The sequence below is a fragment of the Parasteatoda tepidariorum genome, chromosome 7 (genome assembly GCF_982258835.1).
Source record: "Parasteatoda tepidariorum strain Cologne lab strain chromosome 7, Ptep-v5.0, whole genome shotgun sequence".
NCBI classification, from domain to species: Eukaryota; Metazoa; Arthropoda; class Arachnida; order Araneae; family Theridiidae; genus Parasteatoda; species Parasteatoda tepidariorum.
Genome location: NC_141761.1, coordinates 36,978,792 through 37,267,149, shown reverse-complemented (window position 1 = coordinate 37,267,149; position 288,358 = coordinate 36,978,792). Strand labels below are relative to the sequence as shown.

The 288,358-nt window shown below is 29.0% G+C and overlaps 2 protein-coding genes across 2 annotated transcripts; both read left to right on the top strand.

The window, feature by feature from the left end:
• Positions 1-114,865: 114,865 nt before the first annotated feature.
• Positions 114,866-237,071, top strand: LOC122269766 (galanin receptor type 1-like). Its single transcript, XM_071183577.2, has 7 exons — positions 114,866-115,039; positions 189,052-189,273; positions 193,452-193,649; positions 194,742-194,865; positions 213,133-213,347; positions 232,145-232,286; positions 235,356-237,071. Exons 2-7 carry the CDS (start codon positions 189,062-189,064, stop codon positions 235,785-235,787), a joined length of 1,323 nt encoding a protein of 440 aa, XP_071039678.2. The 5' UTR covers positions 114,866-115,039; positions 189,052-189,061; the 3' UTR covers positions 235,788-237,071.
• On the top strand, positions 226,715-228,989 carry LOC147807016 (uncharacterized). The gene has a single exon (XM_087167683.1). It carries the CDS (start codon positions 227,006-227,008, stop codon positions 228,767-228,769), a length of 1,764 nt encoding a protein of 587 aa, XP_087023809.1. The 5' UTR covers positions 226,715-227,005; the 3' UTR covers positions 228,770-228,989.
• Positions 237,072-288,358: the final 51,287 nt, after the last annotated feature.

The window sequence follows — 288,358 nt, the reverse complement described above, 5'->3', positions numbered from 1 at the left end:
ATTCATTTTCTGCTCCTCATGGACAGGAAAAAATACAGAATAAGTAAAGAAAGGAGGAAAGAAGTGTCCCATCGAAATAAAGCCACAAACCAAAATATCCATCATATATTTTATATGGCTTGTGATGTTGCATGCTAGAAACTTTGAAAGCCTTAAATTAAAAATTGCTGTAACCAAACTATATATACGGTAGGATCCAAACTATAGCAAATTGCAGCATACAGTTTTTCCACATTAGTTTTTCTATATTTTTTTGTTTGTCAGGAGTTTAAAATCAAATAAGTCATAAATTGTATTCGCTATCGCAACGAACTATAGGGGGCGTTGTTGTATGACGCGAATACCTGTGATTTCTATGTGAACAGTCATTCAGTTGCTGTGGAGACGCCGTTAATGTAGCGTGTAGCATTGTAACTTTCCTTCTTTATTGTGGCTTATTAAATTTAAAAATGAAAAATGTTTGCAATCGAAAACAAAATGGTATCTCTTTTTTTAGAGAAGGAACATCCAAAACACATCGGAAAAATATTTGTAAATAAGCAGAAAAAAAATATGATACACGAATGAGATCAATTGAATGATTAAGAAATTAACGATCAGCTTCAATGCACAATGTGATGCTTAAACAAATTGTATTTAATGTCAGTCTGCTTGCTAAGGAAAAATATTAAATTACGGTTGTGAATCGAATAAAATTTGTTACAGAAATCTATCTTTAATTTGGAATGTTATTGTCAAAAATGATTCCTCTGGAAAATTATTTAGGCTCAAATAGATCTTAATGGAGAAATGTTTGGATGTGAAGAAATAAGTAAAACTGACTTCGTTTTAGCACATATTTTTCAGATAATTAATTTTCACAGTTTGTTTCAAATGTTTTGCAGAAAAACCTGTTTTTTTGCCAAAAAATAATTTTAGTGAAGTTTTCATCGAGTTGGTGAGGTGCTTAGCCTCTTAATTTTTAAGTAATAGTTAAAATTAAAAGTTTATTGTTATAACAAATTTGGTACCAACCAAATTTGTTCATAAATACTAAGTGTTTTTGTTAATTTTTGAAATTAATGCTAAAATTTGAAAAATAAATGTCAAATTTTGTGTCAAGCAATTTGTATTCACCAACCAGATTTATCTCGCAATGAACATTTTATTTAAGAAAATGAATATTGGACGTGGAAAGTGGAGCACAAGCGTAAGTAAACAGAAATCTTTTTAGAACACATCTATGCGAATAATTTCCAATTTCGCAGAAAAAATTGTTTTACATTAAGAAATAACAACTATTGCAAAGCAGTCATCGAGACTGGTGAGAGACAGCAAGCAGGGAGCTTAGCTTTCTTAGTAATTTAAATAAAAATTGCAGTTGTAAGCTGTATCTGCTTCAGTTTTTATAATATTAATAAATTGAATTTTAAAATAGAATGATAGAAGAAGATTATCTAAAGAGCTGCTTTCTAAACTTCAAAAAAGAATTTTTGCTTTAGAATTAAGTTAAAAGATATGCAAATTTATTCATTAGTTTATAAAAGAAGCTAATTAAACTTCAGTTAGTCAACTTGTGATATCCATTAAGACATAAGATAAAGAAATACGGAAGTAATTAAATGAATGATATTTTGTTTTTGAAAATGATATTTTATAAACCAGGATTTAATTTATCTTTGCCGGAAGCAACACGATTTATCCGAATATTGCTATTGAATAAATAAAGATTGCGCCGTTGGAATTTTTAAAATAATATCAAAAATGAAGGGCTTAGTAGAAGAATCGTCTAAGTGACACTTTAGTGAATTTGAGTAAATAATCGCTAAAGTTTATATGTTCCTCTTTTTCATTTTTTCGTTCAATCTTTATAATTTCAGTGCGTTCGTGAAGGCATAACTCATAAAACTTTTAGGGGTATATTTGCTTGATTTTAATTATTTTATAAAGGTAAATTTTAATGATTTTTGTGCGTAGCATTTGCTTGTTTTCGCGTACTATTTTCACAGAATATAATTTTGTTTCAAATGATAAAATAGAGATACATATATTTAGGCTCATATTCATAGAATAAAATTTGTGCAATCTTAATTTGGCACAAACTGGTATCAAATTTTATCTAGTCTTGTTATCCGATCAAAAACGATTCAGAAGCAGCATGAGCTCAACTTTCGAGGAGTAGATGGTTCACCGATTTGTATAGCTTTAATTGTTGAGAATTAAGTAATTTTTTATTTAAAAAAGTATTCTTTTAAATAACGCTGATTGTAGTCAAAATGTTACGTCCTTTCATTACGTCTAAAGATATTTCTGAAATTAAATAAAAGTAATTTTATTGATTTTAACACAAAAAATATTTAGGTATAGTTGTTGAAATGTGAACTATTTTCAATTTTTCATTAAAAATAATGCAGTTTCATGCAAAAATGACACATTTTAATTCATAAAAATTTTTATAAAACAGTTTTTTCTTCTATCGTGATAAAATACACGTTTATGATTGGTTATGCGATTCTCATTTCTTATAATTTAGGTTACCACTTATAGAATTTCCACCGTTAAGCACCAAACCAATGAATGAATATGCAGCTGTCTTTCATTTTCAACTTCTTAACCTTCCTGGAAAAAAAAAGAACTCCTGTTTAAAGAACAAAGTCACATTCATGTTAAAGACGAATTTTTTTAAGGGAAACTGGATTTAAGCAAAATGGTGGTAAAAACCACGAAAACGTCTTGTGGTTAGCCCGAAATCAATGGAGAGCTGATATGTTTCTACCAAAGTATAGTTTGCATCAGCATGGCTGTCCCTGCTACCTTGGAGCGAAATAAAGTTTAATTAACTAACTCTGTGTTTCGTAGTTCTCCTTTGAGTTATGCCGATTTTTATGAAAAAGTTGCGATCAGTTTTGTCAAATATATAAGTACGCTTATCATTTCGGATTTAACACTTGATATTTGAAGCGAGTGCAGTCATCTTAAAGATTCCGTTCTTATTTACAATTTAAAAATAATAATCTGAAAAATGGATAACTTTTTGGTGTTAATTATTGCTGATATTAGTTGTTACTAATAATAGTTAATTGGTGCTGTTTAAATATGTACTATGAATACTAATATACGTATCACGATAATTACTATGAGTACTAGGGGAATAAGTAGGGGACAATGGGGTCAATTGTAACAGGGTACGATTGTAACAGAGCAAAAATTTCGAGTGTCGGGTTCTAGATTTGGTTCCTAGGTGGTGCACAAGGTGTATTTAATAAATCTACATGTATACCCCTGCTGGCAACCATTTTTATGTACTTTTGAAAGAGTTACTTCACAAAAGATATTTTCACGCTACGTAAGTACTTTTTTTGGTATTAGACTATTATATTGTAACAAAGTAATTTTGTTTAAACAAATAAAAATTATTAACCGAATATATAAATGGACACCTTAATTAACATTTAAAAAAAATATTAGTTTTGCTAATTAACTAGCACTGTTTTTAACAAATGAAGCTGAAATGGCGTCTTGGGAACAATTGTAACAATAAGTAAAGGGACGATTGTAACAGCTGAAAATAAATTCATAATTTCAATTGCAATTGCTTAACCCCTTAGGTTCCATTTCTTATGTTTACGAACCATTACTTAACTCTTTAAGAACCACCAATAGTTTCCTATATCATTTATATTATGTTGCATGTGTATTATTTTATTTGTCACCTTTCACAGCATAAATTAAAATTTCTAACCCCTTGAAGTTAAAAGTTTAACCCTTTAGGTCGCTGCTCATTATTATCTTTACTCCTAAAATATCACTACTATTTTGATCAATAAAAAATATATCACAACTATGATAATATGTATAATTAACTATGTTTTAGTTGAATTTATGAACTGTTACAATTGACCACGTAAGTGGGGACAATTGTAACAAGTGCAAGACTGTCAAAAATTGTTAATAACTAATATAATAACGTTTAAAATAAGGCATTTTTTTTCTAGTAGAAGAAAGTCTACTTTACTGGTCTGTCAATTAATACTAATAATATATTGTTTTTTTTGTTAGTTAAAAATAGTTAAGTAAAATATGTTACAATTGACCCCACTCAACCCTTCCGGAAAAATTATTGATTATGGTAATTTGTAACTACCAGGAGTTGCTCTGGAGCAATAGAACTATGCCGAATGATTGTGTCCCCTTATCTCTTTATGATTTTGTGCATGCTTATACAATGTTGATCATTACCGATTTATTGATTATTTAGTTTAATTTCAAGAAGAAAAACGAGTATTCAACTAGTAACAATAATCATAAACTGAAAAAGTTGCCTAAGCGCAAAATAATATTTATTTTCAACACAACTCTACTTAGAAAAACAAATAAAATTTTTTATTGAGGCAGTGTGCCCGAAACACAAACTAATGAGAACTAGAAACAAAAAAATTGTATGTTGAAGCTGTTTAAGGATTATTTTTTCTTGTCTTTTTCAATTATTGATTCGCAAACAAACATAAATTCCTCCTTAATGTTAGAAGATGTCCCAGAATGCATGGAGGCTGCTGTTTCAAGTTTAGCATTTTCATTATTTTCTTCTTCTCTCTGAACCTTAGCGTTCAATGACTTTCGTAACAGCATACTCCTTACATTGAGTTTTTACTTTGTGTATTTTTAAAATCTTTTCAAAAGACGAAGAGAATTGGATAGCTTACCATCACTCAAAATTAAATTTACAAAAAAAAAGTCTCCAAATTTGCTTTTTAGATGATGTTAAAGTTCTTTGATAAATTGTAATTATTATGTGATATCTCTATTGACAAATAATAAGTTAAATACAGATGGGGAAAGCCTAGGATTGAATTTTTACTAAGTCACTCCTCGAAATTAATTCAAATCAACAGTTAATTATTGAATTCTTGATTAGCAAGCTGAATTTTCAGATTCGCAACATTTCATCAGACAAGGAAGTGTTCTAAATATAGCCGGTGGAAAGGGTTAAACAAATCCTAGAAGAACAAATCAGAACAAACCAGGCTAACGAATAAAAGAAACAGGTAAGACACTTCTACAATGTATTTTTAATTAGATGAATCTTAACTATTTTCAGCGTTCTAAATAATTCAGTAGTTATTTTTGTTTTAAAACTATGCCCAAGCATATTAAAATAGAATAATCCTTAATTTACCACTATCATGAACACTATAGAATAAAACGTACTAAGGCTAACTGAGCATTATTTAAGAGAGAAACATTTGTGTCATTAATTATTGTATAACATAAAAAAATTTTTTTTACTTAATTTCCAACCAGAATTCTAAATTAGGAGGTTTCGTAACGAACACGCTTAATATGCACTGCTTTAGAATCCTTTGTAAAAAGGAAAACAAAAAGTATATAAATTGGAAGTCGGAAAATAATATTTGGCGTGAGGAAAACAAAATTGCTATTGAAGTCTGATAAATCATATTCTGGAAGGGTGTATGATATGAACAAAATAAAAACATGTTTGAATGCAGGGGAGGAAACAGAGAGGAGTTGAAGGACGATTATTAAAAAACACCTTCAAGTTTCAACCTCTAATAAAATTTGTTGTTGTTGTTGCTAATTCCCATCTAGTCTGACGGAGTCAAACCTGATCAATAAATCCGTTGATATTTAGGAAGTCCGAAACTATAAGAGGAGTGAAATGAATGTTGTTCCAGTCCAGCCCTAAACAGTTCAAGATGTGCTCAGGTGATGCCTGGTTTTGTTGGCATTTAGGGCAAAGATGAAGGATCTTTTGATTAGCAGAAAATGTGAGACTTTTCAGGTGTCCACTGGCCAGTCGGGATAAGCAAGTGTTGGTTTGCCTGTCATCAGGAAGAGATAGAGAGAGTCCTGGTCTTTTTGCTTTATACCAGGAGTGAATAGGTAGAATTGCCTTGCGAAAAGTTCAAGGTATTTAAGCTCTGAGGTGGAGGGGGCTGGATGGTCTAGTCCCTTCTTTGCAAAGAGTGACAGCCAACTCGTTTCCGTGGATATTGACGTGGGACGGGATCCATTGAAAGTGGACTTCATGCTGCTGGGAAATGAGCCTTACTTTTTGTAAGATCGAAAAACTGGTTTTATCTCCAATGAGGGCCCAATTTTTGAAGTGTTGAATTGAACTACGGCTGTCAGATAGTATCCAAGTATTTCCAAAGTACCCTTCACTCAAGATTCAAAAATAAAGTTTGTTTTGATATTTATTACATTCACCTTCCTTTACTGTAATATGTTATATTTCTATATTGCGTCTGTTTTTTTTCCTTGCTTGAATATTAATTTTTATGTTGTTAAATATAATATATTTGTTTTTATTTTTGATAAGAATTCTAAAAATTTCTATTAACGTTGGTCTTTATGGTACATATTATATAAAGGGGAACATTACATAACACTCTGTATTTTTCGAGTGAAGTGAATTAAAAAACGCTCTTGTTAGGTTTCGCAACTAATTATTAAGGTGAGGGAATCATCAAAGACATTATCAAACATTAACCATTCACTATTGAATTGGATCAGAGCAAATAACCATTTAAAACTTTCAAGCTGTAGTTTATTTGAGAAGGAAGTTGATAGACGCTTCCTTACAAAAGCGAAATAATTGATTCCAGCATTGCTTGGCAAATCATCTGATTTGTATTTGAACTTCTTAATCAAATCAAATGCGATTTTTCGATAGAAGGGGTTCACCTTAGCGTTTACAAATGGATATAGAATTTCAAGTAAAAATATTTTATCTTGTCGGTAGTGTTTCTTATTCATTTGAACTGTTGGAATCACATTCATTAATTTTTATTCATAAGAAACCCAGCCTAATATAATAGAATAATCGGTATCATATCAATCAATTTCAATTGATGTGAAACTTTTTTTCAGTCTTAAATAATATAACAGATGGTATTCCACTAACAGTTTTCATCGAAGAACAACGTTTCCACAATGTGAAACTTTTTTTCAGTCTTAAATAATAGAACAATTGGTATCTCACTAATAGTTTTCATCGAAAAACAACGTTTCCACAGTGGGAAACTTTTTTCAGTCTTAAATAATAGAACGGTTGGTATCCCACTAATAGTTTTCATAGAAAAACAACGTTTCCTCGATGGGGAACTTTTTTTCAGTCTTAAATAATAAAACAGTTGGTATCCCACTAATAGTTTTCATCGAAAAACAACGTTTCCACAGTGGGAAACTTTTTTCAGTCTTAAATAATAGAACGGTTGGTATCCCACTAATAGTTTTCATCGAAAAACAACGTTTCCACAGTGGGAAACTTTTTTTCAGTCTTAAATAATAGAACGGTTGGTATCCCACTAATAGTTTTAATCGAAAAACAACGTTTCCACAATGGCAAACTTTTTTTCCGTCTTAAATAATAGAACAGTCGGTATCCCATCAATAGTTTTCATCGAGAAACAACGTTTCCACAAGGGGAAACTTTTTTTCAGTCATCAATAATAGAACAGTTGGTATCCCACTAATAGTTTTCATCGAAAAACAACGTTTTCACAATGGGAAACTTTTTTTTAGTCTTAAATAATAGAACAGTTGGTATCCCACTAATAGTTTTCATCGAAAAACAACGTTTCCACAAAGGGAAACTTTTTTTTAGTCTTAAATAATAGAGCAGTTGGTATCCCACTAATAGTTTTAATCGAAAAACAACGTTTGAACAGTCTATATATAATGGAGCAGCAGGTATCACATTCATAATTTTTAATCCATAAACATGATTCATCAGCTCAATACAATAGAGCAGTTGGTATCACATTCATCAGTTTTAATCTAAAAGAAATTTTTTCACTGCCTAATATAATATATAAGTTGGAATTACATTTATGAATTGGTATTAATAGTTTCTTTTCCACAGCTTAATATAATAGAGAAATTAGTATTACATCAATTTCAATCGATAAGAAACTTTTTTTCAGCTTTAAATAATGGAATGTATTGTATAACATCCATTAGTTTTCATCCAAAAGAAATTTTTTAAAAATTAATAAGATTTCAATAATTTCAACTAAGAAGGTAGTTCATCCGGAAAAACAGTTATCTTAACAAAAGTTTTTCTCATGATTTTGTTATATCGAAAAACAATAAACACTATTAAAATAAGTTTATATTTTTAATTAAAAATATTTCAATAGGCTTTGTAATTAAAAAAAGCAATACTGCAGAAAAATAAATTCCGTATACGCAATATATACAATTCTATATAAGAAGAACACTAAGAAATATATGAGACATAGATACTTTTCGGCACATTTTATAAATCTCGAATGCTTCCAACAGCAATGTGAAAGAGAGTTAAAATATCGATAACTCATTTTTATTTCTGTTTATCGCCCGGCTTGAGTCATAAGACGCATTTCCAAAACTCTTGTTTTCTAAGAAATGTAAGCTTTACGCTTCTTTTAAGCTTTTTTTTTTCAATAGAACATGCATAATCTTCTGTTATTTTGGATTTATTTCACGCTCAAATAAATTGCCAGTTTCAGCAAAATCTTACTGAAAGAGAAGTACTCAAATAAAAAGAAATAAAATAACTCATGTAAAAATCTTAAAATTCTTACTATGGGATTCCATTTTGCTTGCATATAAGAAAATAAGTAGCGTTTCGTCAGGCGTGAAAATCCATGACATGAAAAAAGACTTTATTTAGAGACTATACAAGAGATAAACATATATTTTAAGAACTAGAGATATGCTCTGTAAGAGTTTGATTTTTTATAACCATTCAGTTAGATTTCTGTTTTTAGTACCATTCTCAATTTATTTAAAAAAATTATTTTTACGCATACATACTTCTTTTTAAGATCACCCTCGTTGGGTAGTATTACATTTGCTATTCAACCGTGAAACTTCTATCAAAGCAGTTATTTTTTTAAAAAGATTTTTAATGAGTATATTTTGCAAACAAGCATATCTTAAAGTTGTATCCAACACTAGTCATCTTCCTCCTCTCAATTTTCTCCGGTTATTTATTAAGTCTTGATGTTTTTAATACCACCTTCCTCACTACTCATTCGTCAAATTTTGATAACGTGGCTGTTAATTCCTCGTTTAAAAGATTTTTGACTGCCAACGTGTGTGTAATTTTAACACATTTACCTAGGACTTTTGAAAAATATTATAAAGATGGTGGTTAAGAAATAAATTCCACTATTTTAGCTTATGGTGAGTAAATTACAAAATTATTGAGTGTGATTTGTTTATTTATCTGTTCCTGTAAGCGCATAGTCAGTTTGACAGAAGTGACATTCAAATAATTAGAGGGAAAAAAAGCGAACATGCTATTTTTTTGAAAAAGAATGGTTTTAAAATATTGCGCCAAGATTTTTTCCGAATCAGTATCATTTACCATAGAAATATATTTTAACTTCATTTATTTAAAATATATTATAAAAATTTAATTAACATAGAGCAGCTTTTTTTGACTGTTCTTCAAGTGTGTCTAAAATGAGGACATGATATATCTTGCGTAAAGGAGTCTAACGAAAAAAAACAGCGTAATAAAAGTACAAATATAAATACGGTCTTACTACAGTTTCGGTTCTAAACATGCCCTTAAATTTCAAGTAAAAACAAGGAATATATGACCAAAACCGGAATACTGAAAGATCGCTATCGCCTTACATGGCTAGAATTCTAGACATAAGTTTGATTTTTCTTCAGCTGAAATCATTTGACACTGCTCATCCCTGACTGACTTTGATTTCTGGGAATCATTTCGTACTTTGAAAATTACAATAATTTGGTAAATGGTATTACTAGTAACTCATCTTTTTTCAATGTTTGTAAATATTTTCTAATTTACTATTTTACATTTTGGGGTTAACACCAAACCCCCTCAAACCTGCTTTTTTATCAGCTTTACTTTATTCTTATTCAAGCTTGTTTCCATCGTACCCACTGGTTAACGTGTTTGTCATTTTCTATAGACATCGAGAAGCGTTCTTGCTTATAGAACTGAAATTATTGTATGCCCATTTTCTGTTCTTTTATTTGCTCATCATTCACAGTGTTTTTTGGACTTAAACTTTTTTGCACAGTGTTTTTTGGACTTAAACTGTTTTTTGGACTTCAACCCCCGGAACTGCGCAGTTCTTTTCGGACTGCTTCGCTCGCTTTGCTCGCTCATTGGATACGTTCTTAACGTCTAGTTTTTGTATACTTTTTTGAATACTGAAGTTCCGAAAACTTTTCACTGCAGAAAATTCTAAACCTGTACATTTCGATATTAATTTGAAATTGCAAACAGTTCACATATTTTGCTTAATCACACTATTCCAAATTTCAGTTGTTGAGAAAAGCAACTGTTGTAAGTTTTGTTTTAAAGTCTTTTCCACCAGAGGGCTAAAGCCATGTGTTGTAAAACAATATGAAATAGTAGTCTGCCTCTGAACGACGGATGTAAAGCATCGACTTCGATGAAGATAATTTTGTATTTTTAATTCTCTGAAGGGCGCCACCCTAATAATATGGAATTTGTAAAATAAATGTATATATTTTTGATTGTTGATGAAGCCCATCATTTTGTGTTTTCATCAGTGTTCGGAAGCAGAACAACTATAAGTTTTTTATTTTATCACAAAAATATAAAATGTATAAAAAACAAAGAAAAGAGTGAGAAAATGAGTATAGTCATAGAAAAAGTTAAAATTATAATATAGTATTTGTCAGTTAGAATAAAACTTTTTGTTTAAGTCATTGTTAACAATTCAAATTTCTCCGAGGCAATTCTAAACCTTAATTTTTGTTCTGAATGTCAGTATTCAGACACACGACAGAAGTTTAATATGAAGTTGTAAAATGCATATATATATATATAAAAGTATATATAGTTTTGATGTCAGCAATACAATGCAATTTTTCACAAAAACGATTGTTTCCATTATTAAATTCAGTGTCAACAATTCAAATTTTTCTAAGGCAACTCTTAACCTCTAAATATTATTTTTTTTAATTACGCATTTCTAAATGTCAGTATTCAACCACAAAACAACTTAAATTCCTCAAATTTAGCATGAAGTTGTAAAATGTAATGAAAGAGGGTCATAGCAATAATGTAAGTAGAGGTAAAGTTAGTACTGCAAAATTAAAACAATATTTTTAATCAATGAGCCAAGTTCTTCAAGAAGCAGTTGTAGAAGTAACTGGGTAGAAGTTTTTTTTTTATAAAACTTTTTATAGAATTTCTTTAAAGACACAATTGTTAATCTGGGCATTTGGCGATACAACACTTATAGAATTGAAGGATTTGTTACGTCAAGCTCTCAGGTATCATAATTTTGATCTAGTTGCGCTTCTATGTCATTTTGATTTATGTTGCTAAGTTAACTTTCAAAAAATTCTATGGCTGGCAACAGCATTTATATTTTTTAAGTTGTTTATTTTTATTTCTTTTAAAATTCGTTCTTTTTTAGGCGAAATGTTTTTTAACCTAACAGAATTCTTTGCCGACTGTTCTCTGTATATATGAAGAAAATAAAGTAAATTAATTAATTCCTGATTGAGTTTAAATTAAATATCATGTTTTTAGGGCGTGAATCTGAATTGAACTACCTGATTATGCTCACTCTGGTTATTGTTTTCGTTTTTAAAAGCGCTATATATTGAGCCAGTTTAAATTAAATATTATCATGTTTTTAGGGCATGAATCTGAATTGAACAACCTGATAATGCTCACTCTGGTTTTTGTTTCCGTTTTTAAAAGCGCTATATGTTGAGCCACCTCATTTAGATTTGCCATGTGACATTTTCAGCAGCAATCATTGGTCGATTTTCTAACGTTGCCATTCGGGGAGTTGTAATGAGGCTTTTTTTGGTGCCGTGTAAGAGAAATATATAGATTACAGCAATGGGAGCCCCTGTTCGCAAGCAACAGCAATCAAAACAATCATGGTTAATAAATCCTTCAATTCCAAATGTTATACTTGCCCATAAAGGAGTAGATTTTTGCACATATGTTACAGGCAGAAAGGTAGTGGATGCATTTCGGAATGTTTCAGAATCATATACAACAGAATTTTCTTTATTCTTCAGAATTTGAAAACGGCAATAAAATATTGCATTTCTAATAACAAAACGCATTTAAAACACTTCGACGTTTCAAGTTTGCTACACTTTTCATTAATTTTTATTTTTTATCATTTAATTCCTTCATGTTTCTTCAATAGTTAAAAACATTTTTTTCCGTTCGGAGCTGTGGACGAATTTCACGCAAGTTAGATTAGAAAAAAGGTCAGTGCAGGAATTCTGGGCAATGTCCTTTACTTATATTAGTATAAGAAGAATTGGGCGACGATGTTCTGCATTACAAGAACATCTGTGTTCGGAATACGATGCATTTCTTATTTTTCTAAACATGAAAAAGGAAAGCAACAATCCCTTCTCTATAGGGTGGGAATTTAGAATCGAACTGCTGACTTGTTATTTTATCAACTTGCTCTCAACCCTCACTGGGGGGCGGGATGTGGAAGGTATATCATGAAAGTACATCAATACCGAAAAGCACTCTTAATTATTCTCCGCTGTTAAAAAAATCTAAAATGAAATCGCATTTATAATTAAGATTATCACATAAATTAAATGAAAAAATAATCACTTAACACAAGATGATCGATTTAATAAATATAGAAAATTTTTCCTTGTTTTTTTATATAGTAAAACAAATAGCAAAATTTGTAATTAAATGAGTGTCAGCATAAATTAAAATATTCCAAAAACTTAAGGAAAATACCATAATACCAGTTTGTTCCATATGTTTATAGTTAAATGACATCAGTATAAATAGGGTGACATTCAGTTAAAGAACATTAGTGATTAGAAAGAGGTCAGTTCCGAATTAAATTTAATCGGTCTATAATTAATTATGGATCAATTATAAATTGGCATGAATATGTGATGGTAAATTGGGATAGCTTGACAGGATTTTATCATAATTATTCATAATTGGTTTACTGTGTGAAATGAAAAATAAAAATATTTTATGAGTAATACCCTCGTGAAGTTCATTTTACTGAACTTCGTACAACTCATTAAGCTATTTTAATGATGAAAAGTAAGGTTTTATTATGCATATAAAGAAAAAAAGTTAATGTCTTTTTTATGAGATTTATCTATTAAGGAATATATCTTAAATGCATATTTACTTGTATAGAGAAAATTATTATTCTTTGAATTTAAGACTGAAATATTTATAAGCAACTTTTATTTATTTTTCTTATCCGCAAAACACTTCCTTTCACTACGTCTTAAAAAAAATGTTGTTATATATTATCAAAGAGTTTAAAATATCTCTGAAAAAAGAAAGACTTTTCTCTTAGGAATGGAAAGAGCTACGTTAGAGGAAAAGTTTTCTTATGATAAGAAGAAAGAAAAAATAAACTTTGATAACACAAAATTCAACAGCAAAGCGACAGCGATTCTAAATTTGCATAAATTATTTTAATACAAAACAATTTATTTCAGTTTGATAAGATAAGTTATTTTTTCTCCTGAATTTAAATTTATTCTGCATTCGACTGATGTAGATTTCTTTAAGAAGTGCCTTATTAGCAAAATATAAGTTTTATTCATATTTTCTCAGTTTTTTAAAATATTTGTACTTTGCCTTTATTATAATCTTTTGATTTTCGTATAGCTTTGTCTACTTTTATTAGAATTGTATTTTGAAGAAAGGTTTTAGTGAGAAAAAAATTATGAATTTTCATTAACAATTTTTAACTTAATTTTTTCGTGGCATTAAAAAGAGATTGAATAAAGAGCAATACTAAGTTTGAAGATCGCTATTTATCTATTTATTTGTTATTCTGACTATGTAATATGACAACTAACAATATCGATGAGGATTTAATAAGTATATATGCGTATATTTACGTATATATTTTGTAATTTTGAAAAAAAAAGCATATTATTTACTAAAAATAGTGAAAAAAACATTTAATTACAAACTTTAATAGTTGAAACAGAAAATTAGCACTTAAAAAAAACAACACTAAAAAAACTGGAAAACCTGTATCTAACGTAATTAGAGAGTTACTATGTATGGGTGATAGTCTATGATTGGCTGGGTGCCAACCATTTCAGAAAAGAAACTCCACAAAAATGTCCTCGCCGACTTAATATGGATTTTTTTCGGACTAACTCTAAAAATTATTGGTATGTATTTCTTTTTCTTTTCTGTGCTTTTAGAGTTAGTCTAAGTAATCTATTTTATGCTTAAATGTTAAGTGACCAGACTATAAATATTGCATCTAAAAATGATGTACACTTGGCACTTTTAACAAGTTATTTGAACGATAATATGCCAAAGAAGCAATTGAAACGTTAATAGAAAAGTTTGCAAATAAATTGAAATTGATATTTAATTTTCCCTACTTTGATGAGTTGCTGGTATTTTAAAGGGAGGGGTGGGTGGAAACACTGATTTTGATGTGGATTAAGTTTAAGTGATACTTCGCCAAGCGTGGTAACCAACTCTGTTCTCTTACTCTTTCGCTGCCTAAATCTGGATGATTTTGACGTTGCTTGTCAAAACTCTCTAACTTTGTTACATACAGGAAATAATTACTAAATTGCATTAATAGCAGGTTTATTTCAGAACATTTTTAGATCAAATACAATTCTTACTTTCGTTAGGTTTTTAAACTGAATTAATAAAATTTCCTTCTTTGAGGATTTTTTCAGTACTTGAAAAGTTTTCCTGTGACGTATCAAGGAATGAAAGTTTTTATTTTCAGCCAGCAAAATAGTATTTTATGCTTTTTTTAAACGAGGAGATCTTTAACATATTGAATTTGTCTTCAAAAACGCAAATGGTTTATTCGTAATATGAATAATTATTTGATATAATGTATTTCGGGCATACATATTTTCGAAGAAAGCCATCTATATTGATGTGCTACGTTTAATTGTGTAATTTTAATAGGATTTTTTCAGAAATCTTTAACATAATTGCACTAAATACAAAGTTATAAACCTAAAGTCCCTCATTTTTCTTAAAATATTTTGTTTATCAAATCAATACAGAAATTTTGCTTAAGTTCTAAAAAGAGCAATTTTGAGTAATTTTAGATTGGGAAATTTTCTGTTCTTTACAAGATACTTTTTTTAAGCCGTAAACTTGTTATTTTAATGTTTTAAAATAATGCTAATGGTGTTGTGCAATTGCTGTTGTTAACATTTGATTTTGAATGTAGCTCAATTGAAAATGAATAAATTAAACAATTAATCTTTGAAATTAGTTATGCATTCCGTACGTCATATAATTTAACACTTTCTTTCGTTGAATATTCATATTTGAACACTTCCTTCAACATTAAATTCAATTTTGAAAGGTTAAAGTAGCAAAGTAAAAAATATTAGTAAAAATACGAGCAGTAATAGGTCTAATCTGATAAAATCAAAAGGAATCTTATGTATACACTTAAAAGCATTACATTTCAAATTATGTAATGTTAATTCCTAATTTATTAATTAGCTTTGAAGGAAATTAGATTAATTAAATTTTGTAGAAAATTAAACTAATCAAACAATGTAGTTTTGAATTCTTTTCAATTTTATGGCAATATATTTTCTTTAGTTAATTTAATAATTCATTTAATTCAGTGTAATATATGTGAATCTGTAACAGATGCTTGAATCTGTCAATTATCTGATTATATTTTCTGCAATGAAGTTTTATTTAAATAATTTACGCATGTGCAATAAGAACAAAACAGTTTTGTATAAGGCATTGTTTTTGGATTTTGTACTATGCGAATTAAAACCTCCTGTCAAAGATTCTGCAGACAACAAAAAATGGAGGTTAGTTGTAGGTAAGAAAGGCTTGTGATGGCTATGAAGGAAAAGTTGTGAGAAACACCCTCGCAACTTTTATTTGACTTATACATATTGGTCGAAAACTGTCCCTACCAACGTTAAACTCTCGTAAGGAATAACAACAAATTACCCCTGGCAATCTAAAATTTAAAATAAATAAATAAATTTAGCTACAGTCAGTTCTTAAAATTCTAATGACATTAAATGAGGTCTGGATGGCAGTGGAATTAAGATGTTCGAAGTGTTATGCACGGCAAAAGCATACATGGTAATTACTTTTACTTTCGTTACTTGAAATAAAAGTAAAAAGTGTATACTTTTCCTTGTACTTAGTTATTTTTTAAATTTATCACTTTTATTTGCTTTTTCGTTACTTTTTTTGAAAAAAGTACAAGTATTTGTGAAGAGAATGTCGAAAGTAATCGTTACTTTTTCCTGAAATGATTCGAAATTTTTGAAATGAACTCTTTTAAATTTATAAAGTTAACGTATTACATTTTCTTTAACAACTAACTTCTTCTTCCAAACACCTTTAAGGATTTAAATTCCGTTTTGTGCGACCAAACTTATTACAAGAGATTCATTTTACTAAAAATAACCCTGTAACTAGAGAGAGAGAACGTTAAACCCCTGCAATCTTGCCGAAAAAGACAGCAATTTTGATGAGGAATCCGAAAGTCACGGGGTGTCCCAAATCCTAGTGTTTCCTTTCGAAAACAGTTCAGTTCAAGTAAAAAAAAATCGATGTATATTTGATGTATTTTAACTACTGCTACTCCCATTAAAAAAATCTGTTTTTTTTTTTTTTAAATTTTTTTCATTATTTTTTTTATGCCCAAAGTTTTAAACCAATAAGCATAGGTTCCTCGTTTGTATTCCATAGTTTGGTTTGGTTTGAGACGAAAAATGGAAGTAGAGTACCTTACAGACTTAATTTTTATAAATAAGGTTTGCAATACCACGAAATATAATTGTTCTCGATTTGAAATATGCCTTATTCTATTTATTTAATTTTGGCAAGCAATATTTTGGTCAGCCATGTGTGCGGTTTTTATAAATAATTTCAGTAATTTATTTGATGTTACTAAAACAAACATTTTTTTAACAAAAAAATTTAATTTTTTCGGCTAAAATATAAAAATAATGCTTTATTTAAAAAAAGTATAGTTAGCATTAAGAAAAATCTAAAGTTTTGTTATTTCTTTGATTTTTCATAAATTTTTTTTCTATACATTTTATCATATGAATAAATTTAAAAATAAAAATTTTGTGCTCAATATTTGATTATTAAAAAATTAACAATAATTTAAGGAAATAGTTATTATTTAAAATTTAGAAATTATTTTTATCTAACTTTATTAAAAACAAAATATCATTTTTAATTTAATTGATTTCAAGGGGTTACCTGTATTTGTTTTTATATATATTACTCTAAATAAAAATTAAAATGTTATCGAATTCGTTGAACAAATTAGTTAATTACTACAAATACCAATAATGAAAACAAAATTTCTAAATATTTGGTAGTATTAAAATTAATAATTCTGTATGCAAACATGGAATTTTGATTTCTGGTTTTGTTTTTGGGTAATTTTAACGTCCACTATTTTAATGAATTTCCTAAAATTTTCCCGTATTTTAAAGTTTTCTGCATTCAAATTAAAATTTAATGCATTCTAAATAAATTTTTCTTAAATTTTTTAAAATAAAATTTAAGGTTACTTTGAATTTCCCGAAATGTCCTTTAAAATCGTTACTTTTTTGTTTTTGTACTTGTAATTATACTTGTACTTTTTACTCGTTACTTTTTAAAATAAAAACTTGTTACTTTTACTTAAAATACTTGTACTTTTACTCATTACTTTTTAAAAGTAACGGGTATAAGTTAGGTAGAGCAACCACGTAAGCGAAACAATATGCGTCGGCAATCACGTGTTACCAGAGTGCTAATTGTATTGCAATAAAGTAAAAAAAAAAGCTCTTGATGTAGACTAACCTATTGAACTCTGGGTAAGTAAAACAGTGCAGATATGTAATCAAAAGAGATATCTCGGCATGTTCTAAGCAGACTAACGTGCCTGGCAGGGCATGTAAAAATTTTGAGATCTTTCAAGGTCTGATTTTTACTAATTGCGAACTCTTCCGTCTTCTTTTAGTCGATAATATAAATTAAAAAGATATTTATACTGCTTGCCTTGTGTTACATTTGAAAGTAACTTTTTAATGTAAAAATTAATGTAATCATAATTAATTAATACATTATAATGAATAATGAACATCGTTATAAAGATTTTAACTTAAGATAATTTTTTGAAAAATATTTCAAATTAAACGTATTAAACCAATTCTGTACACTCACTTCTTTTTCTCTGCTATGAACTAATTTTTATAGAAAGAAGAGAGCGAAGCAAGTAAAATATTTTATCAGAAAACTCAATTAACTGAAAAAGTTAAGAGCTAATTGTTTTCTTTTCCTTTCTTTCTTTTTAAGAGAAACGGGTTTTCAAACCATTTTGAACACATTCTCTGTTTAACTCTTTTCATGGAAGGGTGAAAAAAGCATAATGCCTCGATGCATAAAATAAATAGGTAACGCCAAATTAGCGAATTATATTCATTAAGAAGAGAAACAACAATTAATAATAAACGAAAAATGTGCTAAAAGTCTCCTTATCAGCACATTTTTGTTAGATTTCTCTGACAGTAATTAAAATAAAGCTAAAATAATTTTTTTTCGTGAAGAAATTAAGAAAAAATAAAGTGTTTTCATAATGCTCGAATTCGGTCATTACTAGGTTATGCAATGCATTAATTGTTATCATAAAATTCCGAATAAAATCTACGAAATAAAACAAAAATCAATTTTCACTGAGTTTTAAGATTCGTATTCTTACCTTTATTCAATTTATTTTCCTAAGAAAGAATTTTTTTTTGAAAAGTAATAATTATACACTTTAAAAGCAGCATTAAATTTATTATATCATAAATGTTAAGACTAAGAGATCAATTTGAATGCGTAAAAAGTAACTTCGGTCAAATATCCCTAACTTAAGACTGATATATTAAAAGTAAAATTTCAAACGTACCGACAAAGCATATTACATATAGATAACAAAGAGCTTTTGCGTTACGTTTACGCTACGTAAACGCAAGAACTAAATGCAAGGTTTTTCTTTAAACCCATTTTTCAGTGAGACGTCGAGCGAAGTTCAAGGCTTTACTGTTAACGAAATTTTAAGTGAAAGATTGAACCAAGATTTAAGTTTTTTCTCAGACCAATTTTACGGTGAAAGATTGAACCAAGAGGTAAGTTTTTTTTCAGACCAATTTTCGGGTGAAAGGTTGAACTAAGATTTAAGTTTTTGATTAGACCAATTTTATTGTGAAATGCTGAACCAAGATTTAAGTTTCTGCTCTGACGAATTTTACGGTGAAAGGTTGAACTAAGATTTAAGTTTTTATTCAGGCCAATTTAACGATGAAAGGTTGAAGCAAGATTTAAGTTTTTCATTAGACCAATTTTACGGTGAAAAGTTGAACTAAGATTTAAGTTTTTGATTAGACCAACTTTACGGGGAAATGTTGAACCAAGATTTAAGTTTTTGCTCAGACGAATTTTACGGTGAAAGGTTGAACCAAGAATTAAGTTTTTGCTCAGACGAATTTTACGGTGAAAGGTTGAACCAAGATTTAAGTTTTTGTTCAGGCCAATTTTACGATGAAGGGTTGAAGTAAGATTTAAATTTTTGATTAGACCAATTTTACGGTGAAAAGTTGAACTAAGATTTAAGTTTTTGTTCAGACGAATTTCACGATGAAAGGTTGAACCACATTTCAAATTATAATGTAAACCAGTTTTAAAGAAATATTGCTCTAAAAGAAAACCAATGATTTAGTCCAACGTTTAACACAATAGTGCTTTTGGGAGCACCATAATAGTGGTATAATTTTGCACTCATTCTTTTTCAATTAAAAGTTAAATTTAAATTAGTTTAAAGTTGAACAATGTTTTCAAATATATATATCTTATTTGCTTTGCACATAATCCAGCAGTTAAGCTTTGGAAAAAATTCTTAATTGTTAAAATTTGCGAATTTATTAATATTTAATACATTAAATATGTTAATAAAAACATTAAACTAAATAAAAACATTAATGATAAAAACATTAATAAGAACATGAACTAAAAGACATTATGTATAATAAGTGTTTTCAAATATTTATAAATTTTGTTTACCTGACAGGTATTGGAATTTGTATGCTAAAATATTAAAAAGAGAACAGGGTGATGTGATTACAATTTTGTAATTGTTATTCGATTAACTCAACTGAAATAATTTTGTTACTTTTGAAGATCCAAATAAGCTTTTATAAATAAAAATTTCCTTAATTCAAGAATATAAATATTTTGGAGCTTTTAAAATAATCTTGACAATCACTTTTCCCTATTCTTCATTATTAATACATGATCAATTCTATTCTAATAGTAATATTCATTATGTGATGCGTATAATTGTCTACATTAATTGTTTATTTTATTATAGACTTAACTAAAAAAGTTGTAAAAGAACATACGCTTAGTAGGGAGGGAAAAAAGACAATAACATAAAGCTTATAATTTTTTTACATTGTACTTTTACGGAAAATATTTCAAAGGCTGTCATTCTGTCAGATTCTAGGGCTGCCCTCCTAGCCATTTTATCATCAGAGGCTCCTGCTTCGGCGGATGTTCTGAATTGTCGTCTGACCTTAAATAACCTAATAGAAAGTCACAAAGAGGTTGCGTTGCAGTGGGTACCAGCACACTGCGAACTCCAGGGAAATGAGTCAGCAGACTCCTTGGCAAAGAAAGCAACCAAAATTACACAAATAATAAATAAACCAATTCTTTATCACACCGCCAAGTGGTTAATTAAAAATTCTTTAGGAAGGTCTTTTTGGAAAAACATGAAAGAGACAAACAAAGACAAGAAATGTATAAACGACATCAAGGATATTCCACTATAGCCAAGGAACAAGTCTGTCGCCACCTTTCGCCTCGCTACTGGCCACGACTGCTTTTCCAAACATCTATTCCGTATAATATCCAAACATCTATTCCGTATAATATCCAAACATCTATTCCGTATAATATCCAAACATCTATTCCGTATAATATCTATACTGTATAATATCCAAGAAGAAATGGACATAAACCACATTTAGCACTGCCCCGGACTAAACTCGGGACACTTGTGGGAGAAGTACTGGAGAGCCCGTCACAAAATGTAGGATCTATAGACTCACTGTAGTTTTGTTTTTGTTGAATTGTTCATCTTTCCTGCTGTTTCTCATGCTATTGTCTGTTTTTTAACTACAGTTGTCTTTTGATCTGCCATTGGAAATAAAAACTTTTAATTTTAAATAATTAATCGAAGAGAAAAATATTGTTCTTAAAGCTGCTTTTTTAGAGGAATTTTAAAAACAGTATTTCATCACTTCCCTTTTGATCTGTAATTTTTCATTCGAAGCAAAAGATCTTCAAAAGTATATTCAATTACAATCTTACATAGCTAAATATCTGAAACATACTTCTCCAGATTTTTAATCTAAAACTAAGTTCTGCATAAGGACAGATTTTATTATAACATAAAGCACATTCAGAAGGGGAGTCCGTGAAAAATAGTTAAACTATTATTGATCAGCAGTGATGCTTGATTAATTGAGCTAATAGTAACTACTGGTATTAGGTACTTTGGATGCCTACTGTATCAATATAGGTATATATTATAGGTATCTATTATATTGTGGTGATAGATTTCTTACGCAGTGCGCACAAAGGAACAGCATCGAATTTTCTGACCTGGATTTAATTGGGTTCTTGAATTCATGGGTAATGTATGAGAAATTTTTAGATTTCAATGATTTGCCACGCAGTTGTTCCTTGTGCTACTTAATTCAGTAGGCTTTGAAAGAGGTGTACCCTGCTGTAGCAGGACCAAATAATTTTGAAATGAATCTGAAATTCGGAGGAATTTTCAGCTTATGGATTGATTTCACCGCATTTAAATAACTTTCACAATCGTTTGTCGGCTTTCTTAGCCCACGTCTGGGGGTTCGATCCCCGGTCCAGACACCGGATTTTCGAGATTCAGAAAATCCTCAGAGGCCATGTCGTATGATTATGCGCCATATAAAAGATTCCTGGAGTGCCTTATTGGCTCCTGGCATTTCCGGCAAAATTAAATTCCTAGTGCACTTTATCATCCAAATAGAGTCTCGGTGCTGCCATCTAGTGTGACAGAAACTAGACGTCCAAATTAACATGGCCAACGGTATCTCACTCATTGTGGTGGTCCTGAAAGAGTGGATACCACTTCTGGAGAACACACTAGGTCTGCTCATCGGGAAGACTGATTGTGCAGCTCGTAGGAAATAAAATAATCACTTTGATGTTAAATGTGGATAAAAGGTAAAGTAGCTAAAAGTGTGATCTTGATAATTAAAAAATTGTAATTAAAACAAAGAAAAGAATAATTCTTTTTTTCTGTTTTGGTTTTTTATAGGTAATTTGTAACTTTGTAATTTAGAAAAAAAATCCCCCACATAAACAGTAGATTTCTATATAAGAGGCTTTTAGTAATGTGAATGATTATTAAACAAACATCTATTGCAGAACTGATGTTCAACGTTTCAGAGAACTTTAACGAAAGAATCGCATTTCCAACTCCACTTTTCTTGTACACTTTCTGTATTTCTATTTCTAAACAAACCAAATTACTTATTCTCTTTCTTTCAACAAAAACTTCCCATAAAGGCGAGTTCACTCGGAGATCGTAAGGAAAGAATTTTGACTTACCAATCCACTTACGATGTGTTGTTACAAGTAGAAAGAGAGAACCTTACAATGACTAGACACTTTACTTTGTTTCCCGGATCAATATCCACCCACTTCACATTCTATTTCCCCCAAGAAGAACAAATAAAGATAAAAACTCGTAAAGTTCATTGATGGTTTTCCTGTTGAATACTTTACCAACGAAAAACAACGAACAATTTCATATTGTATAGTACAAAATATAAAAAGCTAATTTCATAAACATTGAGAATTTGTCTTTGAATTAAGAAAATTACATTAGTTTAATGCTAAAAATCTGTTAAATATGCAGAAAAAAGCTGTCAGCTGGTGTGGCTGTGTAGAACCATTTATTTCACAGAAAAATACTATTGTTTAAAAGCCTGTTTCTTTAGCAGATAATTACTTTTATTTCAACAAACAAACTCTGGCTCTTCTATTTTTAGAAAACTGTTATTTCTACCAAAAAAAGCTATAAAATAACTACGTCAGCATCGACGCCGGCTTGAGCCGAAAGCAGAATTCGCATAACCAATCAACGCGAGGTTTAGAACTCAGGTAGCCTCATTAAGAGGCAAACGTTCTGTCCTCTGAATCACGGCAGTTACAGCGTTTTGTTATGAAGAAAAATCTTAAACTGTCTTTATCATATAAGTTTTAGTTAATGAAATACGTACAGAACCCGTTATCCGGAAATCAGAAAACCAAAAAACCGGAACAAAATTCGATAAATTTTCTCGCCATTTTTTAAAAAAAAATTTTTTTTCCTCGTAAGATTTCACGATTTTTCTTTCTTTTTTTAAAGATGTTTACCTTACCATCATTTTGGAAATAATCATTAGTGTATTACTTCATCGTTTTTTCTTATTTTTAAGATTATTTTCAATTTTTTTTTTTTAGTTGGGTTTAACAATAAAAAGAACGGCTTTTTGTAGCGATTCAGAAAACCGGAAAAATCAGTTATCCGGAATAGCGATGGTCCCGACCGTTCCGGATAATCGGTTCCCTACTATAATATAAAAGTGAAAAAACTTTTAAAACTCTATTGGCCCACCCTTATAAAAATGTCCGGCAATTTAATTTACCAAAAAATAATATCAAGAGACGGATAATAATCAGGTGGAATATCAATTTGTTTGTGGATATCGTGAACAAAAGACGAGAGGAAATTGGATATTATGAACTTTTTCTGTCTTCGAGTGATTTTTTTCTTCATTTTTTTTTGATGATTTTGAAATTTCTACATAAAATGCATGGCAATTCAATTTACCAAAAAATAATACCAAGAGACAGATAAGAATCAGGTAGAATATCAATTTGACAATGAAGTCAAATCGCAATTTTATTTATACAGTATTCAAAGCCATAAAATAATTTCTTAAAAGGAAGAACAAGTATAGAATACAATTCTAAAATGATATGAAAAAGAGATAACGCTATCTTACGGTAAGAAAATTTGAATGGCAAAAACTAGAATTTGAAACTACAATCTTAATCTGTTTATGATTAGGGGGATAAAACTATTTGGGAAAACAGATAAATACTGCCTTAATGGGAGAAGGTCTGTGTAAAAGCGTGATTTTTTTGCAGAGCGAGGGTAACAACTAGAAACAGAGAAAAACATCTAAATTAACTTTAAACAGTTTTAAATTTTTTCCCTGCAGAATTAAGAGTTATTTTTTTCAGTATTGCTAAAAAAAATCTCCTTCCTTGCGATTAATCTGGATGTTTTCATGAATATTACATCACCCTCTTCAATTTAGAAAAAAGAATTTCCATGCTTTTTTGCAGTGCTAGACATTTCTTATTCATGTTATCTTAAATGAAAGTGCTGTAAAGAAATATTGTTATACATTTCCAAAAACACTAAAGGGTAATATTGTCTTGTAATCAGGTGACAAAGAGTTTAGGGGGGGTGACAAATAGTTTGAAACCGTCATTGTTTTTTTTCTTCACTTTTTAGAATTTTCAAGTAATTATCAATTAAATTCAAGCTCAACAGTTTATTGATTCAAAAGCAACACAATTGATTCAAGTCAAATGATTAATATTTTTAAATAGTTATCAGTTTATTTAAAGCTCCATAGTTTATTAAATAACAAACAACACATTTGGTTTAGCACTTCAAATGGTATAAATTTTTAAATAATTATCAATAAAGTACATTAAGTTTATTAAACCCAAAATATGGTTTCAGTGAAAGCGCAAGTGAGAATTAGGAATTCACTACTCAACAATGTTACTATGATTTTTAACGTCTTTATTCATCCTTTTTAAAGTTTTAAATGAAATTTGAGTTCTTAAAAACTAAAAAAAAAAAAAAAATAGTTATTGGGAGTATTAGTGTAATATCCTGAATTTAAGGTTCATGCAAGAAATATCATTGTCTTCTTCGTTACACTGACTCATATTATTCATGTATTTATGCTGAGTAAATAAGTCTAGAAATTTTCGAAGTGATATTTATTTAAGATGTTTATTACCTGTAATAAAGTTTTAAAAATTTATTTGAAATTTATTTAAATTAATTAAAAAGTAGGTTAAGATGCAAAGTAGGATTGATTATTAATGTGTTGCATAGAGCAACACTGCTGTCTACGGTGTTTATATGGCTTATGACTGAGTTACATTGGCGTTCACTACACCACCTTGCATTCTAAAGCATAAAAAACATGAAATAATAACAATAATTAATAATAACAATAATTAATAATAACAATAATAAAATAGCAATTTTAACCAAAAAGTGGACGAGTAAGCTCCCGGTAAAAGTTTAGATGAGTGAAACTAGAATCCAATGCTACTTGATTAAAATGCCATTCCCCTCAAAAAAATAAATTGAAAACAACAGTCGATGTGTTTCAAGCACTTTAAAATAGGCACTCATTTTCAAGACTTGCCAGACATAAAGTCTCTGTGCTTGTAAAGGGCAATCCTCAAACAATAATAAAAACTATGCGATGTTAAATACAAACTTTGAAAACATATTGGCTCTTTTTTTACCATATTACCCCAAAATCTCTCAATTTTTAAAAAATACAAAATTTTTTTTGATGCTTCATAGTTTAGCTTTCAAATTAAAAACGTATCAGAAATATTTTCTAATGAATAATTTCGTTAACTTTAATTAAATGCTGAAATTGGTTTCAAATGTATAAAAACCTCAATTAAAATTGTGAAATTATAGGACAAAAATAGGACAAGATATTATATGGTATCTTTTGGGATGTTTGTGTTGTTTTATCTAAAAATGTATCAAAAATACTTTCTAACAACTTTTATTGCAGCAACTTTTATAAAAGACTGAAATTGTTCCTAAATTAAAAACCTGACTATTAAAAACCAGTTTAGTACCTGATTTAAAATTGGGTAATTATCAGACAAAAATAGGAGGTGATATTAGGCAATAAAGTTTTCATTTATAAGGATTCTATTTACAAAGGAAAAGTAAATTTATCTCTTGCCATTTTAGAAGCTAAATTACAGGGGACTACTTTGTTAAGCCTTGAAAATAAACTCGAAATGAAACTTAAGACGGAAAAGCGAATCTAAAATAAAAATGCTGGGCGCCCCTTTTCTGTTATTATCAAAAGAATAGGATTACAACCTATTATTTAGTTGTGGACATAGCTTTAGTTAAGCTCTTACGCTAGAAGTAAAAAAACTTTACTTGTGAAATAAAAAAATGAGGCTCAATTACTGAGAAATTTAATTTTACAGATACAAAACAATGGCTTCTGTGTTGTTTTTTATTTGATTCTTCAATAAAATCTTGTTCAAGAGACATTCTTATAATCCCTAATGTTGTAAATACCTGCTTATTGGTTTCGTTTATGTTGTTTAAGAAAATTACATTATTGTATTGTACTATATATATATATATATATATATATATATATATATATATATATATATATATATATATATATATATATATATATATATATATATATATATATATATATATATATATATATATATATATATATATATATATATATATATATATATATATATATATATATATATATATATATATATATATATATATATATATATATATATATATATATATATAATATATATATATATAATATATATATATATATATATAATATATATATATATATATATATATATATATATAATATATATATATATATATATATATATATATATATATATATATATATATATATATATATATATATATATATATATATATATATATATAGTTTTTCATTATATTTGTTAGAATTTTGTTCATGCTTCATATGGTATGAATAAATGTTGAGTTTGTTCCAGATTAAATGTGCTATTCTCATTTTATTCCCCTTTTTATGTTTATCTTATAAGTCTGGAAGAGTTTGTGTAAACAAGCTTTAATAAATTAATATATAAGTGTATATATATGTATGCAAATGCATTCAAATGTATCTTATATAAAATATATTAATTAATGAGATGTATTTTATTGAGTAACAGGAAAAATATAATAATTTTTCTACTTAATTTTTTTTTAAAATTATGAAATTACGAAAACTTGTAGACAATTTCAATTTCAAATAAAAGTATTCAATATTTTCTTGTCTTCTACCATTCATAATTTTTTTCAATTATTGAACAATTTCTGTTCCAAAATATTATACTAATAATTTTCTAGAGGAATCTCACTCTTGGGATGTATTTTTTTTCTAACAAATTTTATCAGAAAGATTGTCATCAATACATTTATACATTAGAAAAACTTAAGATTTGGAAATACTTTACTTTTTTATAATGATCAACAAAAAATAAAAGGCATATTTATTTTTGAAAATAATAAATACTATTTTAAAGTTTTACTTTCTTAAGAATCAAAATGCTTTACTCAATTACTTATAATTTATTTATTATTATTATCTTATAATTATTGTTTAACTAAATTATTTTGTCCCATTTTAGTATTATATGCGTCGTTCATTTGTAAATAATTGCATTGTTTATGTTTAGATTACTTCCATTGGAATTTAAATGTATATCATACTATTCTGAAGGAATTCTTTAAAACCTATTTTGAAATAAAACTTTAATGAATGGGCCTATAAAATTATAATTTCTTTACCTCTTTGCTGCCATGATATAACATATTTTTACTTGTCTCGTATTCATTTCCTTATTAAATTGTATAATTTCTTATTCTGAAATATATGATTAAATCTAATATTTGATTACATAATGGAAAATAATAAATTATACACTTAAGTAAGGTTTATTCTTTTGATATTAAAAATAGTTCTGATGAATCAAGATTTAAAATTAAAAGAAAATAAATTCTTATTAAATCAGTTTCTACTATGAAATACACATAATATTGTTTCATAAAAAGCATCTAAGAGTCCACCTACTTGCTCATTTTATTGAGCTATAACGTGATAAATAACATTGATTTATTCTAATAAAGAACTTAAAATTCACCACTTAAAAATACTTAAGTGTTATTAAATTAGCTATAGCGAAAATATTTTACGCTGCTCAAATGTCTGAACTATTTATTATAGTTTTCTCTCAATACAAATCTGAATACCTCGTTATCTTATGGTTCGCTAACACTTTCTAGGATGACATCACAAACCTACTGAGAGGTCTTGACTCTCAGTGGCTGTGATTGGTGACGGTCGCAATTTTGATCCCCTATAGAGGGGAAGGGTCTCCTGCTTTGGTAGCTTGACTACCTGCTAGCAGAGTTGAGCACTTTACGGTAGAACAGTTTAGCGAGGTTCGATACCGCACCGCGCACCCTGGGTCCCTACGCAAGCTGATAAAAGTTGTCACCCACCCACTTACTGATCTCAGCCAGTGATGCTTGACTACGGTGCTCTAGTGGGAGCCGTGTGTAAGAAACAACTTTTAAAAGAAAAACAAAACAAACGCAGATCATTTATTGTTTACTTTTATTAAAATTTACGCACACCGTTATTCTAAAAACTCAAAATCTATATCGTACACAAGAACTGCTGTTGCCAAAACATGGAATACTAAATACTGCTGTTGCCAATACAAGGAATACTAAATATGTAATAAGAATATAATTAATGTTCACGTTCACACTTTTGCAATCGACCATCCTGACTTTTGGACGACCTCGTCTCTTCGAAACAACTTATAATCCTTCAAGTGAAGCGGCACACTTTTACACCTCTTTGGTCTACTGTTATCTTGGCTTAAATTTTTATTTGGATCGTCGTTGCATTGATTTGTACTATTGTTGTCGTTTATGGGTTCACAAGCAATGAAGTGTTTCTTACTTCCAGTAATATTGACCCCATCATCAGACAGATCTTCGTCGTTGACCAGATGAAATAGTTTCATTTGCGAAGCGTGGGCGGTAGTCGTATAATTATGTTGCCTTCTTCTTCCTTGTCCAACTGCGCGTAAATCAGTTACTTGATAAGTGTCGGATGGTAATATTTTGATGACTGTTAAAGGACCTCTGTACTTAACTTGGGTTTTAGTGTTAGATAAGGCAGTTTGTTCAGGTAATCGTCTTACGACCACAACGTCACCTATATTGTACTTAAATGCATCACATCGATGTTAGTCATAATTCCTTTTCATCTTTTCTTGTGCAATGATAATACTTTCTTGGGCATTTCTTTGCAGTTTTGTTGGATTTACGTAGTCATTTGATGTTGGTAGTAGATCTTGCGTTACCAATTGAACTGTAAGCGGTTCAATCACGAACTTTTCGAGGGTCTTCAACACAACCCTATCAGGCATTTCATTAATCTGGAAATCATGCAAAAAATCCAGGTCTTCCACATGAACTAACTTGGACCTGCCTTGATTTCTAACCATTATTATCTCGGGTGCGTCAATGATGTCGTTCCCGATGAGAACATCCGGGCCTTCAAATGTATCATCAGTCACTACATAAAACAGAACTTCCTTCAGCTTTACCCTGTCTATAGTCACATTAAGTATGATAATTCCTAGTGACTCCCTTACACCTCCAATACCTCGAATTCGTGTAACTATATTTTTATGTATATTTTTATTAAACGTTTGTGCAAAACTATATTTTAACATAGATATATCAGCAGCGGTATCCATAAGAGCACTTGTATTTACTTCTTCTATGATAATATTCTTCGTTGTACTATTACTGGAACTGGGTAAAAACGAAACTGCATTGACTAATGGGAAAGACGCTATCTTTGGACATTCCTTTGTTCCATGTCCTTCTGTTTTGCAGGCAGTACAAAGCTTTGGACGTTTTGGATTTACACAATCACGGGCAAAATGAGCGGTATCATAACAATTGTAGCAAACAGTTTGATTATTAGTTGTACTTCGACTTGGCTCTGTTTGTTCACCTTTGGCGACATTTTCCTCTTTCAAAAACTTATTGTTACTATATTTATTATTATACTGAATATGATTCTTAAAAACATCTTTGAGTTCAATAAATTCATCTACCTTTTCAGCTAATGTATAAGGTGAAATTATATGGGTCCACTGATCCAAGTAACGCTCTCGTATATCTGGCGGTACCCGAGCTTTCATTCGATCTGTGATGATCAGGTCTTTTAAACTCTCAAAACTACTTATTTTAAGTCCTGCAGTCTACCCATTAAAATACGTTTCAAGCTCGTGGTAATATTCTTTCCATGACTTTCCATCAGTATTCTCATGAGAATAAAAAAGTTTTCTAAATTTTTCAGAACTTAGTCTGTAGCACTTAAGCAAAAGAGATTTAACATAGTCATAATTTTCTGACTGTTCTTCTGGTTCTCTCATTATCATTTGGACAATTTCACTTGGTAACTGGTTAATTAAACATGCCATCCACAATGTACTTGGCATTTGTACTCTTTTCATTACTCTCTCGAAATGTACTAAATAAAGGCTGATATCCTCATTACTCGTAGAAAACTTTCTCAGTTGTGACTGCCAATCAACTTTTGGCGACGATGTTATTACTTCAGTTTCGACGACTGAAGTTTTAGCAGCAATATCTAACTTCTTGAGTTCCAATTCATGTTCCCGATCGGCTTCTTCTTTCTCTTCTTGACGAAGGCGCTCGGCGTCTTCAACCAAATTTTCTACCATTCCTCGAACCATTTCTTCATCGTATTTCTCGCTATTCAATATTAACTTTCTCAAGTCAGGGATTTTCAAAGTAATAGATGAAACATCTTCAGATAACTCATTAGCTACGTAACGTAACTGATCTTTACGAAGTCGCGATAAAAATGCCATTTTAAACTCAAAATTAATTACAGTTGCCTGTTTATCCCACTTCTAATAATGTAAGAAACAACTTTTAAAAGAAAAACAAAACAAACGCAGATCATTTATTGTTTACTTTTATTAAAATTTACGCACACCGTTATTCTAAAAACTGAAAATCTATATCGTACACAAGAACTGCTGTTGCCAAAACATGGAATACTAAATACTGCTGTTGCCAATACATGGAATACTAAATATGTAATAAGATCATAATTAATGTTTACGTTCACACTTTTACACGTGTCTCTACGATCAGTCCACCGCAGGAGTATATATATATATATATATATATATATATATATATATATATATATATATATATATATATATATATATATATATATAAATATATATATATATATATACTAGCTGTATCCTGCGTGCGTTGCAAAGCTTTCAGTTTGAATTTAAATTTTGTATTTAAGTGTGTAAATGAGATTTGTGATTATGATTTGAATAGAGAATTTTATTTAATGGTGAAAAAACCAGTGATAGTCTCAACAGTTAATTCTCTAGGATATCGTTAGTGCATTTTCAAACAGACATGTATGGTGATGCACACCGACCATGAAACATATTTTGGATGATGATCTGAAATAATTCTGGATCAATGGCGTCATGAATATTTCTGCTGATATGAGCTGACCAATTTGTCCTGGTGTGAGTTTTTCAATAAGCCAAATCATGTGGCAATTCTCTTTTTCTGCCGTTCAATAGAATGCATCAAACACCGTGTCTCTCTAAAAACATGACTTTTCGCAATAAAACCAAGTTTAGAGCTTAATATTTGTTTTAACTCACGTGTGATAATGCATCATGAAGAGCCGATGATGTTTGCCTAAGTTACTAAAGCTGTTTAATTTTAGCTCAAGCAGGATTGCATGTGAATGCAATAAATAACTCTAGCTGTCCATATGCGCACCGATACTTGTAGCAGCACCGAATGAAGTCATTTGGAAACACGAATGTACTGACCTATATTCGCCAAGAAAAGTTTCTATTGATTTGCTTGACCCGATAACAACGTTGATAATGGCTCGGCTGGCGACGTTAAATCTGGTAGTTACACTTTGCCTCCAGAACAGCAAATTCCAGCTGTTTCATTCTTAAATTTGAGAGCACTACAAAACATACATAATTGATCCATTTTTCCGATGATGACGCTTGGGTGAAAGACTATAGTTGGTTGTCGGATCATAGTGAAATGCACTGAGATTCAAATCAGAGTATTGGCAGCGTCTGAATAGCGAAGTGCGTTCTTGACTGATTTTTATTCTTGCATCCCGTTGCTCTGATGTTTCCGACGAACGGGCTTGATAAGTGCGTAGTTGATTTGATAACAGTCTTCTTTCCCGTTGCTCTGATGTTTCCAAGGAACAGGCTTGAGTAGTGCGTAGTTGCTTTGTTAACAGTCTTCTTTCCTGTTTCTTAGACGTTTCTAAGGAACGGGCTAAAGCATTGTGTTCTCGATTAGTTTCAAGTCTTTCTTCCCGTTGCTCCGATTTTTCTGAAACACGGTTAGTTCTCTTCTTGCGTGCTTGAGATGTTGATCGACTAAGAGCGATTCGCTGAGGCGGCATATTTTTGCAAATATTCTCTTTCAAACAAAAAGAAATGTAGAAGTTGACAGTGGTCGCAAATTTGCTAATTCGAAAATTCACGTATTTATTTTAAATAATAAAAAAGCAATAAAAATGAAATAAATTAAATAAGAAATATAATAATGATAAAATTTAAAACAAAAATCTCTTTTTGGTAAAAATATACTTGTGGGTGCCCCTTGACGAAATTGGTAACTTATGTTTATCACCATTCCTTTTTGCGCGGAACACCGCGGTAACAGGAATGTATGCCAAAACATAATGATATTTTAATAATACATTGGAAAATTTCAGCAAGACATCGGCCAAAACTTTATAAAATTGCAATGAACCCAATGTAAGCAAAATTAATAAACCCAATAAAATGCATTTTGAATCGAAATAAAAATTAATGGAGTAAGCACAGAAAGAAAAGGAAAAAAAATCTCACTTATTCATTAAGCTTGAATTTCCTCAGTTTTAGGTGCACAGAATTCTCTAATAGCAGTTAGATACTGTCTAAATTTATCATGAATAGAATCTGTGTTCCTCCATCGCCACATAAATTCGGCGAAATACGAATTGAAAATGGCGTCTGTGGTATCGGAATGGCGGTGACATTTTTTTCTAAAGTCCTTTTTTTATGACTGCCCACATACCTTCGATCCTATTGATCAGAAGCAAAAGTAACCTAACCAGCCGGTATCCAACATAGAACTAACGGACTTCTGAAATTACATATACCGTTGAACATTTTAAAATAACGCTGAAATTTAAACGAATCAGACTCATCAACATCGGCCAGCTTGGAGATCAACCGCTATCACAACTTGGTGAGAATCAAGGGGCACCCTCAAATATAGTCTACTCCTATTTTTTAAATGAAATAATTAAAATGAATGTGAATTCGCAAACTTTGTAATAATAAACAATCTAATAGTTTTCAAATGACAACTGTCAGCAATGAAAAATTGCATACTAAATTGAGCTAAAATTGCATACTAAATATAAATAATTATTAAAAGCTTGCAAGATGAATAAAATTTGCTTTTGCCTTGATTTTTATTAAACAGTTTTCACAATACTAAATCCGTGATACGACCAATAATTACGAAACTTATTCTCGTTGATTTTACGTGCTTGTGCTCACCTGAAGTAAAGAACCGAATTATGATTAAATATTAAAGTATATGTAATTTACTTTTCTAAAAGAATAGAGCTATAAGATAGAAAATATCACCGTTGTTATCTTCAAGATATTTGAAAACTGATTCGTGTACAGCAAAATTTAAAACAATGGCTAACTTTTAACCAATCAGAAAATTCCATTTCGATTTTCGCTGATACCGCTGGAACGGTTTGTGGCAGAATGTTCTATTGTGAATCTAAACCATTCTCGAATCCTTCTGAAGGTACACAGAAAATTTCATTTAAATCAGTCCAGTCGTTTAGGAGGAGTTCAGTGACATACACACGAACAGACGAAATATATATATAAAGATATATATATATATATATATATATATATATATATATATATATATATATATATATATATATATATATATATATATATATATATATATATATATATATATATATATATATATATATATATATATATATATATATATATATATATATATATATATATATATATATATATATATATATATCCTTGAAGTTTTTTACTAAAAAAGATTAGTCTATTTAAGAACTTAACAATATTTTCAATTTTTTTTTATTTCGCGAAGTTTTCCGATTTGTTTGAAAGTTATTGTAATTTAAATTGTTTTCTTCGGCAACTTTTTCACACTTTTTTAAAATTTACATTTCGTTTTGTTGCACAAAAACAAATTGACTTTCTAACGTGAAATTTTGGTAGTGCATAGAAAAATGTTAGGAATGCGATGGAATAAATAAATAAAAAAAACGTAACTTTTGTTACTTAGTTTGAAAATTATTAATTCGAAAAATACTACGTCATCCACATAGCAATTCACGTAACTGAAATTACAGAGGGGCTGAAAGAGCCAGTAATAATTTATACATTGCAGTTCTAAATTTGAAAAAGAAAAACATTAAGAAATATTTTTTATGTACAGATATTTTGACAGGTACTTGTTTATATTCAGCATCACCATTTTTTTTTCTTCGTATGTTCTTAGTTGTAACATTTTTGTAACTACAAATCATTAAAGACGACTATTTCACTCATCATTCATAAGAAGGTGGTCATCAATTTTAAAGAAAACGTTTCTCATGAAATATCATTCCATCTATATTTGGCTTTATCTCGCTATTTTGGAGCAAACGCTTAAAATTTTTATGCGGCAGTCAATCTTGAACTGATAAGAGGAATGTTAGTCTGAGGCAGGTGAGTGGGATACTTAATTATGGGGTTAGATTCAGGTAATAATGGCAGGGGAAAGATAGTGCTGTACATATTACGGCTATTCCCTATATTTAGGGGATCAGAAATCCGAACAGGTCGAAACAAAAGATATGTTTATTTCTGAGAAAGCATGTTCTTGTGTCTAATTTTGTAACTTAAAATATCGTCTGCAGTTATTAATTGGCATATTTGAGGTCACCCCCTCGAGTCACTAAGATAGAGTCCTAAAGCATGAAAATCCGATCATTAGATCAAAAGTTATTCAGGGTGTTCAATTTTTTTTGGCTCCCTGTACACATCACAGTTTTTATAAATCATAGAATCAATAACTCAAATAAAACACTACTTATTTAATAGGATTTTAAATATACATGATATACTGTTTAATAAAAATAATTTGTTTCCTTTCATTTGTAAATATCCAATTCTTACATATATGACACAATTTTATTTCCTAATGAACTGTTATTTACTTGCTAAAAAGAGTGTAAAATAATTGGGAATATTTTTGATAGCACATAGGACTTGTTAAGTTTATTCATGAACAATAAGTTTAATATGTTTTCGCAGAATTAAAGGAAAAACTCAGAATTTTGCATCTAATTAATTTCAAGGTAACAATTTAAATGCAAATAGGCTGATATCTCTTGAATAATAATGATGACACATTAAAAATAATAATCTTTAAAAAAATTATAAAATTTATGAATACAATCGTAAATACAAGTTGAATTTATTTTACCATGTTATGATATTGTAATCTTTTTAATCTATCATATAGTTAATATTTATATAATTAAATATTATATTTTACAAAAAAAATTTCAAAATAAGCAACTATTACTTGAACATTATTTTTAATGTATGTATTTTCCTACTCATAATGAATACTAAAGAAATGAAGACAATGAAATATTAAATATTAATCTTTTGTCATAACTCAAGTTTTATGTAATAGAAAAAAAATCGCTTACACAAAATATATAAAATTAGAACTTTATCATTATTGTATGTAAATGCAAATATGTAGTGATTACGGAAGAATAGCAAGCCTGAAAATGTATTCGCGCAAAGGAATCTAATCTTAAAACTGTATAGTGAAATGAATATTATTTAGCCGAAATTAATTAGATTCAAATATTAATAAGACCATAAACTGCTTCAAATTTAATAAAGGGATGAGATTATAGAAAAGTAATTGAAGCAAAAATTTTACAACGGAAAATATTTTAAGCCTTCCCTTTTCTGATGTGATGATTTTGAATTATTGTTCTACTGAATTAAATTTACATTATCGCCTACATTATTATATAATAATCTTTTGCTATCTTCTGGAAATTCTAAGAATGTTAAAGTTGAAGTTAAATATAATATTGTCAGACTTTCATTATCAGATCTGCATTTAATTTTTTTTTTACTTTTTGCCCAATTTGTATTTTGTGGTGTGATTTACTTAATATTTTCGTCCTCCCGTTTTTACGCTATTTCCCTTTAAACTTAAACTACTGCTTTACTACTTGATCACAACATTGCTCTATCCACCCGACCCTCAATACTCCAGTTGGTTGCTCTTATTGAGGGAATTTTTAAATCTTGATTCTTCTCAAACAGAATCAATTCGATATTTGATTGCTAGTATTGTTGATTAAAATTCTATACCCTCTACCAATAATCTTTGCAAAATCGCTCTTTATTAATAAGAATCTAAATCAACTTCGAAATCTAAATCGAACATTGTTATTACCGAAGTTGATAAAGGGGGTCAAATTGTAGTTCTAGACAGAGTTAAGTATCTAAGGGAATCCCAAGAATTAATTTATGGAGACCCATGCAGAGAAAATTCTAGGGTTTAATGAGCAGAATAAAGTAAAATCAGCCATTGAAACTTCAGTAATTGATCCGAATTATCTACTTCTGCTAATTCATTCTGCGCTAGGTTTTATGCTTTATCTTAAATTCATGTGGCTGATACTCCTTCTTCTTTTAGACCCATACTATTTTCTAATATTGGCACCGCTGCCTTATAAATTAGATAAGCATCTTGTTTCAATTTTGTTCCCACTCTCTAGTATAAATTCATTTACTGTCAGGAAGTCGTATGCTTTTGTTAATGAGCTTCATGCGTTCAAGTTTAGTGAAAACAAAATCGTCTCTTTTGATATAAAATCTTTATCCACTTAAGTTCCCGTTAATGGTGCTCTGAATTGCTTTAAAAAAAACTACTAGAGTTCCACCTTAGACTAGATGAAATTGAAGAACTAGTAAATTTTACTCGCATTTTAGAAAAGTCCGCTTTTACTTTTAAAGGTAGATTTTATCGAATGATTGATGGCGTAGATAAGGGTAATCATCTCAACCCATTCTTAAATGATCTGTCCATACACTACTTTGAACTGAAACTCTTTGATTAATTGAAGTTCCCTTTTTATAGACGATACGTTGACAGTTGTACAATGTGTGGACAATGCTCACTATGATTATGCTCTCAATATTATAAATTATATAGATCCTTGCATACAATTCAACAGGAAAATAATAAGTGTTTACCATTCTAGACGTTCTTATTATTCGCAATTGTGATAAATTTCTCACTGCTTATCGAAAACCATTTGCGTTTTCACTTTGTCCACGTAACCTTTCATCTCATCCCCCAACTTAAAGATAGCTCCTTTGAGCTCACTTGTTTACAGTATTTCTGTAGTTTGTAAAAAATATCCTAAATGAAGAGTTTTTCTTTAACTTAAAGCTATGATTTTAGGCCGAGGTTTTCCTCGTAATATTATTGATTCCATCAATAGAAAATAAATCTTGCTATCCACCAAACTCTTGAATTTGAACTTGATTGTTTTGCCATATTTTTCAAACTACTAAGATGCTGAATAAATTTGAGTTTTAAATCATTTTTACCCTGTGAACAAACTAAACTCCAACGATCCTATTGCTGATATTAATACCTAGAGTATTTATCAAACTTCGTGTCAAATTTGGTCTTGCTCACAAACTTACAGCAATTGGGCAAACTTAAAGCACTCTTAAACTTCTACTTAAGATATGTCCAAAATCAAGACATTTACTGTTCTTCCTCCACTCTTCATATTTGAAATTCTAGTGGCAGGCTTCAGTTTCCTTCCGCTAAATTTATTTAAAACTGCTTTGCATCTACCAAACTTGACTTTTCTGAGCCATTTCATCTTTTGAAAAATTCTAATAATCTAGTCAATGATCTTTCTATTATATCGTCGTTTCCCAATTTTTTTAAAGTTTATTATAATTTTATCTGTTAGACCCTGGGGATTCCGCTAAACTCCCTCACACTTGCTTCTTATCTCCTCTTCTTTATTTTCTTATTTAAACTTATTTCTCTGTCTCTATTGGTTAAACCCGCTTGCACGTGTTTGTCTTACTTCTTCATATCCATACTTCTCTCCACATTTTGGTGTTTCGATACCGAGGAAGAGATTTGCTCATAGAATCGAAACTATTGTATGTCCATTTCTGTACTTTCATTTGCGTTTTATTCACGTTTTTTTCTGCTTCAGTGTACTTGCAGAAAATTTCTCTTCATATCTTTTTTAAACATAATAATATTATCTCAAAAGATGAAAATGAAAAACAATATGTAATACATATCGTTGAAGACAAACATAGATACTCAATTGCAAACAAATGAACTTTCAGGGAAAAATAAAGCTCAATTTTTTTGAAATTTCGATTCGATATAAATGATCAATTTTGGTCCCTTTGTAAAAAATGTTGCGTTATGAAGAAAAAACAAACGTTATAATTTTAGAATTTTCAATATCTGCTCCAAAATCTAGGCGAGAGTGGGTTCCTCTGTAATTTTTCGATTCAATGTGAAAATTTGTACAGCGTATTTACGCGTTGATTTTAACAGAATTAGGGGGGTGGGGGCAGCAATATATATGTATATATTACATTTGCTGAAATTTTCCCTTTCTTTAACCTTGCATGTTTTCCTCCTGACGCATGGCTTAGCCAGTAATTTTTGAACAATTCCACTCATCAAAAACTGATGATTCAACATCAAGCGGCTTAAATAGTGAAAATGATGACAATGGAAATATTTCTGCTATCGATTAGGAAAAAAAAAAGGGAAATTACCATAACAACAGTCTTAGAAATTCAATTGCAGCTTTCTCCTTCTCCAATGTTGGAAGTTTTTTATTGATATGAGATTAATAATAAAAATGGAATTTATACGCTGATTGCTGCAGTTGAAGCTTTTGGATATGATACTAAAATCCCAGCATTAAATCAGTACATCTTTTCAAAATTTTTCACTTAAAGGCATTGAAAAATTTCGGAGACTGGCAATTAGAATGATTTTCTATCACAAGAAGAAATTTTCGGTAGCATTTCAAATCCGAACATCTCCAAAAGAGGGAAAAGTTATTGCCATTGACTTGACAATTAAAAATATGAGATATAAATGATGAAATTCGGGCAATCTGTCACGATATAAAATCAAGCAACTCAGGAAAAATAAATGGTGCTTCTATAAATTAAGAAAATATGTAAAACCGTAATTAGTTGAACTTTTTTTGTTGACAATATACATTTTAAATTAGTCTTAAAAAGTTGTTTAAACTTCCTAAGTGTAACTTCTGTTTGTGGCTTAATAAACAGCGACTTTAGAATCATCTGGTGCCAACGATTCAACTGCCATTACAACAAACTATTCAACAATTACAATTATAATTATAAGGATTCGACTGCAACAATCCAAATAAGGTTAAATTTGTGAAGGCAGCATACAAAATAGAAAAATAAACCATCAAAAGAGATGCATTTCACAATAAAGTGATTTTTACACGCCATGTATGAAAAGATATTCCTGACTACAAAACTTGAAAAATAGAACATAAGCAGCAGTTGCGAATGGTGTTGCAAACAGCTGATGCAGAATTCAATAATATTTACGCAAAAAGGTGAAAAAGAATATATTTTGTATACCGTTGCTGAAGACAGTCAGGAATTCTCAGTTGCTACTAAGTCCATTTGTAAGAAAAAATAATGCTAAATTTTTACCAATTTTTAAAATTTCTTGTTTTATATATGTTCTCATCAATAGAAATCTAAAAGAGTGGAGTCTGGAGATCTTGGTGGCTGCAAAAAAAAAAAATCCTCTAGGCTCGATCAACAAAGGCTTTATGCGGGGGAGCATTATCTAACTGAAATAATACTGTCTTCTACTTATGTAGTGTATTGTGTTCCATAAATTTATCTACAGAATTTATGGAAGAAGTTAGAATTTCATTTAAATAATGCATGCTTGTTAATGTGTCTGGGTATAATATTGGGCCCAAAATCCAAGGTTCCAATAAATTCCACGCCGCATTTTTACAGAAAACTTCTGTTAGTGATGAATGTCCCTTATATGAAAAGGGTTTGAATCACTCCACTAGTGTTCATTGTGACGCGATACTGAACCGTCTTGAGAAAACTTACATACATTAGACATCTTGGCTTTTTCTAAAGTTGGTTTTGGTGCCAGTTGCAATTTACCAGTCTCTGTTGGTAATCAATTGGTTGAAATCCAAGAATGGTAAACGGATGTCATTCATAATTTCCAAGAATTCTCCAGGCACTTGCGCGTGAAATATTTTATTGGTTGCCGACATTTCGCATGCTTTCTTGGAAAAAAAAAAAAAAAAAAAACATCATTTCTTTTATTATCTGTTCGGTTTCTTTGTCTCACTGAGCCATGCTGTCTGTGAAAATTTCTACAACCTCTTAGTCCTTCTATTAAGTGCGGTACAAAGTGTCTCGAGAGTGGCGGCCTATTTGGACGTATTTGCTGAAATTCCATGACTGCAGGCTACAGATAGAACTTTATTTCATTGGGCGTAAATCATAGTTAGATCAAAGAGTTCTGTCTTTCTATAACAAGGCACATTGATATGAAGGTGATATGATGTTTTTTCAACTAAAAGCTTTCTTATTAGCAGCAGCTAGTGTAGCAAATATTGTTACGAAAGAAATATTCACTGTGAAAAAAAATCCTCCTTTTCAAACCAAAAGAACGATTTAAATTACTAATAATTTTCAAACGATAAAAATATAAAGCAAACAAGGGAGCTTTTTGAAACTAAAATAAATAAGATAGATTCCAATAAGTATCTCTAAGAAAAATTTTGCGAGTAAATTATTAATTACTTAAAGCATTAATTATTTACTAATAACAATCTTATTTTCAACAAAATATTTTTATTGCAGTTCATTTTTCTTCGAATCAATTCATATGCAGCCTATTCGTTTAACGTGTACTATGTATATGACCTCCTAATATTGGATGTAACTTTTAAATATCGACATCTCGGCTAGTTTTTAAATTAGGAAGTCGTGTTTCTTACCATTTTTATTATTTTTTACGGAAAACAATTTTTGTGTTAAAATGTTTTAGCCCTCGGGGGCCGCATAAAAATTAAAAATCTGTTACTATTAAAGAAATCCTCATTTTACAAGAACTGACGTGAAATTAATAAACAATTTCTTAAACTAGAACCATATTTCTAAAATTCTTATCCTTAATTCTCAGATCGAGAAATATTTTGGTGTGCTGTAGTATTGTATTATTGTTCAGAGTGTGAAGATATTAAATAAATATGAACTGTTTCAATTCAATGAAGAATTAAATTCGATAAATAATAAAAATATTTTATTTTAGAAATATGGAATCATATAGCGCTCCAAAGTAAAAAAATGATTCATGTATATAAATTAGTAAGTTTTAGAAAATGCAACGGAGCTTGCGGCTGCAGGGATAAGTCCAACGGACATATCCATCCACCAAAAAATCAAAAATGCAAGTGTAATGCGTATGTTGTCGCCAAGGAAAGTTAAGGAATCCATGTAGTGGCCATTGATTTATTAAATTTAATGCCAAGGATCTTTTTCTTAGCCTTACGCATTTAAATGTGTTGGCGGAGAAGAAAGCGGCGCGTGAAACAATAGCGAATTTTAATGAAAACAAAACAGTAGCAATCATATAACGGTTCTCAAATGCTATGCTAATGTGTTAGGCAGAAGTAGAGGGAATCTCTGAAAATAGATTTTATTCTACACTCAATTCAAGGCTGTGGTATAAAAAGATAAAATATTTATATTAGTGTATTTTATTTATTGAAAAAAGATTAAATAAGACATTTTGGTTTTTAAATGTTAAGAAATTTTTTTATGCATATTTCAGCATGTTATTTACCTATTAATATAGTAAAATATATCAAAACAATAGTGTGAGGAGCACCAAAAGAATCGAAATGAAAATAGAAAAATTCTAGCAAAAAATTCTAAATGAAACAAATCAAGCAAAAATAGAAACCAAAAATTCAAGAAAATACGGAATGTATAGAATGCAAAATGTAATACATAAAGCAAGCAACGAATTCATATGTAGTTCCATTCATGTGTGCGCAAGGTAATAATATTGTACTGAATAATTCAAACTATGTTGTGTAATAAGCATATTGTTTAATAGTTATAGGTCGATAGCATAATGCATAATAGTTTAATGAATGTATCATATAAATTAAGCATTGATGTAATTAATATAAATTAAGTATTTTGATCTAAATATTAAAAGCTTTAAGCAATTATTTTTAATATTGTTTCTTTGTTTCATATTATTGTTCTTAATTAATTCTTCAGATGAAACCCGTTTATATAATGAGTAATTCACGTTTTCTTCTAAAAATAGATTAAAGAATGTAGTAATTATCATAATTAGATTTTCCCTTAAGGAAATAAGAAATCCCATGCCAAAACTCTCACATTTGTAGAATTTTCCCTTAAAAATCCCTGACGCAAAAGGTGAATTGTATCGATTTTGAGCGAATTAAGAAGCTTGTTCTCTTCAATTTCACATGTCCATATACACACATCATCATTTTTCGATGCAGAGTCTTTTTTATAATGCAGTCTCGATGACCATTCTGTTATATTACACTATATATATATATAAAAACGTCTCAAACCATTTCCAAATGCTATTATTCAGACATCACACTCGTACAAATTATCAATTACTCCAAGGTTTAAAATTGTGCAAAATCAAATTATCTTTTCAGTAAAAGCAATTAAAAGTACATGACACATTACTCTTTCCGTAAAAGCAATTAAAAACGCATGGCACATAACTCTATATATCTAGTGAAAGCAATTAAAAATAAAGGCATATTATTCTTTAAAACAATTTCAAAATTGAACTTTAACTTAGAGTTTTAACTTTAAACCGAATTTTGACCAAGTTTTTTGAACGTTCACCGGTACTGCAGCCAGAACTCGTAGGTCAGGTCGACACCCCATTTTCTCATATGCAGCACACTGAAACTCTTTTACCGCTTCATTCTAGTAAGGTAGACTGTTGTATTCCATTCTTTTGCAAAAATTGCTGGGTCTCTGCAATTTCAGTTTCTCTGTTTGATAAATTCATGGTGGATGGCCCATATCGAAGTGTGGTGTTGTGGTATAGTGCGTCAGTCACTGTATGCGCTGCGAGAGAGGTAGACGGTGTACGACAGAATATATTCGTTGTTTTCATTTATATTTAAGCATACTAATTAGCATATTATACTAAGCATAATATATAGTTATTCATGTATTCTAATTTTATTCCTTGCTGTCCTTTTTAAATAAAAATAGTCTCAATATGAAAGTTTATTGTTGTATATGCGGATGAAGTTTAAAAACATTTTAAACATAGATTTCAATTTTTTGCTAGTGTTTTTGAAAATTTATCTGATTAACAACTTTATGTTATATCTACCTGGATTTAATGTTCGCAAAAACAGGATTTCTTTAAAATGTTTCAACTTGCAAACTATGAAATGTAATAGAATATTTTGTAAAAATTGAAATGTTTAGATCATATTAACAAGTAGATGGCGAATTGTCAACTAAATGAAAAACAATTTCCTCGTTTTATCAAGCAGTGAGAAATAAAATTCCGTGCTCTATATATTCAATAAATTTTTTCTGGAAAAATCGGGGTTTTTCACGAGATGCTTTTTCTTAGAGTAAGAAATAAACAAATGACTATGCAAATTAATGGTGACTACAAAAATTAAACCGCATAAGTGTGTGCTGTATTTTCTCGAAAAAGGAAATGATAAACTTAAGCTGAATTCTGAAAAGGATTAAATAGATTCAAATTGATTTCATTCCTTTCTTTTCTTAAAGTGATAAAGTGTACGTCTGAAGTATTTTATCATTCAAAATAAAATCTTGGGATAAATTTGAAATTTTACTTAATTTTCTGCTAACGAGGAAGAACATTAAGCGAATTTTTCTTTAGGCTACTATTCTTACTCAAGAGTCATTTACCGTTTTAGAAACATTTTTCTTTTTCTTACCGTAAGAATTTGATTCCAAAAGAGATTTGGATAAAAAGGAGAGTGCGAGCGTAAATTGCAAACGTGATTCTACATTCTTGCCCAAAACATTATTTTGTTTGATATTTTGCTTAAAAATAAATCTTATAAGACATTTTACTTGGGTGACGGAGCATTTTTTTAGTTAAGATTTTAGTACGCTAGAAATGATATTTAGAATATGTAAGTTAAGTAGGATTAGAAAACTGGTTTATGCATGTAAGAAACTCTTCTAATTAATTTCAGTGGTTGCAAAATCTACATTTTGTGAACAAAAGATGTTGAAGACTTTCAGAGTTTGACAATTTCTAAAATTTCTAACAGCGTGACGTTCTGTGTTTTTCTGTGAATTTTTTTTATTCGAACCTGGGTAATATATATATATATATATATATATATATATATATATATATATATATATATATATATATATATATATATATATATATATATATATATATATATATATATATATATATATATATATATATATATATATATATATATATATATATATATATATATATATATATATATATATATATATATATATATATTACCCAGGTTCGAATAAAAAAAATCAATCAAGAAATTACTTACAACATTAATCATTTACAAAGACGAGTTTATTGATGCTTAGTCTTTTCAAAAAAAGCGTCTCAAACCATTTCCAAATCCTATTATTCAGACATTATCAGACAAATTATCAATTACTCCAAGGTTTAAAATTGTGCAATATCAAATTATCTTTTCAGTAAAAGCAATTAAAAGTACATGACACATTACTCTTTCAGTAAAAGCAATTAAAAATAAAGGCATATTATTCTTTAAAACAATTTTAAAATTGAACTTTAACTTTGAGTTTTAACTTTAAACCGAATTTTGACCAAGTCTTTCGAACCCTCAACGGTACCAGAACTCGTGGGTCATCGTGGTTAACACTTCATTTTCTCATATGCAGCGCACTGAAACTCCTCTACCGCTTCATTCTAGTAAGGTGGTGTCATGGACTGTTATATTCTATACTTTTGCAAAAATTGCTGGGTCTGACGTGCTGTTAACGCAGTTTCTCTGTTTGATAAATAATGGTGGTTGGCCCATATCAAAGTGTGGTGTTGTTGTATAGTGCGTCAGTCACTGTATGCGCTGCGAGAGAAGCAGAAGGTGTTCGACAGAATATATTCGTTGTTTTCATTTATACTTAAGCATACTAAGTAGCATATTATACTAAGCATAATATATAGTTATTCATGTATTCTAATTTTATTGCTTGCTGCCCTTTTTAAATAAAAATAATCTCAATTTGAAAGTTTATTGTTGGATATGAGGATAATATTTAAAAAAAATTTTAAACATAGATTTTAATTTTTTGCTAGTGTGTTTGAAAATTTATCTGATTAACAAATTTACTTTATATCAGCATAGCTTTAATGTTCGCCATAACAGGATTTTTTAAAATGCTTTAAAGTGCAAACGATGAAAATTTATAGAATATTTTGTAAAAATTGAAATGTTTAGATCATATTAACAAGTAGATGGCGAATTGTCAACTAAATGAAAAACAATTTCCTTGTTTTATCAAGCAGTGAGAAATGAAATTCCGTGCTCAATATATTCAATAAATTTTTGCTAGAAAAATCGGGGTTGTTCGAGAGATGCTTTTTCTTAGAGTAAAGAGATAAACAAATGACTATGTATATTAATAGCGACTACAAAAATTAAACCGCATAAATGTGTGCTGTATTTTCTCTAAAAAGAAAATGACAAACTTACGCGGAATTCTGAAAAGGATAAAATGGATTCAAATTGATTTCGTTCCTTTCTCTTCTTAAAGTGATAAAGTATACGTCTGAAGTATTTTATCATTCAAAATAAAATCTTGGGATAAATTTGAAATTTTACTTAATTTTCTGCTAACGAGGAAGAACATTAAGCGAATTTTTCTTTAGGCAACTATTCTTACTCAAGAGTCATTTACCGTTTTAGAAAAACTTTTGTTTTTCAGAATACTTACCGTAAGATTTTGATTCCAAAAGAGATTTGGATTGAAAAGAGAGTGCTGGCTTAAATTGCAAAAGTGATTTTACATTCTTGCCCAAAACATTATTTTGTTTAAAAATAAATCTTATAAAATATTTTATTTGAGTGACGGAGCATTTTATTTAGTTAAGTTTTTAGTACACTAGAAATGATATTTTAGAATATGTAAATTAACTTGTTTTAGGAAAGTAGTTTATGCATGTAAGAAACTCTTCTGATTAATTTCAGTAGTTGAAAATTCTACATTTTGTGAACAAAAGATGCTGAAGACTTTCAATGTTTGGAAATTTTTTAAATTTCTAACAGCGTGATGTTCTGGGTTGAATTGCTCGATAATTTTAGGTATGCTTAAATTACGCAATTACTGAAGCTTTCTTTAATCCTTTGAAACTTTAAATAATGACAGAAAATATGTACTTGGAAGAAAGTAAACTCATAAATACAATAGTATGTTTATTTAAAAGAATTTTCAACTAAACTCAATTATCATATATAAGTATTTTTAATTATTAAATTAAAAGTATAGATTTTGATTTTTAGCATTTTTCAAATAATATAGGATAATTTAATATTATATTTCCTTACAGTTTGGTCATGAAACAAAATCTCTTCTACTAAAAATATATGATTTTTATTTGCCATAAAACTCAAAATGGTTGAATCGAAACTATTACTTCTGTTATAAATTTTCAATGTAATAAAAAATCCAATCAACGGGAGTAAAACCAATTACATTTTATCACAAAAAAATCATTTTGTAAAAGCATACAAGCATGGAAACAAAATCTTAAAATATTATTTTTTAAGTGATAAAATTATACCAAATTTTGTCTAATATTTTGAACGTTGGGTCTCATGAGATTAAAGATTAAGTCACGAAAGGGTTCAAGATAAAAAAACAAGGAAAACATTTAAAAAAATAAATTTTAAAAAAGAAGGAGAAAATTTCTTGAAAATTATTTAAGAAAAAAATTATTGAAATAATAGAAAGAAATTAGCGAAACGATATAATCTCGTCGTCAGCTTACACGAGCAATATTATTCTAATGTTATATTCTAATGTTCTTATTCTAATGTTACGGCAATATTATTCTAATGTTGTATTCTAATGTTCTTATTCTAATGTTACGGCAATATTATTCTAATGTTATATTCTAATGCTCTTATTCTAATGTTACGGCAATATTATTCTAATGTTATATTCTAATGTTCTTATTCTAATGTTACGGCAATATTATTCTAATGTTATATTCTAATGTTCTTATTCTAATGTTATGGCAATATTATTCTAATGTTATATTCTAATGTTCTTATTCTAATGTTACGGCAATATTATTCTAATGTTATATTCTAATGCTCTTATTCTAATGTTACAGCAATATTATTCTAATGTTATATTCTAATGTTATATTCTAATGTTCTTATTCTAATGTTCTTATTCTAATGTTACGGCAATATTATTCTAATGTTATATTCTAATGTTCTTACTCTAATGGTACGACAATATTATTCTAATGTAATATTCTAATGTTCTTATTCTAATGTTCTTATTCTAATGTTACGGCAATATTATTCTAATGTTATATTCTAATGTTCTTATTCTAATGTTACGGCAATATTATTCTAATGTTCTTATTCTAATGTTACGGCAATATTATTCTAATGTTCTTATTCTAATGTTACGGCAATATTATTCTAATGTTATATTCTAATGTTCTTATTCTAATGTTACGGCAATATTATTCTAATGTTATATTCTAATGTTCTTATTCTAATGTTACTGCAATATTATTCTAATGTTATATTCTAATGTTCTTATTCTAATGTTACGGCAATATTATTCTAATGTTATATTAATATAGCCAATGCAAAATGTATCAATGCAGTAGTGTGAGCAACACCAAAAAATTGATATGAAAATAAAACGTATTAAGCAAAAAACACAAATACAAAATAAAAGAGAAAATCATGAAAAATACAGAATAAAGCACAAAATGTAGCATATAAAACACGTAGCGAAATCAAACGTTCTTTTACTTACTGACATCTTGAAAAAATGATTTAAAAACGTTTTCGCAACTACACTGGTTATCATAAATTAAGGAAAATTCACAAAAATCGCGATAACTCAAGAAATTACACATGGAATTTTATGAAACTTACCCACAATATACAACACATAGTAAGGTATTAAACAACATAAAAAGAAATTATCAGACATTAATAGTAGTATAGAAATTAGCACATGTATAAAATAAACAAATTGGAAGTATCGGTTTGCAATAGAAAAAGTACCTTTAATATGGAATATGATTGCCTCTAGAAGCAATACAGCACAAACAGCGATGTGTGATGCTTTCAATTATGCGGTCTATCAGTTCAATAGGAAGTGAGAGCCATTGCTCTTGTAAAGCAGTTGCAAGCGTGGCAAGGGTCTGAGGGGGCGGATTGATGGCAGATACACGCCTCCCTAGAGCATCCCAAACGTGCTCGATAGGATTCAAGTCCGGGGATCGAGCTGGCCACTCCATGCGAGTAATTGTTTCCTGTTGAAGATAATCATCAACAATGCGAGCTCTGTGTGGTCTTGCATTATCGTCCTGTAACAGGAAGCAATCACCAATTGCCCCGGCATATGGGCGCACATAAGCATCAAGGATGTTGTCTCGATAAACCTGAGCATTCACGGTTCCCCTTGGAAAGACATGGAGGTATGTGCGCCCTCCTAAGGATATGCCTCCCCAAACACAGACACTGCCTCTTCCGTATGCATCTCTTTCACGGATGTTTGATGGATGATAACGGGTCCCAGGTTCTCTCCATATCAAATAACGTCTACTGTCACTTTCTAGACTAAACCTGGACTCATCCGTAAAGAGAACAGGCCTCCATTGATCTGACGTCCAGTGGACATGTTGTCGGGCCCACTGCAAACGGTCTCTCCTATGGCGTGATGTGAGCGGCACGCAAATGGCTGGTCGTCTCGCATACAGACCACCTTCGTGGAGCCTTCTGCGCACAGTTGACGTTGACACCAACCTTCCGGTGGCTGCAGCAAGAGAGGATCTAAGATGTGTCGGAGTAGCGGTTCTATTCCTGCGTGCACTTAATGTCAAATATCGGTCATCGGCACTGGTCGTAACAGTTGGCCGTCCTTGACTGAACCTCCTAGATGCCGAATCTGTGGTTTGAAATTGCCTCCAAAGTCTATGAACCACAGATGGACTCACATTTAGCCATCTGGCCACTTCTGATTGACTCTGCCCTGCCTCTAGTCTCCCGATGGCTCTCCATCGTAGTTCTTCAGGCAAATGATGCCTAGAGGTCATTATTACGAATTGGCTATCTCAGATTTTCAATGTCGCAATCACAGTAAAATTTGTGTGCTTTCTCTCAAACTTGGACTTTTATGCTCCAGGCAGATGACGTAAGCCGAGTGCAGCGCCACTAATTTGCATATTGCAATTTTACTCAGCTACTCTTAGTGGACAACATATGCAAATTTTGCACGGTTTGGCTTACTTTTGAAAGAGTTATCGCTATTTTTGTGATTTTTCCTTAATTTATGATAACCAGTGTAGTTCGCCGGATTACTAATATGAAATTGAAGCATAAATTGAGGACAGTGGGGTACATTTTATGGCACGTTCTTACTGAAGTACAGATCCACATTTGATTTGTCTGTTACCGAAACTGAATTTGCGCCATGTAATAATATCATACTGGATAATTCAAAGTTTATAATTATTAAAAGGTCGACGTTTGATAACTTAACAAAAGATTAAGTTTGGATACAGGTTTTGTTTTAAATAATTAAAACAATAATTTGCGATTCTCAATGCATTTTTTCTTATTCATTTATTAAAGGCGGCATTCATTTTGCAGCAACCAAAATGGTGTACGAAAAGTATAATGAACAAAAAATTTTGATGCGTAAACTAGTACAAAATTTTATGCAAAAGGTTAGAAACACAAACACCTATCAATTACTTCATATTTCACATGTCCCATATCTCAATAAAATCTCCCTATTTATTTATTAACATAACATGTTTGATATTCTTCATCCTTAATATAAAACTAATAATGAAATCAATAACTATATTAGTTACATTTTATTTATATTAAAAAGGAAATGTATACAGTTCGCTTCAAAGAGATTAAATTAAAAGGATGTTGGAGTTCACAATCACAGAGAATTTCCAATAAAGACGGGGAATAAATTATTTGTAACGTATTCAACAAAGGAAGTCATTGCCTTAAAAATATTTATTCGCATTTCATGATTTGATTAAATACTAGATCAATATCCAAATAGAGCGTTTTAGTTGACTTTTATAATTGAATTAACTATGCAATGTAGTTGACCAATTGAGTTGACTTTTTTGGACACTTTAATTCATAGTTTTAATCTACATGCGAGACATTTTGAAACTCTGCCTGGTGCAGCTTTAACTATTTTAATAACATTTAATGAATTGAAGTAGGAAATTCTTTGAAGTTTATACATTAAATCAGGAATGTGTATCGAGTTAAATCAAAAATATTTAGATACCAAAAAAAAAAGTAACCAAAGGATATCAAATGGATTTGGATACATTCTCTACCATTCGTAACCAGGTGAAAGTGAGGATTCAAAAAGGCCTTTTTCCATCGAACAAATTGGCCAACGTCAGGGCTGCTAGTCGCTACGTATTTTCAGTATCTAGGAATTTTAATTTTTCGTAAGAAGATTTCCACACTTACAGGCTTTTAAGCCTCCTTCAGTGTGAATAAATTAAAATAAAAAAGGTGATATACGGAAGTAGTTAAGGGAATGCTAGAAGTTGTTTTGAAAGTAGTGGTTTTAACTTAATAAGGAGACCTTTAGTTTTTCCCAATCCTCGAAGTGGAGCATTGATGGCTCAGAGGATAGAGCGTTCGCCACCCAATGAAGGGAATAAGGTTCGAATCACAGCGATGACTGGTCGACACGAATTCCGCACCCCGCTTGCATCGACTACAGTGCTGATGTAAAATATCCTCAGTGGTAGACAGATTTTGGGTCGGAGTCTCTTTGCAATCAGGCTAACCGTGGTAGGTTTTCGTGGTCTTCCTCGCCATGTTACGCAAATGAGGGTTAGTTTTAGTGATGAGGGTTAGAAGTTTGATTGAGCCGTGGTAGAGGGTTCGCCTCCCAATGAGGTGCCCGGGTTCGATGCCAAAAGAAAAAGCTCGCACCAACCACAGTGCTGACGTAAAATATCCTCAGTGGTAGACGGATCATAGGTTAGAGTCCCCTTGTCGTCGGGCTAACCGTGGAAAGTTTTCTTGTTTTTCCTCTCCATGTAACTCAAATTCGGATTGGTTGCATCAAAAAGTCCATCACGGAGACGAAATTTTTCCCAATACTTAATCCAGGAGTTCCCTTGTTTTCTGAATTGGGTTCAAAATTACAAATCTGCGGAGTTGAATATTTGTAGCTGTAACCCCTAAATTGGGTCAGCTGTTCAACAACGGTTATAAAATGAAATAAAATGAAGTTTGATGGTGTTTGATTATGTTGGATGGCAGCACACTCCAAGTCTTAAAGAGACATTGTGGCTGTTATGGCTATAAGACTGATGTCTAAGATCAATATGCTTGCTTTTTTCTGGGTTTCATTTCAATGGACGATAACGCGCGGGCCATTCTGTACACATTTGATTGGCGGTTTTCTAAGTTAAGATATTAATCGAATGGATTGACCAGCCAAGTTTCTTGACCGTAATCCCTTAGGGAAACACCTAAACTTCCTTACGGCATGAAATCTGTATGTAAGTGAAAGGAGACAGGGACGGGAACAAACCCCTTATTAAATTTTTTATTTTTATTCTGTAACCTCAGTCTGCACTGCGATACAGGCAAATATTACGCTAGACAAAACACGTGGATAATAGCAGTTGAATAGCTATTTTGTTCGAATTATATAAATCTATATTCTTTTAAATTTTATATAAACTGGGTATAATAGAGAAAAATCTGAAAATTAGGTTAATTTTGGCAGCCAGAGTATGCAAAATTTCATCTACAGGAGTAGGTGACACTTGGAAAATTTTTGAGTGACTTGTTTTGTTAACTGTATATCTTGTATAAATAATAAACTACGCACCTTTTATATTTGTTTATCTAAGAACGGGTCGATAATTTTCAAGTTAGGACTGGAAGGACTCTTTCACAAATTCAAAGCGGTGACTTGATTAAAATTTTAGATAAGTACAGCCGTACATAATCGATAAACAGGGCGAATATGAAGAAGGCAAACTGAAGATCATGAGAGAAGATTTTGAAAAGCTTTATTTCTATTCATCTTTTCTGAAGCTTTCGGAAAACAAAGCGACTATTGATTAAGAAAATGGAAGAAATTAGGGGTTGTCCAACACGAGTGAAGCCCATTTTCCCAAAGTCTTTATTAATAATTTAAAATAAAAATGTGCTTCTTCTTCTAATAATAATGCTAAAATAATCTAAAAATAATTTGTTTGCACATTCAAATCGTAAAATTAATCCACAACGAATAAAATTAAGTTGATATTATTTTGAACATAATTTCTTCAACTAAAATTAGATCTTAATTGTGTGCTCTTTCTCATTTCTTTTCAATTCTCTGATTTGATAAGGGTCGTATTAATTGTTTTGGTTGGATAAATAATTAGCATAACAATAGAAAATAGTAGTGTGTCAAATATGATTATTTATTTATTGAAATTTATTAAAACTGCATTTAATAAAGATTAGTTTCTCTAGAGAATTTATAAATATTCACTATTTTATTAATTGATACAGGTAATTAAGCTAACTTCATTTCAACAAAAAGCTATTCAAATGGCAATTTATACATGCTTGTGAAGGGGTAACACAAAGTTCTATTTTATCACGAAACGTTAGCTCTTTTTAGAAAAGTGCTATAGCACGTTTGTCCACCAAAAACTTTAGTATGAAATTCGAACTACGAGTTTTAAGTGTGAAAGTTAGCTAAAACTTGTTCTGGGCAAATTTTTTTATATGACAGCAATTCTCCGTAACGGGATAATGATTTCATCAAAATTCGAATTTTGGATTAGCCCTTTTCACACCAATTAATTTAAATGCCAAAATTTAACACAATATGGGAAAATAGTAGCATAATGTTATTTTCTATTCTGTTATTCTTTTCTTCTGTAATTATTTTCTTTTATTACGCTTCTTCAGTCGAGGATAAATGTTATTGGGGTTTAATTTGCAAAATAAATGTTGGTTTTTCTCATCAGAAATTTTTTGTAAATAATTGATTTAAAACTTTCACAAATTTGTGACTACCTTGAAGATCAGATCCCTTTAATTATTGACGGGTAATGATTCTTGTTGTTATGCGTGGATAAGAAATAAACGCCAGTGATACGAATAAGAAATTCAAATGCATTATGTTTCTTTTTATTTTGGACATAATGGGTAGAAATTGAGAACATCTTACATTGCGGGAACTTAATAAGTGTTTTGAATGAAAGAAGCAATAGTTCATTTAAATTCGAATGAACTAGCTGTATTTTTCTATTTAAGTTTTTAAACCCCGTCACGGTAAAAAGTTGTATTGCAGCAACAAAACTTGGACAAAATTATTGCTTCCTGTAAAATAGAAGTTAACTAATTTCTTTTTAGTTTGTGTGTTCATTTCTTTGTCTACCATTTCAATTCTAAAATATTTTATAATGTACCTCGTAGTTTACGTACTTTTATTTTGGCTTTTTTAAAAATTCCAGCTAAAGTTCTGCTATTTTAGAGTAGTTTAGGTAAAGAAAATGGGAAATCTTTCGTTTGCTCTGTGCACAATCAAGGAACATTAAAGTTTTAACTCTCTAAGGCAATCGCTTTGGTTTGAATTGGATAGATTAAAAATAGAAGACTTGAAACTTATTGCTGAAAATTTCAATGCGCATTTTCTCCTCTGCATTGCTGAAAAAAGTGACAATTTTGAAAGCAATTACTCTTGTTATTATTTGTTATAGTTTGCTAATTTGTTTATTTTTAATGAAGCTACATAAAAAATTGTTTGTCCAGGCTTTTTGGCACCTATCAGGTTTTGTAGAAGGGGGTTGCAAATCTTTAACTTCTCCAACATCAATGCAAACAATAAGATATTTGCGTCTCCAGTAATTATTATGATGTTTTTTTCACTTTTTAAAATTATAAAATTTATTTGAACTGAATTATGGATGCTAACGACTTAATTGTAATTTATATAATATGATTTCTACTTACACTATGGTGTAAACAACGCTGGTGTAAGGGACGTATTGTTTGGGGTCACCAATAGTGATTCAGAGTGATGTACTACGACAAATTCCATTTCACTGTGGAAAGTTATTCAGGCCCTCAGTTAGTCTGGTGAGAAAGGGGAAGACGTAATGCACAACGGTATGTTCATGAGCGTGAACGTACTCAACGTGCTGATATGCGTTTGAATCATGCACAATGGTAGAACACCACTTAACTTCTTTGAGCGAATTAGCTGTATTGCAGAGAAATTATTCTGGATTATGATCGTCTTTTTAGGGGTGTGGTAGGTCCAGAATTTCTGTTTTTAAACGCCAATGTGTGGTTACACGAGAGAGCTGAAGTAACGGACACTTCAAAAAGTGAAGGTATTGTCCGTATGCAATTGCCTGCTTACTCCCCAGATCTGAATCCTATAGAGCCGGCCGGGGATGCCCTTGGAAAGCGTGACTCACAAAGAACACGCCCCTCCCGAACTGTGTAAGAGCTGATAACCGTTTTGGGAGAAGAGTGGAACAATATTCCCCAAGGATCACCCCGATAATTTAGTGGACAACTTAAATAATCGATGAAAAACATTAATTAGTATCCATACATCTTACTGAGATACTGTTACAAACTGGCCAGAGGACCCATTTTTTCGCAGCTGTTTTAAAAGCTTCCAGAGAATATATTTTTTACATTTAATTTCCTTATTTTTCGATGGGACAATATTTGTACTATTTTGCATTATAATGATTGCACATTATCTCCGCTAAATATGTACTTAGTTTCATTTCCTCAATCCTATCATTAATTAATTCTGAAAAATGTAAGAGCTCCCCAGCCAAATCTCAAACAGTATAATTATTTGAAAATAGTTACCTTATAGTTTTCCAAAGAATTCCCGTTTTGCTTTAGCTATGTGAAGAACACATATAATATTTCGTTTTAATTATTTGAAGAACTTGGATTTTTATGTTTTGTTAGTGATACGAGAGTTACAGATGGCTTAATTGTGCTTCCCCCTCCCTGGTAATCTAAACGATCTGTACAAGATATTATATTACTAGAGTTTCAGATGAGGTTATGGTACCATGAGAGTAAAGAACGAGTGCAAAGCATAAACTTCAAGTTTCTAAGACACAGGTACCTTTTAATTTTGTGTTCTTTAAAGTGCCTCCTTTAAATTATTCGAAAAGCTTTAAATTTTACGAAAGTTAAATTTTACTGTTCAATGCTTAATTGTCTATCTGAAAATCATCTTCTTATTCTAAAAACCTTAGCAACTGAAATATATTTTTCTGAAAAAATTGTGCTGGTTTTTCAAGTGGATTAAATATTTAAATAGAGATCAGAGAAATTTTGAATTACTTTATGAAATTGCAGACCATAAAAATACTTTATTTAACAAATTAATTTCAAACATATGCTGAAACACAGAATAAGGTCTGTAACAATAATATATTCGAAGAGATACACTTATTCTGGTCAATGGATCACCGAATAGCACAAGAAAGTGGCAAGCTTTGTTTAGTAAGTATGATAATTTAGTATTTCGTGTCAATTCGGTAACTGTTGTGTTATTATACAGGTAATTGTTCTCCAGAATAATGTTAGAAAGATTTTTTTTTATCTATAATCAGGTAATATAAATAAAATAAAATTCTTCGATGTAATCATGTGAACGCTGTAAACCAGAAGAACATTAAAGTTAAAAAAAACAACAGCACCACATTTGTCTCCAATTCCAACTGAATTACTTCTTGCTTTTTACTGACTAAAATAAATTAATTCCTTTACGAAGAAGAATAAGAAAATCAATAAATGCACGCGTTGGATCAATCATAAAGCAAAGGTTTTAAAATATCAATTGTTTGCTGCAACAGCATGATGCTATCTGAGACAAAATTATCAGAAGGCAGAGCAAAAATTTCGGTTAAAATGTTCTGAAATATCGTTTCGTAGTTTTTTTCACCCAGCAGCCTCTATCTGTCAGTGAACTTAGTGACGCATTTTAAAAATTGGTCAGAATAAAATTTGTTTCCTAGGCAGAAAGTAGCAAGCCATTGTCTTCTATTTTTTTTTATTTATTTAGCATTAAAATCATTCTTCAGTTTTTAGACAACCTGAAATTTTGAATTCAATTGAAATTTGTTTTTTTTTGACGATGTCTTGAAAAGATGTGTTTGTTTAATTAATGATGAATAATATAATATAATCTTCAAGTAATTAATCAATAACAACTGGTCTCATTTGAAACTAAATATACGTGAAGCTAAATATACATGATTTCAGCTGAAATCTGACATTATTTTAACCCTTTTTTACCTATGTCTATTTTTACCTATCTACCTACGTCTTTTTTTTACCAATGAATTTTTTAAATAGAAATTTTCAGGCAAGGATTGTTTTTAGTGCCTAATTTCGTAGCTAAATGCACGGCATTTTAATACAAGCATACTTAGTATTTGCATTTCTGATAACATTTTGATCATTTGTATCATTAACATTTCGTCATTCTGATAACATTTTGGTCCTTTTACCTAATTCTTTGCAAAATATTAAGAAAGTACGGAGAGTTTAATAGACATTCTTTGATGAAAACAATTTTATAGCGGTTTCAATGATATCAATGAGCAAAACCTCAAATATTGAAATTCATATCGACTTATGGCAAGTCAAGGATTGTGATTACTCCATGAAGTGCATGGTTTCACCTTTCGTCTTCTCAATTTTCATCAAAAAGCTTGCTTTTAAAAGATGTGTTTAGGATTAGCAAAAGTTTTTCTTGCATCGATTTCGATCAATAACTTTCAACGGCGTAACATGCGATTCGCTTGTAGAAAGGTTTAGCTAAGTTTCCGGTCAAACGTGAAGGATTTCCGTTTTACGCATGATTGTGTACATAAATTGTGTTCGTGACAGGAATTCAGAGAAAGGATAAAACAAAATTCCTTTACACTATGTATGCTGTCATTAAGTCAAGTTTTTCATTTCGGTATTCTTTCTTCGATGTTCATGAACATGCTTTATAGACTGCTCAACTCCTTATAGTCTTGAAGTCTCTATTTTTTTTTATTTCTTTAGCTTTGTTCCTAACGCAAATAAGCAGTATTAGTAAAGTAGCAAGATATTACAGTCGAATTAAAGATCTAAAAGTTATTATAGTCAAATAGATTTCTATCAATGATGTTCAAATTTTTTCTGACAAAGTTTTACTTAATCCTTAAAAAATGGTCAATTAAACATTCTTCTTGCACTACCATTTTTAATTATAGAATAGATACTGTAAATAAGAAAAATGTTTCCTTTTTTATTTACTTGCTGATTTAAAGTGAAATTTTGTCTGAAACTATCTGTATATTTAACTATGATTTCTGAGCCCAATTCTGCGGGTTCGATCCCCGGCCCAGACACCGGATTTTCGGAATGCAGAAAATCCTCAGCCGCCATGTCGTATGATTATGCGGCATGTAAAAGATCCCTGGAGTGCCTTATTGGCTCTTGGCATTTCCGGCAAAATTAAATTCCTAGTGCACTTTAGCATCCAAATAGAGTCTCGGTGTTGCCATTTAGTGTGGCAGAAACTAGACGTCCAAATTAACATGACCAACGGTATCTCACCCATTGTGGTGGTCCTGAAAGAGTGGATACCACCTCTGGAGAACGCACTAGGTCTGCTAATCGGCAAGACCGATTGTACAGCTCATTGGAAATTAAAAAAAAATATATATATTTTTAACTATTTAGCTACGTTGTTTGGCTATGTTAATTTTTTACCAGAATCAGAAGTCTGTTAATCTAATTCAGCAATCACTAGCATAGCAACTGATTTGTCACTTAAAAGCAAGCTATTTAAAAAAAAATTGTCATTTACAATTCGAATTATCTTACTTTTTTACCGATATTTTCGAAAACTCTTAAATATGCATTATTTATCTACAGAACTATTAAAAATATTAATAACGGATTTGAAAAATAATAGATTGTGAAGTAAGACTTACCCCTCTTTTAAAAAGACAAATAAAAAAAATTAAAAAATGGTTAAAATGTGTAAAAGTTTAACAATACCTCTATCAGTTTTAAAACCAAATGAAATATTTATTTTTGCCATGGACTAAAGAGAGTGATATATTATGGGAGAAATACTTCATGACGAATTCCCTATTAACTGTATTAGTAATTTAAAATTTAAAGTATAGATAAAAATAATTTTAGATAAAACAAGTGTAAACTATGCAGTTTCAAATACTGAAACTTTTTTTCCATATATTAAATTTCAAGCAAATTAGGACCATTATCTATAACAGCAACTTTTCCTGTTACAATTAGTTTGCAAATTTATATTTTAAAAAGAAAAATTGACTTTTGAAACTTCTTGCCGTAAAAAGTTTCTATTACATTATATTATAATATTGGGAAAAAGTTAGATATAAACGGCAATTCCTTTAGAAAAGTTGACTTTTGAAACTTCATAGTTTATCTATACCTTTAAATTACTGATGTAGGTAAAATATAACTTGCCGTAAAAAGTTTCTATTACATTATATTATAATATTGGGAAAAAGTTAGATATAAACGGCAACTCTTTTAGAAAAGTTGACTTTTGATACTTCATAGTTTATCTATTCCTTTAAATTACTGATGTAGGTAAAATATAACTTGCCGTAAAAAGTTTCTATTACATTATATTACAATATTGGGAAAAAGTTAGATATAAACGGCAATTCTTTTAGAAAAGTTGACTTTTGATACTTCATAGTTTATCTATACCTTTAAATTACTGATGTAGGTAAAATATAACTTAAGGTAAAAAGTTTCTATTACATTATATATTATAATATTGGGAAAAAGTTAGATATAAACGGCAATTCTTTTAGAAAAGTTGAATTTTGAAACTTCATAGTTTATCTATACCTTTAAATTACTGATGTAGGTAAAATATAACTTAAGGTAAAAAGTTTCTATTGCATTATATTATAATTTTGGGAAAATGTTTGATATAAACGGCAATTCTTTTAGAAAAGTTGACTTTTGAAATTTCATAGTTTATCTATACCTTTAAATTACTGATGTAGGTAAAATATAACTTGCCGTAAAAAGTTTCTATTACATTATATTACAATATTGGGAAAAAGTTAGATATAAACGGCAATTCTTTTAGAAAAGTTGACTTTTGATACTTCATAGTTTATCTATACCTTTAAATTACTGATGTAGGTAAAATATAACTTAAGGTAAAAAGTTTCTATTGCATTATATTATAATTTTGGGAAAATGTTTGATATAAACGGCAATTCTTTTGGAAAAGTTGACTTTTGAAACTTCATAGCTTATTTATACCTTTAAATTACTGATGTAGGTAAAATATAACTTGCCGTAAAAAGTTTCTGTTACATATTATAATATTGGGAATAAGTTAGATATAAACAGCAATTCTTTTAAAAAAACAGTTCAACTAACTTGATAGAAAAAAGAATACTCAGATTACCTAAACGTTTTAAAGAAGCAGGTTGTTACTTATCATTATTTTCCTATCGTCACTTTAAAATTTTTGTTACTGAGTCTTATAAGGGAAATATTCAACTGTGGTATTTTTATGCATTATAATGGCTGTTCAACACAGTTTATGAAATATAAACAAACAAAAAATCAAATATATTTGTTATTTAAATTTTATACTTATTAATTAAAATATTAACTCTATTTAAAAGACTTTTTTTATTTCTGGTAAGTAGTTCATTATTTCAAAGAAAGTAAGGAAAATTATTTGACTATGAAAAAAAATCTTTTTTGCTTTAACATTTGTTTGGAACTATAAGTTTACATGAATTGTCATATTTCAAGAGGGTTTCTTAAAATTGAACAAAAATGCTTCAGGATATGTAGCTCCGAGACAAATATAGTTAGCTTGGAAATCTCTATATATTCAGTATCGAGTATAGTAGCATGCTAAAAATGCTCAATATTGCTAAAAAGCAAATGCATGTTCGGTTAAACATCCTCAATAATAAGTAAATGGGGCTTTCAAATTCCATTATATTTGAAATAATATATTCCATTATATTATTTCGAAGCTGTTTCGATACGATTTTTCTTTCGATACATTCGAGAAATCTTTTTTTTTTTTTAATTTAGAGAACAGAAAAAGCATTTGTTTGAAATAATTTAATGCGTATTTTATTATTATAAAATTTTGTTTACTTCGGGAAACTGGTTTGTATAATATAATAATTAAAACACGCTTTAATTTGTTTTCAAGCAATACAAAGTTATGTAGCAATAAAGAAATTAAATTTTTTTTAATTTATAAATAACCATTTTTACCTATTTTGCTTTTGCATTTAACTTGATTAATACATACTAACTACGATTACATATCCATTATATAATATCCTAGTTATGTTTCATCAATACTATTTGTTTGAACTCATTTTTAATTATCGTATCGTGTATTTTCAAGAAAAAATAAAAATAATAATTAGCGTTTTTTTTCGATGAACTGTTTTCAATGAAACTATAAAATAATAATGATATAAAATAATAATGATATAAAATAATAATGATAATATAAAGTAATATAATATAAAAAAATAATGATAATAATAATAATAATAATGAAACTATAAAATAATATAATATAAAAAAATAATGATAATAATAATAATAATGAAACTATAAAATAATACTGAAACTATAAAATAATAATGATAATAATAATTATAATGAAACTATAAAAGAATAATGAATCTAATAAATAATAATAACAAACTTGTAAAAAAAAACTATTTATAAAAACGTTTATTTCCTACCAGATGAAACATTACTTTTCATCTCAATAAGTTTTTGCCTAGGAAAAATACATCGCTCAATGTAAAAACTTCATTTCATAAGACTTTTTGGGCGAAGGAAATGAAAGCTGTCAATGTCAGGAAAAATTCACGATAAAATAACTTACTTAAAAGAATCTGACTAAGTTATAAAAAATGAAAAAAAAAATGTTTCTACATAAATGTTATTAGTTTCTGACGAAGTTTATTGTTAAATTAAATATAGTGTAAATTTTTATTCATGCTTCAACACGATGCGTATTATAGAATAACATGAAAGAGGCGAATGTTTTATGAAATAGAAGCGTAAGAATACGAACTTAAAAAGCAATATCAATACATGCTAATATTTGTCTGTTTAAGATTTATTGCCATGTATTTAAAAGAATCTGACTAAGTAATAAAAAAGGAAAAAATGTTTCTGCATAAATGCTATTAATTTCCGACGAAGTTTATTGTTAAATCAAATAATAGTATGAAATTTTCTTCATGCTTTAACAAGATGCGTATTACAGAACAATATATTGTCATGAAAGAGACGAATGATATATGAAAATAGAAGCATGAGAATATGAACTTAAAGAGTAATATCAATATATGGCAATATTTGTCTGTTTAAGATTTAATCCTACATCTCAAATTTTTCTTAAGGTTTGAAACACTCTATAGGAATAATTATGATAATTATTTTATAAACATTAAAAATCTATATTTGTTCATGTTTGCTTCAATTAATTGAATTGAGATCATAATAGAACAATGGTAGATAATTTTTTAAATGGTAGTAATATACTTATTAAAGGGTACAATAAATATAGAATACTACAATAAAAATTATATTATGGAATAGAATAAAATCCTTAATGAATCTGAGGCCTGGTCAATATCGCAGCATTTTTTTCAAAGTAATGTAAAGAAAAGTTAGGTGGAATGTTTGAAAAACGTGTATGCTGCTTGTTATATGCCAACACTCTACAGAAAGAACTTTCATCATTAAAAATAAAATTATTATTAATAATAAAAATAATAATAATAATACTATATATATATATATATACATAGAAAGAATGCTACGATATTGATTAAGAATTGCTTCAGATTTATTGAAGATTTTAGTTGCATTAGTTTTATTGATACTTTAAACACTATATATCCAGAGGAATTAACTCTGATGAAAACTGATCACTCCATTTTATTCATTGCATTAAATTCGTCCAAAACTCAAAATGATATTTTCGTTGAACGAAATTACTTTTAATTATTACCCTGTCAACAAATCAATTTACCGGAAACTTAATCTTTCTATAAGTAACTACAGAATCGTAATTTGAGATAAAAGTAATCGCGTTAAGTTTATTTGCAATAATGAATTGCTTATTTTAAATAATTGTAATTCTCTACGTATACTTCTTCGAATCGGATTTGTTGGCAGATTTTTGATTTAATAGAAGATAGCCTCCCGAGGCAAAGTAATGCTTAACTTTATGTTATAGTAGGACCATCATAGGTTTCCAGATTCGGTTGGATTACCTTGAAACATAATAGAGTGGTGGTCTATATTTCCTAGTTTTTTTTTTTCAATTTTCAATTTTTTCTCATTTACAACTTTAAATATTTATTTCGAATTTTTGTGGTTTTCAACTCTGGCACAAAATCTGATTTAATACTCGTGCCTGTGACATTCGACTCCCTTCCGAAGGATCAAGTTTCCCTTCAGCTACAGTCGAATATATTTACTTCTACTTCGATTTTCGAAATCTTAGAAAATTATGTTTAAAAATGCTTTTTGTTTAAGCTTTCTATCCTGTTTCTAGATTCTTATTTATTGCTAGGTATGGTGATTGTGGAATTTTGCCATCGACTGTAGTAACTGTTCCTGCATTAAATGCTTGGTAATGCCGCTCTGAAGACACTGCCGTGTTGTCAGTGACCTCCATTTTGGTTCTTTATTTTGTGAATAATTTCTATTGTGCAGTGTTTTTGGTACTGGTTGGATTATTTCTGCATTTCTGTTTTTGAATGGATTCATGTCGGTAAATTTATTTTTATATATCTATATAAATAAAGCAGGATGTTTCTATGTATGTATCAGTGTATGCATGTATCTTATACAAATCCGTAGACGATCACACCACATTTGTTGTATATATTCGTTCAAGGACACGGCGCTTAGAACTGTCTACTTTAAAACTTTCTCCGATCTCCAGTTCACACTACAGTCTAAGGAAAAGAGTTTTTCACAGTATTGTAAAAGATTTTATAATATGAGAGAATTGATAGCTTGCAGCTCTAATGAATCAGAAAAAAAAACACATTTTGAAAGATTATGTTTCAGCTAAGAATTTAAAGCTGTTGTCACTTCAAACTCCAAATTCTATAATTGTGTGCAAAAAGAAATTCAGTGAAATAATTGTTTCAAAAATCAATTCAAAGTTGCACTTCTATGTATATGAATCAAATTGCAATGTATATAAACCAAAGATTTCAGAGAGTTTATGAGTTGTACACTTTTGAAATTTCATTTTAAAAAAATAAGCAGTTTACGCACAAGTCTGAACTAAAATACAAAATTTTCCAATGAGGCAAGCTCGAATCATAACCTTCGAGTTCTAATAGTAGGGAGCTCTAACCATTATAGTTGTACCACCTAGGCTAGAGAGAGTTAGAAAGAATTATATCTTTCATTTTATTTAAAGCTTTTTAAATATAGCAAAATAAGAAAAATTCAAAATAAAATTACCCATCTCCTGACCAAGCTATTGGGTCTGGATTATCTCAACGGCAACTCTTTATAGCATTGAAAGTGGAAATTAGTGTATCATAATGCTTTTTTTCTGCCATGGCAAGAATGCCACGTAGTTTTGACTCAGCTCAGACAACGTTGTAAGTACCTGAACTGGTACCACACTCTTCGAACTTCCACTCACTGAAAATATTTTAATGAATGTTAACACGAAAATGGTAGAAATTATTTTACATTAAGGTAATGAAATAGCATGGATAATTATTAGCACTTAGTGTAGTGAAACACCAAGAATGTTCTTTCGAACTACTTAGTATAAAGTAGCTACCACTATTTTCAGTATTCAGTAACACTAAATTTTATGATTACTATAAAATAAGATGCGCATAAGAGTCAGTAAAGTTATTTTTTCAATACAAAATAAAGTAAGAATCATTAATTCAAAATATATATAAACTATAAATACTAAGTCTAAAATAAAATTATCCAGTAAATCAAACAAACAACTAGCTCGGAGAGAAGATTAAGGCAAGTTCAAACTAAGCCTAACTGAACAAAAGCAGATCGAAAAATAAAATCATAATAAAATCCTTTAATACAGTTCACACAGATTAAAAAATTAAAATTAATAATCCTTATTACCCAACTAAAAACGTACATACATATTTTAACTGCAAACGTTTGCTCTTATAGAAGTATGACAGGGTAGATACCACAACCTCATGCCAACACATTCACGATTGCCCCTCAGGGGGTTTACCTTCTTTAGGTAACCACTTGGAGCCACACCATAGTGATCTGTCCTCCTTTCATTTTCCTCTCCCTTTCCTCCTGCTTTTTCTTCCCCCTCGTCCTGGTTATCAAATTTACTGATGAGGGCTTTTTGTCTGTGTCCAATTGCTCCCCTGATGCATCAGACCCAGATAAGAAGAGACCACCCACGTTTTCACCGTGCGTGGAGACCCGTGTCCCTGGAAAAGGAGATCTTGGCAGTTGGATGCATCCTGGTACTTCAACACGCTGCTTTGGCCAGTGTTTCAGGTAAACGGCAATTACATATTGGTCTGTATGCATCAACCGGCTAGTCACGAACGTCATCTGTTGGCTAGGGTTGAACCCTAGGTCACTTACTGGGCACCTCGTTAAGGCTGCTTCAAGGATGACTTTCGAGCGTATAGCTATTGGTCATCATTGGTATGAGTTAACAGATTTCTATCTTTAACTTGCTCTCCCTTAGTTGGACTTCTGCTATTATTCACGTTGCCGAAGCGAGTATACCTAAGACTTCGACTTAACTTCCTCGCCGTCATAAACCTTGGTAAAATGCGCCACTGCTTATAAGGAGTAGAGACGCCTTTGGAACATTTTCCTCCATTCTCCAACAACAACGAATTTTATGGCTAAAAGAGCAAAAGCTTAGTACGTAAGATTTGGCGAAATAGTCAGAGGGAGTCATGATCTCGGTATGTTTCCTCCATTACTTCAACTGCATATCCTAGACAAGTCAGGTCGATAGTTAAAAGAGCAAATGGAATCTACCGTGAATTTCATTTTCCCATCCTTTAGAAAAATGGTACCAAATATTCTGCTCCTGGTGACACATGTAATACACTCGATGAGACATTAGTTGCCATCTCAGACGCAGGCAGTTAAAGTTTAACTTTTATAAGGACTAGACACAGCGCTGAACGTCAACCCATTAATTTAAATGTTTTGCCGAGTCTTTCCCTATAACTATACTTTCAGTGTTCTGGAATTGGAAAAAGCACTATATAAAACTAAAAACGCAAGTCTCGGTTTTGATGGTATTACTTATTACATGTTCCTACCCTTAGTCACGGCGTCATTTGTGAGTATTCTTGTCTTATTCAATAGAATATGGGCAGAACAAACATACCCTTCTAGTGGGTGTGAAGCTATTGCAATAAAAATTTTAAAAACCGGTAAAGATCCACTTAATCTCTATAGCGTTAACCAACTGTCTTGCAAAAACATTTGAACTCACGACTCATCTCGTGTATTACCTGGAAAAGAAGCGTCTGATATCGGACTTGCAGAGTGGCTTTCGCAAGGGAAGGTCAGCAATCGATAACATAGTTGAACGGGAATAACGAATTCGCAATGCTTTTGTTCGTCGTAATCACCTGGTCTCTATTTTTTTTTTTGATATTGAGGAAACATATGACCGGATTTGGCGCTACAGAATCCTCAAGGCTCTGCTTGATATGGGTCTCCGGAGTCATTTGCCAATTTTTATCAAAAATTTCTTTTGAGGGACTATTTTCGAGTAAAGATCGGATTTACCTTTTCTGATCTTTTTGCTCAGGCCGAAGGAAGTGTCAAGGCAATGTCTTGAGTGTAATTTTGTTCATAATTCATATTTCACTAATTTTGCACTTGCACTATCACCTGCTGTTTCTGGCTCTCTTTATGTGGATGATGTCTCGTGTTCAGGATCTGACATGAGAGTCATCAAGCGGCAACTTCAGTTAGCAGTAACCAAGATTTTAGACAGATGCGACCGCAATGGCCACACCCTTTCAAAGTTTATGTATCCGTTTCTGTTGCAAACGCACCTTCCATAATGATCCCGATGCTACCATTCGTAACATTACTATACTAGTTGTCCAATGCACAAAGTTTCGAGGGGTCATTTTCGATAACTTTTATCCCTCACTGTTGTTGTAGTTTATCTACGTCGCACTAGATCTGCCCAATGGGCTATTGGCGACGATCTGGAAAACATCCCTGAGGATGATCCGAAGACATGCCATCACAATTTTGATCCTTTGCAGAGGGGATGGCACCCCGCTACGGTAGTCCGACGACCTGCTCGCGAAGTCGAGCACTTTACGGTAGAACAATTTAACGAGGACCAATACCACACACCCTCATTCCCTACGCAGACTGATCCAAGTGGTCACCCACTCGCGCACTGGCCGCAGCTAGTGATGCTTGACTTTTATCCCTGACATCAAGCAATCACGAAAACGATACGAGCAGAAATTAAATATGCTGCATGCGTTGTAAAATACGTTTTGAGAAGCGGATCGCCAAGCCTTACTCCTCATTTATCAAGCTCTGATACTATAGAGGATTGATTATGCATGTGCAGTTTATGGCTCGGCTACGGTCTCTAACCAGTGATGGGCATCATTCACGGGAATTTTATTCATGACTAAATTTATTCAGAATAAATTTATTCTGAATGATTATTCATATGCAAATTTAGTCATTATTCATCATTCATTATGCAAATTTGTGCAAATTATTGAATAATGATTGATGAATAAATCCATTAGTCATGACTTATTTTTCTGAATAAAAATTTGAATAACCAGCGAAAAATGCAAACATTATGTCATTTTCAAAAACAAGTTAAGCATCGATTACTGTAAATAACTACAAATGTAATTAATGTAAATAAATCAACTACCTTCAATGATCATGATTACAAGTAATCACAGTAACAAATAATTATTATTTCTCATTACAAACAGTTATGATTATTTATAATCACAACCAAAAATTGTTATACATAATCAGAATTACAAATAATCAAGACCTGGGATTGCAAGCCATCGTGACTACTTGTAATCATGAAGTAAGATTATAAAAAATCATAACTACAAGTTATCATAATCTAACAATTACAGGTAATCTTAAATTTAAGCAATATATATATATATATATATATATATATATATATATATATATATATATATATATATATATATATATATATATATATATATATATGAAAACACGAAGAAAGTTAAGAAAAGCAATAAGTTTCATTTAATGCGCTTAAGCTGCAAGTAAACAGTGCTCATTAGATATGTTCAAAATGAAGAATAAAACAAAGAAAAATAATAGACATATGAAAAAAAAGGGGGGAAATAATAAGTAGAAAAATAACAAACAACAGCTTTAAAAAAAAAAGAAAAAAAAAGGATGAAATTTTATATAAAAAACCGGAAAAAAAGATATAATCTTTTCTTCAGCCCACACGATTATATCCGCTTAACAGAGTGCTTTCTGATATTGTATCAATAAAGCCGAAGCAAAATATATTAATACAATAGTGTGAGGAGCACTGAAATTTTTTTTTATAAAAATAACAACAAATAAAATAGATCATAAAAAGTAAAAAATAAGTAACATGTAAAAACAGAAAATAAAATAAAAGAAAAAGAAAAAACATTAAAAAGGGGACTATAAAGCGAGTAGCAAAATCAGATCAACTTACATGGACAGAAAATTTTTCAAGAATGATTTAAAAATGTTTTCGCAGAAAGATTGCCAGATTACAAAATATGAAAACAATAGATGAGAACAAAAGCGCAAATTGAGTGTAACAAGAGGGTTTTAAAGTGTCGTCCTTACTGCACTGCTGAAGTGATTTGTTATTCTGAGCTTTGATTTGTTAGTTACCAAGGATGGGCCCGAAATGGATGTGTGCAAGGTATTATTATACTGGATAATTTTAGAAATTGATCATAAATAGTTTTAGAAGATAGATATTTATTTAAGAAAACATATAAAATAGAAAAGAGAAACATAAATTGCCTGTTTGTGCAAATAATTTTGGCCGCGGATTTGCACGATATGGATTAGCACATAGAAAAATTATTTAAATTATCAAAGAAAAAAATTTCAATAGATAATTTTAACACGGATTTGCCCGAAATGAATTTGCACATGGAAAAATTAGCAAAGAAAAAATATTTTAGTAGATAATTTTAGCCACGGATTTGCCCGAAATGGATTTGCACATGGAAAAATTGTACAAATAAATAAAGAAATTTTTAGCAAACAATTTTACCCACGGATTTGCCCGAAATGGATTTGCACATGGAAAAACTGTATAGATTAACAAAGGAAATTATTTTGTAAAGGAATTTTTAGTAAATAATTCTAACCACGGTTTTTCCCGAAATGGATTTGCACATGGAAAAATTATACAAATTAGCAAAGAAATTATTTAGTAAATAATTTCGGCAATGGATTTACCTGAAATGGATTTGGACATGGGAAAAATATAAAAATTAACAAAAAAAAATGTTTAGTAAAAATATCCACAGAAATATACGATTAATGCAATAATTTTATATAAAATTTTATTACTTTAGTTGGGTATCCATTGTTTTTTTTATCAAATTTTGAAAGAGTTTATCGATTTGTTTTTTGGATAAATAAATACAGTGCACTCCCGATTATCCGGGTTAATCACCAGGACAGGTCGCACGGACAGTCGAAAAACACGGATAATCCGAAAACTCCTTTTATTCAATATCAGTACAAAAAATATAAAAATTACTGACATTTGCATGCATAACATCAAACTAGGAATTTTCCTCATTAAAAAATATGTAATGCGTCTTTGCCATATATCGATACACAAATTTTACGAACCGCAGTAATGTCACTGTAATCAAATCCTCCCATATAATCTAATAAAGTTTCCACAGAGCAGCAGAATGAGAAATTGTATTTCATTCATTTACTACATCTTCTGCATCAGTTACTATCATCACTATTTGATTTAACAACATAACGATGTCTTCATCAGTCAAATACTGGAAGCCAGGCTCACATGCATCACTTTGAAACCAATCTTCTAAATTTTCTTCATCAAGAATTTCGAAACCTTAGATTTCTTTTGGCTTGTTCGAGAATACTGTTATATTTTTCTTGAACATCTGAAGAGGATTGTTCATCAAGCGGTATGATCTTTCTTCAAGAACGTGATAACGTAGACTATTTTACCATTGACCATGCTGCTGATATTCCATATACTGCAATCCAATAACGAATATTGCTTCCAAAAATTTGGTAGTGTTATAACTTCATGAATCAAATTTTTTTAATCCTGAAAATGTTTCTCTTTATATTTTTTGTGTGACTCCGGAATGAGCACGGATAATCCACAAACCGGATAATCCGTGCACGGATAATCGAGAGTGTACTACTACATATTCTTTTAATTCTGTTCATTAAAAGTGGTATTTAAATAGATGCTCCTAGAAACATTAGAATTCCAAGTAACTAGTTTAATTTTAATATTAATAAACTAGTTACTTGGAATATATTTTGCTTCGGCTTTATTGATACAATATCAGAAAGCACTCTGCTATGCGGATATAATCGTGTGGGCTGAAGAAAAGATTCTATATTTTTTTCCCCGTTTTTTAAATAAAATTTCATCCTTTTTTTTAACTATTGTCTGTTATTTTTCTGCTTATTATTTCCCCCCCTTTTTTTTCATATGTCTATTATTCTTCTTTGTTTTATTCTTCATTTTGAACATATATATATATATATATATATATATATATATATATATATATATATATATATATATATATATATATATATATATATATATAAGTTCATAACGAAGAATAAAACAAAGAAAAATAATAGACATATGAAAAAGGGGGGGAAATAATAAGTAAAAAATAACAAACAACAGTTTATTAAAAATAATAATAAATAAAAAAAATTAAAAAAATCAAAAAAAAAAATCATGAAATGTTAATTAAAAAACCGGAAAAAAAAGGATATAATCTTTTCTTCAGCCCACACGATTATATCCGCAAAACAGAGTGCTTTCTGATATTGTATCAATAAAGCCAAAGCTAAATAAAATAATACAATAGTGTGAGGAGCACTGAAAATTTTTTTTTAAAAAATAACAACAAATGAAATAGATCACAAAAAGTACAAATAAGTAAAAATAACATGTAAAAACAGATAATAAAATAAAATAAAAAGAAAAAACATTAAAAAGGGGAGACTATAAAGCGAGCAGTAAAATCAGTTCAACTTACATGGACGGATATTTTTCAAGAATGATTTAAAAATGTTTTCGCAGAAAGATTGATATATATATATATATATATATATATATATATATATATATATATATATATATATATATATATATATATATATATATATATATATATATATATATATATATATATATATATATATATATATATATATATATATATATATATATATATATATATATATATATATATATATATATATATACATATATAAATAATTAGGAATGATTTACTTACTTCTGGGAATGATTTTTAAGTCATTTGAATTTGAAGTAACAAATGAAAATTCATAAAATTGAACTAATTGATTTGGTAAGTGAAGTATTCATGCATTGCACTCAGAAAAATACAAATTAATTCAATATTTTAAATACATTTGATGCTTATAATATAAATAAAAATATAAATATGTAAAAGAAGATAATTTTAAGGAACAATATATAACATGACAGTCTTCTAGAGCCTTCAATAATTTTACATTAAAATGCTTAAATCTTTTTGAAAAGAAAGGTTTTAGTTGAAAAGCCGAAATATAGTTATCAGAACAAAAAGTGCCTGTAATGATTTCTTTCATCAAATGCCTGTAACAAAAGTAGAAGTAAATGTTTTTGATTTTTTCGAGTAATTTAATTTGTTTTTCACACAAAGAATTTCTGTTGTTGCTTGAAATAGCTTTGGATACTTTTGAATAAAAATATTTTTTCGGAAAAAAATATTGCTCTCTGTTTCAGTATTCAATTCCTTTAAAATATTGGTATTGTACCGTTGTTTGGCATTGAAATTAAATTTTTACTCCAACTAGAAGCGTGGATTCTTTTTTCCAATAGAAACATTTCTCTTTAAACTTTTGTACTGCTTATTTCTCTTTAGGCTTTAATTTTTTTTGTCAGAAAAGTAGCATTTGTTAGTGTCAAAAAAAGCATTTTTTCTATTCAATACGACATCATTTCCAAATATCTGGCACATTTCATTTTATTTAATTCAGTTTTTAAGCATTCATGAAGATGAGAGATGGCATGGTGCCGGAGGCGTATTTAAAAATCATCGTGCCATGAGATGCTTCTGGCGAGTCTTCGAAGCTTGGCAATAAAAAATTTTCTACGCATGTGCTTTATTGCTCTCTTAAACAGGTAAAATATAAATGAACTCAGCGTAGGAAGATAATGCATTTTTACAAATGTATAAAACAACATTTGAGTAGGGGGTTTTATAATTAAATTTTCATTGAAAAGTAATCCAAACATTTCAGGAAATAATAATTCTTTCACAAATTGGATGAGGATCTCTGAATAAAGCAATTGTTTACTATTAAAAGTTTAATCAACAAAAATAGCTATGCTTTGCTCTTGAATAATTAGTTAGGGCTAGTCAACAATATATATACTGCACATATTACTGAAAAATGCCATGTTGGAAATAGAATCTTTGTTTCGTTTTGAATAATTTGTAAAAGTACTAATTTACATCATAAACAAACACGTGAACTTTCAAACAAGAAATCGGAATACTTATTTATTTTTTTCCCATCTGAGAATATGTTATTGTATTCTAGCTTTGTTCTATTCTTAACAGAATAAAATATAAGCTGAAAGAGTGGTTGTGGTTTTATTTACATGTTTTATTTTTCGATCTATGAATATTAAATCTAATTATGTACATAGTTGCGGCTGCTATGAAAATATTTACCTATTAATTAGATTTTACATAATTGAAACTTAACGTAATTTGATATATTGAATTTGATATAATGAATTTTGAACTGTAGACTAGATATTTCTGATTCTTGATTAAACAGGGAAGACATCGTTCAAGGGATGAGATTCTTTTTATTGACTCAGTGATATTTATAGGATCTCTCAGGTCCAATTCAAGAGTAAACTCGCCAAAAATATCAGTGCATAATGAACTTAATGAAAAAAGAATTCTAAAAATTATCAGACAGCAGTGGTCGCCATAGCAACGCGTGAAATGACGACGCATGCGCACTGTTTACTGTTGCTCTTGAACATACTCCCAGCCTTGAAACTGTGGCTGGGTGGCGCAGTTGGTTTGTCGTCGGCCTTCTGAGCCCAAGTCCGCGGGTTCGATCCCAGGCCCAGACACCAGATTTTCGGGATGCAGAAAATCCTCAGCAGCCAAGTCGTATGATTATGCGGCATGTAAAAGATCCATGTAGTGCCTTATTTTCTCTTGGCATTTCCGGCAAAATTAAATTCCTAGTGTCCAAATGTGTCCTAGTGTGTTTAGCATCCAAATAGAGTCTCGGTGTTGCCATTTAGAGTGGCAGAAACTAGACGTTAACATGACCAACGGTATCTCACCCACTGTGGTGGTCCTGAAAGAGTGGATACCACCTCTGGAGAGTGCACTAGGTCTGCTCATCGGCAAGACCGATTGTGCAGCTCATTGGAAATAAAATAAGAAAAAACAGAAAATAAGAAAAAACCTTGAAACTTGAGAGGTTTCAACACAATAAATGCAAGTACTCAAAATTAAAGGCAATAATATTAGCTCGGTGTATACAAAAAAAAAGAAAAAAAAAGAGAGAATCTAAAAAAAAGAGAATCTTTACAATAGTAATTGGTAGATTAGTAGAGAATTAGTAGACAATAGTAATTAGATTCTCTTTTTGGAAAAAAGAGAATCTAATTACTATTGTAAGGAAGCATACGTATATCTCTAACATTTCGTTTTAATATTTTACTATTTGGTAACAGGATATTTATTACTCGTACTTTCCCATTCTTACCACAAATTATTTCATTAATTCTCCCTGTTAGCCATTTTTTACTAGGCAAATGCTCATTTTTGATAAACACAAGTGAACCAACTTCAGCATTATTTTTTGTGAACACCTACTTAAAACGTTGTTTTAAATTATTTGTGGTAAGGATGGAAAAGTACGAGTAATAAATATCCTGTTAAAGAGTAACAGTAAACAGTGCGCATGCGTCGTCATTGCACGCATTGCTGCTACTCTTGAACAAATTTGATATATTGATGGATAAATGAAATTTAATGCTATGAGGCATTGTGCACAGTCACACACAATAGCTTTGTGTTATAATTTTTTTTCGAATTATTTAACTTATAATACTATGAATTACGAAATAAAAACAAGTAGTTAAAATTTGATCTTTATTTTTTTAATTTTATTGGAAGATTGAAATGCATTTCTTTCGTACCAAACGTAATTTGATGGCTAGGATTTAGAGGAGAAACAATTAAATTTATTGTCATCTAATATTAATTTAAACACCGTGAGACAAAAGAAAATTAATAAATGTGTAATCTTTCTCAATTCATTTAAATCTGTGAATTATCGTAGAAAACCATGTAGTGAAAATATTTTTCTTCTTGGTTCGACTTCACGTACAAGTCGTTTGGTTCTTTTCGAAGAGGAATCGGAAATGTGATGGCATGTCTTCGAATCATCCTCAAGGATTATTCCCAAATCCCCGCTAATAACACATTCGCAGCTCTGGTGCTAATACTACTAATACTACAATTACTGCAACTACAACTAATGCTACTACTTTTTCTTTTGAGAATAAATATGCCTTTATTTGCCGGTGTAGTTAATAGTCACCTTTTTTTTTATTGCTGCAAAGTCCCCAGTTATTGAGATAATGAAGAATTTTATAAATAAATATTTTTATTTCTAACATTTTAAGTTTATAATTAACACAAATTTGGAAATATGAGAGAACATTTTATGCACACTTTTGATAAGAGCCATTGATGCAATTTCAGATTTCCATAAAATGTTTTAAGAAAATAATCATAGATTTATCATATAAATTTTATTTTTATTTTGTGAAATTCCATTTTAATAAATGTTAAAAGTTTGTTATTTCAGTTACTGGAGATTATAAATAACAATACATATAATAAATAATATTATGAATAATATTATGAATAATAAGAGCATGTAACAATAATCACTCAACTGCTTAAAAAATCGAATAAAAAATTTATCTCCAACTAATTTGAAAAGGAAGCCTGAGAAATGTTTCGAAGTTTCTACTTTTAGATAGATATAAACTCTGTTTTTCCTCTATAACTCCCAATGACTGAAACTATAACACAGAAAGACACACACCATGAAACCTTGCAAGAGAACTTCCGTAAACTGTTTTGATAAAACTTTCTATAAGGACCTAATTTCGAGTTTTGTGTCAAATTAAAGACTGAATCAAATTCAGAAGAGCAAATATTTATTTAAGGGAATATTTACTCTGAAACAAAATTCTTCATTGATGTAAAAAAGGGATATTTTTTAAAGACTGAACGAGATTCAGAAGAGCAAATAATCATTTAAAAAAATATTTACTCTGAAGCAAAATTGTTCATTAATATAAAAAAGCTTTTTTTAAAAAGGAATTTAGTGTTTATTTCATCACACATTTCCGTATGAATCAGCTTAAGTATCAGCATTTTTTTTATAAATTATTAAACATGAAATGTGTGTTTCGCTCAAGATATTTGGACACTTTTACGGAATCCAGCACACATACATACCCACTCCCTTCTCATGCATATATATATATATATATATATATATATATATATATATATATATATATATATATATATAATCAAATAAGTCATATCTTTATATCGTTGAACATTCTTCCCAATTGGTAAATTATTAATTCGTCTTATCTCTCAAGTTGTGTTTGATAAAGCTTTTTATACATATTGCAATTGGAGAGGAGAAAAAATGGTTAGATAAACTCTTGAGTTTTTCTTCCATCTTGTGTTCAAGGGTTATTCTCATCACGTAGTATGTCAGTGAAAGTTCTTATCACCACGAAAAGAATGTTTCTACAGTAATATTGCAAGCAGTTTTAATATTTTTCTTTCTAGTGGAAAAAATATTTCGTGAAAAATGTTTTCTTTCTAAACTTTTATTTTACTGTACTCTTAGAAACTCAAGCACCCATCAATCCTGTTCATTTTTTTTTAAAAATTAAAATTAATATTAATTTTTGTTTTGCTCTTGACTTATTTAACTCTAACAAAAGAACATTTCTTTTTTTTTTTTTTTTTAAAAATTAAAAGCAATAGTAAATTGAATAGCAAGAAAAAATAAGTTTTTATAGTATGCTTTTAAGTAAAATAGGAGAATTTTCTTAATGAACTTCCTGCATTAAAAAGATAGTTACATCAGGTATTAACTTTTTTCCAATATTTACACCTATAAAATCATTAGGCGAATGCATACCGACGTATGAAAAGCAGAGAATTTGCAGTTTTAGAAAATTATATTCAGAAATATGGTATGAAGATAGTCGGTTTTAAATCAAGTAGAAAAAACAACCGTTAAACTACTATAATATCCTTTTTTATTGTACTTAATTATAATTTGATCAAAACGAGTGAAAAAATGGTTTAAGAACTAAATATTGCATAGAAAAATGGACTAAAACTATTTTTTTTAAATAAAAAATGGGATAATAGGGGATATATTGCTCACCCAGTGCATTTTTAAATGATAAACAGTTCTTACACCGTTATTTCACGCAAATTCAATAGAGTTTAAATTTTCCGGTGCTAATCGGTCTCTATAAGGTTCTGAATTGTTGGAGGAGATGAAATTGCGAGCTGTAATAATTTTTTAAAAAGCGTTTAAGTCATATTCTGACAAATCTGCAGATCTTTAAGACCAACATATCTACGAGAGCATACCTATGAAGATAGAGCACACACCTTCAGTGATGTTACTTTGGCTTAAATCCGACCCATGGTACGTCCATTCGAATACTGCTCCTTGCTCACACCGTACACAGTAAAGTATCCTAAAGCTGAAGTAAAGTATCCCAAATGGTTGATTGAACATTAGTTAGAGTATTCTTGTCATTAGGCTAACTCTGGGAAGAAATCGATGTTTTCCTCTGTATGCAACAAAAATAAGGGTTAGTTTAATCAAGAAGTGTTCCATGACCACTAGTTTGTTCCATGACCACTAGTTGATCAAGGGGTTCTCATGCAGCTGAGTTTGGCTAAAAATCACAAGGCTACTCAGTTAAACATTGATAGCCTCAAATCCAAAAAGGGATCAAAGGGATTGAAAGCTGTTAAATTCCGTTATTAAATAAAATAAAACACATCTATCGAAAACCTTCACTGTCCAGAGAATTGCCCCCCATATGTGTTCGATGTGGTTCCATGTTGTTAGTTATCCGTTAAAATGAAACCATAGTCAGCTGAACCAAAGAAATAGGACTTCAAGAGTACATCCCAGTATCTACTTTAAAGGTATAGATGGGTATTAATTAATACCTGTCATTAATACCTACCAGTTATTAATTTGATACCTGTTCAGACCAACAAGGCGTCGCAGCTGCAGCGGTTGATTTTTCGAGAAATGAAGGGGACATTCGTTGGATTCCACCGTATAAAAGCATAAGCCAGTCATACGCTACCACTGTGTTTAGAATACTAACTGATCAAACGATTTCTAAAGGAACCTGGCTGTGTAAGAAAAATCAATTCATAGAAGAAAAGAGGCAAAAAATATTAGTCTCTCTTTTTCTACCAAACGTTTGTACCATGGCACATTTCTATGACTTTAGTCTCACTATTTTTTACTAAACTTTTCCACTATGGCTAGTTTTTATTAATATAATTTATTAATAATGTAAATTTAAGTGGTATCAGAGTGAATCAGATTGGTATTGAGTGAATCAGAACTAAGGTTGAATCATATGATGCAGGGAGGATTGCTCCAGCAGCGGAGGAAAACGGAAAGGAAATGAAAACTTCGGTTTTAAAAACACGAAAAATAAATGTTTGCATTGAATTTCAAATTAAGTATTGAGCCAATGAAATAATAGACCTGTTCTGCCTCATTAGATTTTGTACTGACACATAAATTTTCGTAAGACCCCATTAATTTCTTTTTCACACCATAGTTTGTAGAGAGTCAAATTCATGTCCATTTCGTTGGACCTTAGAATGAAATATTTTCGCAAAAATTTCCAAAGGCAATGTAATTGTATATTAATTCTACCACAACTCATATTTAGATCTTTAAGAGTTCAATTATAAAACCTGATATAAATAATGAAATCCATTTAGTTTTACTTCTGATATTTCAGAATACTAAATAACAACAACCATATCATGTAGGACAGATATAATGAAATTTCGTGCATTGCCTTTGTACTAAAATAGGAAAATTGCTGAGATAGGATCAAATAAAATAAATCCTTCCTTATTAAGCTGCCTTTTTAAAATTAACAAGCATGGTCTCATTTGTAACTTCAAAAAATATTGTAAAAGCAATATATTAGACCATCTCTTTTACTGAGACGAAGACATTTTCTTTTATAGCATCGATTTTTATGTAAAAATTTTGTAACATTTTTTTTTAACAATTGGACCCCCCCCCAGTCCTAGCGACCAGAATTTCAAATTACCAGTAAATGCACAGTTACTAACGGAAGCTTAGGTGCATGGGAAGAAATCCAAATTTTTGCGAGTTATCGATATGGGTCATTCTCACGAAAACTGTCATTTTTCAGTTCATAAAATCCCGAAAAAGTAAAGTGAATAAAAAGCTCTGAAACTTTTTATATTAATAGAAATATGTAATGGCATTATAAAGAAAGTATATATCCTATAAAATATAGTTAATATTTAAATTAATTAATTTTTTAAATAATTAATTTATAATTAATTAATTTATAATAATTAATTAATTAATTTAATAAATTAATTAATTAATTTAATACATTAATTTATTAATTTTTTAATTTATTCTTCAAATTAATTAATAAGTAAATTAATTATTTTCACTATTTAAAAAGTGAGGGAATGACACTAATAGTGAGGGAATGATATTTTATTTTAATACATGTTTTTATCTTAGTTACATCTACCTAAAGTTTGAAAATGATAACATACTAAGTATATCTAATATTTATTATAATTTACTCTTATATATTTAATAGTTTTTACAGGTTTGGGAAATAAAATTGGCTGGCACGATTGAACGAAAAAAAATTTAATAATATACTCATCTTGAATCATTCCCTCACTTCAGCGTCATTCCCTCACTTTATACACTAGTGAGGGAATGACGAATTCAATAAAATTTAAAAATAGCAGTTAGGCCTAATTGATTTCTGAAGTCAATCACATACAATTATATTCATACAAGAAAGCAACATATAATTATCCACTTTCTCGATGAAGTTGTATTTTATTTTACTCTAAAAAATGACATGAGGGAATGACAAATGTAAAAAATTTTACCTGGTTTGATTCATTCAAATTTATTCCACAGCAAGGCTTCTTTAAGTTGAAGATGGAAGCATACTGCAATTTTGTTCTATGATGCCAGTTGTTAACTTCTGAAGTTTTTATTAAAATATTTTTATTCTAAGAAGATTGCAGGTGATAAGAACATTGTTGTGAGGGAATGACGCGAAGCACTGGGGACAAAGTTTAAAATAGTGCTGTGTTAATATTTTTATCAGAAATTAAATTTAAAATTGATTTTCTGAATTCTATATTTTAGTACTCTGAAATAAAATACACGAATTTGTAAATTTTTCTTTTTATTTCAGTAACATTTTTTTCCTTTTTTTAAATCAGCAGTGGGGACAAGTGAGGCAATGACATATTGGTATATTTTAATTACCTAAAATAAATAAAAAATAAAAATTGATAATTTTTTTTATTCTTTTGTTAGCTTGCATTCTGAAGGACACTTTCCCTGAATTTTTTTTTTTCGTAAGCTGTAAAACAAACATAAAATATACTGGGGACATGAAAATGACTGTTTTTGTGAGAATGACCCATATGTATTATAACCAAAAATAAAGTCAAGTCCGTTCTGCTTATATTAAAAGAATCTGACAACCTTTATCACCAAAAATACCATTCGAATTTAATATAACCCTGTAACTGAAATATTTTTGTGGTTAAGAAATAAAGTAGCTTAAAGAAAAATAAAGTTAAAATTATATTTCAAAATTCGATTTGTCATGGCACTGAATTAATGAGTCCTTGCATTGAATAAAAAAGTTAGCCGTTACACTGATTGTGAAGAAAAGAAGAAATTACATTCGCTTTTTTTATAAAATGTGATTAAAGATTAAATTATTGTTTTAATTTAATCATAATAGGCTTAAAAATGATTTAAAGAATTAAATTTATAAATTTAAGAAGAATTTTAAAATTTAGGAAATATATAAGACCTATAATGGCATCCTAATCATATTTTTCCAATTTTTTAAGTGAAAGATATTCCAAAATGATTGAACATTATAAAAAGAAGTTGCCTGCATTATCAATTAGTCAATGGATTGTAATTGAAAGTTATATTTTCAATCTGGTTATATTTTTATAAGAAATATATATTTTGTGTTATTAATTATTTCACAAGAAATTACATGCATGAAAAAAACGTTATATTTTTATTTGTATTTATATATACCTTTTGAACATAATTTGGGACGTATTTGTTGTACTAATGCAATATTTGCTCATTTTCCTTTCTATGTTTGTCTACTTTATCAATAGTTAAAAAGCTAGATTCGAGGACTTTTATAAAATTTGTTTCTATGCATTCAAATACTATTTATTATTAAAGAAATATACTGGTTAATATTTTCCTTGTTTGCAGCATTTCAAATCCAGCAATTTTAAGCATATTTCTATAATACATAAATTGAAAAACTAAAGCACAGAGTAAAACTCATGATTCCTTTTACTGTCTGCTATTTTCATTTAGTGTTCTTTCAGAGGGTTTCTCAGTTTTTAAATTTTCATATAAGTTTATTTCATTTTAAATCAGAGTAAAAATTTTATTTTTGTAAATTGAATTGAAACTACTTAAAACTGCTGTATATCTAGAAAGTCGGTAGATGCCATTATAGGCATTACGCATTTCCTAGTCTTTGAATTCCCTTTATTTCATAAATTTATAATTATTTTTAAATATTCCCGATCCTATATTTCATAAGAAACGAATATAGATATTTATTTTCCTTTTTTTTAACAATAAATGTAATGGCTAACTTTTTATTCAAGAGTAGCGTAATAACTAATTATTAGGAAGCTTCGCCCCCTGCTCGCTGGCGCTCGTCAACCCCCGGAACTGCTTTCGCAGTTCATTTCGGATTGCTTCGCAATCCAATACTCGCTTTGCCCGCTCATTGGATACGTTCTTAACGTCTAGCTTTTGTATACTTTTTTGAATACTGAAGTTCCGAAAACTTTTCGCTGCAGAAAATTCTAGAACTGTACATTTCAATATTATCTGGACATTTGGCGATACAACACTTATAGAATTGAAGGATTTGTTACGTCAAGCACTCAGGTGTCATAATTTTGATCTAGTTGAGCTTCTATGTCATTTTGATTTATGTTACTAAGTTAACTTTCAAAAAATTCTATGGCTGGCAACAGCATTTTTATTTTTTAAGTTGCTTATTTTTATTTCTTTTAGAATTCGTTATTTTTTTAGCGAAATGTTTTTTAAACTAACAGAATTCGTTGCCGACTGTTCTCTGTATATATGAAGAAAGTGAAGTAAATATTTAAGTGCTGTGAAAAGAATCTTATTTAGTTATACAAAGTACTTCTTTAAAAATGAAAACTGTTGCCACCGGGGGAAAAGAAATACAGCCTAAATTTGGGAACCACGTAAGAGAATTATATATATTAGATAATTCAATATCGCGAAAAAACGAATATCAAAATCTCTTTTTAAATCTTACTTTCGTTGGGCTGATTTATTTTCTCTAATTGCAAAAATGCTTCGGTTTCAGGGTCATATTAAATTCTAATGGTGTTTTTGGTGATTAATTTGCAGCCAGATTATCTGAAATTTAATGTCAGAAACGTGGGGTTGGCTTTATTTTTGATAGTATTATTTTTTGATAACTCGAAAATAATGAATCTATTCCCATACTTCTATTGCATCGGTTCTATGCCCATATTGCATCGGTTTTTAACTATACATACACTTTGGCTTTGAATATGGAGCCGTTAGAACTGGAGGAGATATGGCTTCACATGGCTCCTCAGTTAAAAATGTTCAAAAGTTTAAGAAAATTAGTCATATAAGAAGTCTTCGCTTACAAATAAAGTATTGCTGATAGAAGAAAATGCTTAAATTGTGTAACTGCTCATGCTTAATTTGTAAAAATTAATCTCTGGATAAATTGATATTACTATATATATGTAAAGTGTTTCTTCGTGTTGATATTATTAGACGGATTTTTTTCTACTCAATTTTGATAAATAAAAGGTGATAGTAACTTTACTGATCATTTTTATTTAAGAGTAAACAAGACTATATCCATTCCACTATCAACATCGCACAACAATGCCAGAGTGCCATTGCTAGATTTGTTGATCATAGATCAATTAAGTATCTAAAATCCTAATACATGATCCTAATTTATTTAACAAAAATATAGTATAGGCTCTATCATTAGAACTCCATGATATTTTTTTCTATTTGATTAACGAATATATTTGGTTAAACGGAACGCAATGAAGTTCTAAATTATACATATTTAATAGTTTTTCAGAATCTTAAGATTAAATTATGCATATTTATTAGTATTGCAGAACCTTAAGTTAGAATTATGCATATTTCTTAGTTTTGAAGATATTTCAAGATTCTTTTCTCGAGTTTCCACTTTATAAATAATAATTATAGATTATATACTCTTTGTAGATACTCTTAGTCAATTAATGATATTGAAAATTTATGATAATAATCTAAGTTATAATTTTTATAGCTGTTTTGCCAATCATTTTATTTGAAGCATATTTGACTCTAACAGCATTATTGCAATCCAGACATAATTCAAAGTATAATTTCTTTTACACGAATTTTTATAGCTATTTTGCCAATCATTTCATTTGAAGCATATTTGACTCTAACCTCATTATTGCAATCCAGATATAATTCAAAATATTATTTCTTTTACACGAAATTTTATAGCTATTTTGCCAATCATTTCATTTGAAGCATATCTGACTCCAACTGCTAACATATTTTAAAATACCACGTTCAACAATAATTGAAGATGATTCAAATTTTTTAATGGTTTTTTGAACTAAAATGCAAAATCCATGTTGCTGATTCTATAACTTGAATAATGTTTGCTAACTTATATATAACTTTCTGCTTATTGATTGTGCGACAGTTTATTTGATACAGTGTGCTGAACGTACTGTGAAAAAAAGAAAAAAAATATACGAAATTCTCCTTAAAGTGCGTGATACAAAGAAAAAAGACGCATCACAAAACTGAATTTGTTTAAAATATTTACAATTGTGCAATTCATTCTAAATTTATCTCATAAAAAGTTCGCTATTTAATTCCCTATAAAAAAGACTTATTCTAGTTCTTTTGTCTTCAAACTCATTTACATTTCGAAATTACAAACATATTTATATTTTGATTTTCACACACGGCAAAGTAAGCAAAATAGAGTAATAAACGATGTAACTATTACCTTATTAGAAATGATATGTTTTAAATGCATCAAAGATAGGCCCATATTTTCAAGACTTGACGGACGTGAATGTAACGAAGCAAAAATGATTTGAAAAACGAAAAAAAATGTAAATTTGCCTACGCAACATGAAAAAATAATGGTAAGAAACAAAAATTAGAAAAACCACAGAAATCGAGAGAGAAAAAAGATGAAAAACAGAACAAGAAAAAGAAAAAAAAGAGTAACCAAGAGACAAATCAGGGTAAAATGCCTTTTCACACGATATCGAGAGATGGGGAAGAACTAAAGTCTTTAGCAAATCAGCTTTCAAATGAATAAAAGAAGATGCCAGGGTATCAAGATGAGTTATTGTAATAGGTGTCTAAATGATTTTAGTATTGTCGAAATTGAATTTATGGCCAAGATTCGAACAAAATTATGTAATTGAACATTTCTCGAATTCTTGATAACTGACATCTATCGTATTCCTTAAGTCTAAATTTTAAAGCGCTCTTAGTTGCCCGATGTAGCCGGTTTGGTTAGCAAATGACGCTTTTTTCTTCTTCAAATAATTTTTTTCCCGCTGCTTTCACGTCAGTAAAGTCTTAAAAATGGACGTCTATTTTTGATGTGCTTGAAACATGCCGACTGTCATTTAATTTTTGTATATTTTTGAAGAGTATGAAGTTTTTAAATCAGGTAATATCCTACTTCTTCATTTTCTTGGAATTATTTATTTTTAATTAAACGATTTAACTGCTTATGTTTTATTAAAGAACTGTTTTACAAATATCGTGTTATAATAATTTTCATTACTGATCTCCATAACTCCTGAAAATATTACGGGAATTCATACTAGGGTGTCTCGTTTTTAAAAATTTGTTTTCAAAAATAGACAATTCCCCCAGATATACACACACACACACACACATATATATATATATATATATATATATATATAATACATATATATATATATACTTGCCTTAAAATGTAAAATTTTTGAGTGAAACTCCGAAATTATAGCAAGTTTTAGTTAGGTTACAACAATTTTATTTTTTGGGTTATCAAATGACACTTACTTTAAAAATTTACTTTTAATCCTCAAAATGCAAGTTAAATACTTTTTAAAGAAGAGCGATGCATCTCCTGGAAGTTAAAATAAAAGGGAAATTCCGTGCTAATGTAAGTCTTTGCTCATTTCACCATCAATGCTATCTAAGAGATTCAGAACTTTTCCTGTGCAGGTGATTGCATCTGAAAGTCCTAAACTATTCCCATCGAACATAAATGGCTTTTTCTAATCTAAATAGGAGAATTCGAGAGGAGAATAGGAGAATCTAATAGGTTCAGGAGAATTCGTCTACAATAGGGATGTTGATTGATATTTCGTTAGAGTTTGCTTAGAATGTATAGACAGTCTCAGTGACACGCTCAAAGCTGCTTCTATTAGGGCTATTGAATCGCTATCAATAGAAAATGCTTCAGAATAAGTTTTCTTTTAGCTTTTTCGAAAAGAAGGAAACAGGACAGAAGCACTTTCTACAAACGGCGATTAAATTCTGGTTGTCACAATATTATCGGAAAATTAAAGTTTATTCTATGATCTCCACTTATGTCCCTTCAGCAAACTTTTCAATACGGAAGCAAGCTGTGTTCCAGATCTCTCCAAAAACTATTTTCCCCTATCCATTATTGATGGAGTGGGCGGATGAAATCCATTGAAAATCGCTCACCTGTTCAAGGAGCTGCTTTCTTGCCAAATCTTTATGACGCCAATGACTATAAGGGTCTCAAAATAGGAAACCGATTTACCTCATTTTTTGAGAGACGTAGATAATTTATTTTACCTTTAGTTGAGAAAGTGGAAAGTAGGGATTTTTCCTAGGCACAAGGGATTTTAAGGGAGAAAAACCTTCTTGTTCATTTCTTATTCTCGTCACCAAATGGGATAGATATTTTTTAAATAGAGTAATTCAGTAAAAACTAAATTTAATTTAATTCAAATGTTTGTTTAAAATTGCAAAAAAACTGCATAACTCCATCTTCATTCGCAAAACATGCTAGCTATTCGTGAAATGGTGGGTAGTCAGAATAAAGTAATTGTTCCTTTGGTTTGATAATCCTGGGAAAAGAAATTTTCCATTTGAAATATAACAATTCAATCTCACTCTGCTGAGAGAAAAAAAATCTTTCTTCATACCAGGCTATATAGCAACCTCTTTATCAGGTAAACACCAAGAGAAAATAGCTATATCATACCAAGAGAATATTAAGTCAAGCTCAATTTAGGGGATGATGATGAGAAACTCATAGCGCAACTAAAAGCAATCTATCTTATTTTGACAGCTAAAGATTTTGTCAGCACATCTAATAAGCTGGAAGCAAGGCAACATTTGTAAAAGATTTGCTTGAGTATGGTTAGTATGGTATTGAGTATAATTGCAAAGAGAGTATGGTGACTCATTAATTTTCACAAACTGCCAAACCAAAGTATTTCATAAAAAACAAGGTATAAGGATTTCGGAGATAGTAAGAAACTCTGATTTCAGAATCTATATAATTGAATACATAATAAATGAATATATAATTCATGTAACATTTTCAAGAGATATGAGATCTGACTTAGAATTCCACAAATTGTATTGTTTATAGAAATAAACAAATTGCATTAATTATAAAAATACATGTTATTTTATTTTGTTTGAATCGGAGATCAAAATGAAAACTATATGCAGAGTATGTAATTAAACAAAAAAGTCAAAGAAATAGAAAAAAATGATGTAAAAAGTAGTGAAACGGCTTTCAAATAAGGAATTAAATGAACTAAGATAACATTTGAATAAAACTAAACTTTTATTTAATTATAAATTATAGAATTACAAATAACTAGCCACGCTTATAATTATCATTAAAAATTAATATATTTTACAAGAATAAAAAGCAGATTTAGTTATATTCTGTGTTGCTAAGCGACACGTGACGCTTTTTCTCACTATCTTTTTTCAGAGGACGAGACTTACAAGCTCAATTCACGTCTCGGATCTGAATATGTTACAGTAGGTAACAAATATGTGTAAGAAAACTTATTATTTAGGATGAGATTATGGATGATTAGGATGTATCTAGGATGCAATTAGGAAATATTTAGGATGAGTTCTGATACCTATCGGACAAGGTACCCTGTTCTACATTCTAAAATGTGATTAGACTAACAGCTAGACAAATTCTTAGAAAACATAGATCTCGTATTCAGATGTTACGGAATTTTAAGTTTAAAAATGAATCTCAAATAATAACTGTATACTCACAGTTAACAGTATGAATACCATCTTATTTATTGTTATTTGACAGTTTTGTTTGAATATGGTAAAATAACTATTAAATAAATTGTATTTAACTGTTTTTTTACGAGAAATTTTCAACAGTGTAATGGACATTAAAATAACATTGCTTCAATGGAATAGCAAACGAAACTAATGCTACGGTTGCTGTGATGGAGTCATACAAATTAGCTCAACCTCTGTAACTCTTTTTCTTATTAATTTATATTTGCTAGAATCTTAAAGAAAATGAAATTTTTATAAATAAATACGTTAGTCATTGGTATGTCCTTGTTTCTTCCATCATTTTATACAAAAAAAACTAGAAAAACTGTGCTTTAATTAAAATTAGAATTTTTTTTTCACAGACTTGCATTTAAAAATTTTTAAGAAAAACTATTCTCAAATATATGTCAACAGATTATTTCAGAGCAAACATATATTTCATTTCTTAAATTGTTTTGAATTAAACCGAAATCTTTAAAAAAAATTAATGTGAAGAAAACATTTTCGTAAAAACAATAACGGGAAGAACGATAAAAAACCAAAATTTTATTTTCTAAAAAATCATTTTATATAAACTCTGTTTTATATTCGTTGGATGATTGAAACACTGAATTTTAAATCAATCGATAAATGAAATTGTGTTCAATTTTGTTTCACAAGATATTTTAAAGGCAAAATAAATCTTCTTCAACAATGGAATAACAATACTTAGCCAATAATGGAAAATTAAACTATTTCTCCCACCGAGTATGAAAAGGAAAAAAAGTACAATGTTTGTTTTCTTATCGTCATAATTTATCAGTAAAAAAAAATAATAGAGCGGATATAAGGATTTTTAATTTTAAACGTATTCTTTAAAAGAAAATTAAGCATATTTTTTTCTGTTTCGCTATATACTCACCAGGATAATGGAAGAATGTTTTATAATTGAATTAAATCGTATAATCTTTGTGAAACACGAGAAAAAATATATTTGGAAGATAAAATTTACAACACTGTGAAACTGAAGCAGAGATTTAATGTACTTGATAATGGTGTAACTTTCATTAGCTTCAAAAATTATTACGATGGAAAAGTTCATCACGTTTCAAGTGCTCGGAAATAAAGCGCTCATTCTCTCTACTTTTCGAAAACATTTTATATCTCCGATCCCGTAATCACTATAATTGCAAATATTTCTGCATTTTTGAAGTACTGTAATCTTCCTCTTCCTCTTTAATTTCCGAACTTAAGAGCCAGCTTTTTAAGATTTGGGTGTTTGACATTTTAGGTTTTGATATTTTTTTAGGTAATCGTATTAGAATTTTTTTTTTTAATTTTTCGAAAAAAAAAACTTTTTTTTCCGAAGTTTTCGGTGATCAAAACTGAAGATCCTCTGAAATTATGTAAAAAGGAAGTCTATTTTCATGTGGATGTCCTTTATGTGAAATGAGAGAACCATAGCATTGGCCATTATTTTGTGTTCTGTTACTTCCGAACTATAATAATAGATACTTCTAGTGGATCACTGCATAAAAGATCATTAAAAACTCTTCGAAAAAGGTGTATTATCTTGGACTTTGACCGTCACATCAACTTTCGATAACTGTGAACCACAGATGTATATATTTCTGGGAATACTCACTGGAGAGTATAATAGAAAAATCAACAAATAGGCTGTGTACAGTGCGCCATAAAAAACAACGAACTGGACCACTTTGAATAACATTTGATCTAATGATCTTATCTTCACGTTCTAGGACTCAATCATAATGACTCGAGAGGTTGATCCCAAATATGGTAATTAAAAAGTTCAGACGATATTTTACGTTACGAAATCTGACACAAAAACATACTTTCTGTGATTAGACACACAATTTTTTCGACGGATTCAGATTTCCAACCTCCAAATTATAGTGAGTAGCCGCAATTTGGAAAAAAATGGTCCCAATAGTTGGGTCCGAGCAGGCTTTCAAAGTTTGGACATTGGAATGTTAATATTACTTTTAGCGTATTTAGCCATATCTCGAGAACATTTTAAGAAAAGTAAAAATTTTTTCGCACAATTATAAAATCCGATTTTCCAAAGACAATTGTCTTTGGAATTTTAATGAAATTTATTTATTTTTTAATTGTTTTATTCAATAACGGTAAGGAAAAAGTTTGAATTTTAAGGTATATGTTTTTCGTATCATTTTAATGATGTGTAATTTTACATGGCAAAATACGAAATTTGAGTGTAATCGGTCGAATTGTTTCTGAGAAATTGAATTTCTAGAAAGTTTTTTTCTTTCAAATATATATTTCTCAGGAACTATTCGACCGATTACACTCAAATTTTCTATTTTGGCAAATAAAATAACATTCTTTAAAATGGAGGTAAAAATTACATTATTTAAATTGTATACCTTATTATTCAAAATCTTTTGGATCATTATTAATTAAATTAATAAAAATAATAAATATTTTTTAAAAGTTTTTTTTTTGCATGGAGTTATCCCTGGATAAACGAATTCCTTAACTGTCTGTAAAAAAATTTCAATTAGCCTAAAAAGTTCTCGAGATACAGCAAAATACTTCATACAAAATAAAGTAAAACTAATATTAAAGGGTTCAAACTTTGGAGCAATATCTTGACCAAACTATTTGGTAACATATTTCTCAGATTGCGACTTCCCCTTATCTATTGCAACTTCCCCTTATCTTTTGAGGGTCATAAATCAGAATCAATCGAAAAATGGTACGTTTATTCAGAGAAAGCACATTTTTGTGTCATATTTCGTAACTTAAAATATCGTCTGAACTTATTAGTAGTAGCATATTTGAGATCATCCCCTCGCGGTATTGAGATTTAGTCCTAGAACGTGAAAATCTGATCATTGGATCAAAAGTTATTCAGGTGGGTCCGTTTTTCTTTTTGCAAACTGTACATTCGGTACATTCTTAAACTTGACCTGAAATAACTGAGGAATGAAATTTTATGCAAGTTTCAAGGTTATCAACAACCTTTGCCAAAACTAGCCAAAGTTTAAAATTGTCTGTAAAAGTAACCTCACTTAAAAACAAAATTAATTCACAGATCTATGGTTACCAATTCAATTTTCATAAAATGTGGTTCTAAATTTTGAGGCTTGTACCTGTGAAATTAAATACAGAAACAGCCATGTTATAAAAATGTGGTTTAGGTTCAATGTGAATATTTGAAATTAACACACTGAATGGAAAGGAGTTTTAATCTATCTCTCTATAATTTGTGCAATTAAATACAGAAACAGCCATGTTATAAAAATAAATGTGGTTTAGGTTCAATGTGAATATTTGAAATTAACACACTGAATGGAAAGGAGTTTTAGTCTATCTCTCTATAATTTGAGCAATTAAATACCTGTGCAATTAAATACAGAAACAGCCATGTTATAAAAAGGCGGTTTAGGTTCAATGTGAATATTTGAAATTAACACACTGAATGGAAAGGAGTTTTAGTCTATCTCTCTATAATTTGCTGGAAGGGAAGGAGCAATCGGGGCACAACATGCTCGTTGCTGTCTATTCAACTGATATAGTGTTTCCGATGTACTTTTTCGTGCTGAATAAATTGAAGCTACAAATAAATCAATGTTTAGGGTAAACTAACCAGTGAAGGAACACTGAAGCTTCGCTTGCCTTTTAAAAATTCCTATTCAAACTTCGTAATTTTAGTTAAATGACAGTGTCAACATATTTGTTACTAATTGCAAATTATGTAAAAAAATTGTAGAGAACTTACATAATATTGTTTTAAAGTTTTGGAGGTTCAAATAACAAGTAGTAAGAAGACCAAGGGAAGGAACAGCTCTTACCTGTGAATGAACAACCAGTAAAGGAACACTTAATTTCGGTTATTTTTTAATGCTCTTTATGAAGTTATGAGCCATACAAATATTTAAAGACAAGCCTATTCTTGAAATTATAACATATAAATACTTGGAAAATGTTAACTTTTTTTTGTGATCGTGAATTAAAAATTAAAGTGTCAACATATTAACACATATTGTTCATTCACTGGGAAATCTATGCCCAGTAAAGGAACATGCCTGTTCCCTCACTGGTTAGAAGATGTATTTCGTATTTTTAACATACTTTTGATGCGGAACATCACTAAAGGTACCAGAAAATCAAAGTTTATCTTTTATTTTCATTAACTTAGAAAAAAAGCCAGTAAAGGAACACTTGTTCCTTCACTGGTTTTTCATCGTTTGGTGAAGCAGTGAATGAACACCCCTTATCTCAGTACTTTATTATGCTATGATGCTTGAAAAAAGTAAAACGTAACTTCAATAACTATATTATGAATTCTCTTTTTCACAGTGAGAAGAATGAAACTATTGCACGTAATTAATTCCACTTCAAGCATATAAATACAAACACTTACCTTGTAATTTTTTCAAAGAAACAAGGTGTTGCAGAGATATCAACAAGTTCAAAATTTTTTCCACTGAAGTCTATTTGACCAGGTAATCCAAAACACTGCTAGATGACTTCCTATTGTTTGGCAGTAAGCTATTGTTGCCAATCAATCAAAAGAAAAACTAACAAATTCTTATTTTTAATCAATATATATGAAATGTTCCTTTACTGGGTAGTGTTCCTTTACTGGTTGGTTTACCCTATAATAATTAAGATTTTATATAATAATTATTTATGTTCTATATAGAGACAGAGAAAATTCTAACAGATCCATCTTCATTCTTCTGACATTGTTGTCCAAATTAGTGAGGTATTGATTCGAATATATTTTTCAAGCAATCGCATTTTCATTTCACCAACAGTTTTGAAAGTTATAAAAGATTTAGGAGGGTAAGTGCAAGGAATATATATAACTGTATTTTTTATACACAAATCTTTTTAAACTGTAGGTGAACTCAAATGTTCCATCGTTCCAACTTACGTTGAATGGACTTTTATCTGATTTCATTTGATTCAGCTAAAAAAAAACCACACATTATATCACTTGCCTAGGTAGCAAACATTACATTATATCACTTGCCTAGGTAGCAAACATTACATTATATCACTTGCCTAGGTAGCAAACATTACATAATATCACTTGCCTAGGTAGCAAACATTACATTATAGCACTTGCCTAGGTAGCAAACATTACATTATATCACTTGTCTAGGTAGCAAACATTACATTATATCACTTGCCTAGGTAGCAAAAAGCATGTTTTGTACCCTTCCTATCAGAAAATTCCAGATAGAGACTCATCTCGAGGGAGAGTATTAACTTCAGATATTCATATTGAGCTAAAATCATATTTCTAAAATTTAAATACAACTTTCTCATTACTGTTTCTGTATTCAATAACTTCACGGGTCTTAAACGTAAGGGTCATATTATCTAAAAGTTGAAATTTACTACGTCATCAAGTTTTTGATAAATCACCAATTACAACAACCTGAGGGAAACTAGGGCATATATTTAACTTAGATATCACCAAAACATCTTTCCGTTCCTTTCAAATCAGCTCATTTTGATGCCCTGGAATATCTTTTACGGTCACGTTAATGTCACGAGTTCATCTCTAAACTACTTAGACTACTAAACCATCTGACCGAAAGCTATGAAATTCGGTATACGGGTTCAAAGAACGAGTAATGTCACTGTCGACATTAGAATGTTCAACGACAAACCGTTCGAGGGGATGAGTAAGAAACGAAAAGGAATTTTCTGATTGGCTAAGCGTTAGCCATTGTTTTAAATTTAGCTATTCAATTTTTCACATTTTAATGATAACATCAGTGATAATTGCTAGCTTATAGCTCCATTTGATCAAAAAAAAGTTTATTGCTCGTCTTATATTTAATTATTTTATGTACGCTATGTCAGATAAATTCAATGAAAATTACGTGGTAGTACGTGTGGTGTACGCCACCAAATTTACCACGCGCTTTTATTTTATGTATATTGATACCTTAAACTTGTTTCTGAAAAACTATGGTTGGTAATGTATATTAATTGAAATATAAAAAGTAACTTATGAACTAAAACGCAAAATCAAGTAGAAAATAAGCTTAATCTCGTCTTGGCTAACAGTAAAAACCAACATATTATTTATGACACTAATGCTAAATTAGTAATTATTTTATGTACGCTATGTCAGATAAATTCAATGAAAATTACGTGGTAGTACGTGTGGTTTACGTCACCAAATTTACCACGCGCTTTTATTTTGTGTATATTGATACCTTAAACTTGTTTCTGAAAAAATATGGTAGGTAATGTATATTAATTGAAATGTAAAAAGTAACTTCTGAGCTAGAAAGCAAAATTAAGTAGAAAATAAGCTTAATCGCGTCTTGGCGAACAGTAAAAACCAACATATTATTTTTGACACTAATGCTAAATTAGTATTGATGATGTGTATTAATTGAAATAAAATAAAATAAGCCATGTGCTGAAAAGCTAAGCTCATGGAGGAAAAAAAGGGGAATTCGCTTAAATAAACTGTAAAAAGACGTCATTCACAGATGACGCTTAATTTTATGACAGTAATATGTACTACTGGTATTACGGTAATTGGCGAAATTGTTTTGATAAAAATTCTACAACGGATTTCCCGTAGTTTCTGAAAATATTTTTTCCAGTGGTAGCTAAGATAGTGCATTGATATTTTAAAGAATTAGAATAAAAATAAATTTTTTCCACCGCTACTTATAAATATTTTAACTGTAAATTAAAGACCAGATAGAGAAATGGTCATGCTCCAAAATCGTTATGAAATTCCTACATATAGTATATCTATTTTTTTAAAAAATTCTGCTTTAGTTGGCTGCCACTGACAAATATGTATGAACTCAAATGTTAAAGGGTTATGTGATAAGTACCAAATGTACCAATATAGGTATAAAATATTATATTAATATATTTGGTGATTATTAAAACTGCACCAATACTAAGCAGTTTTAATACGGATACTTCGAAATTAAGCGTTTTCCGGCCCCTCGAGAGGGAGTACCTGAGAAAATAACTTAATAGTGGTAAATTTTAACCATCATGAATTGACCGCGAGCAATAGCAACATGACAATATTAGATAAAATGCATTTAGCGTATGCTAAATGCATTTTATCTGTTACATTTTATCTGTTACATATAGTATTAAATAAAAAAATGAAATTATTTTAGCTATATTAATGGAGAAACTTAGTGGAAGAACCTTCTAAGTAACATTTTTAGAACGAAAAAAGAAGTTATATACGAATTATTTTATTACCTACTTATTAGAGTGTAGGACTAATAATTCTTTGCTTTATTTGATTTACCACTGCCTAATTTGAAATGAAAATCATGCAAGCTTACTAAAAACATATATGGAATAGTTAAGATAAAAGTGAAAACAAATACAGTTACATTGAACACTGTCATACGCAACCATTTTATGTTATTTTCTCTAATTCATTATTTTCCTTAAAAATGCTATTCACTTGGTTCTTCCATCAAGTTTTTTTAATTGTGTCGGTTTATGCCTTTTAGTTTTAAGCAAGATTGCTCAGTACTGATTTATTGATTCTTTTCTTTTCTTTTCTTTATTTACCCCTTGCGCAGAATGGGTATTCAGCTAGCATTTACATTAAATTAAAACTTTAAATTACTATTTTTTTATTGTAAGTCTCTGAAATTTAAAGTAATTTGTGTAATTTGAAAGGACTTTAAAGTTTGCAACCTCTTACTCTCGTAGACCATCCCAGAACAGCTGAGAAATATTAAATTTAGAAATATTTTGTGTATTTGTAAAAGTATACTTAGTAGAATAAATAAAAAATATCCTTATTTTAATAAAAAGTAGCCTTAATGCAGCTCATGCGTATTCTTTTTAATAATTTTAAAGGCTTATAAGATAGTTAGCAATTATAAATATGTTAATACCTTAAATAATTATATTGGTAGTAAAAAATAACTGTTTCAGCAATTGAAGCATGTATAAGTTATAATTAGGTTTATCTTTCAAAATATTTTAATCAAACATCTGAGTTATTTTGCTAAAACTTATAACTGAATGATAATGGAAGTCAAATAAAATTTTTATTTGCTTTTTTATAATTGCTATAGAGAAATTAAAATGAATTATTAGTTAAAAATCTTTTTACTTAATCATACAAGTTTATAAAATTTATTAAAATTTTAAGCAAATCTCATTTACATTTATAACCATTAATATAAAAAGCAAAGTAAATGACAGAAGCTAATTAGTTTTCTGATAAATTTTATGTTTATCTTAATATGTGACCATAAACTACAAGTGCATTTATATAAATAGTGAGATTGAATTATTGCTTAGATATGTTTACAATAAGATAATTTTTTAAACACATTATTTTAAATTAGATTTTTTCCCTTTTTTTGTAATTAATAATTTAACGGTCGACTTCAAATTAATGTATCATGTTGAATAAAAAATGGCTTTCTTTTTATCAATAATGCATTCATGAAAGAATGTATATAAAGGAAAAATATATAAAATAAAAATGCTTGCAATACAACTATCCAAAGCAATAACATGATAAGCGGAATATTTTAATAAATTTATCAGGAATTGTTGAATTAACTGTTCTTCATTAATTTATCACCTGAATAAGCATAGAAACCATTTATAAAAAATGACTTTTCTGTCAAAGGAGAAATTGAACTTTAAAAAAAAAGCTTGTTTTATATATATATATATATATATATATATATATATATATATATATATATATATATATATATATATATATATATATATATATATATATATATATATATATATATATATATATATATATATATATATATATATATATATATATATATATATATATATATATATATATATATATATGTCTTAAATATTTAAGCTGTAGCAAAAGTGGCACTAGACCTAGTATATATTTCGGGCATTTAGCAAAGGTCTAGTCATACTAAGTCTGGTCAAGTGCCACTGCCCGGTATACATTTGCCCGGGCCCGGTCTATCCTACACTGATTTTTTTTAAGGTCAAGTGCCACTGCCCGGTATACATTTGCCCGGTATACCCTACACTGATGTTTTTTTAAGACCAAGTGACACTGCCCGGTATACATTTGCCCGGTATACCCTACACTGATATTTTTTTAAAGTCAAGTGCCATTGCCCGGTATATATTTGCCCGATACTCCAAACACTGATGTTTGTTCTAATCTATCGTCAGTAAGTATTAAAATATCGAATAAATGTAATCATATCCACGAATAAATAAGTATCAAATTGGATGTAATAAATACTTCGGACATTCACCAAAGCGACTAATTTGATTGTCAACATTGGCCAGCCAGAAACCCACCACACGCACGTGGTTGTCCCATTGCTGTCAATTAATCAAAGTGCCCAAGGAAATAATAGCGTTATTTATAATGACCGGGCAATGTGAGAAATTATCGTAAAGTAATTCAAATTTATCAAATTGCCCAATTTTAATGGTCATTATTCATAATAACTAAGCATTATGAATACTGACCTAAATAATTACATTGCCCGTAACACACACACACACACACACACACACACACACACACACACACACACACACACACACACACACACACACACACACACACACACACACACACACACACACACACACACACACACACACACACACACACACACACACACACACACACACACACACACACACACAAATATATACAGATGGGTGACAAAATAATACGAACACCTGTGAAATATCAGAAAATCTTTATTAACAGGAAGTTGGACCACCCTTTGACTGAATTACAGATTTAATACGACGTGGGATCGATGCATAAAGGTCATGGACAACGTTTAAAGGAATATTAAGCCATTCCTCTTGCAAAGCGGCCTCTAATTCCAAAAGATTTGATGGAGGTGGGAATCGGGAACGAAGTTTAGACTCCAAATATTGGCACAAATGTTCAATAATATTTAAGTCCGGAGACTGAGGGGGCCACGCGAGCTGCTCAACTTCATTGTCATGCTTTTCGAACCATGTTTGAACGCACCTAGCGATGTGGATAGGGGCGCTGTCGTCTTGAAAATTCGGTCGCTCTCCAGGGAATATAGTCTGTACGAAAGGATGAACATGATCCACTAGAACGCTTAATTAGTCATTAGATTTGATTCTCCCATGCAGGCGTACTAGTGGCCCAAGACCACGCCAAGATATCGCACCCCAAACCATAATGGAGTCACCTCCATGTTTCACAGTTGGTAAGAGGCATTCAGGATCAAACGCTTCATTGGGTGATTTCCAGACATAAACGTGTCCGGTGGTCTGAAATGAGGTGAAGGATGATTCATCGGACCATATTACCTGCTGCCACTGCTGTGTGGACCAGCCTTTGTAACCTCTACACCACTGACGGTGATTGAAAGCATTGGTTGCTGTCACCAAGGGTTCACGAATTGCCACTCTCCCATAAATGTTCGCTGCACGAAGTTCTCTTTGAACAGTTCTTGCTGAAACGGGGTCCTAAAGATGATTGTTCATGTCTGATGTTATCTCGGATAACGATTGCTTGTGTTTTCGAGCTACTACGCGCTGCAAGACACGTCTATCCCTATCATCAAGCTTTGACTTTCGGTCACTGTTTTGCTTTGAAGACTTCGTCTTACCTTCTTTCATGTATGCTGTCATAACGGCTGATATAGTACTTCTTACAAACCCCAAAATGTTTGCTGTTTCTGTCACCATATATATATATTGCACTATAATGAAAAAATTATACTTTTGATATTAAATTTGTTTTTTGATTTATTGATGATTTAATTCTTTTTAATTTTTAAAATTATACAATTTTATTAAATAATATTTACCCCTGGGAATTACTTTTGCTTCGTAATCTTGCTGATAATATTAATTTTAATTTGTTGGATTTGGGTATTATAAAAGAAGAAAATATCTGCTTTGTTGATGTATACGATAAGAGAAATTATTCTAATTTTAGCATAAATAAGCTAATTACTTGGAATTCTGATGTTTCATAAACATCTAATTAAATATTAGTTTTAATCAAATGGATAGAATTAACAGAATATGAAGTAATGTTTATTTATCCAAAAAAACCAAATCGATTAAATCTTTCAAAATTTAATAAATGAAAAACAATGGATACCCAATTGAAGTAATTACATTCTATATAAAATCATTAATTGTGTGTTATTATAAATAAATTTACTAAATCCTGAAATTTTCTTACAAATAAATTTACTAAATTAGGGCAAAACCATGGCTAAAAATCTGTGCAAACTGGGCAATTCATGTTTCTTTCTCACCTTCCCTCTCTTTTTTTCTTAAATAATTGTTAATTTTCTAAAATCATTAAAATTGTATAATTAAATATCAACATCATTAATTATAACTTATTTAAATTTTTCAGTATAATATTACCTTGCGCATATCCATTTTCGGGCTAATCCTTAGTAGCTAACAAATCAAACGCGCTTCAGTACTGCAGTAAAAACGAGCTATAAAACAAAATACCTCTATTTACGCTTTTAACTCCATTTGCGCTTGTTATCATTCTTGTAATTTGGCAATCTTGTTACGAAAATACTTCAAATCATTCTTGAATGCTTCCCGTACCTATGAGTTATTTGAATTAGCTACTAGCTTTATAGATTTCGTTTTGTGTTTTGTTCTGTTTTTTTTTTTCCTACTAGGTTCTGATTTATGTTATTTTCTGTTTTTTACGTGATATTTTATGCTTAATGTGCTTTATTTCATTAAAATTTTTTTAAATTGCTCCTCACACTATTGTATTGATATATTTCGCTTTGGCTATATTGATACAATGGTAGAAAGTACTTTTTTGATAGTTTTTTTTGATATAATCGTGTGAGCTGAGGAAAAGATTCTATCTATCTATCTATCTATCTATCTATATATATATATATATATATAATCTGGTGCTTTATAAACCTATCCACTGATATAGAATTAGACTAAGAAAACGACATTAATGTTTATATAGTTAGAATTAAATCATCAATAAGATAAAACACTTACAAATAATAATTGATTCATTCCACTTGCAATTAAATTAACAAATAAAAAGAAATCAAGACAGCAAAGGTATTTATTCAGGAATAAACACCTAAAGAGAATATAATTTTTAAATCAATCAAGTGCAAAGATTGTTTTAAATCAATCAAGTGCAACTGTTGAGTTGTAACTTCCTCACGATTGTTAATATCACCATATTGTTCGTGGTCGGCAGCTAGAATGAATCGTTTCAACTTCGAAGGTATTTATAATTTAGTAATTTTTTAGTACACTTTATAAATTTCAATGATAGATACATAAAAGATTAAAATAGTATCGTAGCTAGTGCTTTTCCTTTAGTTAAAAATCAGCTAGAAAAGTAATACAAAGTTCTTCAAAGCATAATATGTTGGAGAGAATGAAGTTGCAGAAACATTCAGTGCACTTAATAATTTTTACCTCCCTATCAAAACATTTAATAATTAATTTAATGATCATGTATCTAATAAAGTTGGCAAATATTATGATTGCGCTCATTCTTAACAATGAGTAGTTCTGCGTAATACTTGACTACTTTGTTTAAACGTATTGTCTAACTATAAATAATAAATATTGTAGTTATAATTAACAATGTTTACTAATCGTAAAAGCAATGTTTACTTGGTTATTCGCATTTGACAGATTCTCTCTGCAACAATGAAAAAGATTTAAAAATAATTTTCAGTAAACAAGTTCGCCATGTTAAAATAATTATTAATTAATCGGCTACTTTTCACTAAAAACTATTACATCTTAGAATGTATGAAAATTTATTCAAAAGACGAGTACTATTGTTACTTTATTAAAATTTATTCTTTAAAATATTGTAAAATAATGAGTTAAACACCTATATTTTCCTTTCTTGATTATAAACTGATTTGCATGTTTTTGATACATCCTTATTCATATTAATTTGTAAATTATATCAAATGATTACAAAATAAACAACATTATGGTTTATTCAAAGTGTGTTTACGTTGAAAGAAAAGCAGTTCTGAAAAGGAGTTACAATTTTTATTCAGGGAGTTTAAAAAAAATGTAAACATTTCCTGTTGGCCCTATGAGCTTATGCAATGTACAAAAATATTTTGATAGTTAAGTGTCATTGTGTTTTATCGTTCAAAAAAGTTTAAACAGTATTGAATTTGAGTTAAACAGTATTGAATTTGAGTTAAACAGTATTGAATTTTTGTATCAGTATGTAATCGAATGTTCATTTCAAATAAAAGAGGCTTAAGAGTTTTGAACTGTAATTCTTTTTCTTAAAGAAAGAATAAAAGTTTTACTTGAGAGCGGTTATGAATTAAATGTTTTTCGATTCTTACTTGGAGATACCGAGATTTTTGGCATAGGGAAATCTACACATTAAATTTTATTATAAAGGATATTACAATTACTTAAAGATATTTTCAAATTAAATGATTAAAATCTTAAATAAATATTCAGTGCTAAATAATTCTGAATTTAGTATTTTTAATGTAAAGTGTAACGTTTTTTTCTTTTATTATTTCAGCTTCGTCTGCGGGATTAACAAGCTAATCTACCAGGAAATAACAACTTAATTTTGAGATGCGTTGCTGGACACTGCAAATGGAAATGACACACTCTGGTAGAAAACTGGGGACTATAAGTTCTGTCCGGCCTGAAAACAGAACAACTGCTGTGTATATGCTTCAAGGTGCAATGTAAATCTGTTGGAGCTGAAAGTCCTCTTATTGGTTGTTGTGTAGCAGTTTGAAGAAAGATGCATACCTCTTTCATTCATCCCTACTGCGTGTGTGTTTGCGTCATATACACATTAATAACTGTAGCTGATTTATAAAATACATTACATTTTATAAAATCTTTCAAAAAGCATTTAAAGATTCCTCTGTTTATCGTTCGGAAATATTGTTGCAAAAAAACGAAAACATGCAGTTAAAGGAATAAAACTGTATGAAATGGCTGTAAAGTCCTTTTGTTGATTGTTGTGAGACGTTGGGGAAGTTTGAGAAGAGACGCATTCCTGTGTGATTCATCCCTGCTGTGCATGTTTATGTGGTATACACATTGTTGACTGTTGCTAACCATTTTGTAAAATCCTTCAAAAAAGATTTTAAAGTTTCCTCGTTTATTGCTCTCAAATTTAGATTCACGTAAATAAAAAATTGCAATTGAAGGAAATAGCGTAGAAGTTATGAGAATTTTTGTGTGTATTCAAAACTAAGATGATGCATTAGATATCTAAACAAGTTGGAAATTGTCAATTTTTAAAGTTGAACTGAATGGAACTATACACAAAACAAATAGTTTAAAAGTTGCATGAGTTTTAATTTATAAGAAAATACTTCCTTGAACATTTACTTATGTTACATTGTTATCAGGGATTATCTGATCACGGAAGGTAAATTTTCCGATTTAATTTTTCCTGCTGAATTTAATGATATAAAGTAGGAATTGGTGAGATAAATGGATAAGATATTAGCAGAATTAAGTGGACAAAAAGTATAACTTTGTATTTGCACTTACATCTTACATTTTTATATAAATACGTGAGGTATTGTTTATTACGCATTTTTTCTCCCTTAATCGAATGAGATCGAAGACAAATCAACAGAACTGATATTTTAAAAGTTCAAATAAGTTTCTTGCTCAAAAAAAAAAATACTATAATAGTATAAAATTTCATCTGGAAGTTCATCTTCCATGCTCAGATACTCACTTAAAATGAACGAGTGAAAATAACTCAACTTGAGTGCTATTTTACTCTTTTATCTAGAAAAAAGCGGCCTTCTCTTCTTGAGTTAAAATCACTTAAGTGAAAGAGTTATATGGAAATAGCTCAAGTTTGAGTGAAAAAAATTTCACTCAAACTTGAGTTATTCTCACTCGTGTATGAGTAATTTTCAGTATTACTTGATTGGATCGTTTTCACTCAAACTTGAGTGATTTTAACAGTTTGAGTGATTATATGAATTACTTGAATGGGTCCTTTTAACTTGAATTTTTGTGAATTTCAATCATTTTTTATTCATAATGAGCATAATTTAAGTGAATATATTTTAATCATACTGTTCAATGTGAACCATCCATAGAAGCAGGCGCTACCAGATCGAAATGGACATTACTGCGTGTTCAAACCACGTCCGGAGGTCACCAATGTAGGGGGAGGAGTTATCGACAATGCCAATCTTCATCTATCAAAAGGTACCTCATGATTGAATCAAGTTAGCATGTCTTATATACCAGTGAATTGATGTTCATTTTTCGTAGTGGTAGTTATGCAGCAAACTTAAAATAAAGGCGAAGACACAGTTCATTTAGATCACGGAACATAACAATTTCATTTTGATTTATTATCGTTTGCTTTTTAAAATAAAGCGATAGAAATTCCAGCTTATAGCTAGCACACAATTAAATAATAAATAAATCACTCAAGTTTGAGTTAAAAGCACTCAAATATTGCCTAAATAAATACCACTCAAGTTTGAGTAAACGCAAAGCAAACATTTCGCTCAAATAAGAGTGTATTTCACCCAAGTTGAGTTAAAAAATTTTAACTCTTTTTTGAGTAGAGGAAATCACTCTTTCATTTTAAGAGTGTAGTCTCTACGCAGCAAAGTAAAAAGTTTACATAAATCATGTCAAAAGTAGTACTTTAACTACATAAAAGCACTTTTAAATTTTGTCCTATTGACTTTTGCTCTCATTCAATTCAACGTGAAAAATAAACTGCAAATAACGTCAGACTTGTTTAGAAAACAATATCAGATGCATAAATATGTACAAGCACAAATTTGCACTACATACATTTCTAAACTATTAATCCGATCACTTAGAAATTGGTCTGATTCAATTTAGAGTGAAAAATTACATCGGAAACAATGCTTCACTTATCTGATTAGAAGAAATTCAATTCTTCCCCTCATATCGCACCCTCTTCCCTACAAAAAAGAGAGAAGCGTACATAAGAGAGTAGAGAAAAATTTTCAAGCATTATTTAAAGTAACGTAACAATAATTTGGTTCAAAAATTCTATTTTTTTTCTGAAGAAATACCCTTTTTTTGCTATAATTACGTTACTAATTATAAAATAAATGTAAAGAATTAGAAATTGGTCTGATTCAATTTAGAGTGAAAAATTACATCAGAAGCAATGCTTTACCTGTCTGATTAGAAGAAATTCAATTCTTCCCCTCATATCGCACCCTCTTCCCTCAAAAAAGAGAGAAGCGTACATAAGAGAGTAGAGAAAAATTTTCAAGCATTATTTAAAGTAACGTAACAATAATTTGGTTCAAAAATTCTATTTTTTTTCTGAAGAAATACCCTTTTTTTGCTATAATTACGTTACTAATTATAAAATAAATGTAAAGAATTAGAAATTGGTCTGATTCAATTTAGAGTGAAAAGTTACATCAGAAGCAATGCTTTACCTGTCTGATTAGAAGAAATTCAATTCTTCCCCTCATATCGCACCCTCTTCCCTCAAAAAAGAGAGAAGCGTACATAAAAGAGTAGAGAAAATTTTTCAAGCATTATTTACAGTAACGTAACAATAATTTGGTTCAAAAATTCTATTTTTTTTCTGAAGAAATACCCTTTTTTTGCTATAATTACGTTACTAATTATAAAATAAATGTGAAGAATTGGAAATTGGTCTGATTCAATTTAGAGTGAAAAATTACATCAGAAGCAATGCTTTACCTGTCTGATTAGAAGAAATTCAATTCTTCCCCTCAAATCGCACCCTCTTCCTTCAAAAAAGAGAGAAGCGTACATAAGAGAGTAGAGAAAATTTTTCAAGCATTATTTACAGTAACGTAACAATAATTTGGTTCAAAAATTCTATTTTTTTTTCAGAAGAAATACCCTTTTTTTGCTATAATTACGTTACTAATTATAAAATAAATGTAAAGAATTAGAAATTGGTCTGATTCAATTTAGAGTGAAAAATTACATCAGAAGCAATGCTTTACCTGTCTGATTAGAAGAAATTCAATTCTTCCCCTCATATCGCACCCTCTTCCCTCAAAAAAGAGAGAAGCGTACATAAGAGAGTAGAGAAAAATTTTCAAGCATTATTTAAAGTAACGTAACAATAATTTGGTTCAAAAATTCTATTTTTTTTCTGAAGAAATACCCTTTTTTTGCTATAATTACGTTACTAATTATAAAATAAATGTAAAGAATTAGAAATTGGTCTGATTCAATTTAGAGTGAAAAATTACATTAGAAGCAATGCTTTACCTGTCTGATTAGAAGAAATTCAATTCTTCCCCTCATATCGCACCCTCTTCCCTCAAAAAAGAGAGAAGCGTACATAAAAGAGTAGAGAAAATTTTTCAAGCATTATTTAAAGTAACGTAACAATAATTTGGTTCAAAAATTCTATTTTTTTTCTGAAGAAATACCCTTTTTTTGCTATAATTACGTTACTAATTATAAAATAAATGTAAAGAATTAGAAATTGGTCTGATTCAATTTAGAGTGAAAAATTACATTAGAAGCAATGCTTTACCTGTCTGATTAGAAGAAATTCAATTCTTCCCCTCATATCGCACCCTCTTCCCTGAAAAAAGAGAGAAGCGTACATAAAAGAGTAGAGAAAATTTTTCAAGCATTATTTAAAGTAACGTAACAATAATTTGGTTCAAAAATTCTATTTTTTTTCTGAAGAAATACCCTTTTTTTGCTATAATTACGTTACTAATTATAAAATAAATGTAAAGAATTAGAAATTGGTCTGATTCAATTTAGAGTGAAAAATTACATTAGAAGCAATGCTTTACCTGTCTGATTAGAAGAAATTCAATTCTTCCCCTCATATCGCACCCTCTTCCCTCAAAAAAGAGAGAAGCGTACATAAAAGAGTAGAGAAAAATTTTCAAGCATTATTTAAAGTAACGTAACAATAATTTGGTTCAAAAATTCTATTTTTTTTCTGAAGAAATACCCTTTTTTTGCTATAATTACGTTACTAATTATAAAATAAATGTAAAGAATTAGAAATTGGTCTGATTCAATTTAGAGTGAAAAATTACATTAGAAGCAATGCTTTACCTGTCTGATTAGAAGAAATTCAATTCTTCCCCTCATATCGCACCCTCTTCCCTCAAAAAAGAGAGAAGCGTACATAAAAGAGTAGAGAAAATTTTTCAAGCATTATTTAAAGTAACGTAACAATAATTTGGTTCAAAAATTCTATTTTTTTTCTGAAGAAATACCCTTTTTTTGCTATAATTACGTTACTAATTATAAAATAAATGTAAAGAATTAGAAATTGGTCTGATTCAATTTAGAGTGAAAAATTACATTAGAAGCAATGCTTTACCTGTCTGATTAGAAGAAATTCAATTCTTCCCCTCATATCGCACCCTCTTCCCTCAAAAAAGAGAGAAGCGTACATAAAAGAGTAGAGAAAATTTTTCAAGCATTATTTAAAGTAACGTAACAATAATTTGGTTCAAAAATTCTATTTTTTTTCTGAAGAAATACCCTTTTTTTGCTATAATTACGTTACTAATTATAAAATAAATGTAAAGAATTAGAAATTGGTCTGATTCAATTTAGAGTGAAAAATTACATCAGAAGCAATGCTTTACCTGTCTGATTAGAAGAAATTCAATTCTTCTTCTCATATCGCACCCTCTTCCCTCAAAAAAGAGAGAAGCGTACATAAAAGAGTAGAGAAAATTTTTCAAGCATTATTTAAAGTAACGTAACAATAATTTGGTTCAAAAATTCTATTTTTTTTCTGAAGAAATACCCTTTTTTTGCTATAATTACGTTACTAATTATAAAATAAATGTAAAGAATTAGAAATTGGTCTGATTCAATTTAGAGTGAAAAATTACATCAGAAGCAATGCTTTACCTGTCTGATTAGAAGAAATTCAATTCTTCCCCTCATATCGCACCTTCTTCCCTCAAAAAAGAGAGAAGCGTACATAAGAGAGTAGAGAAAAATTTTCAAGCATTATTTGAAGTAACGTAGCAATAATTTGGTTCAAAAATTCTATTTTTTTTCTGAAGAAATACCCTTTTTTTGCTATAATTACGTTACTAATTATAAAATAAATGTAAAGAATTAGAAATTGGTCTGATTCAATTTAGAGTGAAAAATTACATCAGAAGCAATGCTTTACCTGTCTAATTAGAAGAAATTCAATTCTTCCGCTGATATCGCACCCTCTTCCCTCAAAAAATGAGAGAAGCGTACATAAAAGAGTAGAGAAAATTTTTCAAGCATTATTTAAAGTAACGTAACAATAATTTGGTTCAAAAATTCTATTTTTTTTCTGAAGAAATACCCTTTTTTTGCTATAATTACGTTACTAATTATAAAATAAATGTAAAGAATTAGAAATTGGTCTGATTCAATTTAGAGTGAAAAATTACATTAGAAGCAATGCTTTACCTGTCTGATTAGAAGAAATTCAATTCTTCCCCTCATATCGCACCCTCTTCCCTCAAAAAAGAGAGAAGCGTACATAAAAGAGTAGAGAAAATTTTTCAAGCATTATTTAAAGTAACGTAACAATAATTTGGTTCAAAAATTCTATTTTTTTTCTGAAGAAATACCCTTTTTTTGCTATAATTACGTTACTAATTATAAAATAAATGTAAAGAATTAGAAATTGGTCTGATTCAATTTAGAGTGAAAAATTATATTAGAAGCAATGCTTTACCTGTCTGATTAGAAGAAATTCAATTCTTCCCCTCATATCGCACCCTCTTCCCTCAAAAAAGAGAGAAGCGTACATAAAAGAGTAGAGAAAATTTTTCAAGCATTATTTAAAGTAACGTAACAATAATTTGGTTCAAAAATTCTATTTTTTTTCTGAAGAAATACCCTTTTTTTGCTATAATTACGTTACTAATTATAAAATAAATGTAAAGAATTAGAAATTGGTCTGATTCAATTTAGAGTGAAAAATTACATTAGAAGCAATGCTTTACCTGTCTGATTAGAAGAAATTCAATTCTTCCCCTCATATCGCACCCTCTTCCCTCAAAAAAGAGAGAAGCGTACATAAAAGAGTAGAGAAAATTTTTCAAGCATTATTTAAAGTAACGAAACAATAATTTGGTTCAAAAATTCTATTTTTTTTCTGAAGAAATACCCTTTTTTTGCTATAATTACGTTACTAATTATAAAATAAATGTAAAGAATTAGAAATTGGTCTGATTCAATTTAGAGTGAAAAATTACATCAGAAGCAATGCTTTACCTGTCTGATTAGAAGAAATTCAATTCTTCTTCTCATATCGCACCCTCTTCCCTCAAAAAAGAGAGAAGCGTACATAAAAGAGTAGAGAAAATTTTTCAAGCATTATTTAAAGTAACGTAACAATAATTTGGTTCAAAAATTCTATTTTTTTTCTGAAGAAATACCCTTTTTTTGCTATAATTACGTTACTAATTATAAAATAAATGTAAAGAATTAGAAATTGGTCTGATTCAATTTAGAGTGAAAAATTACATCAGAAGCAATGCTTTACCTGTCTGATTAGAAGAAATTCAATTCTTCCCCTCATATCGCACCCTCTTCCCTCAAAAAAGAGAGAAGCGTACATAAAAGAGTAGAGAAAATTTTTCAAGCATTATTTAAAGTAACGTAACAATAATTTGGTTCAAAAATTCTATTTTTTTTCTGAAGAAATACCCTTTTTTTGCTATAATTACGTTACTAATTATAAAATAAATGTAAAGAATTAGAAATTGGTCTGATTCAATTTAGAGTGAAAAATTACATTAGAAGCAATGCTTTACCTGTCTGATTAGAAGAAATTCAATTCTTCCCCTCATATCGCACCCTCTTCCCTCAAAAAAGAGAGAAGCGTACATAAAAGAGTAGAGAAAATTTTTCAAGCATTATTTAAAGTAACGAAACAATAATTTGGTTCAAAAATTCTATTTTTTTTCTGAAGAAATACCCTTTTTTTGCTATAATTACGTTACTAATTATAAAATAAATGTAAAGAATTAGAAATTGGTCTGATTCAATTTAGAGTGAAAAATTACATCAGAAGCAATGCTTTACCTGTCTGATTAGAAGAAATTCAATTCTTCTTCTCATATCGCACCCTCTTCCCTCAAAAAAGAGAGAAGCGTACATAAAAGAGTAGAGAAAATTTTTCAAGCATTATTTAAAGTAACGTAACAATAATTTGGTTCAAAAATTCTATTTTTTTTCTGAAGAAATACCCTTTTTTTGCTATAATTACGTTACTAATTATAAAATAAATGTAAAGAATTAGAAATTGGTCTGATTCAATTTAGAGTGAAAAATTACATCAGAAGCAATGCTTTACCTGTCTGATTAGAAGAAATTCAATTCTTCCCCTCATATCGCACCTTCTTCCCTCAAAAAAGAGAGAAGCGTACATAAGAGAGTAGAGAAAAATTTTCAAGCATTATTTGAAGTAACGTAGCAATAATTTGGTTCAAAAATTCTATTTTTTTTCTGAAGAAATACCCTTTTTTTGCTATAATTACGTTACTAATTATAAAATAAATGTAAAGAATTAGAAATTGGTCTGATTCAATTTAGAGTGAAAAATTACATCAGAAGCAATGCTTTACCTGTCTAATTAGAAGAAATTCAATTCTTCCCCTCATATCGCACCCTCTTCCCTCAAAAAATGAGAGAAGCGTACATAAGAGAGTAGAGAAAATTTTTTAAGCATTATTTACAGTAACGTAACAATAATTTGGTTCAAAAATTCTATTTTTTTTCTGAAGAAATACCCTTTTTTTGCTATAATTTCGTTACTAATTATAAAATAAATGTAAAGAATTAGAAATTGGTCTGATTCAATTTAGAGTGAAAAATTACATCAGAAGCAATGCTTTACCTGTCTGATTAGAAGAAATTCAATTCTCCCCTCATATCGCCCCCACTTCCCTCAAAAAATGAGAGAAGCGTACATAAGAGAGTAGAGAAAATTTTTTAAGCATTATTTACAGTAACGTAACAATAATTTGGTTCAAAAATTCTATTTTTTTTGTTGAAGAAATACCCCTTTTTTGCTATAATTACGTTGCTAGTTATAAAATAAATGTAAATTTACCCTCAACTAATCCATGCTATTAATAATTTCATAAAATTTGATTTAAATAAGAATACTCACGGCGTATGGGCCTAGGTTACGACATTAATTAATTTAAATAAGATTATTATTAATGAAATATGGTAAATATTATTAAAAATAGAATAATGCATAACATTTTTAATGTGACAATCTGCTTATCATCAAGAAACCAAAAATATTGAGAAGTAACAGTAGGGGTCAGTGAGCAAAGCAAGCATGTGACGTATATTGCCTCAAGTGACACACATAGTATAAAATGGAAAAATCCATGCACAAAATATCCAAAATAGTCATTTCAAAATTATTTAATCAAAATGCCAATCTGCTGGACTATTATAATTGAGATGATTGACTCCGAATTAAGACTTTTCAGAGAGCCGAACTTTGATTTAGACTTGTTTCAAATTTTCTCTGAATCCTGCGAAAATATTATTGTTACTAAGTAATACTTCAATTTCAAATTATACATTGCTTATATTTTCTAAACTGAAAAAAATTTGGCATAATAACTTTTCAATTTAGTCTACAAAAAACTCCAAAAATAGTGCAAATGAATACAAGTTAATATTAAATCGAACATTCATACACAATTTAAAGGATTTTCATAACTATAACTATAACTATTGATATAATTAAAAATATGTTACTTTGTTTAAAAATACTATAATTAAATTTTTTAATAATTAACTAAAAACTTATATTATAAAATAGCAATTAAAGGAACTTTAACAAATGGATTTGTACAAATCTTTAGAATTGTGAAGTATCATTTCAGGAAAATTAAACTTTAATTATCTTTCATGTACACTTTTAAGAATTTTATACGTATAAAATTTTTTTATAGCAAGGATATTCTTTAATAATTATTAATGAATTAAGAAACTATTTCAGCTGATGAATTTCAAATGGTTCCATTATTTTGCTTGTTTTTTCTTAATTCATTTGTTACTTTTCTTCAAAAATGAAAAACAAGCTATAAGAAGAGGAAAGAAAAGAAAAACGAAAAAAATCTATTCACCGAAGCCTTTATATTTGAGATGCAAACAAATAAAGGATATAAAAGGATTTTTGATCACAAAGGATTTTTGATCACCGAAGATAAAATTTGAAAAGTTTTAATTTTGATAAACTGTGAGCAAACACCAAAATTTTATGCAAAAAATGAAGCTTAGAAAGATTCTTTTCTGGATAAAGTAACTAAATATTGACTAAATTGATTTTTCTCTCAACTCGATTCTATGTAAACAGAGTTTTCAAAATTTTTTTCATTTATTTTTAAAATCAGTTTATTTATACTATACTAAAAGTTAACTAAATAAATCAGGCAAATTAAGTGAATCCACGGGCTTGAATTTCACAGTTCTCATTAATCTATTTATTAAAATATCGGCTGAATACAAATTAGTAGATTTTTACATTCAATACATTAGTTATGAATTTAAATATTAACTAAGCCTAATATTTTTCTTCAGACGTAAAACCAATTTCGTGTATTGTTTAAAAGCAAAAGTGCCTATATTTTCAGACAACGCGTATATGATCTAATGATGCCATTTTACAGCTAGGTTTAGGACTTTAAAAAATATAGGAGTTTAAAAATATTCTTTGGAGTAAAATAAAAAAAGGTTCTAAAAATATTCTTTGTAAGAGATAATGCATCAAATCGCTGAACTGATAAGTTATTTAATGAAAAATAAAGCAAATAAAAGTTAATGAAAAATGACTGGAAGGAAGTTTTTTATTACTTTAATTTAACGGAAAAATAAGTACCAAAATTTTCCATCGAGGAAAGTAATAAGTGTTAACTACAAAATGTTTTGCATAAATCAAAGTAAGAATATTGGAAATTCGGTATCTTAGAGACTGGATAGCTGAAAAATGTTTCAAATCACATAACAAAGTTTCCTGAGAAAAGAATCTTGCATTCATCACTACGAAGCAATCCGCATTCTAGGTTACTGTAGATTTAAGGAATGTTTAGTGCTGTTAAGGGACGAAGTATATGCAAGAATTACTAAAATGATATAGAATAAATTGGTCATGATTATATTTGGAATGCCGAACATCTTAGAATTTTTTGAATGTAAATAAAACCAATATATGCGAAAGGAATTATGAGTATGAAGTAAAAAGCATAACAAAACATGTATTTTCTTTTAAGAATATGAGTACATATACAAAGAAGGAAAATAACAAAAATATGTATTCACAAAAGTTTTATGTCAGTTACTTTCAGTTCGTTTTCAAAGACATTTTTTATTTAAAAAAATTTGAAACACCAAATATTTTTACAGTAAAATAAGATTGAATGACAGAGCGATTCCACGTCAAAAGAGAAACTGGAGCTCATAATCTTAACACATATATTTTTTATACCAATATGAATAAAATTATTTTTATTAATTTGTTACCTCTAAATTGCAGAAATCAATTATTCAATAGGTTATCTAGGTAATGTGTTGATGAACTCTTTCCGTTAAAGTACCTAAAATTGTTTCATTTCTAAATTACCAAGGTAATCTGCATATTCCTTAGATAGTGTGCCTAAATAAGCACTAGTTAATCTGCATATTATTTACTTGGCATTGGTTAGAGTGGAAATAAGATGCCCACTGGAATAAAACCGGTTCAATACACTTGAATTAATGCAGTTCTATTTATTTATTTGTCACTATCTATAAAATCAAGTTTATCAATAATACAATAAAAAAATTAGACGATAGAATCAATCATCAAACAATTACAAATAAAGCTATATTACATCTAAATCAAACGGTTTAAATTTGATTACTTCTGAAGCAATTAACACACTGTTATTCAGTTACTTTTCAATATTTATTCATAAATGAGAGTAAAAAACTTACGTCAACAATGCGGAAGACGTTAATTCGCCTATTTCCTGAGTGAAAGGTTGATTATATCATTAACATTTTTTCTGACTTTGCCTTCATTGCTTCATTATTGACTTCATTTACTTAAGTACTATTTTGAGTAACGATAGTATTTAAATAAATGCTTTTAGAAACAGTAGAATTCCCTGCCATTAGTCTATTTATGTTAAACTTAAAATAATTCCATTTATCGCCCTACAATGCAGATATTTTTTTCTTTTTTGATAATTTTATTTTTAAATTTACTTTAATTTATTTTGTTGTAAATAGTTTCTTTAAAAAAAATTATTTAATTCTGAAAATTAAAGAAAATTATATCATCAAAGAACCTAAAAACAAATGAGATGTGTAGCGAAAAATTGGTTTAATAATAATAGTGAAATAAGTAATCCAGAAGTGCTGAAAAAATAGTTCCCCTTGGTATTCCTTCTTTTCTATTGCGACTCGACTTTTGATTTCCAGGATCTTTTCAATAGCATTCCCCGATGTTCTTTTAAGTTAATACTATAATTTTGAAAATATCTTTAATTGCGATTTATTATTAGGAAATCCTAATTAATTTTTGCCCTTTTAATATTTATCTTTACAACGGCAAACATATTTTATTCAAATTGAAGGAATACTACAAGGATATAATTTTTCAGCTCTCTAAGCTAACTTATTTTTGCACTATTATGAAACAAAATAAACTCTTAATATTAAATTTGTTTTTAGCTTCATTTATGATTTAATTTTCCATAATTTTCAAGTTAAAAAATTTTTGTAATTAATATTTACCCCGAGGAATTAATCTTGTTTCATAATCATGATGATAATATTAATTTTAATTTTGTATTAAAAAAGATCATTTGGGTATTAAAAAAGATGAAAATATCTGCTTCGTTGATTTATACAATAAAAGAAATGATTTTAATTTAAAAAAAAAACTAATTGCTTGGAATTCAAATGTTTCTAAAAACATATATTTAAATATCATTTTAATTAAATGAATAGAATTAAAAGATATATGTAATAATGCTTTAATATAATAGAATGAATAGAATTAAAAGATACATGTAATTTATCAACAAAAAAAATAGACAAACTCTTTTAAAATTTTATAAAGAACAATGGATTCCCAGCTAATGTAATTAAGTTCTATATAAAATCATTGAGTTAATTGTATGTTATTAATAATAAATTTACTAAAAACTATATTTTTACCAAGACCAAATCTAATTTGTGCGAAGTCGTGCAAAACGGATAAATCGTGTTTCTTTTTTTACGAAAATGTGAATTTTCTAAAATCATAAAAATTTGCATAATTAAATATCAACCTTATTAATTATAATCTTTAAATTATTTTGTGTAGTATTATTACCTTGCTTACATCCATTTTCAGACCAATCCAAGGTAACTAACAAATCAAACGCGCTTCAATACTGCAGTAAGAACACACCATTAAAGTGTCCCTTATTTACGCTTCTCACTCTATTTGAGCTTCTGTTTTCATATTTTGTAATCTGGCAATCTTATTACGAAAATGTTTTAAATCATTCACAATCTACATGGTTATCAAGTATATAATTAATAGTCAATTAAAACTATCCGTACTACCTTTGTCATTTATCATCCTTGCTATTCTATACTATGGACAAAGGTGCATCATGTGACATCGTCCTGTGCGTAGAGTTTGATAATTCTGATATTATTATCTCTAAGAGTACGGGGTAATACCAGGTGTTGCTATTGTACTTATTGACTTTGTTTTTGCTTGATCGAGACTTATACAACTAGTATTCTACTTACCACGACAACTATTCTGTGAAGAGGATTTAGTTTTGATAATGCTGTTGTTAGAATTATAGTATAGATGTGCAAATATGCGTTGATGTGAAAATCATATTTGCATTAAAATAAAATAAAAATGATGATGGTTATTAAGGAAACAATTTTTTAATTAATCAGTCAAATTAATTTTCAATTTATCAAAAAAACGGGTATTTTAACGAAAGGTAATTACAGGTATAGGTACAAGTACTGATAATTAAGGTAAATAATACAATTACACTCTTATAACCATCCAGATCTTGCTCTACCCTAAAAACCTTCTCCCCACGTACTCGAGCTGCTTTTTTCACCTTTTCTGTTTCCATTGACATGTAGTGTAGTACTCTTTTTACTTTAATCAACAACAAATTCTTTAAGATTCTTGCATATCGACAGACCATCATACCGTTAAAAACTCAAGAAAATTAAAAAATAACTATACATTTAAATTCCTTTTATTTTTATTTAAAGAAAGCAAAAACAAATGTTTTATTTAAAAGAAATGATTACTACACTTTTAAATTGCATTTAAATACTAAAAACAATCATTGCTAAACATTGCAAAATTTTGCCAAAGTCTACATTGTTTTAAATCTTAAAATAAACGAACATTGTTAAAAAGGAAAGCACTTTTATTTCCGGCGAAAGCAATAACAATTCACTGAATTCAAATAACGTGGGTGCAAATGCCTTATGGTATTTTTATTGCCAGAGAAGTTGAAAATTGCATTTATTATTTAATTTTTATTATATTCCCGATATTTAAAATAATCCGCAACATTTTATGTCCCCTTCTTTTGATTTTTTTAAATTACGATTTCTATTCAATAAATTATTATTGTTTTCCTCTCCTATGCGACTGAAAAAGGCGATTAATTTCCAAAATTTTTCAAAGATATGCATTCTCATAAATTTATTTACAAATATATTTTAGAACACTTGTAACGCCAAATAAATAATTCAAAAATTTTTCACAATTATTTTTATAATAAGAAAACATTTATGTGACTTCAACATTTCAATGTGTTTCTCTTTGAATTTGCATAAATAGCACAAAAGCATTCATATGTAAATTCCCTCTCCACAAAACAGTAAGAAACTTATGTTTATTTATTTTCACTGCATACAAATTGAAACTTTTTAATTTTCGACATGTGTTGCTCTGAATCGAAGTCGCTGGCGACTGCAGCGCTCCAAGAAGTGCAAGAGATAAATTGTTTGCTCCTGAAACAGTCTAGTTATTTTCGTCTCTGCTCTCTGAATCCTAAATGGTTTGGTGAACGAAGCAAGAAACTTTAATCTGTTTGGAAAAATTCAAATAATTTGGACATTTTATGGAACAAACAGTTATTTATAGTTTCTTCTAATTAGAGTTCAAAAAGTTAAGAAAATTTGTCTCTAAACTTGACAAAAAGTAAGTTTATATTTTCCTATTTACGACCATAACGATTATATAATTTTGTTAATAAATTTTTTTAGTATATTAATAAATATTAAAATTTTTTAGTATATTTATAAATTTTAAAGCAAAACAAAAAAATTTTAAGTATACAACTATACAAGTTAAAAAAGTATTCAATTAACTTCCAGCTATTCAAAAATGAACCTATTTAATAGCTCATTGCTCAAAGGATTATTTTAATTTTATTTTAAAAGATTATATTTGGGATTATTTTTATTTCGTGATTTCAATATAGTTTTCGAAAATTTTATTTCATATATTTATGTTGGTTGATTACTGATGCCTAACGATTTTTTTTCTTTAATTTAAGAAAAAAATTTAAAATTGTGATTTTTTAACCATATTCCTATTTTTAACCTATTTTTCCTATTTTTAACCATAACGATTATATAATTTTGTTAATAAATTTTTTTAGTATGTTAATAAATAATAATTATGTATGTTAATAAAAATAAATTTTAGTATATTTGTAAATTTTAAAGCAAAACAAAAAAATAAGTATACAACTATACAAGTTAAAAAAGTATTCAATTAACTTCTAACTATTCAAAAAAGAACCTATTTAATATTTAATAGCTCATTGCTCAAAGGATTATTTTAATTTTATTTTAAAGGACTAGATTTAAGATTATTTTTTATTTTGAGATTTCAATATGTTTTTCGAATATTTTGTTTCATATATTTATGTTTGTTGATTATAGATGCCTAACGATTTTTTTCTTTAATTTAAGAAAAAAATTTAAAATTGTGATTTTTTAACCATATTCCTATATTTAACCTATCCTATTATTCCTATTTTTAACCTATTTTTCCTATTTTTAACCATAACGATTATATAATTTTGTTAATAAATTTTTTTAGTATGTTAATAAATAATAATTATGTATGTTAATAAAAATAAATTTTAGTATATTTGTAAATTTTAAAGCAAAACAAAAAAATTTTAAGTATACAACTATACAAGTTAAAAAAAGTATTCAATTAACTTCCAACTATTCAAAAAAGAATCTATTTAATAGCTCATTGCTCAAAGGATTATCTTAATTTTATTTTAAAGGATTAGATTTAAGATTATTTTTTATTTTATGATTTTTTATTTTATTTTCAATATGTTTTTCGAATATTTTGTTTCATATATTTATGTTCGTTGATTATTGATGCCTAACGATTTTTTTTCTTTAATTTAAGAAAAAAAATTAAAATTGTGATTTTTTGAAAGCAATGTTTGCATTGAATCTGCTTTTATTTTCAAAGTTTGAAATATTTATTACTAAAAAAATCATTATTATTTAGTTATTAAAATAAGTGTAAAGTAATTTTTCGTTTCTTTAAATTTCAAACCAAACCAAGATTTTTTTTTATTTAATATTTTAAGCTCATACTTTTTTCTCTCCATTTAGCTGATATATTACTTTAGTTTTTAATTCCTTTTGAATCAAATAAATAGAATACAAACTCAATAATTTTCTAAGCTCATAGAATTTTTTCAAAGTATTTTGGGATCAAAGAGACGATTTATTTGATAAATAGTTTATTTTTATTACATTTGCTGTTTACTCATTCTCAATGATACAGTTTGTAATATGTTTAGCTAGCAACTAATTTTCGATATTAATTTTACGAGGAGAATGCTTTTTTAGAAAACATTTATTGAAAATTTCTGAGAAGAGAAGCATTTTCTAAAAATCTGTATCAAGGAAATTTTTACAGTTAATATTTAATATAATTAGTATCGCATTGTTTGCTATTAACATTTAATGCCATTTTTATGAAGCTATTTGTAACTTTTTTGCTGCTTTAAAATTAAATATACTTTTATTAATATTTCATATCTTTAATATTTCATATCTTTAATATAAGGGGTGTCATTAGGGCTGGGGTGTCATTAGGGCTAATACCTATAATGCTTAAGCTGACTTTTTTCGATATAGTCTTTCTCAGCATCAAAATAAGACATTGCTTCAGTTTTTTTCACACAATATTTATACATGCATGTTTACACTGTGATAACTGTTAATACATTCATTGGCAGATGTTTTTTTAAAAACCATTATTAACTGAGAACATTTTTTTTTGTTAAAAAAAGTTTTATCAAAAATTTTTCATAACTCAAAAATTATTCCTGTTAACACTAAAACGTTATCACAACAGACAACTGATATAATTTCAAATATCCCCATTAAATTTCAAAGCCATATCATAAATAGTTTCCCAGAAAAGGTGCTTCGAAAAAGGTCAGTTTTAGCATTATTTCTATATGCCCTACCGAATCCCTTTAAAGTTTCAACTATTAAGCATATATTCCATTTTTATGTAAATAATCATTAACATTTTACATCTTTACCGGCAAAATAATAAATATTATTTCATATCTATAATGTATTTTCCATTTATAATATTAAGCTTAATTAAACATATGTAGTTTTTTAGTCGAATGTATTAATTTTAGCATTTAATAGCTTTGTTAATAAGATTTACATTTAATGCTTTAAATGATTAAGTTATTTTTAATATTTCAAATTTTTGATATCAAATCTATTAGTAAAGTTATATATTTTTATTACCGAAAATACTACTACTACTAATAACATTTTATGTTTAGATTCTAACTGTTATTTTATGTAATTGACAACATGGTAATCATTTATACGCACTTCAACTTAAAAAAAAGATTAAATATTGATGCAAAAGGTTTTGCGGTATAGATTAGGTTTTTTAAAAAGTAAAACAAACAATAATATGCAAAAAAATAAAAAAATTTAAATGTAGTAAAATATAAAAAATTAAAATTAGTAAAATAAAACAAACTAAATGCAGTAAAATAAAACTGACTAAATGTCAAAAATAATATTATATTATCCAGTTCTGTTAATTTTCTTTGTATCTGATACTTTTTGAGAAGAAATAGTGTTTTGATGAATAAAGCATTAAATCATATTTTATCATATGATGCTTCTATATTTCAAAACTCAATTTAATAAAGTGTAAGGAATAATTATACTTCTTACATTATTATTATATGAATAGAACTCGTAAAATATGGTGTTCAGATGTTTAAACAAGTATGTATTAGCCAAAAGAAGAAAGAAAAGAAAAGTTACAAATCAAGCGAATATAAGTTACGAAAGTACTTTTAACTTTGTTATGCCTCATCACCTCTTTTCTTTGTGATCGAGAAAAAAGTAAGAAAAGAACTGGCATTTGAAGTCTGAGAAAAGTATTTCTCCTTTGAGTGTTTAAGCCTTCATTGGATTTCAACACTTTTTAAAAGAATGCCCATATTTTTTTTAAAATTTCTATATTCAAATTTCTTATTCAAATATGATATGAAAATTGTTTATTTGATTTATTAAAATAAACTTAAATAAAACAAATAATAAAAGAAAAGTTTCGTTTTAAACATAATTTACAAAACATGTTCTCTCAGATACTTTTCTTACACAATTATTTTCACATATTTCGGTACCAAATATTTTCTTTTTATTATCAATATTGCAAAAACACAGTTAAAAGGCATTTAAAAGTAATAAATGTGAATGAAAAACATCGAAAATTATAAACTACGTATAAATAAAAAATACAAATAATTTACACTATACTTGGTTATTTCATTTTAACTTTTACAAGTCTTTCTCTGAACTATTCCCTTCTTATTTATAATTTGCACTTTTTTTTGTTGTAATCAATGTATTGATTTAATTAAGATACATGACTGTTTAAAAAATATGAAAGTTTAAGGAACTTGAAGCAGAAACTTGAATGAAAGAAAATGAACGAAAACGAAGAAAAAAAAAACGAACAGACTTAAAGGTAACTGTACTCTTTTGTGACTAACTTAACTGTAACAAATTTTCAGCAACTTAACACTAAAAAAGGTGGCAACTACTTTACACCAAAGCGGTGCAAGGAAACCCTATCTATAATTTATAGTTCTTGGTGTTCTTAGTTTCTAACACCAAAAAGAATGTTTTTTACATCACTTGGAGTAAAGTAGCTACCACCATTTTTCCTACACAGTAATACTAAAATATATTTTTACAGTATAATAAGATACACATAATCAGTAAAGCCGTTTTTAAGATTAAATATAACGTAAGAATCACTAATTTAGGATGCATGTAGAAATCAGTTAATCAAACAAACGTGCAGCACAGAAGCAGTATTAAGATGAGTTCGAACTAGGCTTAACAGAACAACTACTTTACATGCATGTAGAAATCCGTTAATCAAACAAACGTGCAGCACAGAAGATAATATTAAGACGAATTCGAACTAGGCTTAACAGAACTGTAGCGGACAGAAATTAAACATTATAAAATCATTTAATACAGTTCACAGAGTTTTAAAATTTAAAATATAATTATCTTTTTTACACAACTAAGAACATTTTAACGGCGAACTTATGTTTCGTTTGCGCATACCAGCGTAAAAGACAACAACAAACCCACGCTAAGTGTACTGGGTTGAAAACAATTTACTGGTATTATCAAAAGCACACTAACTTTCGCGTTTTCGAAAATGGAAAAAATTAAAGTATGACGTTAATGCGCATCAGATTGGTGTAATCTTTTTCAACTGCAGGTGTATAGATTTAAATTGCACCCTTTGAAATTTATATGAAAGCTCGAATTGGCGTAAACTTGAAATAAAGTGTTCCTTCATATTTTTTTTTATTAGGGTTCAAGATCATATTCAAAGAAATATTGCACCACAGTTTTTACCGTGTATGTAATGTAGCGTTCTTTATTCTCGTGGTTCCTTCATCTACCAATATACACCGAAAAGCCAATACATTATGACCACCCTCCATCTGTAACAATGGGCTCGTCCAGGTTTTCATGGTTTCTCGCCCAGGAACAATGTTTTCATGGGACACATTAGGACCCATAATCCTGATAGAACAATCCCTGACGTCTGCAAGCTACTTGAACATAGTTGCAGATCAGGTTCACCCATTCATGGCAACAGTTTTTCCTGCTGGGGATGGTGTTTACCAACAGGACAATGCACCATGTCATAAGGGTCAAATCGTTATGTGGATTGGTTCGAGGATCATTCCAGTGACTTTCGAGTCATGTCTTGGCCCCCAAATTCACCTGACCTTAATCCAATAGAGCATTTGTAGTTCTACTTGGAAAACCAAATTCGTGCTACCACGCTACCCCCTCGCAATGTGAGTGAATTGCAGGACCAGTTGGTGAGCGCTTGGTACCAGATATCTCAGACTACATATCAGCACCTTGTGGAATCAATGCAATTTCGGGTGCTAGCAGTTTTGAGGGTTAAACGTGATCCTACATGTTATTAGCAGGGTGGTCATAATGTAATGGCTCTTCGGTGTAAGTTATTACTCCTGCTCGACATTTTGGTTTGTTTTATCGCACTCGGCGTGACAACTCTCTGAATTAAATGAATATTTGGTACATCATTATTCCTCATCTTTTCGCCTCTATCAATCACGCGTCCGCAAAGGAAAAAAACAAAACTGAATGGAAACAAAAATGAGATAGCAAGGGTGCACTGTAAAATATTCCTGATCAAATTACTGTACTATAGTTGCATCATACGTACAATCCCTTTTACGAAAAATCATTTTTGCCGTAAAGTATTATATCGTAATGTTTGCAGTAATATTTATTCAGTCATAGTCATTTTAGGGTAATTATTACTGAAAAAGTTATAGTATATCAGATTATAGTATATCAGATACAGTATGACGCCCGGTGGCTGAGCGGTAGCGCTTCGCGCTGTCGTGCCACAGGTCCATGGTTCGATCCTTGGGCCGGGCAAGGCCGACTCAGCCTTTCATCCCTTCAGTGGGTCGATAAAATGAGTACCAAGCATGCTTGGGAACTAACACTGGGGGTTCCGCGTTCGGCTGACCACCTGACCGGAACATATGCTCCTGCACCCCAGAGCCCAAGGTCAAGAAAACTGAGATGGGCACAGTCGGCCTTGGCCCTCTTAATGGGCTGTCGCGCCACTGAGTTAGTTATATCAGATTTTATTCTTCCGTAACATGATTCTGTGAAAATGGATTTTACAGTAAAATGTACAGTGCCTGTGCTTTTTAGTGAAATTTATAACGAAATTCTAACAGTGCGCATTCTTTTCAGGAATTCATCACAACAGGTAGATTGTTAATCGATACATTTTAAAACTTTTAGATTTTCAAAAGGTGTTAAAACATTTATACTTCTATTTGGTGTATGTTTTCATAAAATTTATAATGTAAATTGTATATTTCGTTACTTCTTTCAATATTTACCAAGAGAAAAAAAAACAAACAAATAGTTGAATACCTATTACTCGTCCGAAGTGGAAAAAAAACCGTCAATCAGTCAATTGACAAGTATCAATATTGTTCATTCATAATCAAAATCGGAAAAGTTATGTACAAACTTTACTAAATCAGTTAAAATATTTCCGTTTTTTATTACTCTTATTTGTTGCCTTTCTTTGTAACCATTAGTTATTAGATTAAGCATAATATGTGTTTAGATCTTCAACTCATCAAAATCATTATATATTTAATAATAACGATAACGATATTCGATTTAATAGATAACGATATTCGTTTTCACTCAGTACCGAAAATGATGCTATCGAAAACATGATAGTTGGAAGTTACTAAAATCAATTTCCCATTAGTTTTGGACTTCAGTGTATTACTTATTTTTAATTTCATATATTTCTGGATTTATATGATTCATATTTAGAAATTTATTTATATGATTCATATTCATATTTATAGCTTTTAAAATACTAGTGAAGTAACGTGGTAGTCATATATCGTCCAAGTTGATATTTAGCTTTTGCATATAATGACGTAAGAAAATTTAAAGGTAGTATATACCAGAGTTGGCCAAAAATGTAATCGATTACATTTTTTGATTAGAGTAATCAATTACTTGTAATCATGATTACGATTTTCAAAAATTTTGATTACAGATGTAATCATGATTACAGTATTGATTACAGTAATCAATTACTTGTAATCATGATTACAATTTTCAAAAATTTTGATTACAGCTGTAATCATGATTACAGTATTGATTACAGTAATCAATTACTTGTAATCATAATTCCAAGTAATTGCGATTACAAGTAATCACAACAAAAACGATTACAAGTAATTATGATTACAAGTAATCAAAATATATGATTACATGTAATCATGATTACATGTAATTTGATTACATGTAATTATGATTACATGTAATCTAAATACACGATTACAAGACTATTGTATTCTTATAAATGATTATATTTCACAGTAGATAGTAGAATGTATTTTATAATGATAGATTTTGCACGTATTAACATGTACTGCATTTTGTACGTATTTGTATATGTACAAATGAATGTAACTAAAATGTATGTACATATGATTTTATCTAGTGTATATGTTCAGACATTTTAGTTTCACACACATGTACATACACTTATATTGTAGGTATAAAATATATGTACGCATGTATATAGATAATAATTACGTATGTATGTGCAAACAATGTAGACATGTGCATTTATACATAATGAATATATGCATTTTATGCAAATATTTGTGTATGTAAAATGTATATCTATGTTCATGTACGCATGTATATACAAGTACTTGTGTTTGTACGAACATACATTGTCTGTACAATGTATGTCCCATGCATGCATGCGCAATTTATTTATGAACAGTATAATATATGTATGCATGTACAATATAGGTATATCTGTAGGATGTACAATATATGTATGTATACATGTACATGATATGCATGTCCAGTGTATTTATGTACATATACATAATATGCTCATGCTCAATGTATGTTTCCAAATATGCATAATACATTTGTGTACGATTGTACGTACATTGGGCGTATTTATATTTTACATATATTCATACATACATTCGACATGCATAATGTACGTACATACACACATTTGAGATGCATATATTGTACAGATGTATATACGTATAGCGTACAGATGCATATTCATATAATGTACATATGATGAAATGAACATATAATGTTCATATAATGTACATATGTGTGTACATATACAGTACATATGTGCATAAATATATTGGACATAATTCTTTCGTACAAATTTTACATGTGTACATGCATGCTATCCCTATCTATGCATATGGTGCAATGTATATATGTCCAATGAATGTATCCACACATGTACAATGCACGTATGTTCCATGTATGCATATCCATATGTACTATATATGCACGCACAATACATGAATGTATGTACATACATTGTACATGAGTACATACATTACACGTATGCATATGTACATTACATTTATGTCTAAATATGTGTACAATGCAATAAATAAAATGCATGTAAGTTAACTTTTAATGACTCAAGTAAGTTAAAAGACAAAATCAAACGATATTTAAATTTAGTTTTCAGCTTTAATTGTTCTATGTCATTTTGAAATTCTTTGAATAAAGAGTTATTTTCAGATATTTTCATGAAATGTTTGGCAATACAGATTTATTTTTTTTGTAACATAATGCATGATTCATAGAAATTTTTTAAATGGTAAGAAAAATGGTAAATTTTATGTGTGGAATTAATATTTAGAAATTCAAAATAAAATTATCGTTTGCTTTCTAAAAAATATGAGGTCGAGTTTCATATGCCTTAGAATAAATTTTAAAACAAATTTTAATAACTTTACTCATATAAATTTTTTAATGTATGCACAATGTATGTGTATATTGTAATTACATATATTTAAATGTACGCATGTATTTGTACATTACTTGTAATTATGTACATGTATACGTTGTATGTACATGCGTACATTGTGCACATAACTATTTTTTTGTACATCCATGCATTACATGTGCATAAGTATTAACAAAGTATGTAGTTATACAAGTACATACGTAAGTTGTACATAAGTACATACTTTGCGTGCACATATATCGATGTACATATAAATATGCATGTATACCTGTATGCATTTTATTTACGCAACTATGTGCATATATTGCACCTTTAAATAACATTCTTACATATTGTACGTAAATACGTACAATTTTATATACATACGTACATTGTATATACGCCCTATTATCGTAAATTTATACAATATATGTACTTAAGTACATAAAAGCATGCAAACGCATAAACATTATTTTCATATATGTTCATATACAAAGTTGTCTATGTATACAAAGATACAAAACATTGCCTTTTTGTACAAACTAACTACTTTTGTACTAAGCATATGCGCATTGCATTAAGTATATTGCAACATAATTATGAATATTGTACGTACAAACAACGTTTGTGCATACATTGCAGGTACAGGAATCGCAAATAGTACGTTCATGCGTGCGTACATTCTATGTACATAAAAATATGTAAGCACATGAATACTTACATAAAAAATTTGACGATAGTATACAATCGTAATAACTTGTAATCGTATAGTTTGATTACAAGTAATCACAATTACATGTAATCAAATTACATGTAATCATGATTACATGTAATCATATATTTTGATTACTTGTAATCATAATTACTCGCAATCGTTTTTGTTGTGATTACTTGTAATCGCAATTACTTGGAATCATGATTACAAGTAATTGATTACTGTAATCAAAATTGTAATCATGATTACAGCTGTAATCAAAATTTTTTGAAAGTTGTAATCACGATTACAAGTAATTGATTACTTGTAATCGTGATTACAAGTAATTGATTACTGTAATCAAAATTGTAATCATGATTACAGCTGTAATCAAAATTTTTTGAAAGTTGTAATCATGATTACAAGTAATTGATTACTTGTAATCGTGATTACAAGTAATTGATTACATAGCTGTAATTATCTGTAATCAATTACAGTTGTAATCGATTACTGTAATCAACGGCCAACTCTGGTATATACATATGTTTTTGAAGAACATGCTATTAGCTAGTAGTGAAATTCGCTCCTAAATAAATAGGTCTGCAAGTTAGAAAACACAAATAATTTTAAAAAAAGTCTTAAATTTAAAAAAAAAAATGTTTATAATTAAATAAAAAAATGATAATAATTTTAAAAAGAGATTAATTTGCAACAATGGCTAATGCAGAAATGCAAAAAAATCCAATTTCTAACCAAATAAACTAATTGAAGTGTTAAAACGATTTTTCGTATCACAAGCGAAAATTGATTCTTTCTGCTCAAGACTACAAATGATTTTATAAATAAAAACGCTACACATTAACACAAACCTTTCTTTATATTAAAATGATAATGTACTATGCCAGAAAAAGGATCTAAAATAATTTATTTGAATTTTTACGAAATTAAATTTTAAATATTTGACTTTTTAAAATTCGATTTTTCAGGAACTATTTGACCGATTTCCTTTAATTTAAATTGAATTATAAAATCATATTCTTGTAAAAGTTTGTGATGTAATAGTTTAATGATGTAATAGTTATAAATGATGTAATAATTTTTATACTTTAAAATTCGAACTTGTTTCAACTATTATTTAAAAATTAAATAAAAAATATAATTATTGATAATTATTTTCTGCATGGAATTATCTTCGGATAAGCGAATTTTATAATTGTGCGCGAAAATTTTTCAATTCGTTAAAAATATCTCGAGATACGATAAAATGGACGATTTTTTTTTTTTAAAAAAAAGGTACAAAAAAGGGTTTGACCACTCTTCTGATCAAACTATTTGAACCATATCTACCAGATTGTTGTTACCTCTTACAAGTCAAAAATCAGGATTCATCGAAAAAAAAGGCATGTTTATTCAGAGAACAGTTTTGTGTCTGATTTCGAGACTTAATATCTTAATATCATCTGCACTAACTAATTAACACATTCGAGGTCACTCCCTTGAACCAAAAAGATTGAGTAAAAATCCGAACATTAGATCAAAAGTTTTGGTCACTTTCTTTTTGCGCTTTGTACAAACAATCTTAAGAATCTTTATTAACGCACTAGCTAAATAAAAATCATTTTTGTACTTGTAACATTAAACTAAAATAGAATAGCTTGTTTTAAATTTTACCACTAGATACAATAAAGAATAAAAAGTAGGACTTTTTCCATTAAAGAGTAAGTGCAATAGATATTGGAGAACATTACCTTATCTGATTCATCTCAAGTAACTGATTCATCTTTTAGTTCGCAATAAATAAAATAGTTTAGTTTAATGGATAAAACTATGAATCTCGTGGGGTTACTTTGTCAATTTTGTTCTAAATAATTCTTAAGGGAAATTCTTCAAAAGAAAAGTAGAAAAAAAAGCTAGAAATCTTCTTTAATGTCAATTATCTAAATGTTACTTCTAGTTTAAAGAGACAGCACCTAATTTAAATAAAGAAATAATTTAAAATAGAAAAAAATTTTAAACGCATTTTTCTTTATCATTTTAGTCTTCTAGCTTAAGAAAACATGCATGGAATTTTCAGCTGTAGATACGAAATTTCGAATGTATATCTAACAAGTGCAAAATCGCAGTAATCAAATATATTATGTTTTTTAATTTTATTAAATAATATTTCAAACTGATTTGTCAAAGTAACAAAATTTGCCAAATTTAATTTCATGATCATGACATTATCAAAATTAGTTTATTCCATTCATAATATATTTGTAGATTTTTCGAATTTCAATTTACTAAAAACTGAAAAATTATTATTTTTGACTTGTTACTATTTTACAAAATTTTCTTTTTATCAATTTTTCTTTTTAATTAATGAATTACTAATATTCAATTTGTTTATGCTTATTTTTAACCAATAAATTTGTAATTGTATCATCAAGATTTTACCTTCTTCAAATGCTGCACAGAAGAAAAAAGTATGGTCAAAACTATTAGAATATGGTATAAATATTATAAGAATAAGATGGCTTTAGAGAATACAAAAAAGCTCAGTAATTTTAACCAGAATGCTTTGGCGATGACATTGGTAAACGTAACAATAAAATATTGTTTTATAATATTTTATATTATTTGATAAATTTTAGTAAAAGTGGTAAAATTTGGCAATTTTATCAAGATAGCTCAGAGCATGACATAAGAACATTTATTCGATTAAATTTAATTTACAGTTCTGTATTTTTTTACTAAATGTGTGGTGATGAGAGCCATAATTTTGAAACATGGATTTTCCAGCAAACCTTTACCATACGAACGGAAAAATTACGAGATAAATGGTTCAAATACCGCACATTTTATTTTTATTACCAGAAATTATGGGTTTCTTTACCGGAAATATCATTTCCATATAGTACGGTAATTTTATCGGAATTTCTTCTCTGTGTACGTTAATAAATGTTATCAGATAAAAATAAAAGTTTGCTAATATAAGTTAATGGGCTTTCAATTTTTTAAATTCTTCTTTCAACTAATAAATTTATCAATTAAAAATTTATCTATGTTCAAATCATCACAGTTTAGATTTAATTAATAAATTGTAATTGCTTTTTGTGAAATTTTATTTTAAATAAATTAGCTCAATATTAAATATTACTTTTAGCTAATTATTTTTATGTTTAATCTATCAAAAATTGCAAAAATGTCTCAGTGTAAAATGTTTCCTTCTTCCACTTATTTTAATCTTATTACGCAGCTGAAAAAGTAAATAAATGAATAACAAATAATATTTGGTGTTTAGAAGAATAAAAATAATAATTTAAATTTTTGTAATTAAAAAATATATTCTGTTGAGAATTGCCATGGAAATTTCAACTTGTATCCTAGTTTGAATTTATAATCCCCTTATTTAAGTCATGATAATAATAATTTTTCCTTAATTGTCTAGGGAAATATACATTCCTTTGCCTTTTTTATAACGTCGTTACTTGTATTTTTTTTAATTTACTGATACGAAGTGTTCTAATCCTTTATATTTATAATTTTTTCGCTTCGTAACACCTAATATTTTGAAATATTATTCTATTTAAATACTTACAACGGTATGTAAGAGGAGCTATTTGCTTAAAAAACTGTATTTTTAGGAGCAACGGATAAATAATAATTATTTTTGGATTATATTTAAGTAAATTATAAAAGTCACCTGGAAACACAAGAAGACTAGAGTTCATTATGTAGACAATATTGTTATTCAATTACGAAAGGACCAGAAGGGACGAAGGGACTGAAGAAACCAGAAAAGAGCAAATTGAGTGTAGACAAAGATTCCGTTAATTCTGTATAGATATTTTTAAAGCCGATATTTGGCTCTCGCTAAATTATGTTAGAGATCAATAACCCTCTTTTTACATAATATTTTTCAGCGAGACATTTTATGCTGTTACCTGTTATTATACAATTCATAAAAAAGGCAATATTTGCAAAACTTTGATCTAATTTTCAGATTTTCACTTACTAAAAAACAGTCTTACTTTTTGGAAGGCTTAGCCTTAAATGTGCTAATTAATTAGCACAGATAATTTTTCAAATGACAAAATCAGACACATGTTACAAAATACTTTTTATGATGGCTTTGAATTTATGACCCACGAAATACTGTGGATGGCAGCAATTTAAAAAATATGGTTCCAATAATTTAAGCAAAAGTGCCTTCTCGGCCTTCTGAGCCCAAGTCTGCGGGTTCAATTCCCGGCCCAGACACCGGATTTTCGGGATGCAGAAAATCCTCAGCGGCCATGTCGTATGATTATGCGGCACGTAAAAGATCCCTGAAGTGCCTTATTGGCTCTTGACATTTCCGGCAAAATTAAATTCCTAGTGCACTTTAGCATCCAAATAGAGTCTCGGTGCTGCCATCTAGAGTGGCAGAAACTAGACGTCCAAATTAACATGACCAGCAGTATCTCACCCATTGTGGTGGTCCTGAAAGAGTGGATACCACTTCTGGAGAACGCACTAGGTTTGTTCATCGGGAAGACTGATTGTGCAGCTCATAGGAAATAAAAAAAAATAGTTTAAGCAAAAGAGTCTAATAGGTCGAGTAGTTAACCAATTCTTGCTTAACCAAAGTCGTATGTTCAAAACTTGATTTTCGAGCACTTTTGGAAGGACAACGCTCAAATTTTTTATTTTGTTAATTTAATTAAGATTACTTGAAATGGTTAATAAATTTGTATTCTTTACAATTCAAAAATATTCCCGACTATTATTAACTAAAACATAGAAGTTATAAATAAAATTTAAAAATCATTTCTTTGCATAAAATTATCATTGGATAAATGTAGTTTATAATTCAATAAAGGCATTTTCTGATTCAGTCGAAAAATTTGTTGAGACATGGCAAGTACGAAATTAGGGTACAAGCGAATACGACATCTCTCCTGCTTAAATTATTCAGACAATACCAGACTGCAGCTACTCCTCAAATATTGAGAGTAAAAACTCTAAATTCGTAACAAAAAAATTAATGTTTATTCAGAGAAAGTATGTTTTTACCTTTTTCGAAACTTAAAATATCGTTTTCTTGAATAATTTAGCAAAATTGAGGTTAGGTCTTCGAACAATTTAGATAGAGTCTTAGTACGCAAATATCCGATCAGTAGATTAAAAGTCGTTCAAGGAGTGAAAAGTTTGCCACAGGGAACCACTTCATTAAATTGATAATACTAAATATTTTGATTAAAAATTTCCTTATAGGAAGGAAGACTTTGTAACGGATACTACGTAATTAAAATTTTAAATACATTTCATAATTATTATACATTTTAACTTCTGAAATAGCAAGACTTACTTCTGAAAAAGTTCGATTGTTTCCACGTTGTAGATTTGGTTGGTGCACTTTCAAATATGGAAAGGGAAAAGCTGAATTTTTAGCATATTTTAAATTTTATTATAGAAAAAGATAGAAATGCTGTTCAAGCAGGAAAAAAATTATCCAATGTATTTAAGAGAAGATATATTGGCAGTATGCCAGTGCCAAAACTGGTTTGAAAAATGTCGATGCACGCAAATGCATCATGCCAGTTTAAGCTGATGAAGACACAATAAAAACATTGACATTAACCAGCAAATGACAACTGGTGAGATTGCTGACACATTAAATTTATTGAATACGACAGTTCATGATCATTTTATCAAATGAGGTCAATAAGGTTGAATCTGAAAACCAGACATATGGGTTTTTCACGTTCTTGCGGAAAGAAATTTGTATCGTTGAGTTGACTTCTGATAATTGCCATTAGAAGATATTAAATTCTGTTAATTGCCGTAAATACTAGCTCGCATCTTAAAAAAAAATACTTAACCGATTTCAATAAAGGAGTGCTTAAATAATGTGAAAATTGGTTACAAAGCAAGTTTTTATCCACAATAGTACAAATACATAAAAGTGTGCATTAAAGTAACATTTCACAAGCGAAAATTCTTTAAAAGATTATTCTGCTTAAAGGCAGCCATTTTTGATAAATAACCTACGTGAGGATAATTATGTAGATCACACGCATTAACTTGAAAACCACTCAATAGGAACCATGTTGCACAAAATGGTGAATACACTTTTTAGACAAGAAAAAGTACGATTGATAAAGTTATTTTACTTTTAATAGGGTACATATCTTTATTAACGTACGTAAATAATTTATGAAAAGATAATTTTGCAGACCATATGTATTCTCCCAGTATCCTAAGAAAGAAAACAAATCAAACTGGAAGTCCTCCCATGTTACGTCATAGCAGCTCAGATTATTGCAAATCAATGCATTCTTATCATCAAGAAGGAGTTATAAACGCCTCTTATTACATCAGCTGATAATAGAGAGAACCTCCTTCAGGAATAAGGAGTTACTAGCTCGAAAACCACACGATAGGAATCATGTTCCACAAACAAGTAAATACAATTTTTAAACAAGAAAAGTACGATTGATACATTTACTGTATCTCTTGAAAAGAAAGTTGCTCCGATGAAGGAACGTAAATTACGATTACCTAGGACCTAGGACATTGGAAGAGAATTTAGGGTATTATGTCACTCTTCCTTCATTCAAAGGATGTTTTACATTTATTTGAGTGGTAACATCAAGGAAAACAATGGTTTAATATAAACTTCATTCGCTACATTGGCATTAACGTTTCAGAGCAGATGTTCGAAAGGATATTAAAATAACATTAATGTTATTTTAATGTCCATGCGTCTGTATAAAATAGCAAACGGGACTCTATGCATCGGTCGTTATACTGGAAGCGTCGCTGTAATAAGAGTCGTTCAAAAATACGTAGATTGTCTTTGTAATATCGAAATGCTTTGTTTGCCTATAATGATTATAATATAGTTAGATATGTTACAAGTATTCACTTACTGAAATTAGATGTTGTTCATACTAATAATTTAATTAAAAATATGTCTTTCTACACGAGAAACATCAGGTAAAAATGGTAGCAACAAATTAAGAAGTTACATCATATAGATTGGATTTGTATGCTTGTTGATCAAGTTTTTAAAAGATATAACTCTTAAATTTGTTAAAAAGTTTATAGACGGTGCAATGCTATATCATATCGAATTACAGACTCGTGCATCATATCTCGAGAAAACAGAGTGGAAAGATAATTCTATTATATTGAAAATTTATCAGCCACTAGATTCAATAGTAATCTTAAGATCAATAGTAATCTTAAGTTAATTCTTTCCATCGCGTATCCCTGTACAGTATTATTGTAGTTCCACGAAAGAAAATCAATTATCGTCGGATAAAATATCAAGCTTTACTTGTTGAAGAATTTTGTTGTCACAGTCTGCGAAAAAGAAACAGTACTTTGGGAACAATGAATTTATTGATAAAAACTATATAAAAAGATTTTGTGTTTACATTCCAAATGAAATAATTCCTTCGTCGAGAATTCTCAGGCAAAATTTTATTATTTTCTTAAAAAAAAACTCCATTTTCTACTTATTTTCATCAGAAATTTTGAGTCACTTTCAAGAGCAGAGCTGAAAATCCCACAGATTTTTTTACATGCAGATTTAAAACTAACGTTATTTGGCTGATTCCACTATAGAATTTTTTGGGTGTTAAGAACTACAAAATTATTGAAGCTTGTAAAATACAGTATTAATGCTGTAGTAAAAACCTCAAAAATTTACAGTGACTATACAATTCTATGAACTTCGAAACTTTTGCGGTAATGTTCTTGTATTGACATAGAAACTCTGTAATGGAATCTACCAAATCATCACAGTTTTCAAACTGATTTTTTTTTTGCATTTCTGATGCAAAGTATCTATATTATATAAAACGCTAATACGTACGTATGTATGTATGTATCAATAAAACCGATGATATTTCTTTTCTCGCGCTGGCAACAGTTTTCATTTTTAATTGATTGGATTCGGCGCGCAAGAGCACGTAGTGAGCAACCATAGGAATTGAAGTGAGAATGCTTTAAAAGGCCGCTGTTGAATTGATATTTTTCTACTGGGAGCTACCTAAACGTCTAAAAAACGTTTAAGTGTTTGTATTGAATGCATTGAATTTTTTTCATATTTCGCGTTTATTTATGCATTGAATTTTCACGCTTTAAAATGCAGAATATTAGTGAAGCAATATTTGATAGTTTATTTTGCCAATATGTTTCTTATTTAGCTAATGTTTTGATTTTTTCACCATGTACAATCTAAATAGCTAATATACTTTTTTAAAAGCCAATAAGAACATTGGTAGAATTCTTCTACATAAGTACAATGCTGCGTCTTTGATGATAAAATACTATGTCTTTGATGATAATATATTACGTCTTTGTGCTAGAACATTGTGTTCATTGGCGAGCGAGCGCAGCGAGCCATGGTTCACGGCGTGAACCACATAGGATTGCGTAGAAATTCTCGGGGGTTGGCGAGCGTTAGCGAGCAGGGGGCGGAGCCTCCTAGTAAATTATATTGTCCTACTAATCAAATGATGAATTTGCTATTTACAAGGAAATTAATAAGAATTTATGTAAACTACGTGTGAGTGAAACGTTTTCACAGAAGGCTCCGTGTCTTAACGAATTCACTTATGAACCCCGTTCAAGAATATGCGTTTTAATTATTTATGAAACTGGTATTGTTGTAAATAAATGCATGATATAACAAAAGAAAACACTTACTTAAGCATGACGTTATTCCTTTGATGATCTTCTGAACGTAAACAAATTCAAGCAGTAAACATTAGTCGAATTTGTTGCGATTACTCGCCTGTATTTGGCTGTATGTGCGGACCGAGAAACGGGACGAACTGAGAGAACTCCTTAAAACAATCATTCTCAAAAATTTTAATATGTAGCCCTTGTTATAGATATTATGAACGACAGAAAGACGATTCGCGTCTTTGGCGTGGTTCGCCTAAGCCTCTGTATTAGCATTTTTTTCTTAACTTGTAGAACAAATTTTCAAATCAGCATATATAAATCATATGCTCATTTATGTTCACTTGGTAATACTATTGACCATATTGTTTAAACCGATGTTATTTGTTCAATATATCTATAAAAATATTTTTTTAAACAATAAAGTTTAGTGTATTTTTTTGTTTTAAATGATCGATATTTAAGACAAATCTCAAAAACTGACTGAAATTCATAAATTTATACGAGAGAGGTTTATTGCTGACGGTAAAAATTCTGAGGTTAATTGTCCGTTTCCATATTCAAACAAGGTTATATAAAAAATTTTGAAACCGAAACTTATAAATCCAATAAAAATAATAAGACTAAAATTTTTTCTGAAATAGTTCTAGTTTAGAATTAATTCAATTAAACTTCTTACTTTATTTTATCAATTTATCTTTTATTATAATAATGTTATCATCCTAACTTCATGTTAAAGTAATTTTTTCATGCAAAAATAAATATTAAATTAACAATATTAATTTTTTTTAATAAATTATAGAGCACAGAAATATTTATATACTTAGTTTTAAGCATATTTTAAAATAATTGAATTCTATAAAAATCTTACTTGAATATTTACGATGGTTCACGATTATAAAATAATTACAATTCTGTCACGCAGTACCTTATGAATTTTTTTAAAAATTTAGAGAGTGTTCATTATTACCGTTTTTATGTTATATGTTTTGAATTCTTATAAAACTTTGAGAAATTAATAATCAGTCATTAATATATAATAAGAAAATGACAAAATTTTTTTCAAGAAGTTTAAGGATTATTAACTAGGAAAATGAGTTATTAGACTTAAAAATCTGTTTGATTACCTGATACTTTATAATTCTAACTTTGACAACAATACAAAATTAATTTAGTTATTTTGCACACATATTCAAAATGTACTTCTGAAACAATGGTTTCATTATTATTTCTCATAGTATAACCACGGATTTAAAGTTTCCTTATTCAACTTACGATTTAAAAGTTACTTCACGTAATCTTCAATAATTTTCCAAACAATAGTTAAAAAAAAATTCGAAATAAATTGCTGAAAAATTACTTTATATTATTTGCAAAATAACTTAAATATTTTTCAATTAAAATTGCAATACAGAAATAATTTTACATCAGTCGAATAAATTGAAAAATATTTATATTCTGTTGAAAAGCAGCAAGTTAATTTTAGCTGGGAAGATGGTTTTTCCTTAAAAATATCTTCAAATCTTAGCAGAAATTTTATAGTTATTTTGAAGGGTCAATATTTCCTTTCTTTTAAATATTGGCAAATTTTTATAGATATGCTGTAGTCTTTTTGAAGACTCGACTTTTTTTAAAAAATATTTGTTGATTTTTACTAAACATTTCATAGTCATTTTGATGGCTTAGCTTTCCTTGAAATATCTGCAACTTTTTTTCATAGATATTGCAGTTTTAAAAAAATAACTTTCCTTTTTAAAAATTTCAGATTTTTTGTAGGCATTTCGCAGGCATTATGAAATTTGAAATTAAGTGAAAAGTATCAATAGCAATTCTCCACATTAAAAAGGATTTTAAAAAAAAGTGAAGGAAATGTTGTGAAAAATGCTTTTTAAAAACATGCATACATGATATAAAAAATATTTTTTTTATTTCATAGAGCTATAATCTTCTAAACGGAATAAAATTTTGCTATTGTAAAATTAACAGTATAAAATCAAACAAATGAGACTATGATGGATATTTTAAAAAGTAATACTGAAAAGTATTACGTATATATCGATTACTTATTGTTTATACTGACTCATATTAGTTAATGATGAGTATTTTGGAGAGTGCTGAAGGCTTTATCTGAAATTCCTATACGATCGAAGTTGTCAAAATGAACATTGCCCATTAGTTGTGATCAATAAACTTGGAACAGAATTGCGAATTCGGGTTGTTATGGAAATGACTTTCTTCTTGAATACCAGCGTGGGATTATTAATTTTGAACTAAAATTACTTAGTATATATTTTATTTTCATTCCACATTTATCACATTCATTTAACACCAAAATCACGCTGATATGAAACAAAAAGTTTCTCTTAAAAAAATAGATCAGTCTATTAAAAAATTTATATTTTTCACAACTGTTTAGATTGCACAGGAAATCTAATCTTGACTTCTTTACTCATTGCTTAAGGCAATCTGATTTATTTTAAAAGTTAGATTGTCTCTGCTGTAATCAAAATTAGATTGTCGCATTGATCACGCATTAGATGGTTAGAAATTTCAATCATGAGGTAACTCTAATCAGAATCAACATTTATTTATTCGTCATCAATTGATAGCAAAAAAAGTACTCTAATAAAATATTAGCAAATGATTGAGGCTTTTTTGGAAAAATTAACATATTCATTATTAAATTGCTCCTCATTGATAAGTTATTAATGTTTGATATTATCAAACTGGGGTACACAGCAATAAATCATTCTAGGATAAAAATTTAGCCAACAAAGCTTATTTTCATGAAAAACATTTAATTAATTGAAGGGATTTTCATTTAACAATGAGAAAAATTATTAGTTTAAGAGGTTAATTTCAATTTTTTTAAATATTTTTTTAAGAGATTTTAGAATATTTTCAAACTGTAATGTTTTTCATAACATTAAAAATATCATATTCTTAACCAGCTGAATACCCGTTCTTCATACGGCGTGAAAAAAGCATGAACTAATCAATATTGAACACTACTACAAAGTCATGCACAAAACATTCAGACAAATACCGACACAAATAATAAAGTTAAAAGCTCTGCCTATCAATTTGCGGAATAGGTGCTGCTGTAATCTGCACCAAATTTACTCAAAAATGTGTTGCATTTATATAAGAGTGCATTTGTTACCTATTAAAACTGCACCAATTACCATACTGGCAGTAGTGCTTATTACAAAAACAAAGCATCATTGGTGCTAATTATATCATAATTACTTTTTACCGTATCCCGTAAGGAACAATTTTTTTATTAATTTTGCTTTTTAGTTCATAACCTATTTTTTCTATTTCAATTGTTACCGACTATCAAATTTAATTAAGCATGGTGTTAATTATGCTTTGATTCAAATTACTAGTAATTTGATAGTTTAGTTAACTGGTATATAAGACAAGTTAGCATGTCTTATATACCAGTGAATCGATGCTTAATATTCGTAGTGGTAGTTACGCCACAATACTCCCCCACCAGAATTTTATCAGGGATATAATTCGAAGAACAGATCTCACTAGTTGCTGTACAGTCGAAGTCGCTCCTGTGTTGCCATTAACAGTCGAGAGTATGCAAGCGTTGAGAGTGTAGACGTTGTGTGAATGTGAGACGAGACTGAGTATCACGTCCGGGTCACCAATGTGGGGGAGGAGTTATCAGACAATACCAACCGTCATCTATCAAAAGGTACCTCAGGATTGAATCAAGTTAGCATGTCTTATATACCAGTGAATCGATGTTTAATATTCGTAGTGGTAGTTACGCCACAATACTCCTCCACCAGAATTTTATCAGGGATATAATTCGATGAACAGATCTCACTAGTTGCTGTACTTGTGAGAAACCGGGAGAGAGTCACCGAATTTTTTGAGTGCTGAATGTGAGAGGTGTATTAACATCACAGTCGAAGTCGCTCCTGTGTTGCTATTAGCAGTCGAGAGTATGCAGGCGTTGAGAGTGTAGACGTTGTGTGAATGTTCGAGACGAGACTGAGTATCACGTCCGGGTCACCAATGTGGAGGAGGAGTTATCAGACAATACCAACCGTCATCTATTAAAAGGTACCTCAGGATTGAATCAAGTTAGCATGTCTTATATACCAGTGAATCGATGCTTAATATTCGCAGTGGTAGTTACGCCACAAGCATCATTGACGTCAATAATAGTTCTTAATGTTCTCTTAAGCGAATTAGTTCAATTTTTTATTACATTTGCCTTTTAGTACATATCTTAGTTTTCACTTCAATTTGTAATGATGATCAAAACTAATAATCATGGACGTAAGGAATAATATTGGTGTTTTGTTGCGTTTCTCTTCGATGAATTAGTACCATAAACAAAATAAACTCCTAGTTTCAGATAACCTCAAAAATATTAATCTGGCAAAGTAGTCCGCTAATGCTAACATGATCACACTGATCTTTTTGACAACCTGACTTATCTAATGAAAAATAATTAAGTATTGCAGAATACGCAATAAACAACTTTTTTGATTCGAGCTATAAGCTAACAAACACCACTGGTGAAGTAAAAAAAATTGAGAAACTTTAAAATATTTGACAAAACTGATCATCTGTAGTTTATTTTGAAACAATTGTTTCCACTAAGCAGATGAGAAAATTCCATTTCTTAAGTGTCTCCGAATTTAAAAATCTGATCAAAAATTGGAAATAGGGCTTTATGAAAGTTTGCAATTGTACTAACTGTACTCATTCAGCTTTGTGTTAAATTTTGTATTCTTAGAGTTTACCGCTAAACCGTAATCCGGTATACAGGCACACACACATAGACACACATTCTTTATTTTATTACTAGCTGAATACCCGTTCATCGTACGGGGTGAAAAAAGCATCGACCAATCAGCATAGAACACCACTACAAAGTCATGCACGAAACTTTCAAACAAATACCGACACAAATAATGCAGTTAAAAGCTCTGCCTATTAATTTGCCGAATTGGTGCAGCTGTAATCGGCACCAGATTTCGCCTTGTGTCCAGATTAAAGAACTCACCTGTAATATGTTTAATTAAACAAAATTATACATTTTCTGTTAAAAATGGGGGAAAAATTATACTGCTAGAAACCTCATATCATTAAACAAATTTAAATTGAAAAAAAGGGGCATAGAATTTTCGATGGTATGCAAATTGATTCAAATATAGCTAAATTTATTTTGTGAGAGAAAAGTAAATTTATTTCGTTTAGTTGAGATGACTGAACCAGTAAGCCATTTAAATTTGATTTCCTGAACTTAGAACAGGAAAAAAAAATTTAATACATTCTTTTTCCCACAAGAACCATTTAAAAGTTCGCAATCTTTCGAAAAATCCCATTGTTAAAAAAGGATTTATATACATTTATTTTTAGAGTACGATAAACTTAAATAAAAATATCTATTTTTTCTTTTTTTCTTTGTTAAAAAGGGAAATTTATGTATTTTCCTTAAAACTAATGTATCTATTTTTACTTTTAAATGTTTCATTCTTTAAAAAATTAAGTATCAAAAATCAAAATTTAAAAAAAAAATACAACTCTTTTAAAGGATGCGCAATTCTCAGATGCATGAATTTAAAACATGAAAAAGAAAAATTTGAGGGCAGGTTTCTTACAAAAGCCCAAAATATCTAGAAGCCACAATCAACTTGAATAGCAAAAATGCTATGGAATAGCGTGATAATGTATTGCTTTTGAGGTTATAGCTTAATACATATATGAAATTTCATAGAAACCATGTTTTGCACTGATGTTAGCGAAAAAATATTTATTCCATCGAAAATTTTTAAGTAAAATTGGTTACATTTTACTGAGATATTGAATGCCAGCTTTGATTCTCACACGTCGTTAGTTGGAGATGGCTATGATTGAGACATATTTAAAGTTGGCGTTTGATAGTTTGAACAACTTCGACTCCACTTTGTCAAAAGTTAGGTCCCTTAGGTAATAAAAACCTGCTTTTGATCTTAAGAATATTTTTTTGACAAATATTTCTAAATAGAAGCTTACCTCTCCGAATTCAATATCATTCACCAATATCATTAGTTCAAATTTAAGCTTAAGCAGAAAACAACCTTAAACAGCTTGTAGCTCTGTAGCGTTAATCACGCCAACACAACGTAAAGATTAGTAGCATCTAAAATAATAGCAAACATGCGCAGTTGCTTCAAATCTTATGTATGGGAGCGAACTGAAGCTAACGTAGGAGTATGATATCTAGTTAATATAATCATTTTTCTATTAATTTTGATTAATACAAAAATAGCACTCATTAAATACTTTTAATTCCTTTTAGTACTATTTATTACCACAATTAATAAGGCTTCATTGACATCTATAATAGTTTCATTTTTTACGTTTCTTTTATTTAAACTAATTAGTACCCATTTCTCCATTAACTTTCTTAGCGCACAGCTTATTTTTTTCTTTCAATTTTTACATATTACCAAAAGGAATTAAGCCACATTGAGGCAATAATTGTATTGCGAAAGAATAAGTACTAATTCTCTATTAATTTTGTTTTCTGGAACAAAGTTATTTTTTGATTAAATTATCATCTAATAGCAAATTTAATCCAGCATCAAGGGTATCAGTTTGAGCATGGCGATTTTTAACACTTCTCTTACACGAATTAGTGCTAGTTTTTCTTTAAGTTTGCTTTTTAATGCACAGCATACTATTATTTTATTTCAATTATTATTGATTTTAAATTATGTAGTTTTATAGACTCACGTTATAAAAGCACAACTGTAAAAAAAAATAAGTGCTTTCAAATAACTTTAGGAATATTAGTTCGGTAAATGCTACCATGTTCATGCTGGTTAATGAATTCATTTGATATAACGAATAGAAAATAAATAAATATTATAAAGAACATTCAAAATCATTATAAAGACGTGCAAAAACTTTTTTTAAATAAGAGCTACTAAAAACTAGCTAATATCACTAATATGATCTTTTAAATATTTGAACGAAAGAAAATGGCTTAAAGCCGTCTCACACTTATCAATGCCAAGTTCTAAGCCGCTGAAAGAATTCCATTTTTTAAAAGTCTCTCCCGGAAGATTAAATTGAAATTTTTAATAAATACTTAGAATCGGTGGCTGAAATTGCCCCTTTCACCCACTGTCCAAACTTCAAGACGGTATTCATGGATAAAAAAAATCAATTAATAAATCAATTCTGAAGGACTCTACGAAGTAATGCACTGAACTGAAAGACTTTTGATAACAATTAACAAAGTAAAAGTAATTCAATTTTTTATTTATTGGTATTTTTTTTGTCCTTGCTGGTAGATTTACGATATTAATTTAACTAAAAAGGGTTGTTATTAATCCATCTCATCAAAATGACGATAACTGTATCCTAAACGATTTCATCTTTTTTCTTAGCGATTAAGCACAATTCAACTACTAATTTCGCTTTTCAGCAATTTTTTTCAGTACATGACTAGTATTATTTTAAATACGGTTGATTTTAAATCCATTAGTTTTATAAAAATTTGTTTTAAAATTATAATTACACAGAATAATTAACACCTGGTTTCATATTATTTGATAAATCCTAAGTTGGTCAAGTAAGCCGTCTTTTCCACCACGCTCACGTTGATCATTGAGATTATCTGAAATAACGAATGAAAAAAAAATTATTATCTAAGAATGCTCAAAGAACTCCTTTTTTGATTAATGAGAGCTAAAAGCAAGGAAACATCACCAACGCTAGCTTTGAAATAGCGTGGAGTTTCATTTAAATAAATGGTGCTAGCTTTAAACGAATGAAAAAAAGTCCATTTTTTTAATGTCTCTTATGAACGATCTGATTCAAATTTTCGAATGATTTTAAGGTTTAAGGGTTAAAAATTGCCCATTTTAATCTTCGTTCAAATTTCTTAAGCGATGGAACAAACGGTACTGGAGTTATAAGACAATTTCACGAAACAATTTCGCGAACGCTTTAAAAAATTTAATTATTTTTTTATTTGTTATCTCAGATAAACTTAGTGATCACAGTGAGAGCAACGATTTAAAAAAAAATATTTTGTTGTAAATAATACAAATTCTTCTGGTTCTCCCATTTTGTTTAAAAAAAAATAGAAATATACATACAAGAAAGTGGAATTTGAGAACAAAAAATACATATAAAAACATAACAAATACTTCTTTTTTTAAAATTTTAGATTTTATCCACAGTGAAAAAAAATGTATGGTCAAAACTACCAGAATAGGGTTAAACTTATCGTGCTTCTGGCACTATGGCAGCGCTAAAATGCTGGGTAGTTTTTACCAAAGAGCTGTGGTAATGATTCTGGTAAAATTAACGATGAAATATAGCATTATAATCTGTGATCAAATTTTTAAATGCGGTAAAATTTATACAGTTAAGCGTAATTTCTGTTTTATTTACTAAGTGAAGAGTAATAAGAACTATAATTTAAAAAAATGGTAAACGGTTAACACATGTTAGTGGAAAAATTATCCAAAGAATAGTTTAAATAAAATGTATTTTGGTTTTATGAGCCACAATTGTATTTTGTGTGACCAGAAATGTCATTACCATACCAAATGTCCTTACCATTGCCATGAAAAAATTTACCAGAATTTATTTCGTCGCGCAGTACATGATAAATACAAAAGCAAAAAAAAAAAGGAATTTTAGCATAATTTATTATTAAATAGATAAAAATATATCCTGTTTATATGAAAATATCAGGAAAATTAAAATCTGAATCGTATTAGAGCAAGCAGAAATCGTAGCAGATTGGAATAAATACCCAATGAAATTCGATTGAAAGAACCGAAAGCGATTTTAAAAATTAAATAGTGATGAAATAAAATATTTCTGAATCAACGCTATGGAGAGTGCATACATTAAATTATTATTTATTATTCTTTACTCTGAATAAAAACTAATTAGGCACTTTGGAACATTCGAAAAGTGCTGAATTAATTGTGATTTAAAGAAAATATTTATTTAAAAGTATAATTTATTAGTGAGAAAGATAATGTTATGGAATAAGCTATTCAAAATTATAAATAAATAAAATACATAGCAAAAATGTAACTTAAAACTGTTTGAATTAGCATTATTTACCCGGAATAGTGTTTGATTATTATGTAGGCACACAGATAAAATAAAATAACAAACATACCAAACCTTTTTTATACGCTGGAAATGATTATTTTATTTATAATAGCTTTTAATAAGGGGTGTGGAATTTGTAGATTACTAAAAGGATATACCCCTCAGTGATGAACTGATAAAACTTTACCATATCAACTGGAATTAAATATTCATAAATGAATTCGTTGCAGCTTTATTGCTTTAAATTTTTAATTCTCTAAAACGAAAAGCACTGTATTTTCAGTCAAATATGTTTAATGATTCTAGTTTTGTCGACACTTATCAATATATTATGAATAAATTGTATGAAATCTAATAAAAACGCGCAATTTTCTGAAAAACTGCGAATAAAATATTCTGATTTTAAGTTTTTTCTGCAAATTTTTTTTATTTGTTTGTATTTTCTGCCGTTAACGAATTCCATAGAAATTATGGATTTAAAATAACATTGTTTTAAATTTTTTTAATGAGATGCAATGCTATAAAATATTAGGTATTCCTTAACAGAAATATTTTAGTTAAGTGTTTCTGTGTTGACCTGAGAAAGCAAACTCTTGAAAACTGTGAAAAGAGTTGCCGCAATATTTTAAAAAATAATTTAAATGAATAAAAAATAATTAAAATGTGTGTTTTTTATATTTTTTTTCCATACATTTCAGCAAAATAAGTACACATGTAATCATTATTGTTGTCATGATCACAAATTATATCAAAATGTAAAGAAAAAGTTTCGAAATAACATTTGAAATATGATCAATAAGGATAACTTGTATTTAGTTTCTGTACTACCTGTATACATTTATGTAATGTAGATTGACATGTGACAAGGAGGGGTGAAACGTGACATTTTGTGACTATAGAGAGGAAGGTAATGAAGAGAAAAGTATAATATCATTTACGGAATGCCCTTTGATCTTTAGCCATTGGTATTCTTTTAAGTCATATTGATTATATATTGGTTGTTAAAGATAAGTTTTAATATATTTTTGAGAAATGTTAGTAATATTTAAAAAACGTAAGTATTTATTTTGATAGTATAAGTTGACTCGTGGGCATTTCTACTTTTAAAGTTACTAAAAATATGTTTGTGGATGTTGTTATTTGAATATTGTTATTATGGTTGTTATTGTATTGTAATTGGTTGTTATTGTACTGTAATTGGTTGTTGTTGTATTATTTATATCCTTTATAGAATGGCATTAGTTTTGAGCGTTTACATTCAAAAATCTTGGTGTTCAGTCGTCAGTATTTTTGTTATAGAAATAAATTAAAGGCATTTTTACATGTATAACTACAGTTATCGTTCTAAATATTATATAAATTGTATATAAATATGATATAATTGACAAAATAGAAATTGTTTGAATGAATATAGGCAAATATATTTCTAAACATGTAATCTTTTATTAAACGAAATGCAATAAAATCATGAATTGATTATAATGAACATAAAAATGAGTTTTGTCAGTATACAACGAACAAAAGAGGAATAAATAAATAAATAAACCTAAAACAGCGGAAAAGTAAATAAAGAATTGGACTACATGCACTGTAAAAAATTTTAGTTTTCCTCTATGCCGAAAATGGTGGCAACAACGCACCAATTATTTTACAGTGTCGGAAAATGCTATAGCATTTAATGTTATACATTTCATTTCTTGGTTGGTTGAATTCTGTTTTATTTATAAGATGTTATTTTATCTATCCATAATACCCTTACATTGCAAATAAATTTCACTTTTGTAAATGATTTTAATTATCTGTAAATATTTCAAAAATTTGTTCAATTACAGAAATGTTTTTGCCATAAGAGAATTATGGAAGCAAATTTCTGTCTTCCAACAATTTTTAAAGTAACATCAATTTAGACGCTTCCTTATTCTAAGAAAGAATTGTTCAAAGCATGATTAAATTCCAAGATAGTATTTCGTAAATTTAAGAGGATTACGCTTGTTACGATTTATTTGATCATTATTAATTTATTTTAAAGTTTCACGGGAGTAACTGAGCGAAAGAATCAGTTTATACTTTTATCCTTCTAATAATTAGGAGGAACATTGAAGAAATACTTTTCTCTAATTGTCTACAGTTCAATGAAATAATTTAACTTATATCAGAAGAATTGAAAATTTTCTGAAATTTTGTATTATTTGTTTGATAAATTTGGGCATTTTTTGAGCAACGAGAAAAAAAACTTCAGCTTGAACAATTTTTGTTTACTGTTTTGTTACATTTACAATTTTTGTTTTGTTACATTTTGAAGTAGGTACTTTGAAATGAAAAAAATCAACTCGTGAATTCATGAGAAATAATAGTTTAAAAATACGGCTTTTTTAAAGTTTTTTTTAAATTCATTAACTATTTGACCTTTATTTGTATCAATTTTGCATTCTGTCTTTCAAAATGCATAATTTAAATCAAAATGAATATCTGTAGACCTCGAAATAAAAACTTATTTTCAGCTATTAATGAACAAAGTAATAAGAAATAATTGATAATAAAAATTATTTTATTACGTGAATTTACCTTTAAGAAATTCGATTTTATAATTTAGTGCAAAATATTTTTTTATCCACTTTCATAATTCTTGAGATTCTTGGCGAAATACACAAAATTTGAAATTTAAATTAAGGGCTCTAACTTTCAAACCACTCCTCTGCCTAAGCAATTGAAGCATATTTTCCCTAATGTGGCCACACCTCCCTCTCTTTTCCCTCCCTCTCTTTCCCTCTCTCCCTCTTTCTTTTGGTGGACAAACATGCAAATCTGTCGATAAAAGGGAAATCAATATACAATATAAGAATAAGTAAAATCAGAAACAGAAATATCTTTAAATTTCAAGAAAGTTCCTCACTTTAAAAGCTCAAGTAATTGGACAGCAGATTGAAAAGAAATTACATCATACATCAAATAAACATTCGGTCTTAGGCAACATTTAAATTGTTTCAGAGTTTAAAGATAAAAAGTATATCAACAAGAAAAAAAGTATCATAATTTAACACGGATATAACTAAGGTCAAGTCTTATCTGGTACTGTAACTGAAAATAACATTTAGTGTGCTTATCACTCCATTGAAAATTAATATAATTACTTCTGAAAAATTAAAAAAAAGCATATGTTTTAGGTCATTTTTAAAAATAAAGCAAAATATAATAGTGATGAATAAAAAAAATACTATTTGAGGATAAGTATAGATTGTAAATATTTAGTGGTTTCCTCTAAAATTTGTTTTCACAGTTTTTATTGTTTAATTTTGTTAAAAGTTTTTTTTTGCTTCTTTATAAGTATCGAAGAAAAAAAGAATATAAAACAGAGCATAATTTGTAAATTGAGTTACTATCTAAGTTTAGTAGCTTAAAACAGGAGTAAGAACAGAAAAATAATCTGCATGGTATAAGACTTTCATTTTATTGAGAACTGAAAATAACTTAACCAGCTTAAAACTGAATTAAATATGGAAAAATAATCTTTATGGTCTCAAATTGTTACTTTATTGAGAACAAAATATAAGTTTACCAGCTTAAAATTTAAATTATATAAAAATAATCCGCATGGTATAAGACTATCATTATTAAGTACTATATAATATTAAAATACAGTCATCTGTTCCATATTTTCATATAGATCAGGAAATTCTTTGAAACTTTCGATGCAGGTTGCCAACCAACAACATTAACTAATAATATAGTGTCAAATTGTTCGTATAGTTAAGTTAATACAATTTAGTGTCAAATTGTTCGTATAGTTAAGTTAATACAATTAATATGATGAGCACTATAAAGCTGATATCTTTCGCAAGAGCTGGCGCGCCCATACTTTCATGGACTTCGTGAGAAAATTGAACAACGGTTCTTTAATTCTATTTATTAATCACATGTGGACTGCTAATAGGAAGCCGCTGTCTTTCTGTTTCATTCCCTGTTATGATAGAATTTATCCGGCAAATTGTTTTAAGAAGCGATATAATTTTCAATTCGAGAAAATTTATTATTACCCATTAACTCTTACATTAATATTTAAACTGAACCTTAATTTTGTAAATTAAAATTAATTTTAATAAAGTGAATTTGAAACAATTGAAAAATTTAAAATTATTTTGTCAAGCATAAAATATATTTAAATGTCTATAAGATACTGACATTTAACAAATTAGATTACCTTTAGTTTTAAAAATCTTTAGTTTTTATTAAAGAAAACTTTCATGGATTCATTATAACTTACAAGTTAGTGCAGAAAAAATGATATTTCTTAAAAAAATCCTAAAACCTTACAAATTTTGTAATGATATCTATGATATAGTTAATATATGCTAAATGCAATATATGATGATATTTCATGCACGTAATGATACTGATATACCAATGATATGATGACCAATCTCCCAAATGTTAAAACTATACAGGGTTATTCATAATTCCCTCCGGGGTTTCGAAGCGTTATAGTAAAAAAACGAAGACGAATATGGCAAAAAAGAACATATGAAATTATTCTGAAAGTATTCAAGTTTTAATTTAGGCAGTTGCCGGTAGATGGCAGTAACATGTACCACTGAAGCCAGTTGTAGTAAAGAAAAATGGCGTTTACAGGCGGAGGGAATTATGAATAACCCTGTATAATCACAACCGGTAATTTTTTAAACGGTGGAAACTGAAACACGAATCTGAAATTTCTGCTGATCAATATCTGAGGAATGTCGACCAGTTTTATTTAACAAATTAGCACGTTGTGGTGGTTTAAAATTCACCTTAATTATGATCGATCAATTTAATGGTTCGTCTGATTTTGATATAGCTTATACTTGATGAAATTTATATTACAGCTTTATGTATATATTTCTGACACATGTACACTGCAAAAATTAGCTGTAAATTCTATAGCAAAAAAACATGTTTTTCACAGGAAAAAAAAAAAGTGTTTAATACAGATTTTTTTTATCCGTTACCCACGCACAGTACAAAATTTTCATTCTTTTTGCAGAATCTCTGTATATCTGACAGTTTAAAGCTGATTTGTTGACAAAACGGGTTTTCTCTGCTTTTTTCCTGAACCTTCAGTTCAATTTCTAGTTTATTGCTTTGCCGTGCAATTTTTCTAACTCTACCTTCTTTCAAATCCTTTTTTGATTATTTTCTATTTCTCTTAGTCTTCAGCAATTATTTTACGGTTTTGAACAACGTAAACTTAAATCTGCTATTTGGTTTTATTGTAAATTTGATATTATACCTGATTATTATAACTCTTTAGACATAATTTTTTGGTAACTTAAGTTTCCACATATTTTTTGTTGTGTATTGTATTTGACGTTGTGTATTTTGAAGATTTATCTTAATCATGGATGTTATATTATTATTTTACCTTAATTGAGTAAAGTAGCTTTGTAGTATGCTTTAAAATTGATACTAAATGGTCATAAAAAGGCGTAACTTTGAAAAATTCATTTTTAACAAAATCTAAATCAAATTCTTAAATTATTAATATATTAAACAGAATCATAGTAAAAAAAATGTCCGCATATTTATTGTATTTCATGTCTTTAAATATTCATTTATTTCATTATTTCCATAATTCTTTTAAGGTGTTTAAATATTCAAATAAATTTGTAGAAGCATGCTTTTAAGATTCATGTAACTTATAAAAAATTAAAAAATTGGCACGATGTTTACAAATTTTACACCATGTTTAAAATAATATTTCTCCACACCATTTGTTAGATATCAATAATTCCAACCCTTGTGAATACTTTGGTTTTGAATTGACATAGGTTACCTCAACAATTCAGTGAGTAATTAGGGCGTATTTCGTAATATTTTAATTATTTTTCAAGGAATTACGACTTTAAAATCTACTTTTTAGAAAGAAATGATCAGTATAGAGAATTGTTTAAGAATAGTCAAGTAAATATATTTCAAAATGCATGTTTATGTCATTAAAAAGGGAGGAAAACGAGAGAACTAATTACAAACACTCGGCCAAGGCGTTACATTTTTTAAAGGCTTTAGGTTACATTTTCTAAAATTAGGCATAATTTTTATATGAAAATATATGAATATATTTAAATGAATATATTTATACGAATATATTAATATATTTTTATAAATATATGAATATATTTATATAAATATATGAATATATTTATATGAATATATGAATATATTTATATAAATCTCAAATACAGAAATGTTTCATAAAATAATTAAAAACATAAAATTGTAGATTCAGTAAACATACCGAATTCAAGAAACTTGATTTTTTGGTATAAGCAAAGACATTTATTTGTTGTTATAAAGACATTAATTTTTTGTTATAAATTAATTTTATGTTGCTTCATTTGACGAAGTGAAATGTTGCCAACGAATTGCAAAATTTCTTCTACTAGATACAACAGTATCTAGTAGAAGAAAGTAGCATTTTCAGAGGAAAGTAGCAGGACCATCTAGTAGTAGAAGAAATTAACATCCTGTAACTATCTATTTTTAGAAGAAAGTAGTGTTTAGCGAGTATCTAGTAGTAGAAAAAAGTAGCATCTAGTAATATACAGCAGTAAAATTAATAACGGTATAGTAAAATTGTGAATCATGAAGATGAAAAAAATTACTTATAATACCAAACAAATAGTTAAAAAGCAGGCTTTTATAGTTTGGTAGCACTAATTAATGCTGAGACTCACACGGATAAAGAAAAATTTATAAAATTACCGTATTGTACAGCAATAACATCTCTGATTAATAAAAAGCATAATTCATGCATGTGAAGCAGAATATGCCGTTTCTAAGCCATTTATTTGGTAATTATTTCGTTCATTTGGTAATGGTTTACCGAAAATTCTGGATTCCGAAGTTTCATTACATTATTACATTACATCTACGTTACATCATTACATTACATTTATTACATTATATTTAGAAAAAAATGTAAAACTGAAAAGTAAATTTAACCGAGAAGATCATTACGTATGCCATGCTCTAAAGAATGATGATAAAATTATCAAATTTTAACACATTTATCATATTTTATCACATATTATAAAATAATATTTTATTGTTAATTTTACCAGATTCATTATTAAAATACTTCGGTTAAGTTTATTGAGTTTTGGTGTTACCATAGATACAGAAACTCGGTAAATTTTACAGTATTCTGGTAGCTTTGATCATATTTTTCTCTCAGTGCAGAATTCAATGCCTTGATACTTGTTTATAGTATTAATAAGGCTGTCTTTTTTATAGTTTTTATATTTTTTTTTCAAGTTATTTGAAGGTTAATAAAAGTCAGGAAAAACAAAACAAGGTTCTGACAGAATCTTTAAATTAAGTGGCGAAACTTCTTTTAACGTACTTAATTGCTTTATGAAATTTGAGAGACACCAACTAAAAGCATTATTTATTTTTTAAAAAAAATAACTTAACAGTTAATTAAATTTTAAATAAAAATCATGCAGGTTCTAATAAATTCAGGATAAAAATTTTTGAATTTAACATCTTAACCTATAATGTAATCTTTCATATTCTCATGTATCCAATTCCTTTCGAACTAAGATTTAAATGCAATGAATAGAAACTATATTTTAATTTTAACGAAAGTTTAATTCCTAAATAAAAAGATTACTTTCAATTAATGATAAAATGATTCGGAGAAAATGATTGTGAATAGATAATAGTTATTTTAATCTGTATTGTTCTTCGTATCTAATTTGGTAATGATATAGAAAAGATATCTAGTAAAAATGTCCTATTTATTCTTTTATGTATAATTTTAAGATGTTAGTTTTAAGATGTTAGTTTTAAAAAGATGAGAACATAAGAAAAAACTTTTCATTTCACTTCAAATCCACTTGTTTGCTTCATGCGCTTTGTACTTGATATTAGAGTTTTCATTACTCAGAGGGTTGGACATTGTTTTATTGTTGATAATTCTAGAAAGTAAACACAAAAGTTTTGTTTTTAAGTCAACATTATATATCAAGCCCCATTTAATTAACGCAATTTTTCTTTTTCAATTTTTTTATATTTATCTTTAGATTGTAGCTCAAGAATAAACAATCCAAAATATCTTTTTACAAAACTATTTCTATTTTAATAAAATATTTTTATTATTTATTTTTTAAATACTTTAAAATTTCGTCATTATCTTTAATATACGTCTCTCTAAAATAAAAATCAACAATTCTATATGATTGAAATTATTTCCCTACATGACATGCATTTTGATTCTTTCGTTTTTTTTAAAAAACTACGTCAAAAATGTATTTCAAGTGAAAATCAGTATGATTTCTTTATTTTATTAAGTTCAAACTTTTCCCAATTTTAATAAACTATAAATGAATGATTGTTGAGAAAGTTTATACTGACAATAACATGCACGAATCATCTGAAGATCGGGAAAACGAATCTTGAGAAAATATGAAATAAATAAATAAATGATTCGATAATCTTAGTCGCAAAATATATCACCTAAAAACTCTGAAGCAGAGGATTTTGAGGGGAAAAGTTTATCTTTATGTCAGAGGAAATATTTTACGTATGACATCTCGACATTTCTATAGAAAATATGTCACACTTCATTTGAAATATTTCAGAAAAATTTATGTAGAGCAGTTTTATCATAAAGTAATTTTAAAAACGTGAAAAAATCGCAATTGTTTTTAACCGAGTATAATTAAATAGGAAATGTTGAGGATCGTTTCAATTTATTTTTAATATAAATTTTACAAGTTTGTATTTAAATCAAATATTGTTTGGAATTTAGAAAATTTGATGATTATTGTTTGGAATTTAGAAACATCGTTTTAATCAGTGAAAAACGGAAATGTGTGTAGTCATCTAAGGAGAAATAAAAATCCATGACTTTATCTAAATAAATAGTAAATAAGATAGTTTAATTTTTTATTTTGTCGTGATGAAGAAAGCGTACACCCTCAGAATATTTTTAATTATATGAATGAAGAGATAAAAGATTGGTAATTTAAATATTTATAAATTATATTTTTTAATAATATTTAAATAGAAAGACCGGTAGGATTTCAAGTAATTGAGCTTGCAGTACTTCTAATGCGCATGCGTCAGTTCTGGTGAAATGCTCTCGTGAAAAAAATATCAAATTTACGTAAGTGAAAATGAGAGATTTTGCAAAAATCCGTAAGTTAAAAACGATAACGTAGTTGAATATCATTTTATCTTAGGCTAAAAATTCAAAACAAACATTTACAATGGACGTAGACAATCTCTTTAAAGCTGTGGCATATGATTCAAGATGCATTGCTCTACATAAAATTGCGATTCTGGAAGCAAAAATATTTGGTAGATAATAGATTTTGGATCAATTTAGCAATAAAGAATGAGGCTTATTATTATTATTATTATTACTATTACTATTATTATTATTATTTATTATTATTACTATTACAATTATTATTATTATTAATATTTATTATTATTACTATTACAATTATTATTATTATTACTATTTATTATTATTACTATTACAATTATAATTATTATTATTTATTATTACTATTAGAATTATTATTATTATTTATTATTATTACTATTACAATTATTATTATTATTTATTATTATTTCTAATACAATTATTATTATTTATTATTATTACTATTACAATTATTATTATTATTTATTATTATTACTATTACAATTATTATTATTATAATTATTAATTAATATTAATTAATATTAGAAATATTATTGAATATCTATTGATTATTTAACTTTTTTTAACTAAATTGTATAGTTAAAATAAATATAATTTCTAATTTTACAATAGCGAAAATATATCTAGTTTTTTTATAGAACAAGTTCAATTAGACAACCATAATATTAAACAAAAACCAATGAAATTACTTTTTCATTAAATGAACCAATTGTTGTAAGACCACACGTTTCATTTCTGAATTTCATCCACACATTTCTTCAAATTCGCATTTCATGTCTATGTTTTTATTTCGAAGGTAGGCTTATGCAGAAAACAACATTTAACAGCTATAAACAGCGAGCTTGTAGCTTGGTCATTCTAGCGTAAATCACGCTAACATAGGTAAAGATACGTAGCATCTAAAATAATTGCAAGCATGTGCAGTTGCTTCTATCTTCTGCAAGGGAGAGTACGGAAGCTAACGTAAAATGCGAAATCTCCCTACTATCTGTTATATATATATATATATATATATATATATATATATATATATATATATATATATATATATATATATATATATATATATATATATATATATATATATATATATATATATATATATATATATATATAATGAAGAATAAACAATGAAGAATAAAACAAAGAAAAATAATAGACATAAGAAAAAAAAGGGGAGGGGGGGAAATAATAAGTAAAAAAATAACAAACAACAGTTTAAAAAAAAAAAAAAAAGGATGAAATTTTATTTAAAAAAACCGGAAAAAAAAGATATAATCTTTTCTTCAGCCCACACGATTATATCCGGAAAACAGAGTGCTTTGTGATATTGTATCAATAAAGCCAAAGCAAAATATATTAATACAATAGTGTGAGGAGCACTAAAAAAAAATTTTTTTTAATTTTTTTTAATAAAAATAACAACAAATAAAATAGATCACAAAAAGTAAAAATAAGTAAAAATAACATGTAAAAACAGAAAATAAAATAAAATAAAAAGAAAAAACATTAAAAGGGGACTATAAAGCGAGCAACAAAATCAGATCAACTTACATGGACACAAAATTTTTCAAGGATGATTTAAAAATGTTTTCGCAGAAAGATTGCCAGATTACAAAATATTAAAACAAAAGATTAGAACAAAAGCTCAAATTGAGCGTAACAAGAGGGTTTTAAAGTGTCGTTCTTACTGCACTGCTGAAGTGATTTGTTATTCTGAGCTTTGATTTGTTAGTTCCCAAGGATGGGCCCGAAATGGATGTGCGCAAGGTAATATTATACTGGATAATTTTAGAAATTGATCATAAATAGTTTTAGAAGATAGATATTTATTTAAGAAAACATATAAAATAGAAAAGAGAAACATAAACTGCCTGTTTTGCAAATAATTTTAGCCGCGGATTTGCACGATATGGATTAGCACACAGAAAAATTATTTAAATTATCAAAGAAAAAAATTTTAATAGATAATTTTAACACGGATTTGCCCGAAATGGATTTGCACATGGAAAAATTAACAAAGAAAAAAATTTTAGTAGATAATTTTAGCCACGGATTTGCCCGAAATGGATTTGCACATGGAAAAATTTTATAAATTAATAAAGAAATTTTTTGCAAACAATTTTACCCACGGATTTGCCCGAAATGGATTTGCACATGGAAAAATTATGCAAATTAACAAAGAAATTATTTAGTAAATAATTTTGGCAATGGATTTACCTGAAATGGATTTGCACATGGGAAAAGTATTAAAATTAACAAAAAAAATGTTTAGTAAATATATCCACAAAAATATACGATTAATTCAATGATTTTATATAAAATTTTATTACTTTAGTTGGGTATCCATTGTTTTTTTTTTTAGATTTTGAAAGAGTTTATCGATTTGGTTTTGGGATAAATAAATATTACTACATATTCTTTTAATTCTGTTCATTTCATTAAAAGTGGTATTTAAATAGATGCTCCTAGAAACATTAGAATTCCAAGTAACTAGTTTATTAATATTAAAATAATTTCTTTTATCGTATAAATCAACAAAGCAGATATTTTCAACCTTCATAATACCCAAATCCAAAAAATTGAAATTAATATTATCATCATGATTACGAAGTAAGATTAATTCCTCAGGGTATATATCACTCAATAAAATAGTAAAATCTTGGAAATTAAAGATAATTAAGTCATTAATCTGAAAACAAATTTAATACTAAGAGTATAATTTTTTTCATAATAATGCAAAAATAAGTTAGCTAAGAGAGATGAATAAATAGATCCTTATGGTATTCCATTAATTTGAAGAAAAATATCCTTTCCATTGTAAAAATAATTACTAAAAAGACAAAAATTAATCAGAATTTCCCAATAATCAAAATCGCAACAAAGGACATTTTTAAATTCATAGTAATAAGTCAAAAGGACATCGTTTAGTTTAGAAAGGGAAATGCTATTGAAAAGATCCTGGAAATCAAAAGTCGCAATAGAATTAATTTTATTATGCTTAATGATATCTGAAATCGGTTGATTATTAGTGATAATACAAGAGAAACCTTCTATAGCAATGTAGTTAATAATCTTATTTAAGTAGTTAGAGAAAATGGTACCAGGTTTAGTTAAATAAGTATTAGACCAACATGTGATAGTTCTAAATTTTACTGGAATTTTATGAAATTTAGGACTGATTAAGTAAGGAAATTGTATATTGCTAATTTTAATTTTTAATCTCTAGTAAAAAGCTGAAATTTTTTTAATGATAATATTATTATTGAAATTACTGAGTTCAAAATTTTTACTATTTTTTAATTCCGTATTTAAAAGCTCAGCATAAAATTTTTAACAGAATATAGCATAATTATTAATAGTTTTGTCTATGGGAGTAATTACAACATTTTTTTGAATTTGTTTCATTGATTGAACAATATTAGAAAAATTTGTTGAATTGTTATTCTTATTTAAATTATCCTTATTATTGAAAATAAAGTTTTTAAAGTAATAATAAACTCCCCATTTCCATTCTGTTAGCATACCTAAAGGTAAAGAGAATCTATTTGATATCTTTAAACAAAAACTATTGAGATCATTGAGAAAGTATTTTAGAATCTTATTGATAGATATATGGTAAATGGGTCTACATTTTGTGCCTTTTATCATTAAATTTCTCAGTTTTAAGTTTTCTATAATATTAGAATTACCAGTAATAATATGTTTATGATGTTTATCAACAAAATCAAAATATTTATCCTCCTCACAGTGACATTCATAATCGGATATATTAAAACTCCCTAAATTTTTGCTTATATCATTATAGTTAAATATGGTTCTACCCAGAGATTTGTTATATTTAAAACTTTTAACTATGTTAAAATCTTTTAATGGAAATAAAGCTTTAAAATTTCCAAAAATGTTGTGAAATTTGATCTTATCGAAAATAGGATTTTGAAAGTTAATAACGAAATATAAATTATCTAAACTTTTCTTTTTATTAGACATAACTTTGCTCATTTTGGCTTTTGTAAGATCGAAACAAAGAATTTTGAAATGTAAGTTAATGAAAGAAAAGTTATTAATTAAATCGTAGAACTTATATACTTCATAATTCTTTAGGGAGAAAACAAAATCTTTAATTGGTTTAATGCTATATTGTTTATTAAAGTCTTTTTCCATATTAGAAAGAAATATTATATTTAATTTGTCACTATTAAGAGAGTTTCTATTACTTCTTGAACCCCGTTTACCTCGATTTGTACGCTTATCTTTAATATGAAAAAGTGAATAAGTTGATGAGTTATTGTAGTTAATGTATGTTGGAAGGTATCGTTTGGCCCATACGGCAAAATTGTTTTGCATAAAATCATGTAGTAATTTTCTTTTTTCTTTCTGTAGTCTTAAATCTAAATCCTCTATAATATCTAAAATATTAATTTTGACACTGTTAAATTTATGTACTCTAAAATGATTCAATTCCAGGTTATTGATAGTCTTATTACTGTTAATATCAGAACGGTGTTGATTAATTCGAATGTTAAGTGAGTTACTAGTTTGTCCAACATATTTCATATTACAGAAACCACAGGTTAACATATAAATAACATTTTTAATTTTACAAAAAGATTTGGAGCTAACGTTATAAAGAACAGTATGTTTTTTGTCAATATTAGGGTAAGTTTTGCATCTTTTATCATCACACGCAAAAAAAAAAAAAAAAAAGGAAGAAAAAAAATTTGAGTGCTCCTCACACTATTGTATTAATATATTTTGCTTTGACTTTATTGATACAATATCAGAAAGCACTTTGTTTTACGGATATAATCATGTGGGCTAAAGAAAAGATTAAATATATATTTTTTTCCGGTTTTTTTAAATAAAATTTCATCTTTTTTTTTAAACCGTTGTTTGTTATTTTTTTACTTATTATTCCCCCCCCCCTTTTTTTTCATTTGTCTATTATTTTTCTTTGTTTTATTCTTCATTTTGAATTTATCTAATGAGTTCTGTTTACATGCAGCTTAAGCGCAATAAATGAAACTTATTGTTTTTCTTAACTTTCTTTGTGTTTTCTTGTACTTATTTATTATATATATATATATATATATATATATATATATATATATATATATATATATATATATATATATTATATATATATATATATATATATATATATATATATATATATATATATACATTTTTACATTTTTAAATCATCCTTGAAAAATTTTGTGTCCATGTAAGTTGATCTGATTTTGTTGCTCGCTTTATAGTCCCCTTTTAATGTTTTTTCTTTTTATTTTATTTTATTTTCTGTTTTTACATGTTATTTTTACTTATTTTTACTTTTTGTGATCTATTTTATTTGTTGTTATTTTTATTAAAAAAAAATAAAAAAAATTTTTTTTTAGTGCTCCTCACACTATTGTATTAATATATTTTGCTTTGGCTTTATTGATACAATATCACAAAGCACTCTGTTTTCCGGATATAATCGTGTGGGCTGAAGAAAAGATTATATCTTTTTTTTCCGGTTTTTTTAAATAAAATTTCATCCTTTTTTTTTTTTTTTTTAAACTGTTGTTTGTTATTTTTTTACTTATTATTTCCCCCCCTCCCCTTTTTTTTTCTTATGTCTATTATTTTTCTTTGTTTTATTCTTCATTGTTTATTCTTCATTATATATATATATATATATATATATATATATATATATATATATATATATATATATATATATATATATATATATATATATATATATATATATATATATATATATATAAACATCAGGTTTTCAGAGGAAGTATAAAAAAGTTTCCTTTTCTGAAATGCGTTTGCTTTTTTAGCACACTGTAAAAAAAGATTTTCTCCCCAAAACATAAAATAGACGATTTAAAATCCCCATGTATTCAATTGGAACGGCATATCTTCACGTTTATTCAAAATGCATGCGGAGAAAAAAATTAGTGCGAGAAATGCTCGTTAGCTACCAACAGGATTCTAACCAAGGATCTCCGATTTTGTAGTGGAATACTCTAGCCACTGTACAACTATATAACTGTCTATAGCTCTACAACCCAGTTCAAATCGAAAGAGAAATCGAAAGATTACAGCATCACAATAGCTGTAATCTTTTTCTTTCTATTCGTAGCAGGGAAGTTTTTTGGAGAGGAGGGGGGGGGTAGGAGAGTCGAATAATTTAGGAACCATTCAGGAGGACTCAGAATATCTAATTTATTCAAAATAAATATAGCAATGAAAACATCACTTGTAAATGAAATTTTCCTTAATGATAACAAAAAAGTCGTCTGAATCCCTTGATGATTAATAATCCATCATTTCCTATGTTTACTAAGGAAATGAGGGAATATTAATGTGGTAAATTATTCAGATCGTATATTTTTAATGCTTGATAGCATAAAACTAATGAGTTATTCTCGTTGTATTTATTCGAGTATGCGCTGTTTAATGTTTATTATTGAAAGTCAAACAATCAAAATCTAGCAATAATAAAAATAGTAAGCTCAATATATTTTAATTTTGAATCATAAATAACGTCACACACTCGTGAGAGATAATACACACTCATTAAAATATTCTGCAAATACTCATCTTTATACATAGGTCTTAAAGAGTTAGATAAAGGAAAGATAGGGTATAATTGACAAAATGTAAGTTTTTAATGTAACTCACTTCATAACAGTTACATATGCGACCACTTGGTCATAGATTTTTCCAATTATAACAGCTTATTCCGTATGTGGGGTAAGTTGTCATAAACATTGGGGTGAGTGGTTTAAGAGTTATGTATTATTTTAGTAATAATTTTAATGAAATTATCAGTAAAATATGCTTTTATAATGTGTTATGAAGTTCGCTAAATGGGGTAAAATTTGTTGATTTTATCATGATGCCTTAGAGCAGCGGTTCTTAACCTATGGGTCGCGACCCAAAATTGGGTCGCGAAGCATATTCTTTGGGTCGCGCTGAGTCAAACCAAAAAAGTTAGTAATACACCAAATAATAAGTTATACCAACACCTCCTAGAAGAAGTCATTGTGGCTTACTCAGCCTAATTTTGACTTTTTTTGGGGTCGCGACATGAACATATATCTCAAATTTGGGTCGCGGCTTAAAAAGGTTAAGAACCACTGCCTTAGAGCATGGCATATAAACCAATTCTTCACTTAAATTAATTTTTCAGTTTTGTATTTTTTACAATATGTATAGTTATAAGAACTGTGATTCTGAAAACCAGAATTTCGGGTAAACCATTTACAATATGAATGAGAAAATGACCAAATGAACGTTTTAAATACCATATATTTCGATTTTATAAAGCATAGTTATGATTTTTTTTCTCCAGAAATCTCGTTATTATACAGTACTGTATTTTTACCAGAATTTTTTTCTCCACGCGGTTGCTTATTTTCGATTCAAAGTCAAAAAAGTTTAAAAAGTGAAAGGTTTAAAAATTAAAATAGATGATTTGCGTATTATTTTCTTTGCTAACACTTTGTGACAACTTAATGTAACATTAAATTTATGTAACATTACAGTTTGAGTACTGCAATTTTAGCAGACTCTTAAGATGAGTAATAAATGGAAACTAAATAATAGTACATAATTAGAACCAAATAGAAAATCACTCAAATCTAAACTTAAGTTTGAGACCAACAGTTTTTCATAAAAGATTAAAAAAAATTATAATAAATTGAGGCGTTTGAGATTCAAATAATCGTTAAGACATCAATCGATATTTTTTACCCCTAAAACTTGAAAGCTATTAATATGCATATTGCCTAGTTAATCTCAGGATCAACTAAGGTAATCCCTTCAAGTGCAAAATCAGGAGTTTTACCTAGATAATATGTGCATTAACGTTTTCCATTTTCAGTATTCAGACATTTATTTATTCAGTTAACTAATATTTTGGATTGTATTTATTAACTTGATTCTTTAGATAATGAAAAAGAAATAAAGTTACATGACTTCTTTAACTGTAATGGTACCTTATTGTAATAATTGAAATGATTTCCATAATTGTAATAATATTTTAAACCATTTGAATCGTTGTATTATAGTTCTTAAGCTTATTGATGATTGATTTTGGTAACTGATGTACTGACTGCTTGATTGTTGTAATTTGATTTTTTAGATGGCGAAAAGCAAATAAATAACATTATGTTAGTTTAAGCGTACTGAACCACGGTGATGAAGTTGTTGCAAAAACCTTATTTTTACATTAACGAGTACTCAGAAAGCAATGTGCAGATTATCTAGACAGTTTTCAAATCACTCAGTTAATTTGAGAAATAAAACAATTGTTTGGCACTTAAGCAAATCACCCTCGTTAATCTGCACATTCTCTAGATATTCCGTAGATTAACTGATTTCTGTTGAATTCTGAACTGCTACGGTAGCATATACAGTTAGTTACACAAATAAAAAATATATTTGCATTTGTTTTCCCCCAAAACCTCACACGAATACATTTCAACAAGATATATTCATTTAATAGTTGATTAATGTATTCATTTTAAAGTCTTTCATTTGTTGATTGGTTTTAGTTGTTTTTTAATGCTGTGTGATTTTATTATTTTTTTAAAAATTATATTTGCTAGAAGATCACTTTTTAAAAAAAAAAAGCAACCTCGTTCATTTTACTGCTTTGAAATGCAAATTTATAATAACCAGTCAAATTTAATTTTTGGTAACCTCAGAGCATCAAGTTTATTGTTCTTAAATATAATAATAGCCATAAACGAAATAAATATTTGTAGAATGTTTTACTGTTACAAGCATTAAATATGAAAATAAATAAAATGCTAGTAATTTTTTTATGTATTTCAAAATCGTCATTAACATATAATTTTTTTACTTTTAACTGACGACGTAAAACACAGCCAACTAAATTATGCAAACCACCACTCTGATAATTCCATTCGAAATTGTTCAGACATGAATTATCACTTTACTGCAGCCCATTTTTTACATCAATTTCGTGAAGGAAAAAAGTATCCGCCCTCTTCCTTTATTATTCTTTTCTAATCGAGTTTTCTACTTCCCTGCAAAATATCCGTTCTTATACTCAATAATTAATTATTCAATCATTGCTATTGTTCTGAATAGCCCCCACCGGAATTAGTTTTCAGCAAATCGTTAATAGATAATCAGTCCTTAGCATTAGTTCTGACACTAAATAGCGTCAGATGTTCAGACGTCAATAGATCACTCTCTAACTCCATGATTTTAAAATCCGTCATTATTAAAGAGAACCCACGTTTTCATCTTAAAACCCATAAAAGGTACGAACAAAATATTTCAAACTTTAACAACTTTTAAGCGAAAACAACTGAAATATTTAAGTTCTGAAACATTAATTCAAATAGAGAATACAAGTTACGGTTTAACAGACACTTCGGAAGTTACATTAAGATAAACATGTATGTTTTAAATTTAAATTAAACATGAAGAAAATTTGTGAAATTACGAAAACTTACCGAATGCGGAGTGCATGTCAACATGATAAATTTACTTTCAAATTCAATAATACACTTTACAACAAAAAAATCGAAGCACCAAGAAGCAATCATCCGATTGCTTTGAAATTTCGTATGCATGAATGTTTTGAACAGATCAGACTGGAACGATGCCGACTCGGGACATATAGTCTTTAGCGACGAATCCCGTTTCCAACTGTGTCCTGACGATCATCGAAGACGTGTTTGGAGACGCACAGGGCAGAAAGGGGATCCTGCCTTCACTATTGCGCGCCACACCTGGCCCTCAACAAGGCATTATGATCTGGGATGCAATTTCCTTTGACAGCCGGACCTCTTCGGTAGTCATTAGAGGTACACTTACTGCACAGCGGTACGTCGACGACATCCTAAGACCTATTTTGCTACCGTTCCTTTTTCAGCGCCCTGGGCTGGTTTTTCAGCAGGACAATGCCAGACCACATACGGCACGTGTTGCTATGAACTGTCTGCAAGCTTGTCAAACTCTTTCTTGGCCGGCCAGATCACCAGAACTCTCTCCCATCGAGCATGTCTGGGATATGATGGGAAGGCGATTGCATCTGGCACGGAATGTTGATGACCTCGTTTGACAATTGGATCGAATTTGGCAGGAAACCGCAAGAGACCATCCGGGAGCTTTATCGGTCTATGCCACGCCGTGTGGCAGCTTGTATCCCAGCTAGAGGCGGGTCAACACCTTATTGAACTTGTTACTATAACTCTGCAATAAATTATTCAATTGTTCTGAAATTTTAATCACTTACTATTCTGTACATTGTCTTCGTATCCACCAATTTTCATTTTAATCGGACAATTCCTTCTTGGTGCGTCAAGTTTTTTGTTATAGAGTGTAGATGTTTTAAATCATGAGTAAATATTACAACTATAAGTTACACATAGCTTTATTTTAAAATTTAGAATCTTTTAACCCTTTGACGTAGATTCTTATTAAAATTATTTTTAAAACTCTTTCAGTATTTTGTATTAATTTAGGTCCAATAAGTGAACAATATTTAGCATTTTAACAGTTTTTTGGTTATGAGAAACAACACAAAACATCGGTGCCTTTATCTGCGTTAAAGGTAGAATCCTTCAAACATGGCTCAATTTCAAACAACATACATATTTTTAAATTTGCTCTCATTTGCCGTTATTTATATCTAAGAGAAACAGTTATCCGTCATTAAAATTCCTTTAATTTATAAAATCAATGAAAGATTTTTAAAAATGAATGAAAAAAATTTCAAATTACCTTTTTAGAATTTTTCATTTTAATACATATATAATTCTGATAATTTGACAGATTTTTAAGTAACTATTAGATTGTTTTTTAAAATTAAAAAATACCAAAATATTATTTCCGTGTAATTAGAGTGCCAGAAAAAAATATATAGAAGGGACACTGATGTCCTATGTGCATCAAAAAATTAAAGTGTTTGTAACTGAAGAGAAAAAAAAACGAAAAATTTTTAAAATCGTAGCAATTATTTATAAGAAATATTTAAATTAAATATCATTTTAACAATGTCCTGATATGTTTAAAAATTTTCTAACTTGAAACTAAAAAAAAACAGTCTGCAAATATTTTGTTAAGGAGAATTCACGATATTTAAAATTTTGAAAATCATTTTCATCAACTGGAATTTAATAAGAAAAATTGTCTAGACCAATTTTTTTTTATTCATTTCCAATCTTTTTTACTTTGCTTTAAGCTCAATCGGAGTTTAATTTTTCTTCTCTCCAAAACTTTATTGTATAAAGACTCACTTAAAGTTATGTAAACACAGATGCAATAAAACTAATTACTTCGATAATAGTCTTTGATCGACTGAGTTGGAGTCGCAGTCAAATTTGAATTTATATGTTCTGCAGATAGACTCAATGAGTTCCGGTACCAAGATCCTTAGCCAGTCGGAATACCTATTTAAATTCTGGATATCGCACTTATAAAATAAAATTTAGTCTCTTTTACAAAAACTTTTCCCGTCTATAAATTGGAAAATTTCATTAATGTATCTTTATTTTTTCGAGGAAATCTAATTTGAGTTTTACTATTTGTACTACACAAAATGGACTTAAGTTAAATAGAGAAAACAAAAGCATCTGAAAATGTTATTTGAAGTCAGAGTCTTTAAAAAATGTGGAAGGAAATATTTTATTTTGGATAGAATGAATCTAATTACCAATCTCCTTTCAAAAGCTAAATAATTAAAAGGAACCTATTTATTTCAACAAAAAATAAAGCACTGAATCAATTCCTAGATAAAAGCTTTGTTTTACTTTCTGACGGTAAATTACTTATGATAGTAAATTCGCTTTTACCACAGAAAGCTTTTACTACAAACATAGTAAGAGTTTTAATTTTTTAAGTTAAATGGCGCTCCAAATTATTTATTCAAATTTTTCCCTAAGTTTCGAAGGATTCTTAAAATGATTTAATGCACTAATAATAGTTAATATTTTGAAATATTTAATAGATTAGGAAAAAGTACATAAAAATTTAACATAAGCTAAGAGTTTGTCTAAAAGATTCTACCTATAAATAATTTACCCAGTTATCTTTGGAAATTTATATCGCTATTTTTTTTTGAAATGTGATGCTCAAAATGACAAAAAAATCATTTTTATGTATATTATATGCATTAAAAAGAATGTTAAAAAATCAATTTGAAATACATTGAGATTTTTTTAAAAATTTATTAGGCGTCAAATTTATTTAACACACTCATTGCCGGATCGCGCAAAATCGAGTGATAAAATTGATCCTTACAGTTTGTGTCAATAAAATAGATCCAGTGTAAGAGACATGCATATTTTCAGCCAGTTTTTTTCTCTTTTTTGCAGAACATATGATGTTTTCGCATGACAATAAGATATTGTTTAATGCATTTCTAAATTTCTGAAATAAAAAAAGTATTTTCCATTTTATCTTTATAGATTACCACTCTTCAATGCAAGATATAATTTAACCACCTACACCCTACTGGTAATGAAGGCGTTAAATAGCACCTCAGCAGCAATGTCTAAAATTTTACAAAATATCAAGTCTTCATTATATTTTTAAATATTTGTTTTAGTTTTAAAAAATATAAAAAAAGGGAAAGAGGAGAAAAGAAGAAAAATATTTTAACCTCAGGACTGCTAAGTTCCGTTTAATGAGGCTTATTTAGTTCGCTAGCTTCGTTTACCCATTTGCTGTTTAGCGAAGGGCAAAATTGGCAGAATGCTTCTCCCCATTAAACTGTTTCTCTATCGAATTACATGGAAAAAACCGGATTTGTTATGCGGAGAAAACTGCAGGTTAAAATACGATTGTCAGTGTATTAATTCTTTTGAAATGCAATCTTTAGATCTATTTTTTTGAATTTAAAAATAAGTACTTAAGTAGGTATTTGGGGTTTGCTTCTTCCAGCACTAGTCTTTTCCGTTTATTTGATTTTTCCCCTTTTACAATATGAACTTAACTCTATCCGAAACCTATTTTTCTTCGTTTTCATCTATCGAGCATCGGATCTGATTATAATAACACTCGATTATTCATAAGTTCTGGTTATAGGCAATGTTTCATTTCCTTATGCTATTTGATTTTATTATACCAACACCTTCTAGAAGAGAGAAAGCCTTAGTTCGGATTAATAAAGTAGTCCAAAGTAACAAACATAAACTGCGCAGTGGAGGATATTTAAAAAAGATGTCATTACGTTCGGGTCAAATACGCAATGGGGAAAATATGAAATATGTCATTATCTTTGGACTACTAAAGGATCAAATTTCTTTTATGGTAGCCTGTGCAGAGGCCTTCTCTCTTGTAGGAGGTATTGGCTGAACTGTATTTCCTTTGAGGTTCGGAATCTACTTTAAAGTCCCCAGGGTATTCAAAGCCCTGAAAGCCCACCTACTGTCGGGTGGTCAGGAGACATGGTGTGGAGGCTGGATTATTACTAGCCTTGTCTTACCTCCGACCAAAATTCTTTCATCTTAGTTTACGCTTGTGCTAGTATTGTTTTCAAATCAATATTAAAGACGATTTCCTGATCATCACTAATAACTCATTGGGTAGTTCTAATGCCACGTAAATGAGTAAACCAAACAATGTGATTGTAGGTCTCATATTTTAATCATTCTTAATATGGTGATAGTTAACTGTATTATAATAGTGCACTATCTTTTGTGTAATTTTATTAAGATTCAACGTGTTCTCATAATAAAAGAAAACAAACAAATAAGAAAAGTTAACAAGACTCTCGCCTGAAAAAGAAAATCATCCATTTCTAAAGCATTTTCAATGAATATTTCTATCTTTCTTCTGTGGGCGTCTTTTCTAAAGATTCATCTGTATGCACCTTAAGTATGTTTTCCTCTCCTTACAACAGGTTTCTTTTTATTGTAAGCGTGTGTGGTTTTTTCTTTCGATTCTTGAATCGATCCACTAAACATTCATCATAGAAAAAGGATATCGGTCAAAAGGCGGTGATTTGTTCTTCGTGTGGGGGAATAGGTTCAACGCATTTATTCAGCTCTTCTGTATTTCTTTATGGGCACTGATGAAATGAAGAAACTATACATTTTTGTTTACAAGGTACTATTAATTGTAAGTGATTAAATAAATTCTTTTACCTTTCTTTGCTATGCGATTATTTTATTTCAAAGCTACATAATCAGGATTAAAAAAATTTGGTCGATGATAACTTCGACCGATGATAACTTCTACTTGTGATTTAACACATTGATGTATATTTTTTAACAAAAAAAATTGAATGATGGCACATGAGAGTACAATGAATATAGTTTACTCTTTGTCATTTCACACATTGCTGTTCACCTTTCATTTCATGAATTAAATAATGGTGCAATGGAGCAAAAAGAATATAGTTATGACCTTGTGATTTTACACAATACTTCACATCATTTATTGTATAGATTGAAAAATTTTATATTAGAGCACGGAGTATATATTTACATCTATGTCCTTTTTCTTATATTACTGTTATACCTTATTTAATAATGTATGAAACAACTTCTTGTTCATCGCAGATTCGAACTTAAAATTCAAATAAAAGCAAAACATTTATATCTATATAAATGCTATTATTTTAAGTGTGAATCCAAAATTTTAAGTATTATTAATACAAAAAAATATTAAGTTATTGTTAAAAGCAAAGTATTAAGCATGATGGAGTAAATATGTAAATGCGGAGCATTATTATTAACGACGAAGTATTATTACAGTTTTTGAGCAATTTTGGCAAGGACATGACCTTTAATATATAACTTCCAAACTATGACAACGTTGGATAATATTTTTTAAAGAAAAAGCGTGACTAGGAAAAAAACTTCGATTTTCCGTTTTTCAAATCTCATTTGTTTTCTCAACCTATCTGAGTTTTAAGTAGGTTTAGGTCTGAGTACACAATACTTCATATCCTTTATTGTACAGATTGAACGATGTTATATTAGAGCACAGTGTATATAATTACATCTATGTCCTTTTTCTTATATTACTGTTATGTCTTATTTAATACTGCATGAAACAATTTCTTGGTCATCACAGATTCGAACTTAAAATTCAAATAAGAAAAACCTAGGTCGAGATTCTTTCTTTACTGTGCTTTAGTATAAACAAGAATGGGCCTCACGGACTAAAAGACATAGACAGCTGAATATAGCAACAATAGTTTATTAACATAGCAAAACATTTATATCTATGTAAATACTATTACTTTAAGAATGAATCCAAAATTTTAAGTATTATTAATACCAAAGAAATATTAAGTATTGTTAAAAGCAAAGTATTAAGCATTGATGGAGCAAATATGTAAATGCAGACACTAAGTTATACTAAAATTCGTTAATAATAATGCTCTAGAATTATTATTAACGAAGAAGTATTATCACAATTTTTGCGCAATTTTGGCAAGGGCATGACCTTTCTATAAATTCCAAACTATGACAACGTCGGATAATATTTTTTAAAGAAAAAGCATAACTGGGAAGAAAAACTGAAAAACTTCGATTTTCTGTTTTCTATATCTCACTTGTTTTATCAACTAATCTGAGTTTTAGGTGTTTTTTGTCAAAATATAGAAGTGCTTAATCGTTATTTCTGGTTGATTATTTACGTACTGTACTCCATATGAAAAATCCTCCTATACTGTGCTCCATATAAGAAAATCTCAAAATTTTTGATTTATTGTTCTCTATCAATATTACTTCTTGTGTAAATTTGTGGCACTTGCCTGTATATATAGTTTTGATACTATTTTACACAGATTATTAGAAAAAAGCAAAATAAATGCTATTAAATAAAAGAAAATAAATAAAAAACTACGACGAATAACAGCACAGTTAAAGTACCTAATCATTTTTTCAGTTATCCGCATGCTGCTTTTGTATTCAATATTTTTTCACACGTTTTATGAAAATAATGGAGATGCTAAATTAAATCATTTTGCACAGCTCTATGCTATAGCTCTTTGTTTTGCAATTCCCTAAGTAGTTGCCCACGCTTTTGTTAAAATTATTTTGGTTGGATCAAAATCCTACAAACGACAATGTTAATATTTTGTTGATCAACTGTATTTCCTGTTGTACATTTTCATTCGGAAACCTTTTTACTTTTATAAATACCAATGTAATTTTATTTGATGAAATTTATATTATTTTAATTAAAAATATCAGTATTTGATACGTACCATCGTTTTGAATTATAATATGCAATACAATATTATTTTGTTGCATAATACCTATATTATTGTTGATGTAAAATTTTGATATTAATTTGATTCAAAATGATACATAATGTAATTTTAATTTTGGAACATTATACTAATATTATTCTGATTCAAAATGCCGACATTATATTTGATACATTATTATTTTTATACATAATACCAATATCATTTCTTATTTATAAAATTGTTGTTATTTTGATTCAAAATACCGAGACATGATACAAATATCTTTTGATACTTAATATCAATATTTTATTGATACTTAATACTGATATTATTTCAATACAACTGTAGTGTAATACCTATCCATATTTGGTGTTGGAAAATTCTAAAAGGTGTGTGAATGATTACTTTACATCAAATAGTGTAAAAAACAGTTTTTAGAATAATCTATTTTTGGTGTTCAAATGCGTGAAAATCTTTGCAGTGTAGTACCGACATTACTTTTGTTACATAGTACCAATTTTGTTTCAGTACATTCCGATATCATTTTGATATATTATAAAGAATTGTTTTTGATATATTATAAAGAATTATTTTTGATATGTTACAAACATTATTCCAATAATGAGTTCTTGCAATGAACTTGGTTTTGCTTTTATTGGTAAAAAGAATAAAAAATGATAAATATGTAGTATTATTATATCTAAGTGAAGTTGTATTAATTTTATTTATAGTGAATCAAGCTTTTCTGGAAATAGTTTGATATTTTGTCCTAAACGTTTTATTGCGTGATAGTGTTATTGTGATCGGGAAGCAATTAGAATAACTCTGTTTTCCTTTGTGTCTAATAATTTGAACACGTAACGTCAATTTACTGAACATAAAGTCCAGTTATTGTGGCAGATAGTTGATTGAGTGATTGCTGATAGAAAATCCTTTATGTTTACTTAAAATATTTTCAATCAGGGCTCAATTTTCCTTTTGCTCTATCATCTGTAGTTTAAGTTTGAAAAACAAATGCACTTTTAGAATTTTTTTCTTTATAGTATTTTTCAAAATATTTGAAACTGTTAACTAAATTTTTAGTATTTTTTCTTGTTGATTAAAAATTATCTTACTGATATTTTAGCATTTTTATGAATAAAATATTAGGGACTTTAAATCCAAAGAAATGTATGAATTTAATCTAGTTTTAAGGTAACAAAATCATAAAAATTTAAATAACCCTTAAATTTTGGAAGCATTAATTATAAACTGAAATTAGCTTTCTCAATACTATAATAACGCATAACAAAGGATAATTGTTTTTAATTAAATCTAATAAATTCTAATATTAAAGCCTTTGTATAACATTTTGACACATATATAGATGTATAGGTTTTAGTACTTAAAGAATTTCATCAATGTTTGCCATAACCAAAAAATAATAATTTTAAAATTTCAGTTTTTGTATGAATTATGGTTGATGTTTTGCAGAAGCAATTTTCATTTCTATACTGCTGACAAACATATTGCGCACAGATCATTTTATTTATATTATATTGAAGTGTATCATTCAAATATATAATAATATGCCTTTTTTAAAAAAGCAAGTGTTGGCTCTTTACTTTTACTTATTTCTTTTAATTTTAAATTGTAGAAGAAATCCAATTTTCAAATTAAGATCGTGATAAAGCAAAGAGGCATGAATATAGCACAAAAATAAAACCACACAATTGGATATATTCCGTAGTTTTAATGTCCCATTATTTTCTAATAATTGGAAAACTATTTTAATTTTATTTCTAAATTTCGCTCCTACATACCCCAATCACAACTGATTCTTATTTCTATTAATTCATTGCTATTTATTCATTGTTCAAGCATTTTCCCTTCCCGCACTGGTTTCCTTATTGCAATAAGTTTGCCTCGTTACTTTCTTCTGTCATTTTGTGTTCGACACTGAGGAAGGTTCTTGTTTTTAGAAAAGAAACTAGAGCATGTACATTTTCATGAATATTTTTGTGATTCGTTCACACTGTTTTGCTTCCTTTAATTTAAATTTCATTTAGCCCAAATTTTAATATAAATATATATATAGCCTCACATTTAGCCTCACGATGAAGTAAATACTTAGCCAAAATTAAAATATTTATCCTCATGCATTTGTAAATAGGGAGCAGTGATAATTACATTTTCAATTATTAGTATTATATATGTTAAGGTGCCAAATTACTTTTTCTAATGAGTAATAAAGGGTTTTTTTCCTAAACTTTAATGAATTAACTTTTTTAATGGACTATATTTTTCAGTATTTCCGCTTGAACTTAATTACTTTGATTTTTTTTTTAAATTTAAAGTTAAATTAGAGCCATTATTATAATTTATTTTCTTCAAAAATTTAAAACTCACAACTAGCCAATATATGATCTTAAATAAAATAAATAAAAACATTTCCATATTAACTTTTTTCCTTTAATTTGATACTCTAAAACTTCTTTATTTCACGTCTTAAAGAAGTAAATAAAATACTTTTGTGAAAAAGAAACTTTTTTTTTTGAAACGCAGCGCCTATCTCCCAACGACATTTTCGAACGAAAAGCAGAGTTTTAGAACTTCTTTCAACACTCTTTCTCAGAGTCAAAATAGGTTTTAAAAACTCTTATGCACCTCGGATAAAGAATTTTATTTACAATGCAAGACATACTAACATATAAAAGAAACGTAACGTTAGATGCCTTGTTTTATTAATTTTGTATCTCCCGTGAAGAGATTGTTTTTCCAAGTAAACGATAAACTGCATTCCTTTCCTATTTAATAATACTTGTTTGCTAACAGAAATGCTAAAACTTACAAAAGAATTTTTTCTTGAAAAAAATAAGCATCTTTATTTTATCCTTTATTTGAAATGGGTTAATTTAATTTAATTTTATGCTTATGATAAATTCACATAATTAAGGTAAATGAAATAATTTTCATATAAATAATTATTTATGATTGTGGCATACTCCTCGCAATTCTTTCTTGACATTAGACTCAAAATTTATTTGATTATTTCTAACAATGCTTCATACACCTCATTATAATTCATATTTATATGCGTGAAATTTATGAGCATTTTTAAAGGTTAAATAAATAACGATATTGATTTAATAGGTTATTACGTTGCGTATTGCTAATGTTTAATGAATTTCGAAATGTTTTGCTTATAAGTTAAAATTTCACATAAGTTAGGTGTAATTAGATCGATTCTTTTAAATATGCACCACGTCTAATTTTAATTGTATCGATCTGTCCTATTTTTTGCGTATGATGCATTTTAACAATTTGTACCACGTTTTCTCATATGTTGATTACAGCACCATCTGCGATTGGCTGAGAAAAAGAATGCAAGTCAAATTGGACTACTTTTATGTGGAGAATGAAAATCTGAATCACTGAATAAAGCTTTAGAATATAAGATTCGGATTATTTTAAACTTCTGTTCTTATGCAGATTTTTCAAGATATTAAATAGAATCATTGATTTTCGGGTATTCTAATATACACCGAAGAGCCATTACATTATGACCACCCTGATAATAACATGTAGGACCACCTTTAACTCTCAAAACTGCTAGCACCCGCCGTGGCATAGATTCCACAAGGTGCTGATAGGTAGTCTGAGGTATCTGGTACCAAGCGCTCACCAACTAGTCCTTCAATTCCCTCACATTGCGAGGAGGTAGCGTGGCAGCACGGATTTGGTTTTCCAAGTAGGATCACAAAGGCTCTATTGGATTAAGGTCAAGGGAATTTGGGGGCCAAGACATGACTTGAAAGTCACTGGAATGTTCCTCGAACCAATCCATGACCATTCGACTCTTATGACATGGTAGATTATTCTGTTGGTAAACACCATCCCCCGCAGGAAAAACTGTTGCCATGAATGGGTGAACCTGGTCTGCAGCTATGTTCAAGTAGCTCACAAACGTTAGGGATTGTTCTATGAGGATCATGGGTCCTAATGTGCCCCATGAAAACATTGTTTCTGGGCGAGAACCCATGAAAACCTGGGTGAGCCCATTGTTATAGATGGAAGGTGGTCATAATGTAATGGCCTCTTCGGTGTATCTATCAATAAGTTTATTTAACACTGTGAATATCTAGCTTTCTTCTCTCAAGTATCGCCACAGAATTAATATAGCAACCACATATGTCCACATCCGTCTCAAATTTCATGTTTTAAACTAGAGAAACTCTGGAAAGGAATCACGCTTTGATTTTGTGCCGTAATTAAGACAACAGTCTCTATGCGTCAGATGCAAGGTATAAATGACTCACGAAAATAAATGGCTCCTCTTCTTTGTTTATCTTTTTGAATGGTTTTCCGATTTTCTAGACCGGTGTTTAATCACTTGGTTGGCCTCTGTTTCTACGTCTGGCGAATTAAAGCCTTTCTTGAGTAGAAAGTAATCAGTGAATTTAAATTTGAAATTTTTTTTAATCTCAGAGCTTTAACTAATTAATTGCTAGGAGTCTGAAATAAAAATGACAAATAATTATTTTTCTAAAAAGTTTAGAATGATTAAAAGTGTAACAATACTGTATTTAATAAATAATTAAGCATTTATTCTTACTTCCTCTTTTTTGTGTGCTCTGTGACCATAAAAGTTAAATCCAGAATTACAATTTTAAAAAAAATATTTATTGTGATGCCACAATAGGCATTACATATTTCCTAGCTTTTAAAGTTTCTTTAATTTCTTAAACTTATTTTTTTAATCATTCTTAATCGAGTTGTAATTAAATTAAATCAATTAATTAATTTGTATTAAAATTTATAAAAAGCGAACAGAAAATATTTTATTCTTTTCTTATCGATCAATGTAATGTCTAACCTTTTATTTCAATACTAATACAGACTCAACTAATAATTCACGTCGCACCTAGTCGAAAACAAAAATCGATTTATAACTCTTTATTCTTAATTTCTTAACACAAATATGTTTCCGTTACATGGTTATACTAATTCTCACAGCCCTGTTAGCGATTCGTGATTGCCAAAGTATTTTCCCAATTTAATATTGATTATGGGGAGTTGACTTTATTTTTGGCTATGTAATTTTTTGATAAATCACCAACCTTGGATCTCTTCCATTCTCCTAACTGTCCGTTGGGAACAATTCAATAATTTTTTAATTTGCTTTTGATTAGGCAGGTCATGGGATATTTATCTCCCATGAGCTGTCCTTATTAATATTATTATGCAAAATTTATTTAACTTAAAGTCTAATGGAAAAATTATAATTTGCATCTCAAGCTCTACAAATACAACTAAATAAAAGTTCTATTGTATTTTATTATCCAGTTTTCATCTTCAAGTGTAATTTTTCATTATCCTGTTTTTCATCACAATCTTCAATTAGTCAATTATACCATATAACTCCAATAACACCTAATTTCATCATTATATCAATAAATACTTAAATGACAATTAAATTACTTTGCGTAAACTATTGTAAGTGGGTAATTAAAAAGCATGGATTTAAAAATTCATTTTAAAAAGCTGTGGGCCAATTGAAATTACAGGAAACAAATTATGACAAATTTTAAAAAAATATTTGCAACCCCATTAACAGTGTATTAGATATCAACAAAGATTTGCAGTGAGATAAATAAAATCTATACCTATTTGTATTGCTGTGAACTTAAAATGTACTCTCGAAGAATTTTCAGACAATTTTTAGCAATACCATTAGTTCTTTATTTGCAACTGATTGGCTACTTCGGACCAAAAAACTAATGCTAATTATTATTATTATAAATATTATACGCACAAAAATATTAAGTGATAAAATTAATGAAAATAATCGAGCCAATAAAAGAAGTGATTAGAAAAGGATAATATTTGTGCAAAAGTTAATTAAGGAATTCTATTGCTTAATTAGACTGCGAATTTCAATCCCTTTTAGTCGGTTGATGTAGGAGTCTATAAAAGAAACACAGACAAATAGACATTCATATGTAAATATATAGATCAGAATTGTGAACTATTATATCTCTTATTTTCATTCTTAACTATTAAATCATTATTTCAGACGTTAAAGGATTTCAATCTCTTCTGAATCCTATCTAGCTTCATTTTAATTCTGAACTATTATACCATCTATTTTGGCTTTAAAAGATTCTGATTTAAACGGCTTAATATAATTATGAATTTATTAATTCTTGAACTCTGTATGTTTTCCTTAAAATCCTAACTCTTTTATTATGAAAGTCTACTACTAAAGATTTGTAAATAATACAAAAATTTTCTAAGATGTAAACACGTTCTACGCTATTTTATGAAAATTAAGCGTTGTTTAATGATGACGAATCAAAATCTAAGCATATTAATCTCATCAACTAAAAATTATTCGCATAATTGATAAACATCTTATTTTCTAAGTGTTGATCTTCAATTTGGCATAATCCTTTGAACCAATCAAACTTAATATAGTGCATTAGTCGAATGTGTAACATTTTCTTGAAATAATATCATACCTTGGATTAAATCTTTATGCTATCGCACATTTATTATTTACGAAAATGTCGTCTCGAGCTAGAGAAACATACTTTTGTGTTTCGTTCTGACACCTTGTTTCCTTTAGAATTAATTACGGAAATGCGAAAAGGAAGTCTTTTAATGTACTTCGTATTTCTTTCATTTTTTATTATTATGAATTTTTCTGCATCTTTAATCTAATTAGATCCAAACGAGATATCTTTAGATCTTTAACAAAGCATTTTCTAAGAACCGTTGTTCATTTAATTATAATCTATTGTCTCAATTTCGTATTATTACAATGCATAACGTTTAGTACTAATCAGAGCTGTTTTTATATTAAAATATTGCATCATATTGGTAAGATTAATTATTTACACAAAATAATCTTTAAATGTTAAAAAATCTATAGTCCTATTTTTTTTCTAAACTATTGCTAGTGATTTTTAGTATACCCTAATATTCTGAAATACGAACAATGTAATTAAATGGTTATTATTAATAATCGTCGGCTGTTAGAAATCAGTTAAATTTTAAGGATTTATCTCATTTATCTTAGCATTTATCGCAACCGTTATTACTTATGATTAGCAGTGAAGCTACTAATATAATAATTTTCATCATGTTTGATTTCTAATCACATGCGTAATAGTAATTTGCAGCACAAGCACCTAGATATTGCCATCGGCATGTTTACTTTTGATACATACCACGGCTTATTTTGTGCCATTGTTAATTGTTGTACGACTATTTGTTCGGTCACTTATTTTATTTAAAAAAAAAGCATTAGTGTATGGTATATCCGACATGCATACCAGGCATTTCACTCACTTATCTAAAAACATCATTGTAGGATATACCGGGCTAATGTGTATCCGGCAGTGGCATTTAACCTTAAAGAAATATCCTTTCGGAAGTGTACCGATAAGTGGCATTTTACCTAAAAAAAACATTAGTGTAAGGGTATACCGAGCAAATGTCTGCCGGAATGTGGAACTTGAAAAACAACTGTGAAGGTTGTATCCGGTAAATGGGCATCGTTCCGTGGCAAGCAATTTTCAAAAACATTCGTAGATGGTAAACCGGGTAATGACATTCCCCTCTATTGATTAACCCGATTATTAAGAACTAGGAGGCTTCGCCCCCTGCTCGCTGGCTCTCGCCAACCCCAGAACTGATTTCGCATTTCATTTCGGATTGCTTCGCAATCCAATGCTCGCTTTGCTCGCTTATTGGATACGTTCTTAACGTCTAGATTTTGTATACTTTTTGAATACTGAAGTTCCGAAAACTTTTCACTGTTGAAAATTCTAAACCAGTGCATTTCAATATTAATTTGAAATTGCAAACAGTTCACATATTTTTCTTAATCACACTATTCTAAATTTCAGTTGTTGAGAAAAGTAACTGTTGTAAATCTTGTTTTAAAGTCTTTCCCACCAGAGGGTTAAAGCCATGTGTTGAAAAACAATATGAAATAGTAGTCTGCCACTGAACGCCGTATGTAAAGCATCGGCTTCGATGAAGATAATTTTCTATTTTTAATTCTCTGAAGAGCAACACCCTAATAATATGGAATTTGTAAAATAAATGTATATATTTTTGATTGGTGATGAAGCCCATCATTTTGTGTTTTCATCAGTGTTCGGAAGCAGAACAACTATAAGTTTTTTATTTTATCACAAAAATAAATATAATCAAAAATTAATTATCTTATCACAAGTATATATATATATATATATATATATATATATATATATATATATATATATATATATATATATATATATATATATATATATATATATATATATATATATATATATATATATATATATATATATATATATATATATAAATATATATATATATATATATATATATATATATATATATATATATATATATATATATATATATATATATATATATATATATATATATATATATATATATATAATATATATATATATATATATATATATATATATATATATATATATATATATATATATATATAAATATATATATATATATATATATATATATATAGAATTTCCTTAAAAACACAATTGTTAATTTGGGCATTTGGCGATACAACACTTATAGAATTGAAGGATTTGTTACGTCAAGCGCTCAGGTATCATAATTTTGATCTAGTTGCGCTTCTATATCATTTTGATTTATGTTGCTAAGTTAACTTTCAAAAAATTCTATGGCTGGCAACAGCATTTTTATTTTTTAAGTTGTTTATTTTTATTTCTTTTGGAATTCGTTCCTTTTTTTAGCAAAATGTTTTTTAACCTAACAGAATTCTCTGCCGACTGTTCTCTCTGTAAATGAAGAAAATAAAGTAAATGTTATTGCAATATTACTTCACAGCTCTTCTTAAATCCATCCTTAATTCTTAATCAGAAACACATCATTAAAAGGCAGAATGCTTTGGTGCTTTCAAAACGTAAGCAAAACAAAGCAAACGTTGCCACCGGCGGAAAAGAAATACAGCCAAAATTTGGGAGCCACGTAAGAGAATTATATTTATTAGATAATGAACAGTGATATCCGTATTCCATAAATCGGTAACATAAAAAGCTTTAAAAAAATTTTACGTTACATTTTAATCCGAATTCTCCTTCTTAATTTATTATTCAAAAATAAAAGCTTTCTCGCACTTAATTAATCCCATCCTGTCTACTGAAAGTGTCTCCTCCAGTATTTGCAGAGTAGTGTAGCTATTCCCCTCATACTGAGGAGGAATACCGCTTGCTGTGAATGGACTGTATTAAAGGAGAACTTTACTTCTTCCCTCTGGAATAATGGTAACTGGTTCGAGTTGGAATACTGGGCTGAATGCTGGGGTGAACCATAGAGTTGAATGCAACACTATGGTTTGAACAGTCCCAAAAACATCCATTCAGAAGTGTCATTGTAATTTGATTATTTGCTGGCTGGTCCTCTCCGGCCTGAAAGGCCAAGGTTCTTCTAGTAAAATCTCTGTTCAATTTTAGTAGTCCATGTGCTTAAAGAAATCTTATTGCAAAGAGAATTTAAGCATCAATATACTTAAAATGATGTGAAATACATTTAAATAGTAATTAGGTATTTTAATTACTATTTTATTTCATTTTTTAGAATAATATTTTTTACCTTAGAGAATCTTGATTTAAACTAGCCCCTGTACTTTCTTTGTATGATTCAAATCTAGAGCGTACTTAAATCACGCAGTAAATTATCATACTTTGATCTGCTCCTTAGAGTGCAGCATAATTAAATGCTTAAGATAAAGTTTTGTTTAATTTTAGCGTAGGTTAATGTTGCTATAATGTATACTTTGTTTATAAACTAATGATTTGAACAAATTGATTAAATTGATATTCTGAATTGTCATATCACATGCATTATAAAACTTTAATTCCATTTAACACTGATATATCAATATTAGTAAGTGTGTTACTCGTACTTCACGAAAGTTAATTACATATGGTTATTTTGCATTACGGCATTGTCAGTAATATGAGTACACGCAGTAGGTGATGCCGTTATCCAGAGAACATATCTGGAGTTAATAATTTAAATTTATCCACTAAAACGTTTTTACAAAATTTTGACATAAATTTTATGGTTGAAATAGTTTATGCAAAGTGTAATTAAACATTTGAAAGTTTCCTTCTAGCCAAATATATTCAAAGAATATATTAATAAAATAAGTGATTAACTGTCATCTAACTCCTATCAACCATTTTAATAAATCACTCTTCAAACAACATATCAGGGTAAATAGATTATAAGATCCATTGCCATTCTGTTTAGTTAAATGATAGACATCAAATTCTTGAAATTCTAAAATAATCGGTACGTTCTGTATACAATTTGGCTATTTTTATCTTCAGAGTGAAAACCTTTTTTAATTGTTGTTGATTTACCTTAACAAGTTTCACTTCCTGGAAATTAAAAGTAATTGTAAAGAATTATTGAACTTAAACTACTTATGGCTATATTCTTGCATAGCATTAAGGGAAGCAATTGTATAACAGCCAAACTAGTCTAAAAAGGTTCGACAACTATTCAGAACAAATTTATAAAATTGATACTAAATGCAACTGAATGAAACTTAAAACCTATAATTTTGTTAACGTTGCTAACTATGTTTCGTTTTAAAAAAAACTCACTAGACTTTAGCAAAATCAAAACTTATTTGAACGAACCAATCAAATTTGCTGAGTACCTAAACTTAATAAAAAAACATTTTGAAAGAGTTTTATCTTCTCTCGAATCTTTTATTCTACTTTTCTTAGAAGGAATGAATATTTTTTTAAGAAACTTTTAAAAGAAATTATGCTTTTACTTTTTTTAACGCAACCTATGTATTCTTTTAGCGTATAAATTATAAAAATGTGAAACTCATTATAACTGTTGACCTACTCTAGGGACTTTTGAATTCTTTTACTTTCGAAGTGGCAAACATAAATTATGCTAATTAATTTCCCTAGGCTATAATTTAAATTACGGAATCAGGCAAAAAAACTTACTTTTTTATTCAACCAAGGCAGTTCAAAATTGGGAGTTGATCGCAGAAAACCGAATAAAATTCGCCCTTCTCAAGAATTTGCATGCTTGTTTTGTTTTATGACAGAAAATGATTGCATAAAGGGAAAAAATGCAGGCTTATAAAGTATTTGCTAACCTAAATATTCAATGCGCAATACATATGATTTTAAATAATTCTGTGTTACTTAATTTCACAAGGTTTGAGATATTTTTAATTTGTAAGTTACAGTCATTTTTACCTATTTTTAAATTGTTTTAAATTTCGAAATCTAAAATTTAAATGAAATCGCTTAAATAGTTCTTGAGAATAAAACAGTCAAAAATAAGATGATTATAAATTTAGATATCTCACAAACTATTCAACTTTTATCACTCTGAAACTAGAATCACATAGATTAAAAGTTTTATATTTTTCAATCCAAAATGTTTCTATCATCATTGAATTAAGTATTAATATTTTAATAAAGAATAACTTTAAATCTTATTTTATGTTTAAAATTTTTTTTTCTTGAAGATATTTCTTAGATGGATGCATAGACATTATTTATTCACGTGTTTTTTTCCTAGGTACATAGATAAATACACAAATAATAGTGAAAATATGATAAATTCTCCTGATTGTACTACCAGGAATACACGTTCTAGGTCAGTGGTCCTCATTCCTATCATACCCTAGGGCAACTAAGACACCTTACCAAATCAATGACCGATCGCGTGAACTAAATAAAGACAAACTATCATTAACCTGGATTCATTACCTAACTAAATAAGGTGGATATTACTCTTAGTTTTCTTTATCTATTTTTAGGTTCCAGAAAATAGCGAAAGTATGTACTATATACTTCGGCATTCGAGTAAAATAATATGCATTAGGGAGTGTAATATGCAAAATAAAATATTCAATATAAAATATATTATTTGTATTTTCATCAATAAAAAGTTAGGAAAAAATAATTCTATCACAGTATTTAAAAAGTAACACATTAAGAGAGCCTAATATACATAGAGTTCTTTTATTACTTTTAAAAAAGAATTAAAGTACAGTAGAGTCCCGATAATCCGAGCCCCGGTTATCCGAGCTTCCGCTTTAACCGAGCTATCAAATATTTTAAGGATTTTTTTGTTTTAGTTTATTTTTTATTTTCAAAAATACCGCCGAAAAATAAATCTGAATTTTATCTTCCAAGCACTCGGGAAAACAAAATCTAACAACTTGTTCTCATGAGATCATCGTTAATATCGTCAATAATGAAAATGAACCTAGCGAAGATAATGAAGACAGTGACGATGAAAATCAATATATAAAAATCTCTCCCACAGATGAACTTAAAGCTGTCGAAAATGCTACTGAATACATAGAACAACAAAAAGAGGCGACACAGCCTTCCTGTTAACCCTAAAAAATGGCGAAACATTGCTGCAGAAAAGCACCAAAGTTATGTCAAACAAAAAATGATTAAGGACTTTTTTTAAGTAAAAACTCTTTAATTCTCGCAAAGTATACTTTTTAAGTTTTTTCAAGTAAGCTTTTTAATAATAATGGGAATTGTATGTGGTATAGTCGTATAAATTTTATATTTCTTAAATTAATTACTTTTATACCAACTCTTTTCCTTTCTTTTTTTATACTCTTCGTTTTAACCGAGTTTTTCAGTTATCCGAGTTAGTCATCATGATGAAGAAGGAAAGTCAGGGGTGTCAATTTATGTTGAGATGGTGGAATATTAAGGTGTGGGTGGAGGTTGTAGGGTAGAAGAATACTGACAAATTGAAGATTGCGATGAAGATTGCGATGAGGGTGATGAAATAATACTTGAACTGGATCAGAATTAATAAAAAGCATTTATTTATTATATTTGCAGAGCTCGAGATACCAAATATACATATCATCCATACGAATTTCAGTCCATACGTTTTGCATAATAATATTTATAAGGACAGGCCATGGGAGACAAATCCCCCACAACCTGCCTAATCAAAAGCCAAATTAAAAAGTACATGTAATTTGTTCCCAACGGACACAGAAGCATGGGTAGGAGATCCAAAATTGGCGAATTATTAAAATATAACATAGCCAAAACAAAGCCAATCAGCATATCAATATTGGGTTTAAAATAATACCTTGGCGATCACGAGTCGCCAACTAATTTATGAGAATTATTACAGCCATGCAACTGAAACATTTTTGTGGTTGGAAATTTAGAATAAAAAGTTATAAATAGATTTTTGTTTTCAATTAGAGGCGACAGTGAATTAATAAATCTGCATTAGCAATGAAATAAAAAGTATCCGTTGCATTGATGTATGCAAAAAAGAATAAATATTTTATGTTCGTTTCAAAAGATTAAGTCTTTGATTTATTTTAAATCTAATTCCATTAATAAAAATAAGTTTAAGTAATCAAAGATATTTAAAAGGATAGGAAATAAATATGTAATGCCAATTGTGGCATCACAGTCGTGGTCCACATTAACTCGGATAATCGGGACTCTACTGTATATATATCATAATGTTTAATATACAAAATAATAACGGACAAAGCGCAAAATAAGAAACGGCCCATCCAAAATAATTTTTGATCTAATGATCGAATCTTCACTCTCCAGGACTCAATCTTAATGGTTCGAGGGGGAGATTTCCAAATACTCTAAATAATTAGTGCAGACTGTGTTTTCCGTTAAGAAATGAAACACAAAAATATTCTCTCTTTTTACATACATATTTTCGACCGATACGGATATCTAACCTCAAAAATATAGGTGAAGGATTGCAGATTGGGAATCTGGAGAAATACTATTCTAGATTTACTATTCAATATTAGATATAATATTCAGGATGTGTTTTTCTAGATGTACTATTCAAGTCTTGACGGTAAAAACTACTTAATATTTTTCGCGTTTTATTTTATTACATTCAGAAGAAAAAGAGAGATTCTCAGTGTAAATACCATTGTATTTTGATCTGTGAAATTAATCTATTTTTGGCATTAACGGCAGCAACTAAAACGATGTGTTTTAGAATGATATGTCTGTCAGTCACACCTGAATGCAAATAACTTTTCACAGCAATTATTGTACCGAGAAGACAAAAATGGGACGCAAATATCAGTATGATGATATTAACCTGTCAAAATGCAAACATATTGACAGGGGATTTCAGGCTGAAAAACGATTTCAGCATTAAGAATCAATTGTGGAAGAGTTGATGATCACTTCCTTTCAAATCATTCAGAATACTTTGTATGTTTATTCTTTCATTTTCACTTTAACATCGATTTTTTTTCATTTTGCTTTGTTTCCTCTTTCTTTTTTATATAAATTGTAATAAGAAAAGGGTCGAAGTGTTTCTGTTAAATAACTATATATAAACAATGTTTTTATTTATAAGAAGTCAAATTTTGGAACTTTATTTTTAGGAAACTGTTCTGTAATAATTAAGAAATATAAAATGGTGTAAAATTTAAACCTTATGTAGCGTGAATGTTTTTGCTCATTATAACAAACATTAAATATTTATTTGAAGTTATCTTCGAAAACTATACGTAACGTTTATTTTATTTTATTTATTTCTCATTTGTAGTTACATTAATAAATATGGCGAAATAGTAAAAATAAGACTTAATTAAATGTATACAATGTTTTCGTGTTGACCATTTCCTCCAATTTAAGCACTAAGATTGTAGTCATTAAAAAAATAAAAATTTATGTATTCTTTTCATATTACTTTAAAATTTTTGCTCTTTGAATCCAGAAAATATTCATTTAAAATTATTTTTTATGAAAACATATTCGAAAGACATAATAGGTATTTTTTTTATTTAATGCTGTTAAATCAATAGATATAGCGAACACGCAAAATGCAAAAAAGGAGCAACATTTTTGAGTTTCCGTTTTCTATATTTTAGGAATTAAGATTCCAAGTTCAACGAATGAAATAATCTAAGAACTAACGCTGAACCAAGAATCAGAATCTTCACGTTCGAAAATACTCCACGGTTGAAACAAAATAGGTTTCTTATATCTTTCTCTATAGGCACAGACAAAATAAAAAATCTTAGTGACTTAGATATTTTTGATTAATATGAATTACCATTTTGATCAATATGAATACGAATTAATTTAACAAGTGATCAACATGAATTCGAAGTTATTTTTTCGTGAAATCAAATAACTAGAAGTATTTTTTATGTTTGTTGCATTTGATTCAAAACTAATAGCGAAGCACACAAAATGTAAAAATAGTGTACAAAAACTATATTATGAGAGGATGAGAAATTCAAAATTTTCAAATTTTCAATTCCCCGTATTCTGCCTCGAAAATTCAAATCGTCGTCTGATTCAAAAAAGTACCCGTTGAAAATGTATAGCTGATTCTTGATCGCAAATAATCATTCGTTAATAATGAGATACAACAACATTGGGCACAATTCTAGAAACTAAAATTGAATCATAATCAATAAATATCCTTTATCATGATCGGATTTTATTTGTTCAGAAACAATTTTAATTAATATAATTACAATAACAGTTTTAATGATACAAGGAAGATGTAAGAGTTTTGTTCCCTAAACTTTTGAATTCATAATTAAATTGAAATGAAACTTGAATAAGTTATTGTTACTCCCACGTTTCAGTTTTATCGTTATGGGAAAATTGTTTTGCGAGCATATTTATAGAAACTTTAATTCTTTTTTTACCCTCGATCTTTTTCCTGCAGCTTTATTTATCTGTTTGTATTTTTATCAGGCTTTTTCTGCATATTCTATCACAAATTTCAAGTATTTTTTTCGCCAAGCTTGTTGTTTACTAGAGTGTTTTTTTAAAACCCATTAATATACTTTTATAAAATCTTTTTCATGGTCTCTAAACTAGAAAACAAACTAATTCCCTTGAAGATAAAAATATTCCCACCCTTTCATGATAAAAATGTTTTTATGAGTAATTAACAAACTCACTCATGCACGAATAATTTGGAAAATAACACTTAAACTTATTTTAAATGTATACTTTTGAGACGAAAATAGATCATCTGATGCGGTAAAAAAATATCAAAATAATTATACCTTCTAAATTTAATGAACTTTTTTTAACGAAATCTTCATATTTATTTTTACTTTCTTAGGAGTTTTCTTTTTATTTCCTAAGAAATCAAATATGCTCATGAATTAATTCATACGATCTTTCAAAATATTCTTCCAACTATATTTAAAAAAAATGACTACATAATAGAAATGCAAATACGTAACTATTTATTTAAAAATTCAATTAAATTTCTAAATCGGTAATATATTATAGCATTGTAAGTTTTTTTTCGGTATTTAGTAATTATTTTATTAAAAACAAATATATTTCTAATGCTCTTAGACGATATAAATATAATTATCCACGTTTCTACATGCATAAATACGCAAAATGGATTAAATGCATCAATTTGCTTTGTTTTTATAACTTTATTTATTTTTTATTTTCTGTTTGGTATTCTTTTCTTCTTTCGGTTAAACTGTTTTAAATGCAATTTTTGACACAACATTAGAGTTGCAAATTAGGTGAAAACTTTTAAGACTCCATTCAAGATTCATCAATTTATATTATAAAGCTTCTTAAATTTAAGTTGAATCAATTCCATAATTTGCTAATATAACTTTAATACTGCTTTATAGTTTTTTTCCCTCTTTCACCTATCAATAATTTTTCCTCGCATTTTTTTGTAATGAAAAAAAAGAGAAAATGCATATATTTTTAACTGTAAAGCTGTGCCGGTGATAATAGATTATGCAGATTTATGCATTTTAAAAGCAAAGATAAATGTTTCAAGTTGTTTTGTTTGCTAAAACATATTCAGAAATTTCAAAATATTTTCAGATATGAGCAATATGAGCATTGAAATATAGTGTAAGATTTAATGATATTATTTTTATATAGTTATACATAATTTGGTTATAGTTGAAAATTTTTATAGCAAAAAAATTTTCTGAGTTTTTTGTTTATAAAATTATTTTTGGAAAAAGCTTTTGCTTAAATAAATGTGATCTTAAAATAGAGATTAAATGTTCAGCAGCTTTCTTAATGCATTGAATTTATTGCCGCATTAAAATAAAATAGAGTAGAATAACTTTTGCTCTAATAATCGGGTTCTGACATACGTAATAAGAGTCAATCTTTCAAGGGATGACCCAGATCCAGATAATTTCTCAGTTCCATCTATTAATTAGGCTGCAATTATTGATCCTCAATATATGTTGAAATAACCGAAATCTGGGAAATATTTTCTCATCCGGGAAGCGATCGAAAATTTGCAACTCTTATTAAACTTTTCATGCGTTTTACTGTATTGCAAAAGATTATAAGACTAGTTTATTCAAAAATAATTTTCAATAAATATTTGCTGTCTTCTTTAATTTAGTAAATAATAAGCGAAAATATTTTAACTGCAAGTTATGCTAATTTTTGCATCATTTTAAGCTATAAAGTTAAATTAAAAATGCGAAATGGGTCAAATAAGTGATGAGTAATAAAAGTTAAAATAGTTCCTATTTTTATATTTTGCTTTTTTAAGAGGTATTAGAACCGATTTTTTAAATTACGCGGTTTTAAATTTTGTAAAAACCTATGTTCCTCATAATTCAAAATGTTTTTGTTTTAATTTGAATACAAATAATAAATTATTATTAAATTTACTTTTTATTGGGAATTATATTTAGATAAGCTGTTAATGCTTTTTTTAAATATACTGATCGTTTGAAATGTTTAAGTAAAACTGAGTGCTTTTACACTTTCAACTTTATTTTCCGTTGCTATTTCTTATAGAAAAATTATTTCTGTGGGAAAAGAGTTAATGTCATATCGAACTAAAAATAAAGTAATTTAATTTAAAATGTTACATAAAAAATTAATCTGAAAATTATTCGAAACCTAATTTTTTTCAGATTTGTAATAAACCACAATAAAAATTCATTGAAACAGAGCTCTAAAATTTTTGTACATTAAAAGGTGTACCAAATAATTTTTTTCTTACAATGTACCTTATATGATGCATGTTAAAATCCACATATAAACCAAAAATCTCAATGAGTACAAAAAAAATCTCAAATGCATAAATATTTGGAGGAAACAGACGGATAATAAAAGACGAACAACAGCAAGTAGTATGCGAGCTCAAAATCTATTGAATCACTTATGAATACATTCTATAAAACAAGCGCAATATCTGTTCCTGGAAATAAATGATATTCTATTCTCATGACCAGTTGCCTAGAAGCTCTGTCTCAACAAATAGAATCTATTGTTATATAAAAATTGAATTTTCCATATCTATTACCTTTCATATGTTTTTAGAAACTCGAAAGGATTAAATTATGGAGATATCTAATAGCAAAGGATGGGGATTTTAATTAAATCAAATGTACAGTATATTGGAGTATAGTTGAATTGTATGCAAACTATAACTAAACACAACAAAAAATTAGTATTTTTACTCACAGCAAATTTGTTATCAACCAATGGGGAATTCAAATTATCTCTCGACCTTTATGAATCTTGAGATTTGATTTTCCAAATCTATTTGAATTCAGCTTATGGCACAACTACTTCATTCCTATATAATAATTCTAGTTTTATTTTATTTTCATCCTTTTATTGAGTTCTAGAATTTAAAAACAAAAGCAAAGAAGATGGTTAAGATGATTCGGAAAAATTAATACCCAAGATGTTTTTTTTTCAAAGAAAAGCTTTATTTAATATTATATGAAAGGTAACCTAAAGAGGAGAAAATTTCGTCTAGACTGACAAGTGAGTCATTATTTCTGATTAACTATTTTACGCTGAATTAAATGAGACCAACGACGAGTTAATGAAAAAAAATAGTTTAGAAGTTATGATGGTTTTATGTACAAAAAGTACACATATGAACTTGTACCTATTTACGCACTTGATATTGCTATCGAAACAAATGACACATTGTTTCATATGTATTTTTATACGTTGAATTGAAGGAGAGTATACATGAGCCAATAGTTAAAAATTTGAAGCGGTTTTTTTTCTTTTTTTTGTAAGCAAAGTATTATTTTTTACATGATATTTGTACGCTTTTTACTTTGCAATCTGGGACATTGAAAGTCAAGGTCAAAAGTCAAAGATTTTATACTGAAATAAATGAAACAATATTCAGGCGATAGAATCAAAAGTTTTGAGATTATAAGGACTTTCTTAATAATAAGCACAATTGAAAAATTTTACTTTTCATGCAAAAAAATCACCTTTCGAAATATTACCTCTTCATATTTGTCTTTTGTTTCATTCGGTTAAGTGAGAAAAATACGTAGAAAACAATACTTTACTTGTTTGTACTCTGCGTAGGGACCGAGGGTGTGCGGTATTGGTTCTCGTTAAACTGTGCTACCGTAAAGTGCTCGACTTCGTGCGCAGGTCGTCGGGCTACTGAAGCGGGGGTGCCATCCCCTCCGCAGAGGATCAAAATTGCGATGGCATGTCTTCGGATCATCCTCCGGGATGTTTCCCAGACCGTCGACAATAGCCCATTGTGCAGCTCTAGTGCGACGTAAATTAACAACAACAACTTGTTTGTACAGCAATGTAAGATGCGTAAATAAGTAATAAGAGTACACAGTTGCGCTTTTGTATATAAAGCTCTTTTGACTTATGAACTATTCGTCCAATCTCTTCGAGCTTGATGTCATTCAATGCAATGTGAAAAAATGCATCGTAAGCTTTGCTTCATTTGCTTGTCTGGAAGAAATTTAATTGCCTCCTTAAATCATCCCTATTTCTCTTATATAATAGAGGAAGCGTATAGTGGAGAGGAGGGAAATTTTAGTCTCGTATCACTTTTTACTAAAATAATCTTGAGCATTCATTTTTTGTTGTTGAAAAAGTCCAAGTTTTCCTGGACTATACGGTCAGTGACTGTCGAAATATGTACCATTTACTGACAGTAAAACTAAATGCAAGCCCGTAAAGCTAACGTGATCATAAAAATAGATTTGACAACTTACCGTGCATTAACTTCCATCTACTGGAGCGGATACTTGCAAAATTCATCTTCAGTTCAAGCATAAAAGCTTTTTGTGCTCAGGCATAAACCATAGAACAAGGCAAAAAAAAAATAATAAAAAAAATTCAGTGCTGCCATCTATCGAGGATTCCATTCATGTGGTAATACATTCAATGCAAAAGAAAATCGAGGGCAATGTTATTTTGACCCGGCAGGATTAGAAACTGGGGCGATGGTTTCCGTAGTGAGATGCTGTAACCAGTATTGAGTTACGAAGCTTTACGTAATAACCATGAAATTAGCGGTTAAGACTACTTCTTACTGGGCTTTTTTTTACCGTATTGCTTGGCGCAGCATGTCCTCATCTAGACCTTGCTCCACTAAACCCTACATTCAATTCAATTCAATTCTTACTGGGATTTTTGTCAAAGAATGGAGCTGGCTGTATAAATTGGTCAACTCAAAAAGTTTTGGCCAAGTTCCATATAATTAAAAGGAGAGTTTACGACATAAATTACCAATCAACTCTCCAATTTTTGCTGATAATTTTTCTAGTGTCCATCGAAAATTTAGAACGATACATTAAATTTTCTAATGATTACATATGTTAACGACAATAAACGAAGTGTAATCATTCTATACCATTTCTGGCATTGTTACGTACTTTAAACACGAGAATAACTATCTGCATTACATGGGCTTAATATACAATGACTAATATTTTCTGGGCGAAATATGATATTATCGTTTGACAGATAACAAAGAAACCAAGAAAGCAACATTTTTTGCCCCTTTCTTTCTAAAAAAAAGGATCCGGTTGAAAAATTTTTATTTAATAAATCATTGTAATAAGACAAAAAATTATTACTTTTAACCCACTAAGAAAAAACTTCAATGTAATGATTACCGAACTTTTTACCATTATAATGAATAAAATTAATTGATTACAGATCCTTGCCTAGTTATTTTTTCCTTAAAATTAATAAAATTATGAAGAATACAGGACAATCACTAAACTTTTATGGTTTTCTTATTAAGAAAAACGAACCAGATAAGAGAAAACTTACACAAGGAAATACTTTCAACTTTATCAAAAACTTATCAGATATCATATTTTCCAATTTTAAATGTAGTATAAAAAAAATGCCTATGCAATGTATGAAAAATTCAATCATTTTACAAAGAGCGAGTCTATGGCAGTTTCACAATGACAGATTTTCTGCCTTGCAAGCAACGTGTATTTGATATAGAATACTCGAATAATTTGTAACTAAATGGTTTTACATCGCGAATGTCTTACATTTAGATACATTGTGTGCTAGAAATCTATTTCTAATTTCATGTTCTGTCTTTCTCTCACCTACCAGATTAAAAGCAATGAAGAACCAAAGCTGTGATTCAGGCAACTCAGAGACGGTGTGTGAAGAGCCGACAAGAATATTCTTTGAGACGCCAGAGGATATGCTGAATCCATTGGCCATTAATCCATCTTTTGTACCTATTGTCCTCACCCACAGCATAATCTTCTTCATAGGCATTGTTGGGAATACTGTTGTAATCGTGACTTGGGCAGGCTCCAAACCAGCGAGGTGAAAAGGATTTGAATACGAAACTTTATATATTCATTTTCATTCAATATGTTCAGGAAACCAACATTATTAATATAAATATGCTTAGTATGAATTCATAATAATGCTAATTTCATCAAGTTAATTCTTAATCTGCCCCTAAATATTTTTCCCAGAATTTTTACTTCAAATATTTTTACGTAATCTTTTACAATAAATTAGATATTCATGTATTCATACAAAGGAGAGGGTTACTATGCCCCCTTCAACTTCAAAAAAAATATTCTTAATTTAGAGTAGAATTATTTAAATTTTGGAAATTGTATTATTGGTTAGATTTGAATTGTTCGAAATATCATCCAACGCTTTTTCTAAGAATTACAAACTTACTGAGATATCAGTCATAAAGATATCGATAGTCACAATACCTTAAAAACAAATTCTTTACAATTCGATTTGGAAAAAAAATCTTTTTCGCAATAAAATTTCATCTGTGGATATGAAAGATACTAAATCATTTTATCTCTCTTGGTTGTGTTATATTAATATTAAATATTAAAAAATTATTTAAAAAAATATATCAAATAACATATTTCTGGATTTAATCGTAAAATCGATAAATGGTTATTCCGTCTCTCCAATCAAAAAATTGAACTATAAATTTATATGAATAGTTTATATTTCGGTAACTTCTCTGTTAAATTTAATAAAAAAATTTATTCGTTTAATATTCTTTAATGGAGGTATATTTCATATGGTAAACATACTGAAATTTTTTATTGATCGTATAATATATGATCAATGAAATATTTTATAAATCATACTTTAAGTTACGTGATTGGAAATTACACTTAAATTGAAGTACTGCATACTAAATCATAATTTATTTTAAATGGAATTATCAATAGTTTTTATTTCAAAAATACGAAAATGGAATTGAAAAATATTTCTCACTCTTCATACTCTTCACAAGGTACAAGTTCTTTTCTTATTGTTTACAAAGAAAAAAAAATAATATTTCGTAGTTGTATTAAACCTTAAGACATATTTTAGAAGTCTTTGTCAAAAAAAATTAAATAGAAACTTGGTAGTTGCTAATAAGTATTTAATTAACCACCTTCGTCGACCAAGGTCACCTTTCAAAACTGCCTTGTACAACATACAAAATTCAATAGAAACCCTGCTGAAAGCTCATCACATATATATATTTAATTATTCTACTTCTTCAACACCACTCTGTACTTTGACTTCAATTTAAACTACAAGCAGTTTTAAGAGATGTCCGTGATATTATCAAAGTTCTTCATGATAAGACTTTTATTGATAATTTGAATTCAGTCCGAATGTCATAAAATTAACAAACCTACGCAAGTATGGACATTTTTAGTTTGGACATTTCAGCATAGTAGGCAGCAGAAATATTAAAATTATTTCGAACTCTGTCGTGAAAACTATTCGATGCTCCATAACGTGGTACTACTTCCCCACGCCTCTCTCGTGCCATTACTTAAGTATGGCATAATAAATATTCATGCTATTGCTTGAAAAAGGCAAGCTCCCTCATCAATAATTGGTATGACTGAATGTGGCACCATAAGTTGCGGTATCATAAATTTTTACAATCAATAGTCCTTTTAGAACGGATCAAGAATAAATTTAAATAGTTACTTCGTCTTTATTTCGTCATTATAAAGTTTTTATATCTATAGAAATTTTTCTAAATTAACACTTAACGTATAACTAACTATTCAAAACCACTTAAATTATTACTTAAGCCAGTCTAACATAATTAAAATAAATACTTAACGTATTACTAATCTTTTAATAAGGCATAAATTATTGCTTAAGGCCACCTAGAGAAATGAAATAGCTGTAGTGTTGCCAATGCATAGAGTTTATGGTGGCTTATAAGTGAAAATATATCCGCAAATTATAAACAAAGTGATAATTTTATCCTTTATTTAAGAATTAGCTGTTATCAAATGATTTAGTTTTGAATATTTTGCTCTAAATTATTCATTAAATTTCAATAATGTTTTTATTTCTATTTCACTTTATTAATTTAAAGCGACTAATGTGTGTATTACTTCATGCTTAGCAAAAATTTAAAATACATGCATTGACAATAATGGCGGTGGTAATATCACACAGTGTGTGTACATTTGGTACTTACGTATTAACGCAACCAGGCCAAAATTCGCATAAATCGCCAAATTTGGCGTAAGTAGAAAAAATTGAAATCAATTTTTTTTTATAAAACAAAGTATTTTATAAACAAAATTATAAGCATATATTTTAATAACCTTTTAGATTACATATTATTTCGACATCACATAGTGCATTATTTCTCATAACAAATACAGTTTTTTATATTATTTTGTTTTAAAATATAAAATAGCAATTAAACCCTTCCAGTTTCGAATTCGAATAAGTTGCAGAATTATTTTTTCGGAGGAAATCTTTTGGCTATTGCTTTTAGCACTGATTGAAAACCGTCTTCGCCATTAACAAGCTTGAGCTTGTCGCCATACGATAGGTACTCTGTCCGCCATTCGTCTGGAGGGGTGGCGGGGACTATGGTAACGAGGTATGATTATTTCAAGTAGGGGTGCGGGGTCCCTCTTTAAGACTGGTTTCGGTGGGAGAAAAGGAGACTTCTTTGTTCGATCTACTGTATTAGCCCTAGAGTTAAGAGAAATGAGCATTCGCGCCTGAAACATCGTTTAGAGCGTGTGATTCCTTTTTTTTAATCTTTTCTCTTTTTCAAAAGCTTCTGTTTTAGAAAAAAAATTTTCAAAAATTTATATGTATGTATGGAATATGTATGGAAATTGTATAAAATTGTTTAAAGCAGCTCAATGTTTTATTAATAAATAACTCATCTATAAATTTATCATACATAGTAAATTGGTTATTAAGAAAAAAAAAAATTTGCTAATAAAAACTGTTTTTAATAAATAGTGAAAAAAAACTGTACAGGTTACAATAAAATATGAATAAGAAAACGTAATTTAAGCAAAAAAAACTTCAGATAATTTCAGATGGTTTGATGGGTGCTGATAAAAATCATCGTTGATAGTTTTAGATTTCATCCTAGTTGCGGTCACTTGCTTTCAGTTTCAAAAATAAATAAATAAATAAATAAATAAATAAAATATTTAAAAATTAATAATCAAAACAAAGATATTTAATATTTCTCCGGCACAGATAACCCGAACTATTTTTATTTTATTTATTTCTATTTATATTTTAAAATCAGAGTTATTAAGTTTAAGCTCTTCACTTTTTCCAGAAAATTCAAGTAATAAAAGAAATTAACTGCTTTAAAAAATGTGCAAGTTTAGAAATTAAACCATCTAACAATCAATGAACATTCATAATAAATATCGTAAAATTAAAAAGTAATATTAAAAAAACCTGTACTACCCTTAATGTCAGAATTTGTTCACATTTTTTCCTTTGTATTAAAAAAATAACAACTGATTGAATCGAGAGAACTATTTTAAGTAAGAAAGAAATATTCATGCGAATCTTAAAAAAGTTCTTGAATCAGATTAAATAAGTCTCCCACTGGTGGCTGAGTCAGCCAATCTGGTATACTCCCCATACAAGCTATCATCGAAGGCGAAAGAAAAGGAGACCTCTTCATCGAAGTCACCCTCCCTAAAATGCTCTCTTCTTGTTTCCATAGCACCAGACTGCCGCAGACTTTGTGGCGGACAGAGTACCTATCGTAGACAAACAGTAACCAGTAAGCAAAATAATTTGTTTACGAAAAACCACGTATAACACGTAGGGTTTCCGTAAGTAGGGTCGCTAAATTTGGCGATTTACGCGAATTTTAGCTTGGTTGCGTTAATACGTAAGTACCGTACATTTTATTTTTCAAAAGACTCAATTCAGTTTGGCATCTGGCAAATTTCCATTTTTCATGGTTTCGCTTCCAAATTTTCGTCAACAGAGTTTGGGCAAATTTGCATTTCGTTGACGTTTATCAATGTTTACGAATCAATTTTTTGAAATGCTTGAACAAATGTAAATTTTAAAGGGTCTTATCTAAAACATAGTATTTTTTCATTTACTAAGAAATTTTAATGATATTCTAAAGGTGTCTATATATAATACCAAATTGTAATTTTCCTTTTTTAAAAAAATCTCACATTCCCCTGGTTTTTGATTGACAAAAATTTAATTTTTAGATCTCCCACATGCACGTTTTTAGTGAGCCTTGCAGTTGCTGATCTTATTTTGTTAGTTTTTTACGTCCCACTGGAACTGGTGGGTTACTTTGTAATAACGTGGGATGCTGGAGGGACCATTTGCAAACTTAGTTCATATATCGAGATGTTGTCCGGTATGGCATCTGTACTGAACCTTACAGCTGTTAGCATTGAAAGGTGAGCTTTTTCTTCCTTTTATTTCTGTAGAATTAATAAAACTAGACTGAGTAAAAAAGATGTCAAAACTGCCGGAATATGGTAAAATGTACCATGTTTGTGGCTTTATGAGAACACCAAAACGTTCGGTATCTTTTACCAAAGCGTTTTGGTAATGATTTGGTAAAATTAACAATGCACCTTAGTTTAATAATAGGTGTTAAAGTTTGGTAAATGTAGTAAAGTTTGAAAATTTCCTCATGATACCTTAGAGCAGTGCATAAAAGCCATTTATTTAATTAAATTAACTTTTCAGTTTTGTATTTTTTACTAAATGTGTTATAATAGGAACTATAATTTTGAAAACCATAATTTCTGATAAACTGTTCTAATATGAACGCAAAATTTACTTAAATGTACATTACGGTCCAGACATTAAGGTCCAGCATAGATTCACATCAAGGGGGTAGTGGCAAAACCGGGTAGTACCCGGACTTACCGCGATAGTTGGGGAGTAGAGGTTATAGAAACGTGACAGAACAGTGACAGACAGAATTATTTCTCGAAATCATTATTCTTTGTTAGGGTATGAATCTTTAGTAAACGCATAATAAGCTAGGTTAAAAATAATTTTAGTAACTGCAACGATTAAGAAATAAGGATAGCATAATAACGAGAGAACTATAAAGAGTTGAAATAGTACAAACAGACTTATCTACACAGACGTCGCGATTAATCAACAAAACTCCAATTTGGTTGGTCCATCTTCTTGACTACTAAAATGTATTTCAAAGTTTGTCCGTTAGAAAACAGAACTAATTTCAATACAATTAAGGTATCCATCAGTCTCGCCTCAATACCCGGTCTTATTCTACTCTCCTTTACATAGTCCAAAATCTGGATTTAAAAATTTAACACCAGTATTATTTCCAAAGAAAGTCACCACATTTTCTGATGTTTTGGAAAATAGTATTCACCAGAAAAATATTTAAATAATTTCGTTTTATATGTAGGAAAATAAAATGTAAAAATACAGAGTGATTTTGAAAATTTCCTAGCTGTGTAATTTAACAATACTATAATTCGAAATTTGACAGTACATATTTTTCTTAGGTTTTTAGTTATAGCCTACCCAATAATGGCAAGAAGGTTTTGTACAGTCAGCACATGTCGTAGAGGTCTCTGCATCGTATGGGGATTAGCTATAGCTTTAGCTCTTCCAGTTTGCTTCACGAAAGTACGTAGAAACTTTATATATTAATTATTCCAAATGTAGATACTAGGTGATAATACAGTGCAGCAATTGCTCATTAGAAAAACAACTAGGATACACCATAAATATTTCGAATAGTTTAGCAACCCATGGCCGAAAATGCCGTGATACTAGAGGCGCGTCCCTGCAATAGATAAATTTCTCGTGCTCTTGTTTAAACTTATAATTAATTGAACTTCAAATTATTTAGCTCTGTATATTTCATGTTTCTTAATGATTATTTTCGAAAATTGCATTCAAAAAGGTTCAGACGCAGCTGTTATATTTGCTGTTGTAATTGATGAATTTGATACTAACTTGCAGAGCTCTCCATTTTGGTCACTAAGTAAATAAATTATTACAAAGCTCGTATTTCTATTTTGATGCAAATGGGCCTATTTGGAATCGCTTTCTGACAGTAACTGTTAGAAAACGTAAGTTCAACATAAAATTAAGTTAATTTAAGTTAAAATACTGAATCAAAAGTGCATAAAAAAAGGTTCGTATTAATATAAACGTTACGTCAAGGTAAATATGCTGTGTCAAGTGAATAATCAATAAGAATTTAACACATTAACGTGGCATAAATAATTGTAAATAATATTTTAATGGCTGTAAAACTTTCCAATTCACATGCTTAATGATAATTTCAAACAAAAACAACTAGACAATGTTAGTTACTTTCTTACTTTGGATGCAGATGCCTGCTCTTCGTGCTCGATGTTCATTAGTTGTACAAATTGTTGTACTTTGTGCTGGTACTACAATTGTGCTACAATTTGTTGTACTTTGTGTTAGACGAGTTCAGTTCGCTTTGGTTCTTTTTACGCTTTTATATTTTAAATACACTTAGCCTTAAAGAAACTCACCAGTATGTAATATGAAGTAAAAGTTAACTTAAAAGAACATCAGTTTTAGGTATACCGGGAAAATGCGAAATGGGACTTAACCTTAAAAAAATATCTGTCCAGAGTAAATAGGGCAATGACACTCACTTCCCTTTATTAGTCTGATCATTAAAAATAATCATCAGTGATTTTTAATAATAGTCGTATAACAATCTATTATATTTAATTCTCTTACGTGGCTCCCAAATTTTGGCTGTATTTCTTTTCCGCCGGTGGCAACGTTTGCTTTGTTTTGCTTACGTTTTGAAAACACCAAATTATTCTGCCTTTTAATGATGTGTTTCTGATCTAATATATATAATTCTCTTACGTGGCTCCCAAATTTTGGCTGAAGTACTTTGTACAACTAAATAAGATTCTTTTCACATCACTTAAATATTTACTTCATTTTCTTCATTTATAGAGAAAACAGTCGGCAAAGAATTCTGTTAGGTTAAAAAACATATCTCTAAAAAAAATAACGAATTCTAAAAGAAATAAAAATAAACAACTTAAAAAATAAAAATGCTGTTGCTAGTCATAGAATTTTTTGAAAGTTAACTTAGCAACATAAATCAAAATGACATAGAAGCGCAACTAGATCAAAATTATGATACCTGAGCGCTTGACGTAACAAATCCTTCAATTCTATAAGTGTTGTATCGCCGAATGCCTAAATTAACAATTGTGTTTTTAAAGAATATCTATAAAAAGTTTTAAATAAACAACCCACTTCTACAACTGCTTCTTGAAGAACTTGGCTCATTGATTAAAAATATTGTTTCAATTTTACAGTACTAACTTTACTTCTACTTTCATTATTGCTATGACCCTCTTTCATTACATTTTCAACTTCATGCTAAATTTGAGGACTAAATACTGACACTGACATTTAGAAATGGCTGAATACTGACATTTAGAAATGTGTACATAAAAAAAATAATATTTAGTGGTTAAGAGTTGCCTCAGAAAAATTTGAATTGTTGACATTGAATTTAACAATGGAAACAATCGTTTTTGTGAAAAATTGAATTGTATTGTTGACATCAAAACTAAAATTATTGTGTTTCAACTTAACAGAACTACCTTAATTTATACTTTAGAATTGCCTCGGAGAAATTTGAATTGTTAGCAACGACTAGAACAAAAAGTTTTATTTTAACTGATAAGTACTATATAATAATTTAAATTTTTTCTATGACTATACTCATTTTCTTACTCTTTTTCTTTGTTTTTTATACATTTTATATTTTTGCGATAAAATAAAAAACTTATAGCTGTTCTGCTTCTGAACACGGATGAAAACACAAAATAATGGGCGTCATCAACTATCAAAAATATATACATTTATTTTACAAATTCCATATTATTAGGGTGGCGCCCTTCAGAGAATTAAAAATACGAAATTGTCTTCATCAAAGCCGATGCTTCACATCCGGCGTTCAGTGGCAGACTACTATTTCATATTGTTTTACAACACATGGCTTTAGCCCTCTGGTGGGAAAGACTTTAAAACAAAACTTACAAAAGTTACTTTTCTCAGCAACTGAAATTTAGAATAGTGTGATTATGCAAAATATGTGAACTGTTTGCAATTTAAAATTCATATTGAAATGTACAGGTTTAGAATTTTCTACAGTGAAAAGTTTTCGGAACTTCAGTATTCAAAAAAGTATACGAAAACTAGACGTTAAGAACGTATCCAATGAGCGAGCAAAGCGAGCATCGGATTGTGAAGCAATCCGAAATAAACTGCGAAAGCAGTTCCGGGGGTTGGCGATCGCTAGCGAGCAGGGGGCGAAGCCTCCTAGTATTCTAATATTTTCATAAATCTTTGTAACGATGATATAAGAAATCAAGATATTTTAAATTATCATTTATCAATAGATAATTATAAACCAGCGATTACGCGGAAACGTAAAGCTCCTGTATGAAAGCGAATCAGTCGATTAGCCAACAGAGGTGTTATCCAAAAGATATACCCCATCCATTTTGTCGCCACGTACCCGAAAATGTGTGAACTTATCGCAAACACCCCTATTTAATTGAGGTTTTTACAATTCACCTTTGTTGGCTGCTTGCCAGTTTTCCGCAGGTTTTCTTGGGCTATTAGTATAATGGCATATAAAATTGCAAATTGAACTTAAAGCTATAATTTTGAAAGAATTAAAACATTCGTGACAATCCGTACTTCACGTAGTCCTTCTCTTAACTCTACAACGACAGATTTATTATCAGAGCACATAGACATATAAAAAGTACGTTAAAGTTGAAGTTTCAAAGAATGCTGAATTATTAATTACACTGATGATTTTTCATTTGCAATTATTAATGTATACATACATATATATATATATATATATATATATATATATATATATATATATATATATATATATATATATATATATATATATATATATATATATATATATATATATATATATATATATATATATATATATATATATATATATATATATTCTATATAATCTATAGTCTTTCAGGAATTCTTTGATTCTCATTCGTTCATTAGGGTTCTGTACCATCCGCAGGGTGATCATTCTAATTGAGAACAGAAAACATAATTCCTCTTCAAATAAATAAAATTAATAGTCAAAGTTCATAAGACAATATTGTTTTGGTATAAATAATGATGCTTCATAATGCTGATCCAGTGACTTATTTGGTTACGTAGAAAAACCTTATTCATAAAAAGGTTAATTTTATAACCTTAAAACAACAGAAATTACAGTAATATTTTTCAGAAATAGTTAGTTTATAACTATTGGTTAATTTATAGTTTTAGAAATAGATAATTTTTTAAAGTTTTCTTAAAGCTGTAACAAGAGTTAAGGTAAGCTTAGTTTCTTGTTATAATACATTGTAATTTTACAATAAAATATCTTAAAGTATTTATTTTCATTATTTTTTTGTTGCTACATTATAACTATAAAAAAAATTGTGAATTTTCTTTCTTTTAGTAAAGTTTTTCATATTTTAAGTGAATCTTTACACGTAAATAAGCAACTTAAACACAGTAAAATAAAAAGCATGTTTCTGAATTTATATGTTAGAAAGCTCGAAAGAAAACTCTATTTTTGAGGATATGTGTAGCACATTTTTGAAACTTTATTTTAATGTGTGTATTTTTTAATGCTCGAATTTTTGTGCCCTTGATAATTTTTTTTTAAATAAAACGTGCTCCCAAATTTTCTTCAACACATTGTCAATAGGATTATTATTATTATTATTTTAGGATAAATGCTGTTTTTCATTTTGGATTAAACTGTAAACATAGTAAAAATTGAAACATTTTATAAGTACATAATGTTTATTTCATTGTTTATTGTGCTTTTTTACTGTTTATTGCAAATAATTTACTACATACAATGTTCAAACTCTTTAGTTGATTTTTCCACATCAATTTTATTGCATTTTCTTCCCATAGCTCTCATAAATTTAATAACTTATGAACCAATTTAGAGAGATTTAAGATGCTTAATTCTTCCCGAATCTCCGAATATATCCATCTTTATTATTTCTTCAAAGATTTATTTTCTTCTCTAAATAACAAAGATTCCGAAAGGTGGTTAATAAGATCTTTGGTTTATCATTGTCAAGAAGAAAATGTCCTCAAAGTTTATTAGCTCGTGATAAAACTAATTAAAGTACTTGTATCTATGCGGCAACAGTTTGAAGAATGTTCTTCCATCTAAGTTCCATAATATTTCACAATCACGTCGTACCCTTTCCTTATAATATGTTTCCCATTTTTTTCTGATAAATAATTAAATTTGCGATTTCTGTTTTAAAAAATAATTACAAGAAACCAGCAATTTAATAATTCAACAGAAGTTTTCTAATGAGTTTCCATTTAAAAAATCTCTCGAAATCTCGGGTGAAAATTAATCGCGAAACCCGTTTAATGCTTCACTTTATTTCTAAATAAAAATAAAGGATTTTTAAATTGATTTTTTAAAGTCTTTATATCTGAAGCAGCGAAATGTAATATATGTCTGCTGAGAAAGAAGATTAATCTTAATATCATTCGATCTAATTACGCTCAAAATTAGAAAAAAAAAAGTATTAAGTGATGCTAATGGCCGTATAAGAAAAGTTTGGAAATTGGCGATACTATCAGAACATTAAGAGAAAAAGAGAGATTTAAAGTTCAATCATCTTAATGTTAATTTTACTTATTATCGGATTTTTACATAATTACATGCCTCAAATATGCTAATTAACTAGTGCAAGCTATAACTTAAGCTAATGAATCAGACTCAAAACTAGATTATATTTCTATATTTAAAAAAAGATTTAGAAGCAAAATCAATTCTTCAGTAAAAAAAAAGGAAGCTCATTTTTGAAAACTCTTAAAAGCAAATTGTATTTCTAAATTAATAACTGAGTAAAGAAAGTGGTCGAAATTTAAATCCACTATACTTTATTTAATTTTACTTTTTTTGTGTCTTTAAATATAAGTGCACCAATTTAAATGTTTTTGCGAAGCTTTATAAAAATAATTTCTATAATGATATTTTCATTAAGAAAAACTATAAACTATTATTTGAGATATATTTTAGTAGTGATTAAAAGATTTTGAAATGCGAGGTGTAACAATTTGTGAATCCTTTCCATTCAAAGAGACAAAAAAGCAATTTGAATAATACATAAGAAATAAATATATTAAAAAAAAAGTATTTTATATTTTTTGTGAAACACATAAAAATCAATAGTACTCAACTTTGTCTAATAAAATTACATAGTTAAGGTTGTGTACAAATTATTAAACTACAAAATTTTTTACCTGTTATTGAATATCAGATTATTAAATTAGTTTTTGAAATATGCTTTAAATTAAAAAACGTAAATTTAACAGTAAGGAGTTAATCTTTTGGCCACTCTCTTGACTAAACTATTCGAACCATATATATCAGATTGCAGTAAGGCACCTTAATTTTGAAAGCTTGTGGGGAAAAAAAATTCTAAAAAAATAGTTTTTCATGTCAGATTTCGTACTTTAAATTATCGGTCGCACAAATTAAATACTAAGTGTAAGGCAAGTCTCTTGTTGTTGTTGACGAATGCCATTAAGGCAGAAGGGGTGCAATTGCTCTTGTTTTCCAGTAGCGCCATCTATGACCAAGAATTCGACTTCTGCCACGTCTCTCATACGTCACATCCGTTTATAGGGTGGACCCATTCAAACATCCATTCACTCATCCACAAATCGTAATTTTGAACTGAATCAGAGAACGATCTATCTTCAATTCAGTACCCCCAGAGGTACTGATTTGCTATGGGGACATGGGGAACTTTGAGACTCGACAGATTTAAGGTGCATCAGTCACCATTTACTACAGGGGGAGTCTTCAGCCGGCGGGGTTCGAGTTCACGAACTCTCGGACATGGGCCCAGCGCCCTATCGACCAGGCTATCCCGGCCCAAGGCAAGTATCTTGAACCATTATTATGGGACTGGGGAACTTAGCCACCCTCTTGCTTTGCTCACTAAACCCACGGTTGTAGCTTTCATTTTTGTTTGTCAAAATCAAATCTGTTTGTTGATAATCTGTTTGTTGCTCACTAAACCCACGGTTGTTGCTATCATTTTTGTTTGTCAAAATCAAATCTGTTTGTTGATAATCAACAGATTGTTTATAATTTAAGAAAATCTACTGGAAGATCCTGAGAGGTTTTCTTGTATTAATTCAGGTTTCGTTTCCCAAATTCAGTTCCTGATATTAGTGGGGTGTCATTTAAACCTATCATTTCCCTTGGTTATAATCGCAACTTTATCTACAACTTTATTTTTTAAATTCTCAATTAACATTTGGTTGCTATAAAAAAACTCATTAAATGTTTTCAACCATGAAGATTATTTAGTAATAGTGTATCAAGTTAACTCCTGATAATGTTTTAGTTACAATTTATTATTCATTGTTGTTGCTGAATTTGCTTAGTGGATACAGTTTTAAACTAAATTTATAATAAAAGTAAAAATAATTTATTCACTCTTTTATAATTTAAAACCTCTAACAAGTTTAAATAAAAAAAAATTTACCATGAAAATATTGAGCAATATTAGATTAGTATTTTATTTTATGGAATGCGACTTGGGGATACATTAGCTTGTCTTTTCTTCAATTTAGTATTCGAAAAAGTAATAAGAGATTCCAAATATGAAATCAGGGGAAATATTTTAACTAATCTGTACAACTATTGGGCTTTTGCTGATGACATAGACATTATTGCTAGAACACCTAAGAACCGCTAAGACAGGCTTTTATTTCTTTAGAGAAAGCGGCTCTCAAGATGGGCCTGAGAATAAACGAAAGCAAAACTAAATATTTGCCCCATACAAAAACAAGCTTCAATAACACCCATTTAGAAATTGAAGAATATAAATTTGAAGTAGTTGACAATTTCGTTTACTTGGGTTCTGCAATCGACAACAGGAACAATATGACAATGGAAATAGAAAGAAGAATTTCTACAGCCAATAAATGTTTTAATGGAATTCGAAAGTACCCAGCTGTAAGGAAATAAATTTCTTTATTAGGTGGGCTTAGTTTTTGCAATAAAATTCTGGTTGTTTAATTGTATTTGGTGAAAGCAGTTAATGAACGGGTTTTCTCGCAATTAACAGTTGGAATAACCTCTTATTTACGGTTATTTGACAGTTTTGTTTGAATACAGTAAATTAACGATAAAAAATGTTATTTAATCATTTTTTTCCGAGAAATTTCTGACAGAGTGTATTTTTAACAAATTTTTAAAAGAATAAAAAAAGATACATACTGCGTTTTTAAAAAGTTGTATTGTAATTTTAAAAATTCTAAAGCAGTTATCAAGGTTATGTTTTCAATAATATATTGCTTGTTTTTTCTTTATTTAATCTATATGACAATGACAAAGAAATTTAAAAATTTTTACTCACATTTTTAAATTTGTGTGTTGTTTATATTAGTTTTATGTACAAAAAATTAAAAATGGGAAGCAATCATTCAAGGAAAATAAAATTTTAAAAAAACATTTATAAAATAGAAATTTCCAAAAATATAGAATTGTCAAAGGAAAACTTAGTAATTGAAATAATTTAGTTGAATCACTTTTATTAAGCTTTAAAAAAAGGTGTTAATTGGAACAATAAAGTAACTATTCACAACAGATATACAAATTTATACTAATTACTTAATTTAGGAAAACAATATTCAGCTGTAAAAGGCTTTGTAATTGATTCCATTAAGAATGAAAGTGGCAGTTGTCAAATTTCAATAATATAATTCCTGCTGAAGAAAGAAATTCTGAGTTCCAACTGAAAAAAAGTTTAATTTGAATACTAAATAACTGAGAATTGCAGAACTTTTCAAAAAGTTAAAATCTGGAACAGAAAGCAAGATTCTCCACCGAAAAAATATTTTTATTGAAAATTTTCTGTCATCATTCCAGACAAAAAAAAAAGTATTTGTATTAGAAAAAGAAAGAATGTCAAACAATTGAACATTCGAAAGCATTCTTTTTTTTCTACCACAGGCATCTGATGAAGAGAAATATTGAAGGATATTTTATTTTTTGGGAGCAATGTATATTGACTTTCTCACATAAAACTTGTTTTAGCAAAAACAAATAAAGACTTTTTAATATAACTTTACTGAAAATTAATTACTTCTGAGAAGTGCATAGCTTGTTTCGGTCACTTGACATGTTGTAATTTTTTTTCGGTAATATCTGTTTATCTACGAATACATATTATTTGCAGTGATTTAAGTCAATTTGTTTCTGAAGTTGCACATATTACCTTTGCCTAATTATAACACTTTCAAGACCTTTAACGAAAAGAGAATGCCCCAAAAAAATGGTAACTTTTGAAGTGGAAATGGTTGTCAGCCGATTTCGAATATTTTTTTTTTCCTAATTTATGAACCCTTACTTGAATTAAAAATATTTTATTTAAAGAAATCCTCCAAAGTCTGCACAAGTCTTCCTTTTTAAAAAAATACTGCAAAAAAGAATTACATGTTCAAGCTCTCATCTAGTGTAAGCAATTATTTGTATATTGCTATTTTATATATATATATATATATATATATATATATATATATATATATATATATATATATATATATATATATATATATATATATATATATATATATATATATATATATATATATATATATATATATATATATATATATATATATATATATATATATATATATATATATATATATATATATATATATATATATATATATATATATATATATATATATATATATATATATATATATATATATATATACAGTTTTGCCATTCTTTGTTTTGTATGTGTTGTTGGTTGGCTTGGTCTCATTGTTAACATCGTACTACAGTTGCTGTTAGAAACGGTCTATATGTTTCATTCGCAATGAAGATCCAAAAACAATGAGCACATTACATTACCGGAATTTAGATTTCAGGGCGGATGGTGGCTGCAATCACCCAACCTCCGCATCAAGTACCATGACGACCAAACCGGGGTTGAACTTTTCTTGTTTTGAATCCACCGGGAATATTGCAATAAAGTAGATTCTAAACCACTAAGTCCTGATTGGAAAATTGCCTTTCGATGCGACTGCCATCATTTATCTCGAGAAATAAGATTTAGTTCCAGTATTTTTTTTCTTAGAAAAATATATACATAAAAAGAGGGATACGTTTCGTCATTAATTGAACTTTAGATGGTATTAGATTAGTTTAAAATTGCGCTCTTCTTAAGAGTTGCTTATGAAGACTGAGATCATTTTTCGCCTTTTTATTCACATCTTAAAAATGTTTTAGAAACGAAAAAAGTATAATCATGATCTTACTTAGTGGCATAACTGCGCGTGGTGGGCCTAGGCCTTTTTTAAACACTTTTTCCACTCTTTCCAACTTTCAGCCATTGCTTTTTACTTTTTTTTAACTTTCAAGTTGACAAAATCAAACTGTCTTTTGACACATTTTAAAAAACTTTTCAAGGACTTTATTTCATGAAATTTATTATAAACATTAAAATGCGATTGCTGAAGTATAAGTTTATCGTTTTCATTGTTGATTGAATGAGTATAAGAAGTTGATAAAATCAATAAGCTAAAATCCTTGCTGAGACAAATTAAAACAATATTTTTCAGGAAATTTAAATAAATAAGCATATACATTTAAATTATTTATGCTACGTGCAGAGAGCATAGTAACTGTCTATATCGTAATGAAGCAGAATAAAAACGCAAACTTACAAACTGAACTTTTATATGTCATATTGTCTTTTATTTTAAAAAAGTATAAATATAGTTTTATTTTTCGTTAGAGCGTTACATATTTTACATTTTTGCACTCTTATAATAAACTAGCAATGCATATGAAATCAAATAAACTCTTACTTATACTTAAATGATTATACTTCGTTTTTCTTTAAATAAGGAATATATTACTTCATTTTGTAGCTTGAATAGATCTTTTGATATGCCACGAATAAAACTGTTTTAATAGTGCACAGTTTCTAAGTAAGTGATTGTAATATTCCTAAAATATTTCTAAAGAAACATTTTCATCTTTCCCACTATTCCGGAATTTTAATTCCAGAAAATATGCATTTGAGTACTTTTGTGATAAAAATACATAATTATCCCTCAAACTAATTACACCAAGGAACAATTATCCTTTATAAACTGAAAATTCTAAATCGAAGTTATCTCGTATGTAAGAAACAAAACGTTCATTTTACTTTAAGTATATTTGAACAATGAATAGAAAAATGAACCGTAATCTGTTGCACGTTTATTCTTAAATTCTCGGAAAATTTATTTCAACTACACGAGAAGAATACTTTAAAAGGTTTCGAATTAACTTCAACCGGTGAGCATAAAAAGGAAATTTTAACTTAAATGGAAGATGGTATTTCATGCTCAAGAAACATTAAATGGAACTCCTTCGCATAGCCATTAAAGTTTCTACTTGTTTTAGTATAAATAAATAATATTTCCTCTAATATCTAAAGTAGTCATTAAGAAAAACTGGTCAATAAGCTCATTAAATTATATAAAATTTCCTTCGACATCAATCAATTGATATGCAAGCAGTGATCAATACCTTGTTTTTAAGTTGATAACATTTCCTTCAACACCCTGACATGCAAAAAAGTGAGCAATAAGATATTTTGATTTGAATAATATTTCCTTCAACATTAAAAGTAGTGATAAACAAAAACTGATTAAAGTGATAACTGGTCAAATACGATACAGACTTCTATGCATTTTTATATATTAACTCAGGTAGGACAGATAGCAAATAAATAAGAATACAAGTTTAAAAGTTAAAGATCTAAAAAAAGAATTTTCTTTTTAAAGTACAATTTTTACGATTAAGCACTTACTTGATTTTGTTATCGATACAGAGGTATGTGTTTTTTTTTTTACGTTGAATTGCTTTGAAAACCAAGCCATAACACAATAAGCTTCGAGTACTGAAATTATAATACTTGACTAATACCTTTTTTGACTAATCCCTCTTTAATTTTGAAATTGTATTGCCCTTTTTTTTAATAAAACGGAAAATGTCTTGTTGAAACAGAAAAAAGCGGAAAAAAAGGAAAAACCCCTAACTAGATAGCAAAGACAGACGTGAGAATAGGTACTCATAAATATATATAGTTTTTATATATAAAATGTTTTTAACTTCTATAACTCATAATCTTCTAATTCTATTAGTTTGGTTTTTATTTTACTCGAATTAGATCAAAAATGCAAGTAGAATACAAATTTTAAGTTATATAGGTAGTTCAGTAATCTATCCTACAAGGCCATACATCTAAGTAAAGGATTATATATTTCTACATAAGAATTTTTGTAACTTTAAAATTATTATTCCTAATAACGTTAATTACGTCTCATTTGATTCAGCGTACAACATTTTATAGATAACAATACTCCACTTATCTAGATAGCAATGTTTAAATTTCACTTCACCTCACCTTGATCATTTTAGCTCTTTCAAGATTAAAGCTTTCTTCATAACATAAAAGGCAAACATAAAGTATCAAATCTGAGCAAAATTGCAAATTTTAAAACATGTGGCAAAAATATATTGTTATTTAATTTTAATATATATATATATATATATATATATATATATACATGGATACACTTTGGATGGTCGAGTGTAAAAGTGTGAACGTGAACATTACTTATATTCTTATTACATATTTAGTATTCCATGTTTTGGCAACAGCAGTTCTTGAGTACGATATAGATTTTCAGTTTTCAGAATAACGGTGTGCGTAAATTTTAATAAAAGTAAACAGTAAATGAACTGCGTTTGTTTTGCTTCTCTTTTAAAAGTTGTTTCTTACAGTTGAGCCACCTCAGCTAGATTTGGCATGTGGCATTTTTAGCGGCAATCATTGGTCGATTCGCCGTGTAAGAGAAATAGTAACGTAAACAAAACAAAGCAAACGTTGCCACCGGCGGAAAAGAAATACAGCCAAAATTTGGGAGCCACGTAAGAGAATTATATATATTAGATATATATATATACATATGCAACATCTGAAATAATAGCTTAAATGGATTTTACAACTGAACCCGAAAGGAATTATATTTTAATTGTAGACTAGCTCTTCTAACAAATGAGAACTTTAATATAAACTCTTTCACATAATTAACTATACTCTTCGCGTATATATTAACTTTCATTGAATAGCAATGAAATCTTTATTTATAAAATGAGTCCATACTGCACAGTAAAATATTTTAACGAAGTCGAATTCCCTTTAAAATCAATAAATATTTTGATATATTAATTCATCTTTATCCGGACGTATGATCTTACGGCGTCAATGCCTAACAAAGAAGTCTGGATATTATAGATCCCATGACATGAAAGTAACTATACGATAACGTAGGAAACGCGCGCACTTGTCTTTTGGAAATGAAATAGTAAATTTGTGTCCAGGAGCTCTGCTCCATGTATATACTTTATAAATAGTTTTTTTTAACTCTTCTTCAATAAAAGCCTAGAACAATTATTATGTTGTCATCCGTATAGAAAAGGATATTAAATTATGACTGCAAATATTATAGGCTTAGGCTGCGATATTATGATAAAATAAAAGACTCGGCTCAAAAGTATTGCACAAAAACACGGTGAGAAAGTTTTACAGGAAAGAAGGCTTTACATATATATATCGTGTTTTCTTGTATTTATATATATATATATATATATATATATATATATATATATATATATATATATATATATATATATATATATATATATATATATATATATATATATATATATATATATATATATATATATATATATATATATATTATAAGAAAAAAGTTTGAGAGAAAATCTGGATCGAAGGATCAAAGTCAGCTATATCTTTACTTTTTTGTTAAAGATCAATTTGCATTTAATATGCTTGTAAGTTTGTTTGTTAGCAGAGTGGAATGAAAATCCATCAGTTTATTTGTGAAAATGAAGTGAAGTTGATTAAAAATGTATCGAACATCATTTCCTATTCGTCCGCTTCCCGCTCAGGGTTAAGTTTGTTCGCGAGAAAAGATGCTCCCAACGATCGGAAAATGCCCTCTATGACGCTTCTGTTAAATCTACAATCTTTATAGATATTTCTTATTCCATTTTATCTTCCTTTATATACCATAACAAGCTATCATTGGACAAGATCAGTAACGAAGTGCCAGAGGAATGCGTACCGAATCGTTAAAGCGGATAATACAATTGTCCTTTCTTTTTGAGAACTATTACAGTTTAGTCAGTTTCAATCTTCCTCTTTTGCTTTAAACATAAGATTTTTTCTTGATTTGTTTCGAACGTAAAAAAACCGGATTCTTTTTAAAAATTTTAATAATAAATATTTGTTTTAGAATATTTTCTAACGCTGTAATTTTTTATTGTTGTAACTTTTCATTGAAATTAAAACTTAGATAAAATAAAAATTGAAAACTGAGAATCTAACTTTTGAAAATCATGAACGGAATATTATTATTTGTTAAGATGTTTTTTTATTTCGATTTTTGTTATAATAATTTTTAATTGCTTAAAACATCGATTAAAATAATTATTAATGCATGAAATATTATGTCATGTGGAAACTATATACCAGATTGATCGAGAAGTTGGCAAATAAATTTTGAAGGCAAAAAACAATATGAATAAACACAATTTAAAATACATAAATTGGCAAACTATAGTTTAAGTTCTATTAACAAGAACCTTTCTCAGTGTCTAAATGTCAAATGTAGGTAGAGAAGTAAAGAGATAAACACGTGTAAAATGGTTTAACCAATAGGGAGAAGAAACAAGTTTGAGCAAGGACACAACAATGAAGAGATAATAAACAGGAGTGAGGGTATTTAATAAGAACCATATATTTGAACGTTACTTTTAAAGATTAACAAGTAAAAGTACAAGTCCTCTAAGGAAAAGTAACGAGTAAAAAGTAAAATGTTTTGGTATAAAAAAGAACCGAGTAAAAAGTACAAGTACAAAACAAAAAAGGAAAGGTTATAAAGTACATTTTGAGGAAATTGAAAATTCAAAGTAATTTTAAATTTCATTAAAAAATGTGAGAAAAAACATAAAATATTTAATTTAGAAAGCATTATATTTTAATTATAAATTTTCTAAAAATTTTAAAATGCATGAAAATGTTAAATAATTTTTTCAAATTGTAAACGTTGCAAATATTCAGCAACCAAACCAAAAAGCACACAAATATTGAGCACAAAAAGTTTAATGTTAAATTTAGTGATATGATGAACTAAATGCGTATTTGGTAAAATTCGCAGAAAAAAACACGCTTTATACAAAATCAGAAAAATAAATAAATAAATAAATAAAATTGTAGAATTTTTTATGCATATGATATATCAATTAAAAATCGCATAATTTTTATGTTTAAAACTTAAAGGATAAAAAAAAATTAAATTTTACTCAAAAAATGCTTGGCTTAGTAACGGCAAATAAATTATTGAAATTATAAAGGAAAACTTCCAATGTCCAACATGGTTGACAAAAATATTGCTTGTTAAACTTAAATAAATGGATTAAATCGTTCTTCAAATTGAAAACAACGTAATTTTGCAATGTGACATACTTTATAAAAGAAATTGAAAAAAAGATTAAGTCTACAAGGTACTCTACTCCCATTCTTCGTCTCAAAGCAAATTATATAATAGTCCTAAATTAAATTTTTGGCACCCAGTTTCAAATTTTTTTGCGCAGTTTTTAAGCTGACAACTGGGTTTTCTGTTAAGATTTTTTACTAATATGTGATCAATTTGTATATTCAAGTTGTCTGGCTTTCTTTGTTGAACACATAAGCCTCGTCCTGCAAAATTTCGAGGTACAGTCAATCCTTGGTTAGTTACTGCAATGTGTCGATGAAATTCGAAGAGTTCTACAGTTTGCTCTGGCACAAAAAGGTTTGAAAATATTCCATGTTGCTACCAATGGTATCTCAAATGCATTTATACATAATGCCAATACCATTTTTTTCTTTGTAGAGAAGAACAATATGTTTCCATGAGATTGTCAAACAAGTCTACTCCATTCTTACACTTCTTATAGGAAACAACACATTATGGTATGCCTACTTTCTGCTCGTATCTTTAATATTGGTACTACTCCATCATCTTTCCCAATATTTTAGAAGACTCTAACAGTTTCTATGGAGGAGAATATTTTACTTTTGAGGCTAACGAAAAGATCCTAAGATGTATAAAAGTTCTCCATATAAATTTTGTGCTTCGCTGGAGTTTCAACTGCTGATAGTAAATTTTCAATAACCATTTGAGATAATGACTTTCTTTCTTTCTTTATGCCAGACTCAATATCTTTCTTTTTGCTCCTTGATATGGTATCATATGAAACGCATCGAAAACATCCAGAGCTTGTATCCAAATTTCATGGTTTTCAATTTCATATACATTTTGCAACCATGTTTTCCAAAATAATGAACCGTTCTTTCATAATTATTTAAATGTTCCAAAAACACACCAAACTGTTGTATAGCTTCATTCAACAGTTCATAAATTGGACGAACTTTGTAATAGCGATCTGATGTACCAATAGCAGTGTTGTCTTTGAAGTGTAAATACTTCTTGATATCAATGTACCTTTTTCTCGACATTACTCTACTGACGAGCATTGTTCCAACAACAAGGGTACTTTCCCAGCACATTTTTTTTCCAGGCAAAATGTGATAACCTCTAAAGAACATAATTACCGAATATTACTTAAATTCATCAGTTTTCAGATGAAATTCTTCATTATTTTTCGGTCTAGCTTATTTGTTTCTTTCGTGTACTATTTTTGCAATAATATTTTCAACCATCATTCCTGAAATCATGTCTACTATTTTTTGATGACGTTCATTGTGAAATAACCCAGGAGCTGACTGGAACTTCGATTAGTCTTCAGTAATTTTTTCCCTCATAACTTCAATAATTCCTGCAGTTTCTTCTTGTGGTTTTTCATCAAATATAGCATGTCCATATTCAATGCTAGAGCAGGCATCATTAATGTCTTCATTGTCATTGACTACGTTTAGACCAGGGGTCAATATTACCATTTTAGGGTCACTATTATCTAATTAATTACCCAATGGTATTAAAAAAACATAAGCCTCTTCAGTTGTTAAAAATCTCCCTCTCATTTTCGACACTTTTTTGCCAAAATGGATAAGCGTTCAATGCAAAGCTAACCTCTAAGTCCTAAGTCCCTTCAAAAGATAGCGCCATCAAGTGACTAAACCATATGACCAATGAGGAGTAATTTTAAAAGCGAACTATGGAATTATATTTAGGGAAACTCAGATGTAATTGAGTTTCTCAGATGGGCGCCTATAGTAGGAGATTTTACCATTGTCCTCTATGTAGGACAACATCTAAATCCCTTGTAAAGTCAGTTTAAATATAAATTTCTTAATTCAGTTTTTATTCAAATGTAATATTAAAAGCTTGGAGTTGATAAATTTCTAAACAGATTTACTTTTTTCTTCTTGCAAAATTATTAAAAGTCTAGCAAAAACTATTTAGCAGTAAAATTATATTTCTTTCGTGAATGAATTGAATTATTTCTTAATTTGCTTACGTTTTTAATTACTTTTGGATCAATCGAATTGAAAAGTTAAGTTTTTTTATTACTAACGAATATCAATTCATTCCAACATATTGATTTTTTACTACTTTATAGGCAATCCGTCCCAGATCGCAAAGCAATCTGAAGTCAACCTCGTAAGAAGTTTCGGGGGTTGGCGAGCGGCAGCCATAATTTTTTCCAAAATGTACTTTGTTATTATTGCTGCATATTCCTAATGAACAAGATTTTATTTTTTATTTTTTTAATTATTTTGTTAATCCACTTGGTTAAAATTTTTTTATTTTTTTCTAAAAAAATATAATAAAAATTTATAAATCATGTCTTTTTTGAAAAATTACACACGAGAAATAATTGGTGGTAATAGTTCAATAAGCACTGCACTGAGTCAATAATTAGAAAAAATAATACTTTTGCTGTCTAATTACATGATTGTTACTTTGTCAAGATTTTTATTCAAGTCTGAAGAATTTGATTAAAATAAAAATAAAAAAATACTAATGCATTTAAAAGGTTTTAAAATTTCAAATAGGTGACAAACCACTGTTTTCATTAATAAAACATAAATAATTTTTACCCATTTTCACTTTATGACTCATATTACAATTATTTAAAAACGCTTGTGTCTTAACCCTCAACGCACGGCGGTCATCAATGACTACACAGTCTACTAAAATCATTCAACACTCGCTGTACTTCGCCTTCGAACTAAATTTTTGGGAGTCATTATATATTTTGAAAAAATCTACCATTTGGAAGTCCATTTTATCTTAAACTGTTTGTCCCTGGGATTTCCCCTAAATATCCCCAAGGCTGTTTCTTATCTCTTCATTATTTCCTTGTTTAAATTTGTTCCTTTGTCCCTATTGGTTAAAGCATGTTAGTCTCTTTCCTTTTCTACCGTCATTTGATGTTTAGACACTGAGGAAGGTTCTTTTTAATAAAACTGTAACTATAGTTTGTCAATTTATATATTTTCATTTGTAATTTATTCACGTTGCTTTTTGCTTTAATATACATATCACAAAATATTACCCGTTCCTTTGTTAAATTAATTTTTGATTATACCTTAATAATTTAAACAAGTTGGAAAGGTCATCACTGGCTTACTATGTCGCAGAAATCTGATATACTTTCTATTGAATATTTTATAATTATCTGTACAGAAATATTTAAATTACAACATGAGATATTTTTTTCAATTTCTTCAGAGGATCTACCCAATAACATACTTCAACAATCAAACCAGCATCACTGCATATTACTGCTTCGATTCTACTGACAGCATGGCATTTATGGTTGCTATCTATCAGTTAGTGGCCATGTTTATTGTTCCAGCTTTTTTCATGATGCTCTGTTACATATGCGTCATCAGAGAACTATGGAGCAGTACAAGAACAGTGGCAGCCATGACACGTCCTACAGAGTAATTACAACTTTCGATTTTTCTTATTCTTTCAATTGCATTTCATTCATGCTTTACAAATTTTATTTTGCATTTCATTGCATCAGTATTTTCTTTTCTTTTTACTTTGGTAGAGTACTTTTTTTTTCATTTTCATATTATTTGATTGTGTTTTAAATTAACTTTTCTATGCTTTTTTATGTATATGTGTCATAATTATTCTCCCATATGCTGTTTTCTCAGAATTATCCTTAACTGACTAATATACTGAATTAAGACTCATAAAAATAGCAGTGATTCAAAAGGTTAAGCGTTATTTCAACGGCTGAATCCAGAATTTGGTAAACCAAGGGCATGATGGTAAAATGAGATCAGCATTGCACACAGGCTGATTTTACTTTCTAGCTGAGCTGGTAACTATCGGTTAACATAAGAGGACTTCAGACTTCCATCGAATCCACGACCTTCATAGTCGTATTGCTTCAGTGATTTCTGAGGTTAGTTGTTACTAGCTCATTCATAGCAACTAGGGCTGGCTACTAGAAATCAGAGTGTAATACGTTTAAAAAAAATTTGCAACAAAGTTTTAAAAAAATTTTGTTAATATGGCTAAATAACTGCGATTGAAGTCAATTTTAAAGCGTAACAGTAACATTTGAAACAATATTAACGCTTTGCTGATATTCAAAATATACTTCCGTTGAAAATTTTGAAGACAAGTACTAAATTTGTGAAAAACAAATCCATTTGGACGGGCAGTAATTCATGATCAAGATGGCAATTTTTACTCTTTATAAAGTATTCCAAACAGTAAGCAATAAAAAAGAAGTGTCTGCAGCCAAAAAAAAAATATAAGCTAGTCCAAGAGATACTATGATAGCAACCTGAATAAAACTTTTTTAACGATGGCAATTGTTTTTAGAATAAGTAGGTATTAATTTAATAAGTAATCGTATTTTTGGATAATTAGCTTAAGTTTTCAGCAAGCTTATCATTTAGTTATAAGAATCATCCCTAATGTTACAAGGAAAAAAATATCGATAAAGATTGTCTACAACACACCCGCAATTACAAATTTCGCAACCACAGCAATATACCAATTTTCTACCAACAGAACTATTATTTGTCATGCCCGAAAGTTACACTCATCTCTTGTTAAAGATAATTATTTCTTCAATTTTTTTATTCTAAATGTTTTTGAGAGAATATTCAGTTCCCATAGAGACTCATATTTATATTTCTAATACCTCTGCTTTGAAATCAAAGATTATTATCTTGTCACAGAGCATGAGCGTAATTGTTCCTTTTTTTTATCCATAATTAACGTAATTGTCAAATGTCTGCAATAATTACGACTCCAATTTTCCCCAGCGTAAAATTATTGCAGTGAAAAAGTAGTAAAGTCTAAAGAAGAAACATATTTTATTGCATAGTTTATTTATTGCTCAGGTAATCGAAGTAATCTTTTTTCCCCAACTTTCTTGAAACTAATGAACGAAAAATTAAATTATAGTTAAACAGACGTAGGGAAAAATAAATAATAGTTATACGTAAGAGAAACACAAAAAAATACTAAATAACTGAAAAACTTAATTGAACTGCGAGTTTGTAATAGTTATTCATAACTGTAACGTTAATTTGTATCTTTCTTTAGGTAAAACTCTCTACAGCCGTCACTTACATAAATTACGACTATCTACGACTTGTTTTGTAATTACGAAAAAAAACACATTTTGGTAAAAATGAAAATCATTGGAATTTAATTTTTTATATTTTTACAGTTAATTCAGCTTTCATTGTATGAATACATGAAAATGATCAAAGAAAGATAATTCACCTATTTGAATAATTTTCATCGTGATGAAAAAATTTCGCTAAATAGGCCGTTTTTTTTTTTTTAAAATAACAGAAATTTTTATTTCAACTTTTTTGTCCGTTTTAAAGTTCAGGTAATTTTTGATCATCAATATAAGTACTTATAGTTAAAGAATAATATAATGCTAATGTTTAAAAATAAAACACATATAATTTAAAATACATTTGCTACGAGTTTAAGGTACTGAAGCTGTGGCTTTTTTTATTTTCATTCACAAAATAGCTCATAGGAACACTCTTAAGTATTTTGAAGTTGAAAAAAAGAAAAAAAAATTAACATTTTAACTAGAAATTAAAACATTATCTAAGAAACTTTTCATTGGGAACTAACAGTAACTTTACAACTCACACCTCTTAAACGTTAGTACTTTCTCTTCTATCACATTTTTGGACATGTTCAAGTATATTTGGAAAGATGTGGTGAAATGCAGTGAATAAAAATGATTTTACCATTCAGTGGGACACATTCTTAAATTCTAAACAAAAAAAAAACTTTTTTAAGGATTAAAGGATATAATACCAAGAAAGCACAATTTTAAAATGAACCCGTACATTTACATATGCAAACATATTAAATGATCTTTTGCAAGCCTACTAAAATATTTGTAAAAGGAAAGCTTCCAGCAACAAATGTTTTTTTTTATCATCATATAATATCTAAAAAAATATAAAAATCAAAATATCTTATCTTCAATACTTAAAAATTATACTTCATAGAGTTTTTTCGTATTTTAAATTAAAAAAAGTGAAATTTTCATGTGATCGGAAAGAAGAAAAAACCGTTCCAGAATGGTGAGTTGTTAAAAGAAGCATTTCTTGCTGGTGCTGATTGCTTATTTGAGGGATTTTCCAGCAAACGTGAGATCATGCCAGCAATACAAGACTTACAATTATCAGAAAATACTGTCACAAGAAGAATAGGAGCCATTTCAAAAGATATGCAAACGCAGTTGAAGAGTTATTTGAAAATATGTGAGTGATTCTCACTACAATTTGACGAGTCCACAGACATAGCAGACACAGCACAATTAGCAGTTAGGCTGAGAATGGTATTAATTTGATTTTATAGAAGAATAGCTACTATATTTATAAAACATTTACTATATTTATAAAACATTTATAACATGTGCAAACATGATGAATATGCCTCTCCAGAAACTGTCATCTATAACCGCTGATGAGGCACTAGCAATGGTGGGAAACATGAATGGTTTTATTGCTCTCTGTATAAAAGATGGGTCATTTCCTGATTTTATGTCCTATCACTGCATGTCCACCAGGAAGCTTAGCGTGGTAAAGTACCACCATTTGGACACGTATTGAAAATTATTACCAAAATGGTCAACTTAATTCGAGCAGCTCCTTTGGAACGTCGACTTTTCAAAGCCCTGTAACCTAACCTCACTTTACATATTGAAGTACGCTGGCTCAGTAGAGACAAAGTAGATTTATACATTTAATTGAGGAAATAAAAAAAATATCTTGTAGTCAAAAATCAAATACTTTTGGAACTAAGAGATCCTCTTTGGCTTGCAGATTTGTCTTTTATAACAGACATAATAAAAAAACTAAATAATTTAAACTTGGAGCTACAGGGAAACGACAAACATATAGTAAGAATGATAGGGGCTATAAATTTGTTCAGAGTTAAGCTAGTTTTGTGGATATCACATTTGAAAATAAAGTCTATTGTGCATTTTCCAAACATGAAAAAGGTGATAGAAGACAGTAAAATTGACTTATCAACATTTGTCCCCAACCTCCAATTGCTTCAAGATCAATTTGTAAAGAGCTTTCAATAATTTAACATCATCGAGCCTATGGTCATCTTTTGTGTAAATCCTTTTACCAGTCAAATAAATGTAAGAGAAATAGCAACATACACTTCCAGAATTTCTTCAAGTAAGATAAGAAGAAGAGGCGATAAAAATTTTGGATCTTCAGAATTACATTATCCTCAAAACTATTATATCAGGTGAGAAATTCTGGAATATAGTTGATAGAAATAAATTTTCATTCTTAAAAAGAGCAGCACATATAATAAAGTATTTTTATGGTTCCATTTACTTGTGTGAATAATTGTTTTCGACGATGAATATCATAAAATCAAAATATAGATCAGGACTTTTAGATGAACACCTTGACGATTGCTTGCGAGCAAGAATTTCATCATATTCTCTCAATTATGAAGCGCTGGTCAGTGAAATGCAATGCCAAAGATCACATTCACTGTATTTTATATACAGGGTGGTCCCGAATTCATGGTACAAACTTTAATGGTAGGTACAGGACATTGTAACAATGGTTTATTGTATAGGAATGTATAGTCGCAAGTGACGCGGTGAGGCGTAAACAGGGGAAATAAAAGGAAAGAGAAATGGAGTGATCGGTTGGTATCATTGCCGGTAGAGGGCAGTAGATGTCTAGCCGCCGTTGAAAATGATGCATCGCAGTAGGGAAAAGCGCCATTCACAATTGTACTGCCGTAGACGATGGGTGACTTTACGTATGCAGAAAAAGCAGACATGCATTACATGTACGGCCGTGCAAATGGTAACGGCAGAGCTGTGTTACGAATGTATCGCGCGGAGTATCCTGATGGACGAATGCCGGATCATAGAATTTTTCAACGATTACATCGTCAACTTTGTAAAACAGGTGCGTTCGACGTCAACAGACATGACGCTGGTCGATTAAGAGCTGTACGCACTCCAAGGCTGGAAGAAAGCATCTTGAACATTGTGGCTGATAGACCCGAGTCAAGCCCAAGAACTGTTGCGCGTGACGTAGGTGTGAGTCATCAGACTGTATGCAGAGAGTTAAACGAAAATCGCTTACACCCCTTCCATTTTCAGAAAGTACAAGCATTGAATCCGGCAGATTATCCTCTCCGTGTGAACTTCTGCCTGTGGGTGATGCAGCAATGTGCGTTGCAGCCGGATTTCGTAGGTGATGTGCTATTTACAGATGAAGCGACATTTTCACGCGAGGGTGTCTTTAATGCGCACAATTCCCATGTGTGTGCAACCGATAATCCACATGCAACGCGTCCACATGCGTTTCAACAACGTTTCTATATTAATGTGTGGGCTGGTATTGTGAACGACTTTTTGATTGGCCCATACTTACTACCCACGCGACTCAGTGGCGGAAGCTATCTTATTTTTCTGAAAGAAGTGTTACCACAACTGCTACATGATGTTCCGATCGCCATTCGTAACCGCATGTGGTTTCAGCACGATGGGGCGCCAGCACACTTCAGCATTGATGTACGGAATTACCTGAATGCCACGTTTGGTGCTCGATGGATTGGGCGTGGTGGACCAATCCCTTGGCCACCCCGATCTCCCGATTTATCGAGCCTCGATTACTTTTTATGGGGACATCTAAAGCATCTTGTTATGAGACTCTAGTTAACTCAGACGAGGATCTCGTCGCTCGCATATCTGTAGCTGCTGCAGGTGTGCGTGAAATACCAGGTATCTTTGAACGTGTACGCCAATCACTCCACCGACGCTGTCAAGCATGTATCGCTTCTGGTGGACGCAATTTTGAACACTTACTGTAAATATGACACTTGTCAACAACGCTTTCAATAAAATTTTTATTTTTCCTTTCGGCCGTTATTTCTCCTGTTTACGCCTCACCGCGCCACTTGCGACTATACATTCCTATACAATAAATCATTGTTACAATGTCCTGTACCTACCATTAAAGTTTGTACCATGAATTCGGGACCACCCTGTATTTTATAAATAATTTTTATGTTTCGTATGTTTTGCAAGCAATTTAACATTCATTTAGTTTATTCAAGAATATTAATAATAATTATATTAATATGTTAATTTAATTTTTAAAATTAAATTTTTTGTGCATATGTTGTGTGTATTATTACATATGTCTACCAACTTTAAATTTATCTTGAATGGCGCCCGCCATTCGACCGATATTCTGATATTTGCTCTTAGGTACAAAAAGGTTGCGTACCCCTGGTATTGACTATTGACTGTTTCCTTGCTCAAAGAAAGCCGTTTTAAATCGAGCAGTCTATCTGCGAGCCTGTCGCTATTTTTGTTTATGTTGTAGAGTTGCACTCTATAACCTGACAACGTTCGCTCTTGTATATCTGAGTTTATTTTTAAATCACCTTTTCTTTTTTTTTTCTTTCAACGATCACATTAAATAATATGTTATCTGCGAGCCTGACGCTATTTTTTGTTTATGTTGTAGAGTTGCATTTTATAGCCTGGCAACGTTCTCTCTTGTATATCTGAGTTTATTTTTAAATTACCTTTTCTTTTCTTTTCTTTCAACGGTCACATTAAACACTCATGTAAAATTGCTATCACCCTTATTTTGCTAATAACTACAACAATATTTATACTATTATGTACTCATGTATTTATTGAGATCAATTGCAGAGTGCAATAATTTTAAAAGAAAAGTGCAAGAATTTGTAAATTTTTATTTCATGATTAAAAATACTACTACTAAACTTTTGTTTAATAAGAACTGATAGTGGAAGTATACATAAAAGTTTGTTGTTTATCGTCAACATTATCTATTTCTGTCAATTCCTCCTTCAGTCGGCAATTCTTTCTTCACTAACTATTAGCCAATCTAACACTGTTTATCATTACCTTGGTGTTTATCGGCTATAAAACAAGTGTCAGGTAGCTTCATTTATTTTCGCTATTAGTTCTTGCTAGACAGAGAGAGGAAATAGTATTTTTTTTTATGAAATTAATATTTTCTCACTGTTGCACTCTTCCTTTAAAACTATTGCACTATTCAATTAATCAAAGTGAATATAAAAGTACAAGATATATTGCAAACAGAATAAGCTTCATTTAAAAATTTTAATCACGTTTTCATTTTTTACATAGCTCATTTTTTGTTTCAATTAGAACCAATTACTAAAATTAAATAAACATTATTAGCGAGAATAATAATATGGCGATTTTTTACTTTTCTTTTATTCGAATTAGTATCACTTCTCCATTAGTTTTGCTTTTTAGTATACAGCTAAAATAATTTTATTTATTGTAATATTTAATAAATTTTAGCCTCTATTTACTTTAGCGCATAAAGTGGCAGATTGACTTAAAGGATATCTTAGCAACTAATATTTATGTTTTATATAAAATCTACTACTACATAACACACTACATATTAATAAGCAATTTATTTATGCAAACGTTATTTTATTCTTATATTATTCACAAATCATGTAATAAGTAATAAAATATCAAAATAAGAAAAAATGAACAGTAGTTAAAGTGAAATTATATATATTTAAAATATGTTTTTCCATATCAAATAAAATCCACTCAAACCTATTTCGTTAATCTGAAGTATGCTTCTTGACGAAACTGCGATAATTTTTCTAAAAGCGTTTCCTCTGTTTACCCTTCTTATATACCACGGTATATCACCAATCCCAACAAATCATTCTTATTTTAAGAAGTATAATAAAAGTAAAAGTAGAGAATAATGAAAATTAAGAAAAAATGAAATAAGTGAAAATAAGGAAGAAAAAAAAAGTCTTTCGCGAAAGCAAATAAATGGCACACACCGCAATCAAATCAACACACACACATTAAAATGCACAACTTTTGAGGAATAGCGTTAAGGTAAAGGTTTTGCCAACGTAATGCAAAAGCTCTACTTAAATGCATACGTTATCAAAATACAATCCCAACTACGCTGGCAGATGCAAATGCTTTTGCAAAGTCAAGACTATTTGCCCCCTTCAAAGCCCACGATCAAATGACTAATCTTGACATCGACAGAAAGACATCCACCACTGCCATCAGACTAAGAACAAAACATCATAAAAACATGAAAATCTCTGCAGATGGGACTAGAAAATATCAAAACTGTGGCAACTGTTTTAATGTGGAACTCACACCATATCATGTTTTTAACTGCTCTGCAGTCGCTGCAGGCCTTCACCTCTAAAGCTGCCCTACAGAAGGAGATTTATATTCATTTAATGCCATGGAGATAGCAAGGACTATTCAAGCACACCATGAGATATGATTCAATTGAGGATACGACACCAACCAACCAACCAAATGCATACGTTATATTTTTACGTAAATTTTAACGCCTGCTCTGTGAAACTTAATTACCGTTAACGTTAGAGTTAACCGAAAACCATAACGTAACGCATAAAATCTATATTATTTTTCTTGTATATTTTCCAGTAGAATCAAATGAGACTATGTATATGGTATTATGTGTTATGGTATGTTTTTATGTGTTTTTATGTATATGGTATTATTCGATGTTATATTATTTCGAATAATGATCAGTTACGTGGTAAACTCAGAGTTATTTGAAATGTTAGATGAAATTGTCCAGAAAATTTGGGAGGAAAAGTAGTGTAGAAAAAAACAAACTTATTTTAATCAGTTCGTAACTGTGCTTGTCGATTATAGCTCCCTTGAGTTGATACTTAAAACAAAGTAATAATTGAGATTTTAGTTCAAACCACACTTCTTTTACAAAAATTTAGGTCTTAAAGATTCTGCCAATCTTTTTTATTTTGTTTGTTTGCTTAAGTTGGCTGAAAGAAATCTATAGAAGCTGATACACAATTCCTGAGAGTCAAGAAAAGTTCAAGGATGGTTTATTTAATTTTTCTTTTATTCTGAACTAATCCATCACTGTCAATGAGACAATAAAGAACAGAACATAGCTCTCAAAGGCATTTTTGTCTTCCAACACTTTAAGAAAAAAATTGTAGATTATAATGTAAACTCAGTATTGAATATCTGATATACAGCAATAATATACATTTTCCTAAAGAGTTGTTTTGTTATAATTAAAAAAAACTAGTCATTCCGCATCTTTTGGAGTGATAAAATTAGATTATTCTATGCTGAGCTATACAATAATTAGGTACTGATAAATCTAAATAAATAACTTGTATTTTCCGTAAATAAATTAGTATTTATTTCTTGGATTTTGCAAGTATCAAATAGTTAAAAGTCAAGAAGTTTCAGATTACCACAATGCTTGACGCGATAAAAAAAATAACGTTTTTTAAGCTCCCCAGTACTTAAAAGCATGTTTGAATGAGGATATTGATAGCAATAGTCGACTAAATTATTTTAAATCGAATTGTTTAAACCAAGAGAGAAACATGAAAGCATAAATATAGTTGCATCTTTAAATATTCCATAAAGAAAACTCTGCTAAAACCGCTTAGAGTTGATACCTATTAAATGAGCTTTATGTAGCTCTTTATAAGATATTAAAAATTGAAAGAAAAAGAAAACATTAGAGTAGCAAGAATGGCATTGAAGAAAAGAAAAACCTAGGACCTCACGTGGAACAAATTTGAAAACTTTGTCTTTGTCAGTTGTTTTATTTATTGAAAAAAAAATGTGGTAGGATATAAAATTTTTGTCTTAAATCTTTGAGCTTGCAGTCATTATTTTTCATTTACCTTTCTTGTTTGAGAAAATATATGCATAATTCCGATTATTGGATATTTAATTTTTCCCATTGACCCTTTCATGCGTTTATTTTTTTTCAAATTAGAGGCCAATTAAGAATCCATATTCGATTTATATTTCTTATATTACATTTTGATTACAATAAAAATGTTAAAAAATAATATTTAAGAAGACAAATTACGCCGAATACTTAGAGCTAAACTTGATATAGGCAACGAAAATTTGAGAACGATTTTTGTTGAATTATGAGATAAGTGTGGTTTGGAATCAAAACATTTGAATTAAAAAAAGCATTTAACATACAAAACCTCTTTTAACAAACATAAGTTTTTATGATTAACATCAGAATATATAATTTGCAACACTTAGTGTAAAATAAATTTATGTCATCGTTAATGTTTTTTCCTTATTTTAAAATTTGTTTCATTTTTATTTTATTTCAGCATACTAAATATATTTTTAAACATAGTAATTTTTTGCGATATTTTTGTTCACAATTAAAAACGCTTATGGTTGTTTCTTTTGAAGGTATGTCTTACATGTTAGAAGTTACTTATTTATATGCTTTTAAATATGGGACATTTTAGAATAAATATATTTGTATTTCTGGTGTACAGAAGAAGACTAAAAATGTTTTTTGAAGAAAGTAAGAGCAACCGAAGAACGAATTATTTCACTGAAAAAACGTATCATTATCAATTCTAAAAATAAAACTTTCCATACACGCTTAATTTTCTAGTTATACTTCTAATAAGATATCTATTAAATTAAACTACAAATCTCTAACAAATTTATTATCTGAATATGGTCATTGAAAACTCATCAGCTCAAATTTTAAAATAAAATTGACGAAACATTCAAATCATCATTTACTCGCTGAATTCAGCAAGTGCCTCGTTAAAATAGACATTTATGTATGAATAACACGAAGTTATCGAATTATGGTTTGAATTATGGATAACTGTTATTGAATCATGGTTTCTAATCGGTGAAATCAACCACACATAAAATATAGGTTGTTGATGAACTAGCTAGGATGTTCAGTGATTTTCACTAATTGCCAAACAACTAATCTTGTCCCGTCACCATTCACCAAAATGTTCCATTTGCAGTAGCTTATTCAGAGATTTCCCTCATAATTATATCGATTTACAAGCGAGTACAATTCAGCTTACAGGAAGCTAAATATAGCGATTTAAAAGCATTCATATTACAACGAAAACTATTCAATGCAATGAATTAAAACAAATAATGTTCGCGTCCCAAATATAATGATATATTTCATGCATTCAAAGCTGTTCAATTCATTTAATTCGCCTAATATTTAAAAAAAAGTCAGATTTAGGGATGTAGTGCAGATAATATCAGCGTTGAACACTAGGAAATCAACGTTCTTCCCACTGGTTTTCTAATAAAATCCTATTTTGTCAAATGTTAAGCTTCTTAATTGGTATTTTTTTTTTATTTATTTTATACATTCTGACTTTTTTCGAAGGGCGATAAAAAGCAAAGTTTCAAAGTTATTTATTTTTTTCACTTCTGCATTTGCCCTATTTTGAGGTTGGACAAAATAATGGAAAAACTTCTATATTAACAAACTTTTTTTTATATATTTCTTAAAAAATCCTTTAAAGTTCTTAGAAATTTGAGGGACCGACAATAAATTACAAACGGAAATTTTTTTTTGTACGCACTATGCCAAAAAATGTAGCAATAAATTTGTAACTTGTAATAATTATTTCAGCAATTATACACAATAATTGCACAGAATTTCATAAACCTAGCTTAAATATTTATGAAGATAAGAACATTTCCGTAAGAAACAAATTTTTTTGCCTTGCGTTTGTTTGCGACAACTTTAAAAATATTCAATAAAATTAAGCAAAATTTTTGCAGTAATTTAAAGTTTATTACAAAATTTTTGATAATTTGGGTGAAATTTGCTTAAAACTGTGGAAGATATGAATAATTCAAGTAGTTATTTTAAACTGCACGTACACTGGAAAAATTTTTAAAATTTTTCTTGTTCAGTTTACAGTGAATCTTATTTGGCGACTAATAAAGAAAAATTTGACTTGAATATCTTGAAAATTTAAACAGTTACAAGTAATTTTCGAATAATTTTCTCTTTAAAAGAAAGCTCAAAATGATAAGGGGATTTCCCCAAATCTCATTTTGTACTAATGCGCAAGATTTATTATAAATGACACAGCCATTGTTGGAAATCACATAAAAGTATCTTTTTTCGGGTATTTTCTTTCTTTATACACTCATGTTTCGGTATATGAACATAAGTAGTTAGGTATTACCTTTCGTTAATTAAATTTGTCTAAGGATACGAAATAATATTTGTAGAAAAACCTTAATCATTTTGAGTTTCTTTTAAAAAGTGTCAACACAACTTAGAAAATTGCTTGAAATTTTCAAATTTTCAGGATATTCAAATCAGATTTTTTTTTCATTCGCTGCCAAATACAATTCACTGCAACAAGATGGAAAAAAATTTAAATTTTTTTCCGCACATAGACCAACTACTTCAATTACCTAAATATTGTTCGCATTGCACGCATTAATTATATTGTATTATATATTATTATACGATTTTTTTTTCAAATTTTGAAGAAAAAACTTTGTAATTAATTTTAAATTGCTTTAAAAATTTTGCTTAATTTTATTGAATATTTTTAAATTCATAGCATAAAAGTATAAGACAAAAAAAAAGAGTTTCTCATAATTACCAAACGCATTACCAATGCTTTACCAGTACATTACTGCTTGAAATTTCTGTTTCAAAACTATTTTAATTTTGCAAACCACGCAAAATAAATAATTATTGAAAAGAATCTGACATTAACTACAAAAAAGTATTTAATTCCTGGGTGTAAAATTTCAAAATTACGGAAAAAGCACAAAAAGTGAAGGTTATTGAAGTTATGTACCTTAATAGAAAAGAATTAAATGAAATGCTCATAAAAATATTACTAAATAGATATAAAATTGAATACTCATAATACTATGTGTTTTCATTTTTTACTTCATTCCAAATACGCATTAAGAATGCAGAATTAGCCTATTTTCGGCCAAAGATTCGTTAACGAAGCATCTGTTTAAATGTCTTTATTAACACTGTGACGTAATAATATGTCTATATGTCATAAATATGTCTTTATTAACACTGTGACATAAGTTTTTTTCTAATTTTATTTTTCTGTTATTGTCAAGGGTTTTGAAGACAACTATAAATATTAGTAATTCAATTGGAGTAAGCAGTTTATTTTGAAAACTGTTTACTCTGAAAAATAAACAATTTATTTTGAAAAAAAAAGCAGTTTATTTTGAAAAATAAACTGTTTATTCCAACTATTGTTTCTTTTACGTTTGTTTTTTAACTTGAGCCGGTTATTGACAAATTCGACTTTTTGAAAATGTCTAGTTATTTAATTTGGGATTAATCATATGTTCTTATGTTAGATTAAAGCTGTAAGTTCATTAAGTAAAATAACAAATTTTATAAATGCTCAACTAAATGGTGTGGCAATTGATTTCGTCAAAAGTGCACAATTTTACTTCTTAAGTAAAATGTAATTTTTCATGCACTAAACTTTTTTTTGTATCCTAATGAATGTATTTTAAGTATATTTCAATGAAAATAATGACGTGTTTTACAAAACTTCCATGAATTATAGCCCTGAAATGAGCTAAAAAGAACGAAGCTAGAACTTTTCCAAACTGACACTATGCAGTATAGATGTTTAAGAGAACATTAAACAGTGGGAGACACGTTTTATGGCAAATTCTTTTTCATGTCGATTGATATTTTAAACTTAAGAGTTAATAAAAAAATTAGTTCAGTTAAACCTAAAATATACCATGCAATTTTGAATACTGAAAGAAAATGTTTTCCAAATATCAAAAGGTAAACAAATTATGGAAGAATTACTTAGGATTGTGAATTGGGGGAATAATCCTGCAATTATTTGTGTTTAATCTTTTGATAACATATTGTAACGTAACAGTGTGACAACTGAGCTAAAAGCATCAATTCCTCGAGAGGTAATGCTAAAATAATGTTGCTTGAGAGACACACACGAGAAGTGATGTTCTTTTTTTTGTTGTTGAAGAAGAGAGTTTTTTTTCAGAGAGGAGATATTTCGTTTGGGTAATATTTTGTGATTTTTCGTGTGAATGTTTAAATAAATTGTTTGATACAACTCACGTCTTATTTCTGGTTGTTGTGACACAACAGAATTTTACTGGTGGCAGCGGTGGGATATAGTAAGAGTAGTTGATTTAAGGTAGTCAGTGATTGTATATGTAGTTTTTTATCACTTGTAAATTATGGCTTTTCTTAATAAAGCGAAAAAAGTGGATTTGATAGAATTGGCCGACGAATTAGGTGAATCTGTTCCACCTCAAGCAAATGTTTGTGAAATTAAAAAAATAATTCAAACTAGCAAACATTATGAGGTTGAGGATGTAAAGATGTGTTTGACTCGTATAACGGAGGAGAGAATTAGACGAGAAGAACTTGAAAAACAAGAACGGCGAGAAGAACTTGAAAGAGAAAGACAAGAACGGCGAGAAGAACTTGAAAGAGAAAGACAAAAACGGCGAGAAGAACTTGAAAGACAAGAACGGCGAGAAGAACTTGAAAGACAAGAACGGCGAGAAGAACTTGAACGGCAACATCAATTGGAATTGCGTAAACTCGAATTAGAAGCAAATTCTCAAATTCAGCACCAAAACAGACCGGTATCAGGTGAAACAAATCATAAAATACAGATTTTACAAATAACACCAAAATTTAATGAAGGTAAAGATGAAATGTCGTTGTATCTGATAAATTTTGAACGTCGAGCAGAAATTGCACAAATTCCTAAAGATGAATGGGTGCCTTACCTATTGAGCGTAGTACCACCCGACATTTCAAATATGTTGGCGAGAGAGTCTCCTAAGGATGCCAATAACTACGACTTTGTAAAAGAATTGATTCTTAAACAATATAAGCTTAATGCAGAGGAACTCAAACAAAATTTTTATCGACATTTTAAATCACCTGAAAAATCTTGGCGAAATTTTGCACAAGAATTAAATTGCTATTTTAGCGAATGGGTTTCTGAAGTAAAAATTACCACTTTCGATGATCTTAAGAGTTTGATGGTTACCGAGCAAATGAAACGTCATGTACCAAATGACATGAGAGATCATTTTCTTGAAGATTGGATGGAATTGAATTCTTATTCCAAATTAGCCGGAAAATTGGACGACTATGAAAGTTTAAAAAACAGTTTCAAGGAAAAGTCTGTGTCTTATAATCGAAGTAACCAAGATGATTCTTGGCGATCTCTAAACCAAAGTGATACCAGAACTGAAGAAAAGTTGACTTGGCAGAAAAATAATGTTAAAGAAAATGTTCGCGAAAGAGAATTTGAAAGAAGAAGACAGCTTAGATGTTATGAATGTGGTTCTTATGATCATCTACGCCCTCAATGTCCCAAGGCGAAAACAAATTCTGAAACTGTGGCTTCGCTTCACGTTTCGGAATCAAGGTTTCCTGATATAATGACACCATATACGAGCATTGGCGTGGTAAATGGCGTTGGCATTTCAATACTACGAGACACTGGCGCAACCTTGGATTTAATTCCTAGGAGATTTGTAAAACCTGAAATGTACACGGGTGAATATGTTTGGATAAAAACTCCAATACAGGAAGAATCATTTTGTTTTCCATTAGCCCTAGTTGAATTAAACTGTAAGTTAGGAAAAGTGGTTACTAAGGCAGCTGTATTAGGTGATTCTCTTGATAAAGGGTATTATTTATTGGGTAACAAAACGGCTGCTCTATTTGAAAATTCGTTTGAAGTCCCAATGATAAGTGCTGTAATGACTCGAAAACAAGAAAATATGAATGAAAGGAGGGAAGTAGAAAATAAAGATAATGTACAGCTCGGTATAAACGATTCCAATGAACACATCGTTACTTCTGATCAAACGGCGAAAAACGATGACTTACTCACTGAAAAGATTCGTGACTCCAATTTTCCTGTTTATTTTCCTGTTTATTTTCCTTTACTGTTTTATTTTCCTATATACCGATAAACAGAACAGTTTTATGTCAACCTATATAGATCAGTTTTGACAAAATTTTATGTATGTTTTTTTTGCCATTTCCTACTTTTGCAAAGAAAACTCTGTGGAAGGGAGGAGTTAGACTGTAACGTAACAGTGTGACAACTGAGCTAAAAGCATCAATTCCTCGAGAGGTAATGCTAAAATAATGTTGCTTGAGAGACACACACGAGAAGTGATGTTCTTTTTTTTGTTGTTGAAGAAGAGAGTTTTTTTTCAGAGAGGAGATATTTCGTTTGGGTAATATTTTGTGATTTTTCGTGTGAATGTTTAAATAAATTGTTTGATACAACTCACGTCTTATTTCTGGTTGTTGTGACACAAGAATATTTTTCAGCATTTGAAATTTCACGGTTTATTCTTCGTTTAACTGAACAAATTTTTGAAGTTATACTTCTTATGCGACTTCCAACAAGGTTGCGTTAAACGTTTAACGCTACATTTTTATTGGCCGAGAAATCACGTGGTAGGATCCAGTTTTCCCTCATTCATCTCCATATTGTTCTGGTTCTCACTAGCATAAAAGTCGTAAAAGTATTGTTTTTCTATAAATATTTTTTTAGTTTGTTTTAATTCACATATAATTCGCGATCGCAACGCTCGAGTACGCCGTCTAGCGGGAGCCTGTAAATATCGGACATTAATTTATCACGTTTTCATTTAGTTCCATCGAAGTCATTGACTGAATCAGACGCCATTTTTTAGCAGCAAATAAGAAACAAAATTTCCCTAAGGAAAAGGCCGAAGAACTTGAAAAAAATCTCAAGAATATTAGTAAATCTTTCAGGAACAGAACACGCCAAACATTTGAAGAAAAATTCCTCAATAATTTTTAATTTCTATTATCAACAAACTTGCAACTGATGACTTCCGATTTCGGATACTGTTACAGATGTGTGTATTAAGGTAAAATGCATTTCTTCTGTCTTCAATTTACGAATTAAAGTGAAGTCAACATTGCTTTCGTCATTCCAGTGAATAAATATGAATTCAGAACATACAGAATTGTAATAGTTATAGCATATTCTTCTTCGTTATATTTCTGTATCCATATAATTCGGAAAACAACAATAAAAAATTATCCAAGTTACTTGAAATAGTGCCATTTGTGCTGATTCTTAATTAATTTAAATCGTTTTCTTGGTAAGTTTTTTTTAATTTTGAAAGAATAAGTTCAACTAGAATTCAGCTATTCTGTTTTTAGCTACATATTCAAATTCATATCAATTATAAAATTTTGCTGTGTAGTATGTTATCTAAAAGTAATGAAGGTATAAATTATGTATCTATTATTTGAGAATAAAGTTTTCAAACAAGGAACTTATCATTTTGGAATTCTCCGGGAATCATAAATCAGGTAAGTGCAATGATTTTTACAATAAAAAATTTGCTTGTAAATATTTTTTTTTCATTTGATGATGGTTCTCTACAGAATGGTTTTTTACGTCTGATTAAGAACTATAAGAATAATAAAAAAAGAAACAATATGAAAGTTTTTATTTCAATGTTAATAATTCTTAAAATCGTTTTTTTTTTATCCTAAGAATTCTTTATTTTCCGTTTTTTAGTTTATAATTTTTTGATAAAAATTGTTCTCAAAATACTTTTGAAAAATTAAATGGTATAACATAATGTGTTTATGTATACTTCTTGTATATTCCAATGTTTGAAATAATATGATTCAGAAAAGTATGGAATAAAAATTCGGTACTTACGACGTATTAACGCCACCGCCGCTACAGATTTGGCGGTTTTTAAGTGCCGCCAATCTACACTTAAAATTTTTGCGACAGTTCATAAAATAAAACACTTTATTTGAAATCAAAATAGTTAATTGGATTTCGGTGGAAAATGAGCCGATATAGAGTTTAGCATAGATTCAAAACAATCATATCGCCATATGAACTCTGATGAATAAGATTCCAAATGAAATAACATTTCCAAAACGTACGTTTGCCAAGATAAAGTTTTATGTTGTGGGAATTGGTACATTTTCGTTTTTTCGGTAAAATATTTCCCTCCTGAAAAAATAAAATTGCATCTTGTTTTGTTTTTGGCAAATCCCAAAGACGAATATTCGTAGCACTAAAAATGGCGACAAAAAAGAATTGTTTTTTTGTTTTTGTTTCGTCAGCATTCTTTATTTTACGTTTCTTAGTTTCTAAATAATGATTTTTATTGAAACTTGAAATTTTTTGATAAAAATTGCTGTCAAAAAACGTTGTTTACAAAATTAAATTTCATAAAATTATGAGGCTTATGTATACTTTTTGTTCATTTTAATTTTTGAACTAATATGATTCTTAAAACTATAGAATGTAAAGTTTAAATGGGCCTTTCATGTTATATCATTAAATTTAGTAATACTATTTCTCGGGCATTAGGTTTTAACTCTTATAAGAATATACATATTTTTTTCTGTTAATGTACAAATATTTTTCCGATGTGTTTTGGATATTCCTTCTCTAATAAAAATAGATACCATTTTGTTTTCGGTTGTACAAGAAAGAAGATCAAGCATTTTTCTTTTTTAAATTTAATAAGTTACATTAAAGAAGGAACGTTGCAATGCTACACGCTACATTAACGACGTCTCCAGAGTAACTGAATGACGGTTCATATGGAAATCGCAGGTAAGCGTCTCATACAACAACGCCCCCTATAGTTCGTTGCGATCGCGAATTTAATAGGGTAGTATTTTTTATTTTCAAATTTAGTGGATAACAATTGTAAAAAATGAGAGAAAACAATCCCACGGACAATGCGACGGATTTAAGGTTATGTCAAGGTACGTCTCCTGTGAATATTAATTGATTGTTTCTCTTCTGAAATTACATTATGACGCATTCACATACATTATTAATACAAATACATTTTCCATTGCGAGACGATGAGGCAACTACAAGCACTTCCACTGGTTCAAGAGGTCCACGAGGGAAAAATGCACAATATTACCGTGATTACAGAGCACGGAAACGAGCGGAGCAGGAAAAAGAGTCGTTGAATAGAACTAGTGATCCTTCTACGACTGCTCATTCTTTTACAATTAACGTCGCCGGTTGCGAAGTTTAACTTCTTCCGCGCGGAGGGACTCCACGCACTATTTTTTTTTCTTAATTTTTAATTTTAAAATACCATGGACAAAAATAGAATTTGCCACATTACGTCTCTCCCACATTACAGTGTTCTCTTAAGTATGTTTAAAATTGGGCAGTGAAGAGAAAATTTTTATACCACGTGGAAATAGTTTTTTCATTATGTTTTCATGCGTTATTTTAGAGGAAGTAAATATAAACAATACATCTAATATACATCGTAAGTAATGGAGCTCTTGTTTTTATGTAGATATGATTCGGATAGAGAATTACATAATTCCAGACACTGTTTATTACGATTTAATTGGGGTCGTCGACAACAGAGGGCGACACCAGAGAGAATATTGAGCATACACAGACAAGGCTTAGAAATACAGCATGCACGAAAGCAGGTCTGTATTCTATATATTTTGTACATGAATAAAGTTTTGTTCACTTGGTTATTATAGTTATTTTACTTTGTTTAATTATTGTGTTTATTTCTGCTTAACAATACCTGAAATGTTTTTTTTTAATTACTTTAGACTGCATTTAAATACTCTTTTTTTATTTCAATTTATTTTATGTATCCCTTCTTTAAAACAACAGCATTCAAAATATTTAATACTTTACTCCTCAATATTTTTAAGTTTAATTTTAAATAGAGAAGTCGACCTTAATTATACAAAATTTACATGAGAATTTACAATTACATCTTATTTATAACGGGAAAGAATTCTTTATCCTCGATGCAAGGGGGATAGGGTTCCCATAATACGGAAAATATTGTCCTAATACTATAGTCAGGACCGTAGTCGAAAGTTTAAACAGTAAGTAGTAAGTGTCAACATTGACATACTCATAACTATATAATAATTTAAAGAGCATCTGTTTATATATTCCTAATTCAAGAAAGATATTGTAACACAAGATATTGAGACAAAGAGAGAAAATGTTTAAGTAGGAAATTTTTAAATAAAGAAAGTAGTTTTAAAGCAATAGGGTCTAGAGGCTAAAAACTTACGCTTTTCAGTAAAACAATTAATCGATATTATGATAATAAAATAAAACCACTACTATCAGTTATCACTGCAAAAGTAAGATTTTTATGAACAAATAAGAAACAATAATTACCAATATGCAAGTGAAATAAATAAATAAAAATAAGGCAAACAGCTTTCAGACGCACAGAGTGTATGACAATCGAATAATAAATGTTTAAATATTTAAATCAAATTACTAACAATAAAAACTAACGGAGTAAACAAAAAAAGAAGGAAAAAAACAAGTTAGAAATGAGACAATTATAATAATCGAGCATCTTACAAATTCTATTGAAATTTTAAAGTCAAATGAATAGTAAAAAAAGTGTATAAAAATTTATCTTTGTCTCATTTTTAGAGCAGAACATAAATTAGAATAAACATCGCACTTTTTTCTTATCCTGCCTTCCTCTGGATCGTTCTTGTTAAAATGATTATTTCTTATGAATTTTATCATTATTTCTTATAAATCCTGCTAAACTAGGTTGCCTTAAGTTGTTTTTTCACTAAGAAAAAATTTTCCTCCTAATTTTAGAATGACACGAAATTTAACAATTTTCCTAGTATCTCTTCCACTACTTTATTAGTAGTGCCTAAATTGAATTAAAGAAGAGTTAATGATAAAATAAATAGACCAATTGTTTAGTCACATAATCGAATAAGCTGAAAATGTTATAAAATTGTGAATAATTAGCTACCATCTAGGAAATTAATGAAGCAGAGCATGAAAGAATAAGTTAATAACAAAGTAAGTGATAAAATTAATAAGGAAACAAATAAAAAACAGATTAATAATTTCAGATACGCGCAAACACAATTAATAACGGCAGAAATATAGAAAAACGTCGGTATTTTTCACGACAAATTTATGAAACATTAAAAAAAATTAGCCCCCACAATTTTAAGTTTTAATAAATAAGATTGATGTTTTAAAAAATCTTCATAAAAACTAACAATACGAAAATAATAGTAAATATGTCAAAGTTTTTTTCTTTAAATATATATATATATATATATATATATATATATATATATATATATATATATATATATATATATATATATATATATATATATATATATATATATATATATATATATATATATATATATATATATATATATATATATATATATATATATATATATATATATATATATATAGCCTTTTGAAGAAGAAGATACATATTTTTTCAAACTACGTAAAAGAAATCTGTTATACTTTTTTTTCAATAATAAAAGCTAAAACTATGAACACTTAATAATATGATGAATTGTATAATAGCTATTTTTTTTTAAACTTGGCTTATTAATTAAGGCATTCGAACGAAATTGATTATTCTAAGAAGATATAAATACCTAATTACTCAAGTTTTTATTTAATTTACAGGAATAGTTTCTATCTGAAATTTTTTTTTACCAAAATATATGTGTAATTAACTAAGATAATTGTGTGCATGAGTGTGTAATGTCGTTATACGACATTTCGACAAATTTTTCTACTTCTTCCTTCATTGAAAAACAAACTGTTATTTTCTCGTTATTTGGATATTTCTCGTCTTAAACGAGGATAAAATCTTCACCAAAGTCAGGTAACAAGCAATTTTTAAAAATATTCATAGGCGTGTGAAGTTAGTCGACAAAACGGAACTCGTTAGTCGATAAAACGGAAAATCTCTAATCGCGACATCTGCTCCTGCACCCCAGAAAACAGGAATGGGACTAGTAGGTCTTGGCCACTGAGTTTAGAATATATAAAGCAAGATGTCTACGCGTTATTCCAAAGCTTTCTGCACAGAATTTTGTTGTTTAGTTGTTACTATTGCCACTTGACAATTTTAGCCAGCCAGCTATGGGAGCCCAAGAGAATTTTTAAGGCAGAGGGTGCGTTTCTTTTTTTTCCGTGTCTCCATCTTTGGCCAAGAATATGACTTCAGCAGCGCACACGACACGGCTCGTTTTACAGAGATGGCCTATTCATACTCTATTCATTCATCCCGAGATGGTAAATTTAACCTGGACCAGAGAACGAGGCACAGAATTTTTAATTGCAGGTACAAAATTGTTCACGAAAAAAGACTTGATACGAAGGATTTAGAAGCTCATTTTAGTATGTTCTTTATTATTTTTAAATAGCGAATTTTATTCTGCTTTTTCATCATTTTCCAGCACATTGAAGCTCTGCCTTCAATGCAAGCGCTCTAGAATTTTTATTTTTGCCCTCATTGTAATGAGCAACGAAGCAATGAGTTCTAGTAGTCTAAACAGCTGGTCGCCGCTGTGGATAAATATAAAATAAACATATAGGTCTCTATAAAGAGAGACATTACTGTAATTTGTTTGAATTATTTTTTATTTATGTGAAGCGAAGGCTTGCGTCTTCTAAGGTAATTACTTTTTTAATCATTAGATGCAAAATACATAAAATATTTTCTGCAGGTCATCAAGATGCTTATTCTAGTCATCATCCTCTTTCTCATGTGCTGGGGTCCACGTCTAATAATGTACGTCATCATTAAACACGGTCTTAATTCCTTCACCGATCACATATACAATCTTCGGGTGGCCACTTATCTGCTCTCCTTCGCACATTCTGCCATAAACCCAATCATATACGGGTTTATGTCCACCAATTTCAGAAAGATGATGCTTCAATGTTGCAAAGACAGCATCTGCAATCGAACAACTTGCACAGTTTGTCGTCACTCGAGCAGCTGCGTGATTGAGGAACTGCCTCAAAGGCGTAATCTCTCTGATTCGTATGAGTTTAGCACCCTCACAACGAGCACGAGGCGATCCCGGCAGGCTAACTCCATCAATGTTGAAGATCCGAGATTTCGAAGGAGTGAAGAACAATGGACAGCTGTTTAAAGCAAACATCTGTTCATGGAACATTGTTTCATATTTAGTGATATTTATTTATTTATTAACTCTTTATCATCAGTTGGAATTTTTTTCTTCATATTCAATTTCAGGAGAAGTTGAAAAAGTTTTCTAAATGATCATTTTTTCCCCCCATTTGCTAAATCCTAAAAGTTCTTCAAGATAAGAGCATGACATTTTTAATAAATTTTAGTTGTTTCACATTCAAATTTTTTTCAAAAAATTAATAAAGCATTTTTTTAAAAAGTTTTCTCTCATATTCTTTTCCTTAATAACAGTATTTGTAAATAACAATTTTATCTTTGGAAATTTGTAGTCTTTTTTTAAATCAATTTTAATTTTTTTTTAATATTAGAAAATCACTCTTTAGACAAATTAAAGTATAAATAGTTTTCTGTTTAATAATCAAGTAGACCAGAAAATGTTTCACTTCAATGCATCATATATTCAATATATCATAGCATATTGCAAAAGCAGTATTTTTTTAGTTTTAAAATAATTTAAAGTTAAATAAAAACTTAATTTAACTATAAATGAAAAGAGAATAAAAAAAGCATTGAAAACCATTTAAAAAAAGTTTCAAGGATTTATTCCAGACCCCTCTAAAGTAATTTTTTCATCTAATTCATTTTCGCTAAATTTAAACACTTAAGAAAAAGCTCTTTTCATCAGCATATAGAAACAATTTTGTTACTTATACTTTCATTCAATTCTTACTTATGGTTAGATTTTGTATTATTTTTATTACGTAATTTCAATGATACTATTTTTAGACATTATTTATAATATTTTAATTAAACTTCTTTGATAGATATTCTTTTAAAGTAACACATTATTTCAAAAATGTATATATGATATTATAAATTCGAATATATGATATTATAAGCTTCGTTTGAGTGTTTTCCATAATTCCTTTAGCTTAATTTAGCTAAATAATTCTTTATAAAAATTGTTTTCATCAGAGTATTTTTTTCTGCTACAGATAATTTTGTTGCGTGTGACTAAACGGTGGTTCGTTTTAAGCCAACCTTTTCATGTTTGACCTAACAGGTTTATGTATTTGATGTACTTTACTTTTTTCTTATTCATAGTGAACATCTCTTACTGGACTTATGTCGACGTATAACATATTAAAAGTGGACGTATAACATATTAAAAGTGGACTTCATCACCTTCAAAACTAATGTTTCGAACCTTTTCTCAAGACTCAAAAGACGTGCATGAGGAACAGGTTTGAAGCAGAACAAGAAAAAAAATACAAAGGAAAAGAAACTATAAGTCATCTATTTCTGCTTAGCCATAAATTTAACATTAATAACACCAGAATTCGTACCACTTCTGACACAGCAGCTCATCTTGATGTTCTGGAATCTTTTTGTTATTCATATGAATGATGATTCCTCAGCGAAGTGACGCAAGTTGCTCCCCGTGTATCCATAGCACCTGATTTGCTGTTCTCGGCTTTTCCTTTTTTTTTGTTTTTCATTATTCTTATTTTCCATTTTCTCGTTAACAGTTTTGCGTTTTCTTTTTCGAATTTGTTTTTTTCCTCATTCGCGTTTGACGAGTCTCTAGAATGGATGCCTTTTTTAGAGTGCTCAAAAAACGACTATGAAACTAATGAAGTTTTTATATTATCAGACATATATTTTCGCTAACAAATTTAATTAAAAATTAATTTAATTAGCGAAATAAAAATTAAAATGCATTAAAAATTTTCAAGGCAGTAAAGCACGTAAGGATTAAAAATTGTGTAGCAATCCATGATGGAACTTGACAACTTGATATGGAATCCAAAACTTGATGGAAATATGGGTGCCTAGAACGGAGATCTGTAAGGAAATGTTTAATTTTGAACATTCATTCGACACCTTGTATGCAAGTTATGAACCTGGAAAATGCAGTTCATAATTTTAAAAAGATGCAAAAGTTTACTTATTATTTCATTTAAATCATCTTTTGTTTATTTTAGGAATTTTTATAAAGAGAAATACGCTTTACAATAGACAAAAAATTAATTTATAACTCTTACTCATCGTGAATCTAGTCTATTAAAAAGTGATTACTGAATGGTGCCATTCTATACACTCGTGTCATATTATCGCATTAAATGTATCAGGATTTTAACAAACATGTGAAAATTTTTAGAAAAACTTTCCAGAAACAATCGTAACAGAACGCGCATTTATGATGGAATCGGCGCAAATGTATTTTATTCTTTTATACTAACCTATAACATTGTCATGACTTTTGGTGACTAATGATTGATATTTTGGTGGCCATTTTGTTTGCAATAGTTACCCATTGATGACTGGGACCACATATCCAGAGCTGTATAGTAATGAGGCGCATTTTTGACACACAAATAATGACTTTTCCGATCAAGGGTCACTTTGCAATTTTCAAAATGTATGTTATGTCCTACTGCTCTCTTTACGTACCCTGTATATATAATAATAATAATGCTGAATTGATCATCTCAAGATTAGACATACAAATGAGAAGTCATGCAATGTTGAAAAATAAACTAGGAATATGATGTAAAAGTTCATTGATGTTCCGTTTTTGTGACTTCCTTTTTAAGTGTTGTGATATGGCATAGTTTATGTCGTTGACCGGAATTTTCAGTCGGAACTGTTGTCGTTTTGTGGAAGTAAAATATCCATGACGTCTCTTTATGATTACTGTCTTCAAACTATGAGTTAAAGGCCATTGTGTAAAGGCCATTGAAAATAAATATTCATCCATTCTTTGTGGTGCTACGTAGCTTCCTAAAAAAAGGAAGAATATTAGATTTTTTAGAGTAATTTCAAGTGTTTAATCACAATGGTCAAAAGACTCTTTTGAAAAAGACTTTGGTTCTATAGCTAATATTTAATTTCTTTTTATTAGGAACTAACTGAATACTCGTTCTCCGTACCAAGTAAAAAAAACTAAACAATCAATAAATATGTACTTAACAACACATAATTTTTTCATTGTTTTTAAATTCAAGTTTGTAACTATTGCCAAAATTGGTGTAAATTACGGTTAATAGCATCTCCATTGACTTTGGCTCTTAATAGATAGTTTTTTTAATCAAAATTATTACCTATCACTAAAATTAATTAAGCATCAGAAAAAGTACTGCATTTACTATGATTCTTCTAAACGATTTAAAACTATTTTTCCATTAATTTTTGCTTATCAGTACAAAACTTTTTATTTTAATAATCGTTGATTTTAAATGATTTAATTTTATATAAATTTGTCTTAAAAGCATAATTATAAGAAAAAACAAGCATGTGGTTTCAGATTTCTTAAGAAATCCCCTCTGATTATTGAGTTTATCCGATGTGACGAATAAAAAAATGTAATTAAATATTAGTGAACGTGCAACAACTTCATTTTTGATAAAAGAGAGCTTTAAGCAAGCAAATAATACTGATGGTGCTTTCAAAATAATTTAAAAAAAGAGCATGAAACCAATGAAAAAATTCCATTTTTCAAGAACGATCTAACTGAAATATTTGATGGATTTTCAGGATAATGGACTAAAATTGTCTCTTTAATCCACTGTCCAAATTTTTAGACACTAGCATATAGCAAAATGAGATACATATAAGAGAGACACACATGCAAACAAGCAAACTTTTCTTTTTGTTATTATAGATTAGTTAAAAATCACTCTCTGAGACTTTTTTTAAAATTTTATTTAAAACCAAAACGAGCTTAAGTAGTTAAAATATTTTTTAAAAGTATAATAAGCTATGTTTTTAGAAAATATCAATATTGAAAATTTTAGAGCGTGTTGAATTGTATTATCGTTCAAATTTGCTCCGGAACTTAAGTACGGGGCCAAATAAAATTACATAATCATATTTTTTAAACGTAATTAATGGAAACTTTTGTTCAACAGAATTATAAGATGGATTTAATTTGAGTCATTTTTCGGATTGTAAAAATTTGAACGATATTACGGATTTTGCTTTTTATTGTTGTACCACTCTACTAGTTTTATTTTTTTATTATTATTTTAAAAACTATAATTAAAGATATACTTAAAGATATACTTAAATACAGGCTGTTTAGAAACAATACATTGTAAATCAGGCAAGTTTATTTACTGACCCTGAGGATAATTTGTCTAAGAATTTTTGACTGAACGTGTTTTCGAAACACTTTTTATGAGAATCAACGTGAAGCCCTCTCTGTCAACAGTAATTTGTGAAAATTCTTACTTAAAAGTCATACAAAATTCATATCTTTTTCCATTCCAAATGTTGATTACATAACTTATTATAAATACAGTATTATTTTTTTCCTCATCGTGTAAATCTGACGTGGGTAATAACATGTCTTGGTCAGTAATAACATGTAAATCTGAGGACTATAGGTATAAATTCTATATTCTCATCAAAGTAATATTGACTACAAAAATTTTGTACTTCATTTCTTATTCATTTCAAAAACCATTGTTATATATTAACATTGTCTGTAAACATTGTCTATATGTGTTGTGAAATAAAGTTTGTGAATTACGGATCATGGAAAATTCTATTACTGCAATTAATATGTGTTGAATTGGTTCACATTAGCGTATAATTTGACATTTACCTTAACATTGTTTGGAATAAGCATAATGAGTCTTAAAATTGAGTTAATGAACTGTATTCAAAATTTTTATTCCATATTAAAACCCTAAACTTCATGAATACGAATGGCGTATTGTGCATAATGGAAACAGAAATGTCATTTTTAAAATAGAAGTGAAATTAGAAAAGAAATTAAGCTACTGACACCTATTTAAATTGTGCGATTCTGGAGAAATTTAATGAAAAGCCAAATTTTAACACTAAAAACGAAAGTTTCGGTCATTTTTAGTCGGCAATTTGAAGATTAATGTGAGCTTCGAAGTTTTTTTTTTAAATTTTTTTTTTTACTTATCTTAAATTTTTTCTAAGTAGTATACAAAATCAAAAATTTCATCCGTTTAAGTTGTTCATTAAAATGAATAAACTTAGAAACACATAAAACAGTCAAACCGGGCCCTTGGTAAGAAAAACGGTCATTTTTGAAGTTTCACGCCTGTTTTTGATTTTGCAAGATTGCAAACCTTGTAAGGATGATTAGTAGAACAGAAATTTAGGTCCATTAGGTCTTTCGACCAATCAGTGACATTCCAGAACTTGGATAGTGTCTACGAATTATCCAATTTCTTGGATGGAGAAAGTCCGCCAATTTCTCGGATTCAAGAACTTGACCGTGTAAACAGGCGTTAAAACTACGCGACGCGCAGTTCAAATGCAATGGAAGCAGGGTGCCATCTAGTGGTCATCAAAAAATTTTCCAGCTTAAAATGCACATATGCACCAGCCGTTCACTACTGGAATGCATAAGTGATCAGACCGGATGTGAGAGACGTTCATGAGGATTATGTGTATGATTTGTCCGTCACGAAGAAGTTAAAGAGTTCAATTTTTATTTCTTGCACAGTATGTATACTGTATAATCTCTAAAAAATGAAATAAAAAGTATTTCTTAAGTAGCAAATAAATATTAAAGTAAGAATCCTTAAAACTATAATTGAAGTCAATCATCGTAAATGTGAAACTGAAAAAAATCGGAAACAGTTATTTTGTTAAAAAGAAGAATTAAAATCAAAGAGGAGATAATTGTTTGGGCCATTTCGAGCCATTCAAGAAAAAATAAATATTGAAATCAAATAGGAGATAATTGTTTGGGCCATTCAAGAATCAAATAAAATAGGTTTAATTATTTTAATACCACCTATGCTCTGATTGTTTTCGATACTGATTCGCATGATTTAGGTAATAAGGGCTTGTTTTCCTTTCTCACTTAAATATTAATTTGAAAACTAAATGCATGGATTCTAATATCGACCAGCTATGTAAAGATAATACTCAAAATATATAAAAGGCAACGAAAAACAAATTTGCATTAAATGTATTTAACTGAAATCTTAAGCGTCTTAAAATGTATTTGTTAATTTTCAATCAGTCAGCGATTTAACATGTTATAATTGACAGTTAAAATTAGAGATATATTATAATTCTTTACCCACTTGATTAATAGAAATGATTATAAACAGTAATATTTCATTGCGGCTTCTCAAAGAAAATTAATAAGCGTCAGCGTACACTTTGGAAACAGCGGCTTATAGATTTTAAAAAAGATCACAAATTTTTATTATATCAAGGGTGCACAATAGGCAACACTATAAAAAGAGAAAAAATTAGATTTTATTTTTTATTTATTTACTTATATATATATATATATATATATATATATATATATATATATATATATATATATATATATATATAATGTAAGGGCAACAACCCCTATATTTTGGTGGATTTATTTGTCAAGAAAGCAGGAATAATGAGAACATATTGTGCACAAGATTTTATTTACTAAATAGATCGTGAAGCCGAAGTCACATCCCCGCTCTCCCGGCTGGAGAGGGGGGACAAAGTTCCAGTCAGATCCGACGGAGTTTAGTTGGTAAACATTATACACCAAAAAGTCACGCAAAAACATTGCTCCTGCATTTTATAGGATGATTTTTAGTTGTAAAGAGGCCCAGTCATATGCTTTTTTCTGTATTCTTACGCCTCATCAATTTATTTATTACTCATAGCAAATCGTTTAATCTTTCCTTATATGGAAGTGAAAGATCTTAAAATAACTTCTCTTTTGAAGTATAAATCTAATTATTATTCATTGGCATGTTTTTAGCCTTGAAGTCCAAAAATAGAATTTCTACCCTTATCCTTTACTAAAGATATTTTATGAAAAGGAATGAAGTTTTAATGCTTTTATTAATACAAAAGTATTTAATTTTTGTATTACATCCCCCCCAAAAAAAAATTTTGGTAAGCCAAAATAAAAATTTTAAAATTTAGAATACTATGAATTTTTAAAGTTTAAGTAGGTATGACTGTCCTCTTTCCTATTATAAATAACATTTTTCCTATATGAAGAAATTATTTACAGCAACAACAATAAAAACATAATAATGCAATTTATCTATTTAGTGAACTAAACAGAAAGAAAAATTTTAAGCATTTTATATAATTATTCTAAAAAACTTTTCAAAATTTTTCACACAAAAATATACAAAATTTTTATGCAAAACGAACTGGACTACAAGTGTCATTTAATCAGAATTTAAGATTCTGTATGGTTAATGGGATTATTTACTAGATGAAATTCTGTATTTCCCGTTAAAATGGAAGAAAACAGAATTTCATGAAGCATTGTGAAATTGAGAGATCCAGACTGGGTAAAACAAAAATTGTTTATAATTTTTTTTTTTCACTGTGTTGAGAAAAAAAAGTTCCAAGTTTCCTTGCCAAACATCTCCACACGCGATTCGGATCTCTCAAAAATATAGGAGTAACTTCTTCCCTTGAAGAAATTAAGAAACATTTATTTTGGACATTATTCATGATTTAATTTTAACATTTGTGGGTTGTGATATTTCCTAAGTTTTGATACCTGTACTATTTCAAAATTTCGTTTTCTTACATTTTCATTTTATTTATTTTTTGTAATCTTGGTCATTCTTTCTTTTTCCTATTTTTCCTTTTCTTTTTTGTTACCCTTCACCTTTTTTTTTTCTCCCGATGTTTACTTTTATTGATTCATCTTCAACTTTTATTTTTTCGATGTTTACTTTTGCTGAAACATCAAACCTTTTATTTTTTCGATGTTTACTTTTACTGAAACATCAAACCTTTTTTTTTTTCCACAATTTTTAACCTTAACATTTTTAGAAGTTTGCTGTTTAATTTGCAAAGTTAAGTTGTCATTGTTTGAATTAGCAGAGGTGATCAATCTCTTACCAAATTAAGTAACAACTGGCCCGACACAATCAATAAACAAACAAAAATCTTTGCAAGTCTACAACCCTACTAAAGCATATGGTAAATCAGTATCAAGTATAAAAACTTAACTGAGTTAAAAATTTTCGCCTATCGTAATAAGGGAAACTCGCAAATTTTGTTAAGTGTTAACTGTCCTTTTGTTAGGGTAACATTTAATTTTTCACATTTTTTAATAAGAATATTTAGTTTTGACCAAGTCTTAAAAAGTAAGAATTTTTTAAATTTCTTTAAAGTTTTTTTTTTTCGATTTAATCGTCATAAATCATTAAGAAACCAAAAGTTTAAAAAAAAACTTAATTTTGTTTGCCATTACTAATTTAATTGACGTTTGAGCCGCATTTATTTCCTTCAAAATCATTTTAAATGCACTATAAAAACAAAATATCATATTTTTAAAAAAAAAGTAATATAAACACAAAAAAATGCAACTCTTAAAAATATTCTATTAAATTATTCATAATAAAAAGTTTTATCATTACTCATATCTAATTTCAATAAAATATGAACACCCTACTCTCCAACGTTGACCTTCATCAATTTCGTTGAAGAGAAAAAAAAATATATCATAATTTAAAAATAAAACGAATATAAATATAAGAAATGCAATCCAATATTAATAATTTACTCAATTATTCAGAATAAAAAAAAAATTTTTGATCACTAAAATATGTTATCATAACAGTATCATAAATTTTGAGAAAGAAGAAAAAAATAATTTATATATAATTTTTTCTTCAATATTTGGCGAAGAGGAAAAAAAAAATCATACGCGCACTTCACTTTCTTCTTCTTATTAATCATTAAAAATCAAAGAACTAAATGTTTTAGAAAAAAATACTTAAAGGATGCAAAGCTGCATAAAGTTCGAATTAATCCAAAACATATCTTGAAAGCCACAACATCAATTTAAAGTTGATAGGAAAAAATTATTCTTTCTCTTTTTTTCTTTTCGTTAAAATGATTCATAAATTAGAGTGAAGGAGAAATTGAAGCTTATTTTTCTTTAAGTTCTGAGTAGGAAGGAGTAGTAGACCATCGTAAGTCATTCCGGGGTGAAAAAACACTTCATCGGCGATTAATCCAAAGCAGCACTCAACGTAGGTCACTTATAAAGTAAAAGGATGGGATTTCCTCAGAACGGAATTAGACGATTTTTTCCCGGTCTCTCGATGGGAACCTTCGGCGATTCTCTTTTTCACCACAATCGAGAACTTTTTAATCTCAGGAGTCAGTCCAATGAAGTTTTTTCTCTTCAAACCAAGGGGGTGAAAAACTCATCCAAGATTTTTGACGAAGGGATGAGGAATCCTTCTCGACGAGGTAGCGGTCACGTTAGGCCAAGTCCCAAGAGATAGTATTGCACAAAAATTTTCTTTCAAGGGGTTTCCTGCACAAAGCAAACATCCTGCGAGGCGTCTAATGTAAGGGCAACAACCCCTATATTTTGGTGGATTTATTTGTCAAGAAAGCAGGAATAATGAGAACATATTGTGCACAAGATTTTATTTACTAAATAGATCGTGAAGCCGAAGTCACATCCCCGCTCTCCCGGCTGGAGAGGGGGGGGACAAAGTTCCAGTCAGATCCGACGGAGTTTAGTTGGTAAACATTATACACCAAAAAGTCACGCAAAAACATTGCTCCTGCATTTTATAGGATGATTTTTAGTTGTAAAGAGGCCCAGTCATATGCCTTTTTCTGTATTCTTACGCCTCATCAATTTATTTATTACTCATAGCAAATCGTTTAATCTTTCCTTATATGGAAGTGAAAGATCTTAAAATAACTTCTCTTTTGAAGTATAAATCTAATTATTATTCATTGGCATGTTTTTAGCCTTGAAGTCCCAAAATAGAATTTCTACCCTTATCCTTTACTAAAGATATTTTATGAAAAGGAATGAAGTTTTAATGCTTTTATTAATACAAAAGTATTTAATTTTTGTATTACATATATATATATATATATAAATGTTTTTTTTTTTTTTTTAAATTTTGAATTATCACATTTTGGCTTTCCACCACGCCTTACACTGATCTAACTACACCTCGGACCAGCCCTGGTGACTGAAAAAATTTCAGTTAAATGAATTAAGTTATAACACTACTTGAATTGCAAATTTTAATCGAATGAGTCCCTAGATCATCACCAGAAGGATACTTCCCTTCTCATACAGACACCTCACTTTAAAATCATTTCCAAAATTTTAGGTTTTAACTTCGATGTGTTGTGTAAAGAGCGACAACTTCAAAAATATATTTTTAACATACAAATCGCAAGTATTTATTTTCGGCGAAGATGAAAATTCGTTTTTTTTAACCCCTTAACGATCGGTTAATTTTCAAAAAAACGTTAATAAAAGTGCCCTTTTTGCCAAATGTATTTGATTGGGCCGGGATAGCCTGGTCGGTAGGGCGCTGGGCCCAAAATGATGAGGTCGTGGGTTCGATCCTCGCCGGCCGAAGACTCCCCGTGTAGTAAATGGTGACTGATGCACGTTAAATCTGTTGAGTCTCAAAGTCCTCCATGTTCCCTCAACAAATCAATACCTTTGTACTGATCCAGGAGTTTCCTTGTCTTCTGGATTGGTTCAAAATTACAAGGCTACGGAGTTGAACGTAAGTAGTCGTAAACCTATGAAATTGGGTCGGCTGTTCAACGACGGTTATAAAATAAAATAAAATGTATTTGATTAGTGCTGACATTTAGTTTACAATAAACTAACTATCTACAATCACCTTAAAAATATCCTGGTACTGCGATCTGGTGTGTAAGATGAGAAATAAAATGTTTTCTGGGCAAAAGAAATGAATTATTTTATTCTTATTGGCGCGTTACTATTGAACACTCCAGCCCGGAAATTTCACGGGAGCGAGAAATAGAGGACGAAACCTCACCCCGTCACTTTCACGGAAGCGAGAAGGAAAGGGTTAAAGGGACTAGTCATTGGTAAACACTTATTCAGTATTTTTTAAAATGATGATTTTCTTTGTCATACGTTATATCATCCCATCCGTCCGTCTTGCACCGACTACAGTGCTGATGTAAAGTATCCTCATTGGTAGATGGATCATGGATAACGGTGGGAGTTTTTCGTGGTTTCCCTCTTTATGTAACGCAAATGTGTGTTAAACCCATCAAAATGTCCTCCAAGAAGGTGAATTTCTGCCAATAGTTTTTCAGGAGTTCCCTTGTCTTCTGAATTGAGTTCAAACTTACAAGGCCACGGAGTTGAACATTAGTAGTCGTAAACTCCAAAAATTAGGTCGACTGTTTAACGACGGTTATAAAATAAAATATTTTCTTGCGTTATTTGGCATAAAATTGCATTGAGGATATTTCATGAAAAATTTTGATCCAGAAATAAATTTTTATGTATCAATAATAAGAATGCTCTTTTCCAAAAAAGCTGCTCCAGTCCTTAATTAATGAAATAGTAATAACTTTATCAAATAAATGTTAATTTTAAAAGTTGAAATACATGAGCGAATATTATTTAATCTCATTTAACTTTAGCTCTAATATCAATAGCTATATGATTCAGGAGTTTCACAACTTTATGTTATTTGCTCTAATTCATTAATTCCCTTAACCCCTTAACGATCGGTTAATTTCCAAGAAAACGATCATAAAAGTGCCTATTTTTTTGTCCCTGTATCTCTGATTAGTGCTGACATCTAGTTTAAATAAACTAACTATCTGCAATTACCTTAAAAATATCCTGGTACTGCCCTCTGGAGTGTAAAATGAGAAATAAAATGTTTTCCGGGCAAAAGAAATACATAAATTAGTTTTATTCTTATTGGCGCGTGACTACTGAACACTCCAGCCCGGAAATATCACGGGAGCGAGAAATAGAGGGTGAACCCTTATCCCGCCTTTTTCACGGGAGCGAGAAGGAAGGGTTTAATAAGTGTTATTCACCAAGTTCTTCCATCAAGCTCTTTAATTGTGTCGGTATATGCCTTTCAGTTTTGAGCACGATTGCGTTGTGTTTCTCAGTACCGATTTATTTATCATTTTCCTTTTTTTTTTAATTCACCCCATGCAAAGAACGGGTATTCAGATAGCAATTTATAAAAGGATAAAATTTAGAAAAACAAAAAACGAAAAAAAAAATTACCTTCTGTAATCTAAATGAATTCCTGAAATGGCATTACTTCAATAAAAAATTGGCGAACAGTCAGTAAGAGTAAAGAAAACGAGATAAAGGTAGTTAACGGAAAGGTAGAATTGCATTGTTTATGGAAAACAAGAGAATGCAACCTCGGTTTCGAGAATTCATTCGTACACGGTTGCTTTGAGTTAACATGGCAAGAAAAAATAAAAATTAACTTAAAAAATAAAATAAAAATTTAAGTAGATAAATGACTAGACTTTGATGAATGACTGGAGGGCAGACTTTTCATTTTCTGTAAATGCGGGCAGATGGCGGCACAATAAAAGTTTTCTTGACAGGTATAAAATCTATAAAGATGAAAGGAGGAAAAGCAAACATTATAACATAGTGTTTTATATCTTAATTTACATTGAAGGCATTATTCTAATTTATGTATAGAATATTAAATATTTTATTCTAGGACCAATTTTCTCTGCATCCAAATCTGTAAAGATAATTTCTGAAAATGTTTTGCGGAAATTTTTTATTTATTATTTAAACAGAAAACAGATATTTCAGACTCTTTTGGATAGCTAGTAGTTGCTGCTACCATCTGCAGGAATAAAAGTAAACCAGTATGTTAACATAAATATTAAATTTTTAGCAAAATAAAAATGTCAAAATAGTTTCTTTCTTCCTTATCTATATTCAAACCACAGATTTTGAAGGAACATTTTTATGAATTAATAGTGTAAGATATGATATAAAATTATTTTAAACACTATATCTTGCAGGAAAATTAAATACAATAAAATTCCGAACCTCAGGCAGGGTGAATTTTGTGTTGAAGAACTTGTAAAAAATGTTTCTCTACTGTATGGATGCTGCCAATTTAAAATGATTTAATGGAAATAAATTGTAAAATAATATTTTAAATACTTTAGATAAATTTAATGCTTTTTAAAAATGAAGTATTTATTACATTAACTTTTATTTCATGTTCATTATTATTTATAAGTCGATTTTAACTTCTTTTAATTGAACATTCTCAAAAATAAAATCTGTTTCTCTTCCCACGCTTTAACATAGAGCTGTAATTTAAATAGAGTGAGCCCGCTATTATATATCCCCATTTCTTCTCATCATAGTGCATCTCGTCTCGTGCATCCTTTTGTTTGGCGATTTCGATTTTGTTGTTGTTAATTTACATCGCACTAGAGTTGCACAATGGGCTATTGGCGACGGTCTGGGAAACATCCCTGAGGATGATCCGAAGACATGCTATCACAATTTTGATCCTCTGCAGAGGGGATGGCACCCCTGCTTTGGTAGCTCGACGACCTGCACGCGAAGTCGAGCACTTTACAGTAGAACAGTTTAACGGGGACCCATACCGCACACCCTCGGTCCCTTCGCTGACTGATCCAAGTGGTCACCCACCCTCACACTGACCGCAGCCAGTGATGCTTGACTTCGGTGATCTGCTGGGAACCGTGTGTTAACGATCAGTCCACTGTGAGACTTGGCGATTTGGAAGGAGAAAAAAAGACTGTCAAGTGACAGATGAGACGAGTCCTCTTTTCTGGTAGATTTGTACTTAAACAGGCAATGGAGTAAAGTTGAGAGCTTCAACAGCAGAACAGTAAAATGTTGGATCTTTTTTTTTTATAAGATTTTGTTCATATATTACATTACTGTAGTATGGTTTACTACATATTAAGTAAAATCAACTGTTAATTCTAATTTAATTATCTAATCATCTTAATTTATTTAATCATCGTCATTCATCTAATTTAATAATCATTTGTTAATTTGTTAATAATGTATTAAACGCTTAAATAATTGTAACTGTTAAATTTGTGATAAATTTTTAATTGTATGTTTTTAATTTCTTCCTTTTACACTTGTAATTAATGTTATTTATTTATCAGTATTCAATAATTCTTTGCAATATATTTCATGTAATATTTAAGTTTTACGCCTCAATTTGTTTTGTAACCTTGGGAAAGTAATCTTTCTCTGCATTTATGTTCTTCCTTTAAAAGAAGATTCCTCCTTTTGTTACTTGCTGACAGCAAGATGTATGTCCATTCAGCAAACCCCTATTGTTGGAGGGAGAAGGAATTGACACCAAGTCCTCTTTCCCACGTTTCGGCTTGCATCAAATGCAAAGCGCCCCTTTTGATCTTATGATGGCGCCAAGAATGTTCCAGAACATTCCACAAAATTCTTTACCAGGTGTGTCACCACTTTAGACAACCCCGCTTCATGTTTGGCATGGAGCTTAACAATTAATTTCGCCAGTTGGCCAATATTTGCAGCTCTGTGATTTGCCCCTCTGATCCTTCTCCAGCCAACCGAGTGGTTATTCGCAAAAGTTTAATTTTTTGGCGAGAGTTTTCTCCCCTATCTTCATAACGAAGAAATAGTCAGTAGCTGCTTTGTTTTCAATATCGCTGTATGTTTTTCTTTGTATTCGGCTGAAGCCGATTTATTTTTTGTTGGCATGTTTGCTAACATGTCCAGTTTTTTTTATAATGCCTTCAATTGTGAAATAAAAGTTACTTTGCATCTTAGAGAATGTATCTGGTGAGTAATTTTACAGTATAAGTTGTTTTCTCTTCCTTTTTTTTTTCAGCATGCTCCTTTGTTGCGCTTACCTTAATATTTGCACCCACTTCCACTGTTCACCATTTATACCTTTTCGGCCTTTACATAATTAGTATCTAAATTTTATTTAATCTTAATTTGACTTAATGTTAGTCACCCCCCTTTTTGATTTAGCCACACCGCAATTACTAATTCAGTTTATTTTAAAATTTCAATTTCTTAATACGTATAAATGTTGCAAAATTGGTTACATTTTAAAAAATTAAGAATATTTCAATTTATTGCGATTTCATTCAGAAGTTTTCACAAACGTTTTAAGTCAATTTGTAACAGCCCTGTATATTTTTTATTAATTTATCTATATTGAAGTACATAATAAATTCGTTTAAATTTTAGTCTAACATAGATCTTGTAAAATCATCTATAACTTTTCAGGTTATTTGAAATTTTCAAAAATGTATACAAGAAATGATTTTAGAAGACTAGAAAAATAAAATAAAAATTGGGAATTAAAAAAGAGAGTTCATAACTTTAAAAAATGCATCTCACTCTTTTAAATTTTCCGTTTTTATTCAAACTTCCACTACTAGTATTCTCAATTTTTTTCACATATTACTGCAATTAAAAAAAGAACTGTTGATTCCAGTTTAAAAATATCTGACGATTTTAGCAGAGAGCTTATTATTCTTTGTAAAAGAAAAAAAAATTTTTAATCTTTTTTTCGAACAGTTTTGTAATAAATTCCTCTGAGCAAATGTAATTTGCTAATTGAATAAATTCAAAACAAGCTACTGAAATTAAAAAAAAAAAACATTAACAATGAATAATTTTATATAATCATTACTTTATGCTTAAGTTGCGTTCTTAATCGTTTATATTTTCATGTAAGATAGATTTAAAAGTATAGATTTAGATTTTAGAATGAATGAAATAGAATAATTGGGATTGATATAATGTTGTTTAAGGAAAAGTATATTCTGAAAGTTCAGTTATATATCAAATAAAACAATTGTAATTCTAAAAAGTGATAAATTAACTTACCTAAGAAACATTCAAGGCCCTTTTTCAACAAATTTTTCTGTGAAGCCAAAGCGACTCAATAAAATACCTTGTTTTAAAATTTTTGGCCTTCAAATTACTGCAGGGATTTTCTGCCATTCAAATAACAGGAAGAAACTAAAGGTTGGAACTTTTCTCACTCAATTCGTTGTACAGACACCTGGTTTCTTTATGAGGACAAAAATTATCGTGCGTACTGTACCATATTTCACTTTTATGCACTCCAATCATTGAAATTGGATTTAAAAAAATTCTCCCAATCATTTCGGAAAATTTTTGTAAGAAAGTCATTTTCATTTCAAGTTGAATGCTGATAAAAAGACGCTAATGACACACTAAACTTAAATAAATATCAAAAGATGGCACATGTTTTATAATTCAAAAATAGTAGAATAATGTATAAAAAAAACAATAATAAATAAAAAAAATATATAAAAAATTCATGTTTCAATTGAAAAATTTACTAAATGAAATCTCAAATGTTGCCAATGAAAATAAAATGCTATAATTAAAAGAAAAAAAAAGGCTTTTTAAAGGAATCGTTATACCACCTTAAAGAAGATATTTTTAAATAATACGCTTTTAGGGTGGAATAAAGTTTAACCATAGTTGTCGTAACGGCCGTAATAATCGAACATAATATTCAAAACAACAAAGAAAAAATAAATAATCCTAATTTAAGAAAGTAAAATGCTATTGAGCATAATTACATCATATAAAATATTATTTTGAATTCTTAACGTCCCTAAAGCCCATGGATTTAAGTGAACAGATTTATTAAATGCTATAATATCATTATTTTTATTTGCTATGGTAGATGAGATTGACATATGATCGCAAAGAGTAAAATCATACATTTTGAAAACTTTTTTTTCTTTCTTTTTTAAAATTTTTGAACTGAATGCTTCTTTACAATATGTTTTAACTGATCGTGTGCAGTGTATATTAAAGAAATAGGCGTAGTACAGACTTACATTTTATTAAAAATTTCCAACATGCAATACAAAGTTAATTTACAGAAATAACTCATTTTTAGAAATATATTTTTGTCTGAGTTAAAGAATAATTTATTAAAATTTTTAGTAAAAATTTTTTTTTCACAAAAGTTATGAAAGAAACATGATGAGAAAATAAAGTATCAATGGTCTAAAGGTCTACTAATTTAGATTTTTTTTAAAAAAAATCTGAATTATTAATGATTTCTAGCTTTCTTTTTTTTGAAGTTTTAATTAACTAAATGGAGACAAATGGCTACTGTAATATCTAACACAAATGCAAGATCATATTTTGTAATCTGTATCTTTTGAAATTTATTTATATTTTTAATTTTTAATAAAAAAAAGTGGCTTAAAATGGCCATATTTATTCACATTAAGTTGTAAAATCCTTCTTTCAAGTAAACTTCTAAACAAGAGTGGTACCAAAGAAAATTTTAGATTAGTAAACATCATTTTTATTCTATTAATAAATAGGATTCAATTATGATATATAAAACTAACAAGAAATGTAAAAGGATTGAAGGGGAATCAAAGTGAAATATAATCATTGATAAAACAGAAACTTCACACTATAGATGTTTTTCCACCATTATAAATAGCTGAGAGAAATTTTTATGTAATACAACAAGATTCCCCAATATAAAAATATACCTCATCTGGGTTATAGAAACGTCTTCAGTATTTTCTATTCTACTTGACATTTTCAGACTTATTAGAGTCAGATTTAAGGTTAATTAGAAAATGTGTATAGAATTACTCAATCAGACTGAATTTTCTTAAGTTTTTCGTAATAAACCGACTAACACAATAAGTCCTCATACTTCGGGCAAACTGCAAACTGTCTGAAATAAAACTGGCAAATTGAGAAATTAATGATACATTTTCTAATATGTGTGCTCACTGCAACAAACCTAAAAAGTATCAGGCTAATTAAAAAATTGTGGAGGCTTTTTCAATTAGCTTAGTGCGTTTAAAGTTGCTGTGGCAGTTTGCAAAAACCGGATTATTTCTTTAATTTATAACACATATACAACGCTGAATATTGTTTAAATTTTAACCTTAGATTAAGCGGAATCATCGTACAAATCCAGATTGATGATAGTTTTACTGAGTTATTTTTATGTACAAATTGCTGACTTAGATCTGCAAAACACAGACAAAAGGAAAATGTCAACGAACTGATAGGAAAAGCGAAAAGGGGTACTCTAGTCATACTTCAAAGTGAAACTTTCTGGGCCTTCAGTGCTTGGGTGACCCTTAAATAGCTTAAAAGCTATGCACTATGTCACCCCAAAAAGCAAATTTCTACTATCTAGAGAACCAAATAAAGGGATATTAAAATATTAAAAGATATAAAATAATCTAATAAGTTCTTCGCATCAAACGCAATATAGCAAAAGCAAAACAAAGACAGAAATTTGAACATCGAGACTGGATTTTCAAAGTATACATTTGAAATGATCCACTCTCACATTTTTGTATAGCATTACTGGATTGAGCATTTACGTCAGTTAATTTTGCATAGATAACGATGCAATGATAAAATAATTTTATATTGAGCAAGATGACATTCTATTCATAACATTATATATATATATATATATATATATATATATATATATATATATATATATATATATATATATATATATATATATATATATATATATATATATATATATATATATATATATATATATATATATATATATATATATACAGAAATTACTTAACATAGATTTACTTCAGTAAAATAAGTTAATTTTAAGTACAGTGAACAATGAGAGAATGTTTTGAGGAAGCATATTTACAACTTATTGTAAATTTACAATTAGGTAATATTTACAATTTATTCATAGAACTTAAATTTAGTCTCAGAAGAAATGGTATTGTCAAAAAGTTTTACAGATACAGTTGGAATTGTTATATTTACAAATTTCTGACATTAGGTATGCGAAGATAGAAAGAGATTAGGCACAAAATTAGAAAGAAAGAAAGAATTCTAACTAAAATATTAAAAGATATAAAATTAGCAAAAAAGTTTTCACATAAAATACAAGTAATGCAACAAAAAAAATCAATTTCTAGCACCAGCACTGGATTCATATTTGCGTAGTTTTACCGAATAGAGGTTCTTTTGTCAGCTTTACTTGCATAGGATCTTGATATTGAGCAAGATATATTTCAAGAAATACATAACATAACGTTAAATATATATCGAAATTATTAAATACATTTATACTATCAATAATGCTCTGTACAGTAACTAATAACTAACTCTTTATACGGAAACTTACCGGAGAATGCTTTAAGAACATATGGGGAAAATCTATATACATACAACTTATTGTTATTTGAATTTACTGAAGAAGGAAAATTATCGCACAAAAATTAGTTTTATAAATACAATTTGAATACTATGGACAAATTGCTGATTTGGTCAGCGAAAAGGAAGTAGATGAAGGTCAAAATTAAAAAGTTAAAAAAATTAAGAAATCGGTTAGAAAAGCGAGAACCGGTGCTCAAATCATATTTCAAAATAAATCTCTTTGGGCCTTCAGTGTTAGGGTGACCCTTAAATAGCCTAATAGCTCGCACTACGTCACCCCAAAGAGCAAACTCTTACTAGCTCAAGCACCAAACATAGGCTTATTAAATTATTAAACTATTTAAAATAAGCTAAAAAGTTATTCGCTTCAAACACAAACAATGTATTACAAACAATGTATTAAAACAATGTAAACAAAAGATTATATAGAAATAAAATGTAAAGACAAATTCTAGCTCCGAGACTGAATTTTCAAAGAAGTATTTGAAATAATCCAACTTCACATTTTTGCATAGTTTAATCCGATTTTTAATACCAGTTGTTTCTTTCGTTGCATAGATACGTTGCAATGATACAGTATGATTATCATATTGGGCAAGATGTTAATATATTCTTTTCCTAACATTATATATACAAGAAAATTACTACATGGATTTCATTAGAAGAATAAATTGATATCTATCTACTAGAATGACATCCAATTTAAAACACATTTAAGAATATTTCTGTACAGCTGCTGACTTAAAAGTCGAAGAAGATGAGACTGAATCATCTGCTGAAACCACCTACTTAATTTATATACAAAATCGTAACACATAAAGGACAAAATAACGGTAAGAATTTTTACAAAAATATTTACATTACGAAAACGAATTTTATAGAAGGAACTTATGTTTGGATTTCTACAAATAAAAGACTATTGTCTTAAATTCAATTAAATTTTGTAACTTAGTAAAAAAGACCACGATCGAAATATTGTGAAAATCTGATAGCAACTAAAATTTTTCTTTTCGTAAGTGATGTAAAGTAGCAAGTTTAAGAATATGAAAGATTTAAGGGAAGGATTTATCAATACTAAATAAAGTAAAACATACTGAGATTTCCGCAATAATCACCGTCAAAATATGTTATGACTCTTGTCATAAATTCAATACAATTTTGTAACTAGATAAAATAGACCACGATCGAAATATCGTGAAAATCTAATAGTAATTGAATTTTTTTTTCGACAGTGATGTAAAGTAACAAGTTTAAGAATATGAAAGATTTAAGGGAAATATTTATCAATACTAAATAAAGTAAAATATACTGAGATTTCCACAATGATCACCGTTAAAATATGTTTTCTTAATTCTAGTCAAAAATGAAATCAAAAAGGTATTCACTATATGTGTGGTGAATTAATATTTATCCGAGGAAAAACAACTGCGCTTTAGAAATCTGCCTAATCACTAGTGAGGAAGGGAGGAAGGAAAATATAAGAACACGTTTAATCTTTTCATGAAACTTGGAGACCTTTCTGTTTTACACGCCAATTAAACAAGTGTTGACGTTTTCTGATCAACCTTCCTCGGTAATGATTCGTTAGATTACGACGGCGTTTTTCTTTTTTTTTTCTTGACTTAAATACTGATTTGCAGCATCTATTTTCATATTTTTCTGATTTCTATTTTTAACAAAGATTCTAAAAATATATAATCGCTTTCGTTACAAAAGATTCTGTATGTGTCATGTAGTATTCGATTATTCGATTATTTTGGAACATAATATTGCTTCGATGACTTTTAAAAATAAAATTACTTTTAATGACTTTGAATCATAATGTAATTTTCGATGGTTTTGATCTGTGGCATTCAATGCTATTCGATGAAACTTCTTATTTTAATCTGGAACCTCATATTACAACTGATTTTTAAAAATTCCTTTAGAAATAAAAAAAAATACAATGAAATAACTGGAGAAAATATTTATGTACAATTGCCGATTTCTGTCCACGAAGCCAACTATTTAAATTCATGACAATTTCGGAGAAACAGCATTTGCTTAGACATAGTAAAACTTTAAAGAACCTTACTTTTGATCATGAAATTTTATGTACAAATGTTGATTTCCGGTTTGCGAAGCAAAAGCTGCAGAATCTTCAAAATAATGTTATAACTTTTTAATTACAACTTTTATTAAAACAAAAACTTATATTTAAATTAATACATTTTTATAAGAGTGTAGAAAAACAAATTTTTAATCTGCTATTTAAAATATAACTTTTTAATATCAATTCAAGTTTTTTAAATTTTGCTTAAAGTTTGACTTGTTTCTGCAATTGACAGTTTGCCTCAATTTAAAAATTATTATTTTTAAAATGATCATGTGAATGTTTATTAAAGTAAATTAATCATCGATGACATGAGAAAATAATAGGTTTAAAACAGTCTTGTTGAGAAGTTTATTTGATAGAAAAACGATATAATCATAATTTTTTCTGAATAAAAAAAGAAAATATTATTCGATGTGAAAATAAATAAATAAAAAGTTAAATATTTTAAAAATAATATTTCCTCACGAAACATTATAATATTTTAAAAAGTATTAAAAAATTATAAAAATTATATTTGTGACAAACATTTTATGAAAAATCTTCTTACCTTCTGTTACTTTAAACAAAAAAAAACATAACTAGATTATGCAGAAATGATCATTCCATTTGCATTTATATTATCTTAAACAAAATGCAAGCAATATCAAATTACAATATATTACTGAACAATAATTATTGTTTATAATGCAGGGAGTTCCCTAGTGACCGCCTGTCACAGTGATGTGTGACGTTTTTTTTTTTTTTTTTTTTTTAATTGTTTAATTTGATCCCTTTTTAGTTTAATGTTAGTTGTTTGATGTCACTGTGTCGTGGTACGATTTTTTTATGTCCGGAATTTAACTTAATTTAATTTTCATTCAATCTTTCATAGTTTATAATACTTGTACTTTTCTTTTTTTATTTCTCTTCATTTTTTCTCTGTGAAGAGAATTGGAAATGTCTCTTTTTACTCTTAAGTTAGCAACACATTTTGTGTTTTTCTCCTTTTACAATTCAAGGTCGTCTGACCCCACTGTCCTTCAAGGACGAATTCTCTTCCCTCACATTCTATTTACGTCACCACTTAAATTCTTTTCCCATCACTTTCAAGTAACCTTCAAATTTTTGCACATAGTGACTCTTCCGCTCGGTTTTTCTAGATTTTTCCAGAATTTTTAGCGTGTTCACGCCTTTCTTGTATGTGTGGGAGTACTATTTTGCACTGATTGGTGGTGACCTAATCGTGTGGTAATCCCCCATCCAATCACAGTCATTTTTTCTCTCCTGCTTTTCAACTCGCATTTTCCCGCGCTTAAGTGACGCCATTATTATCATTATCGTTTTTGGTACCACGAAGGACACTGCTCCTGTGGTGACGCTTTGCGTCTGGCAAGCTGGCCCTTTTGGGTCAGCGAGCCCCGTCAACCTTTTTTTTTGTGATTTTATATATATGAGTTTATTGCACGACTTCAGCCCTCTATTTTTTTGTCAAATGTTTTTAAATTTGAAGGTGTAGTGTTTGTCAAGCAAATTGGCAAAGTTTTTTTTAAAATGCGAGTCATTTGATATTTTTTTTAATGTTTTTCTCTGTTGAGCAAGCTCATACCCTGCTTGAGCTGTGGCTTGGGGTGCCAACGCATCCCCACTCAGGCGATTCAGTTGATCCCTTGTACAATGAAATGAATAAACCAACTGTTTTTTTTTTTTGAACGAGAAATGCAATTGTCTTTTTGTTTTTATTTGATTTTTTTCCCCTCTTGTCCTACATCGACAACAACATAATGATGTCAACTTGATGTTCATCGGGGTGAGTAACATTCTCATATTTTTTCTTTTTTTTGACCAGTGTTTATTTGCACAAATGTAGAATTTCATAGTTGTTATTCAGTCGTCCCCTAACTTTATCTTGACCACGAGCCCTTGCTGTTGGGTTAATTCACGTGGCACTTAAGCAACATGTCCTTCCACTACTTTCGATCACTTTCGTCCTTTTCTTTACATCAATTTAGGATGCTCCAAATTTATCATCAAAATTTGTTATTTAATTAATCTTTCATTTTTTTCTTGATTGTCTTAAACTTTATCGACTGAATACATCTATCAAATTTTACTACCCATTCCTCTGTATATAATATATATACTTTAATTGTAACATCACCTTAATTAACTTTTAAGATATTTAGCATCTGTACACATCACAATTAATTTATAATTAATAATAATTCACAACATCAAACAAGTTAATTTATAATTAATAAATTTTTCACTTTGGTACATATGGTGCCGTCTTATTGTACCGCTTTGCGCTGTTTAGCCAATTTCGGCTATAAATTTTTGTTAACTAAGAATATTATTAATAAATTTTTTGTGATTAAGAATTTTTTTTGTTGTAACTGGTTTTGAATACAATGAATTCTTCATTTTAAATGTTTCTCTTGTATTACTGATGCTAAATGTACCAATCAGTGAATTTTTTTAAAAATTTGTAATTACTTGTCAGGAATTAATAAGTTTCATTATCGCTCAATAATATTGTGTTTTTTAATACGATTAACAATTCGATCTTTCCACGCACTTGTGAAATTGACTTTCGCGTAAGCAATCAATCAATCTTAGGTGTATTGTGATCATTTCACTTATCTAACTGTAACTGTTGTTCTGTAACTGGTGTATGGGTAAACAATGATCTAATTCAAGCAGTAAACTGTGTAATAATTTAATGTATATTTAATTAAATTGTTAGATTTTGAGTTCAACATAAAGAGATGAACGGGTAATCCCTTTATGAATAAGTATATTTCTTTATTTGATCATTTTTTTTATATAACAAAGATGTAATGATAATTTTTTTTCTTACCCATTTAGTCTTTCGTGCAATAGTAATTATTAACTTTTAGTAAATTGTTTTTAAACTGTTATTTAGTACGAGTTTACCAAGTAGATGAATTTAGTGAAATTTTTTTTTGATTTTTTTGTTGTGTACTGATCACACACAACCTGAGGAGACGTCTTCAGTAAATTCTTAGAAAATTTTTTTAAACTTTGTGCATCTTTTTGGATTCCGAACTAAATTTTGTTCATTTTTTTCCATCTGCCAAGTCAAGTGTGAACTTAATTTTTTCAAAATTGATTAGTAATGGATTAATTAAGTTACATAATTTAACCTACCTTTAATTATTCCCAAATTTAAGTTTTGATTTAATTCAATTGAGTTTATTTTATGTATGGCAACCATACATGCAGCTATTTATTAGTATAACACTGATTAATGATTGATTGATTTAGGTAACTTTTTTCTTTTGTTTTGTAAATGTGGCCTGTAGATTGTTGACATAACAAATTCATCAAAAATTAATGTTTTGTTATTTAAACTAAGATTTATTTTTTTCACATGCTATAGGATGGATATGCCATCTCTTTGTAGTTTTTTTTTTCTCAATTATAAGGTGTTTTATTTCTTAAAAATTAACTACTTATTATATTTCGAACCTTTAAGGTTATTCTCTTGATATGTGAATATTTTCATTGGTTTTGTTTTGACAAGTTAATGGTTGTTTTTTTTTTATGTTCTTTAATGCTATTAATAACACTTACATAATTCTTGAGTTGAAATTTATGTTACTGGTCAATTAATTGATTCTTTTCAAAACATTAGATGATGTAATTAAATTAATTATTTTTATGTTGAATAGTACAATTGTTCTTTGTTGCAAAGTGATGCAACCACTCCTAATCATACACTTTTAGCAATCATGCTGAAAATTATTTCATAATTTAAGTAAATAAACCAACATATATATATATATATATATATATATATATATATATATAAAATCCTTTTTTGGTAATGACATACAATTAGTGTTTTGGTGTTGTTCATTTGATATTGTTTCCTGTGTCAATGTTAACAAAAGGGTAATGTGAATCGTATTACTTTATTTTATATTTAACCAAGTATTTTTTTTATATTTTGAATTTTTTTCTTTGGTTTAAATGAATATTATTTGCTCAATTTGAACTTCTGTCTCAAGCACACATTTACAATTGTGTTTACACAATTTAAAATAAGTAGATATTGTAAATTGATTTTTTTTTGTTTTTTTCTTCACTGTTCCACACACTGTAGTTGAGGGGTTATCTAGAATGTTTGAGTTGATTTTTTTATTTCCACAAATTTTGTATTCAGATGAGATGTTATTTTGATTTTGATGAGTTTATTCCGAGAGAGTCGGGATACAAATAATGTGTGATTCACTTCAGAAAGTGAAGGCTAAAGTTGTGAATGCCAGCCCTAATACATGTGACCGAGTATGGGAGATTTTTTAATCATGCCCCTGGTTCGTCCTGGTCAGTTTTTGTATGGGTGGTATACACATGATATGAGTTATTTATACTGGGAGAGTAGTCCTGGTAATTATGAGTTATGATGGCCTAGGGCAAAAGTACCTGGCAATTTGGAGTTATGTTCTGGGAAAAGTTCCTGGAAGGGATCATGTCTGTTTTTTAGATGTGATTGTCTTATGAATGAGATAAGAATTGATTTTTCGTGGAAATTTTTGATTGATTTTTAGTGGAAAAATTTACTCCTGGCACGGAGATGCCAGAATTTATGAGATTGTGGTATTATGCATATGAAATGCAAATGTTTTTTTTCCCCATTAACCCCATAATTTGTTGTATATCAGGTGGACAGACAGTATTTTATTCTAATACATGAAGAATTAATACTAATGAAATTGAGCTTTTCTTTTAATGTAAACAAAAAACAAAATGACATAATTTTTGTTGTTCATCACTGTAAACAGTGAATTTTTATAATTTTTTTACATTTATGGTTATGCACAATTAATTATATCTGTTTGATATATTTTTTAATTCTACAGTGAACAAGTTTTGACCAAAGAAATGTTATTTGTTTTGTGTGTTTGTGATGCTTGCATTGTTGTTTGAATTTATCATGATAATGTGTGTTTATTAATTTTTCCTTATAAGTGGACTTTAACCCTAAATTAAACTCATTGCTCATGTTTTTTTTTATTAAATAAGCTTGGTTTACACACAAGCCTGTTTTGTTTTGCTTTTCTACTGCAAGTTTTGTTGTAATTTTTTTGAACTAATTTAAACAATTTTTTTAGTGATTCTTTTTAGTAATTTAAATTATTTGCTTCCTCGCTTATTTAATCTAGTTTTTTATGACTATTTAATTTTTTTCTGGACTTGCCACTAATGGAAGAACCCTTTCTGTTGACTAGTTGATTTTATCATGCTGGTCGTGATGGCAAATCCTGCGCAGGATTTCAACAATGTCTTGAGTCTGGTTCTATCCTATTACTGCTATGTCTGGATGATGAACCTTCATCCTTGTTCCTTAAGGAATTGTGCATTCCTGCCCAATACTTTTGATAACAATAATTTTTTTTGTCTAAATTCTACTCTCCTTACCTTGTTTAAGCCACCTTTTGGTGAATGTTCCCACACAAGTATGTTCTAAACAGTAATTTTTTTACTTTTATGAGCAATAACTTTTTTGCTAATACTTAAGGTATTGCCTATTTCTACCACTTTGTCCACATGTTTTTTTTTTAAGTTACATTTTTTTTCCTATCTCTAAGTTCACTAATTTCAGTTTACGTTTAACTAATAAATTTTTTTATGCACATTTTCCAATATTCAAACTAGCATCACACTTGTGTTATTTGTTCGTTAGGTGTTTCACAAAAATTTTTTTTTTCTCGTTCACATTGTTATTTATTATTTTTGTGTGTTTCTGTGTGTGTAACTAAACTCTGGTCAAATGAGAATTATTCACCCAGAGGCACCGATGGTGTACCTTTTCTTGTCGAGCATAATCTGTCCGAAGCTTGTACTTTCAGATGCCACGAAGGGTATTTCCATGACTGGATGTGACACCAAGCCTGAACTACGCCTGCCCAATCTTCCGAACAAGGGTTCCAAAACTGGTGAAGATGCCAGCCTTATCCGTATCTTATCCGTGCCTGCCTTACCTTTCCTGCCGTAATCCAGTTAAAACTTCGGACTCACACGGTAAAAAAAAAATTTTTTTTTTGTGAAATGTCAACACCAAGTAACACACATCAATGCTATATGTATCTTCGAACTCATCAACTTTTCCTTCTTGATTTTTTTTGTGAATGTATTCACTTAATATTATATGTAACTTTATGTAACACCTGAGTGGAGATGGGTGGTAACCTCCTGCCTTATCCCCTTTTACTTTCGTTGACTTGCTGCTTGATTATTTTAATAATGTTTTTTCAGTCATTTGCCAGGGCTGTACAAAAATTTTGCAACGGGTTACAAAATTTTTTGGGTCAGTTGGGGTGATGTCACAGTGATGTGTGACGTTTTTTTTTTTTTTTAATTGTTTAATTTGATCCCTTTTTAGTTTAATGTTAGTTGTTTGATGTCACTGTGTCGTGGTACGATTTTTTTATGTCCGGAATTTAACTTAATTTAATTTTAATTCAATCTTTCATAGTTTATAATACTTGTACTTTTCTTTTTTTATTTCTCTTCATTTTTTCTCTGTGAAGAGAATTGGAAATGTCTCTTTTTACTCTTAAGTTAGCAACACATTTTGTGTTTTTCTCCTTTTCACCTTTTACAATTCAAGGTCGTCTGACCCCACTGTCCTTCAAGGACGAATTCTCTTCCCTCACATTCTATTTACGTCACCACTTAAATTCTTTTCCCATCACTTTCAAGTAACCTTCAAATTTTTGCACGTAGTGACTCTTCCGCTCGGTTTTTCTAGATTTTTCCAGAATTTTTAGCGTGTTCACGCCTTTCTTGTATGTGTGGGAGTACTATTTTGCACTGATTGGTGGTGACCTAATCGTGTGGTAATCCCCCATCCAATCACAGTCATTTTTTCTCTCCTGCTTTTCAACTCGCATTTTCCCGCGCTTAAGTGACGCCATTATTATCATTATCGTTTTTGGTACCACGAAGGACACTGCTCCTGTGGTGACGCTTTGCGTCTGGCAAGCTGGCCCTTTTGGGTCAGCGAGCCCCGTCAACCTTTTTTTTGTGATTTTATATATATGAGTTTATTGCACGACTTCAGCCCTCTATTTTTTTGTCAAATGTTTTTAAATTTGAAGGTGTAGTGTTTGTCAAGCAAATTGGCAAAGTTTTTTTTAAAATGCGAGTCATTTGATATTTTTTTTAATGTTTTTCTCTGTTGAGCAAGCTCATACCCTGCTTGAGCTGTGGCTTGGGGTGCCAACGCATCCCCACTCAGGCGATTCAGTTGATCCCTTGTACAATGAAATGAATAAACCAACTGTTTTTTTTTGAACGAGAAATGCAATTGTCTTTTTGTTTTTATTTGATTTTTTTCCCCTCTTGTCCTACATCGACAACAACATAATGATGTCAACTTGATGTTCATCGGGGTGAGTAACATTCTCATATTTTTTCTTTTTTTTTGACCAGTGTTTATTTGCACAAATGTAGAATTTCATAGTTGTTATTCAGTCGTCCCCTAACTTTATCTTGACCACGAGCCCTTGCTGTTGGGTTAATTCACGTGGCACTTAAGCAACATGTCCTTCCACTACTTTCGATCACTTTCGGCCTTTTCTTTACATCAATTTAGGATGCTCCAAATTTATCATCAAAATTTGTTATTTAATTAATCTTTCATTTTTTTCTTGATTGTCTTAAACTTTATCGACTGAATACATCTATCAAATTTTACTACCCATTCCTTTGTAAAATATATTTTAATTGCAACATCACCTTCTAATTTTAAGATATTTCTTATTGGTACACATCACTAATTAAATATTTTCCTTTGGTACACCGCCCTTAAAATACACATTAAAAATTCCCCTGAAAAATAAAGTCAATTAAGTATACAAATTGATAATAACAAGTTAATATAAAGAAAAAAAAAACAGCAATCGAAATCTGTTGAATCATTTTAGAGAAGAATGCTTGATTGCCTGGAAATTAAAAGGTGCTTCAAATAACCACTTCTACACTTCCCTTCCAATCCTTGACAACTGTCAATTCACATGATGATATTTTCACACCCGCCTTCCCTCAGAATAAATTCAGTAGATTTAGATGGCATGTTTATTTACTCTTGGCTTCTATATTAATAGCAAAATTTATTTATCTTATTTTTGTAATAAATTATGTATTAAAAGTGGTCTTGTATAAAACAATATATGTATTGATTTATTTATTACTTTTTTAATTATCAAAAGAAATGATTCTAAAAAAATTACACCTTATTATAACAATTGATATTTAAGGGAGTAAGAGAAAAAGATGCAAAAGAGCTAAGAAAATATGATTAAATACTAGCAACAAAACGGAGTTGAAGAAAATCAAAACCAATTCGATTTTCCCCCCAGTTAAATATTAATTTACGATTTTTAACGAGCGTATTTTAGTACTAAGATTCTAAACATTAAATGCAGCTATTAAGTAATGCCTGTAGTTACCAAATATAAATCCTAATTTACAATATGATAATGATTTTAGTTTACAGCCGTAACAAATTAAAAATTAGTTAACTGAATGCAAAAAAAGAAGAAAAAAAACAGTAAATGTAAAACGAGCTTTCAAACAAAGGGAAAATCTCAAGTATGTCAACAAATTCGTACAAGGGTACAAGGCTCTCAGTATTGCATGTGGAAACAATAAATGAATCGTTAACTTTTAACTAAATTAATGTAAGCAAATTATGAAAAAACAAAATAATATATGTGTGTAAGTCAAAGTATGGTAAAAAAATGAATGAGAAAGGATAATGAGGTTTGAGTTAAGATTACGAACTGAATATTGAATTAACTGTGTTTTAAAAAATAGTTTCCCTGTCGTAAAGGTTTTTAAAATTCATATATGTGTATTAAGTGAAAAACACTTGTTAAAATTTTTTTTACTTAGTTTTGTAACTATTTTTGTGGTTTTTCGTATAATTTTGAAGTAAACGAGTAGTTTTGAGAAATCAAAGATTTAAGTAATGCATAAACTCTTTGCAGACTATAAAGTTAGAAAATGTTGTGTGTCAACTCAAGACAAAATCGTATTCTAACAAATTATGGAAATATAGGCAATATTTTTTTTATGCAAATTGATGGAGCGTTTTGTAGCTAAAAAGGTTTTAAATGCCAAAATTAATTTCTAATATTCAGAATATTTTAAAAGAAAAAATCAATCTTTAATATTCCATCATTAAAACTAATAATAAATATTACTTTAGAAAGATTGATTATTTACGATTGATTAAGTTTTTTAATGAATTAAAATTTATTAAAACAAATACTGTGAGATCATATTTTTAACGAAACGGATTTAATATTGTTGAATATTCTCGTGAATTCATAATATAAACTAACCTCTCACAATGCAACCTTGCACTAGCATTAATATACAAAAAAATAACGTAAATAATTGAATATTAAAAACTATACTAATAAAAGCTTTAATTTTATTTTTAGAAAGGCTACAAAAAAAACTGATCTACATAAGCATATTGATTAGATTTTCGTCATTGCAGTTTTATGGTTATAAAACCAACTCAGAGGACAAGGATACTTCAGAGTTAAGAAAAAAAGGGGAGTATGCCTTCGTGGGGGGCCTTTCAAGGGGAGACTTACCCACATTTGTGTAACATAAGAGGAAAACCACGTAAACCTCTAACGGTAAGCTTGACTGCAATGGGACTTTAACCCGGAATCCGTCTACATCTTAAAGCTGTGGTCAGCGTAAGCCAGAGCATGTATGTACTGAGCCTCAGAACTGTAAATCGCATCAGAATTTCCTGCACTATGGCTGTTAAGGGCTGTTTGATTACGGAGGCCCCATTTTGCCAATAATAGGGTTCAAAAGTAACCAAAAATAGGTTTATGCAATATTTAAACAGCCTTTTAGACAAGCTTTAAGACTGTTTATTGTTAAAGAATAATAAAATAATTAGAATTAAAAATGACCTAAACGAGAGTGTCAGCTTTGTATTGTAGGAATATAACTCTTAATTTACACACATTTATATAAAAATTAAAATATACAAACTTAAAAAAATGAGCATTTTAAAACAAGCAACAGTGAGAATGGGAAAACACCCATTCTTATTGTATAAAATCCTATTATATAACAGCATATTGTACTGCATATGAAAGAATTTCATCGCATACAGTATAATATAATATTATATCACATAGCACAGCATACAAGAGGTTTAAAATCTTTTAAAGTCCAGTTCGAGGTCCTTAAAATATTAGAATAGATTATAAAACTCAATATTATTTATAAAAATATTTCAAATTTTATCAGTTTTACAAAAAATGTATAATGAAAATTAGAGCTTGTTAGATAATTACTCATTCTAAATAAGATATTTCATTATTACATAAAATAAAAATTTTATAAATGTTATATAAAATTAATATCCAATATATTTCAAACAATATTGCAATTAAGTATTAATATATTTTAGGTACAACACTTTATTATATTTAATATTGCTGATGAATTTTAAAAAAAATAATTGGAGTTCTTTCAGTTTTATACAATTGTTGTTAAAAATTAAAGCGTGATCAAAAATTACTTATTCGAAATAAATGATTTAATTATTCATATAATGCAACAATTTACACACAGCATATAAAATAAATAATCAACTAAATTAAAAAAATAGCGTAGTTAATTGATTTAGTAATTACATATTTTAAGATAGTGTTACATAAACAAATTGAAATTATATCCATAATTTTTAGTGTTTGTATTTGTAATTTTTAAAAATTTAAATTCAGTTTCAATTTAAGAATCAAATTTCTGAGATTGAAAATATAATAAATAAAAAAATTTTGAATGAAAATTAGTTTTTTTACGAGAAATTTTTGTATTTTAGTTATGAATTGGATAATTACAAAATACTGGAGGGATGTTTGCTGGAGAAACCATGACCGCTGCAGTTCTTGAAAAAACATGAAGAGTTCCAGAAATAAAATTTAAAAGTAAAACCAAAAACAATCATGATTTTTATAAATATTGTTTGTTTCAAATTTCGTTATTTGTTAAAATTTCTAAAAAGTTCGTATTTTGGATATTTAACATTATTATAACATCAAAGATGCATTTTAATAGGATTATCCAAGTGAGACACTTTCCATCAGTTTTTGATTATGAAATGAGATATATAAAACATTTTGTTTATTTCATATCGGTTGTAGATATAAATTATTGAAAATGTAACTTTAGACAAAAAAAAAAAATAAATAAATAAAAAAATAATAAAAGTTCGTCACTTGTGATAGAAATAATACAGTTAATAATTATTATTACAGTTATAATAAATGATCAGAAAAATAAATAAAAAAGTTAGTGAGTTCCTTGATGATGTTTTCAGACAATAGTCCAAATTGTTCTGACGTAACAAAATGGCCATAATGGGTCAGCCGCGAAATAGCCACAAAATACGTACTTTGTTAATTGTACTGTTTCAATAATTGCTTATCAACAAAATCACTTTTTTATTGACAACTTTTTACTATTAAGTAATTTTAATGATGTTATTTTTTTATTCTTTATTTAATGCCTGTTATCATCATATTTGATATGTATGCTATATGAGCAATTCTACAAGCATACGCCAATTAGGCGGCCAAAAAAATAAAAAAAATTTTGGGGGGCACACTATTTCTACATGAATTTTCTTCTTTTTTACACCCTAAAAAGGCAAGAAAAAATCGTGAACATGAAATATTTTCTTTGTGACATACTTTAAATGTGACATACTCTTTATGACATACTCAGATAAATCTGAGCCATTTATTCAGATAAAACGATTTTTACATAAATATAATATTATTATACTCTCTAAAATGTATTTATAGAGATTTCATACTATAAGATTATATTTTAGAATAAAAATTGGCGTTTATTTGTAGAATTGCTCACATCGTCGCTTTGAAACTAAACCGTGGTAACTTAAAAAAGCAAGTTTTTCAGGAGAGCAATTTTTAACTTTCCGCGCTAATGCTAATCGCGCCAATGCGATAACGATTTATCTGCTCTCTAAATTAATTTTATGGAACTATAAAGATAACACTTTGTTTCTCTAAAAGGGTGAGAATTTTTTTTTTGCACAAAATGACCCAAATATCTCATTTTTCGATTTTTTTGAGTTACTACGGTTTAGTTTCAAAGCGACGATATGAGCAATTCTACAAATAAACGCAAATTAGGCGACCAAAAAAAAAAATTTTTTTTTTTTTTGGGGGGGGGGGGTTGGGCACGTTATTCTTACATGAATTTTCATCTTTTTTACACCCTAAAAAAGTAAGAACAAAATATTAAACATGAAAATTTTTCTTTGTGACATACTTTAAATGACAAAATACCAATTTTAAATTTTTCCCGACATTTTCAATTTAGGAACTTTGATTCAATTTTTTTATTTTTGTTTTTTACACTAAAATATAATCTTATAGTACGAAATCTCTATAAATACATGTTAGAGAGACATTATAATAATATTATATTTATGTAAAAATCGTTTTATCTGAATAAATGGTTCAGATTTATCTGAGTATGTCAGAAGGAATATGTCACATTTAAAGTATGTCACAAGGAAAAAATTCCATGTTCACGATTTTTCCTTGCCTTTTTAAGGTGTAAAAAAGAAGAAAATTCATGTGGAAATAGTGTGCCTCCTCACCCCCCCCCCCCAAAAAAAAATTTTTTTTTCTTATTTTTTTGGCCGCCTAATTGGCGTTTATTTGTAGAATTACTCATATTTCTTTACATAATTAATAATTTATTTATACCATACTATCCAGCCAGTATATCAGCCATCTTTGCTCATTTTTTTTCAAACTTCCTGACGCAGACTTTGCAGCGTCAAAAATATGACATCCTGATGTTTTTCTATGAAAAAATAATTGAAAGCAGGAAAACTTCAGCACTACTTTCGCGCTAATAGGTGCTCTTCGGGTACAAAATTTTTGAAGACTCTTGGTTTAGAATGCTCTTTTAAGGCCTGGCATATAACGAAACCACCAGTAGTTACATATAGGACTGGGCGATATTAGAAATTATATATCGTGTTGCATCGTTAGTTTTGCATCGCGATATAGCGATGTATCGCGATATAGTATTTCATTTACTTGTAAGGCACAGAAAGTCAGATTTCTATCAAAACTCCATACTCAGATTGATTTAAATCAATTTATAAATTTGAAGATATATGTGTTTTGCTTACGAAAGATATTAAATAAATAGACTACAATGTACAAATCTTACTTAAAATATTTATTGAAATGTTTGTTTAGAAATTCATAATTCGCTTGAAACAAAGTGTTAAAAACTTTTTTTTTGAAACTTTTTTTAGAAATTAATATTTTCTTGTACTATTATGCATAAATAATTACATAATTGTTAAGTTCGATCGTAATGTTCAATCTCTAAATGAAAAAGTAAATGCAAGTTTTGTTGCATTTTCTAAAAATGATCATGCAAATAAACAAATTTCGTAATTTAAAAATAAATAATAAAAAAAATAAATAAAACTGAAATTTATCAATATATTTACCTAACAGTATAGAAGGAAAATTTAAAAAATAAGTTAGTTAAAAATTATTTGTATGCTTAAAACAAAGTGCTAAATAAATTTTTGAAAAAAAAAAACGCTTTTAAAATACTATTTTTTATTATTATTATTTCGCCGGCCAGGTGGCAGAGCGGTTAACGTGCCCGACTGCGGAGCAAGTGACTGTGGGTTCGAATCCCGCTCTGGGCATGGATGTTTCTTCCTCTCTCTTTGTGCTCTGTGTCCTTTCTCCTTTGTGTGTGAATGTGACCCGCTCTATAAACGGGTTTGTGGTTGTGTGACGTGGGCAACGCTGCTCCACCGCCGTGGCTTCGCCACAGGTGCTTACTGGGTAACAAGAAAAGGGTACCACTTCTGGCACTTTCTGAGGCCATTGGATAATAGTTCTAAGTTCCCGCCATTAAAAAAAAAGTAATAAATTGTTATTATTTCAGATAATTAAATTAAATTGAATAATAACCGAATTATGAACGAAAAACAAAGTAAGGTTTAATTTCTTAAGAATAAAAACAAAAGAATTGTGATATTCGATAATATATTTAGCTAATTAACAAATAATATGAAAAGAATATTTTTTAAAAAAAATATTATACTCTCTAATAAAATGAAGTGCTAAATGATTTAAAAAAAATGAATAAAATACGCAAACCTTTCAAATTTTTCTGAATAAACAAAGTTGATTGACTTATGTCCAAATCCAAATGACTAAAAATAAGTTTTGTTTTAACTTTATTTCTGAAAATAAAAATAACAAGATTTATAAATTTAAAATCAGTAATAAAAACCCATTAAATTATTAGAAGTTTTAGCCAAAAAGTTTTTAATAAATTAAAAGAAAGTAAAAAATAACCTTACAAATTTAATTCTTTATGGGTGCCTTAAATTAGATTTCCGATCATTTTCACTTTAAAAATAAAAAAAAGTTTTGTTAAAAAAAACTTATTTAATTAATAAAGAAACTCTTTTTGTTCTTTATATATGTTCTTTTCTATAATAGATTGCCTTCAGAACAAGGTAACATCGGCGATCACGAAGTTCGTCTCACTAAAAATAATCTACAAAAAGCGATATCAAGTCGCTACAAAGTAAAAATTAAGAGGTGCGAAAACGAACATGCGAGATTACGATATATGTTCTTTAAGCTCTGATTCTACAGCTCACCAATCAAGGCCATTTCAACATAACGAAACGAACATCGTCTTCCACAGCACGAGTCGACATCGGAACGTAAGAGAAGAGTCTTATATCGCTATATCGTTTTCTTATATCCTTGCGTGTCTTATATTGCTATATCGTTTTGCCCTCGTTGTCTTTACTCGACTGCTTAAATCAGATTTCTGATGCATCGCCTGAATGAAAGTCGCTGTATCGTCTTGCCGATATATGCGTTAAATCGATATGTCTCGATACATCGATTTATAGCCCAGTCCTAGTTACATATAAAAACATTTTTTATGCATCTAATATTGTATTTGATTTAATTTTTTTTTAATTGTAAAATTTTTGGTAAAAACGAAACTGAAATTTCGAAATATGTCCATGAATTTCGTCATATTCAACGTGGTTGACCATGCAACCTAGGATAGGACACCTCTACTCAAGCACCAATGACGATCGATTTAAATGAATCTGGTAGTTGGTTTCATTGCGATCACCTGACAGCTGGAAGGTCTTGACAGTTGAATGGTCTTGACAGCTGAATAATAACACATAATTTGAGTGATATAAACTTCGAAATATTCTCCAGGTATGATTTAATAACTCCTGAAAATATTATGTTAATTACATATCTATTTACTAAGTTTCAAAATAACTACCGCCTGGCCTTAGAAACAACTTTTCAAAGTCCTCTTTTGAAATGCTCCTCAAGTCTGACGTCAAGTCTGACAAGTCTTAATGTTACTTTTTAGCATGTGTTTTAGTTTGGAGAAAGAATCATTCACCTTAGGCGGGCAAGCCTCATTAGTAAAACTTTTAACTAGGAATTCATTAGTAAAACTATTACTTATGAAAATATGCCGACCGGCCTGTGTTGGGGGCAGGGAACTGTCCTTGCATCAGAAAGGTTCAGGGCTCGAATCCCGGGCAAAGGCATGGGTGTTTCTTTCTCTTTATCTGTGAGAATATGTCCTTTCTCCTTTGTGTGTGAATGTGATCCGCCCTATAAACGGGTTGTGGTAGTGTGACGTGGGCGACGCTGCTCCACCGCCTCGGCTTCGCCACAGGTGCCCACTGGGTAACGAAAAGAGAGTTAGCAGTTCTGGCACTTTCTGTGGCTAATGGACAATAGTTCCAAGTGCCCGCCATTAAAAAAAAAACTTATGAAAATAGACAAAACGTAAAAAATGTGTTTGCCTAAAAGAAAACAAATCTTTTGTATCACTTCGCAACTTAAATTAAATAATCAACTAAATATCATTATTCTATAAATTTTTTTAGGTGCTTTGATTTTTTAATCGAGAAGAGTGGGGGCTAGTAATGATATGGTGCCAGTGTTGACGAATATTTCTGTCATTAATTACTCAAAAATTCTCTCAAAGTTTTGACTGATTGACAAAATTGTGTTATACTTTTACATATAGCTACAAGATTAAACAATAGAATGCTAAGTGGCAAATTAAAAAGCACGGTTTTTATGGTGAGAAAGTAACTTCTTAATTTTTGTTGGGCTTAAATTGTGTGACTTAATTTATTAATCATTTTTAAAAAGATGAGATATTATGTTCAGAATAAATATCTAATGACATAACTTTTGATATGCTCTAACAAACAATGAGATTATAAAAACGTATGATATTTATGTAATGTTAGCAAGAATTTCCTTTTTTTATAGATAGATCTAGTATATCTGGTTGCTGTATAGTTTAGAGACCCAGAAGCCGTCAGCTCTAGTACAGATATATTTTCTTTCAAATATAATATTTAGTGGAAGTAATAGCTGTATTAAATGATCAAAAGTTTATATTTTTAATCTTTACACTAAACATTTATGAGAAAAAACGAAAACTTACGGTGATAATGTTTTAATAAAAATTTACTTCTTCCTTATTTTACCTCATTCAACTTAAACAGTCAAATAAGCAAAAAATAGATGAGATTGAGAAAATCTCTTATTGACTGTTTCCATCTAATATGGTTGAACAAGTGGAATTTTATCCGTCCCAACTGTGTCCACACCTGATGAATTCCCTTAGTTTCTTACATACTTTAGTCAAGGGGGCTAATCTGTTAATATCATGACCAGCTGAATGAGGGTTCAAGTCTCGGACACCACGCAATTTCTTCCATTCCTCCAACAAAGGAAGAGCTTCCAGTGTTCTGCACTTCACAATTGATGTCTCTGGAACATTAGAATATGGAACTTCCTTTTATGCAAATAGATGTCAGCATCATAGAGCTGCTTAATACGAAATGTCTAGCATTTACCACATCTCATGATAGATGGCACAACCAGAAAAATTAATGAAGCCACATTCCACGTTTCATTTGACAAAGCACAATTGAACCACAGCCCAATTCCAATGTCTATTACCCTACGAAAATCCTATAATAACCTAACTTTACTGTCCAGCTCATTGTTTGTTTCCTTCCATAAGTTTGAATTTGCAATTTTTAATCCAAGCTATCCGTAAATGGTTACAAAACCATATAACTTATGTATCCACAGTTTATTTAACACCATACCAAAAACCGAGTGAAAATAATTTATAGTTCTGTATTCAAGGTTTTCAAACCATGTCAATAGTAAACAAATTTAAAACTGTAAAGAAACGAAATGTTCCTTACAGTAAACTTCATGGTTGATTGGATCTATATACTGCTGTCGGTTATTTTACAGTAATTTTAAAACGAAAATTCTAACATTGCATCAATATTTGATTTTCTGTCACAACATCCCATCTTGAGAAAATAATGTGGGTTAGATATTTACACACCACTTATTAATTTATTTATTCACTGAATTAGTTTAATTTCATAAAATATTTAATTTATTTTATTTCTTAAATTTGATGAATTTTTGTATACTGGCGAATTTCAAAAAAACTAATGATTTAACTTTAATCTAGGTTTTTGTTTATACTGAAAATATTGATTATCAATTTGAATTCGTTATTTTTATAAATTCATCATTTTTTAAAGCATTTGCATTATAATGCTTTCTTTAAAAACTCAACTTCTAACTTAAAGTGAATATTGCGATAATCTTAGAGAAACAATTTCATTAAAAGTTTTTTTTTCTAACTTTGCAGTGAGATTTAAGTAAGTTATGAATGGTTAATGCTTAAATCTCTGATTCTCTTCACATATTGCATATCCAGGCGTCAGGGTGATTTGACAGTAACTAATTTAAATCCAGTGTCTCTAGAAACTATGGATGTTTTAATCGTTATATTATAGATTGCATTACACTATACATAAATGTTGATAGTTTGGATCATAATTACACGTCGTTGTAGAGTTTTTAAACTTCGACACACACACCTCGAAATGCGTGTTTAAGAAAATGTTCAACACTCTCTGAAAAATTTATATTACTTAGGGTATCAAAAAATGGGGTATTTTTAGTGCACCAGTTTTAAAAATAGATTTTAATTTTAAAAGTTAAAAGCATTATTTATAGCATGTATTTATGTTTCTACAACTATCGTTCAGATTTTATAGCAAAAAAATATTATTCTATTGAGTTGACACATTCCAAAGGTTCGTAATATGCATAATGACACCATTTTAGGGGATGCTGTAAAAGATTTGATGAAATTTTTTTCTATCAGAGTTAATAATGACCACTCTAATGTATACTTCCCGCAGTTTCTTAATTTTTTTAAAGTTGGTGGCGAAATTACTCTCTTACCTGATTAAGCCTTTTTATGAACATTTTATCGCAGCGTTAGTATTACATAAAGAATAAGGTATAGGAAGAAAAATAAAAGAAAGTCATCTTTCGCACGTTAATTAAGAAAGTTAGTTAACACGCAGGATATTTATTAATGGAGCATTTATTATCCCTCAAGATCACTTTATTTAATTAACCTCATATGTTTTTACGTGTATTTTAGTATTTATTAAACTAGAACTTTTAGAAATCTTTTGAAAAAAAATGAAATTAAAGCTCTGAATCTAAAATATTTTGTCAATAAGAATAAAATTTCTAAACAACATTATGACGTTATGGATGTTTTTGCATACCAATAAATATATAAATAAATAAAAAAAAATGCGTATTTCAATATCGATAACATAATTGAGATGAGTGATTCCGAGAAAACTTCACCAAGTGAGGAAGCTGATTCTTCTAATATTTCCTTTCGCAGTTGAGAAAAAAGAAATGATAGCAATTCGCTTTTCAAGAAAATGGATACATTATTTGATTAGCGAGAGGAGAGCTAAACTCTTAAGCTTAGGAAAAATAAATTTGTAAATAAAAAGACAATGTACTTTAATAAATTTCCTCATAAAAAATTGTCAAAAGATATTAAATGTATTAGAATATAAAGGACTAGGAGGCTTCGCCCCCTGCTCGCTGGCGCTCACCAACCCCCTGAACTGCTTTCACAGTTCAATTCGGATTGCTTCGCAATCCAATGCTCGCTCATTGAATACGATTTTAACGTCTAGTTTTTGTATACTTTTTTGAATACTGAAGTTCCGAAAACTTTTCACTGTAGAAAATTCTAAACCTGTACATTTCAATATTAATTTGAAATTGCAAACAGTTCACATATTTTTTTTTAATCACACTATTCTAAATTTCAGTTGTTGAGAAAAGTAACTGTTGTAAGTTTTGTTTTAAAGTCTTTCCCACCAGAGGGCTAAAGCCATGTGTTGTAAAACAATATGAAATAGTAGTCTGCCACTGAACGCCGGATATAAAGCATCGGCTTTGATGAAGATAATTTTGTATTTTTAATTCTCTGAAGGGCGCCACCTTAATAATATGGAATTTGTAAAATAAATGTATATATTTTTGATTGTTGATGAAGCCCATCATTTTGTGTTTTCATCAGTGTTCAGAAGCAGAACAACTATTAAGTTTTTTTATTTTGTCGCAAAAAATAAAATTTATAAAAAACAAAGAAAAGAGTAAGAAAATGAGTATAGTCATAGAAAAGGTTAAAAATTATAATATAGTATTTGTCAGTTAAAATAAAACTTTTTGTTTAAGTCATTGCTAACAATTCAAATTTATCCGAGGCAATTCTAAAGTATAAATTAAGGTAGTATTGTTAAGTTGAAACACAATATTTTTAGTTTTGATGTCAACAATACAATTCAATTTTTCACAAAAACGATTGTTTCCATTGTTAAGTTCAATTTCAACAATTAAAATTTTTCTGAGGCAACTCTTAACCTCTAAATATTATTTTTTTATGTACACATTTCTAAATGTCAGTATTCAACCACAAAACAACTTAAATTCCTTAAATTTAGCATGAAGTTGTAAAACGTAATGAAAGAGGGTCATAGCAATAATGAAAGTAGAAGTAAAGTTAGTACTGTAAAATTAAAACAATATTTTTAATCAATGAGCCAAGTTCTTCAAGAAGCAGTTGTAGAAGTAGGTTGTTTATTTAAAACTTTTTATAGAATTTCTTTAAGAACACATTTGTTAATTCGGGCATTTGGCGATACAACACTTTTAGAATTGAAGGATTTGTTACGTCAAGCGCTCAGGCATCATAATTTTGATCTAGTTGCGCTTCTATGTCATTTTGATTTATGTTGCTAAGTTAACTTTCAACAAAATTCTATGGCTGGCAACAGCATTTTCATTTTTTAAGTAGTTTATTTTTATTTCTTTTAGAATTCGTTATTTTTTTAGCGAAATGTTTTTTAACCTAACAGAATTCTTTGCCGACTGTTTTCTCTATGAATGAAGAAAATAAAGTAAATATTTAAGTGTTGTGAAAAGTATCTTATTTAGTTGTACAAAGTACTTCAGCCAAAATTTGGGAGCCACGTAAGAGAATTATATATATTAGATCAGAAACACATCATTAAAAGGCAGAATGCTTTGGTGTTTTCAAAACAAAGCAAACGTTGCCACCGGCGGAAAAGAAATACAGCCAAAATTTGGGAGCCACGTAAGAGAATTATATATAATAGATTACACACGTTTCTATTTAAAATTAAAAATAAAAATTCTTCGAATTATACATAAATACCCTTTGCTAATAATAACCATTTTGTACTTTCTCATTGGATAGGAAAAATACATAACATGATTTGTATTACTCAATTTCCATATTTTTTACCATCTTCAAGAAATTAATAAAATTCATGTGGTTAATATTTATATGCATATTATCTTATTCATGGATATTTATTAGTCATATTTATTTATCACATACTACTTATTACTAATACACCTTCAATTTAGATTACTATTCGAAATTTAAGATTAAAAAATATAAGTTTTGAGCATTTATTATATTATAAAGTTACCTTAATTGTTTTTACTTTAATATGCAGCATTTCGTAATTAACATATTTATTTAACATTTTGCAGTTTTTATGCCATAAATAAGTTAATTTTTCTTTTGAAAGTTATGTTATTTTAAAATGAGTTTTATGTAAAACTGTGATTCATCAACTCAAAGTCATAGTTTCAAAATAACTATTTGAAATTTTGAGGCAGAATTAAGTTTGAGAATTAAAACTAAATAATCACGTTGGGGAAAAAGAATATAGTCGTAAGCAAGCATTAAATACTAAAATTTTTGGCACCAATTTATGGATAATAACCGAGCAACATGATTAGATTTAAATTTTATCCCAAATGAATTAAGATTTAATTCCGTGGAACTGATTCAGTATTAACATTATATTTAAGAATCAATTTTAAATTTGATGTAGAAATCTGTTTAAGGGAATAAAAGGGGTGCGGAACAAAACGTATGGGGTTGGTGAGAAAATCGAGCAAGAGACAGCCTCGAGTGTTAAAAAAAAAGAAATCAATAAAATAAAAAAGGGGGGGGGAAATGCAGCTCAATTGCAAAAATATAAGTTATTTTAAGTTATCGGAAATTTCTTTCTTTTACCATTTTTTTTAATAATAAGTAGACTTCAAGAGCCAACACAAGAATCACTCAAAATATCAGTAGAGCACTTAGAATCGATAATCAAACAACGGAACGACAACGTTGTTCAGTGATTTTTATTTATTTTACTTTTTGAGTAACCCAAACGTTTATATTGGAGAAAAAATTAGTCTTAATGGAATAAGAAGCTTAACCTTCTTTTAATATTAACTCTTTCCTTTATTTACCATAATTCATTGCAAGGGTAAGGGGTGACTTTATTTGTTTTATCTATTTATTTTTTATAGAACCAAATTTCAAGCAGATTGTTAAAACTATATCGTGATCAATTGCATTGGATATTAAAATGTAGAAATTATGAGTCTTTTATTTCAGGATTACTAGTTTAAGCCTCTTTAAGAATTTAGCTATCTTTTGTTTTCTGCAATTTCCTTTCAGGAAAACATATTATTTAAGTATTAAGTTTCAGTATTAACAGTTTACCCCTCTTTTAAAATTTAAACTATCTTTTATCGCAATAATTGCTTTTTAGATTAGTTCCGGATATAAATCCTTATTTTCCCTCAATTGTTCTGGAACTGAAAAGCAAAGTAAAGTTTTGAAAAATATGCAGTAAAATGCAGAAATTTTAACTTGTTTATTTTAGGATTTTTTTTTTTTTTTTTTATTCAAAAACAAAAAGATTCTTCGTGCACCACTGAAAAAGTACAACACGAGGCTTACAGACGTAAGTATAGTAGCAAACAATGTAGGATATTTAAACAGAAATACATACTAAAAGGGCATGTAAAATTTAGAAAAGGAAAATAATAATAATAAAAAAAATTAAAAGAAATCAGTAAAAATAAAAGCATTTGCAAAAAGGATGAGAAAAAATTTAAATTAAAATAGTACACAAAACAAAGTGATTTATAAATTTGCATAAAAAACTGAATCAATGAATTTGCAGAAAAGTTTGAAGATGGTTTTGTTTCCCACAAAAGTGCAAAGAGGGGGAGGAAAGTTAATATTGAGCGACTTTAAAGCAATTATTAAGTTTTTTCTATTTTTCTCAAAATGTGAGCATTTCACAATAAAATGCTCAACGTCTTGTGCTCCTCCAATATTGCAATCACACAGATCACTGGAGCTTAAGCCAAATCTTTTCAAATATGCCTTGAAGTTGCCGTGTTCAGTGAGAAATTGCGTCACATGAAAGTTGCAGAAAAAATTTTGGTTTTTGAGTCTTTGATTAACAGATGGAAAGAAGAGTTTAGTCAGTGAAGCATTTGTAAGAAGTTTATTCCTCCCTTTCTTTATAAAAAATAGTGAATAAGGAGAAATATACTATATTTGGCTTCTGTTATTACATCTTTTTGAACTAATTAGTGACCATGTAAGGAAAACTGTGCAGTAAATGCATTAAACTTAATATTTAAATGTATAAAATATGCGTATTATAGGATTCGTTGATCATTAATAGTATCAGAAAAAGACATGGAGACCTATGTGATCTACATTGATTTTAGCTGTAAAGAGAAAAGAATTTATGTAATATTTAAATGTATAAATTCTGCCAATTATTCTTCAGGATTAATAGTTATCAACACTGTTAGAAAAATATTGGGGCTTGTGTGATCTCTCTCAATTTCAGCTGTAAAGAAAATGGATAAAATTTAATGTCTAAATATATAAATTGTGCCAATTATGTTTTAGGAGTAGTAGTTATTAACATTATTAGAAAAACTAAGGGACCTGTGAGATCCCTCTCGATTGTAGTTGTGAAAAAAAGGATTACATTTAATATTTAAATGTATAAATGCATAATACCTATTATATTTATATTTTTGGGTTCATAGTTTTCATATATTTTGTATATTTTTACAGTTTCTGCTATTTTTGCATCACAGTGAAACATACGAATATTGAATAATTACTATAAATCTTGTAATAATGAATCTTTTTATATATAAGTCTTGATTTCATTGTTTATGTATTTTATTTTGAGCACTTATAAATTTCATTGTCTTTTACGCATTCTATTTTTATTATTCACTTCATTTCTTGCAGTTGGTTGAGATTTCTACCTAACCTAATATTGCTATTTACAACATTTCATTATATTTGTAATTTAATTTAATTTAACCCCAACCGGCTGCAATAAGGGGCATCCAGGGTATACTGACGTCTCGAAATGCACGTCTGTTTCTTATCAGCGCAAGAAAACAAATAGATTGTGATAAACAAAGGAGGCCTTCAAATGAAATAACCCTGAGAGTGACCCTGAGTTGCACGAATGTAAAGATGTGCTGTTTACAGAGCTCCAAGTTACAACTGAAGAAAGTACCGTGAAATGAATTACAGATGTTACATCCTGTAGGTCAGGACTAGGACTAAGCTATAAATCGATGTATCGAGACATATCGATTTAACGCATATATCGGCAAGACGATACAGCGACTTTCATTCAAGGCGATGCATCAGAAATCTGATTTAAGCCGTCGAGTAAAGACAACGAGCGCAAAACGATATAGCGATATAAGACTCTTCTCTTACGTTCCGATGTCGACTCGCGCTGTGGAAGACGATGTTCGTTTCGTTATGTTGAAATGGCCTTGATTGGTGAGCTGTAGAAACGGAATCAGAGTTTTGAGAACACATATCGTTATATCGCATGTTCCCTTTCGCACCTCTCAGCTTTTTTTTTCTTTCTCGCGACTTTTCTTGTAGATTATTTTCAGTGGGACTAACTTCGTGATCACCGATGTCACCTTGTTCTGAAGGCAATCTATTATTGAAAAGAATATATAAAGAAGAGTTTCTTCATTAATTAGATAAGATTTTTTTAAAAAAAACTTCTTTTTATTTTTAAATGTGAAAATTATCGGCAATCTAATTTAGGCGCCCGTAAAGAATTGAATTTGTTAGGTTGTGTTTTTACTTTCTTTTAATTTATTAAAAACTTTTTGGATGAAACTTCTAATAATTTAATGAGTTTTTATTACTGATTTTAAATTTATATATCTTGTTGTTTTTTTTTTAGAAATATAGTTAAAACAAAATTTATTTTTGTTATTTGGATTTGGGCATAAGTCAATAAATTTTGTTTACACAAAAAAATTTGAAAGGTTTGCGTATTTTATTCATTTTTTTAAATCATTTAGCACTTCATTTTATTAGAGAGTAAATAATTTTTTTTTTAAAATTTTTTTTTTCATATTATTTGTTAATTAGCTAAATATATTATCGAATATCACAATTTTTTTATTTTTAAGAAATTAAATCTTACTTTGTTTTTCGGTCATTATTTAATTTAATTTAATTATTTATCTGAAATGATAAAGTGCCGCAGTGGACTGATCGTTAAGACACGGTTCCCTGCAGATCACCGAAGTCAAGAATCACTGGCTGCGGTCAGTGTGCGGGTGAGTGACCATTTGGATCAGTCTGCGTAGAGACCGAGGGTGTGCGGAATTGGTCCTCGTTAAACTGTTTTACGGTAAAGCGCTCGACTTCGCGTGCAGGTCGTCGAGCTACCGAAGCGGGGATGCCATCCCATCTGCAGAGGATCAAAATTGTGATGTCATGTCTTCGGATCATCCTCAGGGATGTTTCCCAGACCGTCACTAATGGCCCATTGTGCAGCTCTAGATTGACGTAAATGAACTATAATAAAAAACAGTGTTTTAAAAGCGTCTTCTTTTCTAAAATATATTTAGCACTTTGTTTTAAACATACAAATAATTTGTAGCGTTTCATTTTGAAATTGAACATTACGATCGAACTTATTAATTATTTATGCATAATAGCACAAGAAAATATTAATTTGTAAAAAATGCTTTAAAAAAAGTTTTTAACACTTTGTTTTACGCGTATTATGAATTTCTAAACAAACATTTCAATAAATATTTTAAGTAAGATTTGTACATTGTAGTCAATTTATTTAATATCCTTCTTAATCAAAGCATATATATCTTCAAATTTATAAATTGATTTAAATCAGTCTGAGTATGAAGTTTTGATAGAAATCTGACTTTCTGTGCCTTACAAGTAAATGAAATTCAAAAATACTATATCGCGATACATCGCTATATCGCGATGCAAAACTGACGATGCATCACGATACATAATTTCTAATATCGCCCTGTCCTAGCCAGGACAATAAAATTTTGAACACATCATGAATTGTAAATGATGGTGTCCTGATGTAAAAATGAAACGTTTACACCATTAACTAAGTGGTAAACAGTTCCCTAAACAGCAAGAATACGAATGTAAAGCTGACTGTATTTTACATAGCAACAAAACTGTAATTGAGAAAGTTCTTAACGTAAACGTACAGATGTAAAGATGTCCTGTTCGCAGAACTCCAAGCTAAAGAATGTTCCGTAATATAAGTTTTCAGATGTAGAAGTATGCTGTGAAAGTCAGTATACATGAATCAAAATTTTTTATTATATAAGACGTTCTTGAAATAAAGAACAGTCACTGATAAATGTTTCACAGAAGTAAAGATGAATCAAATCATATTAAATAAATTTGTAACAGGCTAAATGCCTAGTGCATGTGAATTGACCCCCAATGCGTATTGTCTTTGCAAACAGTTACACTGAGTTTTGAAACATAGAAATGATGTATTAATGTGAATTTTCAGAAGAAATGATAAATGTTATGATAGATCCACTTTAGTATCTGAATCAGTTGGAAGGCAAGTTTCAAATTGGCAAGTCGCAAGTTATGTTCAGGCAAGTCTTTCAACAAAGTGAAATCTGGCAGGCTGTACTTTAAAAGGAAATTTGTATGAATATTTGTTGTTAGGTTACGGAAGTGTCCATATCATTTCTTGAAAACAAATCTCGCCTTCAAAACCCGAGATTTTAAACCTAGTGTAACAGAGTTTTGATTAGTTTTGTAAATCATTTACATCAGTTTCTAGAAAGAGATATTACGTTACTATACCCAAAAACAAAACTGAAAAATTAATGTATTATGTTAAATAAGTTTGTTCTACCAATGAATATTTTTTTCTTTTCTCTTGAACATTTCTGTAATAATTTTTTGTACGCCCTCTGAAATTTTCTTTGTTTTCCAATGATGTATTTGGTTGTTATAGTTTAGTCCTTTCGGAAAATATGTATTTTTTGTTTGATTATAAACTGGACAGGTTATCAGAATGTGTTCAAGATCTTTCAACATGTCCTCATTTGTTACACTATTTAGATTTTCCAAATAGTTTACTTTGATGTGATCCTTGGTTGGTTAGAAATTGATTTATGTAAAAATTTCCAAACGTATATTTGGTCTGTACTTCGTTTAAAAAAAATCCATGAGTATGTCTTCCTTTTGTATACGGGTTGCTCCATCTCATTTGCAAGGAGTCCATGGCTTCTTCGGATAGTCTTTTCTTTATTGTATGTTTTGATTCTGCATCAAAAATATCGATGTTCTTTCCTTCACAAAAGCTTATCCAATCTATCCGCCTCTTTTCCACATGTGCCCTAGTGGGCTCTAACCCAATCTAGCTGGATATTTAGAGTTAATCTGTTTCTTATACTTGAAACGATGTAATCCATTTTATGTGCAATAGAAATGGCCTGTAATCCTGAGAGTGAGTCTGAGAAACTTTTTACTGTATCACTGATTTATTGGTCGGTTATCGAGTAGATGGACTGATGAATCGTCCATAGCTCAGCTTTGAAAACTGAAGAATTGTCTGACAATCTAAATTGTTTGCTGACAATGACATTTCCATTGGTATTATAATTAGTAAGTGGAAATTGTTATATTAGTAAATAGAATCCGCGCCCAGTTTTTAATTGATGAAACAGTTTGTTTGCTAAGACTGACGACCTTAACTAATTCCATCGAAAAAATTCGCATTTTCACGTATACAAAATATGTTTAAGTTTAGGGCATTAGATTTTTTAAATTTGTGTAAGAAATCTATATTTGCAGCTTCGAAAGAAATTCTGTAACTGCTTTAGTTACGCAGGTATATGTTTCAAAAACATTTATGGAATATTTTCGGTAAAAAATAAAACTAATGATAAAATGAGGGTTTGACGATAATGAGGGTTCATAAATTAATGTTAGCAAATAATGGAACATGTGTTTAAGTTAAGGGCATTGGATTTTTTTAATTTGTGTAAGAAATCTATATTTGCAGCTTTGAAAGAAATTCTGTAACTGCTTTAGTTACGCAGGTATATGTTTCAAAAACAATTATGGAATCTTTTCGGTAAAAAATAAAACTAATGAAAAAATGAGGGTTTGACGATAATGAGGGTTCATAAATTAATGTTAGCAAATAATGGAATATATGTTTAAGTTTAGGGCATTGGATTTTTTTAATTTGTGTAAGAAATCTATATTTGCAGCTTCGAAAGAAATTCTGTAACTGCTTTAGTTGCGCAGGTACATGTTTCAAAAACAAATATGGAATATTTTCGGAAAAAAATAAATCTAATGATAAAATGAGGGTTTCACGATAATGAGGGTTCATAAATTAATGTTAGCAAATAATGGAACATATGTTTAAGTTTAGGGCATTGGATTTTTTTAATTTGTGTAAGAAATCTATATTTGCAGCTTCGAAAGAAATTCTGTAACTGCTTTAGTTACGCAGGTACATGTTTCAAAAACAAATATGGAATATTTTCGGAAAAAAATAAAACTAATGATAAAATGAGGGTATGACGATAATGAGGGTTCATAAATTAGTGTTAGCAAATAATGGAACATATGTTCAAGTTTAGGGCATTGGATCTTTTTAATTTATGTAAGAAATCTATATTTGCAGCTTTGAAAGAAATTCTGTAACTGCTTTAGTTACGCAGGTATATGTTTCAAAAACATTTATGGAATATTTTCGGTAAAAAATAAAACTAATGATAAAATGAGGGTTTGACGATAATGAGGGTTCATAAATTAATGTTAGCAAATAATGGAACATGTGTTTAAGTTAAGGGCATTGGATTTTTTTAATTTGTGTAAGAAATCTATATTTGCAGCTTTGAAAGAAATTCTGTAACTGCTTTAGTTACGCAGGTATATGTTTCAAAAACAATTATGGAATCTTTTCGGTAAAAAATAAAACTAATGAAAAAATGAGGGTTTGACGATAATGAGGGTTCATAAATTAATGTTAGCAAATAATGGAATATATGTTTAAGTTTAGGGCATTGGATTTTTTTAATTTGTGTAAGAAATCTATATTTGCAGCTTCGAAAGAAATTCTGTAACTGCTTTAGTTGCGCAGGTACATGTTTCAAAAACAAATATGGAATATTTTCGGAAAAAAATAAATCTAATGATAAAATGAGGGTTTCACGATAATGAGGGTTCATAAATTAATGTTAGCAAATAATGGAACATATGTTTAAGTTTAGGGCATTGGATTTTTTTAATTTGTGTAAGAAATCTATATTTGCAGCTTCGAAAGAAATTCTGTAACTGCTTTAGTTACGCAGGTACATGTTTCAAAAACAAATATGGAATATTTTCGGAAAAAAATAAAACTAATGATAAAATGAGGGTATGACGATAATGAGGGTTCATAAATTAGTGTTAGCAAATAATGGAACATATGTTCAAGTTTAGGGCATTGGATCTTTTTAATTTATGTAAGAAATCTATATTTGCAGCTTTGAAAGAAATTCTGTAACTGCTTTAGTTACGCAGGTATATGTTTCAAAAACATTTATGGAATATTTTCGTTAAAAAATAAAACTAATGATAAAATGAAGGTTTGACGATAATGAGGGTTCGTAAATTAATGTTAGCAAATAATGGAACTAAAAAATTTAAAACTGAAGAATTTAAAAGTGAAAACTAACTGTAAAAGCAGTAATTTATAGTTCTGACGTCTATCAAAAAAGTTGAAACTGGAAAAATTTGCCCAACTCCAACTCCGGATTGTCGGGATTTAGTTCTTGTAGTTAAAAAAAATTATTTAATATCATGCGAATTTTGAAAAATATTTATAATTGTGTGATAAATACATAATTACATAAATTAATATTATGATAATTATTAAAATTATTACCTTAATTTTCAGCATATTATCTGCGTCTTGTCATAAACCGCAAGCTCCATTTCGGACAAGCAGGTTGAGAAAAGGCTTCGTAAAATCCTCCTCGGCACATTATGAGTGCCGATAAATCGTTCTGTGATGCAAGAGTAAAGTATGAGTAAGTAATAAAAAGAAATAATTTGAAAACAAAATTTTTAATAAAAAATTTATGTTGAATATGAATCTCCATTTATCCTTCACAAATAAATCGAGTTTTACAAATATAATAATATATGAAATAAAATACATTAAGAAACTAAAATATTACATAAAATGAAATCTCAAACGCTTTAATATTAAGTGTTGTTATTATGAGAAAAAAGTACACAATTGTACGTTAAACAAATACTAATTCTACATAAACAAAATCATTGCTTCATTCAAAAATTCTTCAAAGACTGATTCGTCGGAATCAAAGTTAAATATTTCGAATATACTTTGATCGAAATTTAAACTACCATTCACCATTTCGTCATTTACACCGTCGTAATCTGTTAAGAATTTCAATGGTATTTTTACTTATGGTTTCATATTGTGTAAGATGTGGTAATATCGCAGTCTTGCTTAAAAGCATTCGTCAAACAATCTTGGTTGTTATTTCATCTCACTAAGTTACTACTCACACTCGTCGCCCGACGGATTTAACCTGTCTAATGTTAAGAATTTAGCATCCAGTTTTCCTACAAAGTTCGTACTTGAGCTTTAAATGATTTGCTTAGTCCAATATCATGGGCTGCAGTTTCTTTGTTCACCCTCCTGGAATGGTGGATAGATTTGCGCTTTTCTTCATTTCATTGGTTATGTAAGCCCTCATCCAGTCCATAATCTTTTGGGATTAAAGAAGGCACCCTTCCACCCTACTGTTACTGATGACAACCACGATTTCATGATAGCGTTGTTTCGTCCATCCTTTTGCGTTCACATAACCTGGATTCCATTAGGAAAATTCTCATTCGGCATAGACTTCCGCTTGAAAATAAAAAGGGGTACAAGCTTTTACACTGACGCGGGCACCCCAAATCTACCGTGAAAGCCGTCTTTACCATTGTCATAACGGCGTCGAAACCCGCAGGAATCAACAGTTCTATTAGAGCGGGAGGGAAACTAAAACTTGAGGGTACCTCATCCAAGGAATATAAAGGGGAACCTCCATATTCTTTGCCTCATCCACGCTTATAATATCGTGTTTCGAGAGCTTATTTTCTGCTACCACAGCTCTTACGAAATTAAGAAATTCCATCTTCTTTCTTTCCGATCCGATGGTAAGCACTCTTCAACAGTACTGCGGGCACTTACTCTCAAATTAAAACGCCTCATAGATCGGTAGCACCATGAAGGGCTGTCGGTGAAATACGATATTCCTTTTCTTCTGCTAGAAAACGGGATTTAATAAGTCTAAAAGTTGAAATCCATATCCTCTCTATCTCGCTGAGGATCGCGATTTAATTCCAATTCCAATGCAGGTCAAACAAATACACCTCCCTTCCTCTCAGAACGTCAAAGTTTGTCGGTAATTAAAAACTTTCCCTCAGATTTTCTCCAAAGCGAAATTTTCTATTCATCTATAATGAAATATCTTCCAACCACCAGGTTTCCCTTTTCTTCTGCCTTTTTGATAGCTTTAAGTTTAACTCTTCTTCGCATGTTGATGAAAATTTCTATTAAAACATTCAGTCAGCAGAACGTTATACCCAAGACGGAGTGTACTGTAGATTGATTTTTACCAGCACCTTTTTTCACGACCGTTGCGTAATAAAGAACGTAGCTAAAAAAATAAATAAAATGTCGCAATTATAGCGGATTTAAACTTGTCTATTGTGT

What these genes read in the sequence shown, in the direction of transcription:
- LOC122269766 (XM_071183577.2), top strand. Translation starts at nt 189,062, where the DNA reads ATGAAGAACCAAAGCTGTGATTCAGGCAACTCAGAGACGGTGTGTGAA. An exon ending in ACAGCTGTTAGCATTGAAAG is followed by an intron (nt 193,650 to 194,741) that starts GTGAGCTTTTTC and finishes TATTTTTCTTAG; the next exon opens with GTTTTTAGTTATAGCCTACC. An exon ending in TTCCAGTTTGCTTCACGAAA is followed by an intron (nt 194,866 to 213,132) that starts GTACGTAGAAAC and finishes CAATTTCTTCAG; the next exon opens with AGGATCTACCCAATAACATA.
- LOC147807016 (XM_087167683.1), top strand. Translation starts at nt 227,006, where the DNA reads ATGGCTTTTCTTAATAAAGCGAAAAAAGTGGATTTGATAGAATTGGCC.